The 288,358-nt window shown below is 36.0% G+C and overlaps 7 protein-coding genes across 10 annotated transcripts in view; 2 read left to right on the top strand and 5 right to left on the bottom strand.

The window, feature by feature from the left end:
- Window positions 1–17,023, bottom strand: part of LOC101899725 (peroxidase) — a 142,430-nt gene extending 125,407 nt beyond the window's left edge. The window contains exon 1 of the mRNA XM_059124027.1: window positions 16,344–17,023. The gene's annotated coding sequence lies outside the window, so the exon portion shown is untranslated. The remainder of the gene's footprint in view (window positions 1–16,343) is intronic.
- Window positions 17,024–29,163: 12,140 nt separating this feature from the next.
- Window positions 29,164–45,265, bottom strand: LOC101899740 (epidermal growth factor receptor kinase substrate 8). Of its 3 annotated transcripts, none has more exons than XM_020036215.2 (7): window positions 45,123–45,265; window positions 36,495–36,899; window positions 35,482–36,414; window positions 35,251–35,410; window positions 30,198–30,440; window positions 29,790–30,130; window positions 29,164–29,728 (listed from the first exon to the last, which is right to left on the bottom strand). In XM_020036215.2, the coding sequence occupies exons 2-7, from the start codon at window positions 36,879–36,881 to the stop codon at window positions 29,633–29,635; spliced, it is 2,160 nt and encodes a 719-aa protein (XP_019891774.2). In that variant the 5' UTR covers window positions 36,882–36,899; window positions 45,123–45,265; the 3' UTR covers window positions 29,164–29,632. The 3 variants fall into 3 exon arrangements, with proteins under 3 accessions (XP_019891774.2, XP_019891775.2, XP_058980005.1); XM_020036216.2 differs by having other exon boundaries at window positions 44,971–45,190; XM_059124022.1 differs by lacking the exon at window positions 45,123–45,265 and adding an exon at window positions 37,004–37,028.
- A 28,594-nt stretch (window positions 45,266–73,859) lies between these two features.
- Window positions 73,860–103,615, bottom strand: LOC101899471 (chorion peroxidase). Its single transcript, XM_059124016.1, has 10 exons — window positions 102,957–103,615; window positions 102,776–102,884; window positions 97,581–97,911; window positions 97,356–97,518; window positions 97,099–97,286; window positions 95,112–95,819; window positions 94,889–95,053; window positions 93,684–93,804; window positions 74,071–74,233; window positions 73,860–74,005 (listed from the first exon to the last, which is right to left on the bottom strand). Exons 1-10 carry the CDS (start codon window positions 103,021–103,023, stop codon window positions 73,966–73,968), a joined length of 2,055 nt encoding a protein of 684 aa, XP_058979999.1. The 5' UTR covers window positions 103,024–103,615; the 3' UTR covers window positions 73,860–73,965.
- Window positions 103,616–113,018: 9,403 nt separating this feature from the next.
- LOC101899295 (splicing factor 3A subunit 1) lies at window positions 113,019–117,357 on the top strand. Its single transcript, XM_005181977.4, has 9 exons — window positions 113,019–113,276; window positions 113,379–113,543; window positions 113,604–113,778; window positions 113,845–114,170; window positions 114,537–115,381; window positions 115,439–115,682; window positions 115,739–115,935; window positions 116,000–116,173; window positions 117,113–117,357. Exons 1-9 carry the CDS (start codon window positions 113,174–113,176, stop codon window positions 117,212–117,214), a joined length of 2,331 nt encoding a protein of 776 aa, XP_005182034.1. The 5' UTR covers window positions 113,019–113,173; the 3' UTR covers window positions 117,215–117,357.
- On the bottom strand, window positions 117,345–124,167 carry LOC101899004 (xylulose kinase). Of its 2 annotated transcripts, none has more exons than XM_059124005.1 (6): window positions 123,716–124,167; window positions 119,357–119,510; window positions 118,460–119,287; window positions 118,172–118,393; window positions 117,921–118,110; window positions 117,345–117,851 (listed from the first exon to the last, which is right to left on the bottom strand). In XM_059124005.1, exons 3-6 carry the CDS (start codon window positions 119,266–119,268, stop codon window positions 117,600–117,602), a joined length of 1,473 nt encoding a protein of 490 aa, XP_058979988.1. In that variant the 5' UTR covers window positions 119,269–119,287; window positions 119,357–119,510; window positions 123,716–124,167; the 3' UTR covers window positions 117,345–117,599. The 2 variants fall into 2 exon arrangements, with proteins under 2 accessions (XP_058979988.1, XP_005182032.2); XM_005181975.4 differs by having other exon boundaries at window positions 119,357–119,478.
- Window positions 124,168–125,603: 1,436 nt separating this feature from the next.
- LOC101898710 (transcription factor mef2A) lies at window positions 125,604–133,750 on the top strand. The gene is made up of 5 exons (XM_005181973.4): window positions 125,604–125,758; window positions 126,033–126,966; window positions 127,108–128,795; window positions 128,871–129,116; window positions 130,840–133,750. The coding sequence occupies exons 1-5, from the start codon at window positions 125,720–125,722 to the stop codon at window positions 131,116–131,118; spliced, it is 3,186 nt and encodes a 1,061-aa protein (XP_005182030.2). The 5' UTR covers window positions 125,604–125,719; the 3' UTR covers window positions 131,119–133,750.
- A 7,237-nt stretch (window positions 133,751–140,987) lies between these two features.
- LOC101898538 (mothers against decapentaplegic homolog 6) lies at window positions 140,988–240,813 on the bottom strand. The gene is made up of 7 exons (XM_005181972.4): window positions 238,371–240,813; window positions 213,798–215,565; window positions 186,335–186,382; window positions 178,300–178,431; window positions 149,128–149,352; window positions 148,903–149,053; window positions 140,988–145,666 (listed from the first exon to the last, which is right to left on the bottom strand). The coding sequence occupies exons 2-7, from the start codon at window positions 215,008–215,010 to the stop codon at window positions 145,498–145,500; spliced, it is 1,938 nt and encodes a 645-aa protein (XP_005182029.2). The 5' UTR covers window positions 215,011–215,565; window positions 238,371–240,813; the 3' UTR covers window positions 140,988–145,497.
- Window positions 240,814–288,358: the final 47,545 nt, after the last annotated feature.

Raw genomic sequence — 288,358 nt, 5'->3', positions numbered from 1 at the left:
TGAATTGCATAGCGCAAGTTCGGCGGCAATTGTAGTAATCACTACCAAAAGTGGTGGCTGTCAGATATTTGAATTGAATTTAACACCCACTCATGGCGAACATACAATCGCACTCACACACACACACATACAAATTGACATAACATTAGCTAGAAAAGGTATAATTTAAATTTTGTGTAAATTGTATTTTTCTATGAATTTTATTTACAAACAGAGAGCGCTCTGTCAAATGGTCAGTTAATGAATGATATTTGTCTTTTAATGTTGAAACAATAAAAAGTAACAAAACCAAATGTAAAAAATCACAAATTATTTTTAGAGCAAAAATCCAAAGTGAAAGGATAGTTGCGACTTTGTTCACTTCTTCTTATATTTTTTTCTTGAGGAATTAACGACAATCGTAAACATAAACTTGCTGAGCAATTTTACGCTCCGTCTCATATCAGTGCTGCTATTTGGGATTGGTAGCTGGTTGTTGGTTTGTCTTGTGCCACACGAATGGACGGACGGACGGACAATCACATTGAAGCAGCAATTTGTCGACAAAGACCAATCAAGCAATGGATGATGGATTGAAAATAATTATTTGATTTTAATTTTTTGTTTTTATTATTATTGTTATTTTTTGTGCTTTTTCGCTTACATAAGCATTTATGTTCGTACGCAAATTCCGCCAATGGCTATGCTGCTGCTGCTGCCGCCATTGTCGATGATAAATTACCAGATGGTGTCAAGGTAACACGGCATTATTTCAAGTTTGGCAAATGAGAAAAGGAATAAATCCGTTCGAATATTAGTAGGTTGCGTGAAACGACCAACACTTTAAAATGAAGCGTGAAAGTGTAAAATAGCTTTGTATGATTTATATCACAGGTGATTAAATTTTCACATGTTTAGACGACAAATGAAGAGTATTTTAATCGACCATGCTTTCATACTACCATCTGTGTCATGTTTAAATGATCCATACGTCATAATTGATTTTTTGAGATACAGGTGATTTTTGAAAGTTTTTCGGTATGCTCTTTTTCCGAAATTTAATTTCCCAACATAATTCCTTTGCCTCAGTTTTTCTAAATGATATTTATGTAGACTCTGTTTATTTGGCCTAAATGGAGATTCTGAATTTCAATAGTAATTTTCAGAATTGAAGATGAAATTTCAGAATTTCAACTGCAATTATCTAAAATTAAACAGCCAACATTCTATGGAGGGAATATTAGCTTTGTCATTCCGTTTGTAACTCCTCGAAATATTCATAAGGTTACAATACAAAGTATATATATTCTGGATCAGCGTAAAATTCTAAGACGATTTAGCGATGTCCGTCTCTCTGTTGAAATCACGCTATCTTTCGAACGAATTGAGATAGAAGGCTAACATTTTGCATACATGCATAGTTTACCAGTAGGCAGCTTAAGTTCCTGATTTTAGTGACATTATTTACCGGAATTATTTCAAATGTCGTATTGAAAGATCTTAATAGGTACTACAACCTATGGTAAAAAATGTCGTATGCAGGTCCACGTCTTTGTTTAGCTCCCATATGACGATACCTCCCGATACTCTGTATTTTCAGGTTTTTTGCGTTTTTTCATCGGAATTGTAACAAATTTCGTATTTAAAGTTCGCCTATGACAAAAAATTTCGTATGCAGGTTCACGTTTTCGTATATCCCCCATATAACTGTACCTCCCGATATTCGATATTTTAATGATTTTAGCGACATAATGCACTGAAAATGTTTCATATTTCGTATTTGAAATTCGTAATGGGTACTACAGCATATGACAAAAGATATTGTGAGCAGGTCCACGTCTTCGTATAGTCCCCATATAACGGTTTTCAGTTAAGTGGCATTCTTCGGAATTTTTTTTGAAAATTTTCAATTTCCTTCCAAATGTTGGAGGGTAGTAAATGTTCGGCCCGACCGAACTTAGTTTCTTTTTTACTTATTTTTATTATAATATTGGGCATTTATGTGAAGAAGATCATACCAACCATGGTACAATAAGGAGGTAGAACAGCTTCGTAAAACTACAGAACAGCCCTGATGCTACGTCCTCTTCCTGCCAGACTCATTCAAAATGATATCCAACCAGTTGTTTTAATTTTTTTCATATTTTTCCTCAATTTATAAATGAGTTATATACGGCAAAAAATGAATGAAATGCCTGGATTTTCTTTCAAAAATATTACCCAAACTGTTCAATCTTTCAATTTCATACCTAAACTGGTTAATAGCTTCAATGCTCGAGCCGCAATATACGTGTCTTTCAATCATTGGTTTTGAAAATAATTTGTTTTCATTTTTCAAAACAATAAATACATACATAAAATTGACAGAAGTCGGGCACACTTACAAAAAAATTGTAATCAGCTGGTAGCTCTACCTTACCTTTTTATTGTGCCATGATACCAACTATAAACCTTTCATAAATGCGAATTATTACTTTATAGCAGTTATAATTTGGAATTAGAGGGAATTAATATGTGGGAGGTATACTCAACACTGAATCGATTTCCACCAAATTTGACGGAGACATTTTTTCGATGACCGCCCAAATTTGAAAGCTTCTGCCTAGCCCTAAACTCTAACTCCATGGATGATAATTATGGATGAAAAATATATATGAGAGCTAAATCTATATCTGAATTGCTTTTCACGAAATTTGAAATACTTGTTTCTAGGCTAAATTCGTTATAATTATTTAAAATTTTGACCCTTTGTGTGGGAGGTACTTAATAGAGGGGACCGATATTGTCAATTTTTGCAATTGACATAGCACTGCTACAAATATGGGAATTTGAAAAATTTGAACAAAATTGGATGATCCGTTCCTGTTGCATACGGAAATTTTTTTTTTTTACTGTGAAAATGTAGACCTTTTGTATGGGAGATACCAGAAGTAGTGGGCATCTCCGAAGTCGATCTAAGTATAATAACGATTTGCATATACCTATCCATATGTGTTGGGGTTATTATACGTTTGATTGGGCCAAAAATTATAAGTAACACCTGGAAATATTAGTCCCCGACATGAGAAACTATATATGGATCTCCCATCTCGCCGAGCTGAGTCGATATATGTATGTCCGTACGTCTGCCCATGTTAATTTGTAATCAAGGTCGCAATTATGGCCCAATTTTCACGAAATTGAAAATAGAGATGGGTTGAGGGTCAGAGTGGAAGCCTATTGTTTTTGGATATGATAAAATCTAAGAATATCGTGTAAAAATATGGCATTAAAATAAATATATTTTGTTATTTTTTTTTTTTAAATTTTTTTCATAATTTTTATCGCATGTGATTTTTTTTTAATTTGACTTGCAATTTTTCATTTTATATTTTATTTTTCTACACCTTAAAACTCTATGTATTGAGGGTATTATATAGAGGTCGCAATTATCCGATCCGATCCTCATGAAATTTTGCATGTAGTAGTGTAGTCTTAGAATTAAAGCCTACTGTTTTTAAAGATATATATTCCAGGGTTCAAATGGACCAAAATATAACATTTTCCTGATATTGCAATCGCTCTACAGGTTACAAATGAAAACCATTCGACACGCAATTTTGCATGAGAAAGGAGTTAAGAACAGGGAAGAAGTCTAGCATTTTGGATGACCATTGGATTATATTTAGCTGTAAAATGAACCACAACTTTCGTGTGAAATTGTTTTGAATACCGGAGTGGGCAAATTTCCCGTGTTAAAAACCTGGACAGGGCTCTATGACAAATAATTCCAAAACGAAATCTTTCATAATGGATTTGGACATAAGGGGGCTTCTAACATATTGCAGTGTTGTAAAGCATCATATGGTCGGCCCGCACATTGCTTACTTGTTGATATTTAAGATATCTGAATTGTTAAACAGCAGAGTCAGTCTAAGGTTTCTGTATTTTTGAGTGAATCTCCAGAAGGTTTGTCCAAATTTTGAATGTGCAAATAAACTAAAAGATATGTTACGCATTTGAAACAACATAAAAAATTATTAAATCTCACGTTTCTATCTTATTGGTTTATCCCACAAAAATAGCAAAAATTAAAATATAAATTTAAATTGAGCATACGATATTTTTATACCCTACAACACTATGTGTTGGGGGTATTATATGTTTGATTGGGCCAAAAATTATGTAACACCTCGAAATATAGGTTTCCCACATAGGAAAGTATATATGGATCTTTCTATCTCGCCGAGCTGATTCGATCTAGCTATGTATGTCCGTCCGTCCGTCTGTCCATGTTAATTTGTAATCAAGCTACAGGTCGCAATTATGAACCGATCCTCACGAAATTGAAAATGGAGGTGGGGTTATGGTCAGAATAGAACCCTATTGTTTTTTGAGATCGCACAATATTAAGGGGTTGAAATGGACCAAAAACAGAAAAAATTCCTGATTTTGCAGTTGCTCTATAGGTTACAAATATCAACCAATCGCCGCGAAAATTTAAATGGAGTTAGAGTTTAGGAGTTGGTTTGGGCGGCCACCGGACAATAATTAGCGGGTTAAATAGACCCTAACTTTTTTGTAAGAAAATAGGAAAATTTCCACTAAACCGCGAATATTTTCAACCCCTGCCAAATCACTAATACATTAAAAGATCACTTTTGACCATTACAATGAAATCGGGTATATAGCAAAATAGGTACAATATATAGATAAAAGAATTGATCTTATTTATTCTACTTATAAATCAAAAACCACTGGGCCTATTTTCAAAATTCCCATCAATTCGGAATGGTCTTTTGCCAGAAAAGCAGAAAATCGCAGAAAAATATACCAATAAAAAGAGAATATTTTTCGTTCCATTTTTTTCAATTCTTGTCATATTTTTTATCGCATGCGATTTTTTCAATTTGACTTACAATTTTAAATTGTAAATTTTCTAAATGTTTACACCCTTCAACACTACGTTTTGAGGCTATTATATGCATGTCGCAATTATCGTCAAATCCTCACGAAATTTGGCATGGAGGTAGGGTTAGGGTCAGAATTAAAGCCTATTGTTCTTAAGATGTACATTTAGAGGTGCAAATGGACTAAAAAAAATTTTTTTTCTAATTTCGTAGTCGCTCTATAGACCACAATTGAAACTAATCGACACGGAATTTCGCATCGAAAGAGAGTTAAGGACAGGAAAGAAGTCTAGATTTTGGATGACCATTGGATTACATTTAGCTGTAAAATGGACCACAACTTTTGCCAAATTCTCCGGGCCAAAAAACTAAGTGTAACCTCTGGGCGGGGCTCTTTGACATTATTTCAAAAACGAAATCTTACAAAATGGATTTGGATATAAGGGGACTTCGAACATATTGCAGTTTTGTAGGGTATCACGTGGTCGGCCCCGCACTACTATAGCCTTTTCTTACTTGTTATATATGCCGTTATAGGCTTAAGGTATACAGCTGCGGGCAAAAGCAGCCGACCACAATCACAAATTATTTAGCAAGCGTAAAGTTAGTTAATTACATACTCCATTCACATCATTTCAATTCCAGTGGCAGCAAATTGAAACATATAATTATCACCATCTCTGCCTATTTTCCTCGGATGGGAAAGTTGAGACAAAAAGAAAAATTGAAATGCAAATAAGCCTTGCGCAACAAGCTGTAGTTAAGATGTCATCAATGACATGTCGCTCTAAATTAGTGACGTATTTAAAACAATTTAAATACTGTGGTCTCCCCCTTCCTAGAGATGGGGATCTATTTTCCATTGTTAAAACCGAGAAATATGGGTGATACCTTTCTCTTTGTGAAAGATTTCAAACAAAATATTAAACAAGTAAAAAAGATGTTGACATAATTACACCTATCAATGTTGGACAGACAGGCAGACTTACATACATACATCCATAATGGCAAATATGTTGGGTTACGTATGAGTGGAATAATAGGGTTAAAATCTCATTGAAGGGAGGCCTACATTTTCATGCAGTTCATTTGACTCCCCGCCTCTTTTCCAAAAAAAAAAAAAAAACAAAATATTTTAAATGGAAATCTTTTGTATGGAAACTTTGTGTGGTTTTTCTTTTTTTTTGGCTGCTTGTGCCCAGGGAATCGTGTCCATTGTTGGGAGTAGTTACCGCACCTAGTTTATTATTTTGTTCATTTGTTGACGAAAAAAAAAGTGTCTTTGTTTTTCTTTAGACTTTTTTAATTGTCTGGGTTTTCTTTCGGACATTATTTGGTGTTGAGGAGGAGATTAAGTTCGTTTGATTGGCTTAAGCGTTCAAAGAGGCTTGGATTGGATTATTTAAATTTTGTCATGACAAATTTCCCATTTGCTGTTTGGCTTGTCTTTACCCACTGACACAGTGTCAGCGTGTGAACTTTTTAGGGCAATTCTGCCATTGCCAGTCTGTCTGTCTATCTGCCTGCCACCTAGCTGCCTGCTGAGATTTGTGCAACTGTTTGTCGAATGCAATATTCGAACTTTGTCTGATCTGTTTTTGGCTTTGAAGTGTTTTCGTTTTCGGTTTTGTTTTTGTTTTCTTCATTTTATTTATCGCATGGGAAGCAATAATGACATGTACTAACTGCAGTTTGGAATATCGGAATATCTGTAGCAAAAACTGTTCGTGATTCTGTTGTACGACGTTGTGAGTGCCGTTGCATGATGAAAACATTTGGAAGTGTCTGCGAGTGCAGTAAATTGGTATTTACAAGATCTGACACAACCATTAAGAGTCATCAAAAATTGAATGAATGAATGCAACCGATTTGATTAGTCTGAAAATGAATGCGTAGGAAGGTAATTTTGTTATACCCTACAACACTTTGTGTTGGGGGTATTATAAGTTTGATTGGGCCAAAAATTATGTAACACCTCGAAATATTGATTTCCCACATAGGAAAGTATATATGGATCTTCCTATCTCGCCGAGTTGAGTCGATCTAGCTACGTATGTCCGTCCGTCCGTCTGTTCATGTTAATTTGTAATCACTCTACAGGTCGCAATTATGGCCTGATCTTCACGAAATTTAGAATAGAGGTTGGGCTAGCGTCAGAATAGAACCCTATTTCTTTGGGAGATGATCGCATAACATGTAGGGGTTAAAATGGACCAAAAACTGAAAAAAATTAATGATTTTGCAGTTGCTCTACAGGTCGCAATTATAGACCAATCGACGCGGAAGATAGCATGGGGCTAGAGCTTAGGGCTGGACAGAAGCCTTCCAATTTTGATGGTCATCGGGTAACATTTAGTGGGTGAAATATGTCACAACATTTGTGTTAAATAAAAGTCAAATTTTCTATTAAACCGCGAATATTTTTAATCCCGCCGAAACCACAAATAGACGAACAGATCAATTCTGACCGTTACGTAGATGCCGATAGTAAATATATCGGATATATATAGCAAAATATATACAATGTGTATATATAAGGGAAGGGGATGTTAGTTAAAATGCTTATATCTCAAAAAGGGCTGTACCGATTTTGACAAATTTTGTCAATTCAGAATGCCCTCTTGACATGAAAGTATAAAATCTAAAAAAATTGCAGAAAAATATGCCAGTAAAGATGTTATTATAGATTTTGTAGTATTTTGTGACATTTTTTATTTTTTCATATTTTTTATCGCATGCGATTTTTTCAATTTGACTTATAATATTTTGTAATATTTTTTCACCTTACAACACAGGTTGGGGTTATTATATAAGGATTGCAAATATCCTCCGATCCTCACGAAAATTTTCACAAGGGTAGGGTTGGGCTCAGAAGGACTAGGCCTATTGTTTTCAAAGATGTCCGCAATATATTAGGGGTTGGAATGGACCAACAACTAAAAATTTTCCTGATTTTGCAGCCGTTATAAAGGTGACAAATAGAAATCAGAGGACACGAAATCTCGCATAAAGTTAGAGTTTAGGACAGCGGGTACCATGGACCACTAATTTTGTGTGAAAAAATACCAGCATTACTTATAGGCGATATCCGAAATACGCAAATGGAAAACATCTGGCTTTATTATGCTGATTTCGTTGACGAATATAGCCAAATATCGTAGACAAGCAAATCATATAAATGAATCTAAATTTGGAGATACAGAGGGGCTTCTTACTGTTGGAGATGATTGCAAAATATTTAGGGGTTCAAATTAACAAAAAACAGAAATGTTTTTCCGATTACACAAGTGAAGCCAATCGACACGCCTGTGAAGAGAGTTATGGACAGGGAAGAATTCTAGCATTTTGGATGACCATTGGATTATATTTATCTGTAAAATGAAAATTGGGCAAATGTCCCTAGTCAAAATCCTAATTTCAAAAGCGAAATGGATTGGGACATAAGGGGCTTCTAACATATTGTAGTGTTGTAGGGTATTACATAGTCGGCCCCGCACGACTATAGCCTTTGCTTTCTAGTTTTTATATGAAATTAATGAAATTAAATATGATTTCAAACACTAAAAGCTTTTGTAAAATTCAATCGAAATCATAGGAAGTAAAATAATCCTACATGTGTCTGTCATTTGAACTCTAGATAGAGGCAATATTATTTTATACATCCTTTTGAAATCTAGCAAAAAGTTCCAATTATATGTATGGGTCCTATATAAGTCCAGGTTTAGTATTAATATTTTAAAAAAATATAGGATTCTCCCTATGTAGAATTTCTTTATGCCAAAAAATTCAATAAATGTCTAGTGATTGGTAAAAAATCCTATATAACGAACTACTGCCGCCTTCGGTATGTCGTTGTGTCAAAGGCTTAAGTTGTAATCAGCCTAAAGGTATTAGACCACTAAATACTTTGGACGAAATCCGTTTCAGGACATTTGGAATCGATCTGGCGATAAACGTCCGACAGTCTTTCTGGGGCCACGTTTACTTTTGAAAGAAGTGCCCGATATGGTCCAAACTTGGTACAAACTAGATAGCGTTAGAAGATGGCCAATATTCGTACAGTTCTTTTGGCATCTTCCGAATGAAAGTGAAATAATATAAATCTCATATTGAGTGAAACTACGCACATTTCAATATATTCTATTCTAGTACCTGCTCCACAAAATAAAGCAAAGGGAGTTGCAAAGTGGTACATGGTAATATTTATGTAAGATTTAGGTCATGTGCGAAAATGCATCATGCTGATGCACTTCCGATTTTCTTCAAACTTCAGACATCCAATATTTCCCGTATAATAGATTAAGTATGAAAATGAAATATATCGGTCCATTCTTTCTGGTTCCCCTCCCATCAAAAATTTAACCCATTTTATCGTATCTATATATCTGATTTAGGAGGGAATCTTGAAAATATCAGTCAACATCTTGAATACAAATAACTCTCATGAAATGTAAAATCAGTGGACGATTTTCTTCAATCCTCTCATATCCCATATGGACAACATGAAATCTTGGATGAGGGGTAATGTGTCCGTCCACCCCTTTGGGAATCACTCCCACACAGAGCCAACATTTATATTATTCTCAAAAATACTATGTGTTGAGGGTATTACAACTGGTTGGTATAACTTCGAAATATTGGTCCTGCACATAGGACGTTTTATACGTATCTTCCTATATTGCCGAGCTGAGTCAATCTAGCTATGTGTCCGTCCGTCTGTCCATGTTTAATTGTAATCACATGTGCAACTATACAGGGTGAGATTAAAAAACTGCAACCAACTTCAGACTGCTGTCATTTCTAAGGCACTCGTCCGACAGCTGATAAAATTATTCCAATGACAGCTCATTATATTGTTTAGAAGCGTACAAAAGCATTTTGGTGAGAATTTTCCAGAAAAAAAGTTATTCGTGATGGAATTCAAGCGTAATAGTGTGATTTCTATATATTTGGCTGGAAAACCCCAAGTGGCTATCGTAAAGGCACTCCAGCATTTAAATGTGAATAAATCTTTTGTGTCTCGTACAAACGCTTGTTGCCGTGATACTGGTAGCGTAGACCGACGCCAAGGAAGTGGACGGAAAAAAACAGCAACATCAGCAGAAATGGTTCGAAAAGTAAAGAAGCGACTTGATCGAAACCCGCTTCACAGTTGCCGAAAAATGGCTCGTGGGCTGAACATATCGTAATATTCCATTCTGCAAATATTGAAAAATGAGCTCGAGGTAAAGCCATAGAAATTCCAAAAAGTGCCAGAACTTGCACCGCAACAGAAACAAAATAGACTCAAAAGAGCTAAAGAGTTGCTTCGCTTGGGCGAAAATCGTGAACTATCGAATTTGGGTTTCTCCGATGAGAAAACATTTTTTGTCCAGCAGTTTGTAAACAAACAAAATGATCGTGGTTACTTGCCAAAGAGGTCAGCTAAAAATGTGCACCTTCGGTTGGCCACCAGAACACAAGCGCCGGACGTGGTGATGGTGTGTGCTGCCATAAAAGCCGATGGTCGCTCTTCGCTCGTATTAATAGACCGTCGCATCAGAATAAATGCCGAATATTATCGCCAAAATATTCTGGAGGGTGTATTAAAGCCTTGGGCAAGATTTAGGTCAGGTTTGAACAGGTTTGAACTATTTCTTTTGTACATCCCCTACAAATTTTTCAAGTTTTAAATAATGACTCTTGTAATAAGTGTTCGACTTTTTTCAAGCTTGGCACATCCTAATTTTTGTCTATATTAGAGCATGTATGAAAATCGTATATAATTTTGTTCACTCTTTTTACTTCTACCATAAAAATAAAAATCTCATATTCAGCGAAGGGAGTATCCGACAAACATAGTTGAAAATTGCCACGTTGTTATATTTGGATGAGGCTTTGGCTAGGTACAAAAATGGAATATAAGGATCTACAACAGTTCAAAACAAATGAATAGTATTTGTATCAGACATCGGAGGGAATATTGAAAATATTACTCCCCCTTAATGTTAAAATTTTGAATATTTATAACTCTCATAAACTTTGAAATCAGTGCTTGATTTTCTTCAGTCTGAGCATATCCCAATGGGTAATGGCTCATTCTACTCCTTCTGAAACCTTTCACACAAAGGATAAGGATTTCAGGATTCAGCGAAGAGAGTATCCGATAAACATAGTTGAAAATTGCCACGTTGTTATATTTGGATGTGGCTTTGGCTAGGTACAAAAATGGAATATAAGGATCTACAAAAGCTCAAAACAAATGAATAGTATTTGTATCAGACATCGGAGGGAATATTGAAAATATTACTTCCCCTTAATGTTAAAATTTTGAATATTTATAACTCTCATAAAATTTGAAATCAGTGCTTGATTTTCTTCAGTCTGAGCATATCCCAATGGGTAATGGCTCATTCTAACCCTTCTGAAACCTTTCACACAAATGATCAACATTTTTATTAATCCCTTTTCCCTAGCTCTTTTCCGATTGGCTGTAATTTGTCAATTTTGTTTCTCATTTAAAGTAATTTACAAAATTTAAAATCGACCGTTTTTATATGTCGTTTGTCTGTAATTTGCTATTTTGAAATCTTAAATCACTGCACATAAGTGACCGACTTTTTTCTGAAAAATTATGGCTTGATCGCCACGAAATTTTACATACGATCAGATTAGGGTCAGAATAGAAGTCTGTTTTTTTTTTTTTTTTTTGTAGATGATCGTAAAATATTTTGTGGATAAAAGAGTTAAAAAACAGTATTATTTCTGATTTAACCGTCACAGTATAGCTCAGAATTATAGACCATTCGAAATGAAATTTTGCAATGGAATATAGTTTAGGACAGGGCAGTACAGAAACGGGTTAACACTTTTGTATGAAAAAAAACCAAATTTTCCAGGTCACTTTGCAACGGAATTGCAACAAATAAACGTATAAATTGAGGTATATAAAAATATATACAGGAACCGAAATTTTCAAATATTGTAATTCGTTTTTAAGAATTTCATTTTTATGGAACGAAAATTGACCTAATGTTCAATTAAAACTATACTGAATGGAATCGTAAACAGCTTCGAGTTTTACCGTGTGTACCAAGCAGATAGACCGACGAAACATTCCGAAATGGATTTCGTCCATTTAAGGCCGTGTATGATCGTAAGTTTCAGGGTTTTGGAACATTTCGAAAAATAGTTAGATTTTCACCATATTTTATAAGACGTGCTTATAATCCAAAAATCAGATTTCCTCAAAATTAAGATTTCGTCTCCAAATTTCCAAGAAACTCTGGAATCAATTGTTTGAAATTAAAGGAAAACTTAAGAAGCGGTACATGGCCAAATTAAATATATTTTGGTCTGGTCATGTGTCCCTTAGGTTCATAATCACTCGTTATTGTACGTATCATTTGACACGTCCGAAATGTGACCAGTTGATTTGTGTACAATGAAATTGCCGAAAATATAATATTTGGTCCAAATATTGTTCCACTCTTTCTGGTCTATGCCCACACAACGGGAGTATCCAACTTTATAAAAATTAAAAAACATCGTAAGTTTTACCAGACTGAGGTCCGCAAAAACCAAGAATATCGCCCAACTTTTTTGAGTTCCTCCCCCATTAAGGATAAATATTTGTAATGGTCGTATATCGCATAAAGTGTGAAACGATTTTGGCTTCATTTTTATTTTGCATATTCCAATATAATTGTCAATGTGTGTGGTTCACATTGTGGCAACGTCCATAAACTTGTACTGACTGATCTTATAAACTAGCAGACATAATACCCGGCAAAAACTTATTATTGTTTTTTAGCTTAAAGTAAATAAAGTCCTCCCTCGAAGAAAGGTACAATAGTAAAGTCCAAAGCATTTTGTCGTCTTAAATCGACAAAAATGTAGAAAAAAACATTATACCCCCAGCCATATGGCTATGTCATTTGATACGGCAAAAACGTGCATCATTAAAATAATAGTTTTAGCCCCTAGGTCTCTTGGACCAAATCCGTTTCAGGACATTTGGAGTCGATCAGTCGATGTGCACACGATAAATCTCGAAAGGAATGTCGGATTTGGTCCAAATTTTTATAATTTCAAACTTAGATCGAGTTCGGAGATGGGCAACATCGGTTCACTCCTTCAGGTAAATCCCCAAAAAAGTCTATATTTTCAAAAAAAAAAAAAAAAATGCACAGAAAGACACAGGATAATCCGATTTTGTTCCAACTTTCCAAATCCTAATAATGACATCAGTGCTAGGTCAAGTGCGAAAATGGGCAATATTGGTGCACTACAACAAATACCTCCCCCACAAAGTGTCAAATTTTGATGTAAGTGTGATGTAAGATTCCGATTGTCTTTAAGTTACACACATCACATATTTTTATTAACCCAAGGTCTGGTGTGAAGATAGAATATATCGGTCCACTCCTTCTGGTACCTCCCCCACAAAGGGTCAAAATTTTGAATGTCTGAGAAGCTCATAAAACGCAAAATTAACATTTGCTTCCATTCAGAATTTTACAAATCTCAATATTTCTATCAATACAAGATCTGTTAAAAAGATGGTAGAGATCGGACCATTTCTTCTGGTACCTCCCCCACAAAGGTTCAAAGTTTTAAATAACCAAAACGATGTTAAAATCCGAAATAAGCATCCGATTCTCTTCATATTTTACACATCACAATATTTTTATTAACCCATGGTCTGGTGTAAAGATGGGACATATCGGTCCACTCCAACCAATATAGTCCAAACCTGGCACGTCGCAATATTTTTATAATATTTATTTAGGTCCGATATGAAATGAACAATATTGGTCCGTTCCTTCGGAATCCACTCCATAGAGGGTCAACAATTTGAATAAACATAACAGAAGTCAAAATATATTTAAATAATCGAACATTGCATGCTATATAGTTGTCAGCAAAAACCGACTGATACTTGTTAACATGTTTTTTATTTTATTTATTTTTTGAATTTTCCACAATCTCTTTTTTACTTTGTATGCTGTAGATATTGAACTTTCAATTTGAATATTAAGTGTAGTTTCAAATCCTACATCTATAGCTGACGCCAAGTCTTGAACTCACAGCTATCGATTTAGAAATTTTAATAAATTCAAGGTTTTTGGGCAGGATGTTTTTGATTATCCAGCAAGACGTTGTAAAATTTATTTCAAAAATCAAGACTCACGATTCTTGAAAAAAAAAAAACTTTAAAAAATGTTTAAGACTTTGCCATTAATTCTTTACAAAAATATTTTGACCCAATCGAAGATCTAGTTACATTATTATTATCTTAATAATAATAATAATAATTATACAAACACATATTGTCCTTCTGCGTTACAATGGTCGATAAATCTTATCCCCCATATATCATTGTAAGGATTTTTTTCGATAGTTTCATTAGGAATCACCGATGTCAACAAAACCTTCTTCGGAAAGCTTTTCTGAACAAAATACGATTTTTCAAACAAATTTTTTTAGAAATGTCTAAAAATTTACCACTTTAGAAGGGTCCAGACCGAGCCAATTTAAATTTAATTGTAATTATACCCTACAACACTATGTGTTGGGGGTATTATAAGTTTGATTGGGCCAAAATTATGTAACACCTCGAAATATTGATTTCCCACATAGGAAAGTATATATGGATCTTCCTATCTCGCCGAGTTGAGTCGATCTAGCTATGTATGTCCGTCCGTCCGTCTGTCCATGTTAATTTGTAATCACTCTACTGGTCGCAATTATGGCCCGATCTTCACGAAATTTAGAATGGAGGTGGGGCTAGGGTCAGAATAGAACCCTATTTCTTTTGGAGATGATCGCGTAATATTTAGGGGTCGAAATGGACCGAAAACTGAAAAAATTTCGTCGAACTTCGCATGTACCTAGAGTTTAGGGCGGGGAAGAAGCCTACCAATTTGGGTGGTCATCGGATAATATTTAGCGGGTAAAATAGACCATATCTTTTGTGTTGAAAAAATTCAAAATTTTTCATTAAACCGCGAATATTTTAAATCCCGGCGAAATCACAAAGCCATGACAAGGTTACTTCTGATCTTTACATTGATGTTAACATCCAACAAAACGGATATATAGCAAAATATATGCGATATATATGTCTATCAAAGAAGATATGCTTGAAAGATATCTTATATGTCGAGAACGGCTGAACTGATTTCGACAGTTCTCATTAATTCAGAATGGCCTCTTGGCAGGAAAAAAACAACGTCTAAAAAAATCTCATAAAAATATCTCTCTAAAGATAAAAATATTGATTTTGTAATATTTTCTCATATTTTTTCAATTTTGTCATATTTTTGGCATATTTTCATTTTGAATTAAACATTTGGTAATATTTCTGCAGTTAACAAAACTAAGTAGTGAGGATATCAGGATATCATATACAGATCGCATTTATGGCCCGATCCTTACGAAATTTTGCATGGGGATAAGATGAGGGTCAGAATAGAAGCCTACTCTTTTTGGAGATGATCGCCATATATTTAGGGGATGAAATGGACCAAAAAAACTGCAAAATTGTCAGCAGGTCGTAATTATCGCCCGATCCTCACGCACATTTGAATGGGGGTTACCGGACATTGCAAAAGCCAAGTAGTTTTGGATGGCCATCCAAAAATATTCAATGTGTGAAATAGTTTGCCAACTTTTGTAGACAAATACGAAAAAGTCCATTCCAGTGACTCTTTGGAGAATTCACAAATACAGGAAAGACGCACTTCTGACTATTTCGTTAACGCTGATTTCGTTGAAGAATATAGTCAAATGTCTGTGTCTCATATAGATGCATTTCAGTCAAAAACCAATAATAAATGTTAATTTTTTGCCACTTCTGAGAGATTATAGGTCTTTGGGAAGTATTGGTTCCAGATCTAGGAAGACCATTTACGTGCAACATCCACCAATATATTGGAAATGAGCAAATTAGTTTAAGTTGCTATTATTCGAAAATTAGAGAACGAAACCTGATGGTTTTCTTTTTATTATTTGTCACAATATCTTGTGGAATTCTTTCGAGTATCTCGCCTATATAAACTGTATCGTTTATTATAGTGTTGTAGGGTATTCAACGGTCGGCCCCGCTCGACTGTAGCCTTTGCTTACTTGTTTTTAATTTGGCATTAAATTGTATTATTGGTAAAAGTATTAATTTATGTTTTACCCATATAATATTCATAAACTAAACAATTTGCCAACTTGTGCTTGGATACAACTCTATTCCATGCAATTTAAATACTCAACAGTGCAAATAAAATTCGAAGTTAAAAATCGAAGTTAAATTCGTATACCTAATTTGCAAAAAAAAAAAAAAAAAAAAAAAAAACTAATTCAAATTATTAACTTTCACGCCAAACAAAAGTAACTGAAATAATTGAAACGAAGCGAGAAACAGACACAAACACACAAATCGAAATAAATTCGAAATACTAATTACAAGTCAATTGCGGAATGTGATACTAAAACACTTACCTTATTTTCAACAGTCTAGCCGGAATTAATGGATTGCTTTAGCTTCAGTTGATTCGTTGTTTTTTGAGTTCTCCTTTGGAGTTTATTTGCTCAAATTATTTGTTTGTTATAAATATTAATAACTTTGTTTTAATTTTTTTACAACATTACTATGTTTTTTCTTTCTTTCTTTCTTTCTTTTTGTAACGAGAAATGTATTTTTTTTAATTTCAGCACTTCCTTGTCAAGGCCTCTGTCGTTGTAATGTAGGTAAGAAGGAAAGTATTTTGGATTTTATTTTGCGTTCGTTTTCTTTTACGATTTTATTTCATTAACTATTCTTGTTTGTGGTTATTTTTTACACAAAATTGTTGTAACGCAATTTTTTGTTTACAATTGTTGCATGCAATCTTATCGAAAAATACGTTTTTTATGAATTAATTATTTTTTCACTTTACAAGTGTCGATTATTTTAGATTTTTCGCCGAATTTTTTAATAAACTCAATTCAATTCAACTTAATTTATTTATTCAAAATCGCAAACGTTACAACGTTTTATTTGAAATTCAACCCCAATGCAAAAAGCTCTGCCTTTTGGATTTTCTTTCAGTTTTCCGTTGGGCGGTTATTCGATTTGTTTCGCTTTTGGTTTGGCTCTGACTTCAAATGCTTGTAACGGCAGACTAACGTGTGCGCTTAAAAATCGTTGATATTTATATGCGCTGCTTTGCTGCGCCGACCAGTAGACCATTGTTGGGGGAACTGCAACGGCATTGTTAGCGCATGCGCAGCACCTATCGCTAAGCTAAGCTTTTGCCTTTGACTTCAGCCACCGGCTTCTTTTCTTCAAGCTTAGCGTGCGTTAACTGCAAATGACCAGCACGAAAGCGAGCAAAGCGAAGTTGTGACCATTTGTTGGGATTTTTTCATGTTCTCTACCACAAACAGGATCAATAACTTTTCGAAATGAGTTTGAGATATTTTCTAAAAAGAAGTCTCGGTCTTGACAACATTAAACTGTTAGTCCTCTACTTCATTAACATATCTATTAAATATTTTTAACGTCTTCTCTTGGTCTTCTATGAGAAGGCATTTTCGTCTTCTATGAAAAGTCCTTTTGGTCTTCTATGAGAAGGTATTTTGGTCTTCTATGAGAAGGTCTTTTGGTCCGCTATGAGAAGGCCTTTTCGTCTTCTATGAAAAGTCCTTTTGGTCTTCTATGAGAAGGTATTTTGGTCTTCTATGAGAAGACCTTTTGGTCTTCTATGAGAAGTCCTTTTCGTCTTCTATGAGAAGTCCATTTCGTCTTCTATGAGAAGTTCTTTTCGTCTTCTATGAGAAGTCCTTTTCGTCTTCTATGAGAAGACCTTTTCGTCTTCTATGAGAAGGCCTTTCGTCTTCTATGAAAAGGTCGTTTGGTCTTCTATGAGAAGGTCTTTTGGTCTGTTATGAGAAGACCTTTTGGTCTTCTATGAGAAGACTTTTGGTCTTCTGTGAGAAGACATTTGGTCTTCTATGAGAAGGTCTTTTGGTCTGTTATGAGAAGTCCTTTTCGTCTTCTATGAGAAGTCCTTTTCGTCTTCTATGAGAAGACCTTTTCGTCTTCTATGAGAAGGCCTTTCGTCTTCTATGAGAAGGCCTTTTGGTCTTCTATGAGAAGGTCTTTTGGTCTGCTATGAGAAGGCCTTTTGGTCTTCTATGAGAAGGTCTTTTGGTCTTCTATGAGAAGATCTTTTGGTCTTCTATGAGAAGTCCTTTTCGTCTTCTATGAGAAGACCTTTTCGTCTTCTATGAGAAGTCCTTTTCGTCTTCTATGAGAAGACCTTTTCGTCTTCTATGAGAAGGCCTTTCGTCTTCTATGAAAAGGTCGTTTGGTCTTCTATGAGAAGGTCTTTTGGTCTGTTATGAGAAGACCTTTTGGTCTTCTATGAGAAGACTTTTTGGTCTTCTGTGAGAAGACATTTGGTCTTCTATGAGAAGGTCTTTTGGTCTGTTATGAGAAGTCCTTTTCGTCTTCTATGAGAAGTCCTTTTCGTCTTCTATGAGAAGACCTTTTCGTCTTCTATGAGAAGGCCTTTCGTCTTCTATGAGAAGGCCTTTTGGTCTTCTATGAGAAGGTCTTTTGGTCTGCTATGAGAAGGCCTTTTGGTCTTCTATGAGAAGGTCTTTTGGTCTTCTATGAGAAGATCTTTTGGTCTTCTATGAGAAGTCCTTTTCGTCTTCTATGAGAAGACCTTTTCGTCTTCTATGAGAAGACCTTTTCGTCTTCTATGAGAAGGCCTTTCGTCTTCTATGAAAAGGTCTTTTGTTCTTCTATGAGAAGGTCTTTTGGTCTTCTATGAGAAGGTCTTTTGGTCTGTTATGAGAAGACCTTTTGGTCTTCTATGAGAAGACTTTTTGGTCTTCTATGAGAAGACATTTGGTCTTCTATGAGAAGGTCTTTTGGTCTGTTATGAGAAGACCTTTTGGTCTTCTATGAGAAGACCATTTGCTCTTCTATGAGATGACCTTTTGCTCTTCTATGAGATGACCTTTTGCTCTTCTATGAGAAGACCTTTTTCGTCTTCTTTGAGAAGACATTTTGCTCTTCTTTGAGAAGACATTTTGCTCTTCTATGAGAAGACCTTTTCGTCTTCTATGAGAAGATATTTTGGTCTTCTATAAGAAGACCCTCTGATCTTCTATAAGAAGACCTTCTGATCTTCTATGAGAAGACCTTCTGGTCTTCTATGAGAAGACCTTCTATAACAAGAAGACCTTCTGATCTTCTATGATAAGACCCTCTGATCTTCTATAAGAAGACTTTCCGATCTTATGTGAGAAGACCTTCTGATCTTCTATGAGAAGACCTTCTGGTCTTCTATGAGAAGACCTTCTGACCTTCTATAACAAGAAGACCTTTTGCTCTTCTATGAGAAGACCTTTTCGTCTTCTATGTGAAGACCTTCTGTTTTTTATGAGAAGACATTTTGCTCTTCTATGAGAAGACCTTTTGCTCTTCTATGAGAAGACCTTTTGCTCTTCTATGAGAAGACCTTTTGCTCTTCTATGAGAAGACCTTTTGCTCTACTATGAGAAGACCTTTTGCTCTTCTATGAGAAAAAATGTTGGCCTTCTATGAGAAGACCTTTTGCTCTTATATGAGAAGGACTTTTGCTCTTGTATGATCTGACCTTTTTCGTCTTCTATGTGCAGGCCTTTTGATCTTGGAGAAGACTTTTAGTTTTTTTTAGAATGAAGTTTTTGTTGACCTTTTATGATAAAAAAATAGGTTGGCCTTCCATGAAAAGACTTTTAGGTGTTTTGTGAAAAGACCTTTTGTTCTTTAATGATAATATTTTTGGTCTTCAAAGAGAAGAACTTTTGATCTTTTATAGGAAGACCTTCTGGACATATATGATAAGGTCTTCCGGTTTTTTATAAGAAGATCTTCGGTTATGACCTTTAGACTTCTGTATTGACATTTTAAAACTTTGTCGGATGTAGAATCCTCTTGAATGTCTTCTATCTACGAAAAAACCGCATGATGTATTTTTTCTATGAAGAATTAGAACTTTCCATCTACTAAAATTAGTTAGAGCTTCCCATGTACAAAACCTCATTCGGTATGCCACTTTCATCTGCTTCTGATTCGGCTGGAGTAGGTAAATAAACAAAAAGCTCAAAGAGGACCGGTGGCAGTATCACTTGTCTTTCTGCGTTTAATTAGACAAACAAAAAACAGCACAAAAAACAAACACCTTTTGGAATTTGTCACTTTGTTTTTAACGACTTTGTTGGCAGTTTGTTTTCTTTTTGGCCGCATCTTCCGTATTAAATATAACAATCGTATTATTATTGTTAGCCGAGATCAGCGAAGCTTCACAACATTGTGTGGAAGTGCGGAGTGATTTACAACAATGTTATCGCCGTAGATCATTTTGCATTTTATCATCAGGGTCATTACATCGACAAAAGTCTGATGGCGATGATGATGATGCAGATGAGAGTGACATAAGAAATTTCATTTAATTTTTTCATGTGCAAAGAAAACGCATCAAAACATTGGCAGCCAAACAGTGAAATAAAGAAATGAAAAACAAAAATGTGTGAAAACGAGATGGCTGTCTCACTAATGTTTGGTGGAATATTGTGTCTGGATCGGTAACTACGCCAGTTTAAATAAGTTTTAATTAATGGCCGCCATGCTATCATCAAGTGGCAAACGTCAGGATTGTCTAAAACAACGCCAAACGTTTTCTTGACAGCCGTACAAGATATGCGATATCAAAGGATTATGTTTCCAAAGTTATTATTAAGCTTTGTATATTTTCTATAAAATTGATAACAATTCCGCCATGGGAAAACGCTTCGCTGGCTGCCATTAAAAGAGCTGAGAGAAAATTTAGTGAATGGAAAAGCTTTTTATGAGTTTAGGAAAATCTTTTTTAGTGGATGTATTACTACATGGCAAGCTTTTCATTTGCTTATACAGTAACGACAAGGGCAAATATGCAAAGCTCATTTTATACTGAAGAGAACTGTAATAAGTATAGGTAGACAAGAACGCGTATAAATTTCATGAAAGCAAATATAAATCAAAATATTTAAATGAAGTAGAACTCTCCTCTTTTCTCTAAATCTTCTTAATAGACTTCAATGAATAGAAATATTCCAAACATCTAATACTTAGATCCTATTACACCTGTGAAAGAGATGATAAAATATCGAAAAAACTTAAAGTATTTTTAATAGAAGACCAGAAGTTCCCTACATAGAAAAACATGAGGACTTCTTATAGAAGATCGAAGGTTATTCCATACACTTTAGAAGAAGGACAGACGGTATCCGAATAGAATAACTGTAGATATCACAGATGACCAGAGTATCTTCTCATAGAATACTCGAAGGCCTCCATATAGAAGCCCAAGATATATCTATACAAAAAACACAAAGTCCAACAGAAAATATTTTCTTAGATGACCAGGAATGCCATCATATAGAGACTAGAACGTCTTCTTAAAGAAGACCAAAAGCACTTCTCACATATAGGGTGAGATAAAAAATATGCAACTAAGTCAAACGCCATAGTTTTTACTTTTTTTACATTTTATTGAATGAAAGAAAAAAATGTCGGAAATAGAATCAAATTTTAGAATAAATTTAAATTTGTTCGAATCGGTTAACTTTGGCACGAATTATGACCTTCAAACGGCCAAAGAAACCGTCACACGCTGCCTGAATGTTGCTCTGTGGTATTTTGCCCCATTCCCGGCGAAGCGCTTGCTTGAGGTGATCGACACTTTGGTATTTTTTTAATGCCGGCATTGCTTTCTAAAATACACCAGACACAAATGTCCAACGGATTGGTATCCGTAAATATTGGTGGCCATTGTGCGCTGAAAATGAAGCGAGGAACCTGATCTTGTAACCATTCTTGGTTGGCGCGTGCTGAGTGCGATAGTGCTGAGTCCTGTTGGAATATCCAAGGTCTGCGACCAAAATATTTGCGTGCCATATGCTTTTAATACACCCTTCAAAATATTTTCGCGATAATATTCGGTATTTATTCTGATGCCACGGTCGATCAATACGAGCGGAGAGCGACCATAGGCTGTTACGGCGACCCATTTTCCATTTTTCGGCCACTGAGACGCGAGTTTCGACCAAGTCGCTTCTTTACTTTTCGAACCATTTCTGCTGATGTTGCTGTTTTCTTCCGTCCACTTCCTTGACATTGGGCTACGCTACCAGTATCACGGTAACGAGCGATGGTACGAAATACAAAAGATTTATTCAAATTTAAATGCTGGAGTGCTCTAACGATAGCCACTTGTGGTTTTCCAGCAAATATAAAGAAATCACACTATCACCCTTGAATTCCTTCACGAATAAGTTTTTTCTGGAAAATTCTCATCAAAATGCTTTTGCACGCTTGTAAACAATATAATGAGCTGTCACTGGAATTATTTTTACAGCTGTCGGACGAGTGACTTAGAAATGACCGAAGTCTGAAGTTGGTTGAACTTTTTTCATCTTACCTTGTAGAGACTAGAAGGTCTTCTTTCACAAAAGACCTGTAGATCTCCTCTCATAGATGGCCACAGTGTCTTCTCTGATAGAAGTCTAGTGGATCATCTCTGACAGAATACCAGTAGGTCTTGCCCCCACATGGCCACAAAATACTAGTAGGTCTTCTCTCACAGAAGACTAGTAGCTCTTCCACAAAATACTAGTAGACCTTCTCTCACAGAAGACTAGTAGCTCTTCTCTCATAGAAACTAATAGATCTTCTCACAGGATACTAGTAGGTCTTTCATAGCAGTTCAAAAGGTCTCCTTTCATAGAAAACCAGTAGGTTTTTTTATCTTCGTTTACAAAATATTAAAGAGTCTTGAAGTTTAGTGGGAAAATCGCAATTTCTTCTCAAATAAGAGAGGAAGGTTTCCTTTCACAGATCAGTAGGTCTTCTGTCACAGAAGACACCTGGGTCGGTAAGTCTTCTCTCACAGAAGACTAGACCACTCGATCTTTTCTTATAGAAGATTAGAGGGTATTCGCTCATGAAAAGTCTTCTCTTATAGAAGACTAGTAGGTCTTCGTCCACAGAAGACCAATGTATATTTTCTAACAGAAGATTAGAGGGTCTTTTCTCATAAAAGTGCAGAGGGTCTTCTCTCATAGAAGACAGAAAATCACAATTTCTTCTCAGAGATGACGAGAAGGTTTCCTCTCACAAATCAGTATGTCTTCTGTCACCGAAGACCAGTAGGTCTTCACATAAAAGAGTATAAGAGCTTCGCATAGAATATGTATAATGATAGATGACTAGACATCCTTTATCAAACGATTTATCAAAGCGCACCGTTCTGCTAGAAAAATCTCATCGTGAGGTTTAAAAGTTCTACCAATGAAAACCCTATATATTTTAGACCCCACAAAGTATATATATTCTTGATCAGCATAAAATTCTATGTTGATTTAGCGATGTACGTCCGTCTGTCCGCCTGCCTGTCTGTAGAAATCACTCTAGCTTCCGAACGAAATGAAATAGATTGATAAAATTTTACTCAAATGTATATTATATCCGCAAGACTTTTGGTATTGAAAATGGGCCATGTATGTCCACGTTTTGCTATAGCCCCCATATAACGGTACCTCCCGATATTCGATACTTTTTTGATTTTAGCGACATTATTCACCGGAATTGTTTCAAATTTGTTTTTTGAAATCCGTAATGGATACTACAGCCTGTGATAGAAAATTGTTCACACATTCCTGTATAAGAGGCCAAGGGGAACGGTGTGCGACCGGGTGTAAGAATCTTCCTTTGCGATAATTGTTGTTTTGTTTCTCCTGTTTGTAATTTTTATTGGGTTTTCCCAATACAGCTGGCGGTCTATCTTCTTTCTTATAATTTGATTCCTATTCAAGACAATTCAATATTCCACTCTTTTTTAATCCTTAAATAGAGCTATACATTGACGTCATTGCTTGTGAACCACAACGGGTCACATGAATCATAGTTGGGTATTTTCCACATTTGCGTAAATGAGATTTTCCCAAAAGCAGGTTATTTGGCCGGTAGCAATGTTACGCTTCACATCTTACTGTATGAGATGTTGACAGAAACGCATAACTCTGCTACAAGACTCGGAAACGCATAGAAATGCCTCAAGTTTAAGACAATACTAGAGCAAATGGTTTTGCACGCAATTAACTACATCGCCATAATATAAACCAAGACAACCAAGATGTCGCCATGATTAACTTATTAAAAGTTGAAGATTTTTTTGTGTGTTTTTTTTTTCTCATTAGCAACAAGCCCAACAACCACATTCCCTTGGTACAGTTTCTGGTTTTCGATTTCAATTTTGAAAAACAAAAATCACATTGTTTTGTTTAAGTAGCCTGTCATGTCATGTCATGCAGTTTACCAAAAAAGGTCAACATAATGTCAAAATAATTCACCGACCTGAGAAAATATTTTGTTCGTCTTAACGCTCCAAATATGCCCCAACTTGCTGATGGACAATAAGCCATTCAGCCACTCATTCGTTCATTAAATCAAAATAGTAAAATTTCACATTTTCAAATAACTACTTCGTTGACATATTTCATATCATGTCAAGTTTTTGACAAATTTGCATTCGCATGTTGCAAGCTAAGCTCGATTTCGCGACATCTACTGCTTTCCATGGTAATTTCCTACAAAGCTTGCGCTAAATGAGACTGGAATTTTAAAGACGGAATGATGTCTGTGGGTTAGTTGGTTTCCATTTCTCTGCGTCGATGGACAAGTTCAATAAATCTCCTGATTTCCGCTGGAAACATGAAAAATTAGTCATTAACTGCTCATAAAAGCATACATTGTTGGAAAATGTTTTTTCCGCAAAACCCAATGATTTCATAATACTAAGCAACCGAAATTTAAACAGGTATATTTATACCCTACAACACCATGTGTTGGGGGTATTATAAGTTTGATTGGGCCAAAAATTATGTAACACCACGAAATATTGGTTTCCCACATAGGAATGTATATATGGATCTTCCTATCTCGCCGAGCTGAGTCGATATAGCTATGTATGTCCGTCTGTCCATGTTAATTTGTAATCACTCACAAGTCGCAATTATAACCCGATCCTCACAAAATTTTGCACGAAGGTGGGGTTAGGGTCAGAATAGAAGCCTGTTTCTTTTGGAGATGATCGCCAAATGTTTAGGGGTTGAAATGGACCAAATACTGAAAAAATTTTGCAATAGCTATACAGGTCGCAATTATAGACCAATCGACGCGGAATTTCGCATGTAGGTAGAATTTAGGACAGGGAAGAAGCCTACCAATTTGGGTGGTCATCGGATAATATTTAGCGGGTAAAATAGACCATATCTTTTGTGTTGAAAAAATTCAAAATTTTTCATTAAACCGCGAATATTTTAAATCCTGGCGAAATCACAAAGCCATGACAAGGTTACTTCTGTACTTTACATTGATGTTAACATCCAACAAATCGGATATATAGTAAAATATGTGCAATATATATGTCTATCAAAGAGGATATGCTTGAAAAATCTCTTATATGTCGATAACGGCTGAACTGATTTCGACAGTTCTCATTAAGAAATGGCCTCTTGGCAGGAAAGAAAAAACGTCTAAAAAAAGTCGCATAAAAATATCTCTTTAAAGATAAAAATATTGATTTTGTAACATTTTTTATATTTTTTCAATTTTATCATATTTTTGGCATATTTTCATTTTGAATTAAACATTTGGTAATATTTCTACAGCTAATAAAACTAAGTAGTTAGGATATCAGGATATCATATACAGATCTCATTTATGGCCCGATCCCTACGAAATTTTGCATGGGGATAAGATGAGGGTTAGAATAGAAGCCTACTCTTTTTGGAGATGATCGCCATATATTTAGGGGTTGAAATGGACCAAAAACTGCAAAATTGCCAGCAGGTCGTAATTATCGCCCGATCCTCACGCACATTTGAATGGGGATTACCGGACATTGCAAAAGCCAAGCAGTTTTGGATGGCCATCCAAAAATATTCAATGTGTGAAGGAGTTTGCCAACTTTTGTAGACAAAATACGAAAATGTCCCTTCCAGTGACTTTTTGGAGAATTCACAAATACAGAAAGACGCACTTCTGACTATTTCGTTAACGCTGATTTGGTTGAAGAATATAGTCAAATGTCTATATCTCATATAGATGCGTTTCAGTCAAAAACCAATAATAAATGTTAATCTTTTGCCACTTCTGAGAGATTATAGGTCTTTGGTTCCAGATCTAGGAAGACCATTTACGTGCAACATCTACCAATAAATTGGAAATTGCTATTATTCGAAAATTAGAGAACGAAACCACTTGTTTTGTTTTGGCTTTGGAATGAAAAATTGTCTAAGCGAACAAAAAGTTGTATTTGTAGAGTTGGAAACTGTAGATTCAAGCTCAATTATTGTACTTATGTTACCTTAATAAAATAAAGAATAATACACTAACGAGCCTATACAGGCCTTTCATATAAGGGAGACATTCTGCATCATTTTCTTAGAATCAAATTTTAGAATAAGTATAAATTTGTTCGAATTGGTCACCTTGGGAATGAATTATGGCTTTCAAACGGCTAACCGTCACACGCTGCCCGGCAAAGCGCCAATTCCCGGCAAAGCGCTTGTTTGAGGTGATTGGCCCTTTGTGCGCTGGAAATGAAGCGAGGAACCTGATTTTGCAACCATTCTTGGAAAGGGGGGGGGGGGGGGTCGTGCTGAGTGTGATGGTGCAGAGTCCCGTTGGAATTTCCAAGGTCTGCGGCCAAAATCTTTGCGTGCCCAAGGCTTTAATACACTCTTCCGAATATTTTCGCGAGCATATTCGGAATTTATTCTGATGCCACGGTCGATTAATACGAGCGGAGAGCGACCATCGGCTGTTATTCTGAACGTCTTTCATAGATAAAAAAAATCATTCTGAGCGCCTTAAATATTTCGACCTTCTAACGATTTTTGAAAGCCTTCTGTAAATATCAAACAATTTAAAGTTATCCTTTATATACAGAACAACTTCTTCTAGGCCGAAGATTTTCTGAATTTATTTTAATATATAATTAAATCGTTCTAAAGTTCTCCCATTAGTAGAAGAACTTCTAATGTTGTCTTCCACTTCGTCTAAAGAGACTCCCTCCATCTCGCTTATAAGTAGCTTTATTAAGTCTACTTTTAACTCGCCTGTAAAAACTCTCTCCGTGTCGTCTATAAAAATCCCCTCCAGCTCGCCTAAAAGGGTTTTCTCCAACTCGTCTTAAAAGACTCCCTCCAGGTCGCACATTAAAGACAACGGCTCCCGCCTATCAAAAAAAATCGCTTTAAGGTCGCCTATAAGTACTCCCTCCAGATGGACACCCCGGCACTCGTATTAAGACTCCCTCTATCTAGCCTAGAAAGAAACCCTCCAACTCGCTCCGAAAGACTCCTTCCAAGTCGCCTATACACTGTCTTCAACTCTCTCCAAGCCTCCAAACTAGCCCATAAAGTCGTCCTTCATTTACTTCTCCTTCAGCAAGCGGTTGAATATGTTTTTCCTCTACCTCGGCTAGAAACCCTCCAATTCGCCTCGAAATTCTCCTTACAGATTGCCCAAAAAAACTCCCCTCAGCTGCACTACAAACACTCCCTCCAGGTCGCATATAAAGACAACATCCAACTAGCTTAGAACGACGCCTATAAGTACTCTCTCCAGATGGGCATCCCGGCACCCGTATTAGGACCTCCTCTATGTCTCCTAGAAAGAAACCCTCGAACTCGTTCCGAAAGACTCCTTTCAGGTCGCCTAAATACTGCCTTCAACTCTTTCCACGCCTATATAACCGCCTTGAAATACTCCTCCAAACTAGCCCATAAAGACTTACTTCATTTACCTCTCCTTCAGCAAACGGTTAGATATCCTTTACCTCTACCCCGTCTAGAAACCCTCCAATTTGCCTCAATAGACACCTATAAAATTGACTAAAAAGGTTCTCCTTAACTGCCCTAGAAACACTCCCATGGTAAGAAAGGTCGTCTAGAAAGACTCCCTTTAACGAGCCTAGAAATACTCCCTCCTTTTTATACCCTACACCACAAGGTGGCCAGGGTATTATGTCTTTGTGCATTTGTTTGTAACAGGCAAAAGGAAACGAGATAGACCCATAGTTCCTTTTGATGATCTGCATAGAATCACATTCTAAGTCGATTTATGCATGTCCGTCTGTCCATGTATTTTTGTAAACAAAGTACAGGTCGCATTTATTGCCCGATCCAGATGAAATTTTGCACAGATCATTTGTTTGGTCCAAGGACGAACCCTATTGAAATTGGAGATAATCGGTCAAAATTTAGATATAGCTCCTATATATATATTCGTCCGGTTTGCCTTTTATTGTGCACCAAACGTGTAATATCAGCCTGAATTGTATGGAATTTTGCATATGCACCCAAATTAGGCCTGCAAATAAGTTTGGCAAATTTGATCGAAATCGGTTCAGATATAGCTATAGCTCCCATATATATTGTTCATCCGATTTGCTATTTTTGCCCTCCGCAGCCGTAATATCCACTCTGCAACAACAATATTTGGGGAAATATATCAAATACAGCTCAGAAATGCATTTGCTAAATTTTATCGAGATCGGTTCAGATTTGGATATAGCTCCCATATATAACTTCGTCCGATTTACTTTTTATTGTGCACCAAACGTCTAATATTTGTTTAAATGGGACGGAATTTGGCACTTACGACCGAAGTTGGTCTAGAAGCTAGTATGTCAAATTTGGTGAAGATCGGTTCAGATATAGCTGTAGCTTCCATATATATTATTCATACGATTTGTTATATTTGTTACCCACAACCGTAATATGCACTCCATAACAACGATATTCAGGGAAATATATCAAATACAGCTCAGAAATATCTTTGCCAAAATTAATCGAGATCGGTTCAGATTTGGATATAGCTCCCATATATATCTTTATCCGATTTTAAATTAATTGTGCACCAAATGGGCAATACAAGACCGAATTTAAAGGATACAAATGCTTCGGCACATTTAGCCCTTCGAACTTTAAATTATAATTATAATCATAGCGTGTATGATTGAATTCTCCCATAAAAACTTTTAATTGTTATGTGGAGCTCTACTAAATTAGCAAAGTGGTGTAGGGTATCATAAAGTCGGCCCCGCCCGACTTTAAGACTTTCTTTACTGGTTTCTTCTTTAGCGAACGGTTAGGTATTCCTTAATAAATGTATGTGAACAACCCTTTCATATTGGAAACAAATAAAAGATCGCATTAAACAGGTATTGTTTGAAAAAATGTATTTGTTGTTAATTTGATGCCTATCAAACAAAGTATTTTATTTCCATTTTTTTTTTTTTCGAAAAGTAGATGACAAATGGAGTAAACTCTGAAAATTTGAATTTTTATATTCCGCTAATAAAGTATATAAAACGTGTCATATTAAGATCACCATCGCATGACTATGTGTATACAGCTGTCGAAGTGGAACATTTCGATCAATAAGGTCGATGAATTTTGTCAATTGTTTGACTCTCTCTCACACTCCGCTCCTCCTATTTACCGGTATTGAAATATGTATTATAAATTAATTAACATTTAAACTTGATTCTATTAAACAATACGTGTTCGCACACAGATGAACAATTGCCATGTGTGCTTTTAACGTTTTCTCTTTTTCAATATTTCAATAAAAACGCATTTACAAATCTTCAAATAAATAGAAAGTACAAAAACAAAAAAAAAAAAACAGCAAATTACATTTAGAAGACCTCATCGGGATCGTAATTTTGACTTTCAATTTTTTGGCGGGCCTTGGCCAATTTGGCGCTTAATTCCGATGAACGCACGGTTTTAAACTGTAAAAATAGGAAATTGATTAACAATTTAAAAACGAAAAAAATCAAATGATTTTCTTACTTCGGAAATATTTTTTTGCAAAACAATTTGTGATATCAAACGACGACTTTCTTTTTGACCAAAATAACCCTCAATAATGTGCGGCGATAGGGCAAAGAGCTCCTCACCATTCAGGCCACGTAGTTTCTTGACAATAATATCAGAGAATCCCTTGCCCCTAAGCCATTCCTCCACTTCCTTGGGCTGGGATTTCTGATTGATGTAAATTTGTGGTGTCTTTAGAATTTCCAAATCACGTCGCCGCTCCCTCTGCATCAGAGTGAATTTCAATTCATCATTAATGGTACTTTGCAGCATGAGGGCCTCGTTTGTTTCGTCTAATTCGGTGCGAGCACGCATGGCTGAAACGAGGGGGGAAGGTGTTTTTGATAATTTTCTTCGTTTTAAGGAATTCAGTATTGAACTTACCTGCAATATTACCATTCAGGGCCATGTTACGCTTCAAGGTACCCGATGGTGTTTCATATGACTCATTTTCACTATCTGGTGGCGGCAATGGTGGGGGGATGGGTACATTCGGCATACTTATCGAGCGAGGAATGGAATTTCTAGAGGCACGCTGTAATTGAGCAGCTTGTAGTTCCGCCTCAGTTGGAGGTATAAACGTTGTCAAAGTCTTACGATTATTAACATTTCGCTGGATGGGTTGATCTGAAAGTCAGAGAAAATATACATGAGAATTTTCTATTTAAATGCCCAGGTAAAAAGTCCATAAAAGTAAATAGTAAAAAATGATTCTTCATTTTAAAATTCAAAAGCAGTATGCTCTATAAGGGCGAATACATGAGTACAATTCCCACAAAAAATATCATATAAGATTAAATGGAAGCCTTCATAGATTTGTAGAACGAATTTCATATCTCAGCTTCTTATGTCTACTCTGGACTCCAACTCACAAACAAATTCCAATTACATAATTCCAAAAGTACCAAATTTAGTTCCAATTCTACCTCGTCTTCGTCTTAACCCCTACGAAGTAAAAACATTTATCTTTCAAAATTTTAACATTAATACAAGGAATTGTATATTATGCACCATTTAGTACACTAATAGTACGAATTTTTAATTTAACCAGTAAGGAAAGCTCAAAAGTCGGGCGGGGCCGACTATATGATACCCTACACCACTATGCATATTTAGTAGAGCTCTCGTAAAAAGGTTTATACAGGGCATCTCAGAGATCTCTATGAGATATTTGGTACAAAATCAAAATCTATCTAATTCTATCGTGCATTTTACGAACTATAGCTATCTCTGAACCGGGTTTCTCCAAATTTGACGTATTAGCTTCTAGACTGAATTCGGTCTTATGTACGAAAATTCATGCCATTTGGGTTGATATTGGCCATTTGATGCACAATTAACACGAAATCCGATGAAGATATATATGGGAGCTATAGCTATATCTATATCGATTTTTACTAAAATTGGTGTACTTGCTTCTAAGCTGGTTTCGGTCGGATTTGCCAAAATTGATGCTATTACGGCCATTTGGTGGTCAATCACCCGAAATCGGATGAATATATATATGGGAGCTATATCCAAATCTGAACCGATTTCGGTAAAATTTAAAACAGCTATTCCTGTGCTCCATTTAATACCTGGTACCAAATATCACGGTTGTGGAGTGCATAGTAGGATGTGAGGGACTTAAAGATCAAATCGGATGAAAGGTATATATGGGAGCTATAGCTATATCTGAACCGATTTTCTCCAAATTTGATATACTTGCTTCTAGGCCGAATTCGGTTGGGTGTGCCAAAATTCAGGTAATTTGGACTGATAGTGGACATTTGGTGCACATTTAACCCGAAATCGGATGAAGTTATATATGGGAGCTATATCTAAATTTGATCCGATTCTCACCAATTTCAATAGGGTTCGTCCTTGGGCCAAAAAAATATTGTTTGCAAAAATTCATCTCAATCGGATAATAAATGCGACCTGCATTTTGTTCACAAAAATACATGGACAGACGGACGGACGGACTGACATGCATAAATCGACTCAGAAAGTGATTCTATGAAGGTTCTCAAAAGTAACTATGGGTCTATCTCGTTTCCTTCTCCATGTTACAAACAAATGCACAAAGACATAATACCCCTACCACTATGTGGTGTAGGGTATAACAATTCTAGCCACCTTTTCAATATCGGTTTGTCACAACTCTATATGGCGATAGTGTTCCTTACATAAAGTTGTATAATAATAGCTGTTGCCGTTCACCAGTGCCTCAAAAACTTTGCACCTTTTAGTACCTTTGGTAATATAATTCATCTATTACATGCATTCGATATTCCTACCCTTTAGGGCTTTTAATTCTTCCTTATTGCTCATTGGTGCAATATACAGAGTGAGATGAAAAAAACTGCAACCAACTTCAGACTGCAGTCATTTCTAAGTCACTCGTCCGACAGCTGTTAAAATTATTCCAGTGACAGCTCATTATATTTTTTAGAAGCGTTCAAAAGCATTTTGGTGAGAAATTTCTAGAAAAAAAGTTATACGTGATGGAATTAAAGCGTGATAGTGTGATTTCTTTATATTTGGCTGGAAAACCACAAGTGGCTATCGTTGGAGCACTCCAGCATTTAAAAGTGCATAAATCTTTCGTGTCTCGTACCTTCGCTCAACGATGTCAAGGAAGTGGACAGATGAAAACAGCAACATCAGATGAAATGGTTCGAAAAGTAAAGAAGCGACTTGATCGAAACCCGCGACACAGTGGCTGAAAAATCGCTCGTGAGCTGAACATATAGCAATTTTCCATTGGGCAAATATTGAAAAAAATGAGGTCGGGGTAAAGCCATTGAAATTCCAAAAAGTGCAAGAACTTATTCCGCAAAAGAAAAAAAAATAGACTCAAAAGAGCTAAAGAGTTGCTTCGCATGACAGAAAGTGGTAAACTGCCGAATTTGGGTTTCTCCGATGAGAAAACATTCGTTGTCCAGCAGTTTGTAAACAAACAAAATGATCGTGTTTACTTGCCAAAGAGGTCAGCTGAAAATGTGCACCTTCGGTTGACCACCAGAACTCAAGAGCCCTCCGAATATTATCAGAATAAATGCCGAAAAAGCCTTGGGCACGCAAACATTTCGGCCACAGTCCTTGGACATTCCAACAGGATTCAGCACCATCGCACTCAGCACGCGCCACCCAAGAATGGTTACAAAGCGCACAATGGCCACCAAAATCTCCGGTTACCAATCCGTTGGACTATTGTGACTGGAGTATTTTGGAAAGCAGGTTGGAACTAAAAAATACCAAAGTGTCGATCACCTCAAGCAAGCGCTTCGTCGGGAATGGGCCAAAATACCGCAGAGCAAAAGTTCGGGCAGCGTGTGATGGTTTCATTGGCCGTTTAAAGGCCATAATTCGTGCCAAAGGTGACCAATTCGAACAAATCTAAACTTATTCTAAATTTTGATTCTATTTCCGGCATTTTTATACCCTCCACCATACTATGGAGGGTATATTAACTTTGTCATTCCGTTTGTAACTCCTCGAAATACTCATGTCAGACCCAACAAAGTATATATATTCTTGATCAGCGTAAAATTCTAAGTCGATTTAGCGATGTCCGTCCGTCTGTCTTTCCGTCTGTCTGTCTGTTGTAATCACGCTATCTTTCGAATGAATTGAGATAGATGGCTAAAATTTTGCACACATGTTTTTTTTTCCAGTAGGCAGGTTAAGTTCGTAAATGGGCCATGTAGGTCCACGTTTTCATATAGCTACCATACAACGGTAACCCCCCTATATTCGGTATTTTGATGATTTTAGCGACATTATTCACGGGAATTGTTTCAAATCTGGTATTTGAAGTTCCAAATGGATACTACACCCTAAGACAGAAAATTGTCTTTGCAGGTCCACGTCTTCGTATAGCCCCAATATAACGGTACCTCCCTATATTCGGTATTTTGATGATTTTAGCGACATTATTAACCGGAACTGTTTAAAATTTGGTATTTGAAGTTCGTTATGGGAACTACAGTCTGTGACAGAAAATTGTCGGTGCGGGTCCAGTTTCGAATTTGAATATGGTAATGGCTTATGACAAACAATGCATATGTATGTCCACGTCGTATAGACCCCAATATAACGGCTATATTCGGTATTTATAAAATTTTAACAGAATTTTTTAAGGATTTTATTTTTTGAAAATTTCCAAATTCGTTGCAAATGGTGGAGTGTATTAAAAGTTTGGCCCGGCCGAACTTACTGCTTTTTAACTTGTTTGCTTTCATTCAATAAAAAAATGTAAAAATGATGCCGTTTGACTTTGTTGTAGCTTTCTAACTCCCCCTGTATATCACCAAATTTAGAGCTTTCCGTACAATTATAGCACATACTTCCAAAACCACATCCATATCTCAATACCAACAAAGACCTCAATATCAAATTTGAGGATTCTAGCCATATATTTCACTCAACACAAAATTTAGTATAATTTAGTACAAATTTAGAACGCATTTCCAAACCACCGCCAAATCTCAAACACATATATTATCAATTGTCCAAGGATCTAAATTCAGAATTTTATCACTATCCCATCACACAATATAAAATATAGTACTATTCAGTACTTTTCGTCCAAAAATGAACGTAGTACAAAATTTCAAAATTCCAGCTTCATCCGTTCACTCTAAAGCAAACTGTTCACATTTAGTACCATTTAGATCAGTTCACATACTTAGTAAACCTTTCCAAAGACGCCTTCATATATCAAGCTTACTTTTCAACCTTCATTCGACAAATATCAAACGGTACCATTTAAGAAGCTTTCGTAACCTTAAAGTTCGAATTTTCAAAACCCCTTCTATCAGTGAGCTGAATTGTTGTAGAAACTAGAAGCTTGTCTAGCATGCCCTTTGTCTTGTTTGTAGAAGACCTCCTTCATCCGCTACCTGTTTAAGATTGTACATAAAAGGTGGGTCAGGCAAATGCAAGCATATGTGCTCCCAGCAAACGAAATTTGTTCCATACCCACAAAATTGGGTAAATATAAAACTGTATATCTTTGCCCGGCCCTGTATAAAAGTTTGTCCGATGCAGTTAATCGGAGATATGAAAACCATCAAAGATTTTCTAAAACAACTTGTCACTATACCTCAAGGCTGGGTCAAGAGCTGCAATTTTACATTCCCCCAACTGTGTTTCACATTGATTTCATAGCTTTTTATGGTTCTGATTGAGCGAGCGAGTAGAAAACTACGCTAATCTAATTTATCCGGTCCTGATATATACTGCCTTTTTGAGCTTATCAATCGATAATATTTAGACTTCACTATATTCCTGAATGGAGTCCCTGCTCGTCTATTAAATAAGCCCTGCATCACCACGTAAGTTCGTTAGTCAAAGCTCTCCCAAAAATCCTCCTACTCTCCTTCTTCTACTCGTCGTCTAAAGATGGAATAACTTCTCGCCCCAAAAACTTTATTATTTTCTCCTTTCTTACCATTATGCTCAGGTTGGGATGAACCAATAGAATCTGTATCTTTGCCCGAGTAAGTTGAGTTTTGATCAAAATTGTGCGGGGCCAAGAGGGTGTGTGGCACATAACCAATATTGCCGGAGGCATTGCGGGCTTTCCACCAATTACGAGAGTCATCAATGATCTGCAAAGCAAAAGAAATTCGAAATTATTTTTTAAATGAAATTTAATTTTTTTCCATTTTATTGATCCCACCTCCAAATATTCCCCCTTGGTGACATTCAATTCCCGATCATTGTTCGCCACTTTGTTGTACATAACTTCGGCAATTTTCACATTTCTTGTCTTGAGCCGCAACAACCAGGTGTTGTTGTAATTTGTGGTACCCGGCGACTTTGATGGTGGCTGCTGGCCTGCTGCCGTCCTGGCTGCTGTGGGTGGTGGTATGTATTTTACCTCCTCATCGACCACCCAATCGGGCGACCATTCATCATAGAATTTTGGATGATAGGATCCCTTGTGATCCTTGAAATGTTCCTTGGCTTGAATCCAATTGAGACCTAACGATTGCCAAAATTTCATTTCCTCTTCGTTGAGGCAGCTCTTAAGGAAGGCAATGGTGTCGGCACGCAGTAGCGGATCAACGACATTCTCAGCCACGGCGGAGCCAGTGTAGACATCATTGCACACTCCGTAGATGGCTTGCAGCGACACAAACGAGTTGTGGATGGGTTCGGCTGGATCTTGAAAGTGGTTTTTCAGCTTGAGCACGTAGTTAAAGGCGAGCTTGTGTTTGGCAAAAATGTCGCGAAATTCCTTCTCCGTTGGTGGACGAGAACGATTCAGCAGCAGACCCTCGCCATGTGAGCTGTGTTCGTATTTACGCACCTCCAGCTCACGCAATGCTTCGGCGGCAAACTGTAAGCGTGTAACGAAACGTTCAATGTCTTCGAAGCAGTGGTTTAGCACCTGAATGTCTTTGTTGGTTTGTTCTTGGTCTTGAGCGGTTTTTTCGTTGGCAGCTTCGGCGGCTGCCACAGCCAAGCCATATTGGTCTTTGCTTTGGTGCATGGGGCGATCCGATTTGGGCACAACAATGGGAGTCTTATTGCGGTCTATGGTCACTGCTTTGCCGCTGGACAGTTGTTTAAGATCTTCCACCAAATGGACGGCCGAGACATCGCTTACCTAAATTAAAATTAATTAATTTTTTTTTATTTATTTTTTTTTTTTTGCTCAAAATATTCTCCCCCAACCCTCTTGCATACCTGAAAAATATGCATTTCGGTGTTGCCCAACGAAATGCCCGGCACTGTAAATAGCAATAAATTATTGTAAATTTCCATGGGATCTTCACTGATGAAGGCTGTCGGTTCGGTAATTAGGGATCCTGGGAAGTTTTCAATTTCCTTCATGTTGCTGTCCAACATCACCAACCACTGGCCACTGAAGCACATGTACATTTTCATGGGCCACACGCCGCCCACCTTGTCCAACTCCATTAGGGTTTTCAGTTTATCCTTTGGCCTCGAAACTTCCGTGTCACTTTTCAGCTTGAACGTGCCCAAGTGGTCCAGAGCATAGGTGGGCTTGTTCTCTGTGGCAATGTGACCATTTGGCACACCGTTGCCATTTGTATAGCCGTTTTGAACCATAATTGATTAATACATTCACTGTGAGAATTAAAAAAAAATAAATGGGGAAATGGGAGTGTTAGAGTATTTTTATCAAGTTTCGGATAGAAAAAAAATTCTTTATTGTTTATGGTTGATTATACTTCCAAACATCGCCGTATTTCTAGATAAACTACAAAATTTCACAAAGTTATATTTAATCATTCGCTTTCGACATTCTTGGTCGACATTCGAAGTGTTTAAGTTTTGAATTTCTTTGAAATACTTTAATCACACCGTGATAACGCAATGAGTTTCTTTTAACATTGAACCGTCAAGCACAAGAATTTGTTTGGTATTTTTACTAAGAAATTGTAAAATGTATATTAGGCTCTACCGCGTTTTCCTCAAAAAATACGTGACCTAAACCACGACTGTTTTATGGGGACAAAAAAATTAGAAAGAATCGGTCAGTTTGTCGACTGATATGCGTATAATCTCAGTCTATGAACCTTTTAGAGACTAAATTTTATGGTCTGAATTGCTTTAAACAATATTTTTTAATAGTATCAGATTTACATTTAAAAAATTAATTTTTTCAAGAAAACTTTGTAAAGTACTCTTATTTCGTCAGAAATATTGAATTTATGGAAATTCATAGATAATTTTCGAAAAGAAAGGCCTATTAACATTTTTGTAATATTACCAAACAAGTAAAAAAGCAGCTAAGCTAGGCCGGGCCGGGCCGAACTTTTTATACCCTCCACCATTTGGAAAGAACCCTTAGCATTTTGACCAGGGTCATTTGCCCAATATTTACGCACTTCGCCGTGCTGTTAGTTGTTGTGGTCCATTTTACAGCTAAATATAATGCAATGGTCATCCAAAATGCCAGAATTCTTCCTTGTCCTTAACACTCTTCTCAGGCGTGTCGATTGGCTTCAATTGTGTGATCAGGAAAGTTTTTCTGTTTTTGGTTCATTTCAACCCCTAAATATTTTGCGATCATCTCCAAAAGCAAAGACCCCTCTGTATCTATTAGTGTTCCATTCTACCGCTATCCTAAACTCTAACTTCATGCGAATTTCGTGTCCTTTGGTTTCCATTTGTGAGCTTTATAACGGCTGCAAAATGAGGAACATTTTAAGTTTTTGGTCCATTTCAAATAAATATATTGCGGACATCTTTGAAAACAATATGCCTAGACCTTCTGAGCCCAACCCTACCCTTGTAAAAAATTTCGAGAGGATCGGACGATATTTGCAATCCTTATATAATAACCCAAACCTGTGTTATAAGGTGAAAAAATATTACAAAATATTATAAGTCAAATTGAAAAAATCGCATGCGATAAAAAATATTAAAAAAAAAAAATGTAACAAAATACTACAAAATCTAACAACACATCATTATTGGTATATTTTTCCGCGATTTTTTTAGATTTTATACTTTTATGTCAAGAGGACATTCTGAATTGACAAAATTTATCGAAATCGGTCCAGCCATTCTGGAGATATAAGCATTCTAACTAACATCCCCTTCCTTTGTATATACACATTGTATATATTTGGCTATATATAACCGATATATTTACTATCGGCATCTACGTAACGGTCAGAATTGACCTGTTCGTCTATTTGTGATTTCGCCGGGATTAAAAATATTCGCGGTTTAATGGAAAATTTGACTTTTATTTAACACAAATGTTGTGGCCTATTTCACCCACTTAATATTACCCGATGGTCATCAAAATTGGAAGGCTTCTGTCCAGCCCTAAGCTCTAGCCCCATGCTAACTTCCGCTTTGATTGGTCTATAATTGCGACCAGTAGAGCAACTGCAAAATCAGGATTTTTTCAGTTTTTGGTCCATTTCAACCCCTAAATGTTATGCGATCATCTCCAAAAAAATAGGGTTCTATTCTGACCCTATCCCCACCTCCATTCTAAATTTCTTGAAGATCGGGCCATAATTGCGACCTGTAGAGTGATTACAAATTAACATGGACATACGGACAGACGGACGGACGGACATACATAGCTAGATCGACTCAGCTCGGCGAGATAGGAAGATCCATATATACTTTCCTATGTGGGAAACCAATATTTCGTGATGTTATATAATTTTTGGCCCAATCAAACTTATAATACCCCCAAAACATAGTGTTGTAGGGTATAAAAACCGCTATATGGGGGCTATACGAAGACGTGGTGTTGCATAAGTAATTTGTGTTATAGGTTGTAGTAACGGTTCCGAACTTTATATACGAAATATGAAACAATTCCGGTGAATAATGTCGCAAAAATTATGAAATTATCAATTATCTGGGAGTACCATTATATGGGGCCTATACTCACAAGGATGTGAATTTGCAATGAAAATGCTAATGGAGATCCTTGTGAGTATGGTGAAGGGTATAAAAATGCTAACACTTTGTCTTTGAAATGTACTGACTTCACACGGCACACCGACAAAGCCAAATTTCCTAAAAAGTATTTCATGACATAGGGTCTATTTCTTAATTTAATTAATTTCGATAATGCCCATTTTGGCCATATCAAATGATATATACCCTCTGTAACCATATGGCTGTGGGACAAAAAAATATTTAAAAAATGTATTAAAAGTAAAAATTTATTATGTAACTATTATACTATAAAATTTATTATTAACTATTACTATTTAATAGAAAAATATGTATATTTTGCACATGGCCAAAAAATCTAAAAAAAATGTGTGAAAAATTTGCAAAAACTAGTTATTAAAGAATTTTAAAAAAGCATGGTCATATTTTGAAATCACATTATAAAAAATTCATATTTTCCCCAGAATTTGATGGCTTTTTATATTTAACAAACTACAATATAAAATGTATTATGGGCGCAAATTACTTAAATGGGAATCAGATTTTTCAAAATTTTCTAGGGAAGTATCATTATCGCAGTTCAACTTGCCTCGCTAGAAATATTACGAAATACAAAGTATAAGAAAAACAGAGACAATTTTGATTTTATATTTAAAAAAAATATTGTTTATGTGTGGTATCTCACACATAAGATAGAGCGATAACACTTGATCTAACTAATTGACCAAGATATCTACAGGTGGCGCAAAAGCGAACTTTCGATGTTTTTTTGGCTGAAATTAAAAAATTTAAAATATTTTTTTTTACATCAAGTCGAGAATATGACTTGATATTGCGAAACAAGTCGGCGATTTTTTAATACTTCCCTTAGCCAGAAATCTGACATGAATATGTAATTTATCGAAATTTATGGTTTCGCATAAAATTGGATTTAAAAGTTCAATATCCTTCAAATTTTGCACATACCAATTATTCTTGTGGATTATTTTTATTTGGTCTTTTATTTTTTTTTTTTACATCAAGTCGCGAATATGACGTCATGTAAATGGCCACCACCGCCACAGTTTATTGTTATTTGAAACCTTTTTTATGGCATTTTCCATCGCTTTGGCCAAAACTTCCGGGGAAAGGTTTTCACATTCTTAACGGATATGGCCTTTAAGAGCTGAAATTGTCTTAGGCTTGATGACATAAACCAGTGACTTAAAAAAGCCCCACAAAAAGAATTTTGGAGCAGGCAAATCAGGTGATCTTGCTGGCCAGTGCAAATCGCCAAATCGCCCGGGAAATGCATCCTTCAGCATATCGATTGTGGCACGGGCAGTGTGTGCCATTGAACCATCCTGTTGGAACCACATGTTTTCCAATGCTAACTCATCAAGTTGCGGCAAAAAGAAGTCGTTGATCATTGCTTTGCAGCGCTCACCATTCACAGTAACTGTTTTGGGTCGCGAAGTCTTCAAAGATAAAAGTTCCGATGATTCATCCAGCGACATTGAGCGGGTGTAATGGTCCCTCTTGGTTTACACTCAGATTTTTAGTGCTTCAGAAGCGTAAATTTTTCTTATTTACGCACCCGCTAAGATGGAAATGGGCCTCATCACTCATGATTATTTTTAATGATTAAGATTGGCTAGACGTGACAGCAGCTAACAGCTGATGCTCCATCTGGACTGTGTACGGAAACATTTTCTAATCTTGTACTAAAATTCACAGTAAAGACCGTCGACTGATACGCATTTGCATGACACGTCGTCGGGTCGATGTCCACGACGCTTTCATGACATCCTCGGCTACAGCCGCAATAATCTCTGTGTTGAATCAATTGAATCAATGTTGAGCAAATTCGGACGATTTGTTTTTTTTCTTTGATACGAACCTCTATCCGACTGTATAGAAATATTTAAGTCCCACCTTTCCTTGCAAGTGATGTGTGATGATAAACAGCTTTATATTTTTTTCAGAATCATTTGTTAAAAAAGGATGATGTAAGTCCACTTTTGAAATATTTTCTACGTTCCTTTTCCTTGTTGAATTATAGCGTGGCCTACATAAAGTCGTCCAGTGAGCCCATCTGACAACCAAGTTGAATGACATATTGTGATTTGAAATTCAAAGAGAGTCAAATCGTACGTCAGAATTTCTACCAGGCCATCTCTGCTGGTAATGCAGAACGTAGTTGTTTACATGTTTTTTTGGGTTTAAAAATTATAAGGTTGCGAGTTCAATACCAGCAACGACAAAAAGTATATAGGAGTATACGATTTGGCCCAAACATAGACGAGTTCGGAGATGGGAAATATCGGTCCGCTTCTTTTGGTAATTCCCCCAAAAAAGTTCAAAATTTCCAAAGAAAATATTTTATTGCACAGAATGAGAAAAGATAATCCGATTTTGCTCCAACTTTGCGAATCCTTATATTTTCATCAGTGCTAGGTCAGGTGCGAAAATGAAAATATCGGTCCAGTCCATCAAGTACCTCCCCCACAAAGGGTCAACATTTTGAATAATTACAATTTTTATAAAATATGATGTAGGAATCCGATTGTCTTCAAATTTCGCACATCCCAATAATTTTATTAACCCAAGGTCTAAAACGTGAAATTAATATCCGATTCCATTCAGACTGTTATAAAGATGATAAAGATCGGACCATTTCTTTTGGTACCTCCCCACCTAGGGTTCAAGATTTTGAAAAACAAAACGCTCAAAAATAGCGAAATAAGCATCCAACTCTCTTCACACATCCAAATAGTTTTGCCAACGCAAGATCTGTTGTGAGGATGATATATACCTGGCAACACCTTCTAATACGTCACCCACAAAGGGTCACAATTTTCAATGTTTATTCCTATCATAACTTGTGAAAAAAGTCGGCGATTCTTTAAAACTTCCTATATCTAAATATTTCCCTTAGCCAGAAATCTGATATGAATATGTAATTTATCGAAATCCAACTCTCTTCACACATCCAAATAGTTTTGGTAACGCAAGATCTGTTTGTGAGGATGATATATACCTGGCAACACCTTCTAGTACGTCACCCACAAAGGGTCACAATTTTCAATATTTATTCCTATCATAACTTGTGAAAAAAGTCGGCGATTCTTTAAAACTTCCTATATCTAAATATTTCCCTTAGCCAGAAATCTGATATGAATATGTCATTTATCGAAATTTATGGTTTCACATAAAATTGCATATAAATGTTCAATATCCTTCCAAATTTTGCACATACCAATTATTTTATCTGTATTGTATGAAGTATGAAAATGGAATACTTCGGTCCGCTATATCTGTTACATTACGCATATTACCCCATTTTCCAAAAATTTGAACATATCTCATATAAAGTATAGGAAGTAGTCAATATAGTCCAAATCTTCCACGTTGTAATCTTTATATCAGTCTTAGATCAGATACGATTTGGTCAATATTGTTCAAGTGCTTTGCAACATCCCCCATAAAGAGTTTGAATGATCATAACTCATGGCTGGGGGTATGCATCTGTCGTTAAAACGGACCGATACTCTTTAACTTCTTTTTTTTATGCCCTCCACCGCTGTAACTCTTTGAAATATTTATAATGGACTATTCAAAGTATATATATTCCTGACCATCGTAAAATTCTAAATTCTATCGAGCGGTGTCCGTCTGTCTGTCTGTCTGTTGTAATCACGCTATCTTTCGAACGAATTGAGATAGAAGGATAAATTTTGCATTCATGCATAGTTTACCAGTAGGCAGGTTAAGTTCGTAAATGGGCCATGTCGGTCCACGTTTTCGTATATCCCCCATAAAACGGTACCTTCCGATATTCGGTATTTTCATGATTTCAGCGACATTATCTACCGGCATTGTTTTATATCTCGTATTTTAAATCCGTAATGGGTACTACAGCCTATGACAAAAACTTGTGTTTGCAGGTCCACGTCTTCCTATAGCCCCCATATAACGGTACATCCGAATAGTCGGTATTTGGATGATTTCAGCAAAATTATTCACCGGAATCGTTTCAAATTTCGTATTGGAAGATCTTAAGGGGTACTACAACGTATGGAAAAAAAATTCGTATGCCGGTGCACATCTTCGTATAGTCCCTATATAACGGTACCTCGCGATACTCGGTATATTCATGATTTGTGCGACATTATTCACCGGAATTGTAACAAATTTCGTATTTAAAGTTCGTAATGGGTACTACAGCCTATGACAAAAAATTCGTACGTAGGTTCACGTTTTCGTATATACCCCCCCTCCCCCCATAACGGTACATCCCGATATTCGGTATTTTGATCATTTTTGCGACATTATTCACCGGAATTGTTTCAAATGGTTACTACAGCATATGGCAAAAAAAATCGTAAGCAGGTCCACGTCTTCATATAGTCTCCATATAACAGTTTTCATTTAAGTGGTAGTTTCCGGAAATTTTCTGAAATTTTTCAAGTTCCTTCCAAATGGTGAAGGGTCTTAAAAGTTCGACCGAACTCAGCTGATGTTTTACTTGTTTTTGTCAGACTTGGTTGCAAATTAGAACTAATTATGTGGTCAAAAATGTTCCTTTAAAAATATCGGCTTAGTAGATTAAAATCAGTTATTTAGTAATAATTAATAATTTAATTATAATTATTAATTATAATAATTTAATTATAATTATTAATTATAATAATTTAATTATAATTATTAATTATAATAATTTAATTATAAATTTTCTGGACTATGTGGTGTTTTGTTTTTAAAAACGTCCAAGTGTGATTTTTTCCTAAAGATTCACTCTCTCTCTCCAGTCTGCCTCCTAGCTTCCGATTATAAACTTAAGTCTTTCTAAGTCGCAATGTCGGTCTTATAACAATTAATATTATTATATTTCAAGAGATACTTCTTGTTTGCAACATTATTCTGTTTTCAACTTCTTGTATACTTTGATATTCCTCCCACACAAATTTTTTCATCCGATTTTACAATCAAAATCCTTTTATGGCTGTGATAACATGGAAGGGTAGACTATGTATTCCATTTGTAAATGTGGGGGTCAGAATATAATTGTATTATTTATTTATTTTTTTATAAACATTTTAGTTTGCCTTTCTTCATTCACAAAATTTAATTAATCTACTGAAAATTATCCATATTTAATTTTAATTTTTTTTTTGTTCTTATCGCAAATGAACTTTAAACGACAAATTTATCTTGATAGCGATTTTTTTGGTTTAGGTTGTGATGTGATATTTAATTCTCTTTCGATAATTTTTCATATTCATTTCTTTTTTTTCATTTCTTTCATTTGAAATTATTCATTGGCCTGTTATATGGTTCTTAGGCAGATCGAATGTCGAGTAATTTATTTTTCACTGTCGAAGTCACCATGATTAGATAAAGGCAATGGGCAGGCAGTTGTGTTGATACTCATTTGCTGTGCTCAGGGTTCTTCTTCTATTCCACTTTGTTTCCGTATCTCGCATTTTTTTTTTTTTTTTTTTTTTTTTTGTCACGAAACTTAAAACTTGTTATCAACTTTTGTTTATCAGCACTTATTTTGCTACTTTTTTCACTTTGTTTTTGTTTGTTTCGCCTTTTTATTGGCCAAAATAAGGAATTTCGAAGCGATGAAGTAATTAATTAAAAATGTATTATTTATAGATTATGGAAACTCGAGAGTAATTTCGTTTCGTTTTTTCTTTGATATTTTTTTTTTTTAATTATTTACAAATATTTGACTGAATGAAAAATAAATAAATATTTGTTCATTGTTTAATTTTTTTACCCGCTTCTATTGATTTTTGTCGGCGTTATATGTTTATTAAAAAAGTTTGATTATAGACAGAATTATCTAGAATTATTGATATCTCTATTTTCAATTTTGCTTTTGTTCTTCTTTTTTTTTGGCTAAAATGGAAAACAAAAATTGTTACACACGTTTGCAGTTCCTTCGTTCGAGAAAAGAGAATTGTGAAACCGTCGGTGTCAAAAATCAAACTGCTGTCGATATTTTCATAACTCCGCCTCAAGCGATTCAAAAAGCAGGTGAATTCTTATCGAAATGCTGCAGAACAGAACAAAAAAAAAATTATAGAAACCTTATCAAGCGCGATATGGCGATAAATACCAAAACAATTGGTATTTTCCGAATTCAAAAGATAACTCGCGGAAAATACAAGGGTATTCGTGAGCGGCAGGGTGGCGAGAGGTGATAATCAATGAATGTTACATATTAACCAAAAAATTCGTATTTTTTATGTCATTTGTTATGGCATATTTATTATTTTCCCCTATAAGTTATTAAAATTATCTATGTAAAATACTACGGGTTCCGCTTTACAATTTGTTGCGTAGAAAAGTCCCTCAGTGGGACTTTTGAAAAGATAAAGGCGATTGGAGTCGCAGTTGAATAACAAAGTATTTAATTTTTAATATTTATATTCCTTTAGGCAATAATTGAACAGATATTCGCGAAAGTTGTTTCAATCATCTGCGTTTCTAATTCTTTCTTTCTTTTTCAAAATGTTTGGTACTGAAATATCAGTCTATAATGCATTATTGTCCCATACATCGATACCTCCAGATATTCCGTATTTCCAATTTCCAAAATTTAAAGACACTTATTTCAAATTTTATGTTTAACCTTTTGTGGGGGAAAAGAAGCGGAATGACATATTACCTTAGAATAATGGTTGGGAGAAATATTGTGTTGTACAAAATATTGTCTTCGTACGAAAAGGGAACAAAAAGTACTTAAATGTAATTAAAATTGAATACTGTGCATACGACAAACGGAATAAGCTAGAATTCTGAAATTTGGAATGAGAGTCACTGAAAGAGTGCAGGTTTTTTGAAAATTGTAACTTTAAGCTTGCGAAAAGTTCTAAAAGGATACTAAAATTTTAAAATGTACCATTTCGTATTATGTGAATGTATAGAGCTAAAAACTTGAAATTTGGTAGAACAATCAAATTTTGGAAAGTTTGATGAATGTAGGTGGTTTTGGAAATGTTTACTTAATGTGCAAACTGTACTAAATGATACTAATTGTACTAAATGACGGTAAATGTGGAAGGTTTAGTTTGGGTTGAACGGATGATGCTGAAATGTTGAAATTTTTTATTGGATTTCAGATAAAGTGGTGTTTTTGGAAAAGTGTACTACATGTGCAAGAAAAGTACCAAATAGTATTATATTTGGTATTGGGTGAACAGATAGTGGTTGAAATCAGTTAGTTTCCGAAATGAGTATTATAATTGTATGAAAAGTACTGTATGGTACTATATTGGGTACCTGGTGGGGTGAAGGGATAGATATACAGGGTGAGATAAAAAAGCTGCAACAAAATCAAACGCCATAATTTTTACATTTTAATTTTATTAAATGAAAGCAAAAAATGTCGGAAATAGCATCAAATTTTAGAATAAGTTTAGATTTGTTAGAATTGGTCACCTTTTGCACGAGTTATGTGGTATTTTGGCCCATTCCCGGCGAAGCGTTTACTTTCCTAAATAATCCAGACAAAATAGTCCAAAGGATTGGTATGCGGAGATTTTGGTGGTCATTGTGCGCTGGAAATGAAGCGAGGAACCTCAATTTGTAACCATTCTTGGGTGGCGCGTGTTGAATGTCCAATAATATTCGGCATTTATTCTGATGCCACGGTCGATTTATACGAGCGGAGAGGTAGCATCGGTTGTTATGGCGGCCCTCACCATCACCATGGCCGGCGCTTGAGTTCTGGTAGCCAACCGAAGGTGCACATTTTCAGCTGACCTCTTTGGCAAGTAAACACGATCATTGTGTTTGTTTACAAACTACTGGACAACGAATGTTTTCTCATCGGAGAAAACCAAATTCGGCAGTTCACCACTTTCGGCCAAGCGAAGCAACTCTTTAGCCCTTTTGAGTCTATTTTCTTTCCGTTGCAGTGTAAGTTCTTGCACTTTTTGGAATTTCAATGGCTTTACCCCTAGCTCATTTTTCAATGAATGGATAGAGCTGGAATTCCGAAACGTAATATTGAGGCCTCTGTTGGTATCTGGAATTGAGATATGGAGGTGGTTTTGGGAAATGTGTACTATAATTGTACGAAAAGTACTAAATAGTACTTAATTTGGTATTGGTCGATGGAATAGGACTGAAATTCGGAAATTTGATGTAGATGTCACTCTTGGTTCGAATAGTACTAAGTGGTGCTAAATTGGGTATTAAGTGAATGGATAGAGCTGGAATCCCTGTTGGTGTTTCGGATTGCGATATGGAACGGTTATGCAAATGAATACTAAAATTATACGAAAAGTGAATATATAGAGCTGGAATCACGAAATTTTATATTGAGGTCCGGTGTTAAAATCTGGTGGTGGTTTGCACTATAATTTTTCGAAAAGTACTAAATGGTAATAATTTTGAATCACTTTTGGTGTCTAGGATGGAGAAATGTAGATTGTTTTAAATAAACGTACAAAATGTGGTATTGGGTGAAGGGATAGACTTGAAATTTAATATTGAGGAGACGTTGAAATATTTTTGGAGGGAAAATGTGATGTTCTTGGTTTTACGAATATCCTTCTCCGTAAACTTTAAAATAAAAGAAATTCTTTATTTTTATACCCTCCACCATAGTATGGAGGTTGTATTAAGTTTGTCATATGTCACAAAGTATGTATATTCTTGATCAGAATAAAATTCTATGTCGATTTAGCGGTGTCCGTCTGTCCCTCTGTGGAAATCACTCTAGCTTTCGAACGAAATGAAGAAAGACTGCTGGACTTTTGGTATTGAAATGACCATGTAGGTCCACGTTTTAGTACAGCCCCCATATAATGGTTCGTCCGTATTTTCGGTATTTTGATGATTTTAGCGACTTTATTAACCGGAATTGTTTCAAATTTGGCGTTTGAAGTTCGTAATGGATACTACATCCTAAGTGAAGAAATGAGCCATGTAGGTCCACGTCTTCATATAGCCCCCATATAACGGTACCCCCGATATTCGGTATTTTAATGATTTTAGAGACATTTTTTACCGGAATTGTTTCAAATTTCGCATGTGAAGTTCGTAATGGATACTTCATTCCATGCTAGAAAATTGTCTCTGCAGGTCAACGTCTTCGTATAGCCCCCATGTAACGGTACCCCCTATATTCGGTATTTTGATGATTTTAGCTACATTATAAACAGATTTTTCTTCAAGTTTCGCATTTAAATATTGTAATAACTTATGACAAAAGTGGCCTATGCAGGTCCACGTCGTCGTATAAGCATTCGGCATTTTTAAGATTTTAACATAATTTTTAACGGATTTTATTTATTAATTTTTTTATACCCTACACCACAAGGTGGTCAGGGTATTATGTCTTTGTGCATTTGTTTGTAACAGGCAGAAGGAAACGAGATAGACCCATAGTTCCTTTTGATGATCTGCATAGAATCACATTCTGAGTCGATTTATGCATGTCCGTCCGTCCGTCTGTCCGTCCGTCTGTCCATGTATTTTTGTAAACAAAGTACAGGTCGCATTTATTGCCCGATCCAGATGAAATTTTACACAGATCATTTGTTTGGCCCAAGGACGAACCCTATTGAAATTGGAAATAATCGGTCAAAATTTAGAAATAGCTCCCATATATATCTTCGTCCGATTAGCTTTTTATTGTGTACCAAACGTGTAATATCAGCCCGAATAGTATGGAATTTTGCATATAGATCCAAATTAGGCCTAAAAATAAGTATGCCAAATTTGATCGAAATCGGTTCAGATATAGCTATAGCTCCCATATATATTGTTCATCCGATTTGTTATTTTTATCCTTCGCAGCCGTAATATGCGTTCTGCAACAACAATATTTGGGGAAATATATCAAATACAGCTTAGAAATACATTTGCTAAATTTTATGGAGATCGGTTCAGATTTGGATATAGCTCCCATATATAACTTCGTCCGATTTATCTTGGATTGTGTACCAAACGTCTAATATTTGCCCAAATTGGATGAAATTTGGCACTTACGACCGAATTGCGTCTAGAAGCTAGTATGTCAAATTTGGGGAAGATCGGTTCAGATATACCTATAGCTGCCATATATACTGTTCATCCGATTTGTCATATTTGTTACCAACAGCCGTAATATGCACTCCATAACAACGATATTCAGGGAAATATATCAAATACAGCTCAGAAAAATCTTTGCCAAATTTTATCGAGATCGGTTCCGATTTGGATATAGCTCCCATATATATTTTTATCCGATTTCAAGTTAATTGTGCACCAAATGGGCACTACAAGTCCGAATTTAAAAGATACAAATGCTTTGGCATATTTATTCCTTTGAACTTTAAATTGTAATTATAATCATAGCGTGTATGATTGAAATCTCCCATAAAAACTTTTAATCTAAATCTACTAAATTAGCAAAGTGGTGTAGGGTATCATAAAGCCGGCCCCGCCCGACTTTAAGACTTTCTTTACTGGTTTTATAAGTAGTTTCTGATCCAAAAAGGTACATTGTTCGCATTACCTTGCAATGGATAATTCGCATCATCCCCATTTTTGGCTGGGAAAAGACGATTCGCAAAGCAACTTTCTAGAAAAATTAAAAAAAAAACATTTACAGACAAGGCTCGAATTTTAGTCAAACTAATCGATGACAATTTTGATGTACGACTACATAATTGCATATTTTAGATAAACCACAAATAAATGTGTATTGTGCTGCACATGGATCGGTTTGTCCATATGACTCAGCTCTCCTAACGTTATACAGGTGCTGTAGGCTCTCTATCTCACCCAGCAATTGCACGTGATTTGCGAAACGCAGGTATAGAAATTATAAATATCATTGTAGCGGATTCATGTTATTAGGTTATATGAATCGGACTAAGATATTGGCTGACGGACTTTTGAAAATAAATTGCCAGCAAACTAATCAAACGCTTCATGCTGTTTGATATCTTATCGCCCTCAAGAAAGAAAAATAGAAATAACAACAACAACAACACCACCACCACTAAATACTCATATCGTCATAAGCAGACATTGACAAAAGGGGTTAGAACAACAACTACGCAAATGCTGTTCGGCAAATACCAATTTCAAGGGCCTACATCACACATTTGAATTGGCTAATATCCGCGTTTTCCAATGTCTAAATATTTATTTAGGAATTTTCAATCTATCATTGGATGTAGCTGGCCGTTTGAATAGATATCAATATTGAAAATAATTCAAGGTAAGAAAAGTGTTGTCGTCTTACATAGCTTCTTGGAGACCATGAACTTGTTTTGTGGCCTTTGTTTGAAGTTGCAAAATAATATTGTTAGATTAGCAGTGATTTACCCTGCCATTCATAATTGTGAAGACATTATTTATTTAATTGTTAATCTAGAGACTAGCAAGAGCCCCCTATACTTCGTCAACGAAAAGTACACTTTAAAATGTTAGTTTCGTTCCACCAGTTTATTTTAGTCCTCAAAAAGGACCATATTTTCATTATTTTTTGAAAAAAATTCCAAACAAAACTTCATATATCGTACTAACTTTTCGACTGCACCGGTTCGATAACACTTTATTTATATTCCAGTTTCTCCTTTATCGAAAAGGATAATCGAAACATGATTACTTTTTACACCAAAAATTTTTCAAAATCTTTGATTTTAAAGTTTACCAAAGAGCATATTAGTCAAACCACAACGGTTCCACATCTAATTATACCCTACACCACAAGGTGGTCAGGGTATTATGTCTTTGTGCATTTGTTTGTAACAGGCAAAAGGAAACGAGATAGACCCATAGTTCCTTTTGATATGCATAGAATCACATTCTGAGTAGATTTATGCATGTCCGTCCGTCTGCCCGTCCGTCCATCTGTCCGTCTGTCCATGTATTTTTGTAAACAAAGTACAGTTCGCATTTATTGCCCTACCCAGCTGAAATTTTGCACAAATCATTTGTTTGGCATAAGGACGAACCCTATTGAAATTGGAGATAATCGGTCAAAATTTAGATATAGCTCCCATATATATCTTCGTCCAATTTGACTTTTATTGTGCACCAAACGTGTAATATCAGTCCGAATTGTATGGAATCTTGCACGTAAGATCAGATTGGACCTGAAAATAAGTATGCCAAATTTGATCGAAATCGGTTCAGATATAGCTATAGCTCCCATATATATTGTTCATCCGATTTGCTATATTTGTCCTCCGCAGCCGTAATATGCGCTCTGTAACAACAATATTTGGGGAAATATATCAAATACAGCTCAGAAATACATTTGCTAAATTTTATCGAGATCGGTTCAAATTTGGATATAGCTCCCATATACAACCTCGTCCGATTTACCTTTGATTGTGCACCAAACGTCTAATATTTGCCCAAAGTGGATGAAATTTGGCACTTACGACCGAATTGAGTCTAGAAACTAGTATGTCAAATTTGGTGAAGATCGGTTCAGATATAGCTATAGCTCCCATATATACTGTTCATCCGACTTGTCATATTTGTTACCCACAGCCGTAATATGCACTCCAACGAGTGCATACCCACGATATTCAGGGAAATATATCAAATACAGCTCAGAAATATCTTTGCCAAATTTTATCGAGATCGGTTCCGATTTGGATATAGCTGCCATATATATTTTTATCCGATTTCAAATTAATTGTGCACCAAATGGGCAATACAAGTCCGAATTTAAAAGATACAAATGCTTCGGCATATTTAGTCTTTTAAACTTTAAATTATAATTATAATCATAGCGTGTATGATTGAATTCTCCCATAAAAACTTTTAATTGTTATGAGCAGCTCTACTACCCGCTTCTCTCAACACTATATAGCAATAGTGGCCTTCATATAAAATTTCGGAATTCCAGCTATATCCTAAAATCGAATCCAAAATTTATTCCCATATTTTTCGTTTTTCGCATTTCCAAAACAACATCCTTCTCTGAACTGCATTCACCAAAATTATATCCATATCAAATTTCAGGACTTCAGCTCTATCCCAATATCAAATTTAGTACCATTTAGTTCTTTCGTGCAGTAGAAGTATAGTATATCTCCACATCAGATAGTATCCTTAATATAAAATTTCAGTATTTAAGCTCTGTAATTTAAAATTTAGGTCCACTTTGTACAATTACAGTGTGCATACCCAAAACTAGCTCCTTCGCTTAACCACAGACAGAGAGATACATGAGATAAAAAAAACTGCAACAAAGTCAAACGCCATAATTTTTACATTTTTTTTTTTTTAATTTTATTGAATGAAAGCAAATAATGTCGGAAATAGCATCAAATTTTAGAATAAGTTTGGATTTGTTCAAATTGGTCACCTTTGACATAAATTTTGGCCTTCAAACGGCCAATGTAACCGTCACAAGGTGCCCGAATGTTGCTCTGCGGCATTTTAGCCCATTCCCGCCGAAGCGCTTTGGTATTTTTAGTGCCAACCTTGCTTTTCAAAATACTCCAGACACAATAGTCCAACGAATTGGTATCTGCAGATTTTGGTGGCCATTGTGATCTGGAAATCAAGCGAGGAACCTCATTTTGTAACCATTCTTGGGCGGCGCGTGCTGAGACCTGTTCGAATGTCCAAGGTCTGCGTGCCCAAGGCTTTAATACACCCTCAAGAATATTTTCGCGATAATATTCGGCATTTAATGCCACGGTCGATTAATACGAGCGGATAGCGACCATCGGCCGTTATGGCGGTCCACACCATCACCATGGCCGGCGGTCGTGTTCTGGTGGCCAACCGAAGGTGCGCATTTTCAGCTGACCTCTTTGGCAAATAAACACGATCATTTTGTTTGTTTACAAACTGCTGGACAACGAATGTTTTCTCATCGGAGAAAACCAAATTCGGCAGTTCACCACTTTCGGCCATGCGAAGCCACTCATTAGCTCTTTTGAGTCTATTTTCGTTCTGTTGCGGTGTAAGTTCTTCCACTTTTTGGAATTTCAATGGCTTTATCCCGAGCTCATTTTTCAATATTTTCCGAATGGAATATTGCGAAATGTTCAGCTCACGAGCCATTTTTCGGCAACTGCGACTGGGGGTTCGATCAACTCATTCCTTTAATTTTCGAACCATTTCTGCTGATGTAGCTGTTTTCTTCCGTCCACTTCCTTGGCGCCGGGCTACGCTACCAGTATCACGGTAACTAGCAATGGTGCGAGACCCAAAAGATTTATTCACATTTAAATGCTGAAGTGCTCTAAAGATAGCCACTTGTGGTTTTCCAGCCAAATATAAATAAATCACACCATCACGCTTGCATTCCCTCACGAATAACTTTTTTTCTGGAAAATTCTCACCAAAATGTTTTTTTTTTCGCTTGTAAACAATATAATAAACTGTCACTGGAATAATTTTAATAGCTGTCGGACGAGTGGCTTAGAAATGACAGCAGTCTGAAGTTTGTTGCAGTTTTTTCATCTCATCTGTAAATGGTTTACTTTTCAGACGTCTCCCACGTTGACAACTTTATATTTCGGAAAGGAGTATATGTAGAGTGTTTAGGAGGGGAAATGTGAAAACATATATAAACCAACAAATATTATGGTGATATAAAACAAATATTACTTCCAGCACAGATTTCAGAATACTAAAAATCTCAATAGATAGTAAAAGCAAAGCTTTTATCTTTATCACTAACCTGCTATCTTTTAATATGGGTAATAAATAAATAAATAACGTCTCCACAATTATCAATGCCAGGGTAAATCACCGCTAATCTAATAACATTATTTTGTAACTTCAAACAATAGCAACGAATCAAGTTCACGATTTCCAAGAAGCTACGTAGAAACGAAAACACATTTCTCTACATTGAATTATTTATATGTCTGTGTCGATAAAATATACCTTCGCCACCTACACCCCATTATAAATTGAAAATTTTTAAATAAATATTGAGACATCGGAATATGTGAATATTAGTCAATTCAAGTGTGTAATGAAGACCCTTGAGATTTCTATTGCCAAACACAACTTGCGTAGTTGTTCTTGTCCCAATCTTTTGTAAATTTCTGCCTCCGACGATTTGACTACTCTTTTATTGCTTTCTTGTCGGCGATAAGATAGTAAAAAGCTCAAAGCATTTGATTAGTTAACTGTTAAATGATGTTGAAAAGTCCGATTCATATAGCCTAATAAAAATGAATCCGGTAAAATGTTGTTTGTAATTTCTAATAGCTGAACACGGCGCGCTTCGCTACTCCTTTCGTTTTATATGCATTAAATATTTTTTTGTACAAAAATTTTGTGTTTTTTTTTTTTTTTTAATGAAAAAATGTGCAAATTAAAAAAGTAGTCCGTGTACACGAAGAGTTTGACCTTGGGATTTATTAACTGTCATCAGAAGGCTAAATGTACAGGAAACTGCAATATTTTAAAGTTGAAGCGCATTTATTTGGTATTAGTGGGATTCAAGGTAGCAATACATATGAACCTATATACTTCCCCGTCACACATTCCAAACTTCATTGAAATTTGACATACATAACATATACCAAATCGGCGGAAAAATATAGGAACTATATCTAAATCTGAATGGATATCAATTTGAAAAATTTATTTGTAGACCAAATTCCGTCACACCTTCCAGATTTCATTGAAATCAGAGATATTTATAGGGTGTTTGGTGCATCAGATACATGAACTCGGCCGAAAATATATATGGGAACAAATCTGAACCGATTTCAAAATGATTTGCCGAATTTTCCAAATTCCGTTGCACATTCCAAATTTCATTGAAATTGGAGATATATATCGCGGTTGGTGCAACAAATACATGAAATCGCCCGCAAAAATATATTGAAATCTGAACCGATGTAAATTTAATTTTGTACCACATTCCGTTACACATTCCACATTTCAAGACTTTATCTATAACCGATTAAAAGATATTTGCATATAATATATACATTTTTTGAGGTACCTCCGATTTTAATGCTATGTCTCCAGTTCCCAGTGGAATATCAAAAATTGATGTAGCCTATGATACCTTCAGGCGATGCTGAATTTTTCAGGAGAAACTGTTCAGCGGTTTTTGAGCCTATCAATTACAAACAAGCGATCAAACGTACAAACATTTTCCATTTTCCATTTTAGATATAAATACACGCGATTCGCAAATCACGTGCAATTGTTGGGTGAAATAAGGAGTTTACAACTCCTAAAAAATGTCATTCCCCGGCCGAGGAGCTGAGTCATATGGACAAACTGATCCATGTGCAGCCCAATTCATGTGTTGGTTTATCTAAAACATGCAATTATATAGTCGTTCATCAATATTGTCATCGATTAATTTGTTCAAAATTTAATAAATCAACTTGTTTGAACTTTGCTTTCAATTGGTATACCCTACAACACTATGTGTTGGAGGTATTATAAGGTTTGATTGGGCAACAATTACAGGGGGAAATAAAAAAAACTGCAGCAAAGTCAAACGCCATATTTTTAATTTTTTAATTTTATTGAATGATAGCAAAAAATGTCGGAAATAGCATCAAATTTTAGAATAAGTTTAGATTTGTTCGAATTGGTCATTTTTGGCACGAATTATGGCCTTCAAACGGCCAATGAAACCGTCACACGCTGCCCGAATGTTGCTCTGCGGTATTTTGGTATTTTGGCCCATTCCCTGCGAAGCGCTTGCTTGAGGTGATCGACACTTTGGTATTTTTTGTTGCCAACCTTGCTTTCCAAAATACTCCAGACACAATAGTCTAACGGATTGGTATCCGGTCATTTTGGTGGCCATTGTGCGCTGGAAATGAAGCGACGAACCTCATTTTGTAACCATTCTTGGGTGGCGCGTGCTAAATCCTGTTGGAATGTCCAAGGTCTCCGTCCAGAAAGTTTGCGTGCCTCCCTCCACAATAGTTTCGCGATAATATTCGGCATTTATTCTGATGCCACGTTCGATTAATACGAGCGGAGAGCGACCATCAGCTGTTTTGGCAGCCCACACCGACGGCGCTTGAGTTCTGGTGGCCAACCGAAGGTGCACATTCTCAGCTGACCTCTTTGGCAAGTAAGCACGATCATTTTGTTTGTTTACAAACTGCTGAACATCGGAGAAAACCAAATTCGGCAGTTCACCACTTTCGGCCAATCGAAGCAACTCTTTAGCTCTTTTGAGTCTATTTTCTTTCTGTTGTGGTGTAAGTTCTTTCACTTTTTGGAATTTCAATGGCTTTACCCGGAGCTCATTTTTCAATATTTGACGAATGGAATATGGCGCTATGTTCAGCTCACGAGCCATTTTTCGGCCATTGCGACGCGGCTTTTCTTCATGACGCTTTTTTTACTTTTCGAACTATTTCTGCTGATATTGCTGTTTTCTTCCGTCCACTTCCTTGACATCGGGCTATGCTACCAGTATCACCGTAACGAGCGATGGTACAAGACACAAAAGATTTATTCACATTTAAATGCTGGAGTGCTCTAACGATAGCCACTTGTGGTTTTCTAGCCAAATATAAAGAAATCACACTATCACGCTTGAATTCCATCACGAATAACTTTTATTCTGGACAATTCTCACCAAAATAATTTAGTACGCTTATAAACAATATAATGAGCTGTCACTGGAATAATTTTAACAGCTGTCGGACGAATGGGTTAAAAATGACAGCAGTCTGAATTTGGTTGCAGTTTTTTCATCTCACCCCGAATTTACATGTTCGTACTTTCATCTTTTTCCCTGTATTCTCAATTTTTATCAATTAACACATTTGGAAATTTTCGTTTTGAATAAAAACTCCAAATGAAAATTTCCATTAAATTTGAATATGACATAATTTAATTAAATCAAAATGCATTAATTAAGTTAAAAACCTTCACTGCCTCCGTACATTCATTCCATTAGAAATTCTTTTTATACCCTCCACCATACTATGGAGGGTATATTAATTTTGTCATTCCGTTTGTAACTCCTCGAAATATTCATGTCAGACCCAACAAAGTATATATATTCTTGATCAGCGTAAAATTCTAAGACGATTTAGCCATGTCCGTCTGTCTGTCTGTGTGTCTGTCTGTCTGTCTGTCTGTCCGTCTGTCTGTCTGTCTGTCTGTCTGTCTGTCTGTTGTAATCACGCTATCTTTCGAACAAATTGAGATAGAAGGCTAAAATTTTGCACACATGTATATTTTCCCAGTAGGCAGGTTAAGTTCGTAAATGGGCCATGTAGGTCCAAGTTATCATATAGCCCCCATATAACGGTACCTCCCGATATTCGGTATTTTGATGATTTTAGCGACATTATTCACCGGAATTATTTCAATTTTGGTATTTGAAGTTCGTAATGGATACTACAGCTTAAGACAGAAAATTATCTGTGCAGGTCCACGTCTTCATATAGCCCCCATATAACGGTACCCCCCGATATTCGGTATTTTGATGATTTTAGCGACATTGTTTATCGGAATCGTTTCAAATTTGGTATTTGAAGTTCGTAATGGATACTTCATCTAAAGTCAAAAAATGAGCCATGTAGGTCCACGTCTTCATATAGCCCCCATATAACGGTACCCCCCGATATTCGGTATTTTAATGATTTTAGCGACATTATTTACAGGGATTGTTTCAAATTTCGCATGTGAAGTTCGTAATGGATACTTCAGCCCATGCCAGAAAATTGTCTGTGCAGGTCCACGTCTTCGTATAGCCCCCATATAACGGTACCCCCCATATTCGGTATTTTGACGATTTTAGCTACATTATAAACAGATTTTTCTTCAAGTTTCGCATTTAAATATTGTAATTATTTATGACAAAAGTTGCCTATGCAGGCCCACGTCGTCGTATAAGCATTCGGTATTTTTAAGATTTTAACTGAATTTTTAACGGTTTTTTTTTTTGGAAATTGCCAAATTTGTACCAAATGGTGGAGGGTATTAAAAGTTCGGCCCGGCCGAACTTACAGCTTTTTTACTTGTTTAATCTCGAATTAGGTCAATGGATGCAAATTGATTTTTTATTAAAACTGGATATTCACGTGGTAATGATTTTAGGTGGCATATTAATGTCGACAAATCTTGAGAGAAAAAAATTTGTTATGGCCTTTGTTTCAATCAATTTACATTAATGATATCCAGGCAAGCTGTTAAGCTAAATTTTAAAGAAAAAAATTGCTTCTAAAATTATCTGCCGAATTTAATGATCGATTAAACGACTACCTCATAAACAGGTGTTTACCTTTCTCGATTTAATTATTGTGGACGTGGTGGTTGGTTTATTGATCGCCTCTGTATCTCTTTGTTCCTCTACAGAAATTCCCTTTTTAAAATACCAATATTTTCTTACATTTTCTCATTTAAATTTTAGAAAATCTGAGCATAGTCTATTGCTAAAAATAAACTGCGTCACCCAAGCCAACACCTAACATTCCACCAGCATTAGTGGTTAATTTTTTTTAATTATTTGATAGCAACGCAAAGTAACGTACCAACAAGCACTTGTACTAAAACATGTACGTTTCGCATTTAAGTATACTCTGATTAAGCGCTCAGTTTACCTCTCAGTCCTCCGCCTTTTATGCAGCCTTTCCACACACACACACACGCATACACACTAGAACACACATTTCTATACTAAATTGTCTGATTATTTAGGAATATGACATCAATAACATTTCCTTATCAACGAATGTCACATTTCAATGAAGCTATGACGGTGAATTTATTAGCGTTGTTTAAGTTAAACGCTCTATTCAATGAAAGGTCTACCTTCAGCGTTTTTAGATAGGCGCTAGTTGTTGGTTTTTATTTGGTATTAAAATTTCGGGAATGGTGAGCAGTGTTAGAAGTAGAAGATTTAAAAAGTTGACATAGAAGCCTAAATAAATAAAAAACAAGTAAGCAAAGGCTACAGTCGAGCGGGGCCGACCGTTGAATACCCTACAACACTATAATAAACCATACAGTTTATATAGGCGAGATACTCGAAAGAATTCCACAAGATATTGTGACAAATAATAAAAGAAAACCATCAGGTTCCGTTCTCTAATTTTCGAATAATAGCAACTTAAACTAATTTGCTCATTTCCAATTTATTGGTAGATGTTGCACTTAAATAGTCTTCCTAGATCTGGAACCAATATTTCCCAAAGACCTATAATCTCTCAGAAGTGGCAAAAGATTAACATTTATTATTGGATTTTGACTGAAACGCATCTATATGAGATACAGACATTTGACTATATTCTTCAAAACTGCTTGGCTTTTGTAATGTCCGGTAACCCCCATTCAAATGTGCTTGAGAATCGGGCGATAATTACGACCCTAAATATATGGCGATCATCTCCAAAAAGAGTAAGCTTATATTCTGACCCTCATCTTATCTCCATGCAAAATTTCGTAAGGATCGAGCCATAAATGCGATCTGTATATGATATCCTGATATCCTAACTACTTAGTTTTGTTAGCTGTAGAAATATTACCAAATGTTTAATTCAAAATGAAAATATGCCAAAAATATGACAAAATTGAAAAATTATGAGAAAATTTTACAAAATCCATATTTTCATCTTTAGAGAGATATTTTTATGCGATTTTTTTAGACGTTTTTTATTTCCTGTCAAGAGGCCATTCTGAATTAATGAGAACTGTGGAAATCAGTTCAGCCGTTCTCGACATATAAGAGATTTTCCAAGCATATCTTCTTTGATAAACGTATATATCGCACATATTTTGCCATATATCCGTTTTGTTGGATGTTAACATCAATGTAAAGATCAGAAGTAACCTTGTCATGGCTTTGTGATTTCGCCGGGATTTAAAATATTCGCGGTTTAATGAAAAAGTTTGAATTTTTTCAACACAAAAGATATGGTCTATTTTACCCGCTAAATATTATCCGATGACCACCCAAATTGGTAGGCCTCTTCCCCGCCATAAACTCTAGCTACATGCGAAATTCCGCGTCGATTGGTCTATAATTGCGACCTGTATAGCTACTGCAAAATCCGAAATTTTTTCAGTATTTGGTCCATTTCAACCCCTAAACATTTGGCGATCATCTCCAAAAGAAATAGGGTTCTATTCTGACCCCAGATCCACCTCCATTCTAAATTTCGTGAAGATCGGGCTATAATTGCGACCTGTAGAGTGATTACAAATTAACATGGACAGACGGACAGACGGACAGACGGACAGACGGACGGACGGACATACATAGCTAGATCGACTCAGCTCGGCGAGCTAGGAAGATCCATATATACTTTCCTATGTTGGAAACCAATATTTCGAGGTGTTACATAATTTTTGGGCCAATCAAACTTATAATACCCCCAACACATAGTGTTGTAGGGTATAAAAATTAATTAAATTTTGCCATAGAAAAAGGATAAATAATACTTTCCTGACAAGAACTTGGGTGCTATATTAGCCAAATGACCAAGTAACAAATTTAAAAGTATCAGTCAGTTTTGCCGACAGATGTATACCATGTTCGATTCATCAATGTTGGATTATTTAAATATATTTTGACTTGTGTTATTATTATTCAAATTGTTAACTCTTTATGGAGTAGGTTCCGAAAAAATGGGCCAATATTGTCAATTTCGTATCGGCCCTAAATAAATATGATATAAATATGTTAAAATGTGCGTCAGGTACCAGATATAGTCGACCGAAGAATTCCATTTTCACACTTCAACTAATACTGATAAAAATATTGGTATGGGAAAATTTCAATAAAATCGAACATTTATATCCAATTCTATGCGAAATTATAAATTCCATATTTGGTTGAGAAATATATGTAGATATAGCAAGTTGTAGAAAATCGCTGACTTGTTTCGCAAGTTATGACAGATAAAAATGTTGAAAATTGGGGGTGAGGTACCAGAAGAAGTTCGCAGATATATTGGGTGAGATGAAAAAACTGCAACCAACTTCAGACTGCCGTCCATTCTAAACCACTCGTTTGATAGCTGTTAAAATTATTCCAGTGACAGCTCATTATATTGTTTACAAGCGTACAAAAGCATTTTGGTGAGAATTTTCCAGAAATAAATTTATTCGTGATGGAATTCAAGCGTGATAGTGTGATTTCCTTATATCTGTCTGGAAAACCACAAGTGGCTATCGTCAGATCACTCCAGCATATAAATGTGATAAATCTTTCGTTACCGTAATACTGGTAGCGTAGCCCGACGTCAAGGAAGTGGACGGAAGAAAACAGCAACATCAGCAGAAATGGTTCGAAAAGTAAAGAAGCGAATTGATCGAAACGCCCGTCGCAGAGGCGGTAAAATGGCTCGTGAACTGAACATATCGCAATATTCCATTCGGAATATATTGAAAAATGAGCTCGGGGTTATGCCATTGAAATTCCAACAAGTAAAAAAAACATTAAGTTCGGCCGAGCCAAACTTTTAATACCCTCCACCTTAGGGTAAAGGAAGCATTAGAAGACATGTGGCAAAAACCATCAAAATACCGAATATTGGGAGGTACCGTTATATGGGGGCTATACCAAATCATGGACCCATACATGCAATGTTTCGCCACCGGAGCTGGAACCCATTATGACCAACAAACACCAACTTTTAGACAAATCCGTGAAAAAATGTGGCAAAAAAATCAAAATACCGAATATCGGGAGGTACCGTTATATGGGGACTATACCAGAACGTGGACCGATATATCTCATTTTCAATACCAACCATCCTAGACACAATACAAATAGCTCTGCTAAATTTTGGCGCTCTACGTCAAATAATGTGGGCACCTTTCCAAGGTGGAGGGTATAAAAAGTGCAAGAACTTACACCGCAACATAAAGAAAATATATTCAAAAGAGCTAAGGAGTTGCTTCCCTTGGCCGTAAGTGGTGAACTGCTGAATTTGGTTTTCTCCGATGATAAAACCTTCGTTGTCCAGCAGATTGTAAACAAAAAAAAAAAGATCTTGTTTACTTGCCAAAGAAGTCAGCTGAAAATGTGCACCTTCGGTTGGCCACCAGAACTCAAGCACCGGCCGTGGTGATTGTGTGGGCCGCCACATCAGCCAATGGTCGATCTCCGCTCGTATTAATCGACATAATAAATGCCGAATATTATCTCGAAAAATATTCTGGAGGGTGTATTAAAGCCTTGGGCACGCAAACATTTTGGCCGCAGACCTTGGACATTCCAACAGTACTCAGCACCATCGCACTCAGCACGCGCCACCCAAGAATGGTTACAAAATGAGGTTCCTTGCTACATTTCCAGCGCACAATGGCCATCAAAATTTCCGGATACCAATCCGTTGGACTATTGTGTCTGTAGTATTTTGGAAAGCACGGTTGACACTAAAAAATACCAAAGTGTCGATCACCTCAAGCAAGCGCTTTGCCGGGAATGGGTCAAAATACCGCAACATTCGCGCAGCGTCTGACAGTTTCATTGGCCGTTTCTAGGCCATAATTCGTGCCAAAGGTGACCAACTCGAACAAATCTAAACTTTATCTAAAATTTGATGCTATTTCCGACATTTTTGGCTTTCATTCAATAAAGTTAAAAAAAGTGTAAAAATGTGACTTTGTTGTAGTTTTTTATCTCACCCTGTATATGCAGTATCTTGGATAGCCAAAAGTGAACTTCTAATGTATTTGTGATTTTGGCAAGATTAAAAATATTTGGGCCCAATCACACATAAACCATCCTGGAATCTATGCCAAATTTGGTCGTGATCCTGCTGGAATTGATTAAAATGGACTACCGAAGATAACATACTGCTATTACCACATCTCTAATTTCATATTGTTTTCCGACAAAGATTTGCAATTACATCTTTTCATCATTAAGCTACCAAATAAAAAATTGAAATTCAAGACCCACCTTCCAAATGAAGCAGCTAATTGAAATCATAAACAAACAAACAAAATTAAAATAATGTTGGCTAATTGTAATTAAACAAATCTTTATTAATTAAATTCAAGATTCAAAGACAAGAAAAACAGCAAAAGCTAATCAAGCTGATAATACCGTGCTATGGTATGTGGTGTTGTAAAGCGAATAACAAAAAGACATAATCAAAAAAAAACACTGAACTGAAAACAGAAAGTAATGACTGAAATTTCATATTTAGCACATCGTCGGGTTGAATTGAAATTCGCCACAATTACCTTGAGCCACCTAACCTTCGATGCCAAAATTATATATTATTAAAATGTCGTTTTCATTTCGGTTGATAAATTAAATTATATTTGTTTTTGTTGTTGTTGCTTCCATTTTTAAGTGAGGAAATCCAGTTCAGTTCCACTTATGGCGATACTCTCTTGACGGACCATAAATGTTTGCTGTAAGAAACGACATGTGCGATTTTGGAAATTGCTTCTTTTTATTTTTGGGTGAGATTTGATTTAGCTTTTAGGGGTTTCATAATAAAAATATAATGTTGAAAAAAAATTAAAAAAAAACACAAATAATAAGTAAATTACATTATTATGATTTTCAAAACTGGTGACATAATTCAATTGTATGAGTGCACGCAGAGAAATTATGTTAGGTGCAGGGCCGATTTCAATTAGCAGAAGTGAATAATCATTAAACACATGCTCAAGTTAACATGCACTTTAAGAAACAAGTAAAAAACCATTGAGGTCGGCCGGGCCGAATTTCTATTAGCCTCCACCATTAGGTAAAGAAACAAATTTTATATAAAAATATCTGAACTCAAACATGTTCCACTCTAAACTACAAATACCAACACTTTTCAAACCTCCCCAAAACTTTTCAAAAAAACCATAAAGTGGGTTAGGCCGCCATACAAAAACGTGAACCCATTATGACCAGAAATACCAATTTATAAACAAATCTATGAAAAAATGTGGCAAAAATCATCAAAATACCCAATATGGACCTATAAACTTGGACCTATATATACTACCAGCTGAACCCGGTGCGCTTCGCTACCCCTTTTGATTTTATATACATTCAAAATTTTATTTACGAATATATGTTGGTTAAAAAAAAAAACAAATTTAAAAATTAAAAAAAAAAATATTGCACTACTTTAATGCGTAAATAACCAAAACCATTAGAAAAGCAGTAACATGGCATACATACATGAAGGGTTTGTCCTTCGGATTTATTTATTTCATAGCAAATACCAAGCGTGCAGTAAACTGCAATCTTTTGAAGTTGAGTGGCATTTCTATTGCAATTAGTGAATTCGAGATAGCAACATACTTCGCCGTAATAAGCGTATTTCAAATCAATTGTTGTGTTGTTTTTTAGTGTTAGCCTAAGGTTCAATGGTTCTTATTAAAATCATATCCCAATCTGATCCGTTTTAAATATAATTTTAAAAAAATTACTTCTACACCAAACTCCGCCACACCTTTCATATTTTATTGAAATTGGTGCGTCAAATATGTGAAATCGGCCGATAATATATATAATATAATATTTGTCACATTTATTATTGTAACCAAATTCCGCCACACATTCTGAATTTCATTGGCAACGGTCATATATATCATGTTTGGTGCATAACATGTATGAAATCGGCCGAAATATATATGTTAGCTATATCCAAACCTCAACTGATTTCAATATAATTTGGCAATTTTTCTGGTGCCAGATTTTGTATATATATATGGTATATATATGGGAGCCACTCATGCTGAAAATATATATGGGAGCTATATCCAAATCTGAACCGATTTTAATATAATTTGACTAATTTATTTTCTAATTAAAATACCGTTACATATTCCAAATTTCTTTGGAATCGAACATACATATCGTGTATGGTGCATAAAATACATGAAATCGGTCGAAAATATATATGGGAGCTATATCCAAATCTGAACCGATTTCAATTTAATTTGACAAATTCATTTTGGCTCCCAATTCCGTTACTTATTTTAAATTTCATTACAATTGGAAATACATATCGTGTTTGGTCCACCAAATACATGAAATCGGCCAAAAATGTATATGGGAGCTATATCCAAATCTGAACCGATTACAATATAATTTGGCAAACTTATTTTTGTTCCAAATTCCGTTAAGTATTCCAAATTTGGAGACTGTATCTTCAACCAATCAATAGATATGTGCATATAAAATCTACATTTTTGGGAGGTACCTCCGATTCTGATGCTATATCTCCAGTTCCAAGTGGAAATTCAAAAATGTATATAGCCTATGTTACTTTCAGGCGATGTTGCAGTATATATGGAAATTTTCAGGATAATCTATTCAGCGGTTTTCGAGTCCATAAATTACAAACAAACAAACAAACATACGAACATTTTCCTCTTTTATAGATATAGATGTTTCGCCACCGGAGCTGGAACCCATTATGACCTACAAATACCAATTTTTAGACAAATCCGTAAAAAACGTGGCAAAAATCATCAAAATACCGAATATCGGGAGCCAGCGTTTTATAGCGGTTATACCAAACCGTAGACCGATATATCTCATTTTCAATACCAACCATCCTAGACACAATACAAATTTATCTGCCAAATTTTGAAGATCTACTTCAAATAATGTGGGCTGTATAGTGATTTCAACAGACAGACAAATCAGATCAGATCATGAATATATACAGGGTCAACGTATCGCAATATTCCATTTGGCAAATATTAAAAAATGAGCTCGGGGTAAAGCCGTTGAAATTCCAAAAAGTGCAACAACTTACACCGCAACAGAAGGAAAATAGACTTAAAAAAGCTAAAGAGTTGCTTGGGCACCAAAATCACAATGGCCATCAAAATCTCCGGATACCAATCCGTTGGTCTATTATGTCTGCAAGCGCTTCGCCGGAAATGGGCCAAAATTCGGGCAACATGAAGCAATAATTCGTGTCAAAGGTGACCAATCCGAACAAATTTAAACCTATTCTAAACTTTTATGCTATTTCCAATATTTTTTGCTTTAATTCAATAAAATTTAAAAAAAAAAAAATTAAAAATGATAGTTTTTGACTTTTTTTATCTCACCCTATATATACCCTTTCTAGCCATATGGCTGAAGTTATTAATAGAATTTTTGTTTTCTCATAAATTACCTTTTTTCTCGACAGTTACACTCTTTGTGGTGGCAGTTGTTATTTTGAAGTTGGATCGGCATGTATGAACCGATTTGAACTGAACTTGAGGCAGACAGTCTTTTTCATAAAAATCGCCGAGTTCCAATGTAACTACCTTTGAAATATTCTGTAACATTTCAAAATAATAATAAAAATATCCAAAATTCAAATGAATTTGAACTTGTATAGGAAAAATGCAATTCATTTGTTTAAGAAAACATTTCGAAATATACCGGTCCATGTGTAAATATGTATAATTATGGCAAATCACATATATATTGAAATATACACATACGTACAACTCGTACATATGTAGGTACGCTTGAACGTACCTTTGCATGATATCTGGTTATTTGAATAACCTTTAACGAATTTAGCTGAAATTTGCATGTTTGTTCTCTTGTTTTTTTTTTTCTATTGAATTTTCTTAAGTCTTTTCTGTTGTTGTTTGTTTCTTTTTTCCTCCATAAGAAAATACAAACTCTATCAGTGGTAACAAATATTACGCCACAAGAAAATCTTTGGTTTTTCTTTGTGTTTATTCTTTTTTACATTTTTCTATACTCACAATGCGCACTGAGGAGAAAAAAAAACACCACGACAAAACCAGCCGTTTGTGAAAAAAATAAAAAAAAAAAAATATTGTTGATAATTGGGTAGTACGTTGCAGGCCCATTGAATTAAATGAATAACTCTGTCCGTCCGTCTAGCCAACCTGCATGACGGGCAACACAAACAGCCTGGCAAACCAATATCCACAACGACATTCATTGACGTTCATTCAATGCTAAGTTAATAACCCAGTTCTCTCAAATGGCGATGCGATTCCAAGTGTGAATATTTTTGTTTTATTTCTTTTCGCAAAATGTGCGATTATTTCTTTGAAGAAATGAGCGACAAGTTCGTTGAATGGATACTGTGACGCAGTCGGCCAAGAAAGGCAATCCCCATTATAGTTGGTGGTGTTTGCTTTACCATGAAGAAAAACCAAATAGACATTTAGAACCTAGGCATTTGTTTAAGAGGTGTGTGTGTGTTTGTTTGAACCACATTTCAGTTGATTTATTGGTGTTATTGCGGTTTTTGTTCTACACCTCGCTTAGGCTGATTTATTGGCAGTGAAAAGGAACTTTTTTGAGATTCTGTTCATCATCATGGAAATATGGATATATTAAGTTTGGCATTTCGTTTGTATTACCTCGTTCAGATATTAAGTATGGCTAGATTTTAAATTCTAATTAAGTGGTATTGTCTTTAAAAATAAAGAAATGTGTCTAAAATTGACACATGAATCTGTGGTCATCTAAAGTGAGCCAAGTTTTCTTCCGGATATGCATATGCATTCTCCCTTTCTAGAGAGCTTAAATTAGATGTCAGAAAAATACGGACAAACGCTATGCATTACCAGTAAGCTAACAAGTAATGAGTTATTTCTATAAAAACGTACAAATGTATAATTTATAATGAATTCCCTTGTGATATATTAATTACGAATGTATATTTCTTAATATCCACTTTATGGAGATAAATGGTATGTTCTGAGATTTAGAGTAAAAAGATCGAGGAAAAAAATTATCAAATAAATAAAATATTTTCGGCTTTTTATACCCTTAGCCATATGGTCATTTGATACGACCAAAACGTGCCCATGAAAATGACGGTTTTAGACCCTAGGTCTCATTGGACCAAATCCGTTTCAGGACGTTAGGAATCGATCAGGCAATATCCGCCGTCCGCCCGTCTGTCTGGCTGGTGCGCACGATAACTCTCGAAGGGAGTATCCGATTTGATCCAAAGTATGTACATTGTAATATTATTATCAAAATTAGATCGAGTTCGGAGATGAACAATATCGGAGTCGATCGATCCTGGTACCTGCCCCAACAAAGGTCGATATGTTAAAAAAAAAAAATATTTCACTGCACCGAAAGATAAAGGATAATCAGATTTTGCTTCAACTTTGCAAATCCTAATATTCACATCAATACTAGTCAGGTGCGAAAATTGACAATATCGGTCCACTCCATCATGTACCTCCCCCACAAATTTTGATTAATTTGATAATTCTTATAAAATATGTTGTGAGAGTACGTTTGTCTCCAAATTGCACAGATCGCAATATTTTTATTAACAGAAGGTCTGGTGTGAATATGGTATACATTGGTCCACTCCTTCTGGTACCTCCCACACAAAAGGTCGAAATTTTCAAAACCATATTTTTTTTTTGCATAGAAAGAGAAATTATAACCCGATTTTGCTTCAACTTTGCAAATCCAAATAGTTGCGTGGTCAGGGATGAAATATCGGTCCACTCCACACCCACAAAGGGTCAAAATTTTAAATAATTACAACTCTTATAAAATGTGATGTAAGAGTCCGATTGTCTTCCAATTTCATACATCCTACTATTTTTTATAAACCCAAGAACTGGTAGTAAGACGGAACATATGGGTCCACTCCTTCTGGTACCTACCCCTCAAATGGTAAAAATTTTCAAAAAAGTACATATTTTTTGCACAGAACGAGAAAGGATAATCCGATTTTGCTTCTACTTTGCAGATCCTAATATTTACATCAGTACTAGGTCAGGTGCGAAAATGGACAATATCGTCCCACTCCATCAAATACCTCCCTCCATAAAGGGCCAAAATTTAAAATAATTTTAATTCTTATAAAATGTGAAGTTAGAGTCCCATTGTCTTCAAATTACACAGATCACAATATTTTTATTAACGGAAGAAAAAGGTGTGAAAAAGAAATAAATCGGTCCACTTCTTCTGGGACCTCCCCCACAAAGCGGCCAACATTTTCAATGTCCATGAAATTCCTAAAACGCAAAATTAACATCCAATTCAATTCAGACTTGGCACATCTCAATATTTCCATCAACACAAGATCTATTATAAAGATGGTAGAGATCGGACCATTCTTTCTGATACCTCCCCCACAAAGGGTCAGAGTTTTGAATAACCAAAACGGTCAAAATAAGCATCATGTTCCCTTTATATTTCACACATCCCATAATTTCTACCAATACAAAATCTACTGTGAAGATGGAATATATCGGTCCACTCCCTCAGGTACCTCCCCCACAAAGGGTCAAAATTTTGAACATCCATGATGCTCATAAAACTTAAAATTAACATCCGATTCCATTCAGACTTAGCACTTCCCAATATTTCTATCAACGAAAGATCTGTTATAAAGATGGTAGAGATCGGACCATCCCTTCTGGTACCTCCCCCACAAAGAGTCAAAGTTATGAATCACCAAAACGTTTATAAAATCCGAAATAAGCATCCTGTAGCCTTCATACTTTCCACTAACACAAGATCTGCTGTGATGGTGGGATATATCGGTTCATTTCTTCTGTTACCTCCCCCACAAAGGGTCAACATTTTGAATATCAATGTAGCTCATAAAACTCCAGATTAACATCCAAATCTATTCAGACTTTGCACATTTCAATATTTCTATCAAAATAAGATCTGTTAGAAAGATGGTCGAGTTCAGACCCTTTTTTCTGGTATATCCCCCACAAATTTGAAAGTTTTAAATAACCAAAACGATTATAAAATCCGACATATGCATCCGTTTGCCTTCATACTTCACACGTCTTCACAAGATCTGCTGTGAAGATGGGATATATCGTCCACTCCTTCTGTTACCTCCCCACAAAGGGTCAAAATTTTTAATACTTTTATTTGTCATATATTGCGAAAAAAGTCATCGATTCTTTATAAATTGCTATATCCAAATATTTCTCTCAACCAGAAACCTGAGATGAGTGTGGAATTTATGATTTCGCATAAAATTGGATGTTCGATTTTCCTGTAATGCCCATACCAATATTTTTATATGTATTAGATAATGTATGAAAATGGTATACTTCGGTCGACTATATCTGGTACCTCACTCACATTTTAACATTTTCTAATAATTATCACATATCTCATATAAAGTGAAGAGAGTAAATAATTATTTTGCATTTAGCCCCAATATTTATAAATATGTATGACTATTTTGCATTTAGTTAAGATATTTATATAATATTTATATATTAATGGAAATTTTAAGAAGAAATTCGTTTAAGTGGAGTTTTCAATCTATGTCGACAAAAGGGATCAAAAAGACACAACGCATGTCTTTTATATTTAGCCACACATTTACAATAAGCTGGATTCATTCTGTAATTAATTAAAATTGTGTTGTCCGGTGTAATTAAGTTCGTCTCGAAAGAGAAACAAACAAGTAAGACAAAATAGTAGTCTCTTCTGGTGTAGGACATAACAAATTCTACCCCAGTCAACACAAACAAAACTTAGAATAGCACAGATGTTCATTTGAGTTTGGTTTTTCCTACTAGAAAAACGTTGAAATTTAAACAAATTGTCTTGAGGTCAATTGATATTGGTCACAAAAAACGTATGTTCTTAACAAATTACTATTGTTCTGAGATTTTTTTCGTTAAGTTTTTTAGTTAATTCTTTTAATAAATTAAAACAAATATGGGCAGGACTAATGTTTTTTGTAACATCGCTAAATGACGTTTTTTTTTTTTTCATTTACATATGTTGTGTCATATCTGTGGCAAATATTCACTAGTCAGCAATAAAAAATATCAAGCGATTTTAAAAGTAAGAAATTGTTTAATTTCGTCAAAATTTGGACCAAGCTAACACCCGACAAGGTTTAGAACTTTTTGGGTTTATGGTACCAATTTTACCATCGTAGCCATTATTAAAAAAAAAAACTGGTCTTATCTACTCGCCGATAACCATGTTAAGTCAACTACATTAGCATCCTTCTCGTGATAAGATTCACATAAAAGTGGTTCTATAAAATTAAATACTTTTCATAGACGATGTCATAAACATACACATTTATTGCAGAATTCACTTTTTCAACTCATTCACGTTCGAACCCTGGAAATGCGTACCTTCGAACTACACAACAAGAAAAAAAGCAGTATGTTCGGGCGGGCCGAACTTTAAATACCCTCCACCATTTGGAACGAATTTGGAAAATAACAAAAAATAATAAAATCCGTTAAAAACGATGTTAAAATCTTTAAAATATATTAAATAACCGTTATTTTGGGGTCTATACCTATATCACCTACCTATATCATAAGCCATTACAATATTCAAATACGGAACTTGAATAAAAAATCATGCGAATAATGTAGCTAAAATCATCAGTATACCGAATATAGGGAGGTACCGTTATATCGGGGCTATACGAAGACCTGGACCCGCATAGACAATTTTCTGTAACAGGCTGTAGTACCTATTAGGAACTTCAAACACGAAATTTGAAACATTGTGACGATTTTACGTAAAATATTCACCGAAAATATTTTACCTAAAATCGTCACAATACCGAATATATTTTAACGTCGAAAAAATGTCTCTGCAACGAACCCACTCGTTTACCCTTAAAGTACGGACTGAAGAAAATCCCATATCACCCATCTACACAAGTGGTAAACCCTTTATTTTTATTATTTTTTTTTCTTGTCGTTCAACCAATAAAAGTATTACAGAATTTTGTACCTTTTTGTATTTTATAATCTCCACCATACTATGGAGGGTTTATTAACTATTCCGTTTTTAACTCCTCAAAATACTCATGTCAGACCCAACAAAGTATGTATATTTTTCTTCAGCGTAAATTCTAAGTCGATGTCCATCTTTATGTGTGTATGTTATAATCAGGCTATCTTTCGAACGAATTGAGATAGAAGCATAAATTTTTGCACGTATGTGTATTTTGCCAGTGGGCAGGTTAAGTTTTTAAATGGGTCATGTAGGTCCACGTTTTCATATAGCACCCATATAAAGGTTCCTCCCAATATATTTTAGCGATATTTTCTACCGGAATAATTTCAATTTTTTTATTTTAAGTTCGTAATAGATACTACAGCCTATGACAAAAAAGTGTCTATGCACGTCCTCGTCTTTGTGTAGACGTCATTTAACGATACCTCCCTATATTTGTTATATTGATTATTTTAGTGACATTATTTACCGGAATTGTTTTAAATTTCGCAGTTGAAGTTCGTGGTTGGTACTACAATAATAAAAATAGCAAATTGAGGTCCTCGTCTTCGCATTGCCCCATATATGGGTACCTCCCAATATTCGACAAAAATAGCAAATGGAGGTCCTCGTCTTCGCATTGCCCCATGTATGGGTACCTCCCAATATTCGACATTTTGATGAATTTAGCGACATTATTAGCATAATTGAAGTTCGTAATGGGTACTACAGCCTATGACAAAGAAATACTTATGACGGAATACGTCTCCGTATAGTCCCCATATAAGAGGTTTATTTTGAGAGGTATTCTTCTACGGATTTTTATATTCTACAACACTATGTGTTGGGGGTATTATTATTAGTTTGAATGGGCCAAAAATTATGTAACGCCTCGAATAGAGCCCTATTTCTTTTGGAGATGATCGCACAATATTTAGGGGTTGAAATGGACCAAAAACTGGAAAATTTCATGTTTTTGCAGTTGCTCTACAGGTCACAATTATGGACCAATCGAAGCGGAACTTAGCATGGGGCTAGAGCTTAGGGCTGGGCAGAAGTCTTCCAATTTTGATGGTCAACGGGTAATATTTAGTGGGTGAAATAGACCATAACATTTGTGTTAAATAAAAGTCAAATTTTCCATTAAACCGCAATTATTTTTTATCCCGTCGAAATCACAAATAGACGAAATGGTCAATTCTGGCCGTTACGTAGATGCCGATAGTAAATATATCGGATATATAGCCAAATATATACAATGTATATATACAAAGGAAGGGGATATTAGCTAGAATGCTTATATCTCAGGAATAGCTTGGCCGATTTTGATAAATGTTGTCAATCCAGAATGCCCTCTTGGCATAAAAGCATAAAATCGAAAAAAAAATCTCATAAAAAGATGCCAATAATGATGTTAATATAGATTTTGTAGTATTTTGTGATATTTCTTATTTTTTATCGCATGCGATTTTTTCAATTTGACTTATAATATTTTGTAATATTTTTTCACCTTACAACACAGGTTGGGGATGTTATATAAGTATTGCAAATATCGTCCGATCCTCACGAAAATTTTCACAAGGGCAGGGTTAGGCTCAGAAGGGCTAGGTCTATCGTTTTCAAAGATGTCCGCTATATATTTAGAGGTTGAAATGGGCCAATAACTAAAAATATTCCTGATTTTGCAGCCGTTATAAAGGTCACAAATAGAAACCAAAAGACACGAAATCTCGCATGAAGTTAGAGTTAGGACAGCGGGTCGAATGGACCACTACTTTTGTGTGAAAAAATACCAACATTACTTACAGGCGATATCCGAAATACACAAAAGGTGAAATTATGGCTTTTTTATGCTGATTTCGTTGACGAATATAGCCAATTATCGTAGACAAGGGGCCTCTTGCGTTTGGAGATGATCGCAAAAAATTGATCACACAATTGAAACCAATCAGAATGACAAAGCTAATATACCCTCCATAGAATGGTGAAGGATATGCAAACAATTGACCAAGTTAAATATAAGGCTTTTAAGTTAAAGACTAGAATTAGGCAAACAAAATTGAGCTTAAATGAAACAAGCATTTTTTATTCTTTAAAGATGTATTTATTATTAGTATTACTCTATTATGGCATCGTTATATTATTACAGCAAAGAATATATTTTCGATATCGAAAATTTAAAAAAATTTAATTTGGCTTATTTTCATTACAGTTCAAAGTGAGATATCTGAAATAAAAAAAAATAAATAAATAAATAATTGTGAACTGCCAATAAGTATAAAATTAACCTACTTCTCTGAAATTTCAAATATATCCATCCGTACAAATTTCAAATTCGAATTGCGGCATATCAATTCAGCTCCCGTCATAGATTTGTAATTTATTAAGTTGATTTCATCATTGTATGCATCAATTTTATTTGGATCCTGTTGAGAAATTTGGGCAAATTGTTCCGCTGGAAATGAAGAAAGAGAAATGTGTGAAAATTATTTAAAAAAGTCAGTTGTCCCTTCAACAGTCAGTTGTCCTTACTTCATTTTCTGTGCAAAATTTATAAATTTACCGTTTTAAAAAAATATATTTAGATAAAAAATTTGTAAAACTTAATCAGCAGTCTACCCTCCTGAAGAAATCATTGAATAACATACAGGCTAAGATAAAAAAACTGCAACAAAGTCAAACGCAATAATTTTTACATTTTTTTTTAAATGGTATTGAAGCATCAAATTTTGGAATAAGTATAGATTTGTTCGAATTGATCACCTTTGGCATGAATTATGGCCTTCAAACGGCCAATGAAACCGTCCCACGCTGGTCGAATGTTGCTCTGCGGTATTTTGGCCCATTCCCGGCGAAGCGCTTGCTTGGGGCGATCGACACTTTGGTATTTTTTAATGCCAACCTTGCTTTCCAGAATACTCCAGGCACAATAGTCCAACGGATTGGTATCTGGAGATGCTGCTAGTCACTGTGCACTGGAAACGAATAAAGGAACCCCATTTTGTAACCATTCTTGGGTGGCGCGGGCTAAGTCCTGTTGGAATGTCCAAGGTCTGTGGACTAAATGTTTGCGTGCCCAAGGCTTTAAAACACCCACCAGAATATTTTCGCGATAATATTCGGCATTTATTTTGATGCCACGGTCGATTAATACGAGCGGAGAGCGACCATCGGCTGTTATGGCGGCCCACACCAAAACCATGGACGGCGCTTGAGTTCTGGTGGTCAACCGAAGGTGCACATTTTCTGCTGTAAACACGATCATTATACCCTACACCACAAGGTGGTCAGGGTATTATGTCTTTGTGCATTTGTTTGTAACAGGCAGGAGGAAACGAGATAGACCCATAGTTCCTTTTGATGATCTGCATAGAATCACATTCTGAGTCGATTTATGCATGTCCGTCTGTCCGTCTGTCCATGTATTTTCGTAAACAAAGTACAGGTCGCATTTATTGCCCGATCCAGATGAAATTTTGCAAAGATCTTTTGTTTGGCCCAAGGACGAACCCTATTGAAATTGGAGATAATCGGTCAAAATTTAGATATAGCTCCCATATATATCTTCGTCCGATTTGCCTTTTATTGTGCACCAAACCTGTAATATCAGCCCGAATTGTATGGAATTTTGCACATACAAATTAGGCCTCTAAATATGTATGCCAAATTTGATCGAAATCGGTTCATATATAGCTATAGCTCCCATATATACTATTCATCCGATTTGTTATTTTTGTCCAACGCCGCCGTAATATGCACTCTGTAACAACAATGTTTGGGGAAATATATCAAATACAGCTCAGAAATACATTTGCTAAATTTTATCGAGATCGGTTCAGATTTGGATATAGCTCCCATATATAACTTCGTCCGATTTACCTTTTATTGTGCACCAAACGTCTAATATTTGTCCAAATAGGATGGAATTTGGCACTTACGACCGAATTGAGTCTAGAAGCTAGTATGTCAAATTTGGTGAAGATCGGTTCAGATATAGCTATAGCTTCCATATATATTATTCATCCGATTTATTATATTTGTTACCCACAACCGTAATATGCACTCCGTAACAACGATATTCAGGGAAATTTATCAAATACAACTCAGAAATATCTTTGCCAAATTTTATCGAGAACGGTTCAGATTTGGATATAGCTCCCATATATATCTTTATCCGATTCCAAATTAATTGTGCACCAAATGGGCAATACAATTCCGAATTCAAAAGATACAAATGCTTCGGCATATTAACTCCTTTGAACTTTAAATTATAATTATAATCATAGCGTGTATGATTGAATTCTCCCATAAAAACTTTTAATTGTTATGTGAAGCTCTACTTAATTAACAAAGTGGTGTAGGGTATCATAAAGTCGGCTCCGCCTGACTTTAAGACTTTCTTTACTGGTTTTGTTTACAAACTGCTGGACAACGAATGTTTTTTCATCGGATAAAACCAAATTCGGCAGTTTACCACTTTCGGCCAAGCGAAACAACTCTTTAGCTCTTTTAAGTTATTTTTCGGCCTCTGCTACGCGGGTTTCGATCAAGTCGCTTTACTTTACTTTTCGAACAATTTCCGCTGATGTTGTTGTTTTCTTCCGTCCACTTCCTTGACGTCGGCCTACGCTACAAGTATCACGATAACGAGCGATGGTACGAGACCCAAAAAATGTATTCACATTTAAATTCTGGAGTGTTCTAACGATAGCCACTTGTGGTTTTCCAGCCAAATATAAAAAAATCACACTATCACGCTTGAATTCCATCACGAATAACTTTTTTTCTGAAAAAATCTCGTTAAAATGCTTTTGTACGTTTGTAAATGAGCTGCGGCTTAGAAATAACAGCAGTCTGAAGTTGGTTGCAATTTTTCATCTCACCTTGTATATGGTCATATTTTTTTAATTTAATGGCTACAAATATTCCTTATAAAATGCTTCTTGCTAAAACCCAATCTTTATTTATTTTCCTAAAAACGCCCAGGTGTCTTTGAAATTTAAGCACAAAGATAATGGGGATATACAAATTTAGATTTAGAAATTTAAATAAAATCAAAGTGTTTCTCATACATATTAATGAGCATGATTTTGATCATGATACTCTTTTTTATGATACATACATTGGAACAATGAAAACCAATCCATGACCCCAACAGAATTAGTTCTACTTTACAAATAAAAAATTCAACACAAATTTCAGAATCTTAAACTGTTAACTAATATTGAACAATTCAATTATTTCAAATTTTTTCTTTGATCATTGGTAACTTTGTCAGATTTTTACTCGTCATGTTGTATAATTTATTGCAACTCTATATTAATAGCGAAAGAGAGAACATGTTAATTATTTTAAATGGTCATAGACACAGAAATCCACATACAGTCAATCGCATACATAAGTATGTATGTTTGCCACTATTTCGACCAAACACCTGTACGTAGGTGCAATCGAAACGTCATCTGAATGCTGAATGGGAGAGCTAGAGAGAATGGAATCGCGGATGTTGTAGATGTTCAACATACAACTTCAATAGTCAACTGTGATGGGTGTAAGGTCTCCACGTACATAGACACTGACTTGCTGGCTGACTGGCTAGCTGACAGCTAGACAGAAGAGTCGAGTGCATTAAAACATGACAAACGATGGTGAACGCAAAATTGACACGATCAAAATCTATTGGCGTCAATTTCATTTCAGTGTCACTTTGTCTTAAGCATGCAATATCGAAAAAAGATCGCACACATGTTCGTATATTTGAAAACAAATAAATTAAAAAACAAACAATCTAATTGAAAGAATTAGAGCAATGGATATTAGGGTGGTTCAAAACTAATGTGTAAAAAATGAGTCCCAGGCGAGAATCTTGACATTTTGCATGTGGATCAATGTTTGTTGGTAGGGTTCAGATAAGGCTCGATTTTCAAAAAATTCGTATCAAAAATGTACAAAAAAAAACACTAAATTTCGTACATTTTGGTATTTTACCATTTGGTATAAAAATGAAGTTTTAACAAGTAAGCAAAGGCTACAGTCGAGCGGGGCCGACCGTTGAATACCCTACAACACTATACAGTTTATATAGGCGAAATACTCGACAGAATTCCACAAGATATTGTGACAAATAATTAAAGACAATCAGGTTTCGTTCTTTAATTTTTGAATAATAGCAACTTAAACTAGTTTGCTCATTTCCAATTTATTGGTAGATGTTGCACGTAAATGGTCTTCCTAGATCTGGAACCAATATTTCCCAAAGACCTATAATCTCTCAGAAGTGGCAAAAAAAAATTAACATTTATTATTGGTTTTTGACTGAAACGCATCTATATGAGATACAGACATTCTTCAACGAAATAGTCAGAAGTGCGTCTTTCCTGTATTTGTGAATATTCACTGGAATGGACATTTTCGTATTTTGTCTACAAAAGTTGGCAAACTATTTCACACATTGAATATTTTTGGATGGCCATCCAAAACTGCTTGGCTTTTGCAATCTCCGGTAACCCCCATTCAAATGTGCGTGATGATCGGGCGATAATTACGACCTGCTGACAATTTTGCAGTTTTTTGGTCCATTTCAACCTCTAAATATATGGCGATCATCTCCAAAAAGAGGAGGCTTCTTTTCTGACCCTCATCTTATCCCCATGAAAAATTTCGTAAGGATCGGGCCATAAATGCGATCTGTATGTGATATCCTGATATCCTAACTACTTAGTTTTGTTAGCTGTAGAAATATTACCAAATGTTTAATTCAAAATGAAAATATGCCAAAAATATGACAAAATTGAAAAAATGTGCGAAAATTTTACAAAATCAATATTTTCATCTTTAGAGAGATATTTTTATGCGATTTTTTTGACGTTTTTTCTTTCCTGCCAAGAGGCCATTCTGAATTAATGGGAACTGTCGAAATCAGTTCAGCCGTTCTCGACATAAAAGAGATCTTTCAAGCATATCTTCTTTGATAGACAAATATGTCGCACATATTTTGCTATATATCCGATTTGTTGGATGTTAACATTAATGTAAAGATCAGAGGTAACCCTGTCATGGCTTTGTGATTTCGCCGGGATTTAAAATATTCGCGGTTTAATGAAAAATTTCGAATTTTTTCAATACAAAAGATATGGTCTATTTTACCCGCTAAATATAATCCGATGACCACCCAAATTGGTAGGCTTCTTCCCCGCCCTAAACTCTAGCTACATGCGAAATTCCGCGTCGATTGGTCTATAATTGCGACCTGTATAGCTACTGCAAAATCCGACATTTTTTCAGTATTTGGTCCATTTCAACCCCTAAACATTTGGCGATCATCTCCAAAAGAAATAGGCTTCTATTCTGACATTAACCCCACCTACATTTTAAATTTCGTGAAGATCGGGCCATAATTGCGACCTGTAGAGTGATTACAAAATAACATGGACAGACGGACGGACGGACATACATAGCTAGATCGACTCAGCTCGGCGAGCTAGGAAGATCCATATATACTTTCCTATATGGGAAACCAATATTTCGTGGTGTTACATAATTTTTGTCCCAATCAAACTTATAATACCCCCGACACATAGTGTTGTAGGGTATAAAAATAGACTTGATATAAGTAGGTGTTTGTACTTAGTGTAAGAACTGTACTAACTGGTACTATATTCGGTGCAATTTGGTTTTATTTGAACGGATTTATCTGGAAATATAAAATGTTAGAATTCGGGTCTCTGCTGGTGGATAGAATTAGGATAAATAATTGGGTTTGGAAATACATTCAGCAAGCGTACGAAAAATACTAAATGGTACTAAATTTGATATTGCGTGAACAGATAATGCTCGAAATCTGTATATTTGGCAGTGATCCTAATGTATGTAGAGTTGTAGAGTTGAGATTTGGTGCTGGTTTTGGAACTACGTACTAAAAAGTAATAAATGGTACTTAATTTGGTATTTTGATAGGGGGTTAACTTGGTTTGGTTGACACAAGCTGAGAAGATTAGGAAATTTGTACTAAAAAGTACGAAATGTACTAAATAGTATTAAATTTGATATTTGAGGAAATAATCAACCTAAATATCTGACATTTAGAGTGATAACAGCCTTTGATGTTGTGTAGGATGGACAAACTAAGGGGTTATTTGAAATTCTAGCAATATGTGTACCAAAAGTACTAAAATATACTAAATTTTTGTACCATTGAGCATATTGTGAATGGATTGTGGTAAAATCTTAAAATTTCGTATGTGAGTCAATTCTTGGAAATAGGGTTGATGTAAAGAGGTGTTTTTGCAAATATGTACTAAGTGTAAGAACTGTACTAAATGCTACTAAATTTGGTACAATGTTGGTATTGGGGTCACTGCTGGTGGGGTTGGGTTAAGATAAAGAGTTTGGATTTGAAATTCATTCATCCATCATACCAAAGGTACTAAATAGAACTGATATTATATGAAATTTGAAATTTGGTCGCTGTTAGTGTATAGGATTGAGAATTAAAGTTGGTTTCGGAAATGTGTACTACAAGTGCACGAAAAGTCCATATAGTTTGATGTTTGGTACAATTCGGTATTGGGTGACCAGATAGTGCTTAAAATCTGAAATTTAGTACTAGGATCGCTGTTGATACGTAGCCTGGACATATGAAGGTGGTTTCGGAAATGTGTGCTGTAATTGTACGAAAAGTATTCAATGGTACTATGCAGGGTTAGATGAAAAAACTACAGCCAAATTCAAACTGCTGCCATTACTAAGCCACTTGTCCTACAGCTGTTAAAATTATTCCAGTGACGGCTCATTATATTGTTTACAAGCGTACAAAAGCATGAGAATTTTCCAGAAAAAAAGTTATTCGTGATAGTGTGATTTCTTTATATTTGGCTGGAAAGCCACAAGTGGCTATCGTTAGAGCACTCCAGCATTTAAATGTGTGTGTCTCGCACCAATGCTCTTTACCGTGATACTGGTAGCGTAGCCCGACGTCAAGGAAGTGGACGGAAGAAAACAGCAACATCAGCAGAAATGGTTCGAAAAGTAAGAAAAGTTCGAAAAATGGCTCGTGAGCTGATCATATCGCAATATTCCATTCGGCAAATATTGAGCAAAAACTGCAAGAACTTACACCGCAACACAAAAGAAAATAGACTCTAAAGTTGTCTCGCTTGGCCGAAAGTGGTGAACTGCGGAATTAGCTTTTATCCGATGAGAAAACATTCGTTGTCCAGCAGTTTGTAAACAAAATGATCATGTTTACTTGTTAAAGAGGTCAGCCAAAAATGTGCACCTTCGGTTGGCCACCAGAGCTCAAGCGACGGCCATGGTGATAGTGTGGGCAGCCATAACAGCCGATGGTCGCTCTCCGCTTGTATTAATCGACCGTTGCATTAGAATAAATGCCGAATACTATCGCGAAAATATTCTGGAGGGTGTATAAATGCCTTGGGCACGCAAACATTTTGGCCGCAGACCTTGGACATTCCAACAGGACTCAGCATCATCGCATTCAGCACGCGCCACCCAAGAATGGTTACCAAATGAGATTCCTCGCTTCATTTCCAGCGCACAATGGCCACCAAATCTCAATCAATACCAATCCTTTGGACTATTGTGTCTGGAGTATTCTGGAAAGCAAGGTTGGCACTAAGAAATACCAAAGTGTCGATCAACTCAAGCAAGCGCTTAACTGGGAATGGGCCAAAATACCGCAGAGCAACATTCGGGAAGCGTGTGAAGGTTTCATTGGCCGTTTGAAGGCCATAATTCGCGCCAAAGGTGACCAATTCGAACAAATGTAAACATATTTTAAAAATTGATGCTATTTCCGTAGTAGATATTTAGGATGTTGTTAAATATGTACCATAATTTTTAAAAAAGTACTAAGTGGTACTAAATTTGGTATAGGGAATATTCAAGTAAATTTTGTGGTCTCTGGTTGAGATATCGACGTGGTTTTGCAATTTCGTACCATAATTGTACGAAAATACTGAATGGTACTATATTTAGTATTGGGTAAAAGGATTGTATCGAGCTTAAATCCGGAAATTTGATATTGACATTGTTTTGGATATGTGTATTAAATCTTACAAAATTTGATATTGGGTGAAGGGATAGAGCCAAAGTTCTGAAATTTTATATTGAAGTCACTGTTGGTTTCTAAGTTTTACTTATGGGGACATTGAAATAATTTTGGACAGACAAATTTTATGTGGGCCCATTGTGCGATGGATCGATAAACTTCAAAATGAAAATTTTGGAGTATTGCTTTTGGAGTAAACTTGAATAATATATAAGATCTTGAAAGTCTGAAAATTTAGTACGATGTATAAGGTTTCGATTAAAAATTTTTTATAGACATTTTTAAAATTAGATTTTTAAAGATTTTTGAAGACTTATCACAGTTACAATTGTAATAGTTTATTACTAAAAAATATTTCTGAAGGACCATGGCTTCTGCGATCGTGGAATACTTGTGAAGGACTATGACATATATGGTCTTGGATTTTTAAAGAATAGCTTAAAAGACCTGCCACAGCCATAATCGAATGTATAATGTTTCTAATACCTCTTATTCTTTTTACAAAGCATTCATATTAATTTCACACATTCATATCTTCTATCCGGATCTTTTTCAACACTCACATTTCCGGGTATTACAGTTAATACTCAGCACGAAATTTTATTGAATAAATTCCATTCGTTCGCCATAATGCGCTTTAAATTAATATCTAACCCATTAATTACTTTTGTAAATCGAGTTCTGCCAGGTCACCAAAGTTTCATGTCGCTGTTCAGAAAATGAAGCCATTGGCGTTTGTGCCACCTGTGATGGCCTACAACAACAACAAATAGCTGGAAATAGCAGTCTCTACCAATGTCTTGTATGTTTTTTAGTTAGTTACCATTCATTCATTAGTTGAAAACTTTAATAAAACAACGAAATAAACAACCGACCGTTGCTTCGTTGACAAACGTCGCAACCAGCTATTTGCGCGATGTCAACCGAACATTTGTGCCATAATTGTTACTATTTTAGCATTTGTATGTTTCAGAATGAAAACAAAAACGTAACGTTTATTTTCGATATTGTTAATTCAATTGTGGTGAACGTCTCCGGCGCACAGTGTGATATTGTGGAATTAATTTTAAATCCATGATAAAAATAAAATTGCCGGAATTTTTATTCATATGTCGACTTGAATTATCAAGAAATCGGGTACTCTAAAATTCTTGATTTGTAAGATATCAAAATCTGTAAAAATATTGAATTGTAGTCAACAAAGTTGAAAAACGTGATTCTCCCCTCATGGGAGTTTCCGCTATATATAGTGTCGATTTCGAAATTGAAACATTGCTACATTTTTACGATAATATTTTCTACACACTCAGTTTTCAAAATATCCGCCTTAAAATCGACCTGTGTCCCTACCTAAAGTTTATATAAAATTGTTTATCTAAAGCCTATAAAATATTATCGTTGTATGGGGTCTTAACAAAATAGTGGACCAATGCTTAATATAACTTAAAGAAAGAAAATCTTAGGTATCAATAACTGTAAATGTAAAATTAAAATGGATTTGGCTTGAAATCGTGACTGGGGCTTTACCTTAACGCAGACTTGTATTTAAATTTAAATAGACTGATCTTGGCCTCCTTAGTCCTAAGGATCCTCTGCATACATTGCTAAAAATATGATATGAACTTAAGGGGATCTTAAAACATATTCAACAAAGTGGCCACGATTTAAACCTTAAAGTAATATATAATCATATCTAAAAACAAGTAAAAAGGCTGTAAGTTCGGCCGGACCGAACTTTGAATACCCTCCATCATTTGGAACGAATTTGGCAATTTAAAAAAATGAAATTCGTTAAAAATTCTTTTAAAATCTTAAAAATACCGAATGTAGCCGTTATTTTTGGGTCTGTACGACGACGTGGACCTGCTTAGGCAACTTTTGTCATAAGCCATTACAATATTCAAAAGCGAAACATGATAAAAAAGAATCGGTGAATAATGTAGGTCATACCGAATATCGGGAGGTACCGTTATATAGGGGCTATATGAAGGTGTGGACCTGCACAGACAATTTTTAGTCATAGGCTGTAGTATCCACTACGAACTTCAAATACCAAATTTGAAACAATTCCGGTGAATAAAGTCGCTAAAATCATCAAAATACTAAATATCGGAAGGTGCCGTTATATGGGAACTATACGAAGACGTGGACCTGCATCGACAATCCTCCATGATAGTCTGTAGCATCCATTACGAACTTCGAATACCAAATTTGAAACGATTTCGGTGAGTAATGTAGCTAAAATCATCAAAATACCGAAAATAAGGAGGTACTATTATATGGGGGCTATACCAAAAAGTGGACAAACATGGCCCATTTTCAATACCAAAAGTCCTGCAGACATAACTTACATTTAGTAAAATTTTATCATTTATTTCATTCGGAAGCTAGAGTGATTTCCACAGACGGAGGATTTTATGCTAATAAAGAATATACCAAAGTGTGGACCCACATGGCCCATTTTTAATACCAAAAGTCCTGCAGACATAATTTACATTTAGTAAAATTTTATCATTTATTTCATTCGGAAGCTAGACTGATTTCCACAGACGGACAGACGGAGGATTTTATGCTAATTAAGAATATATATACTTTGTGGGGTCTACAATGTATATTTCGAGGTGCTACAAATGGAATAACAAATTTTAAAATATACCCTCCATACTATGGTAGAGGGTATAAATAGGGCAATAATATTGTCTTAATGAACCTAAAAGTATTCCCAAAGATCTATAGTTAAAAACTCTAAAATACGTTTTTAGATTCTACGATTTGGTCTTAAGATTTTTTGATCCTTGAAGGAACAAAAATATGTTTCGCAAAATCTAGTCTAGTCAAGTAATCTAATTAAAATCCAGGATTATATGCCCCTAAAAAAAATCTTCCGATAATATGTGTGGTTTAGAAATGTTAAAGTTTCCTTTCAAACATTAAAAGTCAAATATTACAGTCTCAAGGAATCTTAAAAATGCTTCCAAATTCCTTAAAAATTTTCAAGATTGTAACCGTCTTAAGACCCGTTTAAAACATTCGAATATTCCATAATATTCATTGAAAATTGCACTTTAAAAATATTCCCACAAATTTCCACAATTAAGGTATCTTTGAAAAATATCATTAAGAAGTGCAAAAGGCCCCTTAAAAATGTTACTAAAATTATCTTCAAATTATTATAAAGATTTTTTCTCTAAGATATTCTTTAAAAAAATCCCCAATTATAAACCTCACTTGAAATATATTGTTTTTAATTGTCTTCAAGTGAGAAGGTCCTCTGAAGGTCCGGTTGAAAATATTTTCTTGAAATGTCAAGAATAATGAAAGAATTTAAGAATAATGAAAAAATCCACAAATTTTCACGACTATAGGCATAAGAGTCTTTTAAAAAACCCGAATAATCCTTTCAAAACATTATTTAAAATGTCTATTGTGTGGACATTTATTTTCCTACTTTAGGTTAGGTTTTTAAAACACTGCGCATTGAAAATTTTGTTCACTCACATCGTTTTAATTAAAAATTAATCAGAAAGTAAAAAAAAACAACAAATACGCATTTAGTCAAAACAAACACACTGGAGTTAAAAAAAAAAAAAACAGTAAAGAAAGCCTTAAAATCGGTCGAGGCCGACTTTATGATACCCTACACCACTTTGCTAATTTAGTAGAGCTGCGCATAACAATAAAAAGTTTTTATGGGAGAATTCAATCATACACCCTATGATTATAATTATAATTTAAAGTTCAAAGGACTAAATATGACGAAGCATTTGTATCTTTTAAATTCGGACTTGTATTGCCCATTTGGTGCACAATTAATTTGAAATCGGATAAAGATATATATGGGAGCTATATCTAAATCGGAACCGATCTCGATAAAATTTGGAAAAGATATTTCTGAGCTGTATTTGATATATTTCCTTGAGTATCGTTGTTACGGAGTGCATATTACGGCTGTGGGTAACAAATATGACAAATCGGATGAACAATATATATGGGAGCTATAGCTATATCTGAACCGATCCTCACCAAATTTGACATATTAGCTTCTAGACTCAATTCGTTCGTAAGTGCCAAATTTCATCCAATTTGGGCAAATATTAGAAGTTTGGTGTACAATCAAAGGTAAATCGGACGAAGTTATATATGGGAGCTATATCCAAATCAGAACCGATCTCGATAAAATTTAGCAAATGTATTTCTGAGATGTATTTAATATATTTCTCCAAATATTGTTGTTACAGAGTGCATATTACGGCTGCGGAGGACAAAAATAACAAATCGGATGAATAATATATATGGGAGCTATAGCTATATCTGAACCGATTTCGATAAAATTTGGCATACTTATTTTCAGGTCCAATCTGATCGTACGTGCAAAATTCCATACTATTCGGACTGATATTAAACGTTTGGTGCACAATAAAAGGCAAATCGGACGAAGATATATATGGGAGCTATATCTAAATTTTTACCGATTATTTCCAATTTCAATAGGGTTCGTCCTTGGGCCAAACAAATGATTTGTGCAAAATTTCATCTGGATAGGGCAATAAATGCGAACTGTACTTTGTTTACAAAAATACATGGACAGACGGAGAGACGAACGGACGGACGGACAGATGGACGGACAGACATGCATAAATCGACTCAGAATGTGATTCTATGCAGATCATCAAAGGGAACTATGGGTCTATCTCGTTTCCTTTTGCCTGTTACAAACAAATGTACAAAGACATAATACCCTGACCACCTTGTGGTGTAGGGTATAAACACAGACGGTACAAAAAGTCTATAAAAATACATACAATACATATGTACATGTACAAACCATCCATAATTCAAACGTTTTTCCTAACCTCACAGAGAAAAAAATAAGTTTTTAAATGCATTGTCGCTTCAAGCCATTCATATGTATTAGTATTGGTATTCGAAAAAAAATGTGTGGATCTAAGCTTTAAATTGGCCACTCTACTCACTCGAGAATTAATGGCAGATTTCAATGATTGCGTTGTCTAGCGATTTTAAAAACTGTGATTTACAACCTGAGTTGTTATATTTTCGTTTGTTTTTATAGTTTAAATATTTGCTAAACTTTATCTGGTTCATTAATTTTTCATAATTCAATGGATGACATGCGGCGACGGCAGCACTCAGACACAGAGCCATAGCGAAGACATCAAAATGGTGAATAACCGCAACGAAGATGATGATGATGTACGTTGTCGTTTATTGGCGTTTCGAGATAACAACAAATTTATATGAGTCAGACATTCGACAATGTTCATCATTGGTTATTGGACTAAACTCGTTTTGATTGCATTATTTTGGTTTTTTTTTCCTCAAATTCTAATGACATTCTACAGATGGTTGGCATTTTATCAAAACACATTTAGCATGAAATGTTTACACACATTTAGCATGTATGTAAACCAACAAAAAAAAAATAATAATAAGCGTAGCAAAAATGTATACAGCGAGTGTTTAAAATTGAAATACCTATTTATTGCAATAGACAACGTTTCACGTTGTTCAGAGGACTGTATTATCCGAAGAGACATTGCTCATGGAATAAAGAATATATCCTCTGTTTTAATGGCTTGGGCCCACCATAACTTTTGCTGTATTTTCCTAATTGAAGATTAAGACCTCAGATTCTTTATTTAAAAAATATTTTTCAAAAGGTCCAATGTTATAGGCTTACGGTTCTTTAAAATTTTTCTGAAATAAATGGGACCTCTATTTTTTATGAAAAAATATATTCTAAATATAATTTACAATTTATAGGACTTAGAAAAATTGTGATTAAACTTTTAAAACATTTTAAATATTCTTGAAAAAATTATTCCCTAAGAAATCCTTGATTACATCTTTAAAATATTTTAAATATTCTTAAAAATGTATTCCTTAAGAAGTCCGTAGATATACAGGGTGAAATAAAAAACTGCAAAAAAGTCAAACGCCAAAATTTTCACATTTTTTATACCCTACAACACTATGTGTTGGGGGTATTATAAGTTTGATTGGGCCAAAAATTATGTAACACCTCGAAATATTGGTTTCCCACATAGGAAAGTATATATGGATCTTCCTAGCTCACCGAGCTGAGTCGATCTAGCTATGTATGTCCGTCCGTCCGTCTGTCCATGTTAATTTGTAATCACTCTACAGGTCGCAATTATGGTCCGATCTTCACGAAATTTAGAATGTAGGTGGGGCTTGGACCAGAATAGATACCTATTGCTTTTGGAGATGATCGCCAAATGTTTAGGAGTTGAAATGGACCAAATACTGAAAAAATGTCGGATTTTGCAGTAGCTATACAGGTCGCAATTATAGATCAATCGACGCGGAATTTCGCATGTAGCTAGAGTTTAGGGTGGGGAAGAAGCCTACCAATTTGGGTGGTCATCGGATAATATTTAGCTGGTAAAATAGACCATATCTTTTGTGTTGAAAAAATTCAAAATTTTTCATTAAACCGCGAATATTTTAAATCCCGGCGAAATCACAAAGCCATGACAAGGTTACTTCTGATCTTTACATTGATGTTAACATCCAACAAATCGGATATATAGAAAAATATGTGCGATATATATGTCTATCAAAGAAGATATGCTTGAAAGATATCTTATATGTCGAGAACGGCTGAACTGATTTCGACAGTTCTCATTAATTCAAAATGGCCTCTTGGCAGGAAAGAAAAAACGTCTAAAAAAATCGCATAAAAATATCTCTCTAAAAATGAAAATATTGATTTTGTAATATTTTCTCATATTTTTTAAATTTTGTCATATATTTGGCATACTTTCATTTTGAATTAAACATTTGGTAATATTTCTACAGCTAACAAAACTAAGTAGCTAGGATCTGAGGATATCATATACAGATCTCATTTATGGCCCGATCCTTATGAAATTTTGCATGGGGATAAGATGAGGGTCAGAATAGAAGCCTATTCTTTTTGGAGATAATCGCCATATATTTAGGGGTTGAAACGGACAAAAAGCTGCAAAATTGTCAGCAAGTCGTAATTATCGCTTGATCCTCACGTGCATTTGAATGGAGGTTACCGGACATTGCAAAAGCCAAATAGTTTTGGAAGGCCATCCAAAAATATTCAATGTGTGAAATAGTTTGCCAACTTTTGTAGACAAAATACGAAAATGTCCATTCCAGCGACTTTTTGGAGAATTCATAAATGCAGGAAAGACGCACTTCTGACTATTTCGTTAAGGCTGATTTCGTTGAAGAATATAGTCAAATGGCTGTATCTTATATAGATGCGTTTCAGTCAAAAACCAATAATAAATGTTAATCTTTTGCCACTTCTGAGAGATTATAGGTCTTTGGGAAATATTGGTTCCAGATCTGAAAGGACCATTTACGTGCAACATCTACCAATAAATTGGAAATGAGCAAATTAGTTTAAGTTGCTATTATCCGAAAATTAGAGAACGAAATCTGATGGTTTTCTGTTATTATTTGTCACAATATCTTGTGGAATTCTTTCGAGTATCTCGCCTATATAAACTGTATCATTTATTATAGTGTTGTAGGGTATTCAACGGTCGGCCCCGCTCGACTGTAGCCTTTGCTTACTTGTTTTCAAGTTATTCTTGAAAACAGTATTCCCTAAGAAATCCTTGATAACATCTTTAAAACATTTTAAATATTCTTAAAAATGTATTCCTTAAGAAGTCCGTAGATATACAGGGTGAGATAAAAAACTGCAACAAAGTCAAACGCCAAAATGTTCACATTTTTTTAATGTTATTGAATAAAGGCAAATAATGTCGGAAATAACGTCAAATTTAAGAATAAGTTTAGATTTGTTCGAATCGGTCACCTTTGGCACGAATTATGGCCTTCAAACGGCAAATTAAACCGTCGCACGCTGCCCGAATGTTGCTCTGCGATATTTTGGCCCATTCCCGGCGAAGCACTTGCTTGAGGTGATCGACACTTTGGTATTTTTTAGTGCCAACCTTTCTTTCCAAAATACTTCAGACACAATAGTCCAACAGATTGGTATCCGGAGATTTTGGTGGCTATTGTGCGCTGGAAATGAAGCGAGGAACCTCATTTTGTAACCATTCTTGGGTGGTGCGTGCTGTGTGCAATGGCGCTGAGTCCTGTTGGAATGTCCAAGGTCTGCGGCCAAAGTGTTAACGTGCCCAAGGCCAAAATATTTTCGCGATAGTATTCGGCATTTATTCTAATGCAACGGTCGATTAATACGAGCGGAGAGCGACCATCGGCTGTTATGGCGGCCCACGCCATCACCATGGCCGGCACTTGAGTTCTGGTGGCCAAACGAAGGTACACATTTTCAGCTGACCTCTTTGGCTAGTAAACACGATTATTTGGTTTGTTTACAAACTGTTGAACAACGAATGTTTTCACATCGGAGAAAACCAAATTCGGCAGGTCACCACATTTAGCCAAGCGAAGCAACTCTTTAGTTCTTTTGAGTCTATTTTCTTTCTGTTGTGGTGTAAGTTCTTGCACTTTTTGGAATTTCAATGTCTCATTTTTCAATATTTGCCGAATGGAATATTGCGATATGTTCAGCTCAAGAGCCATTTCTCGGCCATTGCGACGGGGGTTTCGATCAAGTCGCTTCTTTACTTTTCGAACCATTTCCGCTGATGTTGCTGTTTTCTACCGTTCACATCCTTGACGTCGGGTTACGCTACCAGTATCACGGTAACGAACGATGGTACGAGACACAAAAGATTTATTCACATTTAAATGCTGGAGTGCTCTAACGATAGTCACTTATGGTTTTCCAGCCAAACATGAAGAAATCACACTATCACGCTTGAATTCCATCACGAATAAATTTTTTTCTGGAAAATTCTCATCAAAATGCTTTTTTACGCTTATAAAGAATATAATAAGCTGTCACTGGATTAATTTTAACAGCTGTCGGACAAGTGGCTTAGAAACGACAGCAGTCTGAATTTGGTTGGAGGTTTTTCATCTCACCCTCTAAATAACTATTTGTTGCAACAGCAAACGTTGTTCAGAGGACAGTATCATTGGGAAAGACATTGCTTAAGGAGTCTAAGATTAATTTCAACTTTACTATGAATTTCAAAATAAAGAAACGACCCTCTGTTTTAATGGTTTGGGCCCACCATAAATTTTGCTAGATCTTCCAAACTGCAGATTAAGACCTCAATTGTCCTTCATTTAAAAATATTCTTTAAAAAGTCGAAAGTTATAGCTTTACTAGTCATGTAAAAATCGTCCAAGTGCAGTCCAAGAGTATAACAATAAATATCCCTAAAAAATATTATTACTTTCAGCGTTCTTTAAAAGTTTTCTAAATAAAAATGGAACTTTTATATTTTTCTAAAAAAAAAATATTCTAAATATAATTTAAAATTATAGCCTTAAAGGGATGTTTGATTAAATCTGTAAAACATTTTAAATATTCTTAAAAATGCATTCCTTAAGCAGTCTATGGATATAGCTTAAAACCTCTCTTTAGCCTTAAGGAGCCTTTAAAATATTTACAAAAAGACCTAATCATAGGATTTAGGATCCATTAAAAATTCATATACCGGCTATTTTATTTTCTTAAAAATATGCGGGTAAAAATCCAAGTTTTAGGGGCCTTCAGAAATATTTTTTTAAAAAAACCCATACACTTTAATCCACTGCCTTTCGACTATGGCGTCTTCCTGAACCTTTTAACGGCGCTCACTGTACTTTCAATATACTATTAATTAAACTTGTCACTACATTTAGTGAGTTCCTTTCGAGAGATCATAATTTAATTGTGTATTTGTCAATTAATAAAATGTACGTTTGTTTTTTCTTTACTGAGTCACATTTTGCAATGTTTGTGTTGCAGTGTTGCTTTTTTCTTCATTTTCTTCTAGCTGTGATTTGTAGATGTTAGGAAACATTTAGTAAATTAAATTGAAATTCGATATTATGAGAACCCATTAAGATTTAGATAAATAATATCTTGTACAAACATGTCTACCGGTGAGGAAATAAATACAAATACCAGAACTGGATTGAAAAAAAAAAAACAAACATTGTATGACACAGAATAAAGCAATTAGTTTAAACGCAATTTCCTTCAATCAGGGGCTATGATGAATGAAAAAAAAAACTGATCTTTGACTTAAATAATGACGTGAAAAGAATTTATCGTACTCAAGGCTAGTATACACATAATGTGAGAATCATGTGTACACTAGATATTTCTTGATTTATGTTAAGAATTTTTATAACATACTTTAAGGCGTTTCACACAACTTGTTATCTAAAAGGAAACGCTTTATAGTATATTATACAGGGTGAAATGAAAAAACTGCAACCAACTTTAGACTGCTGTCATTTCTAAGCCACTCGTCCGACAGCTGTTAAAATTATTTCAGTGACAGCTCATTATATTGTTTACAAGCGTACAAAAGCATTTTTGTGAGAATTTTCCAGAAAAAGAGTTATTTGTGATGGTGTGATTTCTTTATTTTGGAAAACCTCAAGTGGCTATCGTTAGAGCACTCTAGCATTTAAATGTGAGTAAATCTTTTGTGTTTCGTACCATCGCTCGTTACCGTGATACTGGTAGCGTAGCCCGACGTCAAGGAAGTGGACGGAAGAAAATAGCAACATCAGCAGAAATGGTTCGAAAAGTAAAGGAGCGACTTGATCGAAACCCGCGTCGCAGTGGCCCAAAAAATGGCTCGTAAGTTGAACATGTCGCAATATTCCATTCGGCAAATATTAAAAATTGATCTCGGGGTAAATCCATTGAAATTGCAAAAAGTGCAAGAACTTTCACCGCAAAAGAAAAAAACAAAAGAGCTAAAGAGTTGCTTCGCTTGGCCGAAAGTGGTGAACTGCCGAATTTGGTTTTCTCCGATAAGAAAGCATTTGTTGTCCAGCAGTTTGTAAACGAACAAAATAATCGTGTTTACTTGCCAAAGAGGTCAACTGAAAATGTACACCTTCGGTTGACCACCAGAACTCAAGCGCCGGTCATGGTGATGGTGTGGGCCGCCATAACAGCCGATGGTCGATCTTCGCTCGTATTAATCGTCCGTGGCATCAGAATAAATGCCGAATATTATCGCGAAAATATTCTGAAGGGTGTATTAAAGCCTTGGGCACGCAAACATTCCAACAGGACTCAGCACAATCGCACTCAGCACGCGTCACCCAAGAATGGCTACAAAATGAGGTTCCTCGTTTCATTTTCAGAGCATAATGGCCACCAAATCTCCGGATACCAATCCATTGGACTATTGTGACTGGAGTATTTCGGAAAGCAAGGTTGGCACTAAAAATTACCAAAGTGTCGATCACCTCAAGCAAGCGCTTCGCCGGGAGTGGGCCAAAATATCGCAGAACAACTTTCGGGCAGCGTGTGACGGTTTCATTGGCCGTTTGAAGGCCATAATTCGTGCCAAAGGTGAGCAATTCGAACGAATCTATGTTTATTCTATAATTTGATGCTCTTTCCGGCATTGTTTACTTTCATTTAATAAAAGTAAAAACTATGGCGTTTGACTTTGTTGCAGTTTTTTTTTATCTCACCCTGTAAATGGACGACTATAGTCGTCGAAAAGGGTACAGTTTTTTGCATATTTTGGAAACCATTTACAGGGTGAGATAAAAAATGGGTAATTTTAAAATCGTACGAATAGGAAATTGCAAAACTTAAAAGACGTATCAAATAAAAGACGTATCAAAACATGTGCGGGGTGCCGAAAATACACGCTTTACATTGATAATTTTTGACTCAAAATTAAAAGAAACTTGAAAATGTTGAAAATGATATCACTTTTTTCCAAAAAAATGTAAACGAAATACTTACCAATAATGCATTGGAATGTTGGACCCACAGCAGCATCCTTGGCTGGAATTTCTGATATGCCACCAACAATTAAATCAATGTCTTGCCAATTTCGATAGACAGTTTTTAGTTTTTCAATATCCTGAAAAAAAACGCAGAATTAATAAATTGTCACTAGACTGTAGATAGGGTCATTTCAACCATTAACAAATACTTAACAAACAGACCTAATAATGGACCGTTGTCTAGTGTATTTTTTGTTTACCCTCCACCATGGTATGGATGGTATATTAAGTTTGTCATTCCGTTTGTAACACCTCGAAATATATATACATTTTAGAACCCACATATTCTTGATCGGCATAAAATTCTATGACGATTAATACCCGTCCGTGTGTGGAAATCACTATAGCTTTCGAAAGAAATAAAGCACCTTGATAAAATTTTACTTAGATGTGTGTTTGTTCTGCAGGACTTTTGGTATTAAAAATGGACCGTCTGTGGAAAGCACTATAGCTTCCGAACGAAATAAAGTACCTTGATAAAATTTTACTTAGATGTGTGTTTTTTCTGCAGGACTTTTGGTATTGAAAATGGACTATATAAGGCCACGTTTTGGTATAGCCCTCATATAACTGTGCCGAAAGATTTAAGGTTTTTTCGACTGATTTAGTCAGAAGTTTAGCCCAAATTTGCTGTAAATTGACAGCATATGTCCCCATTATGTAAGAAACATCCTTGAATAGAACTGTTAATGTAGGTCTAAGTTTTGATATAGTCCCCATATAAGTGTACCTCCAAATATTCGGTATTTTGATGATTTGTGTCACATCTTTCATGGGAAATGTTTCAAATTTGCAATTTGAAGTTCCGAAAATTGCACATACATACACACATCTAAGTAAAATTTTATCTTCGTATGGCCTCTATATAAAGGTACCTCCCTATATTCGGTATTTTGCTGATTTTAGCGATTTTTTTACCCCGGAATTCTTTCAAACGTAGTAGCCTTCGACGAAAATTTCAATTACCGGTCCTCGTCTTCGCATAGGCCCAATATAACTTCCTATATTCGATATTTTGATGATTTTATCAGCATTTTTCAAAGTTTTTTTTTTTTGAAAATTTGCAAAACTCTCGTAAATTGTGTAGGGTATTCAGTTCGGTTCGGTCCGGCCGAACTCAATGCTTTTTTACTTATATTTTTAAAGACTAATCTTCCTTACCTCATTTTCAATAAATTGCCTTAGGTCATTCCATTGAGATATTTTCACATTGCTGCAAACTTCCAAGTATTTATAATACGGCTGGAGGCCATGATCCCGACCACGTTGGATATCAAAAGCTAAGGCATCGCTGTGTGTTGGACGTTTTGTAGAATTGGAAACAAGCTGGAAAAAATCTCTTTTTTTAATTAGCTTCTATTTTTCAAAAATGTCTTGCACTTACACTGTCCACATATGAATTATCCATACGCATGGTCCTTTGCCAGAGAAGAGCGTCTAAAATTTCATCAAGTTTCTGTGAGGTATAGCTTATATTCATATTATACAGTTGATCCTTCAGCGTGAAAATATCCGTGGGCGTTTCATTACCCAATGTACTAGTTTTTTGCAAAGCATTAGGCATCATCGACAAATAGAAACGGGAAGCAGCTATGGCATATTCATTGGATACTTCTATCCGAGGTTCCGCTTTATCTCTATGGGACTTTTGCTGTTCCTTTTCAATTTCATTTGCCATACCCTTCCCTAGGACCTTAACTAACCATTCCTTGAACACAATCTTTTGATATGTATCGATATTTATGGTCTTGGCATATTGGAATAATTTCTCATCATTCCATTGTGGGTGGGCTTTTTTCAGCTCCATAGCCAAGTGGTTATGGTTACGCATAAATATCGTGTACAGGGTAATGCTGAATGGATTGCTATTCACTCTGGAATCACCGGACATAAAACAGGTCGTACTATTGTTCTGTCGGTGGGCACAAAAATGATGAGCCTCTGTTGTTACCAGGGGCAGTAAAGATTCACCAACCCGCTCCTCATTGGTCGATTTTAACAAGCCATTTTTAAAAAGTCGTACCCGACGTCGTGCTGATTCGGTAAACCCATAAAGAGGTGACATGTCCAAAGTGGCGGTAGCTTGATTGAGCTGTAAAAATTGGAAGAAACGAAGAAAGCAGTCAGTGCAAATGAGATAGGAATGTCCTTTATGTTTTTGGGACACGTTGAACGAGTTTCGGTCACAAAAATTGAAGAGGAGATATAGACATCATTTGGTTTCAACAGGGCGGCGCTGTAGGCTGCACAGCCGAAGCTACGCTCGATCTCCAAAAAAAATATGTGGCCGAACCTATTTCGAAGACCTCATATTCTTCTATTGAAGACTTCAGGCTCGTCTATTGAAGACTTCAGGCTCTTCTATTGAATACCTTAGGTTCATCTATTGTAGACCTCAGGTTCTTCTATTGAAGACCTCAGGCTCCTATATTGAAGACCTCAGGCTCTTCCATTGAAGACCTCAGGCTCTTCCATTGAAGACCTCAGGCTCTTCCATTGAAGACCTCAGGCTCTTCTATTGAAGACCTCAGGCTCTTCTATTGAAGACCCCAGACTCTTCTATTGACGATCTCAGGCTGTTCTATTGACGACCTCAGGCTCTTCTACTGAAGACCTCAGATTCTTCTATTGAAGACCTCAGGCTCTTCTATTGAAGACCTCAGACTCTTCTATTGAAGATCTCAGGTTCTTTTATTGAAGACCTCAGGTTCTTCTATTGAAGACCTCAGGCTCTTTTATTGAAGACCTCAGGCTCTTCTATTGAAGACCTCAGGTTCTTCTATTGAAGACCTCAGGCTCTTCTATTGAAGACCTCAGGCTCTTCTACTGAAGATTTCAGGTTCTTTTATTGAAGACCTCAGGCTCTTCTATTGAAGACCTCTGGCTCTTCTATTGAAGACCTCAGGCTCTTCTATTGAAGACCTCAGGCTCTTCTATTGAAGACCTCAGGCTCTTCTATTGAAGACCTCAGGCTCTTCCATTGAAGACCTCAGGCTCTTTTATTGAAGACCTCAGGCTCTTCTATTGAAGGCCTTAAGCTTAAGACCTCAGGCTCTTCTATTGAAGACCTCAGGCTCCTATATTGAAGACCTCAGGCTCTTCCATTGAAGACCTCAGGCTCCTATATTGAAGACCTCAGGTTCTTCTATTCAAGACCTCAGGTTCTTCTATTGAAGACCTCAGGCTCTTCTATTGAAGACCTCAGGCACTTCTATTGAAGACCTCAGGCTCTTCTATTGAAGGCCTCAGGCTCTTCTATTGAAGACCTCAGGCTCTTCTATTGAAGACCTCAGGCTCTTCTATTGAAAATCTCAGGCTCTTATATTGAAGATCTCAGGCTCTTCTACTGAAGATTTCAGGCTCCTACTCACCTGTTCTGGAGCTCCAAAAGTACAACTATTTCCCACCGCTAAAGCACTGCGAACATAATTCAAACAAGTTGCCACGCCATAGCGATTATTTGAGTTCTCCCTTAATAGAGGAGCACATGCAGGATGATAATGACGTGGTTGTATTCGATAGTTTTGATTGCTGCAGCATTCAATTGGGGCTCCATTACCTTTTTCAGGGAAAAAACATTTTGAATTTTTAAATGAAGTATTTGATGGGAACACCTTTAGAAACTTACTCATCGATGTCACAACAGTTTTACTCAAATCCGAGGAAACAAATTGGGCCCATTGCACCACAGCCAAGGTTAGATCATTTCTGCCGACGGGCTTCTTTTCAATGGCATTTTCACACAGTTCCTTGCTAATGCTCAAAGGTTTGGGTAAGTTCTCCGAATACATCTGTGAAAAATATTTTTCATTACTAATATTACATTGGATTTTTTTTTTCAAATTTGTTTTACATTATAAAATCCATCGGTGTAGTGACGTGGCAGTAATCGTCGAAATGGATAATGAGCATCGCGTCTGTTTTCTACAACTCTTTCACATTCCATCCTAAGGTCGCTGCTTTGTGGTAAATCTTTGTCACTGAGAATCACTTCACATCGCTCTCCCGATAGTCCATTTGGTGCACATTTGCTATTGTAAATATATAGCGATGTTTTGAGAATCTTATCGGCCACCTCACTGTCTCGCAACGCTTCTTCATTCGGCAATGTGTCCAAAAGTTGAGCATGTGATATTGTACCATTTTGTACTGTGACATTTGCATTGAAGAGATTTAATTCCAAGCTATTTGAAAAAAATACGCCAAATGTTTTAACTTTACATTTAACAGGATGTTCAAGAAATACAGCCAAAAATAAAGAATTTTTTTGTTGTGTTTGGTAGGAAATTTATAAGCCATAATTGGAGGAGTCCAATAAAATACTAAGGGAATATATCGAACCGCATTAAAAACATTTAATATACCAAACGCAGGAAATATAATATTCTATTCTCTAAAATAATAAATCTATGTAAATTTTTCTCACTAATATTTGAATACCTGACATATTTTTTTCTCAAATAAGGTATTTTTATCCTTTTTGCCTTAAATCTTAATTAATATACAGGGTGAGATAAAAAAAGTTGCAGCAAAGTCAAACGCCATAATTTTTACATATTTTTTAAATTGTTTTTGAATGAAAGCAAAAAATGTCGGAAATAGCATCAAATTTTAGAATAAGTTTAGATTTGTTCGAATTTGGCCTCGAATTATGGCCTTCAAACGACCAAAAAAACCGTCACATACTACCCGAATTTCGCTCTGAGTTATTTTGGTCCATTCCCGGCGAAGGGCTTACTTGAGGTGATCAACACTTTTTAGTGCCAACCTTGCTTTCTAAAATACTCCTGACACAATAGTCCAACGGTTTGGTATCCGGAGATTTTGGTGGTCATTGTGCGCTAGAAATGAAGCGAGGAACCTCACTTTGTAAGCATTCTTGGGTGGCGCCTGCTGAGTGCGATGGTGCTTAGTCCTGTTGGAATGTCCAAGGTCTGCGGCCAAAATGTTTGTGTGCCCAAGCTTTAATACACCCTCCAGAATATTTTCGCCATAATATTCGGCAATCTGCTGCCACGGGCGATTAATACAAGCAGATAGCGATCATCGGCTGTTATGGCGGCCCACACCATCACCATGGCCGGCGCTTGAGTTCTGGTAGCCAACCGAAGGTACACATTTTCAGCTGACCTCTTTGGCAAGTAAACACGATATTTTTTTTTTTTGTTTACAAACTGCTGGACAACGAATGTTTTCTCATCGGAGTCCCTAATGACGGTACAGTTTTGAAATTTTTGTAGTAAACACATGTGAAATACACTTTAATCAACAATGTTACGCTACAGTGATCCAAAACGAGGAATATTGGTGACCATTTATTTGACCAATAATCGGTCGGTGACATTGGCACAACGTAAATTTTGTCGCAGATTTCCAACGCCTTCTAGGGAAACACTTCGACGTTTAGCCGCTCGCCTCAAAGAGACTGGCACAACAAAAAATGCTGCCAGGCGTGGCAGAGCCCGGAGTATCCGTTCTGCAGAGAGTATTGCTGCTGTAGCCCAGGATGTCATGGAAGCGCTGTCGACATCGATCAGACGACGTGCCACGCAAATGGGTATCGGTCGACGGATTCTACAGCGAATTTTGATACAAGAATTGAAGATATTTCCGTACAAAGTCTAGATGGTGCTTCAGGTATTTACTGCTGATCGCCAATCGCATCTAACATATGCTCAAGCCATCATTAATCAGCACCAAGAAGACGATTGAAAATAAGCATTAGTGATGAGGCCCAATTCCATCTTAGCGGGTACGTAAATAAGCACAATTTACGCTTCTGGGGCAGTGAAAATCCCCGTGTGACCCACGAAGAGCCATCACACCCGCTTAAATAAATCGAAAAAATTGGTAAAATTGGGCGTGGTCACTTTTTCATTGCATAAAAACCTTATTCGGGATAGAACGAACATTTAGAAAAAAAATTATAAAAATCGTCCCAGCTGTTCATAATATATATATATATATATATATATATATATATATATATATATATATATATATATAAGTTGTTCGTTGGTAATTGAATCAGTTATGAACAGCTGGGACGATTTTTATAATTTTTTTTCTAAATGTTCGTTCTATCCCGAATAAGGTTTTTATGCTATGAAAAAGTGACCACGCCCAATTTTACCCCCATTTTTCGATTTATCTAAAATCCTAATATTTGCCAAAATCATGAAGATGTCTGTTCTACAGTTAGTATACGACGTAATCTTCACTCTCCCTCCAACAATAGGTATCTGTTTGGGGCCGGAGGAACTGGCCACACCAAAATTTAAAAAAGCATAGTAACACGTCATTTGAGAACGGCTGGGCCGAACATTTGAAGAAAAGCCTCTATAAAACTCGCGGAACTGCAAAAAAAAAAAACACTGTTCTATTTTGATATGGAGTATTGTGTAGAATTGCAATTGAAAATTCTTATTGAAAAAAACCGTAAACATCGAGAAAATTTGCATATTTTCTATACATGCCGTTATATTATTAAAATTTTCAATTTTGATTAAAAAATACTTTTCAAAGCATCAAAACATTAAAAATCTCGACGTACTTTTAAATTGAGGCTATGCCTAATGGGGAACCAATAGTAACCACTACTGGGGAATAGAAAATAAATCATAAGGTGGACTTTTGTTATAATTTTTTTGACAAATGGTTTATAACCTCAAAAATACTTTTGAGCCCTTCAAAATACCTCAAATCGGCCAAATCAGAGCACAGTTTTTCGACGAATATTAGGAGATAATATTATATGAGGGCTATATATAACTGAGAACAAATATATACCTTTTGTAAAATCAATCATCCTAAGAATAATATAAAAACCTGTGCAAAGTTTGAAAGACACATATTAAAATTGGTGACCTCTATCCTAATTGCAAACGGTGAACGAAGAGGCTCACGGATATAATTTAATCAACAAAGATTTCTACTCTTTAACATACTTTATGGGGTCCCTAAATTTTATAAGTCGATGAACCTTTATTTATGATAGTTAAATTTAAATTTTTAAATGATTATCGATTCTGAGGTCCAAAACTCCAAAAAATTGACTAGATATGGAAATAATCCATCCAATGAGAACTCAAAATGCAAAATTCATTGGGACTGCAATCAGTGAAATACCGAATACGTAATATGCGCACTATACAAAATAGTGGAGCGAATTGAAAATTTAATAAGAAAAGGATTCGAAGCCTCGGAAAATTCTTCGGAACCCTTAATAGTAACCTTAACTCACATGTAACTTTATACGGGGACTATGCTCTGTCGTCAGTAATTACACTGCGGGAAATTTAAACTTGGGGTTTCGTGTCAAACGTTTTTGGGTCCATTTTCTATAGATTAACCAAACACAAAGGGCCCCAAATATTTTGCTCTATACTCCGCAAAAGTTGCGATAGAGTTTTCAATTTGTGACAGTCCTAGGGATTACAGGAAGAATCATTTGTACAAAATATGTATCAGGTCAGCTTACATTGTGATATAGCCCCCTCAAATAATATAGCCTCCTTCAAATTCCTAAAATGTTGGTAATTTGTAATTTTAGAAAGAACAACACATTCTTCCAAATAATTATAAGTATAGGACCATGCTTTGGTGTAACCCTTATATAAAGGTATCTGCTGATTTCAGCTATTTCCAGGGTCTTGGTCACATTTGGTCTTAGCTTCTAAGGGAGTAGAAGACCTCTTCGCGGAAATTTTTTAATGTCCATTTTTCGGAGAAGCGCTAATATACGTAATATGCGCACTATACAAAATAGTGGAGCGAATTGAAAATTTAATAAGAAAAGGATTCGAAGCCTCGGAAAATTCTTCGGAACCCTTAATAGTAACCTTAACTCACATGTAACTTTATACGGGGACTATGCTCTGTCGTCAGTAATTACACTGCGGGAAATTTAAACTTGGGGTTTCGTGTCAAACGTTTTTGGGTCCATTTTCTATAGATTAACCAAACACAAAGGGTCCCAAATATTTTGCTCTATACTCCGCAAAAGTTGCGATAGAGTTTTCAATTTGTGACAGTCCTAGGGATTACAGGAAGAATCATTTGTACAAAATATGTATCAGGTCGGCTTACATTGTGATATAGCCCCCTCAAATAATATAGCCTCCTTCAAATTCCTAAAATGTTGGTAATTTGTAATTTTAGAAAGAACAACACATTCTTCCAAATAATTATAAGTATAGGACCATGCTTTGGTGTAACCCTTATATAAAGGTATCTGCTGATTTCAGCTATTTCCAGGGTCTTGGTCACATTTGGTCTTAGCTTCTAAGGGAGTAGAAGACCTCTTCGCGGAAATTTTTTAATGTCCATTTTTCGGAGAAGCGCTAATATAAAAGTGCCTTCTGATTTATCTATGCATTAAAGACTAAAACTACGAACCGGCAACGCGGATCGGTCCAGCTAGTATTCATATAATACTTAGGTCAGATACGAAATGAACTGCTCTCCTTTGGAAACTCCCCTAAAAAGTGTCAAAAATTTAACAATTTTGCTTTGTAATTAACCCAATTTTAAAGAATAACCCATTAATTTCAAGTTACTGGTAATGCAGGAGGCAGTTTGTTTACATTAATTTTTAATGGGTTATTTGATTCATGCAGATTTCAATACCAGGAAACAACATTTTGTACAGTTTAGTATTTTTCGAATGATTTTAGCAAGAGTTTCCGAGACTTCGGTTTACCCCTATACCACTTTTCCAGTTTTATTCGTTTATAGAATGTTAAAAAATGCAAAGTGTGCTCATTTTAGTAAAAAATCTACATGACCTATTTGGATGACCATTAAGTTCGGCTAAATACCATGACAATAACCTTCTATTCCCTGCCTTATCTCATTGCTGCACAAGAAAAGTAGGACCAACGTTTGAAAAATTTATGAATTCTATATTTCCTCATTTTAGTACTAATGGTACACTTTTATTTGCAGCGTATTTAACATTTTCATTCGAAAATCCTATTCAACGAAAATGCTATACATCACTCTCGATCGATCGAAATCGACATTTGCACTCGATTTCCACGTACATACCTTTTTTCTTGGTTATCTGATTCTATGCCGCGTCGTACAAAATCAAGCCACTCATTTTCACTTATGGATTTAACAGCATCCAATTCAGCTTTCGTGATAACTATGGGATCTGCAACGCAAAACAATAACAAAAAAACGTTATCACAATTTTCTAATCGTTACCATTTAAATGTTCATTTACCGTATTTGAAATTTACAAAACCCAACACAAAAGCGATTCGGAGAAATAAAATTATTGAAATTTTCATTATGACACCGCTAAGATTGAATCAATTAAGTTTTGAAAAGAAATCTGTTTTACAATATTTTGTCACGTTAAAAATCAATGTTAAACACACACGATTTCTTAGAACTGCAATTATTATTATTCACTGGACTTTCAAAACCTTATTTATTTTCATAATTGAAACAAAGGAAAACACACAGACATTTCTCCAATACTCGAAACCGAATTCGAAACCTCATTTATTTTGATTGGATTTGATGTAAAAGGCAAACAAGCTCCGCTTTTATTTGTAACTAGAGATTTTTCTTTGTTTCGGTTTCCAAAGTCAGCCGTAAAATGTGACAGAGCTTAACCGGCAGGCTGGTTGGCAGGGAGCCGTATAGTTTCGTACTGTTTTTTTTCCGCGATGCGTTCAGAATAACAATTTTACACAACTGAAGTGCCAAAACCAATTTCTCTTTTGTTTTTGTTATTTATTTTCGTTGTTGTAAGGGAGGGAGCGAATGCCGCTTCAAAACTACGCCCGTTTGTTTACACCGTCCATAATCTGAGTTAAAGCTCGTTTACTTTCGTAGTAATCAATCAATCCGAAGCGTTGGCCGGCCGTTGATGATCTGATGATTATTTGAAAGAAATGTGCATAAATAATGCATTTTTATTTCAATATTCTACTTCAGAAAAGTGGGAGATTTTGGAGTGATTAAATATTGAATAGATGTGGAATGGGATAGGTAATATAGGAAAACAAAAAAAATTGAAAAAATAACTGCTTTACCAAAAGAGGAACTGTATTGATATCTTTTTATACCCTCCACCTTAGAAAGGAGGGTATATTAAATTTGTCATTCCGTTTGTAACACCTCTAAATATTCCTCATAGACCCCATAAAGTATTTATATTCATGATCAGCATACAATTCCAAGTCGATGACCGTATGTCTATCTATTGAAGTCACGATACAGCCCACATTATATGACATAGAGATTTGCAATTTGGCACCGTTGTTTGCTTTGTGTCTAGTTGGTTGGTATTGAAAATGAGATATATCGGTCCACGTTTTGGGATAGCCCCCATATAATAGTACCTCCCGATATTAGGTATTTTAATAGTTCTAGCCACATATTTCCACCAATTTGTCTAAAAATTCATATTTGTAGTTAGTTATGGATTCTAGCTCTAGTGGCGGAACATTGCACATGCAGGGTGAGATAAAAAAATGGAACAAAGTCAAACGCCATAAATTTTTATTGAATGAAAGCAGAAAATGTCGGAAATAACATCATATTTTAGAATTAAATGTTGCCCGAATGTTGCTCCGCGAGGAACCTCATTTTGTAACAATTCTTGGGTGGCGCGTGCTGAGTGAATGTTTTCTCATCGGAGAAAACCAAATTCGGCGGTTCACCAATTTCGGTCAAGCGAACCAACTATTTTCTTTCTCTAGCGGTGTAAGTTCTTACACTTTTTGGAATTTCAATGGCTTTACCCCGAGCTCATTTTTCAATATTTGACGAATGGAATATTGCGATATGTTCAGCTCGCGAACCATTTTTCGACAACTGCGACGCGGGTTTCGATCAAGTCGCTGCTTTACTTTTCGAACCATTTCTAATGATGTTGCTGTTTTCTTCCAGTATCACGGTAACGAGCGATGGTCCGAGACACAAAAGATTTATTTACATTTAAATGCTGGAGTGCTCTAGCAATAGCCACTTGTGGTTTTCCAGATAAATATAAAGAAATCACACGTGATAGTGAGAATTGAATTCCATTACGAATAACTTTTTTTCTGGAAAATTCTCACCAAAATGCTTTTGTACGCTTGTAAACAATATAATGAGCTGTCAGTGGAATAATTTTAACAGATGTCGGACGAGTGGCTTAGAAATGATAGCAGTCCGAAGTTGATTGCAGTTTTTTCATCTCACCCTGTATACCAAACTATAGGGGTTCCATTTAAATAAGGTCGAAATAATATAAGGGACTTAACAACATTTGGTCTAAGAACCCAGAACTTTTGTGGGGTTCTGATGTAAAAACAAGTACTATCAATACTACATTTTTTTTTTGGATCATTGATGTAAATATTTTTTGATTTACATTGGAAATAGAGATTTATATATTTGGTGACTTATACTAAAATTTGATGAAGAATATTTTTGTCTTTGACGCTATCTTTCTAAAATTATGCTTTTTTGGAGATATTTGCACAAACTCATTGAATTCCTGGTTTCTTGACGTCTTCTGGGATCCATATTAGAATTTTATGATAAATAATTTTGTCGAAAATGTTAACTTGATGTGGTTCAATTTGAAGGGGTTTAACCCTTTTTAAAAACAGGCGAAAAATATACATTTCTAAACTCTAACTCTTAAAAATAATTTCTGTTTTGCTGACTTTTCGTTGTTAACTTTCAGAACACCTATTCACGTGTATTCTTTTTAGCTCTACTTTCATAATCTGCTGAATTTTGCCTATAATTTCATAATCCGCTGAATTTTCCCCGTGTTGCGCAGGGGGTTCAAAGAAGTCATCTTATTTTGGAATTCAAGGAAACATTCATAGTATAGTGAAACGTATGCCGTTATTTATGAAAAACAAATCAGTCAAATATCCACCAAGTGCACGCTTGCAGGATCACGAAATTTCGCATAACAAAATCGCAATATAGTTGACCAATGTCCTCGATAGCATTTCGCAATCCATCTTTGAGGTCATAAATCAACTCTGGCCATAGAACTTATCTTGCCCCAATCACTAAATTTTCATGGTCAGTTGTAATCACATCTTTGAAAGATAACAGGGTCCGAAAACCATTTCCGTAAAAGATCAAAATTTTCGCTGTTTGTGTTTTTTTTTCACCTTTTTTTAGTGAATATTTAATTTTTAATAATGACGTAGTTTTTACCTGTAATAATCCCAGTTGTTCAAAATAACACCTCTTATTGGAAAATCTCGTAATAATGTTTGAATTCTTATTTTATTTATGATTTATGATATGACTCACAAAAAAGAGCAAAAGTAAAATATTGGTCTAAATGGTTACTATCCTCCAAAATATAGATCTCTTATGAGTGATGAAATCATGGTAGAAGAATTCAGGTAGATGCATCAAATCAAGGGAACATTGATATTTCAAAAAAAAAAAATTTCAAAATATGTAGATTTTTATATGTTTTCTTATACGACGCCAATCGGAGGTTGTTAATTTGAATAATATTTCATCTAAAATTCTCATTTTCAAAAATGGAATGACAGTTCATTCCGTATTCTTCTACCATGGATGAAATGTTATAAGTGCAAAGTTTGTAGAAAATCTGGAAGGTATTTTACAGTTCATAAGAGTCATGATTATTCAATATTTGGAGGTACCAGAAGGAGTGGACAGATAGATAAAAATACTCCCGATAGATAAAAATATTTCATATTCACTCCTAATCTAGAAATATTGAAATTAGGAATATCTGGTAGTAATTTTACAGTAATGAGAGTTATTTTTCTTCCAAATAGCCCATGGCAGCTATACGATGTCGTGGACCTATATAGATAATTCTCTTCCAAGGCATAAAGTATCTACAAGCAACTCCTTGTGTGGATTATCAGACAATTCCATTGAAAAACGTGGCTAAAATCATCAAAATACCGAATATCAGAGGGTACCGTTATATGGGGACTATACGATATCGTTGACCTATATAGATAATTCTCTTCCTAGGGATAAAGTACCCATGAGGAACTTCTTGTGTGGATTTTCAGACCATTCCATTAGAAAATGTGGCTAAAATCATCAAAATACCGAATATCGGGGGGTACCGTTATATGGGGGCTATATGATAGCGTGGACCGATATAGCCCATCTTCGAACTTGACCTGCCTGCAGACAAAAGGGGGATCTGTGCAAAATTTTAGCTTCCTATCTTAATTCGTTTAGACTGTAGCGTGATTACAACAGACGGACGGACATGGCTAAATCGTCTTAGAATTTTAGGCTGATCAAGAATATATATACTTTGTTGGGTCTAAAATTTACCAACTAAATAAATTATAATTTGGTATTTGTGTTCTCAGGGGATACAACGTATTCTTTTATCTAACAATTTTGAAGAGATAACAATTTATGCAAAGATAATGGTGTTGGTTTCGGTTACATTTTTCATTTGAAGACAAATATTTATTACATTGTAGCTGTCATTTAGAGGAAATTGTGTAATTTATATTTCTTCCACTTTTCCATATTTCCATACAATAAAAAGAAATTCCATTTCAACAAATTGCGTGTTAAAAATATATGTTTAACCTTTCTTTGGTAGGCCAAACTGAAGTGGAAAATATACGCTTAAATGAATTTTGGGCCTATAATTTTTTATGTCATCGTGTTTCGAGGTTTGTGCCAAACAATCAAAATTAATATTTTGATATGACATTACAACGATGACATTGCACAAAAATTTTAATGAACTATTCACATTTCGAAAGATTTTGAAAAGAATATCTGTTAATCATTTTTAGCTCGAAACTTTCTAAATATAGGTGGGCTTTTTGTTAGCGCAATAATTAGTAACAATTTGTTACTGGATGTTTTTCGATTAGTCAAAAATCAAGTTAAAAAGGAACGAGTTGAGAAAAAAATTTTGACAGTTGAGTTATCGAGAGTTTGCAACTCCTAAGGGAAACAATTTTTTCATCAGCTAAAATTTTTTTCAAATTTCAGGAAATAATTTTAGTATTTAGAATAAATTTAGTATTTTGTTCAATATTGTGTCGAATATAATATTTCTAAAAATACACCCTTTATATTTATTATACCTCTCTGAAAGGCTAGGTGTAAACTTTGAGAAGTGCTAATCGATTGTAACAAAAATCTCAATTAATATTCTTGCTCCTAACTACCTATTTATCTTTCATAGCCTAGTGTTCATTTTACTTTGCGTATTTAGGAGCATGGTACAATGATATCAAGGTAGGGCTATGATACCATATGATTTCAATTTTTTTATTTTCTTGGCTTAATATGTCATCTTTATTTGTTTATGTATGTGTTTTCTTTTCAATAACAAAAAATTGTTCAGAAAACATTCAAATTCGGATGTTTTCAAAATGTTTATTTCATCGTATGCATCGACAAAATCTAGAGTTTTTGTAGCGAAATAATCCTTTAGAGATATATAGAACCTGGTTTTGAAAAGAAGTGTTGACCTTTCATTCAGTTTTCGCGGTTTTCAATTATTTATTCAAAATAAATGCAACAAGTTGTTTGATTTTTTTATTGTTTTTATACTAATTCTGACGTTACAAGCCAAACAGGTAGACCTCTATACTTTCAATTTTTTCAAAGTTGGCCTACCTTCTCCTCATTGTACCATGTTTGGGAGTATTTGTGCCATTTTGTGCCAGTTTTGTAAATTTAGTTGGCAAGCATGGTAAAGGGTTTTTTTTAAGCCCCATAGAACTTGAAATTGTAAAAAATAACTCAAAAAATTAAATTTTAATCAATTTTTATTATTCGAAAGATCAATACGTGACATTAACATTTGAAAATGATTTCGGGCATATGGGCACCGCGGCTGTTCTTGACGAAGTGCATTTTGGACGTCCAATTTTTGGCCACTTTTTCGAGCACTGCTGGCCTTATGTCACAAATAACACGAACAATGCTAGCCTCCAAGGCGTCAATTGTTGATGGTTTATCAGCATAAACCAGTGACTTCACGTAGCCCCAAAGAAAATAATCAAGAGGTGTCAAATCACACGACCTTGGAAGCCAATTGACAGGTCCACTTATCGCCATATTTTGATTTCAATAGGTCGATGGTTGCGTTCGCCGTATGGCACGTAGCGCCATCCTGTTGAAACAACATCTCCTCTGGATCAATGTCATCCATATTTTTAAACAAACCAGTAAAGAAAGTCCTAAAGTCGGGCGGGGCCGACTAATTTAGTTGAGCTCCACTTAATAATTAAAAGTTTTAATGGGAGATTTCAATCATACACGCTATGATTATAATTATAATTTACAATTCAAAGGACTAAATATGCCAAAGCATTTGTATCTTTTAAATTCGGACTTGTATTGCCCATTTGGTGCAAAATTAATTTGAAATCAGATAAAGATATATATGGGAACTATATCCAAATCTGAACCGATCTCGATAAAATTTGGCAAAGATATTTTTGAGCTGTATTTGATATATTTCCCTGAATATCGTTGTTACGGAGTGCATATTACGGCTGTAGGTAACAAATACAACAAATCGGTATATATGGGAGCTATAGCTATATCTGAACCGATCTTTACCAAATTTGTGAGCTATATACAAATCTGATGGGAGCTATATACAAATCTGAACCGATCTGGAAAAAATTTAGCAAAGGTATTTCTGAGCTGCATTTGATATATTTCCCCAAATATTGTTGTTTCAGAGTGCATATTACGGCTGCGGAGGACAAAAATAACAAATCGGATGAACAATATATATGGGAGCTATAGCTATATCTGAACCGATTTCAAAGATCAAATTTGGCATACTTATTTTCAGGCCTAATTTGGTTGTATGTACAAAATTGCATTATATTCGGGCTGATATTACACGTTTGGTGCACAATAAAAGGCAAATCGAACGAAGATATATATGGGAGCTATATCTAAATTTTTACCGATTTCAATTTCAATAGGGTTCGTCCTTGGGCCAAACAAATGTTGTTTGCAAAGTTTCATCTCAATCGGATAATAAATGCGACCTGCATTTTGTTCACAAGAATACATGGACAGACGGACTGACATGCATAAATCAACTCAGAAAGTGATTCTATGCAGATCATCAAAAGGAACTATGGGTCTATCTCGTTTCCTTTTGCCTGTTACAAACAAATGCACAAAGACATAATACCCTGACCACCTTGTGTTGTAGGGTATAAAAATCATTGATCATGGTGCGGTAACGATCTCCATTGACCGTAACGCGAGCTCCAGTCTCATTTTTGAAGAAATAAGGTCCAATGATGCCACCAGCGTGAAAACCGCACCAAACGGTGCATTTTTCTGGATGTAGACTCTATTACATCCAGTAGGGTCTCTTGTGGATTGATCTCACTCCATATGCGGCTTTTGCTTATTAACAAACCCGTTAAGCCAAAAATGCGCCTCATCGCTCAACACAATTTTGCGATAAAACAACGGGTCATTTGTCAAATGCTCTAGAGTCTGATTTTCAAAGTAAATTTGGATAATTTCGTAGCGTTGTTCAAGCGTGAGTCTATTCATGATGATTTGTCAAAGTATACTGAAACAAATAAAAAAAGTTTCATCAAAATTTAATTTTTTTGTGTTACTTTTTACAAGTTAAAGTTCTATCTATCTTAAAAAACACCCTTTATAATAAAAAGGTAAGATAGAGCTACCAGCTGATTACAATTTTTTAAGTGTGCCCTACTTAAGCCACTTTTTGTATGTATTTGTTGTTTTGGACACGTATTAGAGATATTAACTAGTTTTACCATGGAATTGAAAGATTGAAAAGTTTAGATTATATTTTTGAAAGAAACTCCAGATATTTATTCATTTTTGGAAAAAAAATGTCAATAATTCTGACATAAGGCGGGTATAGACTCGTCTGCATTCTTGTAGTTTTACGAAGCCGTTCTATCTCCTTATTTTACCATTTTGGCAAACATATTATATTCCAATAAATTATACCTTCTATTTGCCACATAATGAGGTGTTTTAGACCACATTTGCACTGAGTCCAAATTACGCGTTTTACGAAGATTCGGCATTTATTTGACGTATAATCAAAGGATATCTTTTATGAAATGAACTGTCAAACTAATTTTAGAATTAAAAATTATTTAAATTTGTTAAAGTTTAAGATATAACAAGTAAAAAAGCAATTATGTTCGACCGGGCCATACTTCTAATACCCTCGACCATTTTCAAGGAATTTGAACAATTTCCAAAAAATACCATCGAAAAGTACAGCTTAAAAGATTGCAGCTAAATGGATTGTAGTACCCATTACGAGTTTCAAATACAAAATTTGAAACAATTCCGGTTATTATTCACCCTAACATCGTCAAAATACCGAATATCGGAAGGTATCGTTATATGGGGGCTATACGAAGACGTGGACCTGCATTCACAATTTTTTGTCATAGACTGTAGTACCCATTACGAAATTTGAAACGATTCCTGTGAATAATGTCGCTAAAATCATCCAAATAACGGGGGTACCGTTATATGGGGCCATACAATATATTAGACCTATATAGACAATTCTCTTCTAGGAGTAATGTAGTTAGAAGGAAGTCCTTGTGTGGATTTTCAGACAATTCCATTGAAAAAGGTGACTAAAATCATCAAAATACGGAATATTGTGGGTTACCGTTACATGGGGGCTATACGATATCGTGGATCGATAGTTTTCATCTGCGAACTTGTCTGCAGAAAAAAACTGATATGTGCAAAATTTATTAGTTTTGACTCTTGCGTAATTGCAACACACGGAGAAACGGACAGGGCTAATTCATTTTAGAATTTTTCGCTGATCAAAAACATATATACTTTGTTAGGTCTAAAATTATTATTTCGGTGAGTTACAAACGAATGGCGAACTTAATATACCCTCCTGTATAGCGGAGGGTATAAAAACGACGTGTCCATGCACAGGGCCTTTTTGGCCTTCATATTGGTTTCGTTGGCCTTCAAACCAACTCAACGCATGTAAACCAGGACATTGGCATTGGACACATTAGTTGAACAGGAATTTAAAAAAAAAACAGTGAGTAAAGTAATGCTAAGTTCACATGACACGTGATTCCATGGTAGAAGATTATAGGTAGACGCATCGACACAGCTGCTGGGACAATAAACTGTCAAACCAATTTTGGAATTGAAAATGTTGAATGAAAAATTATTTAAATTTGCAAAAATTGTTAAAAAAACTCGAATTATAATAACCTCCTAATGACGTCGTATAAGAAAACATTTAAAAATCTACTCATATTTAAAAAACATTTAAAATTATTTGACATTTCAATGCTCCCAAGCGTTGATGCATCTACCTGTATTCTTCTGCCATGCGTGATTCGCTTCCTTAAGGTCTGTTCCAAAAGCTACAAGAATCTACTAGCTTTTCAATTTTCTTCGATATCATAAAGGAAGAAAATCGGTTATCGCATTAAAATGATTTACATTCTTGCAGTTCTGGAACTGATGTTGATTGGCGTATGTGCATTCAAACGAAAGTAAATATTGTTTTCTTTTTCAACCGAGGTACGCTTTTTGTCCATGAGTTGGAATTTCGTCAAAAAACTGGAAACAAAAAAAGCACTATTTTCAAATTTTTTTGTATCGACATTTTTTTTTTTTTTTTTGAAAAGAGACTCTAACCGAGTTTAAAAACAGAAAACTATGTGAAAAATGCCAACATTTATGCAAAAAGTTCAAAACATGAATGAAAATTGTTAAATGAAAGATAAAATAAATTTATTCTATTATCTGTTCCAGAAACGCAAGAATGTAAATTTTTTTACTACGATAACCGATTGTCCCCTTATGAAACCAAACTGAAAAAAAATTTCAAAACTAGTAGATTCTTGTAAGTTCTGGAACGGAGCAATTGTTAATGAGAATTAAATATACTTTCGTAGAAATTCCTATAAAAATCAACAAACAAAACATTTCAAAGAAGGAATTATTTTACTATGAAATACGAATCGTGCCGTATGAACGGGTTAATTCGTGTACCTAATTCTGGGAGCGAACAACGTGATTGAAAGTGTAATGAGAACATAGCATAACGTGATTGAAATTGCAATGAGAACATAGCATAAGTTGAACAATCGACAATGAATAGTCGAGTACTCGGTTTTCACCCAAGTACTAATAATCAATTATTCGAGTAATCAGAAGTCGACTTACCTATCCCTATGTCAGTCATATGTTTCAAATGTTGTCAGCCTTTCTGTTTTGATTCCACATCTTTATTCAAATTTCTTTCTGTGCTGTCTTTCTATTCAGTGTTGCCGTATCTCGGTGGCGTCGGTTTGGTGGTTTAGTAGCTACTTTTGTCAACGACGTTTCCATGCTTTTGGGGAAGTTTATACGTTTTTAACAAAATTAAACAAACAGGAATAGCTGAAAGTTAAGGAGCTAACTAAGGAAGAAACCCACAACATGCCTTCAATAGAAGCCGAAATGGCTGTTGATAATAATCAACAGTCGAAACCAATGTCTGGGCCTATCATAGGCATAATCTATCCTCCACCGGAGGTTAGAAGTATCCTTTTCCAAAAAACCAACATATTTGCATTGAATTCACACACATTTTGTAAGAAGTTGTTTTCCATACTCAGTTTTCTTTGATTTTGAATGAATTTAGATATTGTTGACAAAACTGCCAGTTTTGTTGCTCGCAATGGTCCCGAGTTCGAGGCACGGATCCGGCAAAATGAATTGGGAAATCCAAAATTCAATTTTTTGAGTTCCGGTGATCCTTATCATGCATACTATAGACATAAAGTAAATGAGTTCAGGGAGGGAAAAGGTGAGTAGTTGTCCCATTTGTATTGTTAATGGAAACTAATAATTTTTATTGTTACCTCAGATGCCTCTGCCCCAAGTGTTCTGACGGGCATCAAACAATTGTCGGTAACAAGTGCTGCCCAACAAAAACAACAGGAACTATTGAAACAAGTTGCCGAACAGCAATTCGTACCCAAAGATCCTCCAGCAGAATTTGAATTTATAGCAGATCCACCATCAATATCTGCATTGGATTTGTAAGCAGTCCTTTATAGATTTGTGATTAATATACTTTGTGATTAATATTGCTTGTTTCTTTTTAGGGACATTGTAAAACTGACAGCGCAGTTTGTGGCCCGTAATGGTCGTCAATTCTTGACAAATCTTATGAATCGTGAACAACGTAATTTTCAGTTTGATTTCCTACGGCCTCAACATTCGTTGTTCCAATATTTCACGAAACTTCTTGAACAGTATACAAAGATATTGATACCTCCCAAAGATTTGTTGGGTAAGCTACGAGCAGAAAGTGGAAATCAGCGTGTTTCTATGAATATTGTTTTGGAACAGGTCAAATATCGTGCCAACTGGCAGCGGCATCAAGAAGCCCAGAAACGTCGTGAGGAGGAGAAGGTTGAGAAAGAAAGAGGTAAGAAATGCATACTTTACATTTTAACATAGGTAATAAGTTTTAATTAGTTTTCCATTTATTAGTTAAAATGGGGAACACTTAACATCCAAACAAATTAAACTAACAAACATAAATGATTTCTACGATCTGTAACATAAAAATAGACTAAAATTCAAATTTAGACAAAACACCCATTTGATTTCATAGCCAGATCCCTATCCTTTACGGGTCCTTTATTCCGCAAACTAAGAACCAAGCCATACACTACTGGATAACTTGTTTCAGTTAAATTTGTGGCACGCTATTTTATTTTTATTTCAAAGTATATTTAGTTTTATTTTTTAATCTTTTTTTTAAATTATCCTATAATTACAATCATTTTAGTGGCATATGCTCAAATCGACTGGCATGATTTCGTGGTGGTGGAAACAGTTGATTACCAACCATTTGAAACTGGCAATTTTCCACCACCTACAACACCCGAAGAAGTGGGTGCTCGCGTCCTCATGGAGGAGCGTTTACAAGAGGAAGAAGGTGACATTGAAATGCAAATTGAATCGGATGAAGAAGATAGCGATGAAGAACCAACCGGACCAAGTGCTGTTAAGCTATCTCAAATGGAAAACCGCACTGGTATTCATATGAAGGAAGCCACATATCACAGTCAAGCATCCAAAAAAGACAATACACAAGTGCAAGATATGGATGAAGCTTCAAGCGATGAAGATTCACCTTCTACAGCTAAAATGCAACCACCTGTTGCTCCACTTATGCCTCCCACACATGATAAAGTTGTGGTCAAAAAATATGATCCCAAAGCTTCCCAAGTTAAGCCGGTTAAACCCACAGCTACTGATGAATTTCTCATTTCACCAATTACCGGTGAGAAAATTCCCGCTTCCAAAGTGGCTGAGCATATGCGTATTGGTCTTTTGGATCCACGTTGGGTGGAGCAACGCGACAAGCATACCGTAGAGAAAATCAATCAAGAAAATGTTTATGCAGCTGGTACTGCCATTGAGGCGAGTCTTAAACAATTGGCTGAACGTCGTACCGATATTTTCGGTGTGGGTGACGAGGAAACTGTCATTGGTAAGAAATTGGGTGAGGAGGAGACAAAGAAAGATGATCGTGTTACTTGGGATGGTCATACATCAAGTGTTGAGGCAGCTACCCGGGCGGCCAGAGCCAACATAACCCTTGAAGATCAAATTCATCAAATACACAAGGTAAGACAAGCACTAGATATGTAGACGTACACCGTTTTAACATTTCTTTAATTTTAGGTCAAGGGATTGCTGCCAGACGAAGAGAAAGAAAAAATCGGGCCCAAGCCAGTGGGTAATAAATCTGGTGGCCAGCATCAAAATCAAAATAAATCCTCCCATGCTCCACCACCACAACAACATCAATCTCATCATCATCAACAACAACACCAAGGGGCAAATCAACAATCCCAACACCAGCAGCATAACATGCCAGCCCAACCACCAGTTATGATGATGCAAATGCGTGGTCCACCCATGATGCGTAAGTATTTTTGATGTGAATTTTCATTTCCTCCATTGACAATTTGTATATTTCAGCACCACCCTTCCCAGTGCCGGGTTATATGGCACCAATTCCAGCTGCAGCCCCACCAATCACACCAGCACCAGCTGTTTTAGATCAATCTATTATACCCATGGCTCAGTCCATTGCAGTTGATGATGAACCACCAAATAAGAAATTACGTTCTGAAGATAATTTGGTACCAGAGGCCGAATTCATAGCCATGCATAAGGTAATATTCAATGTGTTATCTAGTTTGTTCATTAAAAAATGTATGCTTTATTTTTTTCCTTTAGAGTCCCATAACCATACAGGTTCAAATTCCGAATGTTATTGACAAATCAGAATGGAAATTAAATGGTCAAACAATAGCTGTATCCTTGGCCCTAACCGATGCTGTAACTTTATTGAAAAGTAAAATACAAGAAGAGACTGGTATGCCACCAGCGAAACAGAAGATTTCCTACGAGGTAAGTACAATTACATGGACGAAGTACTTCACCATTTTGCATGCAATGGCGAAGCGTATTGTCTAGAGGTGAATGCTTGAGAGCGTTTCTCTGGCTCTCCTGTTACACTGCAAATATAAGATCATTTCAAATTCCTTTCGAAAGGGAAACTAACAACAAAAACCATCATAAATATAAAAATATAAATTTATGTGTTTATTTCTCTTTCGAGACGAGCTTTATGATCTGAAATTTGCAGTGAAAAGGAAAGCCAGATAGACACTATCAAACACTCACCACTATGCGACGCGTTTCGCCGTTGGTTAAGCAATTTGGTGCGAATGATGGCTTACAAGGGCCGTTCTCTCGAAAGTAACATTTATTTCGAACTTATTGCTATTAAGCATATGCGAATTAAACACCAGAGACCATCCAAGTTCGACTCAAGTTCTATTAGCAAATCTTTTTCATAGCAAAGTTTTGTTTTTGACGTGATGGATTTTTAGTTGCCGTCTAAATGTTCATAGTTATTAACCCGTCTTTCTACAGCAGCACTATAACAAGTGTATGCATTAGAAGAAAAGTAGTTGTTGTGGACAAAAAATCCGTCACTACAAAACAACAAAACTTTGCTGTGAAAAAGTGTGAGTGTGTGATAGTGTCTATCTGCCTTTCCTTTTTACTGCAAATTTCTCATCATTAAGCTCGTCTCGAAAGAGAAATAAACACATAAATCATAAACATATGATCTCCGACAAAAGGCAAAACTCAAAAAAGAAATACATAAAGTTCAAGGGAATTTAGAGTTTTAACTTGCAATTAGAAATACAAGAAATGCAAAAGAAATACTCAAACTTCTACTTATATTCTAATAACAATGAAATTCTTTTCAATAATAGTATGACATTTTTCTTAAGCAACATTTCTAAATGTGCTAATAATTAAAATATTCTTTTTCAGGGCATGTTCTTCAAGGATAACAACACTATGGCTTTCTATAACCTACTCAGTGGAGCCACAGTTCATTTGCAAATCAAAGAACGTGGTGGTCGTAAAAAATAAACTATTAAAACTGATTTCATACAACAATTATTTTAGCTGGTATAGCATTGGCATATAGAAATGATAAATTATTGTAATACAATAACCACAAGAATGCTGGTAATAAAGGACAAATTAATGACACCATTGATTTTTAACAAAAATATTATTTTTTTATTTGTCATAAAAAACGATTGCACTTGTTCTTAGTTGTAGTATTTAGATTCTTAGGAAAAATTGGCGTATTAGTAAAGATTTGGATGGAGCGTCCATATAATATCTTAAACAAGACACATAATGTAAAGAGGAATGTATGATTTTCTTAATCTGTTTCGTTTCTTCTAAATTTCTTTAATCGAGTCTATCTGTGAGAGTTTGTTATAAAACATGACTTTGTACAAAAATATCATTTATTCTGTTGTAAAACATTGGCCATGGCCCGATAACGATCCAACATTGGTGTATATATATCAGCGCTATCTTTACTGGGTTCACAAACAAGTTCCACATGATTCGGTATGAAGGGTAAAATGAAATCATGGTAGCTTTGAATATTACTATCTTCATTCGTTGCTTTGGTATCTTCCTGGCTCTGTGCTAAATATTCACAATATTTCGCACGATAAGCAGCTCCCAATAGAGCAGCCTCACTGGCTTTCTGTAATTTTTTTTTAAATAAAGATTAATGCTCAAATTAGAGAGTAACATACAATTTAATTAACCGTACCTGAATGTAGACCGGTGCATTGAATACATCCGAAATAACCTGTAAAATTGATTTATTAACGGAAGCTCCACCAGTGGCAATGATTTTTGTTTCTCCGCCAAAATGAAAACCCATATCTGAGGCAATGGCACGTTTATGTAACATTTGTCCTTCAATTAAAGCTCGTATTTCAGCCTCTGGAGATGTGAACCTAAAAAATAAAAATTAATCATTCATTATAATAAAAAAAAATCAAATGTATGGTCACTCACTTGAGAACACCTTTGACAGCATCTGGAGATGCGGCCGAATGAGTTTTATTCCAACGCAATACACCCTTGGCCTGGGGTATAATTTCCATGGTGTTAAAATGTAATGCCATGTTACCATAATTACCACGCGGTGTAGAATCCAGCAAGGCACTAAATGTTTCCCAGCTATTTTGTGCCTCAGCTCGCTTCATAGCATCTCTGACCAAGGAACCATTACGGAAACTGGAATTAAATGACATAAAGTTTGTTTACGTTTGGCCAAGAAAACCCAAATAACCGGTTTCCTACCATAACAATCCCATATATTGATCTTGTTCGGTGGGATGACACAGTACATGTCCCTGCTCCAAATGAGGTGGCTGTTCTAAATTCATCATTAATGTATCACTGGTGCCCAAGGACATAACTAACCAATCTTTTTCCACCAACATGCCGGACAATGCTGAAGGATTGTCCCCGGTAAATGCTGCCACACGACATTCGGGCGGCATACCAAAACGTTGCACAAAGAATTCACAAATATTTCCCAAACATGAATTTGTTGGTACAGCAGTGCCGAGACGTTCTTCCAAATCGGGTGCACAAGCATTCAAACAGGCTTTTGACCATGTTTTGGTATTAATATCAAATAAATTCATTCCGGAGGCATCAGCATAATCAATGGACGCCACATCTCCAATGAATAATGAGGCCAAAAAACTGCTTACCAATGAGATACGTTTCGAATCCTCATAGGCATGTGTACGTTGTTGATAGACTTTACGTATCTGTGGACCAGTAAAGCGGGGATAACATTTACTGCCGGTTATTGTAACCATTTCTTGCGGACCACCTATGGCTGTTTCCATTTCAAGGCACTGATTCTCTGTAGAACCGTCCATCCAAATTGGTGTACGGGTTAAAACAAATGCTGAATCATCGATTTGTAAATGCAAAAATTTATCTGGGTCAAGATTTTTTAAAGTTTCGATGCCATGTCGCGACCAATACAGAGAGCCGTGCTGTTGTGCAGAGCCTCCAATGGCCATTACGGTACTTAAGTCGGCACCCTCCATAACCAGGCGATCCATAACAATGTCAAGGGCCTTGACCCACATAACAGGTTGGACGAAGTATCTGACAGTTGAGGCATTTTTTTAATATTTTTTATTAATTGAATAATAATAGTTCTTTGTGTAAACTCACTCATTTTTCCTAGATCCTGCATTGGCTCCGCCCTGTGTCCGAAACTCTGGAAGATCCGAATCGAACTGCACTTCAGCAGTTACAAGAATTTCTAGTTTATTATTTAATTGGACGGCTTTAAGCTGTAAATAAAGGAAGAAGGGGAACAAATTTTCTGTTTATTTTATTAGAAGTCAGTAATGGGAAAATATCGTGAATTTTTGACTTTAGAGCTATTATCTTCGATTTTTGTATTAACATTTAATATCTTGATACCCTACAACACTATGTGTTGGGGGTATTATAAGTTTGATTGGGCCAAAAATCATGTAACACCTAGAAATATTGGTTTCCCACATAGGAAACTACATAGGGGTCTTCCTATCCGGCCGAGCTGAGTCGATCTAGCTATGTATGCCCGTCCGTTCCTCTGTCCATGATAATTTGTAATCAAGCTACAAGTCGCAATTATGGCCCCATCCTCACGAAATTGAGTCTGGATGTGTGGTTAGGGACAGAATATGATCGCAACCTACTTAGCGGGTAAAATAGACCATATCTTTTTTTAAATACGAAAAATTTCACTAAACCGCGGATATTTTTAATTCTGGCGAAATCACAAATACAAGTAAATGCCACTTCTGACCCTTAAATTGATGCTCATATCCAAAATATCGCATATATAGCGAAATATGCGCATATATAGCGAAATATATTAAATTTCATATATAAAAGAAGGGCATGTAGTTAGATCGATCGTAAGTCAAGAACGGCTGGTCTGATTTTCACAATTCTCATCAATTCGGAATGGTCTCTTGCCAGAAAAGGATAAATCTAAGAAAATCGCGTATAAATATTGCAACAAAAAAGTTTTATCGCTTGCGATTTTTCTGATTTTGTAGTCGCTCTACATGAGGAGAGAGTTAGTTATAGGGAAGAAGTCGAGCATTGTGGATGACCATTGGATTATATTTAGCAAAATGGACCAAATTTTTTTTTTTTTTTTTTTTTGATTACATAACGCCACGGCGGTGTGCGTAAATAAGGGTAACATGAGGGAAGGGCTCTATATCATTACTTAACCAGTATAGAAAGTCCTAAAGTCGGGCGGAGCCGACTTTACCCTACCCTACACCACTTTGCTAATTTAGTATAGCTCCACATAACAATTACAAGTTTTTATGGGAGAAATCAATCATACACGCTATGATTATAATTTTAATTTAAAGTTCAAAGAACTAAATATGCCGAAGCAGTTGTATCTTTTAAATTCGGACTTGTATTGCCCATTTGGTGCAAAATTAATTTGAAATCAGATAAAGATATATATGGGAGCTATATCTAAATTTTTGGCGATTATCTCCAATGATTTGTGCAAAAATACATGGACAGACGGACGGACGGACATGCATAAATCGACTCAGAATGTGATTCTATGCAGATCATCAAAAGGAACTATGGGTCTATCTCGTTTCCTTTTGCCTGTTACAAACAAATGCACAAAGACATAATACCCTGACCACCTTGTGGTGTAGGGTATAAAAATCGAAATCTTCCAAAATTAATTTGAACATAAGGGGGCTTATCAAATGGTCGGCCCCGCACGGCTATAGTATTTGCTTTCATGTTTTAGAATACCTTCAGTGATATAAACCTGAAATGTTATGATAATTTTTTAAGGAATCACAATCGTGTATGTTATGTGTGAATTATTAAATTTTTGTGTAAATGTAACTCATTTCTTTAAGTATAAAATTAATTTTAACAAGAGTCGCCTTTGTTTGCATGAAGAAATTTAAACACACACCTAAAAAGAGACATTTATTGTTTTTTTCGTGTCATCATCATTTCGCCCCCAAAATAAATACAAATCCCCCAAGTGCATATTAGTACATAGTTACATATCCTTTTTTCGTGATGTTCTCATGACCAAATTCCATAATAAATTAAAATAGTGTCCTCCCTTTGTTGTTACGCAGCGGCCTATCCCATCTTCTAAGGTGTGTTTAGCTAACGTTAATATTCTACGTCACATTTATAGTTTATTGTGATGTTGTTGTTGCGAATTTAGTATACTCTAATTATTAGGCCAAATAAAAAAGCATTCATCGTCTAATACTTTTACTATTATTGTTATTATACACTGTTATTTATAAAGTAAACACCCAACGCTTTGTTTGTATTAGTCTAAACAATTAATGGCATAATTATGAAATGAATTTGTGATGAGAAGACGAATAATTAAAACAATTCTTATCAGAAAAATCAAACGCAATATGGGGAATTAGCTTTATTTGTCTTTCAAAAGTTCTAAAATGCTAAGTTTAAATAGTTGATAAGTATTTGACCTTCAAGGGAATCTAAATTGATGTCTTAGATCGATGAAATATATTTATAGAAATAATACCATTGGATCGAGCTTGAAAAATAATTTTATAGGACGTTTAGCACGACAATATTGCTCTGTTCTAGAAACTGCAAGAATCTACTATAAATGTAGTTTTTGGGGCTGTAAAATACATCCTCGTCAACAATATCAAAATTTTTTGGTACAAGATGTTTCCTTTTTTTCTCAATGACTTTAATTTTTATGTTATGCCTCTGGGTCTGTTTTGGAAACTGTTGTTACGATGAGTTTTCTAAATATATCCTGCACTAATTTTTTTCTGTGACAGCATTAGAGGAATTATTAGGAATATTTTTGACATTGCTGATAATCTAGAGCAGCCTGGCTCCATTTAATATGTGAATTTCTTGTGGTTCGTTTAATGTGCTTTAATCTGTTATTAAAACTTATTTTATCTGAAATGGTCCAAATATTATTCCAAATCAGGATATTCAATGATTTTTTGCAAATATGTGTTCCACTCACAAAGTTATTTCCTCTACCTTTATATGTTAACTGTTAAATTACAGCCATATCGATGACTAAGGGTTACAAAATAGTGGAGTTATATTGTACATTTTCAGCAGCAAAGGTTCGTATCTTCTAAGAAGCTGAAAATCGATAATCCAAAATGCCAATTAGAGCAGATTTTGAAGCTATGGTAAAATGTTGAAAACACCAACAATTATTAGATATGGGCACCATCTGCTTTATACGTTGCTAGGAGAAGTTATATCTCCAAGCCTAGGAAATATTTCCTACCTTTATACGATAACAAATTCAAATAATTATGGAAGATTTGGTAAACTTTTTTTTTTCAAAATCTCAAATGATTTCTATTGAATTGGAGAGATTTTGGCCTGTTCCAAGAATGTAAAGTTGCTATTTCTTTCGATATCATAGAGGGAAAATCGGCTATCGTAGTAAAAACTTCTAGATTATTGCATTTCTGGAACAGAGCATATTATATTTTCATCGTACTGGTTTTGGTTTGCACAAAAGCATGAGACTTTCATTTAGATCTGAGTTGTATTAAACTCAACTTGGCTAAATTATATTAAGGCTAGCATTAATGATGCAATGTTTATATTTGATTCGATTTTAACATAAATACCCTGAAAAGTAAATTTGGTTTAGTTCAGAATGAAGTAGAACTTTCTCTGCTTCTGTTGAAGCATAGTCGTGATAGGGAAATTCTGTTCTTCATATTTGATCATCTTCCTAAATGCATACAAGTTATTACATTTATAATAGAGTTCATATAGTAGAAAGAGTTTTTATACTTTATAACTCTGAAATGTATAAAGCTACGACAAAAATTATTTTGTATTACTTTTTTATATGGGAAAATAAAATTTTAGGCAGTCACACACAAATGCCCGAAATGTTAAACCTTTATCTTATTTTTTAATTAGAAATTTAGAAAATGACATATTTTTTAATCTCTACACTTGTCATTAACTAAACATACATTGAACTGCTATTAAACAGTAGCCAATGAAGAGTTAATTAGGTATTATAGCCTACAGAGATGTTGTTTATACTATCACTTTTCTATTGTAGGCATTTTACCAAGCTAAAATCAAAACAAACCACAAAAACTAAGCTTCATTGTGTGAACATATGGCTGGTGTGGGCGGAATTACTTAGTCATATACGACAAAAAAAATTGTGGCAAATTTTCACAAGTAATAGCATGCAGAGATAGACAAACTTCCACGATTGTTAATTAGATATGCAGTTGGTAAGCTAAATGTGTGTAAGTATGAACATATTGCGAAGTTCCCTGCAAAGAAGTGATTGCAAAAAACCAACTTGAATAAATTTGCATTTGTGGAGTTTCTTCAACACAATTGTTTTATAGCACAGTTTGTGTGCGCTGTGTTTCACCTACCCACTAATGTTAAACTAATGCTAACATGTAGGTACCTTTTTATGACTCTACTTTGAATTACTTTTAACATTGAAACGATTTTCGTAGGTCAACGACTTACCTTTTGGGTGCTTAGATCAAAACCCAAATATGTTGATTTTTCTTTTTCATCATCAGCTCCTTTGTCGCGTTTCATTTTGTTCCGATAAAATTACGCGCAAATAAACTTAGCAAAATACCTTAAGTTTCTGGTGATGATGATTAAAAGCCCACACGACGTAGAAATACACAAAACACCGACACACCTCTCCACTATGAAAACCTGTTACAACTCAAATTTGTTGTTTATTTGCCATAAATAACGATGAGTAGTTACTGTAGAAATGCTTCTTCCTGTTTTCTTATTCACATATATTTAAAAAATGCACATCTCTTATATAAATAAATATTGACTTAGTGGTCAGTGGTTGCGAAAATTAAATATTATGAGGTTAAACGCCGAATCCTTTCCTCTCTGCGGTAAACAATTTAAACCACTGTTACTGCTAGTGAGCCACACTAGCAGTAAATTAACTAAGTTAACACATGCTAACAGCTGTGCAAGTCAAGATGTTGCCACATTCTGCAATACGCAAGGATGCCAGATTTTTAAATAGATAAATACGCTAACGTTTACCTAATTGGAATTAAAGACATTTTGAACCAATTAACGGTTTTTACGCCGCCCCATAATAGAAGAGAATAGTCTCGTTATTTTGTTTATAACTCACTGAAATATTCAGTTTTACAGTACGTTTACATATAAATGGCTTATCCTTATGGATTTAAATTAAAATTGTCATATCCATTACGCATACTTCATATAACTGCTCCTGAAGTAGGTTAACCCTGTAAAAAGTTCTAACGTAAACATGGCATTAGACAATTTAGCCATGACACAATAACATGAGGTAGAATAAGATCTTGCTACAAAGCGGCTTTTTATATATTTTCGACGTTTATGGATTTAGCTAAACCTAAATCTTAGCCCGCTGGGTTTATTAAATCTAATGGGTTAACAGTGTGTGTCTACATAGTCCTTAGAAGTATATAAATAATGTAACAAAAAAAGTGATAGAGACAAAAGTGTTAAAAAATAAGTTTTCATTCACGTTGGTGAGTGTCTACAGGAAAAATTTCGCGGGTATTTTTGTATTTGCATGAGCAAACACAACTTTAAATTTTGTGTTATTGTATGTGCCATTTTAGGTGTTGCCTAAAATGTAAGTTATTTTTGAGCGCGAAACGAGAGTTGGATACCATTAGTATATAGAGGTAGAATACATCCTGATGTTGTTTTATCCAGAAATAAATTGAATTGAAACGCGTTAGAAAATGTGTTGTTTGTCATTTTTGTTTTTTTTTATTAATTTGTACAACTCAACCAAATAGTTTAAAATTTGTCGTTTGTATTTCACATTACCCCGAAGAAAAAACAATTAATCTTTTTAAAATACGTTTGTATTACTTTCTACCAATATCTTTTCGTTTAGTAGATGCTTCAAATTTTATATTTTCATACTATCATACCAATATTGGTATGGCGGTAAATGTTTAGGAACCATTTTGACGAAATTTATGCTTCGAACGGTAATAGTGATCATGTCTCAATTTAAAGACAACTTAAAATTGATTTACAACATAGATATAAGAAAAATAAGTTCTTTCCCATAAAATTTACTATTCTTTTCCATAAACTTTCCTCGTCTGTTTTGCATAGTGTGTTGCCCAATACAAAAAAGAATGAAAAATCCCATCATTTGGTTATAGGTCTGGCAATTTTGTCAGCAACAGGGTGATTCTAATATTCAGAGTTTAATATAAATATTTATTAAACATTTGTTAAACATAAATAAATATGTTATAACTATTTGTAATTTATGAGAATTATATCTGTCAATTAATATTTTTTAGTTTATTAAAACATTTTTAGTTTATATTCTGTGAATGTAAAAACTGTGGCAACACTAAACACTTTTCTTCGTCAATGTTCGTTTTTAGCGAATGGTCCAAGCCAGCCATATGTGATGAATGTGGCTGTGTGACAAGTCATGACAATTTCACATAAAATAAACAAATTTAATCGATGGAAAACTCATTTTTTGGATTTGATACCTCTATGCCGGTAAGTGGTAGTGCCTGAAATCGGAAAATGGCGAATGCCTGTGGATTTGTGAAGGCACAAACGTGGAAAATTAATGCGTAAAATTACTCTTGGTCAAGTACAATGGTGCCACTTTTCTTGTTGGGTCGGTCGGTCGGTCAGTTTGATTGGGTTGTGAGAGTGTACTGATTTGGTGCTTTTTGTTTTGTTAGCAATGCAGCCGTAGTGGCTCCGTGGCAAAACAATGGCATTGTGTTTTCCCACAATGATGCATGTTTTTCTTTTGTTTTTTTAGTTGGACGATGATGGCGGAGGAAGAATTGCTGAACCATCTGAGGAAGAGTATGATGCATTAAATGACGAGACATTCGGCTCCGCAATCAATGGAGACTGGGAGGAGGTGCATGAAAACCTGGTGCGTTTGGATGGGGAATTGGATGGTGATACCTTGGACAGTACTGGGAATGTGGCAAGTGGTGGAGGTGGTTACGGCACCTCCATGAATACTTTGCGAAATTCCCGCCAACAACGACGTTCGGATTCGGATTTAGAATTGAATTTGACCGGCATGAAGTTGGATGATGTGGACATCAGCTATGGTGAAAATGAAAATATGAGCACGCTTCTGGGAGATCCCATGAAAATGGATCCCAGTGTGTGGTCATTACAGCCTTCAAGGGTTCACCACAATGCCAATGATGATGGCATTTTAAGAATGACGCCCAACGCGGCTGCTTTTTTAACAGAACATTTTCCAAGTCCATTTCACAAGGCACCACAACAGCCGCCACATCCGCAACACCAACACGCGCACTTTCAAATGATGGCACAGCAAGCATCTCATCGCCAAACGCCTGTAAACATGCCTCCCCTTGGACTACCTAATCTTCCGCCTATGCACCCTCAAGGGGGCCCGCCTAAAATATGTACTTTGGAAGATATTGAAAGAAATTTGATAATGCAACAAGCAGCTGCGAAACAAGAACAAGCGCAACAGCAGCAGCAGCAACAACAACAGACTTCACAGCAACAGGATCGCAATGCACAGGCAATGGATACATCAGCTCAGCAACACCGCTTACTTAACGATACTTTGAAGCATACACCTAGCACTTCAACGCCAATGCAGCAACAACAACAGCAGCAACAAGCTCAGCAAAATCAACAGAATCAACAACATCAATTGTTAGAACAACAACAACAGCTAAATCAAAAATTGCAACAAAAAGGTAAAAAGCACAAACTTTATTTTTTTTCAATACGAAAGATTTCACAACGTCGGGTTTCAATAACAATTTGTTTAGTTGACTTTTTCAATAGGATTATTTTAAAGGTAATTTATCCTTTAACATTACTTTTTTATTTTCAAGCTGGATCATCATCCTTTCCCAACTCAGCTCAGCATCAGTCACCACCTAGACCATCAAGCAATTTTGCAAATAATTTAGCTCAACATCCTTTAGGCAGTTTATTACAACAACAGCAGCAGCAACAGCAACAACAACAGCACCCACAACCAGCAACTTTAAACTCGGCAGGAAATCGAATAAATCCAGGATTCTTTTTCCCTCATGGACCACATCCACAATTGCCACCGCATCCATTACTCAACCAACATGGATTGCCAAATAATTTTACCAATCAACGTCCACTGCCGAATCCGCACCTACCAGTTGCGCTCAACAACTTTGCAATGCATCCCAATTTTAATGCAATGCGTGCGGCCGCAGTTGCCGCTGGCATACACCCGGCAACACTTTTGGCTCAACAACAACAAGCAGTTGCAGCAGCGGCTATTGCAAATCGTATACCCGGACATCCACCAAACCCCATGATGTTGTTGAACAATCAAAGTTCATCGAATTCCTCTTTCAATATGTTCAACATGCGTTTGGTTCAAGAAATCCAACAGAATCATCCGTTGTTACAAAACTCTGCCCGACAGTCACAACAAATGCTCCAAAATGCTACTGGTCCAAATAATCTTCTGAACCTACAACAACACCAGTTGCACCAGCATAAGAGAGCCGGTTCTGTACCCATAATGAACCTCAATCAAAAACTAAATCACAATATGCGCCGTGATGGAACTGGTAATGGCAATTTGCCTCACGAAGACTACGACGAGTATGCCAATTTGATGAGCACCCGCGACAAGCATTGGCTTATTGGCATACAGCTGTCACAGTTGAATACGGACACACCATACATTGACGACTACTATTACACTGTTTATAAAGAACGCAAGACGGTTCAAAATGGTAGCTTGCGCCACAGTCAAGCCCACAAAGACAACCAATTGAATCATCCCTTGACGCAGCCCAAAGGACATGCCCAACTTATTCTGGTGCAACTGGGCAATAAGAATGGTAATCGCAATGGCCAGCAACGAGAACGTCGTAATTCGGATAATCACAATAACAACCAAGACATGAAAGTGCCAATGTATGTTTACACCCCATTGAAATTTGAAAATTCTCTTGGCAAATTACAATACGGTAGCGTCACGGCTCCACGCAAGATAATAGATGCCGAAATTATGAGCAATGAATCCCCTAACACCCATGGAAATGGTACAGACAATGCAGCTCATAATACCAGCACTGGGTCTTCAGTTGTAACAACTGCTGCTAACAATGGATCGGCAACAGCTGCTGGAGGTAAACGTTCTGAAACTCCTGGGGTTTCACAATTGCCCAATTCAACTGGCAGCGGCGATCTCAATTCTTCCAATACTCAACGAAAGTCACGTTATATTTTGCTACACATTGAGACCCTATATCGTGTCCTTTTAAAATTGGATGACTTAAATAATCCCAAAGCCATTGAAACAATTCTGATGAAAAAGAAGAAGGAAAGTGAACGCATTGCTGCTATGGAGCAATTAGAGAATGCCAACAAGACACCCGAAGAACGTGCTGCAGATACTGTCAGCAACCCATCACTCCGTACTAAATTTAATTATGAAATAGAAACCAAGGAAGCGTTGGTTGAAAAACTTGTAGCTGGATTGCAGCACGATAAAGTTGTTGCAATGATGAATGTGCGCAAAGGCAAAGTAAGTGTTGAACTCATTTCCATATCGTAGACATAGAAAATTTTTCAAAATTATTTTTTTAATTCCCTTTAAAAGGTTTTAATTCGCCGGATTATGCCGTATATTGAGCAACACGATGCCCGCTGGAATGTATGGATTGGCGTTTTTCATTCATTGCAAAGTGTTGTGAAAAAAGATCGAGATGATGCCGAAGGCATTTTATACTCCCTATATCCAGAATTTAACAAACAAATTAAATCGGCAAATTTCGAAATAATTGTCAAGATTTCATCGGCAATTTCGTTGAATGATAAAAAGGCAAATGGCGTTTTTTGTAGCAAAGTAAGTAGTGGAAGTATTTAGCATAGTGTATGTCGAACAAAGGTACTGTGATTTAAGTAACAAAGCTATCACTTTGAATTTGAATTGGTTTGTGCTTGATTGTCCTTTAAATATTTAAAATATCTCTCAATTATATTTGTAAAACCAGATTGTATCTTGTTAAGTCTCACAGCCCAAAACATAATTTATATTTTTTGTTATCAACGGCAAAAATTAGTTCTTAATCAACGTTTTGACATGGCTCTTCTTATTTGCCGAAGAATTGTATTTAATTGGGTTCAGAAATGTACAAGAAATGTACTAGCTTTAAGTATTATCTATTTTTCATCATAATGAATATACAGGGTGAGATGAAAAAACTGCAACCAATTTTGGACTGCTAAGCCACTCGTCCGACAGCTGTTAAAATTATTCCAGTGACAGCTCATTATATTGTTTACAAGCGTACAAAAACATTTTGGTAAGCATTTTCCAGAAAAAATTTTATTCGTGATGGAATTCAAGCGTGATAGTGTGATTTCATTATATTTGGCTGGAAAACCACAAGTGGCTATCGTTAAAGCACTCCAGCATTTAAATGTGAATAAATCTTTTGAGTTTCGTGCTATCGCTCGTTACCGTGATACTGGTAGCGTAGCCCGACGTGAAGGAAATTGACGAAAGAAAACAGCAACATCAGCAGAAATGGTTCGAAAAGTAATGAAGCGACTTGATCGAAACCTGCGTCGCAGTTGCCGAAAAATGGCTCGTGAGCTGAACATATCGTAATATTCTATTCCAAAGCCATTGAAATTACAAAAAGTGCAAGTACTTACACCGCAACAGAAAGAAAATAGACTCAAAAGAGGTAAAGAGTTGCTTCGCTTGGCCGAAAGTGGTGAGCTGCCGAATTTGGTTTTCTCCGATGAGAAAACAATCGTTGTCCAGCAGTTTGTAAACAAACAAAATGATCGCGTTTAATTGCCAAAGAGGTCAGCTGAAAATGTGTACCTTTGGTTGGCCACCAGAACTCAAGCTGATGGTGTAGGCCGCCATAACAGCCGATGGTCGCTCTCCGCTCGTATTAATCGACCGTGGCATCAGAATAAATGCCGAATATTATCGCGAAAATATTCTGGAGGGTGTATTAAAGCCTTGGGTACGCAAACATTTTGGCCTCAGACCTTGGACATTCCAACAGGACTCAGCATCACCGCACTCAGCACGCGTCACCCAAGAATGGTTACAAAATGAGGTTCCTCGCTTCATTTCTAGCGCACAATGACCACCAAAATCTCCGTATACCAAACCGTAGGACTATTGTGTCAGGAGTATTTTAGAAAGCAAGGTTGGCACTAAAAATTACCAAAGTGTTGATCACCTCAAGTAAGCGCTTCGCCGGGAATGGGCAAAGATACCGCAGAGCAACATTCGGGCATTGGCCGTTTGAGGGTCATAATTCGTGCCAAAGGTGACCAATTCGAACAAATCTAAACTTATTCTTAAATTTGATGCTATTTCCATCATTTGTTGCTTTCATTCAATAAAATAAAAAAAAAATGTAAAAATTATGGCGTTTGACTTGGTTGCAGTTTTTTTTATCTCATCCTGTATAATTATTTGCCTTAGAACTCTAAAAATGTTTGGGATTGTTATTTACTGTTAAATGCAATCAATGCAATTTAAAAAAAATATATGTATTATTTACTTTTTGTTAAATAATAAAAATTTTTCTTTTTTGCAGTTCGGAATATCTTCTCTTGTCTGTTTAATATTACAAGCTGAAAATATATACGACAAAAATGAAGATGCAACTCTAACGGAGCAAAACAAGGATAATTGGCGTCAATTTCTAGATCAAGTTGCAACATCATTGAATCGCACCATACAGAATCAAACTATTTGTGCTGCTATCGAGTCGGACTCCATTACACCAATTATGAATCATTTTGCACGATTTAAAGATTTAAAACTGGACTCGTTATTGGCTCTTATAACTGAAGCAAAACAGCAAATTAACTAAAAGGCAACGCAACAACAACAACAACAAATCATTCATAATAATTGTCAGCGTTCTAAAACAGGATGATAGAGAAGAAACTTATGCAAAATGTTAAGCATACATTAATAACACCAACAAAAAAAATACATCCATCACTCATGATATATAAAAAGAACTCAATTTCCTCCTATCCACCACCCACTGTGCTACAGGCAAGTAGTAGATTTTGCATACAAATCTTTCTAAGCAACAAACAAAAATGTAGACCTACATTAACAACCCAAAAAAAAAAAAAAAAAAAAAAAAAAAAAACAGCAGTTAAAACACAGAATAAGCACATTTAATGAATTTATATTTCATTTCCAAAAAAAGCAGAAAAGTATCTTTGCAGATTTTAAAGCATCTAAAATTTTGTTTAAATCACAGTTATTTCTCTTCGAAGTTATGGATCAACTATAACATAACATACGACCTACAAACGACGGTTTGGTCAAATAGAGATTGTTAATATCACCATATTTGTTCCCCACTGTAGAATAGCAACATCCATGTGTATGTTGCAAATTGAATTTATGTAATTTCAAAATTATATCATAAAACTAGAAAACCAATGAACAAAAGTTAAATATTAAATACGGCAGAAATTAATTACATCCACTTTTTGAAGTGTGGTTTTAAATCAAATTCTGTACTGAATTTTGTGTTCTTGTTTTATGTGTTAATTTTTGAATGACATGGATTCAATCCATGGTACAATAAGGAGGTAGAACAGTTTCGTAAAACTACAGAAATACAGCCCTAAAGCTATGCCCGCTTCCTGTCAGAATTATTCAAAAGTTGTTTTCAATTATTTGATATTTTTTGTTCATTTTTAAAATGAGTCAAAAACGCGAAAGATGTATGAAATGCCTAAATGTTCTCCCAAAAATATGATCCTAAGAGTTCACTCTTTCAATTCCATGGCAAATCTGGTTAATATTATTAATGCGCGACCCGCAATTTAAGTTTCTTCCAATCATTGATTCTGAAGATATTTTGTTTTTATTTGTCAAAACAACAAATACATACACATAATTGGCAGAAGCCGGGCACACTTAAAAAAAATTGTAATCAGCTGGTAGCTCTACCTCCCTATCATGGGTTTTTTTACAAGGTGGTACGTTAATGTAGCTGGTCTTCTTTTGCTGTCAAATCATATTATTTCATTAACAATATTTTCTTTTCGAAAAAAATTGCCATTGACCCATTTGTGAAATATGTTTAAATGGTTTCTTCTTTTTGTGGAATTTCTGCAACAGAAATTTTTGACAGCATTAGAAGACAATACTTTGAATTTGCTGCATTGAAAACCTTATAAAATGACCTTAGATTCAATGTAAAATTCATTGCATCTGATGGTCAACAAAATAAATTTCATTTCAACTTCGATTATTCAAAATTAAAAAAGGCCCATTTTAAGTTTTAAAATAAGAAAGGAAAGGAAAGCAAAAACGACCTAGTGCTATTTATTGTTTGAATACTTACATATTTGCAAACAATAAATACCTTTCTATTTTAAAGTTTGAAATTGAATTTTTAAAACTGGATGATATTTCAAGATAACATAGTATAAATAAAGGTTGAAGAATAGATATTTTTTTGTTTTTTTTTTCTATTTTTATTTTCAATTAACAAACATTTTTTTATTTTCAAATCACAAAACAAAGTGTTTATAAAAAATCAGTTTGTTTATTAAATAGTTTTTTATTGATTGATTTATCTTGTCGTTTTATATATTAATAAGTAGCTATTCTTTAATTTCAATTTTATTTTGTTATTAAAAATGAACTTGTCTATTTATATTGGTGGTGCTAAAAGTTTGGCATCAGCAATATCTGCTGCATAATAAAAAAGAAATATATACTTTTCAAAAGAAAATAAAAAACAAAAAAATGGCAAATAAGTAGTAAATCACATATAACAAAACTTATATAGTACATACATACATATTTTATGTTTAATTTTTTTTTTATAATAATAATAATGTTTATTTTTATTGGTGAATATAGCCATTATATAATTTTATACATACACATGTTTTTATTATTTTTCCCCGCTCCGTTATTTGATTTTTATTTTAATTTGGTGTTTTGTAAATATTTGTAAAAGCAAAACCTTAGAACTTAGGATCGAAATTTTAATTTAAAGCAAGAAAAAAAATATAAATAAAAAAAAAAGAAAGAAAACCTTGAAAAGTAATGTGTATTCAAAGTAAACGTAAAATAATAATAATAAAAAAGATACAAATCTCCAAAAAAAAAGAAAAAGAAAACCACAAAACGAAGTAAAACCAATAATATACAAAAATAGCTATGAGTTAAAAACTGAATATTTTATTAAATAAAATAAAGTAAATTTTAATGATAAACACAAACATTTTTTCAAAAGTGTTCACACAAATATTTAATATTCTGTTAGATGAAAAATTGATGATAATTCGACTTGGTCAAGGATTTTTACTTCAACCGATTGTACTGTAACAATTTAATATTTCCTAGAATGAATTAAAATGAATCTTTGTCAAGGGGAAATTTTTTGAATTTTGGACCCTATGGAATGTTTTTAATAATATTTTTATCTGCACATGCAAATTTAAATATTAGAAAATCTATATTTTTGAAAAATTATGCAAAAATGCCTCTTATATCTGCCGGTAGGAAAAATAGAATGTTCAAGGAATAAGGAGAATAACACGTTAGAAATCTAAAATATTAAACAATATAGATATGGATTCTCATAAAGATCAAACAAAAGACTAATTCCAAAATTGACCTGAACAGGGTGGGATAAAAAAAAGCTGCAACAAAGTCAAACGCCATAATTTTTACATTTTTTTAATTTTATTGAAAGAAAGCAAAAATCTCGGAAATAGCATCAAATTTTAGATTTGTTCGAATTGGTCTCCTTTGGCTCGAATTATGGCCTTCAAACGGCCAATGAAACCGTCACACGCTGCCCGAATTTTGCTCTGCGGTATTTTGACTCATTCCCGGCAAAGCGCTTGCTTGAGGTGATCGACACTTTGATATTTTTTAGTGTCAACCTTGCTTACCAAAATAATCTAGACACAATAGTCCAACGGATTGGTATCCGGAGATTTTAGCCATTGTGCGCTGCAAATGAAGCGAGGAACCTTATTTTGTAACAATTTCTTGTGTGGCACGTGTTGAGTGCGATGGTGCTGAGTTCTGTTGGAATGACCAAGGTCTGCGGCCAAAATGTTTACGTGCTCCAGGCTTTAATATACCCTCCAGAATATTTTCGCCATAATATTCGGCATTTATTCTGATTTATTCGACCATCGGCTGTTATGGCGGCCCACACCATCACCATGGCCGGCGCTTGAGTTCTGGTGGCCAACCGAAGGTGCACAAGTAAACATGATCATTTTTGTTTTTGTTTACAAACAGCTGGACAACGAATGTTTTCTCATCGGAGAAAACCAAATTCGGCAGTTCATCACATTCGGCCAAGCGAATCAACTCTTTAGCTCCTTTGAGTCTATTTTCTTTCTGTTGCGGTGTAAGTTCTTGCACTTTTCGGAATTTCAATGGCTTTACCCTTAGCTCAATTTTCAATATTTGGCGAATGGAATATTGCTATATGTTCAGCTCACGGGCCATTTTTCGGCCACAGCGACGAGGGTTTCGATCAAGTCGCATCTTTACTTCTGCTGATGTTGCTGTTTTTTACCGTTCACTTCCTTAACGTCGGGCTACGCTACCAGTATCACGGTAACGAGCGATGGTACGAGACACAAAAGATTTATTCACATTTAAATGCTGGAGTGCTCTAACGATAGCCACTTGTGGTTTTCTAGCCAAATATAAAGAAATCACACTATCACGCTTGAATTCAATCACGAATAAGTTTTTTTCTGGAAAATTCTCACCAAAATGCTTTTGTTCGCTTGTAAATAATATAACGAGCTGTCACTGGAATAATTTTAATAGCTGTCGGACAAATGGCTTAGAAATGACAACAGTCTGAATTTGGTTGCAGTTTTTTTCATCTCACCCTGTATTTTATTCAAAATCTTGATGTTAAGTGTCATTAACGTCGGATACAAATCAGAGACGTAAGGTCCAATCATAACTAAAACGTTACGAAATTAAAGGCTTTATGCGCTGATATATTTCCATTTTTAAAATCAAAAATTGAAAAAATGAATAATACGTCAGAATTACATTTTAAGGACGCAAAATTTTCTATATTTTTTAAAGAAAGAATATTGACTTCTCAATTTTTTTAAGTTCATTAGGAAATTAAAATGACTGAAGTAGGGGAAAATTTAACTTTTGCACTATTTCTTTACGAAGACAAAGGGTCCTTAATATTTCGCACCACATTTGTAAAAATCCTAAATTGATTGTTTTGATAATTAGTAATATTGCTCCAAAATTTCTTAGTTCCCAGCAAAAAATTACAAATACCAATCGTTTTTATTAATTATTTTGTTTTGCGGAGTGAAGGCAAATTTTCCTGCAAAAATATTGTCCATAGAATTCCACGTTTGGTGGCATCTACTTTGAAAAGGTACCACTTGGTTTAGGTTGTTTTAAAGATTTTAGTTTTTAAAGACTTCATCGGTTTTAGTGTAGTTTGGAAAAGTTCCGAACTAGAGTGAAGTTACGTCAGCAAGATCCCGAAAAATATATACGAGAATGAGAATAATAATTATGTTTTTTAACTGGACAATAATCTAGAACTTGACCACAAACAAACAATCCCGCAAAAAGCTCCCTCCTTTCCTTGGTTCTTATGTCTCACTAAAGTAGGACTCTTACAAAGTAGATACAACAATGTTTTGAGATTTTAAATAAAAATGTCATTAAAGAGATTTGATGAAATTTTTAATTCCAAACAAAAATTACCTATACTCCTCATATTAATTTTTATTTTACTTATTTTTTTACAAATTACAATTTTGGTTTAGTTTCCACCAAAAAGGTATCGCTTGATTTCAGTTATTTTAAATGTCTTCTTAGCCATCCATTTGATTTATTTATTTAATTAAATATTTGGGTTTATTTTTCATTTTATTTATTTATTTTTCTCTGAAATTCCCAATTATTGTGAAGAAATGTCTGAAAAGTCTCGAAGAAAATATACGAGCATGAGAAAGTTTATTATCATTTGTAGCAGGACAGCTTATACAAAAAAATAACAAGCATAGTCATACAAAAAGATAATCCTATATAGGCTTCCCTTGTTTACAAATTACAATCTATTACAGTCCAGGTTTTGGTTTAGTCTCCACCAAAAAGGTACCTCTTGATTTCAGTTATTTTAAATGTCTTGTTAGCCATCCATTTGATTTATGTGTAATACAATATTTGGGTTTATTTTTCATTTTATTTATTTATTTTTTTCGGAAGTTCCCAATTACGGTGAAGTAATGTCTGAAAGTAAGCAAAAAGGTAATCCTATATAGGCTTCTCTTGTTTTCCTATGATATATGACACATGGGTTGGGTTAACTACAGAGCAAATGAAAAATAGTTTGAGATTTTGAATTAAATTCAAAGAGTTTCTAAAACGTTTTTACGATATTTTCCCGTATCCTTTCAAACCCCTAATTGCAATATGTGGTTGACTACCTAATCGCATATTTGTTTGCCGTAAAAGTTTGGTAAATGTAACCTAAGCATTTTAAGATAAAGTTTATAGAAAATGGTCAGCTCATTATAAATCAATACTTTGTAATAATTAAGTTTCTGTCAAATGTTGAATGACACAATGTACAGTTTTCAGTAAGTTGCGGAACTCATATTAATATTTATTTTATGTAGGCTAAATGCCAGCTTATACACAAATCCGATCTGCAAAACGATACTATTCGGAACATATACCCCTAAATATTTCAAATCTATATAAAAAATATTTTAATTATATTGTGTAAAAGAAAGAATATGTGTTACTATCGATATCCAAAATTTAACTCAGCACGTATTTTTTTAGATTCTGCTATAGAGTTCCTTTTTTAATTAAAATCCCAATATTTTGTTTGATTATGAATATACCAAAAGTAAAATATTCAATTTTTTTCTGTTTTTTAATGTTTCTAAATTTAGGTTTTTATTTTATTGCTTTAAAAATTCAATTTAAATTAGATTTGAAAATTGTCAACAATGATTGTAACAAATAGTCAACTATAAATGCCGGAGGCAAAAAAAACATATAAAAATAAAACATGTTATTTTAATTTAACAATTTGTGTTAAATTTTTTTATTTTAATAAAAAAACTAACAATAAAATGATATAAATGGATCATTGCAGTAAATGGATGAATATTTGTTTAAAAAATCCCAACTGCTCATAATAATACAAAAAATAATAAAAAAAAACGAAACAAAAAAATACAAATAAATAACAGATTTTATACCAGTCTAAATATTATTATATTATTTGTATGCGTAACCTAAATATAGATCACATTAAGTATATAAACAACACATATATATTTACACGAAATTATCTAAACTTTGTGTTTTTGTTTTTCGCTAACATTTTTTTTTCTTTTTAAATGTTCACTTAATCTGCTGAAACTCTGCATGTGTGTATGAAGGTATAAATTTTTGCAAAAATACTGCTGCGCACTTAGTTAAGCTTAGTTCTTAAAAAAAAACAAACAAAAAATCATACAAAAAATAATTTTAGCAATAAATAAAAATATTTATATGAAAACATTTTCACAAACGCAAACAAAAACTATGATTTGTAAATTTCTTACACGAAAACTATTTTGTTGTTTTTTTTTTCTATTTATTTTGTTTTCAAAATTTCTTCTTCTATAATTTATTTGTGCTTATTCATTAACAGTGTTTTCAATTAAGCAAATTTTTGTATAGCTAAAATTTACTTTATTCTAATCCGCAAAAGAAAACAATACTTTAGATTAAATTTTATTTTCACGTAACAACAACAAAAAATTAACAAAAATATACTCGTACAATTTCAATATACGTTAAAAAAAACAACTCAAAAAAACTGAATCTTTATAATGATCGATCAACCCAATAAACCAAACCAATCTTGATAGCAATTTGTATAAAACAGGAATTAATTATGTAAACGGAATCACTTGGAAATCTTAATATCACTGCAGAAAATATTTAAAAAAATAAAGAAAATTGAATATGATTTTGAAAGTTTTAAATAAAAAATAATTCATTAATACTAAGATCTACAATTATTGATGTTTTATTTGGAAGTGTAATTAGATAATTTGTTGCCTAACAATCATTCCTATGGAATTGTAAATAAGTGTTCGATTTTCTTTAAATTTTGCACATGACAATATTTGTACCAGCATTGTACATGTAAACAAACAGACATTGACTGAGGGTATTCATCTGTCGCCAAAACGGACTGATACTCATTAACTTGTTTATAGGTAGAGCTACCAGCTGATTACAATTTTCTTCTAAGAGTGCTCGACTTCTGCCAATTTTGTGTATGTATTTGTTGTTTTGAAAAACAAAAACAAAATATTTTCAAAATCCATGATCGGAAGAAACTTAAATTGGGGGCGCGCATTAATGATATTAACCAGATTTGCATGGAATTGAAATATTGAATACTCAGGATCATATTTTTGAGAGAACATCTAGGCATTTCATTCATCTTTCGCGCTATTTGACCCATTTTAAAAATGAAAAAAAAAATCAAATAAATGAAAACAACTTGTTGCCTATAATTATAAATAATTCTGACAGGAAGCGGGCAGGTTCTCAGGGCTCCTTATTGTGCCATGCCTCCACCATAGTATGAAGAATATATTAAGTTTGTCGTTCCGTTTGTAAAACCTCGAAATATACATTTTAGACTCCACAAAGTATATATGTTCTTGATCAGCATAAAAATCTATGTCGATTTATCAATGTCCGTCCGTCTATACATCTGTACGTGTGTGGAAATCACTCTAGCTTCCGGGCGAAATGAAGAAGGTTGATAAAATTTTACTCAAATGTATATTATGTCTGCAGGACTTTTGGTATTGAAAATGGGTCTTGTAGGTCAACGTGTTGGTTTAGCGCCCATACAACGGTACCTCCTGATATTCGGTACTTTGATGATTTTAGTGACATTATTAACCGGAATTGTTTCAAATTTGGTATTTGAAGTTCGAAAAGGATACTACAGCCTAAGACAGAAAATTGTCTGTTCAGATTCACTTCTTCGTATAGCCCCCATATAACGGTATCTCCCGATATTCGGTATTTTGATGATTTTAGCGACATTATTCACCGGAATTGTTTCAAATTTGGTATTTGAAGTTCGAAATCGATACTACAGCCTAAGACAGAAAATTGTCTGTTCAGATCCACTTGATCGTATAGCCCCCATATAACGGTATCTCCCGATATTCGGTATTTTGATGATTTTAGCGACATTATTCACGGGAATTGTTTCAAATTTGGTATTTGAAGTACGTCATGGATGCTGCAGTCTAAGACAGAAAATTGCCTATGCAAGTCCACGTCTTCGTATAACGGTACGTCCCTATTTTCGGTATTTTGGTGATTGAAGCGACATTATTCACGGGAATTGTTTCAAATTTGGTATTTGAAGTTCGTAATGGGTACTACAGCCTATGATAAAAAATTCGTAATCAGGTCCATGTATTCGTATAGTCTCCGTTTAACAGTTTTCATTTATGTGGTAGTTTCCGGAAGTTTTTTGCTATTTTTCAAGTTTTTTCCAAAAGTTCGGCCTGGCCCAACTTAGCCGCTTTTTTACTCGTTTTTTACCTCATCATGATTGTTTTAATTTTGAAATCCCAATGTCATGTCTACAAAATTGTCCAGTTATAAAAGATAATAAGAGAAAAGAGGTTATTGATTTAAAAACCAAAAGGAAAAAACAATATTGAGATAAAAAAAATTGCAACAAAGTCAAACGCCATAATTTTTACATTTTTTGTTTAAATTTCATTGAATGAAAGAAAAAATGTCGTAACTTTACTTTTCGAACTATTTCTGCTGATGTTGCTCTTTTCTTCCGTCGATTTCCTTGACGTCGGCCTACGCTACCAGTATCACGGTATCGAGCGATGGTACGTGACACAAAAGATTTATTTACATTTAAATGCTGGAGTGCTCTAACGACCGACACTTGTGGTTTTCCATCCAAATATAAAGAAATCACACTTATCACACGCTTGAATTCCATCACGAATAACTTTTTTTTCTGGAGAATTCTCACCAAAACGCTTTTGTATGCTTGTAAACAATATAATGAGCTATCACTGGAATAATTTTAACAGCTGTCGGACGAGTGGCTTAGAAATGACAGCAGTCTGAAATTGGTAGCAGTTTTTTCATCTCACCCTGTATATATATATAAATATATATACATATATGATATATATATTGCTAATGGACATGTCTTTTATTGGCGTTTCATACCGAAATTTGATAAGAAATATTAAATCGGGAACGCCGATACATTTGTTTTATAATTCGAGCTCTACTTTCATAATTTACAAAGTACTTTCATTATTGATGGTGGCTAGCGGATTGAGGACAGTGTTGCTTCTTTTCACTAATCGCAGTGGCTGGGGAGTGCTACTTATACATCGAATAAGATTCATCATACTTTAAGATTAAACCAAATTTTTTGTTTTCTAATTTGTCAAAATAATCTCCTACATCTTTCAGGGCGATTCTTGCAGTCGGATGTTTTGCTGATATGTTGAACGGACTTGGGTCCAAAAAATGTCCTTTTTTATTTTGAAGTTATTTGTCTGATCACAATTATCTCCGATATGTATGACTCCGATTCATCTCTACCGTTTAACCTTTTAAAAAGTAATAGAACCATCCATGAATTCCCACCCTTCCGAATATCTTCCCCCCATTAAAACACGCTGTTCTTTTGTGTATTAAATATGTTTTTTCCACTTTTCATATTTCATTTCAAATTCTCTTTTCAGTGTTTGTTTGTTTTTATTGTACAAAATTTCTTAAAACTTAACAATATAGCATACATTTATATTACATTCGAACATAAGATTTTTACCTTTATTTATGTTTTAAATTTTTATTTTATTATATAATTATTTATTTTATTTTATCGCATTAAATAAACTATACAAATAAAATACAAATTTGGAATTTCGTTTTTTTTTTTCGAACGATTTTGATTTCATTGGATTAAATCAAAACGACGGATGGAAACAAAGAATGAAAAAAAAATAAAGATGAAGAAATCAAATACTTTTGTTTACATGCAATTTTCTTCTGCTTGTCAATAACTGTTGGAAAGTGTTTACGTGTTTTGAAATTGTTCTTAAATTTAATTTATTTTTTTTTAAATATCCTAAGTTGTTGTTGTTTTATATACTATTTTGGATGGCGGGTTTTTAGGTTTCTTGTTGTTTGGTTAACCTAATTTGTTGGGTGTTTTTTTTTTCAATAAATTAATAACAAAATAATATATAATTATTTGCTGATTTAAACAAATTTATTTACATAATATCAGATTATTTTTAAATCATTATTTTCATTTTAAAAGAGAAAACTTTTTTTTGGGTTGAAAGGATTGAAATTAAAATAAAAACAAATGAGTGTTAATAAATGACGTTTTGCTAAGTAATATGCTGAGTTTTATTTAATTTTGTTTAAATACATATTTAAGGCTTTGGTTTTTGAACAATGTTAAAAAATCGAATTACTTCTTTTTCGAAAACTAAATCCAAATTTCGGACATTTGAAGATTTCAAACATAACTCCCAAAGGAATTGGCTTTATTTGGCAATTTAGGTTGTCAGTGGATACAGAATTTAATCTATAAATATTCGGCTTTTGCCATCACCTAATAAAGCGGTATCGACCAATTTCTAAACCACTGAGAAAAAACCGCATTTAAAATTTTTTAATATTGTCTCAGCGTTTGGATTCTCTTTTATGAACATTTAAAATTAATTATATTTTCTTGGTATAATTTTTCTTTTATAACTAAAACGATAAAAATAATTGATCTTTGCAAATCCTAGTAACAAAATTCACGGTATCCTAGTAACAAAATCCACTTTTGGGAAAGCACATAGAAAATTCAGAATATTTCAAAGATAAAATTAAAATTACAAAAGAAGAACATTGTCATAATGGCTATAAAGCCGAAACCAGTTAAAATGTCCTTTTAGATTTTATTTATATGAATCTCATATTTGCATTTCATCTCAAATCGAAATGCAAGTGAGTTTTGTTACAATTTTGAAAGAAAATATAAACATTTTAAATAAAAAATAACAAAATTATCAATTTTGTAAAAAATAGATATTTTGAAATCAAAAGTGTAAGGTGAAATGAAATTGTGACTTTATTTAAAAAAAGTATTCTGAATTTTCGTTTTGTCCCAAATTGAAAGTGAGTTCTTAGAAGGTGCTGGATTTTGTAGAGAAGGCCGAAGAGAAAACAAGCAACTAAGTTCCGCCGGGCCGAACTTTTAATACCCATTTTTTGCTATAGGTTGTAGTACTCATTAGGATCTTCCTGTACGAAATTTGAAATGATTCCGGTGAATAATGTTGCTGAAATCATTAAAATACGAAATATCTGGAGGTACCGTTATATGAGGGCTATACGAAGACTTGGACCTACATACAAACATTTTTGTCATAGGCTGTAGCACCCATTACGAACTTCAAATATGGAATTCGAAATAATTCCGGCAAATAATGTCGCTAAAATCATAAAAATACCGAATATCGGGGGGTACTGTTATATGGGGGCTATACGAAAACGTGGACCGATATGGCGAAATTAACCTGCCCACTGGTAAACTTTGTATGTACAAAAAAAATTTGTGCAAAAAAAAATTGTGTACAAACAATGGATTTATGAATGCTATATTGTAAAATGTATAATTTGAAAAAAAAAAAAAAAAATACATTATATTACTCTGTTAATTCTATCATGACAACTATTAGAGATTTTCAATATTTCAATATTTTTCATGGGGTATTGAAAATATTATTATTATTATGGGGTATTGATCAATATTGAATCATATGTAAAATATTTATTATTAAATTGAAAATATATTTTATTTAAAACCCAAATATTGTAATAACTTAAAAATGTATTTCTTTTCTCAGTATTGTTATTCTGTCCAGCAGAATTGTCACAAACACTTTTGTCGTTGTCGTTTTTTTACTCAACACAAAACGTCATTTATCCCTACAGAACACTCAAATATTCTTATTTTTCTAATTGGAATTTGGTTTTCTAATATAAAATGTTATAATCTAATTGTGTAAAGCTTTGCAGATATTCAAGTGCAGTCTAAATAATATTGTTTTAAAAGGATATTATCAATACGCCTGTTTAGACCATAAAAAAAACGAAAAGAGTTTTAGAATCTGTTCTTAAGGATATTTTATGAAAGTTGCAATGTAATTTAAATACATACGGCCAGTTGTTAAAACCGAGAAAACTTAATGTGAAAAGTTTCTATTTTATTTAAATCATAAATTTGAAGGAAATCCATAAAACAGACCTGTAGTGGGAATCTCCAACTATTTTTGCCAATACCGAAAAAATTCAATAATTTTCGAAAGCAAAATGTTTATATAAAAAGTGAAATAAAAGTTAAGAAATTGCCTCCTATTAGTAGGGCTAAGCGACTACTTTATTTTGATCGTTTAATTACCGGCGAATTTCGTTATTACCAAAATTATACAAAAATTAAAAATTGTTTTTTTCGATAAATATCGTTAGTTAGAGAATTACACTACACAGGCTCAATTCTTGTTTCATGAAAATTAGCATTGTAGAATAAAGAAGGTAACAGTATCTCATTGTCAAAATGTATAATCATAATCATTTGACAAGGTAAATTACAGAAATTGCAGAGCTGAATATATTTATTTGAAATAAGGTTACCTACCATGGGAAATTTGAAATAAAATAATTTTCAACTGCAGAACTTATAAAAGTGTTACCTAAAATTCAGTCGAAGTTTTTCACCACACAAGTAAAACACATGTAGTTAGTTATATGTAAGTTACCCAAATACGTCGGACGTGCGAAATTTCAAAGTTGAACAATTCTACCATTGACAATTTCTTTCTTTGAATGTTTAAAATAAAAATAAATAATACAAAAAAAAATGTAAATGTTGGAGAAATTTACGAAGATAGGTTTACGAATTGCTTTACCTTCTTATTGTGCCATGATTAAAAACGTATTCGTATGTAAAATATAATTCAGATATAAACATTATTTTCTTTTACATTCACGCAGGACAGATTCAAAAACTCTCTTTCTTTTCAGGGGAATTTCTAAAGTTTGTGTTTCTCTCTTTTTCTCTTTTCTTTTCATTAATTTACATTTAATGAATTAGTTTACATATAATTTTGAAAATATATTATTATTTTTTTTTTTAATTTCCATATTTTAATTTTAAGCGGATCACAGGATTTCCAGTTTGCAACAGTTTGACCGTTTTTTTTTTTATTTATTTTTTTGTTTTTAAATGGCAGAAAAAAATCTGCTGTTAAATCAGACATATATTGAAGATGTTGATATTTATTTCATATATACAATTCGTACAATTCGTATTCTTTAATTATTGTATCAATCATATATGTCTGCCTAGCTGTATTTATGTTTCTTCCGTTTTGTTTATAGTAGTTGTTGTTGTATTACAAAAAATAATATATATTTAGGTCATTTAATATTATTTTGTTTCCATTTAAATTTACAATATAGAATATTTATTTTTGCAGTCCTTGAGTTATTTTTGTTTCAATTTGTTGTTGTTGTTATTAATAAGTTCACTAAGATTTCATGTCGCTTCGTACTTGATTATATACTTTTTTGTGGTTAAAGTAGTTGATGTTGTTGTTGCTGTTTGACTTTGCTGTTATTGTTGTTCCCACTCCGAGAAACACAAATCAAAGGAGTCTGATTAAAAAAAAAAACGTTGTGTTTCATGGCCAAGATTTTACTTTGCCACCAGACTATGGTTGAGTAAACTTTTGATCAGTCTGACTAGGGTCATCATCAGCCGACAGCTGCATGATGCACAAGTGGTGCTGGAGGAGTTGGAGGGGGTGGACGCCAACGACGAAGAGTAGTTGCTGGATAAGGAATGCCCGTGGCCATTAAAAGGACATGACCATTTCATGTTTTTATTGTTCTTGCAGTTCAAGTTTTTATCATTGTTGCCAATATTTGCTTTCATTCTGGCGGCAGACATTTGCATCCGTTGTCGATCGCCGCTTTTGGATTCCGACATTGGTGGAGCTGCCACTTTCATCAACATTGCCGTAGACGAGTCCAATGGCTTTTGTTGCCGTTGCATTTTAACAAGAATTTCATTACCATTTATCATTGATGCGACGAATTGTTGTCACCGTTGTGGCCGAAAGAGTACCTCCAACCAGCATGGACATCGCGTTATATCCGGCCGTTTATAGGAAAAACCCCAACCTTTGCCGAAACTAATGCGCATGCTAAATTTATCAATGGGTCCGGTTTGAACGCCTGGAAATTGATCGGAATAGACGAGAGTGTGGGCCCTGAAATTAAAAAATGGAGGAAAAAGAGTTTATTAACAAAGAGGAATAGAGAGGAAATTTTATAGACCAGATATAGATGAAAGATGTCCTTAAATTCTATGAGAGATGAAAGGTGTTCTGTAGACCATCTATAGATAAAACAACTTCTACAGGTCCCCTATATCTATAATATATCATTAGGTCTATGAAAATGAAAAACTTTCTTTTGGGTCCTATATGAACAGAAAACCGCCATAGGACCTATCTGGATAGATTGGAGATAAAATGTCATCCATCGGTCGGCCAATAGCAATTGAAAGACTTTTTGAGTTTTCTCTAGAGAGAAGACACTCCAGAGGACCCTTATGGATAGACTTTCTATATATGGGAGATTATTAAATAAAGCTCTTCGAGAGATATAATATCTCATAAAGGACTTACATAGATAGAACAAAGATCTAATAAGACTGCTATATTTAAAAGACCTTTTATAGAGCTTCTATAAATGGAATACTTTCAATGGGTCTACTATATGAAGGTCACACATACATAGAAAACCTTTTTAAGATCTAAACATAGAATATATTCTATAGGTTAAAATAAGAGCAATAAGGGAGGAACCTCTAAGTATCATCAATAGATGGAATATACATACATATACATAAGATTTCTATATATAGAGGACTTTGTATATAGAAGGTTTCATATATATAGCAGATCTTTTAGAGGTCTTCCACCATCGGAAAGTCTTCTAAAGATTAAATATTCTCTGTAGCTCTTCTACGGCCATTTATAGACCTTTTATAGACCGGAGACATCCTACAGGAGTTTTTTTGGGTTTTACGAAAATAGAAGACGTTCTATGGGTCACCTATAGCTAGAACATATTATATGGCTTGTAAAAATAGTAGACATTCTTTTGGTCTAGAATAAATCCTCTATAGATGAAAGATTTTCTAGAAGTCTGTATATAGAAGACTCATTGTAGGACTTCATCATAGATATAGATATTCGATAGAAAAATTTTATATGGCTCTCTGTAGGTCTTCTGACCATTTAAGACATTGTAGAACACTTTTATATATAGCACATCTTATGTGTGTCTTCTAGAGACAGAATTAGTTTTATATGTCTTCTTTAGACAAAGAGCTTATCATAGGTCTTCTATAGAGAAAATAACTTGTGAAGGGACAGATGGCCACCAATGGATATATCGACGCAAGAGTTTCTATAAGTCTTCCATAGATTGAACAATTTTTGAAGGTCTATGTATATATCCTTAGAAACCAAGAATAGGTAATTGAAAACAACCAAAACGATGTCATTACTGACGCCACAAAGGGATTGTTTGTAGACTCCCAGATCAGGACTTTATTAACGCACGGAAGGGGGTTTCTGAAGAGGACCTTTATAGGCTCCCAAAAAAACGTTTTATAAATTATTAGAAATATGTATTTATAGACACCCAGAAATGAGTTGTTTTCGACGTCCATAAGGAGCCCTTATAGACACTTAGGTCTTTATAAAAGTCTACTATAAGACACCCGAGTGGAAGAAATTTAAAAGCGTACAAGGGAATTTTGAGACCCACAATTATAAACGCTCAGAATGGGGTGCTTTATAAATGCCTAGAATATGATCGACATAAAAACCTAAAGGACGTCTGCCTGTAGAAAATTTATATTCTATCCATAATTCTTTTATCTGAAAGTACAGAAGGAAGAAAGGATTCCTTTATGGACCTTCTATGATAAGACCATATTCGATTTTTTATACAAGGTGGTCAGGGTAATATGTTTTTGTGCATATGTTTGTAACAGGCAAAAGGAAACGAGATAGACCCATAGTTCCTTTTGATGATCTGCATAGAATCACTTTCTGAGTTGATTTATGCATGTCAGTCCGTCTGTCCGTCCGTCCGTCCGTCTGTCCATGTATTCTTGTGAACAAAATGCAGGTCGCATTTATTATCCGATTGAGATGAAATTTTGCAAACAACATTTGTTTGGCCCAAGGACGAACCCTATTGAGATAATCGGTAAAAATTTAGATATAGCTCCCATATATATCTTCGTCCGATTTGCCTTTTATTGTGCACCAAACGTGTAATATCAGCCCGAATAGTATGGAATTTTGCACATACAACCAAATTAGGCCTGAAAATAAATATGCCAAATTCTATCGAAATCGGTTCAGATATAGCTATAGCTCCCATATATATTGTTCATCCGATTTGTTATTTTTGTCCTCCGCAGCCGTAATATGCACTCTGTAACAACAATATTTGGGGAAATATATCAAATGCAGCTCAGAAATACATTTGCTAAATTTTATCGAGATCGGTTCAGATTTGGATATAGCTCCCCTATATAACTTCGTCCGATTTACCATTTATTGTGCACCAAACGTCTAATATTTGTCCAAATGGGATGGAATTTGGCACATACGACCGAATTTAGTCTAGAAGGTAGTATTCCAAATTTGGTGAAGTTCGGTTCAGATATAGTTATAGCTCCCATATATATTGTTCATCCGATTTATTGTATTTGTTACCCACAGCCGTAATATGCACTCCGTAACAACGATATTCAGGGAAATATATCAAATACAGCTCAGAAATATCTTTGCCAAATTTTATCGAGATCGGTTCAGATTTGGATATAGTTCCCATATATATTTTTATCCGATTTCAAATTAATTTCGCACCAAATGGGCAATACAATTCCCAATTTAAAAGATACAAATGCTTCGGCATATTTAGTCCTTTGAATTTTGAATTATAATTATAATCATAGCGTGTATGATTGAATTCTCCCATAAAAACTTTTAATTATTAAGTGGAGCTCAACTAAATTAGCAAAGTGGTGTAGGGTATCATAAAATAGGCCCCGCCCGACTTTAGGACTTTCTTTACTGGTTTTTATATAAGAAGAACATTTGGCCTTTTATACGAAATGGTCTTCAATAGGACTTCTGGAGATAAATGACATTCTACAGGTCTTACATATATTAAAATATATGCAAGAGAAAAAAACCTCTTATATACCTTCCACCGACAGATAGAAAATCTATATTTCTTTTACTTAGAATGACTTCTATAAGTCTTCTGTAAATAGAACAGACTTTGGATCTACTTGATAGATCGATAGAAGACCTTTCACAGGAAATTTATAGACAGAAAATCTTTCATCCCTTCTACAATTATTTTTTAGAAAAAAAAAATACTTTTCAGATCTTCTTAATATCTGTCTACTTACTTGTATATATCGAAGGCTCTAAGACAGTCTCCGGGTTCCACGCGATAAACACGAGACAAACTATCCGTCAAGGTGGGTGAGTATACAAATATTGGCACAGTTGCACGGTTATATAGCCAAACGCCATCGGTCTCCTGACTTAGAGTAACACCTATTCGAAAAAACAACAAAAAAGAAAAACATCAATAAAATCATTTGCTTGCAAACGAACAATATCTGACCCACCTAAACCTATTTTTTGTCTCGTATTTTGTACATCACTTGGCGATGGTGTCGTACGCTTCTCAATTAAATCCTTCAGACACATACCTTCTATATCACCATTAGCACTGCTGTAGGGTTTTTCGGAATAGATATTTATGGTTGGTGTTTCGGCGGGATAACGTTCACCGACCCGTTGACCCAATTCCCAGTAGGCCACCTCGCACCAGTTCGGTGAACAGCGACTGGCTGCAAAAAGTGAAACAAAAAAGATTTGAGTTATATTTAGTCATGTTTAAAAATAAATATAGAAATAACTTTTTTTTTCAAATTAAAAAATTAACATATTGGTTTTTAATCTTAGCTTAATATGTCGTTTATGAGATAATTATCTTTAGATTTTATGGTTATGAATTTCATATTTTTATTTCTTTTTTCTTGTTGTTGCCGTCTTGGAGCAAGTTGATTATTCAGATTATTAATAATCTCTTTGAATTTCGAATCAATAAAATCTCACATAAGTGTAATATTTTGAGATTAGGTAGAGGTGTACCACTCTAAATTTAGGCTATCAAATATTAATACCAGACCACCATCAATAATTTCAAGTCGGCACTTTACTGTTGATGAATAATCAATTTGCAAGCCGTAGGTAATAAAATTTGCCAAACCATTTAGAAATATTGTTTTCAATTGGACTTTTCGGGTACTGTGGGTTTAATTGAAGAAAAAACAAGTAAAAAGGCTGTAAGTTCGGCCGGGGCGATCTTTGGAACGATTTTGACAATGTTCAAAAAAAAAAACAAAATCGGTTAAAAATTCTGTTAAAATCTTAAAAATAACGAATGTGGCCGTTATATTAGGATCTATACGACGACGTGGACCTCCATAGGAAACTTTTGTCATGAGCCATTACAATATTCAAATACAAAACTTGAACAAAAATCGGTGAATAATGTAGCTAAAATCATCAAAATACCGAATATCGGGAGGTACTATTATATGGGGGCTACACCAAAACGAGGACCTGTACAGACAATTTTCTCTCATAGGCTGTTCGAACTTCAAATACCAAATTTGAAACAATTCCGGTGAATAATGTCGCTAAAATGATCAAAATATCGAATATTGGGAGGTCCCGTTATATGAGGGTGATACGAAGACGTGGAGCTGCACATAGGCTGTAGTATCCACTTCGATCGTCAAATACCAAATATGAAACGATTCCGGTGAATAATGTCGCAAAAATCATCAAAATACCGAATATCGGGAGGTACTGTTATAAGAGGGCTATACGTGGACCTGCACAGAAAATCTCCTGTCATAGGCTGTAGTATCCATTACGAACTTCAAATACCAAATTTGAAATAATTCCGGTGAATAATGTCGTTAAAATTATCAAAATACCGAATATCGGGAGGTGCCGTTATATGAGGGTGATACGAAAACGTGGAGCTGCACATAGGCTGTAGTATCCACTTCGATCGTCAAATACCAAATATGAAACGATTCCGGTGAATAATGTCGCAAAAATCATCAAAATACCGAATATCGGGAGGTACTGTTATAAGAGGGCTATACGTGGACCTGCACAGAAAATCTCCTGTCATAGGCTGTAGTATCCATTACGAACTTCAAATACCAAATATGAAACAATTCCGGTAAATAATGTCGCAAAAATCATCAAAATACCGAATATCGGGAGATACCGTTATATGGGGGGTATACGAAGACATGGACCTGCCCAGACAATTTTCTGTCGTAGTTACCATTACGAACTTCAAATACCAAATTTGAAACAATTCCGAAGAATAATGTCGCTAAAATCATCAAACTACCGGATATCAGGAATACTGTTATATCGGGGCTATACGAAGACGTAGACCTGGACAGATGATTTTCTGTCCTAGACTATAGTATCCATTACTAACTTCAAATACCACATTTGAAACAATTCTGGTGAATAATGCCGCTAAAATCATCAAAATACCGAATATCGGGAGGTACCGCTATATGGGGGCTATACGAAGACGTGGACCTGCATTTTCAATACCAAAAGTCCTGCAGACATAATATACATTTGAGTAAAATTTTATCAACCTACTTCATTTCGTTCGGAATCTAGAGTGATTTCCACAGACGGACATCACTAAACCGTTCAAGAATATATATACTTTGTGGGGTCTAAAATGCGTATTTCGAGGTGTGACAAACGGAATGACAAACTTAATATACCCTCCATACTATGGTGGAGGGTATGAAAAAGAAAAATCCCACAAAACCAGGTGTCTTCCACAATCAGGCCCCGACATCAAACAATCCCATTAACCAATCACTTGGATACTTTTCACCCAATTTAGTTGTTGTTGTTTTCAGGTTCTTCTTTAAATAAAAAAATAATAAATATTTTTTCTGTGTTGCACTTGTTTTGAATTTTTGTTGTTATTGTCGTTGTTTTCTTTTACGTAACAGCATTTGTCGTTGTTGTGTGGTGGCTGTTGGTCGTGGTATTAGTGGCGCCAAAATTATTACCATTTTAAATTGAAACGAGTGTATTTTTATGAAGCAATAAGTACGACCAAAATGATCGGTATTCCTGTTATTGTTGTTGTTGATTTCAAAGGCGCGATGATCACATTTGAAATTTGCCAAAAACGAAAAAAAAAAATAAACAAAAACAACAAAAACGCGCAACGGTAATGAAGGTGGCTTTTAATTTTATGGCCAATTTTGATTGTTGTTCTATTAATGTAGTCGCCGCCGGTCGACGTTGGCGGTGGCAATTTTGGTTTTTTTTTAAGTTCTTGAGGATATGAGATATTTAGCACTAATTAGGTGTCATTTGACATTTGGAAATAGATGTTTTGATATTCTCTAGAATAAGTTACATTAAAACTGACTTCTTTAACGACAAACAATTTATTCACCTAGAAGACAATCTTCATTTTTCAATTTCCTCTTCCTTTTTATATGGAAGAATCTGTTATTGAGAAAATCTCCCAAAATGTAGGATGACTACGCCCATGTTTATATTTTCGAAATTACCATTTTTTGAAAAAGAATTTTTAGGCATAGTGTGTCTAAAAACATTCAGGCCTTTTGACGACTGTGATTACCTTAAATGTTGTTGTTTTTATTGCTCAAGGAATCACATAGTAGCAACATGATCGTCATTGGCGCCTGCAAGACGCCGTAAACACATTGACGTTTTTGAAAGAGATATAGATACGTTTTTATACCCTACACCACAAGGTGGTCAGGGTATTATGTCTTTGTGCATTTGTTTGTAACAGGCAGAAGGAAACGAGATAGACCCATAGTTCCTTTTGATGATCTGCATAGAATCACATTCTGAGTCGATTTTTGCATGTCCGTCCGTCCGTCCGTCCGTCTGTCCGTCCGTCTGTCCATGTATTTTTGTAAACAAAGTACAGGTCGCATTTATTGCCCGATCCAGATGAAATTTTGCAAAGATATTTCGTTTGGCCCAAGGACGAACCCTATTGAAATTGGAGATAATCGGTCAAAATTTAGATATAGCTCCCATATATATCTTCGTCCGATTTGCCTTTTATTGTGCACCAAACGTGTAATATCAGCCCGAATTGTATGAAATTTTGCATATACACCCAAATTAGGCCTGAAAATATGTGTGCCAAATTCGATCGAAATCGGTTCAGATATAGCTATAGCTCCCATATATATTGTTCATCCGATTTGTTATTTTTGTCCTCCGCAGCCGTAATATGCATTCTTTAACAACAATATTTGGGGAAATATATAAAATGCAGCTCAGAAATACTTTTGTTAAATTTTATCGAGATCGGTTCAGATTTGGATATAGCTCCCATATATAACTTCGTCCGATTTACCCTTTTTTGTGCACCAAACGTCTAATATTTGTCCAAATGGGATGGAATTTGGCACTTACGACCGAATTGAGTCAAGAAGCTAGTATGTCAAATTTGGTGAAGATCGGTTCAGATATTGCTATAGCTCCCATATATATTGTTCATCCGATTTCTTGTATTTGTTACCCACAGACGTAATATGCACTCCGTAACAACGATATTCAGGGAAATATATCAAATACAGCTCAGAAATATCTTTGCCAAATTTCATCGAGATCGGTTCAGATTTGGATATAGCTCCTATATATATCTTTATCTGATTCCAAATTAATTTTGCACCAAATGGGCAATGCAAGTCCGAATTTGAAAGATGCAAATGCTTCGGCATATTTAGTCCTTTGAATTTTAAATTATAATTACAATCATAGCGTGAAGCTCAACCAAATCAGCAAAGTGGTGTAGGGTATCGTAAAATCGGCCCCGCCCGACTTTCTTTACTGGTTTTTTATTTGCATTTCTTCCAACTCACCTGTCCCCAGACAAACCAAACCAAACCAAAAAAAAAAAATATTTGTGCCATGTAGCCATCGTGTGATCGTTGTCAACATGATAGCTCAATTTGATACATTCATGCATTGCAAAAGTGTGCTGCTGCTGCTGAGGTATTTTAATCCAATGCACATTCTGATGTTCTTTTTCGATGTACTCGATAAACGACAAACAATACGAAAAACGAATAAAAAGCAAGCCAATAGCTGATTTATGATGATAGCCTGGGATTTCAGAGGGAAAAAGGTTTAATACTAAATGTGGCCAAAGTGTTTTGAAAATGTTCAGCTTTTTAAATGATAGGGAAATGTAATTTAATTTGAACATAAATTACAAAAAAAAAAAAAAAACTACTGAGAGTAACAATGCAACCAAACTAAAAAATAAGCCATTTAGCCAAAATAAAATGAAATGTTTCCAAGCATATTACAAGGGATTTCCATACTTTTTAGGACATTCCATCTTTTTTGAATGCTAATTTAAAAAAAGTTTAACGATTCTAATTATATTGAACAATTTCACCTAAAGTTAGTTTTGATATTAAACCCACTTTTGCTCCCCACTGTAAAATTAAAATTAGAATAAAATATTGACAGTGAGAATATAAAAAAAAAAATTCTATGAAATTTAAAACCAGTACGACCAGTCAGTCGTTCGTTCTTAAAATAACTTCGAATACGAATTGAAACTTTTGATGAGCTTGTGCCTCGCTTACTCGACTCGAAAATGTTGGTTTTTTTCGTTGTTGTTTTCCTATTGTTTCGGAAATGTGTGTGTGTGGATCCTATGCTTCTTCTTCTTCTTTCTTCATTTCTTCAGAATTCACCAGTTCTCACCTCCTCTCACCCCACCCCAACCAACTATAAATTTCATTTCTAATTCATATTCAATATTTATATCGAATAACAGCACGCAAAAACAAAATAACTTTTATTAAAAAAATATAATTCAACAATTAAAAAAAAAGAACAACAAAAGAGGTGGCGAGCGAGGAAGGTGTGGATATGCGGAGAGTTGTAGATGACCACGACGAATACAGCGACACCAGCATTCAGCCGCTACAAAATAGCCAAACCACCAAACTAAGTAGTTTAAGATTTATTGCTCACTTTGAAAATGCCGATTGTATTGAATGTTAATTTTTAATGGGGGGAGATGAATTAGAAATGTGGTCATAAAATAACCCAGCGAACATACTTAAATAGGGGAACATGGCAACAACTACAAATAAAAGTAAATAAAAATAAGTTTATAACGAGAATGCCATTGGGGGATGAATGATTGTTGACTTATAATTGAATAAATTCAAAAAACCCCAAAGCCGAGAGAAATTGAAATTTGAAATTGGCAAAATTGAAATAAAAAACAACAACAACAAATACAAATGTAAGTAATAAGGGATATAGTTGGGCAGATACGATTATGTTCTACTCTACAACAATGAAGCACATAATATCTCAAGTCAAGAAATATAAACTTCCAGAAGACAGTTGGGTATTCTGAGGAGGATCATTTGGTTTTTATAAAAAAAATGGGAGAACATCTGGCCTTCTTCCGTTGGTCTTGTATAGAAATGTGGGACCCTTTGGACTCCTATTTGGTCTTCTATAGAAAATAGTAACTCTATAGAAATTAGAAGACTATAGGATGAAATAAAAAAACTGCAATAAAGTCAAATGCCATAATTTTTACACTTTTTTTAAAATTTTATTGAATGAAAGCAAAATATTTCGGAAATAGCATCAAATTTTAGAATAAGTTTAGATTTGTTCGAATTGATCACCTTTGACACGAATTATGGCCTTCAAACGGCCAATGAAACCGTCACACGCTGCCCGAATGTTGCTCTGCGGTATTTTGGCCCATTCCCGGCGAAGCACTTACTTGAGGTGATCGACGCTTTCCAAAATACTCCAGACATAATAGTCCAACGGATTGCTATCTAGAGATTTGGGTGGTTGGAAATGAAGCGACGAACCTCATCTTGTAACCATTCTTGGGTGGCTGGCTGGAATGTCCAAGTTCTGCGGCCAAAATATTTGCGTGGCCAAGGCTTTAATATACCCTCCAGAATATTTTCGCCATAATATTCGACATTTATTCTGATGCCACGGTCGATTAATGCGAGCGGAGAGCGACCATCGGCTGTTATGGCGGCCCACACCATCACCATGGTCGGCGCTTGATTTCTGGTGGCCAATCGAAGATGCACATTTTCAGCTAACCTCTTTGGCAAGTAAACACGATCATTTTGTTTGTGTACAAAATGCTGGACAACGAATGTTTTTTCATCGGAGAAAACCAAATTCGACAGTTCACCACTTTCGGCCAAGCGAAGCAACTCTTTAGCTCTTTTGAGTCAATTTTCTTTCTGTAGCGGGGTGTAAGTCATTGCACTTTTTGAAATTTCAATGGTTTTACCCCGAGCTCATTTTTTAATATTTGGCGAATGGAATATTGCGATATGTTCAGCTCACGAGCCATTCTTGGGCCACTGTGTGGCGGATTTCGATTAAGTCGCTTCATCACATTTTCGAACCATTTCTGCTGATGTTGCTGTTTTTTTCCGTCCACTTCCTTGACGTCAGGCTATGCTACCAGTATCACCGTACCGAGCGATGGTACGAGACACAAAATATTTATTCACATTTAATTGCTGGAGTTCTATAACGATAGCCACATGTGATTTTCCAGCCAAATATAAAAAATCACACTATCACGCTGAATTCCGTCACGAATAACTTTTTCAGAAAAATTCCAACCAAAATAACAGCTGTCGGACAAGTGGCTTAGAACTGACAGCTGTCTGAAGTTGGTTGCAGTTTTTTCATCTCACCCTGTATACTTCCATAGAAAAAAAGCTGGTAGGGTGTTTCACCATTCACCAACTACACCATTGGAAATTGACAATTATTTGTATTGTTTTTCTTGTTGTTGTCGTTGGTGTTTCCTTGCGGTATTATCGGGACATATGTACGTACGTACATACATTTACGCTCAGATATATATTTTCACATTGAAAGTGCACACAGAAAAGAAGATGTGCTGAGGAAAAAAAACACACCAACATCTTAGTAAAGTGGTCAACAAAAACGACAACAAATCTAATGAACATCAAAAACAACAAAAAAAAACGGCAGAATCAGCACCAGCAGTAGCGCGGCAACAATTATTAATACGACGACAAAAACGGACAATGAAAACGCTGAGGAGATACACAGAGATAAAAATGTCTAAAATTAAAAATGATGTAGGATTGCCTGCGGCTGCGGCGGTCACTGTTCAAAATGTTGTACATACATCATAATATACAGCTGATGCACAGCCAGACAAACACACAGAAGTCAATTGTGAATGGACTTGGTGGGTATATTGGGATGAAACGGGTGTGAGGAAATACCAAAACAAAAAAAAAATGAAAATGTTCAGAATATACAAATAAAGAAGTTATATCCAGTAAAATTATTTCTATGGTATGCAAAAAATAAATCACCAGCAACAAGGGAAATGCCCCATGTTCCCATGGATGGCACGGGAATTAAAGGTACTCAGCAATAAAAAAGCGGTCAATAAAAAAAAACGGAACTTTTTTCTCTACACATTCCATGCTTCAGAATATATCGTATTTAAGAACAAGGTTTAGCCTCTTATAAATAATAGCTTTCAAACCTTCGATTAGCTCGTGTATAGAGTACGTTCCTTCAGCACCTTCATATACAAAAGATACCCTCAATCCTTAAATATAGAAACGTTTCATCATACTCTTTTATAAAGAAGAATGTACGTACTCTTTTATATTAAATAAGTATGTACATTCAGTTCTTCTATATAGAAGATGTACCTTGCTATTGTAGTCCTTTAACTCTACCTCTATCTACCTTCAACTCTTCCATATAAAAGATGTTTTTCTAGATAGGAGACATTTCTAAAATTCTTCCATATAGAAGATGTGCCTTTACTCTTCTATGTATAAAACGTCTCATTAAGCTCGTCTATGGATTAGGGTACTACGGCTCATCGGCTCATCCATAGAGAAAACGTCGCCGGCAGATCGTCTACAAAAAATAAAACGTCGCCTACAGTTAGCTATAGAGAACACGGTCCCTGCAGTTGGTCTATAGTACGTGTGCCTTGAGGCTCAGCTATAGAAAATAAGCTGCCTTCCGGATCGTGTATAGAGAAGTTGTGCCTTCACGCTCGCTGGCAGTTAGTCCATTGAGAAATAGTCGTCTGCAGTTTGTCTATAGAAAAGACGCCTCCACAATAGACACGCCCTCCTCAAAAAAAAAAAAAAAACTCCTTCCAGAGCTCGTCTATAAAAACTCCCTTCAGATCTCGTCCATAAAGACTCGCTTCAGTCCACTCGCTGAATCTTGTCTATAGGGAAGACGTGCCCACCCCCAAACCAAAAATCCCTCTATGGCTCCTCTAAACAATTCCATAGTCGTGTAACTGGAGAGAATCTGTTTAGACGATCTCTAGAGAGAGAGAGACTCCGTTCAGAGCTTTTCTATAAATGTGTCAGCTAGTCTCGTCTATTAGAAATAACCTCAGAACTCGTCTATAAAGACTCCCTTCAGAGCGCTCCAGAGTTCCCCTCTGTAGAGAAGACATGCCCAAAGAGCTCGTCTAAATAGATTCTCCCCAGAGCGCGACTATGGAATACTCTCTCCAGAGCTTGCCTATAAAGCTGTCTCTTCAGCTAATCTAATCGTCTAAAAGGAATGTCTTCAGAGCTAATCCTTAAAGACTATCTCCCAAACCTCTTTTAAGACCCTCTCCGGAAATCGCCTTTAGAGACACCCTCCAAGACTCGTCTATAAAGAACTCTTTTCTGAGATAAAAAAACTCCCAACAGAGCTTTTCTATAAAACCTGTCGCCAGAGATCGTTTATACAGACTCCTTCCAGAGGTATTCTAAAAAGGCGAACCTAAAGTGAATCCGAAGACTCCAAAATAGGTGAATCTGAAAAGAGATTTAATAGACTCAAGAGAATCTTTATAGACGAGCTTAAGGTGAGAATACAGAAAAGTCACCGGCTGGCTTCTTTGAAAATTTAAAAGGAAAATTGAAAAGGAAAGGAAAAGAATTTTAGGTTGTCTTAGTTCGATTTCGGTCCATAATTTATTCTTGTTGAACCTACGATCCTTTCACAAAGAAGCCAGCCGATGACTTAAGCCAGTTAAAAAAAGCGTTTTCTGAATTCTTACCTCAAGCTCGTCTATAAAGATTCTCTTAAGTCTATTAAATTTCTCTTTAGATTCTCCTGTTTTGGAGACTTCTGCTTCACAGGACGTATTCAAATCTCCCAAGGAGAGGGGTATGTGAAAGTTTGGCCAACTAGAGAGCAGTAATTGATTTCTCATTTTTTATTTTTAGTTTCATTTCAAAATTAAATTTTACTAGAGACACCCTAGTGTCTCTACACACATCCCGCCAGCGCATGCTAAGGTGACAAAGGTAGAGGATTTCAAAGATAAGTTTGTAACATCATTTGTTATAAATACTTTAGTTACATTCTTATTAGATCATATACTATTTTATTTATTTTGTTTTTCTTCAGGTTGTGTCTGGTTGTTTAGTTTTCATGTAAAAGTTTTGGCTTTAATCATGTCATGTTATTATTATTGTTTTTTTTTTTTTCTAAAAAGAAAGCATTGGAAGGAACACGTCATTCGGAACAAATTAATTTGTTGCAGCATTTCCGTGTGTGTGTTTTTTGTATTGGTCCTACTTGAGGTAATTCAATGATACAACAAGAATGAACAACAATTATTTTTACCAAAATGAAGTAATGCAAGATCATGACGTCAAAAATGTAATAGCGTTACAAAGGTCAAATGCGATAAATTTGAATTCCTTTTCCAGAACTACAAGAATGTAAAAACTTCTAGTACGATAACCGTTTTTGTCTGTGTGGTATCAAAAAAATTAAAAAAAAATTAGTAGATCCTAGCAGGTTCTGAAACAGAGAATTTATGTGAGGTTTTGAAATTTCAGAAAATCACTCTAGCTTCCGAATGAATTTATGTAGATTGATAAAATTTTACTCAAATGAATATTATGTCTGCAGGACTTTTGGTATTGAAAATGGGCCATGTTGTCCCTATTTTGGTAAAGCCCCCATATAATGGTACCTTCCTAGTTTCGGTATTTTGGCGATTTAAGCGACATTATTCACTGGAAATGTTTCAGATCTGGAGGTATTTGGTATGATTTAAGCGACATTATTCACCGGAAATGTTTCAGATTTGGTATTTGAAGTTCGAAATGGATATTACAGCCTATTACAGAAAATTGTGTGTGCAGGTCCACGCCCCCATATAACGGTACCTACCGCTACTCTGTATTTTGATGATTTTAGCCACATTATTCACCGGAATTGTTTCAAATTTGATATTTGAAGTTCGTAATGGATGCTACAGTCAGTTGACTGAAAATTGTCTATGCAGGTCTACGTCTTCGTATAGCCCCCATATAATGGTACCTCCCTATTTTCGGTATTTTGGTGAATATAACGACATTATTCACCGTAATTAAATTAAATTTGGCGTTAGAAGTTCGTAATGAATACTACAAAAGTTGCCATGTTTTCGTATAGACCCTAATATAATGGCTACATTCGGTATTTTTAAGATTTTACAGAATTTTTAAAGGATTTTATTTTTTTGAAAATTGCCAAATTCGTTCCAAATGGTGGAGAGTATTCAACGTTCGGCCCAGCCGAATTTACAGCTTTTTTACTTGTTATATAATGGCATTTTTTTTCATTTCAATGTGTGTTAATAAAAATATTACCCTGCGTATCAAGCATTACTATATGTTCACTTTGAAAATTTCCACAATTCTGTTTCCAAGTAAATTTTTCATTTCATTGGAAATGATCCATCTCCAAGAGGAACTTCTTTGATTTGATTTAGAAACAATGTATTGATATTCCTAGGAATCCACAAAAGTCCATTTGTTCAAATGCCGCATTTCATTTATTCTTGGTAATTACTGGGAAAAATTATAAAAAAAAAAACATTTTTTATGAATTTGAGAGGGAGTAGCGGGCAGGCGGCCAACTGTGAACTTAGAGGATTGTTGTTCTATTGATTGGGTGTTTACGAGTTCATACATGCCGGTGGTACTGCCATTAAAAATATCTCGGCAAGAAAGCATTTGCACGCTCGTTTGCACGCACACACTCACAAAGCATAACGATTTAAGTGTGGAGTAGGCAACAATTTAAACATGCTTATTTTTTCAAGAAAGACAACAAATATCATACACCGTAAGAAAAAAGGGAACGGTTCCTAGTTTCAAAACCAATTAAAATATCGCATCAAGAACCCGTTTTATATAATAAGTCAAACCTTTTTGATCATTTTACAATATATGACCTTTCTAAGACTCAGCATGTTAGTGAGAGGCTTTATACATCACTTCCAGCCCTTTGAAGATTACCTGTTTTTTTTCAAATCGTGTAAAATAGACTCCGTTCATGTCGTCAACAAAGGGATCCATTGTGATTGTATTTAAAATACCTACAACTACTGTTATCCGGAGAAGATTTAATGTTAATTGATTTAATTTTCAATACTCCTTCTTGAGATTTTTTTAAGATTCTTTTTCTTTCAGCTCGTTCAGAGCTGATGTTAGACTTCCCACTTGCAGGGTGAGATGAAAAAACTGCAACCAACTTCAGACTGCTGTCATTTCTAAGCCACTTGTCCGACAGCTGTTAAAATTATTCCAGTTACAGCTCATTATATTATTTACAAGCGAACAAAAGAATTTTGGTGAGAATTTTCCAGAAAAAAGTTATTCGTGATGGAATTCAAGCGTGATAGTGTGATTTCTTTATATTTGGCTGGAAAACAACAAGTGGCTATCGTTAGGGCACTCCTGCATTTAAATGTGAATAAATCTTTTGTGCCTCGTACCATCGCTCGTTACCGTGATACTGTTAGCGTAGCCCGACGTCAATGAGGTGGGCGGAAGAAAACAGCAACATTAGCAGAAATGGTTCGAAAAATAAAGAAGCGACTTTATCGAAACCCGCGTCGCAGTGGCAGAAAAATGGCTCGTGAGCTGAACATATCGCAATCTTCCATTCGGCAAATATTGAAAAATGAGCTCGGGGTAAAGCCATTGAAATTCCAAAAAGTGCAAGAATTTACCCCGCAACAGAAAGAAAATAGACGCAAAATAGCTAAAGAGACGCTTCGTTCGGCCAAAAGTGGTGAACTGCCGAATTTGGTTTTCTCCGATGAGAAAACATTCGTTGTCCAGCAGTTTGTAAACAAAACAAAAAAATGATCGTGTTTACTTGCCAAAGATTTTAGCTAAAAATGTGCACCTTCGGTTGACCACCAGAACTCAAGCGCCGGCCATGGTGATGGTGTGGGCCGCCATAACAGCCGATGGTCGCTCTCCTCTCGTACTAATCGACCGTGGCATCAGAATAAATGCCGAATATTATGGCGAAAATATTCTGGAGGGTATATAAAAGCCTGGAGTACGCAAACATTTTGATCGCAGACCTTGGACATTCCAAAAAGACTCAGCACCATCGCACTCGACACGCGCCACCCATGATTGGTTAGAAAATCAGGTTCCTCGCTTCATTTCCAGCTCACAATGGCCACCAAAATCTGCGGACACCAATCCGTTGGACTATTGTGTCTGGAGTATTTTTGAGAGCAAGGTTGGCACTAAAAAATACCATAGTGTCGATCACCTCAAACAAGCGCTTTGCCGAGAATGAGACAAAATACCGCAGAACAACATTCGAGCAGCGTGTGACGGTTTCATTGGCCGTTTGAAGGCCATAATTTGTGCCAAAGCTGACCAATTCGAACAAATCTAAACTTATTCTAAAATTTTATACTATTTCCGACATTCTTGCTTTCATACATTAAAATTTAAAAAAAAAGTATGACGTTTGACTTTGTTGCAGTGTTTTATCCACACCCTGTATTCTCTATATACAATATGGAAGGTTGTTTATTTTCTATAGATAAGCCTCAAGGCACATCTACTATAGACCAATCGCAGGGACCGTGTCCTCTATGGATGAGCCGTAGGAACCTAATCCATAGACGAGCTTAATGAGACGTTTTATACATAGAAGAGTAAAGGCACATCTTTTTTATGGAAGAATTTTAGAAATGTCTTCTATATGGAAGGAAGTTGGAGGTAGATCTTCTATGTAGAAGAGTTAAAGGACTATAAGATATATAATTGCATAAGGAAAAGGAGTATCTTGACGTCTTCTATGTGTAAGAATTAAAGGAATGGAAAAAATTAAAGAATGTTGACGGTAGGTCCTCAAAAGACTAGAAGGTTGGTCTTCTGTATAGAAGAGTTTAAGGAACTACTTCTGTTCCAATAACTTGAAGGTGCTTCTTTTATATGGAAGAGATTAAGTTACACCTTCTCTATAGAAAGAATGTTTCCTATATACAGGGTTGCCCATATTCGACGGACCCATCTGGCAACGCCATAACAGTCCAAGCAGATTTTTACCATGAACCAATACACGCGCTCTGAAATAGTTGAAATTTACATTCAACAGAAGAAGTCAATTGTGAAAACTCAACGTGCTTTTAAAACATTAAAAAATGTGAGAAGTGCGCCTTCTAAGAACACCATTAAGCGTTTATACGAAAAATTTTCGACTGGTAAGGCTCTTTCTAATCCGAAGAGGCCATATAAAAGTCGACCAAGGCGATCGGCCGAGAATATCGCTGCCGTACGAGCCAGTGTTGAAAGGCCCCCAAGAACATCCCAAAAACGCCGTTCTCAGCAGTCGGGCATGGCTCGGTCCACTTTACAACGGATTATTCGCATTGATTTGCATTTTTTCCCGTACAAAATTCAATTGACGCAAAGAATGTTGCCCGCCGGACAAGCCTCGTCGATTGGAATGGGCCCAAAAAAAACATGGGTCCGTCGAATATGGGCAACCCTAGATGAGTTGAAGGCACTGAAGAACTGAATGTACCTATTTAATATTGAAGAGTACGTACATTCTTCTTTATAAAAGAGTATGAAGGGACGTTTTTATATTTAAGAATTTAAGGTACCTCTTCTATATGAAAGTGCTGAAGGAACGTACTCTATACACGAGCTAATCGAAGTTTTGAAAGACGTACTAAAGCTACATATATTTTATAAGGAGGCTAAAGCTAGTTCTTAAAGAAAATATGTTCTGAAGCATAGTATATGATAGGGAGACATATATAAAATTTACATTTAAAATTTGCCACTTATAACTTTTATATTTTATTAGCCTACTGGTAATACAAAGAGTATATGTATATGAATCATGGTAGAAGGATATAGGTAGACGCATCGACACAACTGCTGAGACAATGAACTGTAAAACCAATTTTGGAATTAAAAATGTTGAATGAAAAATTATTTCAATTTGTAAAAATTATTTAAAATCTCGAATTATAATAACCTCCGAATGACGTCGTGAAGGAAAACATATAAAAATCTACTTATATTTGAAACAAGTAAAAAAGTATCGGTCGGTTTTGCCGACAGATGTATACCCTCACCCAATGTTCGATTATTTAAACATATTTTGACTTCTGTTATGAATTTTCAAACTTTTGACCCTCTATGGAGTGGATTTTGAAAGAATGGGGCAATATTGTCCATTTCATATCGGACCTAAATAAATATGATATAAGTAGTATTATGAATATATAAGAAAATCGAACATTTATATCCAATTTATTGGAAATCTTAATTTCCATATTCATCTCAGAAGGACATATATTTAGATATAGCAAGTTGTAGAGAATCGCTGAGTTGTTTCGCAATTTATGGCAGATAAAAGTATTGAAAATTGTGTCTCTTTATGGGTGAGGTACCAGAAGGGTTTCGCGGATATATAGCATCTTCACAACAGATCTTGTGTTGGCAAAAATGTTTGTATGTGTGAAATTTGAAGAGAGTCGGATTCTTATTTCGCCTTCTGTGAGCCTTTTGTTTTTCGTCGTTTTTCTTTCTGTGCAAAAAGTATGTATTTTTTGGGGGAGGTACCAGAAGGATTGAACCGATATATTCCATCTTAACACCAGACATTGGGTTAATATAAATATTGGGATGTGCGAAATTTGAAGACAATCGGAATGTTACAACACATTTTATGAGAGCTGTAATTATTCAAAACTTTGACCATTTGTGTGGGAGGTACCAGAAGAAGTGGACCGATATTGTCCGTTTTCGCACCAGACCTACCACTGACGCAAATATTAGGATTTGCAAAGTTGGAGCAAAATAGGATTATCGTTTCTCTTTCTGTGCAAAAAATATATATTTTTTGATAATTTCGACCCTTTTCGGGGGAGATACCTGAAGGAGTGGACCGATATATTCCTTCTTAACACCATACCTTGGGTTTATATAAATATTGGGATGTTTGAAATTTGAAGACAATCGGACTCTTACATCACATTTTATGAGAGTTGTAATTATTCAAAAATTTTACCATTTGTGGGGGAGGTACTTGATGGAGTGGGCCGATATTGTCCATTTTCATACCTGACCTAGCACTGACGAAATTATTAGGATGTGCAAAGTTGGAGCAAAATCGGATTATCCTTTCACTTTCTGTGCAAAAAATATATTTTTTGAAAATTTCGATCTTTTGTGGGGGAGGTACCAGAAGGAGTGGACCGCTATTGCCCATCTCCGAACTCAATCTAAGTTTGACAAAAATATTACGATGTACCAAGTTTGGACCAAATCGGATAGTCCCTTCGAGAGTTATCGTGCGCACCAGCCAGACAGACGGACGGACGGACGGGCATCGCTAGATCGACTCCAAATGTTCTGAAACGGATTTGGTCCAAAGAGACCTAGGGTCTTAAACCGTTATTTCGACTAGGCACGTTTTGACCGTATCAAATGATATATACCCTCTGTAGCCATATGGCTGAGGGTATAAAACGTTTAAAAAATTTTAACATATCAATGTTCCCTTGTGTTGATGCGTCTACCTGTATTTTTCTACCATGATATGAATGTACCCTCTACTTATCTATAAACCCTTTTCTATAAAGCCTATCCAAACTATAGGAAAATGCAAGTTCATCATACATTTTTCTTTAAGTGTATATTTGTAGTTTTTATTTTTTGCTACACATGTTGACCAAATACATACAAACACACACACTGTTGGGCGTGTGTACATTGTTATTTTAGGAATTTGGTTTATATCTTTCCGTCCACATTCGTTCGTTCGTTTGTTTGTTGTTTTATTTAACTTCTTCTTCTTCGTCTTCATACGTTTTTCATTCCTAATCCATTTCCAAATAAACAAAACTTTGTTTCAGTTTTTTTTTGTGGTTTCTTAAGAAATTCGCATAAGAAATGGCAGGAAGAGAACATCAAAATACAGTGCACAATTGGAAGAAGAAACACACCAAAAAAAAAAGACTAAAAGTATTAACACGACCTAATTAAGGCCAGCTGACTGGCTGGTTGGCTAGCTAGCGACACTGGTCATAGTGGCAACATTTCGCACACACAACAGCAGCGGCGGCGGCAATAGCAGCAACAACAACAACAAAGTGTCGTTTAATGATATTAGGCGCCGTATTAGTTAGCGCCGGAACTTGTGTCGCCATGACTAGGTTAGGCGGCAGTCGGCAAGCCAGCCAGCCGTCCGTCAGCCGGCAAAAATGCCAATCGGGCCATCATTATTTTGCTGTTTTTTTTCTGTTGCCTTTGGTGTTTCATTTTATTATTTTGTTGGCGCTGATATTGGAATTGTTGTTGTTGTTGCTGTTATTGTATTTTTTATATATGTAGATTTCATTTATTTTTTGCAGCGTTATTACACATTCTTAATAATAATCATCACCACCATCATCATCATCATTATTATTATTGCTATTATCATTATCGTGTCCGTTTGCTGTGATTACCCTTAATGGCCGGCATTTTCTTTATATTGTCTAGGTCTACGTGTAAGGGGGGTGGAGCCACAGAACTTGAAGGAAAAGCATGAAAGAAATAAGAATGAGAATCAAGTGGTTTAATATAACTTCACCAAAGAAGGCAAAATTTACACCAGAGAAATATGACTATTAGCAAATAATGGGATTTGAAAGCAATGGAATTGAAAATATCAAATCATATCCATTCAACCTTCCAACCCATTATGTGACACCCGAAATAATTATTGGGTTGACTGAAAATTGACAATAAATATAGCCAATTTCCAAGATTCATTATACCCTACACCACAAGGTGGTCAGGGTATTATGTCTTTGTGCATTTGTTTGTAACAGGCAGAAGGAAACGAGATAGACCCATAGTTCCTTTTGATGATCTGCATGTCCGTCCGTCCGTCTGTCTGTCCATGTATTTTTGTAAACAAAGTACAGGTCGCATTTATTGCCCGATCCAGATGAAATTTTTGCAAAGATCTTTTGTTTGGCCCAAGGACGAACCCAATTGAAATTGGAGATAATCGGTCAAAATTTAGATATAGCTCCCATATATATCTTCGTCCGATTTGCCTTTTATTGTGCACCAAACGTGTAATATCAGTCCGAATTGTATGGAATTTTGTATATACACCCAAATTATGTATGCCAAATTTGATCGAAATCGGTTCAGATATAGCTATAGCTCCCATATATATCGTTCATCCGATTTGTTATTTTTGTTCTCCGCAGCCGTAATATGCACTCTGTAACAACAATATTTGGGAAATATATCAAATACAGCTTAGAAATACATTTGCTAAATTTTATCGAGATCGGTTCAGATTTGGATATAAATTCGTCCGATTTATATAAATTCGTCCGATTTCAAATTAATTGTGCACCAAACGTCTAATATTTGTCCAAATGGGATGGAATTTGGCACTTACGACCGAATTGAGTCTAGAAGCTAGTATGTCAAATTTGGTGAAGATCGGTTCAGATATAGCTATAGCTTCCATATATATTATTCATCCGATTTGTTATATTTGTTACCCACAACTGTAATATGCACTCCGTAACAACGATATTCAGGGAAATATATCAAATACAGCTCAGAAATATCTTTGCCAAATTTTATCGAGATCGGTTCAGATTTGGATATAGCTCCCATATATATCTTTATCCGATTTCAAATTAATTTCGCACCAAATGGGCAATACAATTCCGAATTTAAAAGATACAAATGCTTCGGCATATTTAGTCCTTTGAAGTTTAAATTATAATTATATTCATAGCGTGTATGATTGAATTATCCCCTAAAAACTTTTAATTGTTATGTGGAGCTCTACTTAATTAGCAAAGTGGTGTAGGGTATCATAAAGTCGGCCCCGCCCGACTTGAAGACTTTCTTTACTGGTTTTACTTCCAATTGTTCTTGACAAAAAAAAAATGGAAATTATCGACATAACACTTTTTGTTATGGCATCCATGTTTTGGAAGCAAAGACAAAACTTGTAGCCGTCGATGCCTCCGCCGCCACCCGTCTCCAACTTTGCTAAAAATAAACAAATGCTGTAAAAAAGAAACAATTTTATTTCCAGCATTTGCTAGCATTGTTTTTTTTTTTTTTTCTTTAATTTGTATTCCTTCTTTCCTTTTTCTTTGGCCATATTTTGCGGCCTGTTTTTTTTAGAGGAAATCTATTGGAAGGAAGGTTAGTCACCTAATTGTCAGTGATGATGATTTAACAAAAAGAAAAAAACTGTATTTTTCGATACAAATGAAATGTTCTAAAAGCTACACAGCTTGTTAGATTTTAAGTCCCCCCAAAATAGTTTTGGAAAAACAATGCAATTTGTTAGGCTAGAATAATCTGAACATAGTGTCGAAGGAAAACGTCAAGGTTTTTTATTCTACCAAATATTAAGCGGAGCTTGAAGTCTGTTCCTATAGTCGAAGTCAGAAAAAAACTGTTGCTCAAAAAGACTCATAACAAGGACTGGGATTTAAATGGTCGGGTATGAAGCCCTTCACAAGCCCATGCAACAGCATAGTTATTTTGCTTTTTTATACACAATATGTGATCGATAAAAATGTTTTGGTTTTTTATACCCTGCATCATAGTATGGAGGTTATATTAATTTTGTCATTCGGTTTGTAAAACCTCGAAATATACATTTTAGACCCCATAAAGTACATATATATTCTTAAGCAGCATACAATTCTATGTCGATTTAGCGATGTCCGTCTGTCTGTGGAAATCACTTTAGCTTCCGAACAAAATGAAGTAGGTTGATTATTCAAATGTGTATTATATCTACAGGACTTATGGTATTTAAAATGGGTCACGTATGTCCACGTTTTGGTATAGCCCCCATATAATGGTACCTTCCTTTTTCCGACATTATTCACCTGAAATGTTCAAATTTGGTATTTGTAGTTTGTATAGTCCCCATATAGCGGTACCTCCCGACAATCGGTACTTTGATGATTTTAGCAACATTATTCACCAGAATTGTTTCAAAATTGGTATTTTAAGTACGTCATGGATGCTGCAGCCTAAGACAGAAAATTGTCTGTGCAGGTCCACGTCTTCGTATAACCCCCATATAGCGGTACCACCCGACAATCGGTACTTTGATGATTTTAGCGACATTATTCACCGGAATTGCTTCAAATTTGGTATTCGAAGTTCGTAATGGATTCTACAGCCTATGAGGGAAAATTGTCTGTGCAGGTCCACGTCTTAGTATAGCCCCAATATAACGATACCTCCATATATTCGGCATTTTTTTTTTTTTTTCATTTTTTCAAGTTTCGCCTTTGAATATTCTAATGGCTTATGACAAAAGTTGTCTATGTCCTGCATAGCATCGTCGTATAGAACAATATATAACGGCTATATTCGGTATTTTTTAAGATTTGAAAAGAATTTTTAACGGATTTTATTTTTTGAAAATTCGAAAATTCGTTCCAAATGGTGGAGGGAATTCAGAGGTCCGCCCGGCCCAACCTACAACTTTTTGCTTGTTTTTTTTTTTTTTTTCATTTGTTTATAAGGACTCTATTTCGCTATATGACACTAATTTGCTGATATTTTTTTTACTTTTTGCTGGTCTTATATATTAAAACTCTCTATCTCTCTCTCGCTCGTCCATAAAGTCTCTCTTCCGCTTGTCTATAAAGACTCGCCTTCGCTTGAGTTATCCCTCTTACTCGTCTATAGTAATCTCTCTTTCGCTTGTCCATAAAAAAAAAACTTCCTAATGTTCTTCTAAAGGTTCCCATTTCGCTCGTATAGAATGCTCCTCTTCTAAATTAGTCCCTATTATTCTTTAATAGTAACCCTCCTTTGCGGGTCTTTAGTCCTATATTTCAATCGTCTATAAACACTCTCTTATTGCTTGTTCCCGAAAATCTTTTCAGCTTATATATGAAGACTCTTTTTCGTCTTTCCCTCCCTTTCGGCCTTCTACCAAAATTCTCCCTTAAAAATAGTCTTTATGACTCGTATTTAGAGAGTCTCTTTCGCTCGTCTTGAAAGACTCTTTTCCGCTCGTCTAGAAAGACTCTTTTCCGCTCGCCTATAAATACTCACTTTCGCTCGATTCTCTTCGTCTATAAAACTTCTCATTCCCACACCTTTAATAACTCTCCTTCGATCATATTTTAAGATTATTTTCTTATAATATATATCTCTCTCCTTATCCTCCCTTATCTTTCTTCTATAAAAATTCTCCCTTAAAAATAGTATCTTCGACTCGTGAGTTTAAGCTTCCCGCATTTTGGGAATTTTTGAAATGGAGAGATAAGTCAAAACTGTAGCTTGTTGGTAATTCTTGAACAAAGTTAATAAGCTGATATCTCGCTTCATTATTGCTTGTCAATAGGGATTCCCTTTAAGTTTTAAGCTATGGGGGCATCGAGCTTCAGAACTTGCCTTTATACACTTTCATTTGTTACACCTTGCCTATAAGCTCATCTGTCTCAGTACACCTGGAACCCATCGAAAAACACAACTTCGTTCGTCTATAAAGGCTTAATAAAGATATCAGCTCGTCTATAAACATTCTCCTACTTCCTTTCACTACCTTGCAATAACTCTCTTTGGCTAAAAGTCTCCACACAGTCCGACTACAAAATTAATTTACAAGTGGCATGCTTGTTCTACTCCTTGTTTTATAATAAGGTCAGATTTAAGTTCAACGTTCATTCTTTGCCAATTTCAATTACCCATAAAAAAGCTAACGCAGACCTAGAACAACAACCACAACAGCAACAACAACAAATTGTTCTCATTCACCGGGCGACTAAGGTGTGTCCGATAAATGCAATAAAAATCATCAATACGCCGCTGTGCAATAAAACGAAAACGGGTCCGGAGGGCGGAGGTGAAGACAAAAAAGAACACACATAGACATCGGTTTTTTTTTTGCCTGCCACTGTAAATTATTATTATTCCCAGACTGACGCCTCAGTGTGTTTATTAAATTGTATTTTTGTTTAAATTAAAGTGGCGCCAGACGTATTTAATAACTACACCATCACCAGTGGCTGAAACTTAGTTGCTAAAAAAATAACAACAACAAACAATAAGCTATACAAAAAACAGACGACAAACAAAAAAAGAATCTCAAAAAAAGCAACAATTCTGTTGGCGGCGGCATACGAAAAAAAATGAAACGCCACACCATCATTGTACCCAATAATAATATTAATATTATTAATACAGTAACAACAACAACAACAACAACAATAGTAATGCTTAATAATAAATTCAAAGGAGATAGTGAGTGAATATATATTTTTTTCTAAATGGGGGAATTTTTTCTTGGCTTGGCTAACAATAGCGTTTTACTGTCATAAATTGGAAATACGCCGCGTTCTCTAATGGGTCAACGAGTTATTGGCCATTTTTATGGGAAATTTGAAGCTATTAATAGACAGTTGATTCGACTCGAGCATTTAAAAATAAATTTGAATTTGAATTCAGTGAAATTAAAAATTCAAGTTTTAATCACTGGTGGATCAAAACAAAAATTAAAATACGAGTCATATTGGCAACTTGGGTGTCCTAAGAACCAAACTTTTTAATTTTATCTCACAAAGATATCTAAACCATCATCTTTCATGTAGAACAATTGTATTACGGCAAATTAGCCCGAAGTTTAATTAGATATTGTTGTTTTAATTTTTACAATCATATCGATCGATAACAGACCTATTAATAAAACATTTTTCACCTAAATAGCAACAAAAAGCCACTTTAACTTTAAATAGCATCAAGTGATTACATAGAAATTATCGTTGTTGTTGTTTCTAATGAAACGCCAGCAACGAGAAAAACGTGTATTGAACTGTCGATTTGGCGCACCCTAAAAACAGCTTATCGCTAATATGTTTGTGTGTTTTTGTTTTTGTTTTATAGATTCCAAAAACGTCATCATCATTTCAATTAAAAACAAATTAAAATTGGACACAGACTACTTAAAAAATAACAATAATTATTATTATTTGCTAAGAGGCGATATGAAACGTGTCCATTATAAACGGGAACAAAAGAGGGGAGTGTTTTTTTTTTTTGAGGCCAAGATAACTTTTTATATGCCATAACAAGAGAGAGATTCTTTATGGATGAGATTTAAATAGAGTCTTCATATTCGAGCTGAAAAAGGAACTTTTTGTAGTCGAGAATTATATTTTATAGGTGAGAAAGAGAGAAGAGAGAGCGAATGGGGGGTATCCACAGATGAGCTGAAGGGTGTCTCCGTAGAAGTGGTGAGAATAAACTCTCATAGACGATTTGAAGGGAGTAGTCTCCTAAAGAAGAGCTGAAGGGAGTCTTCATAGACAAATTAAAGGCAGTCTTTACAGTCGATATGAAGGAAATTTCTCAAGAAACGAGCTGAAGGGAGTCTCCACAGATGAGCTGGAACAGGTCTACAGTGACATCTGTCTTTACAGATGAGCTGAAGAGAGTTTTTATAGAAGTGGTGAGAATAGTCTGTCATAGACGATTTGAAGGGAGTAGTCTCCTAAAGAAGAGCTGAAGGGAGTCTTCAAGAAACTATTTGAAGGGAGTCTCCGCAGATCAGCTGGAATAGGTCTATAGTGACAAGCTGAAGGGAGTCTTAACATAATGGGAATGGAAATCTCTATAGACGTGGGATAGGGAATATTAACAGACGAAATTAAAGAAGTCTTTATTGAGAACCTCAATTGAGTCTCTCCATAGATGAGCTAAAGAGAGGCTCTCCATAGACGAGCAAAATGGAGAGTCTCTCCATAGACGAGCTAAAGAGAGTCTCTTTATAAAGGCGGACTTTCTTGAAGAAAATAACGCATTATTTATGCGAAAGCGGTAAGGAGTCTTTCTAGACGGGCGATATTTTTATCGTACCAAATGGTGGGAAAGTAGGAAAAGTGATGAAAAATAAAGCCCTTTATGGACGAGTTACAAACATTGGAGAATACTAAACCCCCTTGGTAAAAGTTATGCACATATTTCCCGTTTTTTTCCGGTGGATTCACATGGTTGAAAATTTAGTCACCAAAAGGAATGCATATATTAATAGGTTCATGAGTTCGGTCCTTAAATAATATGACAACTTCTTGATAAAACCTGTGCTTGATAAAACCTGTAGAACATCTATAGGACAAACGCTTTTTGTTCCTAAGTAAGTAAGAAAACCTGAGTCAGTATATATCTACAGTTTAGGTTCCTAATGGACTTTGAAAAATCCAGTCAAAATAGTTCCTACTTTCGGGTTCTTAGAAGGTTAGGAAAAAATATTTTGGATTCTTAGTAGGGAAGAAATAAGACCTCCAGAAAATTCACTCGAATTTGTACAAAGAGTGAAACTCGAAACTCGAATCCAAATGGGAGCAGAAAAAATCCAGGGAAAATCAATGTCGTCCGAATTGAAGTGAGCTTAATTTCCTTATTTTTGGATTGGAGTAAATATCTTTCAAAATCGAGCAGATTCTCCAGAATTCTCTTATACGAAACAAAAGTGTGAAGAGTAGACTCCGTAAGAAGCTGCCACTCTTCAAGCGATCTTGTTCGCGAGAAAGTTTTGCGGCCGAAATCTGGGCCCTGGAAGAATTCACCTTTGTAAAAGCTGTTCACGAAGACTAATGATTCAAGTTCCAATGGTAATAATTGATAAAAAAAAACTTCCCAGTTTTCATAGGGAGTTTTCTGTCAACACCAACTCTACAACATCGGATACATATTAAATCTAAGCTCCGAGTGGAAATTCCCCCATCTACACAAATCACGCACCTGTTTCCATACAAATTCGAACTCGAGCTATTAATAACTGCAACAATGTTCAAAAAATACCATAGCAAGACTATGTAACACAAAGTAAGACTGATTGACATTTATTCTGGTAAGAGGGGAGGTAGTCAAAAGGAGAGGAGAATCACTTATAAGACATTCACTCCCATATCGACATGCGAAGCTAATATCTTTGCTAATGATTGATATTTGTTGCAAAAGAACAGGCGAATGAATACTTGAAATAGCATCACACACAAACACCCACACCCATAGATATAGACATACGCTTGCAAAGAAACACACACTCCAAACATTCATCCACTGTTCTGGCAGGGAATTCAGGTAATTTGTATGCGGCGCTTAGAAAACAAAGCTGTAATTGATTATTGATAGACATGGCAGGCATATCTGAAGACAGACAGACAGACGGACGATGATAGTCAGATAAAATGTTATTTATAGACAGAAATATGGTTATATATCTGTGTGTGCCGTTGTTTTTGGTTTCGTACGATTCTTTGTTGTTTTGCTCCGGCAAAGACTTTAATTGTTTGCATTTCTATGCCGCCGTTCATTATTTGAGCGAAATATTTATTAACTGACAACAACTAAATTGCCAAGTCAAGTCAAAGCTAAGGAGCGAACCAAGCTACCAGCACGCCAGCAAGCCAGCCAACCAAACAGCCAGTCAGCCAGCCAGAGAACCAAGTCAAGTCAATCTAATGTTTCAATAGAAATGACCTTCAATGTGACAAATCTTGCTGGAATTCCATGCATACCAAATGAGACACCACCACCACCACCACCATCAGAACTACACACAAAGTACGCAGCCAAGTACTTGCGATTTTTCGTTTTCTAAAGTGAAGCTTGCCTGTCTGAGTTTGTGGGTAATGACAATTATAAATAATTATTTTTTGAAGAAAATAACTATTAGAACAACAATAAAAATGTTGTTAAAAATACAATGTTATTATATGGCAAAGGAAATTTTTCAAGACTAATAAAGTTCCTAGAGGTATGGAGCTTAGAAAATATCTATAGACAAGCTTTTAGACGAGCTTTGGACGAGCTGAAGACCGTCCTTATAGAGAGATGAAGGAAGTATTTTTAGACGAGTGAGTGGAGTGAGTATTTTTAAATCAGCTAGAGTTCGTCTTTAGAGACGAGCTAGTTTTTTAGATTGCCGTCTTTATGAACGAGCTGAAGCCCTTCGTTATGGACGAGCTGTAAGCGTCCTTATAGACGAGCAGGAGATAGTCTTAATATATGAGTTGCAGGTCGTATTTGCGGGGTGAGATGAAAAAACTGCAACCAAATTCAGACTGCTGTCATTGCTAAGTCACTCGTCCGACAGCTGTTAAAATTATTCCAGTGACAGCTCATTATATTGTTTACAAGCGTACAAAAGCATTTTGTTGAGAATTTTCCAGAAAAAAGTTATTCGAGATGGAATTCAAGCGTGTTAGTGTGATTTTTTTATATTTGGCTGGAAAACCACAAGTGGTTATCGTTAGAGCACACCAGCATTTAAATGTGAATAAATCTTTTGTGTCGTTACCGTGGTACTGGTAGTGTAGCCCGACGTCAAGGAAGTGGACGTAAGAAAACGGCAACATTAGCAGAAATGGTTCGAAAAATAAAGAAGCGACTTGATCGAAACCCGCGTCGCAGTGGCCGAAAAATAACTGGTGAGCTGAACATATGACAATATTCCATTCGGCAAATATTGAAAAATGAGCTCGGGGTAAAGCCATTGAAATTCCAAAAACTGCAAGAACTTACACTGCAACTTAAAAGAGTTAAAGAGTCGCTTCGCTTGGCCGAAAGTGATGAAATGTCGAATTTAGTTTTCTCCGATGAGAAAGCATCCATTATCCAGCAGTTTGTAAACAAGCAAAATGATCGTGTTTACTTGCCAAAGAGGTTGGCTGAAAATGTGCACCTTCGGTTGGCCACCAGAGCTCAAGCGCCGGCCATGGTGTGGTCCGCCATAACAGCCGATGGTCGCTCTCCGCTCGTATTAATCGACCGTGGTATCAGAATAAATGCCTAATATTATCGCGAAAATATTCTGGAGGGTATATTAAAGCCTTGGGCACGCAAATACTGTAGGTGCAGACCTTTGACATTCCAAAAGGACTCAGCACGCGCCACCCAAGAATGGTTACAAAATGAGGTTCCTCGCTTCATTTCCAGTGCACAATGGCCACCAAAATCTCCGGATACCAATCAGTTAGACTATTGTGTCTGCAATATTTTCGAAAGCAAGGTTAGCACTAAAAAATACAAAAGTTTCGATCATCTCAAGCAAGCGCTTCGCCGGGAATGGGCCAAAATACTGCAGAGCAACATTCGGGCAGCGTGTGATGGTTTCATTGGCTGTTTGAAAGCCATAATTCGTGTCAAAGATGACCAATTCGAACAAATCTAAACTAATTATAAAATTTGATGCTATTTCCGACATTTTTTGCTTTCATTCAATAAAATTAAAAAAAAATGTAAAAATTATGACATTTGATTTTGTTGCATTTTTTTATCTCACCCTGTAGTTGTTCTAAAGAAATGTACTCCTTTCTTTTATGTGGTAGTGCAAGATACTTCTGTTTGAAAAAAGTGTGAGTCAAAATACACGCAATAGAGAGAGAGAGAGAGAGAGTTTACTGTAATGGTAAAATCGGGTGGAAAAAAATTATCCGGGACTTTTAGTGGTTACAAAAAATACTTGATGAAAAGTTCAAATCTATACAGAAGACCTATCGACTTCATAGAAGTATAAAGGTATTAGTAATACTTTTGGACTAATAATCAGAAATGTACCATTAGTGGAAATTATGTTTGGTTTAGAACAGTATATGGGCTCTTTCCGATTTAAAATAGCTTTTAAAATATTTTTGTGGCTACAGGAGTACAAACGAGCCTCTCAACTCCGAGGAATACCGAAAAACTATATGAAAATAAGTGGCATGTATTTCGGCTGAACTTAAGATCTACTTTACTACTTCTTTATAAGAATTCTTAAAAATTTACAACATAAAACGCAACAGAACTCACCGAGTCCCCAAAAAATGTTTGTGAGAGAAATGCCTAAAAAATTGAGCACCATAAACATGTGGCTCCCAAAATTTAGGCTGAATGAATTTTATGTTAAAAAGTTGGGGCACAGAGAGATAGAGAACCCTACTATAGCAAGAGAGTGCTCCCCCTTAACAACTAACATATCAACACAGAACAGACAAATAGCGGCGACTGCGGAATGCTGTGCTAAAGTGGCGATGACGTTCGTCAGCCGGTCGATCGACCGGTTAGACGAACGTTCGTTCATTGCGCTTGTTAGTTAGCTGGCTGGCTTGCTTGCTTGCTAGCTGACTGGCTCACTTGTTTGTTTATTTATTCAATGTTGTCGTCGTTTATCTTACGAACGTTTTTTTTTTTGTCGGCGTCAGCGCCACACAATAAACATGCACACAAACTCACCAACACGCTCGCTCACTCTTTCTCACTCAATATAGTATTTATGTATGGGGTGGGGTGGCGAGAAGAGCGGAGAGAGCATCACCCATCACTCCCCACACAAATGGAATCACCGTGGAACGGGTAAAAGGCAAATACAACAAACTTGGGGGGCTAGTAGTCATGTTTTCTTAGGCGCCAGGTTGCCGCGTCAAGTCGTCACTTTCTACAATATATTGATGATATTTTTTTCTTCTTCTTTTTTTTTTTTGCTTTTGGTTTTTGTTTAACTTTTCAGCGAGATTGTGAGTGTGCGATTTTTATAAAATTATTATTGTTGCCGCTGCTGATATTTTGTTTTTGTTGTTGTTTTTACCATTTCAACCAAAAATATTATAGTACAAAAAGGAGAAAAAAAGATGAAATGCCATAACGCTCATACGATTGCAGAAGTGAGCCAAGACATTGATGTTAAGTGCTACGACTGATTGACTGACGGTCTGGCTAGCTGGGCTCTATGAATGTAATTGCATCGTGCGAACATTGAGTATCAGAAGCTGTTGTGGGGCCGTAGCATATGTCTCTTGTCTCTTAAAAAGAAAGAGATGCGATCTGCTTATAATTTAACACTTGTATTTGAATACAAATGCCGAAATCGTTTTTACTTTGGGAATGCTGCTTTCAGTATCTATGCATTAACTCATCAACAAATTTATTGAAAATAAACTATGTCTGCTGAAGCTGGGATGGATCAACCATTTTTCTAATATTGAATGCCTAAGAAAAATAGGATTTATTATATGCCCTTATACAATGAAAATGGATATTTTATTTTTTTTTATAATTCACGAGTTTTAAGATTCATTTCAGACATGTCTGAGCGAAATCTAAAGGAAACCGGAACCTCTCTTATATAAGAAAGATTTTTTTAGCATTCATAGTTTTGTGGCGCCATTGTTTTGAATTTTATCCCCATAGAAATTTTTCAACCTTTCTCATTATATACGACTATATTTACACTATATGATGCATCTTTCTGAAATATTGAAAATAATTGTGAAATCTACCTTATGTTTGGGAAACTGATCTAATATTTAATTGCTTCTAGTTTAAACTTACCTTCACCGTCAGTGGTAACCGATTCTGTCATTCGAACATAAAAATCGGTGTTGGGTTTTTGTATACTGGAAACGCCGTCGGCATCTGAACTTCCGAAAGATGTGGAGTTGCCGTAGTTTTGAAAAGATAGTCCTAAAAGAAAATAGACAAAAGAAATATGGAGATGAGTAAGGTAAAAAAAAGAAGTTACTCATAGAGTAACTTAGAAACCCTAATTAAATGATTTTCTGATTGTGAGAACGAGAAATTCAAAGAAGAAACAATTCCGATAAATAATCTAAAAAAATACAAAATACCGAATATATATATGGGGGCTATACGAAGACGTAGACCTGCATAGACAATTTTCTGTCATAGGCTTTAGCATCCATTACGAACTTTAAATACCAAATTTCATACAATTCTGGTGAATAATGTCGCTTAAATCACCAAAATACCGAATATCGGGAGGTACCGTTATATGGGAGCTATACCAAAACGTGGACCTACATCACCTATTTTCAATACCAAAAGTCCTACAGACATAATACACATTTGAGTAAAATTTTATCAACCTATTTTATTTCATTCGAAGCTAGAGCGATTTCCACAGACGGATAAACGGACAAACATCGCTAAATCGACATAAAATTTTATGTTGATCAAGAATATATTCACCATACTATGGCGGAGGGTATAAGAAAGAATTGGTTCGAGAAGTAAAGAAGCGACTTGATGGAAGCCCGCGTCTCAGTGGCCGAAAAATGGCTCGTGAGCTGAACATATCGCAATGTTCCATTCGCCAAATGTTGAAAAATGAGCTCGAGGTAATGCCATTAAAATTCCAAAAAGTGCAACAGAAAGAAAATTGTCTCAAAAGAGCTATAGAAATGCTTCGCTTGGCCGAAAGTGGTGAACTGAACAAACAAAATGATCGTTTTTGCTTGCCAAAGAGGTCAGCTGAAAATGTGCACCTCCGGTTGGCCACCTCAACGTCTGAACTCAAGCACCGGTCATGGTGATGGTGTGAGCCGCCATAACAGCCGATGATCGCTCTCCTCTCGAATTAATCGACCGTGGTATTAGAATAAATGCCGAATATTATCGCGAAAATATTCTGGAGGGTGTATTAAAGCCTTGGACACGCAAACATTTTGCCCGCAGACCTTGGAAATTTCAACAGGACTCAGCACCATCGCACTCAGCACGCACCACCCAAGAATGTTTACAAAATGAGGTTCCTCGCTTGATTTCCAGCGCACAATGGCCCCCAAAATTTCCGGATACCAATCCGTTGGACTATTGTGTCTGGAGTATTTTGGAAAGCAAGGTTAGCACTAAAAAATACCAAAGTCTCGATCTCCTCAAGCAAGCGTTTCGCCGGAAATGAGCCAAAATACAGCAGAGCAACATTCGGGCAGCGTGTGACGGTTTAATTGGCCGTTTGAAGGCCATAATTCGTGCCAAAGATGACCAATTCGAACAAATCTAAACTTATTGTAAAATTTGATGCTATTTCCGACATTATATTAGTTAATTAAAAAATAAATTAAAAATTATGGCCTTTGACTTGCTGCAGTTTTTTATCTCTCCTGTATGTGGTTCAAAGAGTGAGTTGATTTCAGATATGCGTACTGAAATTGTACTAAATGTTACTAAATTTGGTAATGGGTGAAGGGATAAATCTGAAGTATGATATGGAGGCCACGGTTGACATGTAGGTTTGAAAGATTTAGGTAGATTTGGGAATGCGTACTTGTTCGAAAAATGAGTGAATGGATAAAGCTTGAATCTTGTAATTTAAATGTAAGGATTTAGATATGGTGGTGGGTATTTTTTATTTTGAATTTCAGTTTCAAATTGCACTTCCTATAGCTAGCCAAATGAACGCAAGCAAAATACGAATAAAAAAACTTAATTTTGATTTTTTCAAAATAATTTCTCTTACGGAAACGACATGAATTCCATGCCACTCATTTCAATTCTATTAAATTTTCCATTATTTATTTTCATTTTGAAATTCCTTGGCGAATACAAAAACGAAAAAAAAAAACACACACACACAGTGGGTGCCGCACGCGTGCTTTAGAGAAATACGAATTTATAAACAATTCAGATTTGCCTTGATTTGTTGGTCACTATCACTAATGAATGACAGCACATGCGGACGAGGTGGCCGACAGTCGGTCGGCAACATTGCAAAGGAAAAAATTCCAATTGCAATTAACTCAAAAAAAAAAGTGGAAAGAAAATAAATATCGTGGCTGTTCTCATGGCTTTGTCGGTGGGTGATTATCGTCGTCGCCGGGCCACAAACAGCAGTCACGGCAACAGAGCATTTCGAAAGGAAATGTGCAGTTTGCGTGTAAATCAAGGAAGAAAGTCAGAACGGAACCAGTGACGTTGGTCATCAATGGTTATGTGGGGGGCTAGGAGCATGGGAAGGGCTGGCTGGTAAAATAAATTACAGTTACATAGTATGGTATGGTGTGGTGTGTGAAGGACATGCAAAAGTGCAACAACAAATATGTGGCGGCACACACCCATTCCTCCCTTCAGAATATTTTGCCCACTTCAAGGAAGACATAACACATTTTTTTTTGCTTTATTTACACAAACGGCGAAAAGCAAACAAGAAGCAAAGAAAAAAATATTAAGAAAATATAAAAGCGGCGCCAACAAACCCAAATGTTTATTTGCTCCATCAAAATATACGTCGGTCGTGGCGGGTTGTGTTGCAAAAAAACCCAAAACAGCAAAAAAAAAACACACAAGAATTGAAATGCAAAGAATTAGGGCAACAAATAACAGCAACAGCGAGCGTCGATGGCAGCACGGGATAGCAGCCATAGGCGAGGAGGCCCATGGCGGTTATACCCCCACCGGTGGGGGTGGTGGTGGCAGGCAGCCATCGGTCGGCCGCATTATTATTTGTTAGCCTTTAGAAATTATTACGGCGCCACAGTGTTTGCATATTTTTTTTTTTTTTTTTTCAATTTGTTTTTCATTCTTGTCGCTACTTCTCAAAGAAATTAACCAAAAAAAAAAAAGAAATTGTATAAAATAAAATAATAAAAACAAAATAATATTTGCAAATGAACAAAAAACAAAACATACCACCACACACATTGTGTTTACACAAAAGACGAATGGATGGATGGATGGGTCGTTGTGACTTTCAGAGCAAAAAAAAAAAAACTAAAAATAAAATAAAAATAATAAAATTTACGCGTCACACGTAGATAAAGGGGAATGTCTGATGATCATGTTGGTTGTTTTTTTATACCCTACACCACAAGGTGGTCAGGGTATTATGTCTTTGTGAATTTGTTTGTAACAGGCAAAAGGAAACGAGATAGACCCATAGTTCCTTTTGATGATCTGCATAGAATCACATTCTGAGTCGATTTATGCATGTCCGTCCGTCCGTCTCTCCGTCTGTCCATGTTTTTTGTAAACAAAGTACAGTTCGCAATTATTGATGAAATTTTGCACAAATCATTTGTTTGACCCAAGGACGAACTCTATTGAAATTGGAGATAATCGGTCAAAATTTAGATATAGCTCCCATATATATCCTCGTCCGATTTGGCTTTTATTGTGCACCAAACGTGTAATATCAGCCCGAATAATATGAAATTTTGCACATACAACCAAATTAGGTCTGAAAATAAGTATGCCAAATTTGATCGAAATCTGTTCAGATATAGCTAAAGCTCCCATATATATTTTTCATCCGATTTGTTATTTTTGTCCTTCGCAGCCGTAATATGCACTCTGTTACAACAATATTTGGGGAAATATATCAAATACAGCCCGGAAATACATGTGCCAAATTTTATCGAGATCGGTTCAGATTTGGATATAGCTCCCATATATAACTTCGTCCGATTTACCTTATATTGTGCACCAAACGTCTAATATTTGTCCAAATGGGATGGAATTTGGCACTTAGGACCGAATTTAGTCTTGAAGCTAGTATGTCAAATTTGGATTTGAAGATCGGTTCAGATATAGCTATAGCTCCCATATATACTGTTCATCCGATTTGTTATAGTTGTTACCCACAGCCGTAATATGCACTCCGTAACAACGATATTCAGGAAAATACATCAAATACATCTCAGAAATATCTTTGCGAAATTTTATGGAGATCGGTTCCGATTTGGATATAACTCCCATATATATCTTTATCCGATTTCAAATTAATTGTGCACCAAATGGGCAATACAAGTCCAAATTTAAAAGATACAAATGGTTCGGCATATTTAGTCCTTTGAACTTTAAATTATAATTATAATCATAGCGTGTATGATTGAATTCTCCCATAAAAACTTTTAATTTAATATGGTGGTGTAGGGTATCATAAAGTCGGCCTGGTCCGACTTTAAGGCTTTCTTTACTGGTTTTTCGATTGATTTTTGGCGAAATTTTAACTCAAAATTGTAATTTATTTATAGCAAGTGTAGACAGGTAAATAATCCAGAAAAAAATTGAAGCTATATGAACCGAATAATCCAACCTTCGTGGATGAGGTACCAGAAGGAGTGAACCGACCGATATCCCATCTTTACACCAAGCCTGGGGTTAATAAAAACATTGCGGTGTGTGAAATGTGAAGAGAATCGGTTGCTTATTTCGGAATTTATAATCGTTTTGGGTATTCACAACTTTGACCCTTTATGGAGGAAGTACCAGAAGAAATTGTCCGATCTCCACCATCTTTATAACAGAACTTGTATTAATGGAAATATTGAGATGTGCCAAGCCTGAATGGAATTAGATTTTTATTTTTTATTGATATTCCAAATTTTGACCCTTTGTGGGCAACCAACTTCAAACTGCTGGCATTTCCAAGCCACTCGTCCGACAGCTGTTTAAATTATTCCAGTGACAGCTCATTATATTATTTACAAGCACAAAAGCATATTGGTGAGAATTTTCCACAAAAAAAAGTTATTCGTGATGGAATTCAAGCGTGATGTGATTTCTTTACATTTGGCTGGAAAACCAAAGTGGCTATCGTTAGAGCACTTCAGCATTTAAATGTGAATAAATCTTTTGTGTCTAGTACCATCGCTCGTTGACGTGATACTGGTAGCGCAGCCCGACGTCAAGGAAGTGGACGGAAGAAAACAGCAACATCAGCGCAAAATGGTTCGAAAAGTAAAGAAACGACTTAATCGAAACCCACGTTGCAGTGGCCGAAAAATGGATCGGGAGCTGAACATGTCACAATATTCCATTCGGCAAATATTGGAAATTTAGTTTAGGGTAAAGCCATTGAAATTCCAACCCGCGCAAGAACTTACATCGCAACAGAAAGAAGATAGACTCAAAAGAGCTAAAGAGTTGCTTCGCTTGGCCGAAAGTGGTGAACTGCCGAATTTGGTTTTCTCCGATGAGAAAACATTCGTTGTCCAGCAGTTTGTAAACAAACAAAATGAGGTTAGCTGAAAATCTGCACCTTCGGTTGGCCACCAGAACTCAAGCGCCGGCCATGGTGATGGTGTGGGCCCCATAACAGCCGATGGTCGCTCTCCGCTCGTATTAACCATCAGAATAAATTCCGAATATTATCGCGAAAATATTCTAGAGAGTTAAAGCCTTGGGCACCCAAAAATTTTGGCTGCAGACCTTGGACATTCCAACAGGACTCAACACCATCGCACTCAGCACGCGCCACCCAAGAATGGTTAAAAAATGAGGTTCCTTGCTTCATTTCCAGCACACAATGGCCACCAAAATCTCCGGATACCAATCCGTTGGACTATTGTGTCTGGATTATTTTGGAAAGCAAGGTTGGCACTAAAAAATACCAAAGTGTTGATCATCTCAACCAAGCGCTTCGCCGGGAATGGGCCAAAATACCGCAGAGCAACATTCGGGCAGCGTGTGACGGTTTCATTGACCATAATTCGTGCCAAAGGTGACCAATTCGAACAAATCTAAACTTATTCTAAAATTTGATGGTATGGGTAAGGAAACCCATCTCACACTGCATATCCTGTATAGCCATATGGCTGAGGGTGTAAACAGTACGTTTGCGTTGCTTTCTCTCAAGTGTTCTCTTCAGTTCGTTTTTGTAACCCAAATAAACGGAAAACTACATTTTTCTTCTTCTATTTTTTTTGAATTAGTTTTATTTTCAGGTATATATTTGATTAATATCTGTTGTCAAATTATTGAAAGAAAAAATAAGAAAACATAGGAAATTCCCTTTTTGAAAGGTTTAAGAGAAATAGGATTTGTTTCTCCCACACTGGATTTGAGGCAAGCAAAATTAAAAACAAGTAAGCAAAAGCTACAGTCGAGCGGGGCCGACCGTTAAATACCCTACAACACTATAATAAACCATACAGTTTATTAGGCGAAATACTCGACAGAATTCCATAAGATATTGTGACAAATAATAAAATAAAACCATCAAGTTTCGTTCTCTAATTTTCGAATAATAGCAACTTAAACTAATTTGCTCATTTCCAATTTAGATGTTGCACGTAAATGGTCTTCCTAGATCTGGAACCAATATTTCCCAAAGACCTACAATCTCTCAGAAGTGGCAAAAGATTAACATTTATTATTGGTTTTTGACTGAAACACATCTATATGAGATACATTTGACTACATTCTTCAACGAAATCAGCGTTAACGAAATAGTCAGAAGTGCGTCTTTCCTGTATTTTTGAATTCTCCAAAAAGTCACTGGAATGGACATTTTCGTATTTTGTCTACAAAAGTTGGCAAACTATTTCACACATTGGATGGCCATCCAAAACTGCTTGGCTTTTTCAATGTCCGGTAACCCCCATTCTAATGTGCGTGAGGATCGGGCGATAATTACGACCTGATGACAATTTGGCAGTTTTTTGGTCCATTTCAACCCCTAAATATATAGCGATCATCTCCAAAAAGAGTAGGCATTTATTCTGACCCTCATCTTATCCCCATAAAAAATTTCGTAAGGATCGGGCCATAAATGCGATCTGTATATGATATCCTGATATCCTAACTACTTAGTTTTGTTACCTGAAAAAATATTACCAAATGTTTAATTCAAAATGAAAATATGCCAAAAATATGACAAAATTGAAAAAATATGAGAAAATTTTACAAAATCAATATTTTCATCTTTAGAGAGATATTTTTATTTTTATTAATGAGAACTGTTGAAATCAGTTCAGCCGTTCTCGACATATAAGAGATCTTTCAAGCACATCTTCTTTGATAGACATATATATCGCATCTATTTTACTATATATCCGATTTGTTGGATGTTAAGATCAATGTTAAGGTCAGAAGTAACCTTGTGATGGCTTTGTGATTTCGCCGGGATTTAAAATATTCGCGGTTTAATGAAAAATTTTGAATTTTTTCAACACAAAAGATATGGTCTATTTTACCCGCTAAATATTATCCGATGACTACCCAAATTGGTAGGCTTCTTCCCCGCCCTAAACTCTAGCTACATGCGAAATTCCGCGTCGATTGGTCTATAATTGCGACCTGTATAGCTACTGCAAAATCCGACATTTTTTCAGTATTTGGTCCATTTCAACCCCTAAACATTTGGCGATCATCTCCAAAAGAAATAGGCTTCTATTCTGACCCTAACCCCACCTTCGTGCAAAATTTCGTAAGGATCGGGCCATAATTGCGACCTGTAGCGTGCTTACAAATTAACATGGACAGACGGATGGACGGACATACATAGCTAGATTGACTCAGCTCGGCGAGCTAGGAAGATCCATATATACTTTCCTATATGGGAAACCAATATTTCGAGGTGTTACATAAATTCTGGCCCAATCAAACTTATAATACCCCCAACACATAGTGTTGTAGGGTATAAATAGTGTACTTAGAGAAAACTAGTTATCTAATTTTCTTAATGTTGCATATTTTTTGATTTTTTGAATATGAAAGTAGTCTCAAATGGTTTAATAAACTACTCAATAATATATATAAACCAACAAGGAGTAAACCGTGATTTGTGAAGGATTTAAGAGAAATTGACTTCAATTTTAAAGTAGATAAATGTCTGGATTAGAATTACCTTCGTTTCTGTCCATCCTTTGGCTGCGATATGGAGGCGGGGCACTTTCTGGAAAAATACAAGTAAAATGTTTACCATTAGAATGGGTCTCAAAAATAAGTTTAGTTTTAATTCTAAAATATTTTCAAAAAAATTGCATTACCAGGAAATGATTTCATGGGGTACTTGTTGACAGATAAACCAATTTGAAATTTGGCTATTTCCCACGTTTTTATTGTTATTATTATTATTATTATTATTTTTTTTTTTTTTTGGAAAGAAATGTCTATAAAGAAAGTACTTATAAGACAGAAACCAAAATTCAAAAAAAAGCAGGAAATTGCATTTTTATCAATTTATCCCTTTAAATTTTTTATTTCTCGGTTGAAAATTTAGCGCATTTTTTTTTTTGTTTTTTTTTTTTTTTTTTTTTTTTTTTGAATAAATGTATAGATAATGAACAAATATTTTTAATTTTTTACTTCGATCCGAAAAACCCCACTTATCACACAGTTTCAATTTAATATAAAAATTTCCTAATCAAACTTGATTCTCCAGTGTAATTTGATAGGCGATAAATAATAGAATATCATCAAAAAATATTTGAATTGTTTAACAATATTCAAATTTCATAGGGTTTGAGCGAGTGATCCAAATATCATCGCACACGAATTTCATTCATAACTTTTGGTAGGGTTTTAGTTTTAGTATCAATACACTAAATACAGATATTTTATTGTTATTGGTTTTATTTTTATGATTATTATTATTATCGATATGTCATTTCCTCACAAATTTTGAATTCGATTTGTGGCAAGGCGGTCGCCATTCTGTTAAATTCATTCATAAAATTTCGAATACACGTGGGTCTTAATTTTTATGAATAGAGGAAAGTTGTTTTTTTTTTTTTTTTTTTTTTGTAAATCCGTAACTAGATAAATCGTGTTCGAACCTGTAACACATCTCTCTTTTTTTGGGAATGATATGACACAATAATATTTAGCACCTCACAGATCCACCTTTTTCTTTGGATGCAAATTAACATATTTTGTGGAGATGAATGAATCGATGTAATTCATGAACTGAACAAGGGAGAATTTTGCAATTATGTCAAATGTATGTCACAAAAATTTTCGGGGGGATGAAAGCCTTTATTGTTTATATTTGAAATTTCGAAAAATATTTCGTCCTTCTAATTCGATTTTAATATCGTCCATTATAGGTAGTATGAATATGGTATATTCAGTTTGTCATTCCGTTTGTAACTCATCGAAATAATTATTTTAGACCCAACAAAATACACGGTGGCACAAAAGTAATTCTCCTATCAGAAAATGCTATAAATTTTACGATTGACCCCTAATGTCAGTTCTGTTTTGACATGTTTGTAGTAAACACATAACGAAATACACGTTAATAAACAATATTACGCTACACTGCTCCAGAACGCGGAATATTGGTGATTTTTAATTTGAACAATAATCGGTGCGACGTTTAGCCGCTCGCCTCGTAAAGACTGGTACAACAAAATATGCTGCCAGGCGTGGCAGACCCCGGTGTATACGTTTTGCAGAGAATATTGCTGTTGTAGCGGAGGACGTCAAAAAAATCTTTAAAATACCGAATGTAGCCGTTATATTAGTGTCATAGGCAACATTTCTCATAAGCCATTACAATATTCAAATGTGAAACTTAAAAAAATCGGTGAATAATGTAGCTAAAATCATCAAAGTACCGGATATCAGGAGTACTGTTATATGGGGGCTATACCAAAACGTGGACCTGCACAGACAATTTTCCATCTTAGGCTGTAGTATCCATGACGAACTTTAAATACCAAATTTGAAACAATTCCGGTGAATAATGTCACTAAAATCGTCAAAATACCGAATATCGGGAGGTACCGTTATATGGGAGCTATACGAAGACGTGGACCTGCACAGATAATTTTCCATCTTAGGCTGTAGTATCCATGACGAACTTCAAATAAAATCGTCAAAATACCGAATATCGGGAGGTACCGTTATATGGGGGCTATACGAAGACGTGGACCTGCCCAGACAATTTTCTGTCATAGGCTGTAGTATCCATTACGAACTTCAAATACCAAATTTGAAACAATTCTGGTGAATAATGTCGCTAAAATCATCAAAGTACCGGATATCAGAAGTACTGTTATATAGGGGCTATACGAAGACGTAGCCCTGGACAGATGATTTTCTCTCCTAGACTGTAGTATCTATTACTAACTTCAAATACGAAATTTGAAACAATTCCGGTGAATAATGTCACTAAAATCATCAAAGTACCGGATATCAGGAGTACTGTTATATCGGGTCTATACGAAGACGTGGACCTGCCCAGACAATTTTCTGTCATAGGCTGTAGTATCCATTACGAACTTCAAATACCAAATTTGAAACATTTCCGGAGAATAATGTCGCTAAAATCATCAAAGTACCGGATATCAGGAGTACTGTTATATCGGGTCTATACGAAGACGTAGACCTGGACAGACGAACTTCAAATACCAAATTTGAAAAAATTCCGGAGAATAATGTCACTAAAATCGTCAAAATGCCGAATATCGGGAGGTACCGTTATATGGGGGCTTTACGAAGACGTGGACCTGCCCAGACAATTTTCTGTCATAGGCTGTAGTATCCATTACGAACTTCAAATACCAAATTTGAAACAATTCTGGTGAATAATGTCACTAAAATCGTCAAAATGCCGAATATCGGGAGGTACCGTTATATGGGGGCTATACGAAGACGTGGACTTGCGCAGACGATATTCTGTCCTAGACTGTAGTATCTATTACTAACTTCAAATACGAAATTTGAAACAATTCCGGTGAATAATGTCACTAAAATCGTCAAAATACCGAATATCGGGAGTACTGTTATATCGGGGCTATACGAAGTCGTAGATCTGGGCAGATGATTTTCTGTCTTAGACTGTAGTATCCATTATTGAAACAATTCCGGAGAATAATGCCGCTAAAATCATCAAAATACCGAATATCGGGAGGTACCGCTATATGGGGGCTATACGAAGACGTGGACCTGCACAGACAATTTTTTGTCATAGGATGTAGTTACCATTGCGAACTTCAAATACCAAATTTGAAACATTTCTGATGATTAATGTCGGTTAGATCACCAAATGGATGTACCATAGATATATGGGGGCTATACCAAAGCGTGGACCTGCATGCCCATTTGGACCATTTTCAATACCAAAAGTCCTGCAGACATAATACACATTTGAGTAAAATTTTATCAACTCATTTCATTTCGTTCGGAAGCTAGACTAATTTCCACAGACGGACGGACATTGCTAAATCGACATAGAATTGTATGCTGATCAGGAATATATATACTTTGTGGGGTCTACAATGTATATTTCGAGGTGATACAAACGGAATGACAAACTTAATATATCCTCCGTACTATGGTGGAGGGTATAATAATCATGAGTGATTCCATCTTAGCCGGTACGTATGTAAGCAAAATTTACGCTTCTGGGGCACTGGAAATCCGCGTGTAATACACGAAGAGGAAACATGTAGTTCCAACAGGACGGTGCATCAAATTACTTTTGCGCACCTTGTAAGCCAGACGCCAGACGGAAAGCTAAATTCACTCCCCTATTCGGTATTTTAGCTATATTTTCCAAGGCAGTAATTTAAAATCGATATTTAGAGTTCATAACTGGTTCTAACCCCCTGTAGAGGAATATTGTCAATATAGATTCACGTTTTTCATTAACCCCCATATAATTTTTCCTCCTGACATTCGATACTTTGGCGAGTGTAGATCTGCTTTCATGCTTCTTTGTTCGAAATGTTTATGTTTCCTCTTCTTCTTGGTTTAAGACTGCAGATCTCGGAAATTCGAACTAAAATATTACGAAAAGTTGTGACTTCTAAGTTCTCCTTAACTTAATTTAAAAATAAAAAAACCTTTGGTTGAATCGGAATTTATGAAAACATAGCAACTCATCCGATCAAATAGAGTTATATATTATAAAAACAAATATTTTAGTCTTTGCAGGTATTTATTATATACGTTTTTTTTTTTTGTTTCAAGAATATACATTTTTTACACAACTCATTATCTCTTGATCTGCACATTAACAAAAAATATCTGCATAGTTGTCTATAAAGGTATGTACCACACGTTTTCGGGTTTTTGTGTTTTTTTTTATTTCATTCAAACAAACCTCAAAAAGTCATTAACAAAAATCTATACAAAAATGTTAATCCCTCCGATATTGAATAGCGAGCGAGCAGCAGCCAAAAGCCAAGAGCAACAACAATGGCAATTCTTCTCGAGGCAAACAAATAAAACAAAACCGAAAACCGAAACAAATCTAAGGTGTGGCAACCGACAACGGCTGACTGACATTCTATTTAGAGAACTACAACAACAACAACAGAAAAACACACCGAAATAAAGCTTTTTTTGATTGCAGCAACAACAACAAGAAAAATCCAGGTGACAGCCGCAAACATTTAAGCAAAACATGCCAGAAAAAAAGAACGCTTGAAACAAGACGCTAATAACCAAAATATGGCAGTAGATTATTTTGGTATTTCAAAATACAAAAAAAAACTGCTAAAAATAATAAACTTCTACAATTCCCCCTAAAAACTCGATAGAATTGGTAAATGTTATTGATGATGTCGTTGTTGCTGTTGTTGTTGTTGTTGTATTACTACTATTTATCTCTTACCTGGACCACCAAGTCAAAAATAAATGGAATATTCCATTGAGAAATTTCCTATGAAATGTTAATGGGATAGGAATGTGAAAAATTAAATATCGACAATTTCATGGCAAACGTCCTAAAATAGATTTTTGATATGGGACAATTCAAGAGATAAAACAAGTAAAAAAAAAACAAGCTAAGTTCGGCCAGACCGAAATTTTAATGCATCATTTTGAAGCATCTTGAAAATTTTCAAAAAAACACTTCCGGAAACTACCACTTAAATGAAAATTTAACAATTACGGTGAATAATGTCGCTAAAATCATCAAAATACCGAATATCGGAAGGTGCCGTTATATGGGGGCTATACGAAGACGTGGACCGGCATTCAAAAATTTTTGCCATAGGCTGTAGACCCATTACAAATTTCAAATACGAAATTTGAAATAAATCCGCTAAATATTGTCGCACGAAGACGTGGACCTGCATACGAAATTTTTTACCATAATTCGTAGTAACCATTAAGATCTCTGAATACGAAATTTGAAGCGATTCCGGTGAATAATGTCGCACAAATCATAAAAATAACGAGTATTGGGAGGTACCATCATATGGGGGCTATACGAAGACGTGGACCTGCATACAAACATTTATGTTATAGGCTGTAGTACCCATTACGAATTTCAAATACGAAAAATAAATCCGCTAAATAATGTCGTTAAAATCATGAAAATACCGAATATCGGAAGATACCGTCATATGGGGGCTATACGAAGACGTGGATCCGCATATGAAATTGCCATAGGTTGCAATACACATTAAGATCTTCCAATACGAAATTTGAAACGATTCCGGTAAATAATGTCGCTAAAATTTTGAAAATACCGAATATCGGAAGGTACCGTCATATGGGGGCTATACGAGGACTTGGACCTGCATACAAAAATTTTTGTCATAGGCTTTAATACGCATTACGAACTTTAAATATGAAATTTGAAATAATTGCGGTAAATACAGTTCGCCAAAATTATGAAAATACCGAAAAGCGGGAGGTACCATTATATTGGGGCTATACGAAAACGTGGACCGACATGACCCATTTACGAACTTAACCTGCCTACTGGTAGACTATGCATATATGCAAAATTTTAGCCCTCTGTGTCAATTCGTTTGAAAGATAGCGTGATTACAACAGACATACGGACATCGCTAGGACGTCTTAGAATTTCACGCTGTTCCACAATATATATACTTTGTAGGGTCTATTGCGAATATTTCGAGGAGTTACAAACGGAATGACAAAGCTTATATACCCTCCATAGAATGGTGAAGGGTATAAAAGCAGGAAAAATTTAAGCTTTCATATAAAATGTACAAAAAAAATGTCAGAATAGTAAGGGGCCGAGACCTCACCCTGCAAACTTCATTCCCTAAGATAGAAAACAATAAAAAGGACGAAAATCCAATACACTACTGTGTGTGAAATCATGAGTCTCATAACTTCCATCATTCCCTGAATTTTGTTCTTCAAAATTTATCATTCATTCTTAGATTTCGAAGACGACCATTTTAAAATTTAAAAGGAATCGGAGTCAAAGGATCTCAAAATTTGGGCCATTAACCCAAATTCAATCATTTTTATACCCTACACCACTAGGTGGTCAGGGTATTATGTCTTTGTGCATTTGTTTGTAACAGGCAAAAGGAAACGAGATAGACCCATAGTTCCTTTTGATGATCTGCATAGAATCACTTTCTGAGTTGATTTATGCATGTCAGTCCGTCTGTCCGTCCGTCTGTCCATGTATTCTTGTGAACAAAATGCAGGTCGCATTTATTATCCGATTGAGATGAAATTTTCCAAACAACATTTGTTTGGCCCAAGGACGAACCCTATTGAAATTGGAGATAATCGGTAAAAAATTAGATATAGCTCCCATATATATCTTCGTCCGATTTGCCTTTTATTGTGCACCAAACGCGTAATATCAGCCCGAATAGTATGGAATTTTGCACATACAACCAAATTAGGTATAAAATAAGTGTGCCAAATTTGATCGAAATCGGTTCAGATATAGCTATAGCTCCCATATATATTGTTCATCCGATTTGTTATTTTTGTCCTCCGCAGCCGTAATATGCATTCTGTAACAACAATATTTGGGGAAATATATCAAATGCAGCTCAGAAATACCTTTGCTAAATTTTATCGAGATCGGTTCAGATTTGGATATAGCTCCCATATATAACTTCGTCCGATTTACCATTTATTGTGCACCAAACGTCTAATATTTGTCCAAATGCGATGGAATTTGGCACATACGACCGAATTGAGTCTAGAAGGTAGTATGCCAAATTTGATCGAAATCGGTTCAGATATAGCTATAGCTCCCATATATATTGTTCATCCGATTTGTTGTATTTGTTACCCACAGCCGTAATATGCACTCCGTAACAACGATATTCAGGGAAATAAATCAAATACAGCTCAGAAATATCTTTACTAAATTTTATCGAGATCGGTTCAGATTTGAATATATATCTCCCATATATATCTTTATCTGATTTCAAATTAATTTTGCACCAAATGGGCAATACAAGTCCGAATTTGAAAGATACAAATGCTTCGGCATATTTATTACTTTGAATTTTAAATTATAATTATAATCATAGCGTGTATGATTGAATTCTCCCATAAAAAGCTTTTAATTGTTATGCGCAGCTCTACTAAATTAGCAAAGTGGTGTAGGGTATCATAAAATCGGCCCCGCCCGACTTTAGGACTTTCTTTACTGTTTTTTTTTTTTTTTTTTTTGTTATAATCCAATATTCTTTATATCGTCCTACTTCTTAATTTTGTTCATCCGTTCTTTCATCTTTTTAATACCTATCAGCTGCAAACTAGACAAAAAATGTATTAAACCATATACATACGTCTATACAAAACTGTTTGTAAAAATTGTTCATATGTATAATACAAATTGGTATGTGTGTCTTCACTGAGAGATGAGATCATACTCCACTGAAATAGTTTCAGATAATTTTTTGTTTGTTTATATTTACGAAACAGAATAAGAAGACGAAGAAGAAGAAGAAGCCAACGACAAATACCATAGCTAAGCAGGCAAAATGTAAATGAGATGACAAGAAAATAATTCCATAACCAGCGATACGACAAATGTTATAGAAATTTACTGGGAAAAATGTTTCATAAGTTTCCTATACCCTCCACCATACATAGTATAGAGGGTATATAAAGTTCGCCATTCCGTTTTTAACTCATCGAAATAATAATGATAGACCCAACAAGGAATATATATTCTTGATCAGCGTCAAATTATAAGACAATTTAGCCCTGTCCGTCCATCTATCCGTCTGTTGTAATCAGAGGAAGATAGGAAGCTAAAATCAGTCTTTTGTGTGCAAGCAGGTTAAGTTTGAAGATGGGCTATATTGGTCTAAGGTATTTTGATCATTTTAGGCACATTTTTCAATGGAATTGTACACAAGGAGTTCTTTGTGGGTACTTTACCGCCTGTAAGAGAATTGTCAATATAGGTCTACCATATCGTATACCCCCATATAACGTATACCTCCCGATATTCGGTATTTTGATGATTGTAGCTAAATTTTTCAATGGAATTCTCTGAAAAACCACACACAAGGAGTTCCTTTTAAGAATTTTGCCCCATGGAAGAATTGCCGTATGTCTCCCATATTACGGTACCTCCCGATATTCGCTATTTTCATGATTTTAGCCATATCGGTCTACGATATTGTATGGTCCCTATCTAACGGTATTTTGATCATTTTAGGCACATTTTTCAATGGAATTGTACACAAGGAGTTCTTTGTGGGTACTTTACCGCCTGTAAGAGATTCGTCAATATATGTCTACCATATCGTATACCCCTCCCGATATTCCGTATTTTGATGATTGTAGTTAAATTTTTCAATGGAATTCTCTGAAAAACCACACACAAGGAGTTCCTGCTAAGAATTTTGCCCCATGGAAGAATTGCCGTATGTCTCCCATATTACGGCACCTCCCGATATTCGGTATTTTTATGATTTTAGCCACAGTTTTCAATGGAATTTTTACGATATCGTATAGCCCTCATATAACGGTACCCCGGATTTCTGGAATTTTGATGATTTTAGCGCTATTTTTGACCGAAATTATTTTAAATTTCGTATTTAAAGTTTGAAGCTACAACCTATGCCAGAAAATTGTCTACGCAGGTTCATGTCTTCGTATAGCCCACATATATGACGGTAACTCTGTTTATCCAGTATTTTGATGATATTATCAACATTATTCACCGGAATTGTTTCAAATGTGATTATATTAGTGACATTATTCGACAGAATTGTTTCAAATCGAATCGATGCTACAGCCTATGACAAAAAATGACTTATGCAGATCCACGTCTTCGTATATCCCCCATATAAAGAAGGGTTTCCTGGTCAAATTCACATTTTTCAACGACTTTTTTTAATTCTCAAAATCTTTCTAATTGCTGAAGGGTATTAAAAGTTCGGCCCGTTCAGAGGATCTATGTCATTTCCTTTGTTATATTACAAAAAATTACACTTAAACATAATGCCCTGTACCGCAGTGTGGTGTAGGTTATAGAATCGTTCAGCTTCAGCTTTTCTGGGGACAAACGGCAATAAGCAGAACTTTACAGATTTCTAAGATAGAAGGGGTTATGAGGCCGACTACCATTCCGAGGGGTCCTCAATCTAAAGTAATCCGCAGTGTGAGCTACTTTATTTAAATAAAACATCTACGGCTCTTCTTCTAAAGGAAAGCCTAACACAGGATCCTGCAAAAATATGACCTTTATCAGTTTTTCTATAGATGAAAGACCTTCTCTAAGCCTTCTATGATCAGTGCCCTTCTTTAGATAAGCACCCACCACAGGCAGAGACCGAATAATCTCCCCAGGTCTTCTATGAACAAAATATGTTTCTTCTGCCGTTCATAGATTGCAAATCTGCCACAGGTATTTTACAGCAAATTCCCTAGCAATTTCCCCATCTCCGAACTCGATCTTAGTTTGATAATAACATTCCGATGTACCAAGTTTGGACCAAATCGGATTCTCCCTTCGAGTGTTATCGTACACACCAACCAGACAGACGGACGGACATTGCTAGATCGACTTCAAATGTCCTGAAACGGATTTGGTCCAAAGAGACCTAGGGTGTAAAATCGTTTGGCCGTATAAAATGTCTGAGGGTATAAAAGTACCAACCCATTCCCTTTCCCCATCCCCGTTCCTTTCTATTTTACTCCATACCACCAACTGACAATTTGCAAATTTCATCAGACCGCAGAATGACCTCCCAAAAGAATCAATAATGCGCGCCGGCGCTACGTTGATGGCGGCATTCCAAGAGACCATCTCAAAAAAGACACAATTCCCTGTTCGCATTTCTGCCTCTACTCCTCCCCTTCCACCCTCCTTCATTACTTCTTCCACTCAGTCATTCAATTAATTCTAAATGAATATGTAAAATGTTTTTTCTTTGAATTTCAAGACATTGGAATTTGCTTTTATGTTCTCCATCATCATGTGGTTGTTCTTGTTGCTGTTGTTGCTTGTTGTTTTTGTTGCTGCTAATGATCTTGCTGTTATGTCTGATAGGTATTTTTTCCTACCTACCTACCTATCTGCCTTACTTCCAGCTAAACCAATTCCCAATATTAGAGGTAGTAATAACATAAAAATCCGCCGAAGCAGAGCTTCCCCGCCAGCGCCAAACTAAGCCACAGTAACATGTCATCGTTGTTGTTGTTGGCGCTGCAGCCAAGTACAGAGGCGCCGAAGCTTTTAAGACCCAAACCCAAGCAAATCATCATCCTCATTGTAGACATCGTTGTCGTCAGACTCTTTGTGTCTGCTTGTCTCCCTGTCTTCTGTCTGTCCTCCGTCGTCTGTGGCTGACTGGCTGGTTGGCCGGCTTTAATGGGGGTACATCACCATCATCATCGTATCGTATTTTCGCCGATTTTAAAATGCATCAATGGTACATGCTACAATTCCTGGAATTGATGAACGATCTGTAGTTGTTGTTGTTTTTTTATTTTTTGTTCTCTGCCTTTAGAATGTGGAATTGGTGCTGGTTCTACTACTTCTCTGGTCGGTCGATCGGCATGACTGCCTCCACCATAGCCTCTTATCATTTGTTAATAATACATCCATACTTATGTAAGCATTAATCGCCAATCAGCCGGGGAAGTATGGAAACGAAGCAGAAGTTATAGCAGAAGATCCAAAGAATAGTAAGGCGAAACGCGACAAGGAAGTTAAGTCGCTGAGTTTAAAAAAGTGGTGAGTGCCAGTGTATGTGTGTGCTGGTTATTATCAAACGGAGTCGCTAGAACAGTGGTTAGAAATCTATAACTTGAATCTAAAAGCAATAGCCCCAGCAAAAAAATATGTCATTACCAAATAATGGATTTTTGGCTTAAGCAGTAACTACTTAAAAAACAGCACCCAATTTCCATTAATGACAACTGCTTACCATCCTCATTACCATTAAACCAAAAAGAATGGAAATTACTTATTCGCATCTCCGTCCTTAGACAACAATTTATTTTCGTGGCTGAGGGCAAACAAACGGGAAAAACTTGGGATCTGTACTATGTGCCACTTTTAGCATTACTAGTAATGACTTCCACATACCACAAAAATAGGATTGTGGTATAATAATTTCGTAGCTATCTTTCGATAATTACCTAAATTATAATTTAACGGATCTTTGCCGGTAACTCAAAAAATGAGTTAAAGAATTCCACTACTGATTAGATCATCTGCCGAAACGACTTTTACAGAAGCACTCTGAAAGTTCTATCTATAGAATAGATGATTAATTTGATCTTTAAAAAACATTCTTTAATTCGATCTTTTTTAAAAATCCACGTTAATTAGGTCCTTGAAAAACTATTTTTTAAAAAATCTGGTTTTTTTTGGTCCTTGAAAAAAATCTTTAAAAAAATTACGTTTATTTGGCCTTTGAAAAAAAATATTTTTTAAAAAATCCTCGTTAATTTCGTCCTTGAAAAATATCTTTAAAAAAAATTACGTTTATTTGGCCTTTAAAAAAATATATTTTTTAAAAAATCCACGCTAATTTGGTCTTTGAAAAATATGCTTTAAGAAAACCACGTTAATTTGGTCTTAAAAAAGACAAGTTAAAAAGCAGTAATTTCGGCCTGGCCGAACTCTGAATACTCTCCACCATTTGGAATGATTTTGGAAATTTAAAAAAAAAAATTAAATCCGTTAAAAATTCTGTTAAAATCTTAAAAATTCCTAATATGACCGTTATATTGGAGTCTCTACGACGTGAACCTACATAGGCTTTGTTTGTCATAAATTCAAATTATATTCAATACTCAAATTCGAAACATGAAATAAACCCTGAATAATGTAGCTAAAAGCATCAAAATACCGTATACATAGAGGTACCGTTATATCGGAGCTATACGAGGACCTGGACCTATCGGAGCAGGCTGTAGCATCCATTACGAACTTCAAATACGACATCTCAAACAATTTTGGTGAGTTTTGTACCTAAAATCGTCAAAATACCGAATATAGGGAGGTACTGATATATGGGACCTATACGAAGACCTGGATCTGCATACACAATTTTCTGTCACAGACTGTAGTTCCCATTACGAACTCTAAATATGTAATTTGAAACCACTCTGGTGAATAATGACGATAAAATCATCAAAATAGCGAATATAGGGGTGTACCGTTATATGGGGGCTATAAGAAGACGTGGACCTGCACAGACAATTTTCTGTAGTATCCATTTTTAACTTCAAATACCAAATTTGAAAAACTACGGGTGAACAATATCGCCAAAATCATCAAAATACCGAATATCGGGAGGTACTTATATATGGGGGCTATATGAAAACGTGGCCCATTACGAATTTAACCTGCCTACTGGCATAATTAACATGTGTGCAAAATTTTAGCCTTCTATCTCAATTCGTTAGCAAGATAGCATGATTACAAGAGACAGACGGACGTACAGACAGACGAACGTCGCTAGATCGACTTAGAATTTTACGCTGATTCAGAATATATATATTTTGTAGGGTCTATTATAAATATTTCGAGGAGTTACAAACGGAATGACAAAGCTAATGTAATCTTCATAGAATGGTGGAGGGTATAAAAATCTACGTTTCTACTGGTCCTTGTAAAAAATATTTTTTAAAAAATGGTCCTTGAAAAAAATATTTTTTTAAAAAATCCACGTTAACTGGTCCTTGAAAAAAATATTTTTTTTAAAAAATCCACGTTAACTGGTCCTTGAAAAAAATATTTTTTTAAAAAATCCACGTTAACTGGTCCTTGAAAAAAATATTTTTTTAAAAAATCCACGTTAACTGGTCCTTGACAAAAAATATTTTTTTAAAAAATCCACGTTAACTGGTCCTTGAAAAAAATATTTTTTTTAAAAAATCCACGTTAACTGGTCCTTGAAAAAAATATTTTTTTAAAAAATCCACGTTAACTGGTCCTTGAAAAAAATATTTTTTTAAAAAATCCACGTTAATTGGTCCTTGAAAAAAATATTTTTTTAAAAAATCCACGTTAACTGGTCCTTGTAAAAAACATTTTTTAAAAAATCCACGTTAACTGGTCCTTGAAAAAAATATTTTTTAAAAAATCCACGTTAACTGGTGCTTGTAAAAAATATTTTTAAAAAAATGGTTCTTGAAAAAAATAGTTTTTAAAAAATCCACGTTAATTGGTCTTTGAAAGATATATTCTTTAAAAATCCACGTTAATTTAGTCATTAAAAAAATATTCTATTAATCGTATTCTCTAAAAAATCGACGTTTATTTGGTCCTACTTTTTGAAAAATCCAAATTAATTTGGTCCTTGAAATTATATTCTTTAAAAAATTAATGTTAATTGGATCCTTAAAAAAATATTCTTTAATTTCTAAATCCACGTGAATTTGGTCCTTGAAAAAATATTCTGTTAAAAACCACGTTCATTTGGCCCTTGAAAAAATGTTCTTCAAAAAATCTACGTTAATTTAGATGGCATTTCTCTTGTCAAAAGATTTTTTTAAGTTCCTCTGTCTATTCTTATGTATTTTTTATATAAAACGCATCCACTGTTCTTACAAAAAAAAAAAAGTCGGAATTGCCTTATTGGCTTTCAACTCTGGTTTCATGTTTCCTTGAAACTTTTTTGGTTTACTTTTTTTCATCAAAAAATCAGGTTCCCTAGAAACTATAAGGTCTTGTGAAAAAAAAATCGCAACTTCAAAATGATGATTGGTTTTTGACATTTGTTTGGCCACAACACAATCTTCCTTCCTTTCTTGTCAAAATTGACAATCGTCTTCGATACGTTTGCGAATGATGATGATGATGATATTGGCGCTGAACTAATTTCGCCGAAATTTCAATTTTTTTTTCGTTTTCGAACAAAACAAATAAAAATTTTTCTTAGAAATGCTCAAAAAGTACACATTCTGGCCACGAACGAAATGTATGCCGCCACAAGGTATCTGGCCATTAACTGGACAGTAACAACAACAACCACAACTAACTGGCAATTTCCCATAACCAAAATGCCAGGTTTATTTGTGTAGCAGGGAGAGAGAGAGCAAATAATTCTTTCACTTCCTCCTGCCTCTCTGGCAGCATCAGTGGCGTTGTCATCTTTTTTTTTTGAGCTTTGGCATTGGCTACCTGTTGCGGTGGGGCCCGCTGCTCTTTGGGGGAATATTGGAATGTGTAAGTTGTTGTTGTTGCTGTTTGTTGTAGGAAAACATCAAAGATATTCATAAACAAACACTAAACGTAAAGTAAAATAAGATAATGGGCGAATATCATCCATCCTTTTGTCTGTCTGTCTGTCCGTTTAGTTAATTTGCCACGATTTGTGGCTATGATCCCTGTGAGTCGTCCCAACAATCCCATCTACCTAACTGATGGCCTGCCTACCTACAGCAAACGCCACTCTCTGCAGTCTCACTGATCCTGATGATGACGTTGTTGCATCGGGGGACCTGTAAAACGGCTGCTCCTCAATGTTGATGATATTCTCCTAAGAAGTTTGTCGATCGGTTGTTGTCGTTGTTGTTTGCTGCTGTTGCTGTCGCAACCATCGTTTGTATGCAACATGTTTTGCGGTAATGTTTTATTGGCTTCTGGCGAATGGATGTTGTTGTTTTAGGCCGGATGGCTGGCTGGTTGGTTGGCTGACTGACAAATCATGATATTTGAGTTATAGAGCATGGATGCTGTTTAAATTGCTGCTGGGATGGATGGATGGATGGAAGACGTTTGTGGCACTATCCCAGCAAAAATGCTCATTACCAAATAAGGGGTTATTATCCAACCAGCAAAACTTGGCAGCTGTAGAGCCGTATAACCCATTACAGAGTAATGTAAACAAACTAGCCTCTACATTACCAGTAACAAAATAACATTGTTTTACTTGACTTTATAGAAGTTAAATTATTTCATTATTTTTTAATTCTACTGGTAATGCAAAAGGTATTTTATGGTCAATATTTTTCGCCTACTGGTAATGCAGAGGGTATAGGGTTTGCCTTTACTGAAAATGGCACACACGCTTACTAAATGTTTTCCGAGTTGCCATCAAATAAAGAAAATTGGAAAATATGAAGTGTGGCGAAATAAAACACAAATTAAACTGCAGTATTCATCGATCTCGATAAAATTTGGCAAAGATATTTCTGAGCTGTATTTGATATTTTTCCGAGAATATCGTTGTTACGGAGTGCATATTACGGTTGTGGGTAACAAATATAACAAATCGGATGAATAATATATATGGAAGCTATAGCTAAATCTGAACCGATCTTTACCAAATTTGGCATACTACCTTCTAGACTGAATTCGGTCGTAAGTGCCAAATTTCATCCCATTTGGGCAAATATTATACGTTTGGTGCACAATAAAAGGTAAATCGGACGAAGTTATATGTGGGAGCTATATCCAAATCTGAACCGATCTCGATAAAATTTAGCAAATGTATTTTTGAGCTGTATTTGATATATTTCCCCAAATATTGTTGTTACAGAGTGCATATTACGGCGGCGGTGGACAAAAATAACAAATCGGATGAACGATATATATGGGAGCTATAGCTATATCTGAACCGATTTCGATCAAATTTGGCATATATATTTTCAGGTCTAATTTGGGTGTATATGCAAAATTCCATACAATTCGGGCTGATATTACACGTTTGGTGCACATTGAAAAGCAAATCGGACGAAGATATATATGGGAGTTATATCTAATTTTTTACCGATTATCTCCAATTTCAATAGGGTTCGTCCTTGGGCCAAACAAAATATCTTTGCAAAATTTCATCTGGATCGGGCAATAAATGCGACCTGTACTTTGCTTACAAAAATACATGGACAGACGGACGGACGGACGGACGGACAGACATGCATAAATCGACTCAGAATGTGATTCTATGCATATCACCAAAAGGAACTATGGGCCTATCTCGTTTCCTTCTGCCTGTAACAAACAAATGCACAAAGACATAATACCCTGACCACCTTGTGGTGTAGGGTATAAAAAGAGGACAGGATGACATTTTATAAGTATTTACTGCGGTCAAATGTTACTGAACAAACCCATTATTTGGTAATGAAATTGTTTGTGGGGGCGCTCACTCTGTGCCGCCACTACCCATTACTTGGTAAGTTCTTTTGGCTTTTTTTTTTAGCCACTAGCTAATGCAGAGGGTATTATTTTTGTACTTCTGGTATGAGGATTGACATTTGCTAGAAGTGGTACATACCGCTACCAAATTTTTGCTGGGATATTAACGTAAACCATGATGCTGATGCGGATAATGATGATGATGACGATGGCTTGTTAGCCAGAAATAAATGCCATCCTTGAAGCGCACACACGACGTCACGAAACTGACATAAATTAAAAAGGAGAACAACTTGAAACCGAAAAAGCTGAAAGACAAAAACAACAACAACATTGGTGTGTGTGTCTTCAGCAGTCATTCCATGGCAAACAATGGCAATGTTTTCTTTCAGCAGCAACAACAAAGACAGCCACAAGAAATCAGCATCACCGACTAAACAATAACACCAAAATCATCATCAGTTTAAACATGATCGTTACCATCAAAACGACTAACTTTGAGATTTTTTACAAGTTCCAAACGGCCAGCAAAAAAAAAAAAAAACAAAAATCAAGCACGTCGAGATACCCCAGGAGTATTCAGGCTTATTATACATCCATTGGGAATCCAAGAAGAAAACAGCGTTCCAAAAAAAAAACAAGAAAACAACCTCCACTTCAATCTTCTTTGGCTAATGATTGATGAGCTTGTCTTTTGATGAATGCATACCAAAAATGCTTGGCTGCTTACCTGTCCTGTCCTGGCCATTAGCCAGCCAGCTAGCCAACGCTATCGCTAACTAAAGAGCTGGTAATCGTTGGATCGTTACGATAGCTTACGGTTTTCTTGTAGTACATTAGAAGCATATAAAACAATTCGCTATTATAAATTAATTGGCCAAGAATGTCTTATTCGACAAAAAGCAACAACAACAACATCGATGGCCAATACAACTCGCCTGTCTTGTTTACGTTCTTTTTTATTTTACAATAACAATTTATTTAATTATAGGTTTATATAATAGTCAGGTTATGAGTCATTTGAGTTATTTTTTCCTTCACCCCCTCCCCACGCTAGACAAGTCTGAGCGTACCGTAGTTTTAAGTGGAAATTAACAATCTACTTATTTCAAAGAAAATAGCTCAATTATTGGAAAGCAATGCGAATATAAAAAAATTAACATGGCAACAGAAAAAGGTCAAGGTGATTTTTAGGAAAAAGTCAGATAAAGGCTAAAAAAACACTGGGGAAACATAATACAGGGTGACATGAAAAAACTGTAACCCACTTCAGGCTGCTGTCATTTCTAAGCCTATCGTCCAACAGCAGTTAAAATTATTGCAGTGACAGCTCATTATACTGTTTAGAATTGGTGAGAATTTTCCAGAAAACGGTTATTTGTGATGGAATTCAAGCGCGATAGTGTGATTTCTTTATATTGGCTATCGTTAGAGCACTCCAGCATTTAAATGTGAATAAATCTTTTGTGTCTCGTAACATCGCTCGTTAAACAATCAGCAAGAAACATCAGCAGAAATGGTTGGAAAAGTAAAGAAGCGACTTGATCGAAACCCGCGTAGCAGTGGCCGAAAAATGGCTCGTGAGCTGAACATATCGCAATACCCTATTCGGCAAATATTGAAAAATGAGCTCGAGGTAAAGCCATTGAAATTCTAAAAAGTGCAAGAACTTACACCGCAACAGAAAGGAAATAGACTCATAAGAGCTAAGGAGTTGCTTCGCTTGGTCGAAAGTGGTGAACTGCCGAATTGTGTTTTCTTCGATGAGAAAAAATTCGCTGTCCAGCAGTTTTTAAACAAACAAAATGATCGTGAACTTGCTAAAGAGATCGTGTTTACTTGCCAAAGAGGTCAGCTGAAAATGGGCACATTCGGTTGGCCACCAGCGCTCAAGCGACAGCCATGGTGATGGTGTGGGCCGCCGTAACAGCCGATGGTCGCTCTCCGCTTTTATTAATCGACCGTGGCATCAGAATAAATGCCGAATATTAACGCGCAAATATTCTGTGGGATGTATTAAAGCCTTGGGCACGCAAACGGACCTCGGACATTCCAAGAGGATGCAGCACGCGCCACCCAAGAATGGTTACAAAATGAGGTTCCTCGCTATATTTCCAGCGCACAATGTCGCACAAAATCTCGGTTTCATTGGCCGTTTAAAGGCCATAGGTGACCAATTCGAAGATATCTAAAATTATTCTAAAATTTGATGCTATTTCCGATTTGATGCTTTCATTTAATAAAATTTAAAAATTTTGGCGTTTGACTTTGTGCAGTTTTTTTTTATCTCACCCTGTACATCAAACTTACTTTCCAACTTCGATTATCATACCAAATTTCAAGTTTTTAGCTCTATCTCTTTACATAATAAATAAAGAAATGGTACTATTTTAGAAGTTTAGTACCATTTAAGAACTTTTCGAAATCTTAAAATGAGAATTTCTTTGTTACATCTATCCTGCACTCTATCAATGACTCTCATTTGAAATTTCAGAATTTTAGCTTCCGTTTGCCGGATACAAAGTATTGAATTTTCAGTACATTTTAGTACTTTTCGTATCGTTTTAGTACGAATTTCCAAAAACCCAGCCTTATCACACGCCTACGCACCAAGACTGACATACTGTCTTTCAAGATTCAGCCGTTTCGTCTGGGCATTGATTATACCTTTAATTTTTTGAACCTATTGGTGATGAAATGAGCAATTTGTTTACACTACGTGGTAATGGGTTATGTAGCCTCCAAATTTATGCTGAGGTGTAAAGTAAACCTCCTTAAATGGTACTAAACTTCTAAAATTGTACAATTTCTTTATTTATTATGTAAAGGGAAAAAGCAAACCTCCAATCAGAAAATCCTATAAATTTTACGTTTGGCCCCTAATGAATTAATTACAGCAAAAAAACATCGGAAAGTCTTTCAAGTACATATACATGTACAAGGTGGCGCAAAAGTAAACTTCCGATGTTTTTTTGGCTGTAATTATTTCATTAGGGGCCAATCGTGAAATTTATAGGATTTTCTGATTAGAGGTTTACTTTTTCCCTTTACATTAGGGGCAATCGTAAAATTTCAGCATTTTCTGATAGGAGTATTACTTATGCGCCACCTTGTATTTGCGACCATTTTCCATTCCCCATTCCTTAAATCTATATCCCAAGTACAGAGAGCCACACCTCTCTGTTCCACAAAGGAGAACTTTCTACCTTCCCTTCACCCTGATTTGAAACATTCAAATCTCGATTTCTCTTCCATAACTGTCTTGGAAAACATGACACATCAAAATTCTGCGGAAACCCTTTGAAAACGGAAGCCATTGATGGACATAGTTGACCCGTTTTACCCTTTTCTTTGGGGGGAAGGCAAAAACGATTTCCTTAATTTCCATTAAGTCAAAAAAAAAAAATAAATAACAAAAACCAACAGCAACAACAACAATGAAATATATTGACCATGAGATCATAGAGGTTAATGCAAAAAAAAAATTAAATAAAATTTAATGCCTCATCATAATTTCCCTGCCCACTTTTTGTACAAAATTCCAAGCAAATGACCTACACACACTCCAAGAACATCGCCATACATGTGTACATTACCTCCCCTCTGCACACTACAGGCCTGCTTTTAGTTCTTAACAAGAATTTAATGGCCATTACTTTAGTTCACTGCTCAGTTGAAATCAGTTAATTTCAATTTGAAAAGAAAAACTAAACAAAAAAAAAATAGAATAAATGAAAACGACGATTGTTTACTTTGCTAAGTGAACCCCACCGGCCGGGCCCGGCCCGTCGAGCAGTGGATGGCGGGGTAAAATAAGTGAGACGTCGTCGCCGTGGTCGTAGTAATACAAGTGATATGATTTCAACGACAATGGAGCCATAAAGAACAACTCTTCTTCGCTCATCGTTGTCGGCATCGTTTACTACTTGTCCAGACAACTTTAGCGCTGCTGCTTCACAATCGGAAAAAAATTATAAAAAAAAAAAACGAAAAACTTAATAGCTCACAACAACAAGTTGAAACTTACTTAAAGAACAAAACCCCCGAACAAAACCTGCAGCAACAACAACGTCAACAAAGTATCAATAAACCAGCCGACAACAACAACAACAACAATGCGCAACATTATTTAAAAAGTGTGGTCTGTCGGTCGTCGGCGCCTATATGCTTGGCGCCACTTTACGCGATGTGGATACACTCAGTGCCATAAATACTCACATTGTTTTTACTATCTGCGTTTGTGTGTGTGTGTGTTTGAATGTGAGCATTGCCGCTGTGTTTGTAAGCCCCAACGCCAGAGAGTTTGCTTTTGAATGTGTGTGTGTGTGTGTATGTACTTGCGTGTGTGCATTCGTTATAACTTGTACCTTAGCCCCAACAAGTTTAGAACGCGTTCAATGCGTCGTCGTCGCCGTCGTTACTCGATTATCACGACATGCACCAGCAGACTTGAACAAATACTCAATACACACACACACAAGTGCTCGTTCTCTCTCGTGTTTATTCAAAGCAAGTAAAAATTCGCAAACGCACATTGTATTGCTGGACAGGGATGCCGTTTTACAAGCCATCAAAAAGAAAACCTCATTACCAAATAATAAGTTTATTAAATACATTTTGAAAACAGTAACTACATACACAATCGCTTCCTAACCACTTACTTTTAACAAAAAAATGTCATAAGATGTAATTAATTAATAACAAACTGCCATCAAGAGCCTATAAATTAGCTCGCAAAGGAAGTTGTTCTAATATTAGAATATTCTCTGATGTGTTTAGATTCTCAGAGAAAAAACCTCTCCCTTACAGAAAATTTTATATATAGGTCCTGTATTCATCGTACATCGGAATATCCCGATATTCTGCATTTCGAACTCTTTCAAATAACCAAAGAACTTTAAATATTGTGTGCCTAATATGAAATGAGTGTGCTGGAAATCCGAGAATGATGAGCAGAATTACTTTGCATGCTTATGTGCAATTTTACATGAATGGCATGGCATACATAAGAATTTTATTTGGCTACCAGTCTGGGAATATATTGTTTACGTCACATATATTTGAAGGTAAATGAAACTTAAAAACATCCGTACGTACATTTACGTCTCTATGTTAGAGAAACTTTATCAGTCATTTAAAAATAATGGACCTTTAAAATTAACCAGAAAAAAAATCAGGACCGGCTGGAGAAAGATGCAGAGAGTATGAGAGGGAGGCACAATGTATTGTCACAGGAAAAAAAGAAAGATCACAAAGGGCAACGTAATGAAAGAGAAAATCTTAAAGGAATTGTTTAGAAATTTTCTAGCGTCAATTATTTTTTTAATTTCTTAAATAATATTCTAACAAAAAAAAAAAAAAAACAAGAAAAAAAGGGTGTAAGTTCGGCCGGGCCGAATATTTAATACCCTCCACCATTTGGAGCGAATTTGGCAATTTCCAAGATAGTAAAATCCGTTAACAATTCTATTAAAATTTTAAAAATACCTTTATTTTAGGGTATATACGACGACTTGGACCTCTATAGGCAACCTTTGTCATAACCCATTACGAATATTAAAAAAAATCGGTGAATAATGCAGCAAAAATCATTAAAATTATATAGGGGCAATACCAAAACATGGACCTGCACAGACAATTTTCTGTCATAGACTGTAGTATCCATTACGAACTTCAAATACCAAATTTGAAACAATTCCGGAGAATAATGTCGCTAAAATTATCACAATACCGAATATCGGGAAGTACCGTTTTATGGCCCATTACGAACTTAAAATATGAAATTTGAAATTATTCCGGTAGATAATGTCGCTAAAATCATGAAAATACCGCATATCGGGAGGTAGCCTTATATGGGGGCTATATGAAGGCGTGGACCTGCACAGACAATTTTCTGTCTTAGTCTGTAGTATGCATTACGAACTTCAAATACTAAATTTGAAACAATTCCGGTGAATAATGTCGCTAAAATCATGAAAGTACCGAATATCGGGAGGTACCATTATGTGGGGGCTATATTGTGATTATTATACCAAAACGCAAGAACTTACACCGCAACTGAAAGAAAATAGACTCAAAAGAGCTAGATCTGCTTCGCTTGTGGTGAACTGCCGAATTTGGTTTTCTCCGATGAGAAAACATTCGTTGTCCAGCTGTTTATAAACAAACAAAACGATCGTGTTTATTGCCAAAGAGGTCTGCTGAAAATGTGTACATTCGGTTGGCCACCAAAACTCAAGCGCCGGCCATGGTGATGGTGTGGGCGCCATAACAGCCGATTGTCGCTCTAAGCTCATATTAATCGATCGTGGCATCAGAATAAATGTCGAATATTATCACGAAAATATTTTGGAGGATGTATTAAAGCCTTAGGCACGCAAACATTTTGGCCGCAGATCTTGCACATTCCAGCAGGACTCAGCACCATCGCACTCAGCACACGCCACCCAAGAATGGTTACAAAATGAGGTTCCTCGCTTCATTTCCAGCGCACAATGACCACTAAATTCTCCGGATACTAATCCGTTGGACTGTTGTGTCTGGAGTATTTTGGAAAGCAAGGTTGGCACTAAAAAATACCAAAGTGTCGATCACCTTAAGCAAGCGCTTCGCCGGGAATGGGCCAAAATACCGCAGAGCAACATTCGGGTAGCGTGTGACGGTTTCATTGGCCACTTAAAGGCCATAATTCGTGCCAAAGGTGACCAATTTGAACAAATCTAAACTTATTCTGAAATTTGATGCTATTTCCGACAATTTTTGCTTTCATTCAATAAAAAACTTAATGAAATGACGTTTGACTTTGTTGCAATTTTTGATCTGACCCTGTAGAAGGAAAGATTTTGGTGCAAAATTACTTAATTATTTTTCGAATATCCTCTTCGTTAAAGGAAAAACTTGAATATAAAGAAGGTGTTATCGAACGAGACGAGCTCGTTTCAATTGACCGACGACAATATTGAAGCATTTGTTCTTGAGACACCCGCCGAAATGTTGGAAAGAGTATGCCGATATTGAACTAAACGGTTAAATTACGTTATAAAATTGTTGATTGATTAATTCTGAAGTTTTTCTTAAGTTTGGCTTAATTTCATGTTTTTTTAACGAAACTGACAGATTTGCAAAATTTGCTGCTCGCTACTAATATCTCCAATATCTGCTTAGTATGACAACTTTGGTGGAAAGCAAGTGAATGAGAATCACATTCACCTCTTGCCTTTCCCAAAATACATCATAACAAAATATTGCAAAGCTACCACCACATTTTCAAATATGAATTCACAGAGCTCTTTAAAAAATTTGTTATAAAACAAATTGCCACTATTCTGGTGTACTTCATATATTATTCGATACAAATTTCAGCAAGGTCTAGCACTTAAAAGTCCCAATCTGTATGGGTCAAAAAAAAAAAACAACTATGATATTAGAGTTCTTCAAAGTTGTGGTTTCAAAAATTTTGTATTTTTGTATTTTATCCACATGCGATCTCATTTTCATCAACTACCTTCTTTTTTTTAAAAAAAAGACCCTTTAAATATCCATTACTATGACCATTCTCATGATTCATTCTTTAACATATCAACCCAAAATATTAATATTTATTTGAAAACTATACAAAGTCTCGTCTCTACACAAAGGTGTGTGTGCAAACAAAAATACATATTTGCAATGAGTTGTTGTTTATTTTCATTTATATATTTTGTTGTTGTTGTTCCTCATTTCTGTCGGTTTCGAAAATGCATTAAGCAAACGCCAACAGCAAATTTTAGCACCAAAAGGCTAACTATTTCAAATACTTGAAATGCGTCTATTTTTTTTTTCTTGGTTGAAATTTTTGGCGACGCTATGCCATTAAAAAACCCCAATATCCACACACACACACACACTCACTCACTCAGCCATCGCCTCACAAACACGAATTAGATAAACAACATTAGTGTTGTTGCTGTTGTTTTTGAATTGCGAACACCGCCGCTGCCAAGCGCATCAAACCACGCGAACTTAATGGCATACGCGTATATTTTCCTGGCGCCACTTGCTAAATTTACGCAAATCGCTTGTAAAGAATTTAGACGCCTGCCTGTTGTTGTCATTGGGTTGCTTGCCTCATTCGTTTGTGTGGCTCGTTCGTTCGCTCGCTCTCTCATTTTCAGTTTGTTTTTCAAACCAACACTGCACTTGGTCAGCATGAGTACGAAGTAGGAAGACTTAATGAACGATGGATACTGAGTTTTTGGGAATTTCAGATTTCAAATGGGAAATGCAATCAATCTACTTTTAGGAGATTGTAAAAGCATGCCTATCTATCTTTATTTTTTGTTGATGAAACATTGTTGTTTTAATTGGGGTTTGTTGTTGTTTCTTTTTTTTGCATTTATTGATAATTATTAATTTAATAATGGCATTTCGAATTCAATATTTTGATGATTGATTTTGGTTGCGTGATCTTTGTCACATATCAGAAAATATTGGTATTCTCTCTCTTTCCCACTATCAGAGAGAGAGGAGAGAGAGTACCAGTTCAATTGAAATGCGTAAACGCAGTCAATTCAGAGAAAAATGATTTTCAAGAGAGTGAGTCATGAATTCTTGTTGATGAGTAGAGAGAAGAAGAACCCTGGTTAAAAACATTCCGTTGATGGATATGTTAAAGGTCTTTAATCGATATCAGATGAACATTAACACTATTTTCAGTGGACATTTTAGGGATTTTTCATTTACAGTTTTGTGTCGATAGGAGTCATGGTAAAGGTCTTCCATTGGTATTGTTTTTTTTTTTTTGAATCGATAGAAGACCTGTTAAATGATTTTCTTTATAGGAGGCCTATTAAAAGTCTTCATTATATAGGAGATAAAGGGTGAGATGAAAAAACTGCAACCAATTTCAGACTGCAGGCATTTCTAAGCCACTCGTCCGACAGCTGTTAAAACTATTCCAGTGACAGCTCATTATATTGTTTACAAGCGTACAAAAGCATTTTGGTGAGAATTTTCCAGAAAAAAAAAGTTATTTGTGATGAAATTCAAGCGTGATAGTGAGATTTCTTTATATTTGGCTGGAAAACCACAAGTGTCTATCGTTAGAGCACTCCAGCATTTGAATGTGAATACACTTTTCGGGTCTCGTACCATCGCTCGTTAGCGATACTGGTAGCGTAGACCGACGTCAAGGATGTGGACGGAAGAAAACAACAACATTAGCAGAAATGGTTCGAAAAATAAAGAAGCAACTTGATCGAAACCCGAAAAATGGCTCGTGAGCTGAACATATCACAATATTCCATTCGGCAAAAAATGAAAAAATGAGCTCGGGGTAAAGCCATTGAAATTCCAAAAAGTGCAAGAACTTACACCACAACGGAAAGAAAATAGACTCAAAAGAGCTAAAGAGTTTCTTCGCTTGGCCGAAAGTGGTGAACTGCCGAATTTGGTTTTCTCCGATGAGAAAACATTCGTTGTCCGGCAGTTTGTAAATATAGTAAACAAACAAAATGATCGTGTTCATTTGCCAAAGAGGTCAGCTGAAAATGTACACCTTCGGTTGGCCACTAGAACTCAGGCGCAGGTCATGGTGATGGTGTGGGCCGCTATAACAGCCGATGGTCGCTCTCCGCTCGTATTAATCGACCGTGGCATCAGAATAAATGCCGAATATTATCGCGAAAATATTCTGGAGGGTGTATTAAAGCTTTAGGCACGCAAACATTTTGGCCACAGACCTTGGACATTTCAACAGGACTCAGCACCATCGCACCCAACAATGGTTACAAAATGAGGTTCCTCGCTTCATTTCCAGTGCACAATGGCCACCAAAATCCTCGGATACCAATCCGTTGGACTATTGTGTCTGGAGTATTTTGGAATGCAAGGTTGGCACTAAAAAATACCAAAGGGTCGATCGCCTCAAGCAAGCGCTTCACCGGGAATGGGCCAAAATACTGCAGAGCAACATTCGGGCAGCTTGTGACGGTTTCATTGCCAGTTTGAAGGCCATAATTCCTGTCAAAGGTTACCAATTCGAAAAAATCTAAACCTATTCTAAAATTTTATGCTATTTCCGATATTTTTTGCTTTCATTCAAAAAAATTGAGAAAAAAATGTAAAAATTATAGTGCTTGACTTTGTTGCAATTTTTTTTTATCTCACCGTGTATCAAAGGTATTTTATCTAAAGGAAACCTGTTAAAAATCTCCTATCTGAACGAGACCTTTTTTTATCGATAAGAAGCTTGTTAACGGCCTTTAATCTATGGCAGACCGGCGTCTTCTCTCGATAGGAGTTTTTTGAAAGGTCGTCTCTCTACATGAAACCTATTATCTCTAAGTGCATTGAAGAACTGGAAGAGTATGTGTTTCAAAAGAAGTTATTTTTCAATCTCTCGCTAGTATTCCTGTTGAGATTGGCTGTCAAAAATACACATACTTACAAATAAAACAACGGTACACAAATAAAACCTACAGAAGTACTCGACAAGAGTAGAATCTTCTCGATTTCGATCGAATTTTATTTCTTATTCTCGAATACGAACAATGTATACTCGCTCTTATTAGAGTAGTATAGTAAAATGGAGCATATTCCTTTTTTATATATCTACCTTTAGGAGAACTCTCGCTCAAAATTGAGTAGATGGGAGTAAAATTCACTCGAAAGCAAGTGGATTCTACTCTTGCATTTTGCAGTTCTGGTTAAAGCTCAAATAACTGTCAAAGGTCTCCTACCTTTACAATACCTAGTAAAGACCTTTCATATGGAAAATACGCGATCTTTACATATGGTAGACTGGTTAATAGGTCGTCTACCTAATAAAGAGTTCAATAAGTTTAAAGTACCTCTTCTACCCGAGAAAGTTCTGATAAATGTCTCATATCCACGGAAGAAAATTTCCACCAACTACAAGTAAAAAACCTCGACCATGAGTTAAATATAATGAATGATGCATACTTTTAGGCGTTGCATTAATTCATTTATCTAACGTCTATACATATTTGTTCAGTTAAGTAGTTAAATTTATAAATAAAGTTTTCCAAAAACTTTATAGGTTTGGTTTCTTTATTTTGTAACATACCTGTTTCGAGAATGCGACTCCAGTGCAAGGGATTGCAACACACATACACTGGGTCGCGTTCGTTTGGACATACGGGTAAGCGTTTCAGCTGTGAGGAATTGTTCAAATCTCGCCACAAAAACAGGCGACACACTATCACATACGGTTCTTCGCCGAGTATTTCGGCACGACGCATCAAGATGCAATTGGTTTGATATGTTGTCACGCTGTTGGACGAGCACGCTGCCGCCGTCGACGACTTTGTTGTGGGTTCGTGACGCGATTTCACAGCCTTTAACAAGCTGGTTATTTGACGGGCCTTGAGTTCTTTCATTAGAGCATCGAAATACGTTTTCGCCGACGTGGCCATGTTTTTCGAGTTTTCGTAGCTTTCCTTGTTGCAGGGCATGGTGGAATTGTTGTTGTTGTTGGCCACCGTCGTCGTTGTCATCGTTGTGGTGGGGTTCAGGCTGAAGGGATCGTGGTTGGTACTGCTTGTTGCGGTCACAATGGAATTGGAGGAACCAAAACCTCCGCCACAACAATTCCTGAGTATTTTTGCTGCGGTGGCAGCAAACGAAGTTGTTGCCGAGGTCAGGGTTGTTGCCGAATTGACAAGGGTCGTGGCAACGGGATTGAGGGAAATGTTCGTTTTCGATTGCGCACGCCTTGGTGTGGTCACTGTTCGCTCCACCATCCTGGATAGATCCTTCGTCAGATGAAAGGTACTGGTGCTGTTGGTGGAGGAGGTGGTGGTGTTGTTGCTGCTGCTGCTGCCTGAACTGATCTCGTTCAGTTTTTCGTACTCGTCGACGTGCATTATGTCGCCAGTATTTACGTAGCTGTAGCCACCTGGCCTCTGGCCGTAACCGGTTTCGGACTCGGTCGCCGACAGTGATGTTTCCGTTTCTCCGTCCGTTACATAGGCCTGCGGCTGGCGAAACGTTTGACAATAGTCTCGAGGATTCACACAGTCCATGTCCACGGCCGTGGCACTGTAGGGCGGCGGGGGTGTGCTCAGTTGCGGCCGCAGCGACATGGTGCTGGAGCTCTCGCCAGAGACATCGCAATAGAAGGTCTGCTGCCTCGACAGTGACCGCTCCGATGCGTGAGGGTGGTGTTGAGGTGGAAGGCGATGCGGCGGTGGTGGCTGTCTGGTCGTCCCACGTACAGGTGTTGTTAGGTTTTTTGACGCATAACGCCATAGTTCTTTCTTCTCGCTTTGAAATTTCATGGAGAGACATTAAATGTAGCGGTAACATCGATCTTATCCTATTTGCATTATTCGCCTTAACTAATTGGATTGGTTTTGTATTTCGATACGGGCGACGGTGGTGGTGGTGGTTGCGGGTGTCTGGAGTCGTATGTAGCCCGTTCCTTTTTCGTTTGCCGAACAAAATTTTTCTTTTTTTTTGGTTTGTTTGTTGGTTCTTGCTGTTAACAACCTTTTCACTTCAATGGTTGAACACTCAGTGAAGAGGGCAATTCCGCTTCCGCAAAAAATACGGAAAAATTTACTATCGCGTTTGTTTTCTTTTTTGTTTCGATTCCACGAACGAACGTAATGAGAGCAAGTTTTTGCAATTGAACTCTCTCGGGACTTGCTCTCTTTCCGATACAATTTTACCTCAATTCCGTAACGAGAGACGCGTTCGATTTCACGAATTAGCACTATAGCGGGGAGTAAAATACGACGATTCAACGAAATGTTTGCACTTTCTCAACAAACGAGAGAGAGAGAGAGCGCGCGCGCGATCACGATCGATTCGATACACAATAAATAATATTCCTGTAATTGAACGAAAAAAAAGAAGAAAAAATATAAAATCAACAAAAAAACAATTATCGTTTTTTGTGGAATTAAAACATAATTCAAAAATTGCTGCTAAAAAGTATCCAACTTAATTATTGAAATTACGAATTGATTGATAACTCATGGCGATCAATTTTCATAAAAAACTACCCAAAATTTAGAGTAGTGAAACAACTGAGTGATTGACCGAAAATCAAACCCCCCAACGAAACGGCTGAAGTTTGAATTTTAAAATTTTCCACGAGATTCAGTGATAAGGCTGATTTTTTCTTTTGAAAATTCGTATCAAAAGGGTACGAAAGATGCTGAAATGTACTAAAAACTGAATTTTTTGCAATGGACAGACGGCTAGAATTCTAGAATTTGAATTAAAATTTAATGATGAAGTGCAGGATACTTGCACCAAAGGATTTATGGACATTCGAAGTTAAAGGTTACGAAAAGTTCTAAAATGGTACTAAACTTCTAAAATGGTACCATTTGGAAATTTGGTATGGGAATCAAGGTTGGAATGTAAGTCAGTATATTATACAGGGTTGTCCATATTCGACGGACCCATCTGGCAATGCCATAACTTTTGACAGAGATGTCACATCGCTTAATGACATACCGCGTTTGAAGCGTCAGTCCAAGCAGATTTTTACCATGAACCAATACAGGCCACGCGAGCGCTCTGAAATTGTTGAAATTTACATTCAATTGTGAAAAAAAAAAATGTGAGAAGTGCGCCTTCTAAGAACGCCATTAAGCGTTTATACGAAAAATTTCGACTGGTCGAAATCATCGACCAAGGCGATCGGCCGAGAATATCGCTGTCGTACGAGCCAGTGTTGAGAGGTCCCCAAGAACATCCCAAAAACGCCGTTCTCAGCAGTTGGGCATGGCTTGGTCCACTTTACAACGGATTATTCGCATTGATTTGCATTTGTTCCCGTACAAAATTCAATTGACGCAAAGAATGTTGCCCGCCGGACAAGCCTCGTCGATTGGAAGGTCCGTCGAATATGGGCAACCCTGTATGAAGGTGATTTTGGAAATGTGTACGAAGAGTGCGGTACGGTACTAAATTTGGAACAGTTTGGCTTTGGGTGAACGGATGAAGCCAAAATTTTGATATTCTTAATTAGCGAGGGAGCTTTTGGGCTATGCGTTCTTGAAGTGGACGAAAAGTACTATATTTGGTACAATTTGGTAATGGGTAATTTGATATTTGGCATGAGGGTCGCTATTCTTGTGTAGTCTTGACTATGGAGGTGGCTTTCGGTGGCAATTGTATGAAAAGTACCAAGTGGTACTAAACTTTATCTTGGTTGAGGGGATAGTGATACAATTATGGAATTCGTTATTTAGATTACTGATGCTGTCTGCGTTTGAGATTTAGCAGTAATTTATAAATGCGTCCTATTTGTACAAAAAGTACTAAATGGTACGAGATTTGGTATTCCGTGAGGAGATACAGCTGGAATCCTCAAATTTGATATAGATCTCACTGTTGGTGTCCGTGGTTAAGATATAAAGCTGGTTTTCTGTAAATATGTACAATAATTGTACGAAAAGTTCTAAATAGTACTAAATATGCTATCGAATGTAAGAATAGAGCTAAAATACTGAAATGTGGTATTAAGGTCGCTGTTGCTATCTCGGTTTGAGATATGAAGGTGGTTTTGGAAATGTCTACTATAATTGTTCGAAAAGTACTAAGAGGTCGTTGTGGTGGTGGTGGTGGTTTTGCCAATGCATACTATAACTGTATAGGGTGAGATGAAATAACTGCGACCAACTTCAGACTGTTGTCTTTTCTAAGCCACTCGTCCGACAGCTGCTAAAATTATTCCAGCGACAGCTCATTATAGTGTTTACGTACAAAAGCATTTCGATGAGAATTTTCCAGAAAAAATGTTGTTCGTGATGGAATTCAAGCGTGATAGTGTGATTTCTATTTATTTGGCCGGAAAACCAGACGTGGCTATCGTTAGAGCACTCCAGCATTGAAATGTATATAAATTTTTTGTGTCCCGTACCATCGCTCGATATCGTGAAACGGAGGCGTAACCAGATATCAAGGAAGTGGACAGAAACATGAGCAGAAATGGTTCGAAAAGTAAAAAAGCAACTTGATAAAATTCTCGTCGCAGTGGCCTGAAAATGCCTCGTGAGCTGAACATATCGCAATATTCCATTCGGCAAATATTGAAAAATGAGCTGGGTGTAAAGCCATTGACATTCCAAAAAGTGCAAGAACTTACACCGCAACAGAAAGAAAATAGACTCAAAAGAGCTAAAGAGTTGCTTCGCTTGGCCGAAAGTGGTGAACTGCAGAATTTGGTTTTCTCTGATGAGAAAACTTTCGTTGTCCAGCAGTTTGTAAACAAACAAAATGACGTCAGCTAAAAATGTACACCTTCGGTTGGCCACCAGAACTCAAGCGCCGGCCATGGTGGTGATGAGGGCCGCCATAACAACCGATGGTCGCTCTTCGCTCATATTAATCGACCGTGGCATCAGAATACATGCCGAATATTATCGCGAAAATATCCTGGAGGGTGTATTAAAGCCTTGGAAACGCAAACATTTTGCCCGCAGACCTTGGACATTCCAACAGGACTCAGCACGATCACACTTAGCACGCGCCACCCAAGAATGTTTACAAAATGAGGTTCCTCGCTTCATTTCCAGCGCACAATGGCCATTAAAATCTTCGGATACAATCCGATTAAATATTAATTATTATATTTTGGAAAACAAGGTTGGCACTAAAAAATACCAAACTATCGATCACCTCAAGCAAGCGCTTCACCAGGAATAGGCCAAAATACCGCAGAGCAACATTCGGGCAGCGTTTGGCGTGGTTTCATTGGCCGTTTGAAGGCCATAATTCGTGCCAAATGTGACCAATTCGAACAATTCCAAACTTAATTTAAAATTTGATGCTATTTCCGGCATTTTTTGCTTCCATTCTATAAAATTAAAAAAAAAAACAAGTAAGCAAAGGCTATAGTCGTGCGGGGCCGACCATGTGATACCCTATATTTATATTCAGATCGATTTTGGAAGTTTTCTCTTTTGAAATTATGTCACGGAGCACTGACCTGACCAGGGATATTTGCCCAATAACGAAATCAGCATAAAAAAGCCAGAAGATCACCTTTTGTGTATATCGGATATCACCTGTAAGTAATGCTGGTATTTTTTCAAAGAAAAGTAGTGGTCCATTCTACTCGCTGTCCTAATCTCGAACTTCATGCGAGATTTTGTGTCCTTTGGTTTCAATTTGTGACCTTTATAACGGCTGCAAAATCAGGAACAATTTTAGTTGTTGGTCCATTTCAACCTCCAAATATATTGCGGACACCTTTAAAACCAATATGTCTATCCCTTCTGAGCCTCACACTACCCTTGTGAAAATTTTCGTAAGGATCGGATAATAATTGCAATCTGTATATAACCCCAACATGTGTTGTAAGGTGAAAAATATTACAAAATGTACACCTCAGTATTATAAGTCAAATGGAAAAAATCGCATGCGATAAAAAATATGAAAAAATAAAAGATTTAGATTTTATTCTTTTATGCCAGGAAGGCATTCAGAATTGACAAAATTTGTCAAAATCGGTCCAGCCATTCTTGAGATATAAGCATTTTAGCTAACATCCCCTTCCTTTGTTTATAGACATTGTATATATTTCGCTATATATATCCGATATATTTACTATCAGCATCTACGTAACGGTCAGAATTGACCTGTTCGTCTTTTTGTGATTTCGCCGGGTCTAAAAATATTCGCGGTTTAATGCAAAATTTGACTTTTATTTAACACAAATGTTATAGTCTTTTTTACCCACTAAATATTACCCGATGAACATCAAAATCGGAAGGCTTCTGCTCAGCCCTAAGCTTTAGCCCCATGCTAATTTCTCCGTCGATTGGTCCATAATTGCGACCTGTAGAGCAACGGCAAAATCAGGATTTTTTTCAGTTTTTGGTCCATTTCGAAATATTGTGCGATCATCTCCAAAATAAATAGGGTTCTATTCTGACCTTATCCCCACCTCCATTCTAAATTTCGTGAAGATCGGGCCATAATTGCGACCTGTAGAGTGATTACAAATTAACATGGACAGACGGACAGACGGACGGACATACATAGCTAGGTCGACTCAGCTCGGCGAGATAGGAAGATCCATATATACTTTCCTATGTGGGAAATCAATATTTCGAGGTGTTACATAATTTTTGGCCCAATCAAACTTATAATACCCCCAACACATAGTGTTGTAGGGTATAAAAATTAAAAATTATGGCGTTTGCCGTTGTTGCAGTCTTTTTTTTATCTCACCCTGTAATTGTACGAAAAGTTCTAAATAGTACTAAATATGGTATTGGGTGAAGGAATATAGCTAATATCCTGAAATGTGATATTGAGGTCTCTGTTGGTATCTGAGATATGGAGGTAGTCTTGGAAATGTCTACTATAATTGTTCGAAAAGTACTAAACGCTACAAAATGTGTTTGTGGTTGAGAGAAGGAGCTGATTTTATATAAGCGTACTATTATTGTACCAAATGGTACTAAATTTGTTAACGGGGGAAATTACAGAGCTGAAATTTGATATTAAGGTCACTGTTGGTATCTGAGGTGGAAATTTGATTGTTTTGAAAAAGAATACCATGATTATTCAAAAGGTACTCAATGCCACAAAATTTGGTATTGGGCGAAGGCATAGAAGTGAAATTCTGAAATTTGATATTGATGATTGAAATTGAGACTGTTCAAAAGAACATATTTTACTAACACATTTTTAATTTTGTTTTTATTATTATTTTATTCTATGTCAGCATATAACTGACCTATATAATTATTGTTTGCCTTATGCAGGCCAATAGCCTAAATAAAGAAACACCTCGATTGGTTTCACATTGCATGGGTTATTGGCTGAAGTAATTTATTGCTTAGTTAACTTTAAATGCTAGTTTTAATGAATTCAAAAATGTATAAATAGAAAGCAAAAATAAATTTTCTTGGTAGATTACAAGAAATTGTAAACATACCAAGGTTACACAATTCAAGTGTTGTGTATATCTGCTTTAATTAATATTAATAAACATTTTTTGGTGACCCCGACGTGATCCTGACAAGGATTACTTGATTCACTCATAAATTTCGAATTTCCCCCCACCAGTGGTAAGGAATTTGAAATATTTATTTGTGAAAGGAGCTAGTTACGTACAACTAGTAGCACCATCTAAGAGCCAGAAACATCTGGAGAAGAAGCCAGTACCTACATCAAGAATCTGAATCAACTGATAGCTAATCACCGTAAGGCGGATACAGTATGGATCTAGCTACAGTAATCGAGCAACAACAAGCAGCAATTGCCGAGTTGAGGAAGGCAATTGCGAACGTAAAAAAGGCTCCATTGGAAAGAAGAACGGTGGAGTTCTACAGCAAAAAGCTCAAGGAAATGGAAGCACTCTGGGCAGAGATCGATCGCAATGAAAACAAAATTCGTGCAGATCCTGCGGCAGAGTCACATCTCCATATCACCAATAACGAATACCAAGTCATTGGTGAAGAGTACAGAGCTGCAATCGACAACATCGAGGCAGACATCAAAAGGGGCAAAGAACAAATGCCTCAGAAACCGCTTCCCGCAACAAGGGAGGGGGTGCAAAAACAATCAGGCCAGTTTACTGCAACCAGCAGCGTGACTGCATTAGTGAGACGTCAGAGGGCTCTAATGCAGTCCATACAAACGTTAATAAGGGGCAATTCAGGCCAAGCTGCTCCCTGTCAGACAGTGGCTGCAATTGAAAAACTGTGGACACACGTGGAAGATATCCACTTCAAAATGTTCGAGGACTTTGATGACCCAACGTTGGTGGGGTACGATGCATCAGCCTACGTTCTCTTAGAGGAAGAGACGTTAAAGTTCAAAGAAAAAATATCGACGCTAACACAGGTCGATCATTCGTCGTCTCAGCAGAGATCAGGCGGAAACTTGGCAAATCAAGTTAATCTGCCAAAAATTACAATCCCTCAATTTAATGGGGATTATTCGAAGTGGCAGACGTTTGCTGACATTTTTGGGAAAATGATCAACGAGCAAGCCTTGCCACAAGTGCAAAAAATGTGGTATCTCAAGGCCAACGTGACTGGGGAAGCCGAGAAACTCATAAGGCACCTCGAGTTGACCGAGGCGAATTACGACATTGCCTGGAAGACACTCCAAGACAGGTACAATAACAAGAGAGCTCAAGTGTCAACTATACTTGAGAGAATGCTAAACCTGCCCAACATGTCTGGCGATAGCAGATCAGTGAAGGACTTTCATGATAGTCTTCATGAATCGTTATTGGCATTGGAGGGTCTTGGAGTAAGGCCAAAGGAATGGGATCCACTCTTAATCCACATCCTAACAAAGAGGATGGACAAGACTACTCATGTGTTGTATGAGCAGTCGATTGTAGATTCGAAAGAACTCCAAACGATGGATCATTTCATGAAATGTTTGAGGAGTCGTTTCGAATCATTAGAAGCTGTCAATGGGATTCAGAAGAGCAAACCGTCAGCAACGACTGCTTCCACCACGATCCGTAGATGTCACATGTGCAAAGGTGACCACCCCCTATATTACTGCAAACAGTTCTTGGCAATGACAGTGCCCGAAAGACAGAAATGGGTTGCTAGACACAAGATGTGTCTAAATTGCTTCAAGGATGACCATCAGGCAAAAACGTGTACAAGTGGGAAGTGCAGGAAGTGTCAACAAAAACACAATACACTTTTGCATTTTTCAACGAGGCCACAAGTAGAGAACAAGTCAGCAGATTTGTCGGTTCAACAGCCGCCAACAGTAGCATCGGCGAATAGATCCCAATCATACGTACTTCTTGCAACCGCACGTGTTGCGATCAAGGCAAATAATGGAAGAAGCTATGAGTTTAAGGCGATTCTGGATTCCGGTTCACAAATTAATCTGGTGTCAGAGCGACTAGTGCAGAGGTTGGGTATCGAACCCATTCAAACATCTCTCTGTATCGAAGGTGTTGGAGGTAGATCAAGAACCGCAAACCACAGGGTCAACGTGGAGCTTAAGTCACTCACCAGCAAATTCAGAACACGCCTAGAAGCCTTTGTGTTACCAAATATAGTGCCACCCCAACCAAGCACTGAGATCGACATCACATCATGGCCTATTCCAGAAAACATAAAACTAGCAGATCCCTATTTTTATCAAACGACCAGGATTGACGTACTACTTGGAGCAGAGTTCTACTTCAACCTGATTCTCTCACAAGAACTTCGAATGTCCAAAGAGCTTCCTATATTGAAGAACTCAAAACTAGGATGGATTGCTAGTGGAAGAGTTCAGGCTGAATCAGAAACTGTGACATGCGCCGTTTTCGGAGAAGATGAACATGCTTTAGAAGATTTATTAAAGATGTTCTGGGAACAAGACGATGTTTGTGAAGACCAGAACTTGACAATAGCAGAGGAACAGTGTGAAAATCACTTCAACCAAAATACAACAGTGAATGAGAATGGTCGGTTTGTGGTGCGATTACCGTTTGCAGACGGCCCTGAGAAAATTTCTGAATCCTTGAATATTGCAGCATCAAGATTCTTTGCGTTGGAACGTCGCTTATCTAAGGATGCAAGTCTTCACGAGCAGTATGCTAAATTTATGAAGGAGTATGAGGATCTGGGACATATGACGAAAATACAATCAAGAGAGGTGCGTGGTAATCATTACTATATCCCGCATCATTGTGTCCTACGCCCAAATAGCAGCACAACAAAACTGAGGGTTGTGTTCGATGCGTCTTGCAAGTCATCATCTGGATGGTCACTCAATGATATTTTGCATTCAGGTCCCAGGGTTCAAGGAGATCTGTTTGGAATGCTGTTGCGGTTTAGACTGCCGAGATTTGTGTTTACAACAGACATTGAAAAGATGTACAGACAAGTGCTAGTCGACAAAAGAGATCGCAAATATCAACTAATCGTATGGAGAAACACTCCAGACAAGGAACTCGAACATTACATGTTGAATACGTTAACATATGGCATCTATTTTGAAGGAATTGGAATCACAAAAGTAGTAACAGCAGAGTGGAAACTGATCACTTATTATGATCTTTCCCCATTTTGGGCAGATATGGATGGCTTTTCTACCGGGATAGGAACCCTTCAGAAGTTGTGTAAGATAGCAGTTGAGAACAGAAGCTGTGAGATACTTTCAGAAAATCTTATTCAAGTACAAAAGCAGTTGGAATCAAATACACTGAACATATTCCCCAGGCGCATCAGGAGAGGAGCTCTAAACATAGTCGGGAACCTCGCACACTCGTTATTTGGTGTCTTGGATTCGGAATATGCGGAGCAAATGACTGTGACAATTGAGAAGGCAAATGAAGACAAGCAACATTTGTTGGATCTTCTAAAAAATCAGACATCTATTATTGACATAATTAGAAAGGACGAAGATACGAGCCAAAGGAACTTCGGCAACATGCAAGTGGAGATGAACCTTTTGGCAAATAAGGTGAAGAAAGAAGAAGATGTTGTAAAGACAACACAATCAATTATGTTTCTCACTTCACAGCTCATGCTACTTTCATCAAGGTTGAAACATATAGAAGATAACTTAATCGACGTTTTAACGGATGCTCATCATGGTCGGATAAGTCCGTTGCTACTTACGCCACATCAATTGCTACAAGAGCTCCAAACCATCAAGGCTCACATTCCTCCATCTCGTGCTCTACCCGTTCGCGAAGATAATGTTTCGGATTTCTTCAAATTAATGAAGAGTAAGGGAAGGGTTATTAAGAACCATATCATATTCGAGATTCGCCTTCCATTAGTGGATCTCCAGCAGTATGATTTATTCAAAATGATCCCCGTACCTATGCTACGATCCGGTCGATTTATTTCAATAGCTTTGAAATCAACATTATTGGCAGCTAACGTCCATCGGGATGAGTTCATATCGCTAACCGCAGAAGAAATGAACAGCTGCATACATACCACAAATGACGTTTTTATTTGCGACAACCAAGCGAAATTTAGCAAAGGCGATCGATCACATTTATGCGAGGTGATTTTCTTATTGAACAAATCGTCAGAAGCGTGCGACTTGCAATCAACCATGCACCACCAAACTTGGAGACAAATGGAACAAAAGAATAAATGGATGTTTACTCTAGGCAATTTAACAGAATTGTCCTTTGTTTGTGGTACAAAAATGACACACCTGGAGGTGCAAGGAGCTGGAACTTTAGAAATTGGGCCAGGCTGCATTTTCAAAGACAACACATTTACAATATACGGTCACTACGAAAACAAAACAACAGTGCACACATCATATCTGAGACTTAAGCCACTGGATTCCATAATCTCAAGCAGTAAGCTTGTCTTGCTCAACAAAACATTAAACAGCACCTATGAAACACATGCTGCTGAACTCGTCACCTTACACCAACAGCTAAAAACTATTGAAATCGGACGCCTTCCACAATTAATGAAATCGACGGCCATTCACCATCATACCATCAGCTATCTAGCTCTTTGCATTGGAATTGGAGTAGCCATATACGTCATTGTCAAGTTTCGGCACCACAGAACTTCCAATGCAAAGAGCTAGATAGCTGATAGATAGAGACATTGGAATAGGTATGGTCAGAAATATTGGATGTAGGCCCATTTTGCAATGGTTTACTAATATCCTCCTCGATAAACTTCAAAATGAAAGATTTGAAACATTTTCTAAATATGAAAATATGTCACCCAAAAAAAATATATTCATTACTAGCTACTAGTTTTACTTTCACATACATATGAATATGTACGTATGAATGTGTCTAGGCACTTTGGGCTAGCGTGAGTGGCGCGGCAATCGAGTGGCGCCAACAAACTATTTTATCAAATAAGAACTGAAAAAAAAAAAAACTAAAACAACAATATGTTACGCGCCGACTGACTTGATGTCATGGTTGAAATAGTTTTGTTATTTTGCGACAATAGTTCATTCTTCGGCGATGTTGTGAGGTGACAACAATAAAAAAAACCCGGTAACTACTTTGCCCTCTAATCAAATGGACGGCCATCAAAACTAGAAATAGTATCGAACGAGCCATGACTACTACCGTTACTGTGAGTCAAGGGTGTCTGTCTGTCTGCCCGCTATTACCACTTACATTGCCTGGAGCCAGAGATGGACATTTGGGTTTTGAAAGCGGGTGGTGGATGAACGGAAGGCACACATTCGAACTCATAATGCAATTCAATCCCAAAGAAATGCATGCTCGTACACGAGAATTGTAAATGAGTCTTTAGAAGACAAGTTGTTTGTTAAATTGCCTTCATCAATTCGAGCACCATCAACTTGTCAATGTTGCTGTTGTTGTTGTTGTTTTTGTATTAATGTCTTCTTGGTATCTTCACATGCCAGCCGGTCGTCTGGCCGGGTCTGTCGTCTTCGTTGTTGGTAAGAATAACGATGATGATGACGACAGCGTCAGCGACAACGGCGATGTTGGTTGTCTCATATATGTATGCAGAACCCCTATCTATGCATTTAGCTGACTACATACCAACCCAACATTTCATATGTCGATTTGTCTAGTCGAAGGTATTTTTTAGCTCATACATTTGTTAGGGTGGTGGTGCACCTCTGTTCTCTTTTGAGGTAAGAAAAAACCCAGTAACAACTGATCAAACTGACAGAAAGGACTGAGTCATTATGGACTTTTTTATACCCTCCACAGTATGGAGGGTATATTAAGTTTGTCATTCGCACCTCCTCCACTCCACAAAGTATATATTTTCTTGATCAGCATGAAACTCTATGTCGATTTAGCGATGTCCGACCGTCTCTCCGTCTTTGGAAATCACTCTAACTTCCGAACGAAATGAAGTAGGTTGATAACACTTTACTCAAATGTATATTATGTCTGCAGGACTTTTGGTATTGAAAATGGGCCATATAGGTCCCAGTTTTGGTATAGCCCCTATATAATGGTACCTCCCTATTTTCGGTATTTTCGTGAGTTAAGCTACATTACATTACATCACGGCAAATATTTCAAATTTGGTATCCGAAGTTCGCAATAGATGCTACAGCCTAAGACAGAAAATTGTCGGTGCAGGTCCAGGTCTTCGTATAGCATCCATACAACAGTACCTCCCGATATTCGGTATTTTGATGATTTTAGCGACATTATTCACCGGAATTGTTTCAAATTTAGTATTCGAAGTTCGTAATGGATACTTCAGCCTATGACAGAAAATTGTCGGTGCAGGTCCACGTCTTCGTATAGCCTCCATATAACGTAACCTTCCAATATTCGGTATTTTAATGATTTTAGCGACCGGAATTGTTTAAAATTTGGCATTTGAAGTTCGCAATAGATACTACAGCCTAAGACAGAAAATTGTCCACGTCTTCGTATAGTCCCCATATAACGGTACCTCCCGATATTCGGTATTTTGTTGATCTTAGCAACAATATTCACCGGAATTGTTTCAAATTTAGTATTCAAAATTCGTAATGGATACTTCATCCTATGACAGAAAATTGTCTGAGCAAGTCCACGTCTTCGTATAGGCCCCATATAACTTAACCTCCCGATATTCGATATTTTGATAATCTTAGCGACATTATTCACCGGAATTGTTTCAAATTTAGTATTTAAAGTTCGTAATGGATACTTCAGCCTATGACAGAAAATTGTCTGTGCAGGCCCACGTCTTCGTATAGCCCCCATATAACGGTACCTCCCGATATTCGGTATTTTGATGATCTTAGCGACATTATTCACCGGAATTGTTTCAAATTTAGTATTCGGAGTTCGTAATGGATACTACAGCCTAAGACAGAAAATTGTCGGAGCAAGTCCACGTCTTCGTATAGCCCCCATATAACGTAACCTCCCGATATTCGGTATTTTGATTATTTTAGCGACATTATTCACCGAAAGTTATTCAAATTTGGTATTTGAAGTTCGTAATGGATACTTCAACCTATGATAGGAAATTGTCGGTGCAGGCCCACGTCTTCGTATATCCCCCATATAACGTAACCTCCCGATATTCGGTATTTTGATGATTTTAGCGACATTATTCACGAAAATTGTTTCAAATTTGGTGTTTGAATTTCGTAACGGATACTTCAGCCTAAGACAAAAAATTGTCTGTGCAGGTCCACGTATTCGTATATGCCCCATTTAACGGCACCTCCCGCTATTCGGTATTTAGATGATTTTAGCGACATTATTCACCGGAATTGTTTAAAATTTGGCATTTGAAGTTCGCAATAGATACTACAGCCTTACACAGAAAATTGTCCGTGCAGGTCCACGTCTTCGTATGGCCCTTATACAATGTAACCTCCCGATATTCGGTATTTTGATGATTTTAGCGAAATAATTCACTGGAATTGTTTCAAATTTGGTATTTGAAGTTCGTAATGGATACTACAGCCTATGACAGGAAATTGTCTGTGCAGGTCCACGTCTTCGTATATCCCCCATTAAACGTAACCTCCCGATATTCGGTATTTTGATGATTTTAGCGACATTATTCACCGGAATTGTTTCAAATTTGGTGTTTGAAGTTCGCACTGAATACTACAGCCTATGACAGAAAATTGTCTGTACAGGTCCACGTCTTCGTATAGCCCCTATACAACGGTCCTTCCGTTATTTCGTATCATTTGCATTTAGAGTTTCCACCCTAATACATTCGATTATTACTTATTTGTAGCTGTTGTAATTGTTTCCTCTATCCTTTCTCCCTACATTTCCTCGCCGAAATGTGTTTTATGTCGTCGTGTGTTTTTTTTTTCTTCTTCTTCTTCTTTGAGTTATCATTAATATTAATGTCTGGCAGTCAGTTAACTCGTCAACAAACCATTAAAACTGTCTGCCAAAAAGGCCGTCTAGAAGTTAGCCAAACAAACAAACAGCCAGTCTGCCAGTTTAACCAACCACGGATCTTGAAACACAAACACGCACACACACTGATCACCTGCAGGAAGGATAAAATCGACGACAAGAAATTTAATTCTTTATGTTGTTATCTTTGTTTTTGTATTATTAACTGGCTATTCTACCTGATGTCATGCTGTTGCCATCATCGGTTATCGCAAAGCCAGAGAGTTGTGATATTCTGCAGTCAATCACTGCTGTGACAAAAAAGTGAAGCAGGAGTTGTAGTACGATGAGAAAGGCTTATGGCTAATACGATGGATGATGATGATGATGAGGAAGTAACAAACAAGCAGAGACCGCTTAAAGAAAGTTAGAAAGTTTAAGGCATAGAAAATATTTCATATGATCTATCCATAAATAAAGGAGTTCCCAACTAGAACACAATGGTGAATCGGTATCGGGAAATGATAACCAGTTTTTCCCTGCCTAGAATTGAAGAAATCAATGTGGAGGGCATGTGGTTTCAGCAAGACGGCGCCACATGTCATGCAGCCAGAGAAACAATTCAATTGTTGCACCAGCCATTTTCCGGTCGTGTAATTTCGAGTTTTGGAGACCAGAATTGGCCGCCTAAATCGTGCGAATTAAAACCTTTAGATTTTTTTAATTCTGAAAAGAAAATTGGACATTACATTCATGAAATACCGCAGCATTTATGGAAACTGCCGAATTTGGCTTTCTCCGACGAGAAAACATTCGTTGTAAACAAACAAAATGATCGTGTTTACTTGCCAAAGAGGTCAGCTGAAAATGTGCAGCTTCAATTGGCCACCAGAGCTCAAGCGCCGGCCATGGTGATGGTGTGGGCCGCCATAACAGCCGATGGTCGTTCTCCGCTCGTATTATTGACCTTGGCATCAGAATAAATGCCGAATATTATAGCGAAAATATTCTGGAGGGTGTATTAAAGCCTTGGGCACGCAAACATTTTGACCGCAGACCTTGGACATTACAACAGGACTCAGCACCATGGCACTCAGCATGCGCCACCCAAGAATGGTTACAAAATGAGGTTCTTCACTTCATTTCCAACACACAATGACCACAAAAATATCCGGATACCAATACGTTGGGCTATTGTATCTCGAGTATTTTGGAAAGCAAGGTTGGCACTAAAATTTACAAAAGTGTTGATCACCTCAAGCAAGCGCTTCGCCGGGAATGGGACAAAATACCGCAGAGCAACATCCGGGCAGCGTGTGACGTTTTCATTGGCCATTTGAAGGCCATAATTCCTGCCAAAGGTGACCAATTCGAACAAAACTAAACTTATTCTAAAATTTGATGCTATATCAGACTGCTTTCATTCAATAAAATTGAAAAAAAGAAATGTAAAAATTATGGCGTTTGACTTTGTTGCAGTTTTTCCATCTCACCCTGTATGTTACCAAATTTCGCATAGGGTAAAGGAATAGAGCTGAATTCCCGAAATTTGATATTGAGGTCACTGTTGGTTTCTAGGGTTTACATATGAAGATGTTGAAATACAAGTTTTGAACAGAAAATTTGGATGAGGCTCCATTGGGCAATGGTTCTACTAATATCCCCCGCGGTAAACTTTAAATTGAAATATTTAGAAGACTTTTTGGCGTAAAAGGTAAACATTTTCCTATTATTCTTTACGAAAAAGGAAAAACTTTAATAATAGTACGATGTATTAATAATTTAATACGATGTATTAAGTTTTGATTAAAAAAAATGTTTGTCAAACTGAACAAATTGTGCATGTTAAGTACTATGGAGGTCTAACACGAACTGTGGGAATGAATCTTAAATTTTATGGTTGACCTTTCGCTGACAAAGCATCGAGCACTTGCTGGTATTTTAATAAGGACATATTTCCAAGAACAACCATTATTTTGTTCTTCAATGGTTGATATTGTGAGTAATACGCTCAATTAAGTCTGACGAGCCGCCTGCCATTTGCCTTGTTCTGTTTTATAGATCGCTATTAAGTCCTCTTTTTCTAAAAATGAATCTCTTTCCCCCTCTTTTTTTCTTATTGAATTGACACTATCCTTCCCTTCTTTATCTTTGGAATATCCCCCGTCCCATGCTTGGCACCCTTACCCTAAAATGTTTATGTCATAGGATTTCCTTTTTTCAAAAAAAAAAAAAAAAAAGGAAACTACCAACCTCCATTAGCTAAGCTATTTATGAATAATGTCGCGTCATGCCAAACTTTACCCCTTCCAAAATAAGTTTTGTGTTTTGTGTCATTAGAAAAATTAGATTTTGTTATCACACCTTTTTTTTTTGGTACGCCAGAAAAAATATTGTTATTTTTTTTTGTCGTTTGTATTATTTTTTGGTGGGTATTGAACCATAGAAGATGTCTCGTTAGCGGCGTCTGATAGACGCTGCTAATGGAACGTTGTTTTCGTGAATAACAATCAAATGTATTTTGTTGTTTTTTTGCTTTTTGGCTTTGCGTGTAGTCAAAAAAAAAAGCAACAACAACGACAACAATAACCCAACATACATATCACTCATAGCGTCTAATGTCTGGGTGCTAGTTAGTCAGTCAAGCAGTCAGCTAGCCAAACAAAAGCAACCAAGCAGCCAGCAAGCTATTCATTCATTTAGTCAGTCGCTCGTCCGTTTAGTTAGTTAGTGAGGCAGGCTAGCTGGCACTTAGTTACTAACATAGCAAAGCAGGCAGCCAGTCAGCCAGCCAACACAGCGAACAACTAACTAAGGAGGGAGTCATATAAACGAAGTAACAAATTAAATCAGTTGAAGGTAGAAGCAACAAAAAAAAAAAACGAAATACAACAACTACAGCCAGCTTAAAACATCAGGCGCCAGTGGGCGCCACTGACGTAATAAAAGAAATAGTAGTAACGGCAACAGCGGCGTCGTGCATGGCGCCACCAACTCAAGCAAATACATTCACTCATACAAACACACTCACTCACTCACTCATCCCCACACAGAAACCCAAGTCACACATATACTCATCCATACTGTGATAGACTGACAGTAAAATCATATAGAATGAGAAATAAAATATACAAATGATCCAATACAACAACAACAACCACTACCATTATAATAATCGTCGACGCCACCACCACCACGGCGACGACAACGACCACTATCGCCACTAATGCTGCTGCACTAGCCTAACAAGTGTAGAAACTGAACAAGAATTTCAATACAACAGACAGGTCTCCACTACTCCCCACATCGTTGCAAGAGTCATCCATCCATCCATCCATCCAACTGAAAATGCAGGCATACTAGTTGTCTCTGAGCGAACACACAGTGTTTACATATACAAGTGAGCACGGGTCTCATACTATGAGAGCAAAGGGTGGCAACGGACGGAATGCATAGAGTAAAATTCCTTTACAGATGCAGTTACTTTGGTGCACTCATATCATTATCAGAGAAAGAGAGGGAGTGTGCATTATGGAGCCCAAAAGGTGAGATAATTATTTTGCAATAAGGTGGGGGTTTCTCTAGTTTCTGGTAAATATCATTTTTAAAAAGACATTTTATATCAAAAATAAAATCTAAAAAAAAATTCCAGAAGGCTCAAAAAAAAGTCGGGTAGTGCTATATACCACTTTCAGCATTAATGACAACAACATACCCTCTGGATTGCCAGTAGCCCAAAAATAATGATAAATTTATTACTCCGAAGCCCATAAATTATTTTTTATTCCCACAAAAAATACCAGGGCAAAATAGCTTACTTTTATCATGCCTAGTATTGAGTAACAGCGGCAGAGAGTAGGCACATCTAAGGACTATGCTTCGAATCTCCGCACCAGTAATCAAACAAAAACCCAGCAAAAATACTCATTACAAATCGGATTTCCAACCCATTATATTAGCAAGGGTTTGTCGCCTAAGTGGTAATTTTATGGCCACTAAAATCGATAAAAAAAGTACTTGTATAACGATTTAGAGTAATGGGTATTTTTTTAAGAATATAGAAAGATGTTGCCGACACAGCGTAGCCTGACGTCAAGGAAATGGACGGAAGAAAACAGCAACATAAACAGAAATGGTTCAAGAAGTAAAGAAGCGACTTGATCGAAACCCACGTCGCAGGGGCCAAAAATGGCTCGTGAGCTAAACATATCGCAATATTCTATTCGGCAAATATTGAAAAATGAGCTCGAGGTAAGGCCATTGAAATTCCAAAAAGTGCAAGAACTTACACCGCAGCTGAAAGAAAATAGACTCAAAAGAGCTAAAAATTTGCTTCGCTTGGCTGAAAGTGGTGAACTGCTGAATTTGTTTTTTTCCGATGAGAAAACATTCGTTGTCCGGCGGTTTGTAAACAAACAAAATGATCGTGTTCATTTGCCAAAGAGGTCAGCTAAAAATGTGCAACTTCGGTTGGCCACCAGAACTCAAGCGCCGGCCATGGTAATGGTGTAGGCCGCCATAACAGCCGATGGTCGCTCTCCGCTTGTATTATCGACCTTGGCATCAGAATAAATTACGAATATTATCCAGACAAAAAATTCTGGAGGGTGTATAAAAGCCTTGGGCACGCAAACATTTTGGCTGCAGACCTTGGACATTCCAACAGGACTCAGCACCATCGCTCTCAGCACGCGCCACCCAAGAATGGTTACAAAATGAGGTTCCTCGCTTCATTTCCAGCACACAATGGCCACCAAAATCTCCGGATACAAATCCGTTGGACTATTGTGTCTGGATTATTTTGGAAAGCAAGGTTGGCACTAAAAAATACCAATGTGTCGATTACCTCAAGCAAGCGATTCGCCGTGAATGGGCCAAAATACCACAGAGCAACATTTGGGGAAGCGTGTGACGGTTTCATTTGGCGTTTGAAGGCCATAATTCGTGCCAAAGGTGACCAATTCGACGAAATCTAAACTTATTGCCATTATTTGGTAATTACCACTATCTAGTAATGCATTTGAATTAGCCAAGAAAAGCCATTACCTAGTAATGGATTTAAATTAGCCAAAGAACCTGGAAAAGCCTGTACGAAAATTACTAAAAAGTATAAAACTTGGTATTGGGTTAATTAATAAAGCTGAAATCCTGAAATTTGATATATATGTCAGCGTTGGTATCTGTGGTTAAGATATGGTGGAGGTTTTTGAGTTGTGTACAGAGTTGCCCATATTCGACGGACCCATCTGGCAACGCCATAAATTTTGACAGAGATGTCACATCGCTTAATGACATACCGCGTTTGAAGCGTCAATCCAAGCAGATTTTTACCATGAACCAATACACGCCACGCGAGCGCTCTGAAATAGTTGAAATTTACAAGAAGTCAATTGTGAAAACTCAACGTGCTTTTAAAACCTTAAAAAATGTGAGAAGTCCGCCTTCTAAGAGCACCATTAAGAGTTTATACGAAAAATTTTAGACTGGTAAGGCTTTTTCTAATCCGAAGAGGCCATATAAAAGTCGACCAAGGCGATCGACCGAGAATATCGCTGCCGTACGAGCCAGTGTTGAGAGGTCCCCAAGAACATCCCAAAAACGCCGTTCTCAGCAGTTGGGCATGGCTCGGTCCACTTTACAACGGATTATTCGCATTGATTTGCTATTGTTCCCGTACAAAATTCAATTGACGCAAAGAATGTTGCCTGCGGACAAGTCTCGTCGATTGGAATGAGCCCAAAGGTCCGTCGAATATGGGCAACCCTTTACTATATTTGTACTTAATGTTACAATATTTGGTATTGGGTGAAGGAATAGGGTTGGAATCCTAAAATTTGATGTTGAGGTCTCTGTTCGTATCTGGGAAGGAGATATGGAGGTGGTTTTGGAAATTTGCGCTATAATTGAACGAAAAGTACTAAATGGAAATAAATTGAAATTTGAAATAGGAAACGATATTGAGATAAGAAAAGTATTGAATGTTATTAAATTTGGTATTGAGTGAATGTATAGAGCTGGAATCCCGAAATTTGATATTGAGACCTCTGTTGGTAACTGGGATTGAGACATAGAATTGGTTTTGAAAATGCGTCTTATAATTGTTCGAAAAGTATTAAATTGGTCACTGTTGGTGTCTAGGATGGAGAGGTGTTTATGTTTTGAATATGCGTACTAAATTGTACTAAATTTTTTAATGGGTGAAGGTATAGAGCTGAAGTCCCAAAATTTGATATTGAGGTCACTGTTGATTTTTAGGGTTTACATATGGAGACGAGAGAAATAGTTTTGAACAGAAAATTTGGATACATACATGCAAAAACAAAAAACAAAAACAAGTTATGTCTAAATATTATAGTAAAAATATTGTGTTTTTTGGCACCACAAAATGTATTTTTTTTTTTTTAATTTTGTAATTAAAAAACTAAATTTTGTCTTAGGTGCTCCGTGTCCCTCAAAAATGAATGAACTGACGTTTATTGTGTCCACAATTCTTCAAATCCATTGAGATTTATATCTGTATTTGAGTTATGATCATTTGTGGCATTCGGCTACATTAATTTTATTACCCCCTACTTAATTTTATAACCCATTTTATATTGACGCTGTGTGTTTTACAAAATGTTTAATTAGAAACAGAAAATTGTTTTATAACCAAAATATTTTGTATTTTTGTTAATCATTGTTAAATTGTTTTTGTTCGTTGTATTTTTTTTTTTTTTTTTTGTCTTCCTCTCAGTTTATAGCGGCAGTTCATTCATCTTTTTTTCTTTCCTAGCTAAACAATTTGTGGCTTTCATAAAATATATTTGGATGGGATTTATGGCTTCTATAAATATTGTTTTTTTTTTTTTTTTTTTTCATTTTTGTTTTCATCACATCTTGTCATATGTTAGCTCTTACGATGTACCTACATATGTATGTAGGTACGTTTGTATAGCTGTGTGTATGCCATTTTGTATACAATGTTATAAGAAAATATATTTTATTAGACCAAAATATTTTTGTTATAATGCAAAAAAATATTTGAAAACAAAATATAAATTAGAAATGATATAGAACACGTTTATTCATTGGGAAATAGTATACATCCACATACATGGTATATACGACGTTTGTATGTATATTGGCCGTACGAAATATACATACCTAAATATAGGACTTTTCTTTCGAAATAAACACATCATTTGATTATTGGATGCATAATAATAAACAGAATTTTTGATTTAAATTGTAATAAAAATTAAACAAATAATGGAATGTTTAAACAATAATTGAGATTTATTGTTATTGTTGAGGTTTCTTGTAAACTTAATACATCCCAAAAAAGTAAGAGTTTGTCGTTTAGATTTTGATTTCTTCAGCAAAAAATAGGAATAATACCTGAGAAACTTTTCAAATTATTCCAGCCCAGTTATCAACCTTCATGTATAGTGAATTATAATTATTTTTAAGAATGTTTACTCCATGTTGGAAAATCGCCTCCCAAAACACTTGTGTCTAAAAAAAACAAGAAAAAAACATTAAGTTCGGCCGGGCCAAACTTTATATACCCTCCACCTTAGTGTAAAGGAAACATTAGAGCCCATTATGACCTACCTATACCAATTTTTCGACATATTCATGGGAAAATGTACCAAAAATCATCAAAATAAAGAATATCGGGAAATACGGCTATATGGGGTTATACAAAAACGTGGGCCTATACATACAGTGTTTCGCCAAAAGACCAACAAATACCAATTTCTAGACAAATCCGCGAAGAAATGTGGCAAAAACCATAAAAATGCCGAATATCGGGAGGTACCGTTATATGAGGGCTATACCAAATCGTAGACCTATACATGCAATGTTTCGCCAAAGGAGCTAGAACCCATTATGACTTAAAAATACCAATTTTCAGACAAATCCGTGAAAAAATGTGGCAACAATTATCAAATTACCGAATATCGGGAGTTACTGTTATATGGGGACTATACCTAAACGTGGACTTATAATTACAATGATTTGCCACACGAACTGGGACCCATTATGACCTACAAATACCAATATTTAGACAAATCAGTGAAAAAATGTGCAAAAACCATCAAAATACCGATTATCGGGAGGTACCGTTATATAGGGGCTATACCAAAACGTGGGCCCTTACATGCAATGTTTCGCCACCGGAGCTGGAACCCATTATAACCAACAAATACCAATTTATAGACAAATCTGTGAAAAAATTTGGCAAAAATAATCAAAATACCGAATATCGGGAGTTACCTTTATATGGGGGCTATATCAAAGAGGGGACCTATACATGCAATGTTTTGCCACACGAACTGGGACCCGTTATGACCTACAAATACCAATTTTTAGACAAATCCGTGAAAAAATGTGGCATAAATCATCAAAATACCGAATATCGGGAGGTACCGTTATATGTGGACTATACTAAAACGTGGACCGATATATCTCATTTTCAATACCAACCATCCTAGACACATACAAATTGCTCTGCTAAATTTTGGGCTGTATCGTGATTTCAACAGACAGACGGACATCGTTAAATCGAAATTTTATGCTGATAAGGTATATATGTACTGAATATGAAGAAGCGACCGCGTCACAGTTGCCAAAAAATGGCTCGTGAGCTCAAATTATCGCAATATTCTATTCGCAAACATTGAAAAATGAGCATTGAAATTCCAAAATGTTCAATAAAATAAAAAAAAAATGTAAAAATTATGGCGTTTGACTTTGTTGCAGTTTTTTTTATCTCACCCTGTACTCTTTTACAAAATCACTGCCAATTACCAACAGTCATTTCAATATCAAATTCGGGATTCCAGCTCTATCCCTTCACCCAATACCAAATTTAGTACCATTTAGTACTTTTCGTATAAATATAGTTCTCATTTCTGAAACCACATGTCCAGGCTTTACATAAACAGGGATCCGAATACTAAGTTTCAGATTTTAAGCAATATCTGTTCACCTAATACCAAATTGTACCGAAAATAGTACTATTTAGTACTTTTCATGCGCTTGTAGTACACGTTTCCAAAACCACCCTTGTATCACAAACCATCGGGGACACCAATACTATATTCCAACTTCATCCGTTCACCCTAAACCACACTGTTCCAATTTTAGTTCCTACACTTAGTACACATTTCCAAAACCACTTTCTGACCATTTTAGAAGTTTAGTAACATTTTAGAACTTTTTGTAACCTTAAAGTTTGGATGTCCAAAAACCCTTTGGCACGTCTATCCTGTACTCCATCAATGATTCCCATTCACAATTTCAGAATTTTAGATCATTCCACATTTGTACAAATTTAATTTATTCAATTTTAAGGACATTTTAGTACGAATTTCCGTTGATTCTGAGCCAGTCAGTTATTTCACTACTTAGTAGCTATTTTATCTTCATACCTATCGTACTAATAAATTTCGTTAATTACCGCGACTATAATTATTTGAAAAATTGCTGTTAGCTATAACATCGTTAACTAGATAGAAAATATCACTATTGGTGTCAATATTTTCACTATGCAATTCCCTATACTTATACTAACCAAAAAAAGTTTTAAGGGTGTTTTTCTAAGTGCTTGCTAATTTGAAATTTAAATAAAACACATGCCAAATTATGGAATGGTCAAGAACATTTGATTTGCCATACAATACTGAGTAGAGACGTCACTTTAAACTGTCAAAACAGCTGTCAGACAACAGAATAATTCCTATTAAAAAAAAACGCATAAACACCCGTTATATAGAGTTAATTTATTGGATAATGATTATCTGAAAAACCCCTAAAAGCATTTAAAGTTATATTTTTCAATAAGATCATTTGAAAAAAAAGTTGGATACTTTTTAGTTTAAAATAAAAACACTAAATACGATATTGAATTCAACTTACTGGATTTTGTTTTTTTTTTTTTCTCTCTTTTTCCAAATGTTATTTTTCCGTTATGTGTATATTTCTTTTAATTTTCACTCACTTATTTAATATATATATTTTTTTCAATTATTTAATATTCTTAAATATGTATTTTTTTTTCTGTTCTAAGAACGTGTAATGTGATTATGTTGTTCTTTGTTTTTTTTTCTTCGTTTTAATTGATTGATATGTTTGGGGGGATATGTATATGTTGTTGTTATGTTTAATAATTATTTAAAATTTACATTATATTTTGTTTTTATTTTCTTAATAAATAAGTTGTTTCGTTTAAATTTTCTTTTTTTTCGCGAACAAACTCTTTAGGTTTTCTTGGGGTATTTTAAATGATATTTATTTTGTGTGTGTGGTTTTTTTTTCTTATTTAGAATATTGATACACAGCAAATATCAACACCATGTATGTAGATATGTATTTACGTTGAAATATTACGTGTTTTGAATTTGTGTTGATTTTGTTTTTTTTTTTTTAGAAACCAAAGAAAAACGTGTGTTCTATGGTTCTACTCGAATTAAATAAAATGAATTAAAACACACTGCCAGCAATCCCCACTCACTCACACAATTAGCGTATTAATCTCCCACAAATGTATTAGAGCTCTTGCTCTCACAGTAATTTGTGGTGCTCTCCTTATCTCCGTGTGTTGTGCTCTCAGAAATATGGGGCCACTAGTCTCTCTGTTAATGTGGTTTGAATGATTGGCAGCATTTATGTGGGCAAGCCAAATTGCTCTCCTCGTGCTGGCTTATGGAGAGTTGATATGTGAGCAAATAAGAATCCAATTGGGGGGAGAGCCCATATGTTAGCACTTGCTTGTTTGCCTGTGTGTGTGTGTTGTTTTTCTTTTGTAGGTATTCAAAAGGGGTGTCAGTACTTTGTGATTTTCACCGGTTTCCTTTCCTTTTTTGCTGTTGATTATGGTTTGTTATGATGTTTTTTTTTATAAGGCCGTTTGTCTGTTCTCTTACAGGTCTAGAATGCAAACAAAAACTGTTATTATTGTTGTTGCTGTTGTTGTTAATGTGATATGTGCCAGGAATTGCTAATGTTTGTTTGATTGGTTTTGTTTACGATATGTTTTTTGTTGCTCACTGTGATTTCTTGAATTTTTTTGTAGTTTTTTCAGTTCTTCTTTTTTGGCTATTTGTGTGGCCACTGTTCTTTGCTGTTATTCTTCTTCTTTATTGGTTTTATTTGCAATTTGTGCTCTGGTAGCAGCAGCAAAAACCGAAAAATCAACAAAATTTAAATAAATGAAGAAAAGAAAAGAATATTGGCAAGTTGTTTTCAGTTCCCCGTCTTCCTGCTTCTTCTTCTTCTTCTTGTTGTTATTGTTTTCAATTCTATGATAATTGAACGTTTCATATGACACAACGAAGGAGCCGACCAACATACGCCGCCAATGATGGAGACGACAATGGCCTGCTGACGTTAGTAACGAGTCAGGGAGCCGGGCACGGAGACAGATGGTGGCGGTGGTGGCGTCCAATACGTTACGGTACGGCACGTAGCTTAAATGGCGATAAGAAACAAATAAAAAGCCAACAAAACAGATTGCCAGAGATGCCCAAAGACCACACTGAGTATAAAATACAATAGCAAAAAAAAACACCACACTCTCACTGATGGGTGTTGCTCACAAGCGGTGGGGGGAAAACCGAAAATATTCACAAAAGGTAGTAGGATGAGATACAATATCTCTTGGTTTGAACTCTCTCTTGTCGTTTCTTTTTTTGCTCATTCAGAGAGCTCGCAAAAAATATTGTCTTGTTTGTCTGTTTTTGTTTCTATTAATGGGGAGCTGAGACCTCTTCTTGTTCTTCTTGTTTTAAAAAACCAAAGTGTCGAGTTAAATCCGGCAGTAAAAATAGTTTCACAGAAATTTGTATGTTTTACAATTTATTCCTCTGTTATAATTCCATTGGTGTGGAGGAGAATAAGGAATTCTATTTGGTTTTTCACTTTGCACTAATCTCGAAGGCAATATGTATTTGTGTTTTTTTTTAATTTCCTTCTTTCTCTTTTTTCGATTTATTATAAAATTTTACACATTATCATGTTACACAAAAATCATTTAAATTTTTCATTATTTTATTTGTTTTTTTTTTTATTATTTGCTTTTAATAACCAGCAATAGTTGTATATTCACACACACTATTACCGTTCGTTTTATTTCTTTTTTTTTCAATTTCTTGCTTCTTGTTGTTTGTTATATGGCAGCAAATTATTCTTGTTATTAGTTGTTTTGTTTCTTGTATTCTTTTTCTAGCGAAGACGAAAAAACAACTACTTTTTTACATAAATTCTAAATTAACAAAAAAAACAAAATGATTTTTTATATCTATTTTTGTTTCTTTTTTAGTCATTATTCGCGCCGAACACGTTGTGCGGACTAGTTTCAAACAGCAACTAAACTTGAACGGGTCAAGTAAAGAAATTTTTCATTTGCCGACAGCGCAATGTTGTCGTAAATTTTCTACGCTCTTGCTCTCTCTCTCTCTCTCTCGCTCAATCATTTTGCTGCTCTCAGGCACCCACACTTTGACACCAAAGTATCTGTGTGTGTGACACATGGAAATGTTAGGAAAACAAGAACAAAATGTATCTATGAGAAAGAGAGCATAAGAAAATATTTAACGCACTCATACATGTACCGTCAACATTATAACATTAAAGAGTTGCCACATTACAGGCTATGTAAACAGTAATGTAAATGTATTCTCATCGGAAATCAGCTGTTCCAATTGGAAACACATGATTTTGACATGATTCCTAATGAAAGGGCCTCAATTTGTCAATTCGAGTAATTAACGATATAATACGTCCTGAAAAACAAAATAGCGTGGAACAGATATATAGAGCCTCTACATTTATTGATGGCCCGAAATAAACAATTCCCCAACGGGAAAATGGAGAACATAGACATAATCTTCAGATGTAATTTGAGTAACTTTATTGGTAATTCGAAAAATTTCATTGTACTTCGAGAGTTAAATTAGAAATACGTTACATTCCATTGCAAATCCGAATTTCCTACCAACAGAAATTAAATACTACCTTCATGATTTAGAGAGAGAGAGGTACATAGAGCCTATAGATCGACATGCCTATTAAATAGGAGTGCGAATATATCACTCATTTCTCATCCTACCATAAATTATAGTATAGTATACAGGATGAGATACAAAAAACTGCAACAAAGTCAAAGGTCATAATTTAAAAAAAAATTAATTTTATTGAATGAAAGCAAAAAAATTCGGAAATATCATCCAATTTTAGAATAAGTTTACATTTGTTCGAATTGATCACCTTTGGCACGAATTATGGCCTTCTAACGGCAGTATTTTGACCCATTCCTGGCGAAGCGCTTGTTTGAGGTGATCGACACTTTGGTATTTTTTAGTGCCAACCTTGCTTTCCAAAATACTCCAGACACAATAGTCCAACGGATTGGTATCCGGAGATTTTGGTGGCTATTGTGCGCTGCAAATGAAGCAAGGAACCTCATTTTGTAACCATTCTTGGGTACCGCGTCTGCGGCTAAAATGTTTGCATGCCCAAGGCTTTAATATACCCTGCAGAATATTTTCGCCATTGGCATTTATTCTGAAGCCACGGTCGATTTATACGAGTGTAGAGCATCGGCTGTTATGACGGCCCACACCCTCACCAAGGCCGGCGCTTGAGTTCTGGTGGCCAACCGAAGGTGTAAATTTTCGGCTGACCTCTTTGGCAAGTAAACACGATCATTTTGTTTGTTTACAAACTGCTGAACAACGAATGTTTCCTCATCGGAGAAAATCAAATTCGACAGTTCATCACTTTCGGCCAAGCGAAGCAACTCCTTGGCTCTTTTGAGTCTATTTTCTATTCTTCCTGTTGCGGTGTAAGTTCTTGCACTTTTTCGAATTTCAATGGCTTAACCCCGAGCTCATTTTTCAATATTTGCCGAATGGAATATTGCGATATGTTCAGCTCACGAGCCATTTTTCGGCCACTGCCACGCGGATTTCGATCAAGTCGCTTCTTTACTTTACTGATTATCTACCACTCGTCAATGTCCGGCGACCAATTATTAGTTCCTGATTCAAGCCAATTACCCGAAAATCGTCAACAACTTGACATCCTTACACCATAGTTCCCGATTATCTACAAATTACCAAGAAACTAAAGCTCATCTCTCTTGTATTCCCGGTCGTAGTAAAAATCGAACACCAATTACACCTGAACAGCTATATGTATTGAATTCCCGATTACTTCAGAATTCAAATCGCCATATTATCGTTTTTAAACATGAGTACGAGTAGATTGTAATTTAGTATTTGAATCATTAAAGCACCTCATGTCACCCACAGAATTTTTCATTTCATAAGGATTAGTGGATTTTTATGAAGATCCTGGCTTTGATTGAGGTTACCGCCGCCGCAGCTTTTGTGAGAGTGACATTGTGAAAAACGGTCTATACCTAAACTCAAAGTCTGATGGGACTATGAGTTAAAAAAAAAAACTCTGTATTTTGTGAGGTTTTATTATAACCTCCACCATTCTATGGAGGGTATACTTTGTTATTCCGTTTGTAACTCCTTGAAATATTCATAACAGACCCTACAAAGTGTATATATTCTGGATCAGCGTAAAATTCTAAGACGATCTGGAGATGTCCGTCTGTCTATCTGTCCGTCCGTCTTTCGGAAAAAATCAAGATAGAAGGCTAAAATTTTGCATACATGCATAGCTGACCAGTAGACGTTTTCGTAAAGCCCCCATATAATGGTACCTCCCAATATTCGGTATTTTCATGATTTCTGCAACATTATTTACCGGTATTATGTCAAATGTCGTATTTGAAGTTCGTAATGGGCAATACAGCCTATGACAAAAATTTTTGTATGCAGGCCCACGTCTTCGCAAAGCCCACATATAAGTGTACCTCCCGATATTCGGTATTTACATGATTTTAGCGACATTATTCACCGAAATTATTTAAAATTTTGCATTTGAAGTTCGTAATGGGTACTACAGCCTATGGCAAATGGATACTAGAGCATATGACAAAAATTTTGTAAACAGATCCAAGTCTTCGTATAGTCCCCATATAACGGTTTTAGGAATTTCTTTATACCCTACAACACTTTGTGTTGGGGGTATTATAAGTTTGATTGGGCCAAAAATTATGTAACACCTCGAAATATCGATTTCCCACATAGGAAAGTATATATGGATCTTCCTATCTCGCCGAGCTGAGTCGATCTAGCTATGTATGTCCGTCCGTCCGTCTGTCCGTCTGTCCATGTTAATTTGTAATCACTCTACAGGTCGCAATTATGGCCCGATCTTCACGAAATTTAGAATGTGGGTGGGGATAAGGTCGGAATAGAACCCTATTTCTTTTGGAGATGATCGCACAATATTTAGGGGTCGAAATGGACCAAAAACTGAAAAAAATCGTGATTTTGCAGTTGCTCTACAGATCGCAATTATGGACCAATCGACACGGAAATTATCATGGGGCTAAAGCTTCGGGCTGGGCAGTAGCCTTCTGATTTTGATGGTCATCGGGTAGTATTTAGTGGGTGAAAAAGACTATAACATTTGTGTTAAATAAGAGTCAAATTTCCATTATACCGCGAATATTTTTAGTCCCGGCGAAATCAAAAATAGACGAACAGGTCAATTCTGACCGTTACGTTGATGCCGATAGTACATATATCGGATATATATAGTGAAATATATACAATGTGTATATACAAAGAAAAGGAATGTTAGATGGAATGCTTATATCTCAAGAATGGCTGGACCGATTTTGACAAATTTTGTCAATTCAGAATGCCCTCTTGACATAAAGGTATAAAATCTAAAAAAATCGCATAAAAACAAGTCAAAAATGATCTTAATATAGATTTTTTAGTATTTTGTGACATTTTTTATTTTTTCATATTATTTATCGCATGCGATATTTTCAATTTGACTTAAAATATTGAAGTGTATATTTTGTAATATTTTTTCACATTACAACACCGCTTGGGGCTGTTATATACAGATTGCAATTATTATCCGATCCTCACGAAAATGTTCACAAGGGTAAGGCTCAGAAGGGATAGGCCTATAAGTTTTAAAGATGTCCGCAATATATTTGGGTTTTGAAATGGACCAACAACTAAAAATTTTCCTGATTTTGCAGCCGTTATAAAGGTCATAAATAGAAACCAAAGGACACGAAATCTCGCATGCAGTTAGAGTTTAGGACAGCGGATAGAATGAACCACTACTTTTGTCTGAAAAATACCAACATTACTTACAGGCGATAGCCGAAATACACAAAATGCGAACTTCTGCCTTTTTTTGCTGATTTCGTTGACGAATATAGCAAAATATCGTAGACAAGAAGATCGTATAGAAGAGTCTAAATTTGGAGATACAGAGGGGCCTCTTGCTTTTGGAGATGATCGCAAAATACGACGGAGTGCGTAAATATTAGACAAATGTCCCTGGTCAAAATGCAAAGGGTAATATCTGGGCAGTGCTCCGTCACATAATTTCAAAAGCGAAATCTTCCAAAATGGATTTGGACATAAGGGGGCTTCTAACATATTGTAGTGTTGTAGGGTATCACATGGTCGGACCCGCACGACTATAGCCTTTGCTTACTTGTTATTATTATTATTATTTTTATTATTATTTTTTTTTTTGAAAACTTTCAAGTACCTTTCAAATGAGTACCAATGAAAAAATACAGTCATGTGAAAATGTGACATTTTTCTTATCAATAGAACGAAGCCCTTCGGTACGGTAAAAATTCTTTTCTAAAGGAAAAAAACTCTTTCGTCTGAGACTTTTGGATTTTTTCTGTAGAAAAATATAGTTCCCTGAGGAATTAGAAACAACAACAAATTAGGAACAACATTTAGGAAGTTGCTTGCAAAAATTCCTTTATAACCTGTTTGCCCAAGAGAATAACAACAACGACAAATAAACTCCTAAGTAAATAAAAATAATTCGAAAAAAAAAACTCCGGAAAGAAACCAAAATCAAGAAGAAAAAAAAGAACGGAGATGAGATAATTTGCTTTAATTCTGATGGCATTAATGACTTGTCCGGCGTTGTTATTGTTATTATTGTTATCTGTGGCCACCGCCATCATCATCTTCATCATCATTGCCGCCAACACATCATCAGATGCATCGATGCCGGCCATGGAGCCCATGCAACCGTATCAACATTTTTGAATGCCGCCCCATATGAAATTGCCATGCCACCATAGGAAGAGCCGACTCTTGACCAACAAAATGTAAGACGCCGGTCTCCACGTTTTTTGTGTTTGTTATTTTTTTGCTAATCTTTTTTTTTCTTCTTGGGCTTTTTTTCTTCTTATAAATACAAGGCGGCACAAACTAAAAACCACGAACTGAGCATTTTTTTTTTTCGATTCCTAGTCTTGCCTTCCTTGTCCCTTGTCCATCCGGTTCAGCAGGTACTGCCACTAACCTCAGAGTTTACAAAGAAAGATCATTGCTAAAAGGCTTTAATGTTCTCCAAACAACTGGATATCATTTTTGTCCGATGATTGTTCGAAATTTTTGGTCTTCCCAAAAAAAAAACACACAAAGGAGCTTCATGCGAAAGCAAAGACGTTTCATGCGTGCCAGTTTGTTTTGTGGGAAGGTATTCCAAGAAAAAGCCAAGAACTCTCTTTTAAAGTAACTCATTATGGAATGATGGTCTCGATTTGAGTTCAAAACGCCATTTGTTGTTTTTTTTGAAATCAAAGATTTTTCTGATGAGATAAGAAATGTGATTTCATTTTTGGCTCTGTGGGCATACCTTCCCCCGAGAAAAACAAAAACGTTGCTCTGGGCTCTTTCAATTCCTTGTTTAACATAAACAACCTCAGCGTGATCTACTCTAAAATTTAAAAATTAATTTCATTCTTCCTTTCAACATTAACTTGCCTCCATGCTCGGCCAACATGGACGATGATGATGATGACAAAGATGCTACCATGAAATTACGCCTCTATAGAGAAAGACAACAAATAAGCAAGGTATTATGGGGCTTGTTTACACTGGCCTACCTTATTCTTCATTTATTGGGGAAACAATTCAAATCTTGTCTTCTTAAAGAATACCTTCAGATATTCTCTAAAAAATCTCTCTCTTGTCTTTTATAGTAAATACTTCTATAAACATATTCTGGTGCTGTTTAATCATATTTCTTTTATTAGAACACGTTTAGGTTATAAGGAAGGCTTTCCAGTCTTCCATAGAAAGACCTTTGATTGTTTAGAAGGCTATCTAAGAGAAACAAGTAAAAAATCAAAATGTTCGGCCGGGCCGAACATTGGAACGAATTTTACATTTTTCAAAAAAAAAAAACAATCGTTAAAAATTCTTTTAAAATCTTAAAAATACCAAATGTAGCCGACATGGACCTGCGTAGGCAACTTTTGTCCTAAACCATTAGAATATTCAAATGCGAAACATGAAAAAAAAATTCGGTGAATAAAGTAGCTAAAATCATCAAAGTACCGAACATCGGGTGGTATCGTATGGGGGCTATACGAAGACGTGGACCTGTAAAGACAATTTTCTGTTTTAGGCTGTAGTATCCATTTCGAACTTCAAATACCAAATTCGAAACAATTTCGGTAAAAAAAAATGCCGCTAAAATCATCAAAATACCGAAAATCGGGAGATACCATTATATGGGGGCGATATGTAGACGTGAATCTGCATAGACAATTTTCTGTCTTAGGCTGTACTATCCTTTACGAACTTCAAATACCAAATTTGAAACAATTCCGGTGGATAATATCGCTAAAATCATCAAAATACCGAATATCGAGGTGTACAGTTATATGGGGGCTATACCAAAACGTAGACCTGCACAGACAATTTTCTGTCATAGGCTGTAGTATCCATAACTATCTTCAAATACCAAATTTGAAACAATTTCGGTAAATAATGCCGCTAAAATCATCAAAATACCGAAAATCGGGAGATACCATTATATGGGGGCTATATGTAGGCGTGAATCTGCATAGACAATTTTCTTCTTAGGCTGTACAATCCTTTACGAACTTCAAATACCAAATTTGAAACAATTCCGGCAGAAAATCCGGAGGTACCATTATATGGGGGCTATACGTAGACGTGAATCTGCATAGACAATTTTCTGTCATAGGCTGTAGTATCCATTACTACCTTCAAATACTAAATTTGAAACAATTCCGGTGAATAATATCGCTAAAATCATCAAAGCACCGAATATGGGGAGGAACGGTTATATGGGGGCTATACGAAGACGTGGACCTGCACAAACAATGTTCTGTCTTGGGCTGAAGTATTCATTACCAACTTCAAACACCAAATTTGAAACAACTCCGGTGAATAATGTCGCTAAAATCATCAAAATGCGGAAAAAGAGAGGTACCATTATATGGGGCTATACGAAGGTGTCGATCTGCACAGACAATTTTCTATCTTAGGCTGTGCTATCCATTGTGAACTTCAAACACCAAATTTGAAACATTTCTGGTAAATAATGTCGCTTAAATCACCAAAATACCGAAAAAAGGGAGGTACCATTATATGGCGGCTATACCAAAACGTGGGCATACATGACCCATTTTCAGTACCAAAAGTCCTACAGACATAATACACATTTGAGTAAAATTTTATCATTCATTCATTTCTCTCGGAAGCTAGAGTGATTTCCACAGACGGACATAGAATTTTATGATGATCAAGAATATATATGCTTTGTGGGCTCTAAAATGTATAAAGTGTATATTTCAAACGGAATGACAAACTTAATATGCCCTCTATACTATGATGGAGGTCCCAGTCCCACATAGAAAATGTTTCACAGTCCCAATAAACCTTTTCAATATTTTTTTTTTTTCTTAAAAACATACAAAACTTCCGAGATTATGAGAGCATCTCACGTTCATCCATTGGAGACAGTGTAAAAAGTCCTCCACAAGATAGCAAAGCTTCTCTTAATAACATTCCGAAATTTAATATTAAATTACCTTGGATTGTGTTTCATTGTCCCCGTTTCGAAGTCCAGCCCTCTCACCTCACCTCACCTTCTCTCAACTCCAACGCCAACTCCAACCTCCTTGTGGTCATCTCCAACCAACCAACCAACATCATCAGCATCTTCTTCATCTCTGCGGTGTATGATTAGTATTTGTTATGGAATTTGTTCGTGTTGTGGTCTCAATCCCATTAAGGAATGTATTATTTGTTTTTTTGTGTTCTTCCTTTTCTCGACGATTCCAGGAAAAAGGGAGCTGCAATTTTGTCGGTCTGTCCGTCTGTCCTCTTCATCAAAAAAGTTAACGAAGAGAAGCAGATCAATAACACACTTAGGGTATGCGCCTTTTGTTCCATGGCGGGGTAGTTTCTTTTTCCTAAATGGCGCTGTCTCCTCTTAAATGGACATCATCGAACATCATCATCGATCAGCAGTAGGGCCAGTTAATGTTTGCTTTATTGTGAGGAAATTGATTTATTAGGATGGGCTGCTTTGGTCTTGGAGGGGGCGAGTGAAGATGAGATTAATGGTCGATTGCAACAAAAGTTTAATTCAACATATCCTTCAGTTTGGCAATAATTAATATTATGGAGTATACAGAGCTTCAAGATCATTTCAGGACAAATAAAGTTCCATTTGTATACCCTCCACCATACTATGGAGGGTATATTAATTTTGTCATTCCGTTTGTAACTCATCGAAATAACCATTTTAGACCCAACAAAGTATATATATTCTTGATCAGCGTAAAATTTTAAGGCGATGTCCGCCTGTCTGTCCGTCTGTGTGTCTGTCTGTCTGTCTGTTGTAATCACGCTATCTTTCGAACAAATTGAGATAGAAGACTAAAATTTTGCACACATGTATATTTCGCCAGTAGCCAGGTTAAGTTCGTAAATGGGCCATGTAGGTCCAAGTTATCATATAGCCCCCATATAACGGTACCTCCCGATATTCGGTATTTTGATGATTTCAGCGACATTATTTAACGGAATCGTTCCAAATTTGGTATTTGAAGTTCGTAATAGATACTGCAGCATAAAACAGAAAATGGGCCATATAGGTCCACGTGTTCATATAGCCCCCATATAACGGTACCCCCCGATATTCGGTATTTTGATGAATTTAGCGACATTATTTAACGAAATCGTTCCAAATTTGGTATTTGAAGTTCGTAATAGATACTGCAGCATAAAACAGAAAATGGGCCGTATAGGTCCACGTCTTCATATAGCCCCCATATAACGGTGCCTCCCGATATTCGGTATTTTGATGATTTTAGCGACATTATTCACCGGAATTGTTTCAAATTTGGTATTTGAAGTTCGTAATGGATGCTACATCCTAAGTCATAAAATGAGCCATGTAGGTCTACGTCTTCATATAGCCCCGATATAACGGTACCCCCGATATTCGGCATTTTGATGATTTTAGCGATATTATTTAACGGAATCGTACCAAATTTGGTATTTGAAGTTCGTAATGGATGCTACATCTTAAGTCAAAAAATGAGCCATGTAGGTATACGTCTTCATATAGCCCCGATATAACGGTACCCCCCGATATTCGGTATTTTGATGATTTTAGCGACATTATCTACCAGAATCGTTTCAAATTTGGTATTTGAAGTTCGTAATAGATACTGCAGCATAAAACAGAAAATGGGCCATGTAGGTCCACGTCTTCATATAGCCCCCATATATCGGTACCCCCGATATTCGGTATTTTGATGATTTTAGCGACATTATTTACCGGAATCGTTTCAAATTTGGTATTTAAAGTTGGTAATGGATGCTACATCCTAAGTCATAAAATGAGCCATGTAGGTATACGTCTTTATATAGCCCCCATATAACGGTACCCCCCGATATTCGGTATTTTGATGATTTTAGCGACATTATTTACCGGAATCGTTTCAAATTTGGTATTTAAAGTTGGTAATGGATGCTACATCCTAAGTCATAAAATGAGCCATGTAGGTATACGTCTTTATATAGCCCCGATATAACGGTACCCCCCGATATTCGGTATTTTGATGATTTTAGCGACATTATTTACCGGAATCGTTTCAAATTTGGTATTTGAAGTTCGTAAAGGATGCTACATCCTAAGTAAAAAAATGAGTCATGTAGGTCTACGTCTTCATATAGCCCCGATATAACGGTACCCCCCGATATTCGGTATTTTGATGATTTTAGCGACATTATTTACCGCAATCGTTTCAAATTCGGTATTTGAAGTTCGTAATGGATGCTACATTGTAGGTCAAAAAATGAGCCATGTAGGTCCACGTCTTCATATAGCCCTCATATAACGATACCCCCCGATATTCGGTATTTTGATGATTTTAGCGACATTATTTACCGGAATCGTTTCAAATTTGGTGTTTGAAGTTCGTAATGGATGCTACATTGTAGGTCAAAAAATGAGCCATGTAGGTCCACGCCTTCATATAGCGCCCATATAACGGTGCCCCCTATATTCGGTATTTTGATGATTTTAGCTACATTATAAACAGATTTTTCTTCAAGTTTCACATTTAAATATTGCAATAACTTATGACAAAAGTTGCCTATGCAGGTCTACGTCGTCGTATAGGCATTCGGTATTTTTAAGATTTTAACAGAATTTTAAACGGATTTTATTTATTTATTTTTTTTTTTGTACCAAATGGTGGAGGGTATTAAAAGTTCGGCCCGGCCGAACTTACAGCTTTTTTACTTGTTTCAGATTCTGTTCATTATTTTTTCCCGTAGAGATCCCTGGCGAATCCATTGCTTTAACATTCCCGGTTTTGCAGACACCAATTTTGTTTCCATTTCTAAAAGAAACCATTTCTCTCTCTGGCCTATCTAAATCAATCTGATCATATCTATACATCTTGAAAAACTCCACCTTATTTTCTATAAAAAAAATACACAATGCTTCGTCTATTTGAATACAATTCTATTTATAACAACAACAACAATGACAACGACAGCAACAACAATGCAACTATAAGTTATTAGCATATTAAATTATTTCAAATTACAGACGTCTTCTTGTCAATAGACTCGTCGCAGCGTTCATTTGAATGCATTTACCACCTACCTACTTGAGACAATCGCTGTCGTTGTGTATCGCTGAGGGTCTGCTCTCGCCAGACCGACTTACATTGTTCAACAAAGCGATCGGAAGATTCTTGACAATTACCGGCGCCAACAGTTCATGTACGAGAGCAGCTTGGGTGACTTAAAACAACTCAACTGTAGCCATTTAGCTGGCGCAGTGTCAGTCGGCAAATGGACACGACATATTCATGTGAACATAAATGGAATGGCGAGATGTTTGGCCGTTAGGCTCGAGAAAAAAATCTCAGATCATTACAATGGGAAGATCGAATGGATATAAAATGAAATATTAAATATGTAGATGGCCATAATAGCAAGCGGAATTTCAATAGAAGCTCAAAAAGTATCTTTAAAGAACTTAAGAGTGTTTCCTATAAATACAGGGTAAGATAAAAAAAACTGCAACAAAGTCAAACGCCATTATTTTTAATTTTTTTAATTTGGTGCTGAGTCCTATTGGAATGTCCAAGTTCTGCGGTCAAAATGTTCACTCTTCACCTGTTCACCAAAATGTTCAACTCTTTAGTTCTTTTGAGTCTATTTTCTTTCTGTTGCGGTGTAAGTTCAGGCACTTTTTGGAATTTCAATGGCTTTACCCCAAACTCATTGTCCAATATTTGCCGAATGGAATATTGTGACATGTTCAGCTCACGAGCCATTTTTCGGTCACTGTGACGCGGGTTTCGATCAAGTCGATTCTTTACTTTTCGAACCATTTTTGCTGATGTAGCTGTTTGCTTCCGTCCACTTCCTTGACGTCGGGCTACGCTATCAGTATCACGGTAACGAGCGATGGTACGAAACACAAAAGATTTATTCACATTTAAATGCTGGAGTCTGGAGTTGATTGCAGTTTTTTCATCTCACCCTGTATATCTCCAAAAGGTAACTGACATGGAAAACCATATACACGTTCTATGAAAAACTATAAAGTCTTCCCCATTGAAGAGCAGACGTTCTTTTCTAAGAAGAAGAGAAATTCTTGCCGGAGACCTTCTCTTAGAGGAGCAGGAGGCATTATCTTAGAAAATCCGAAGGTTTTTTTCTAGAAGAGTAAGATATGTTCTGAGAGAAGACGACAAGGTTTCTCTTAAAAGAGTCAAAGGACTTCTCCTAGAAGAGCTCATTGTCTTCTCTTCTCCTAGAAAAGCTGAAGGTCTTCTCTGAGGGGAGCTAAAGGTCTTCTCTGAGCAGAGCTGAAGGTCTTCTCTGGGGAGCTGAAGGTCTTCTCTGAGGGAAGCTGAAGGTCTTCTCTGAGGGGAGCTGAAGGTCTTCTCTGGGGAGAGCTGAAGGTCTTCTCTGGGGAGAGCTGAAAGTCTTCTCTGGGGAGAGCTGAAGGTTTTCTCTGGGGAGAGCTGAAGGTCTTCTTTGGGGAGAGCTGAAGGTCTTCTCTGGGGAGCTGAAGGTCTTCTCTGAGGCGAGCTGAAGGTCTTTTCTGAGGGGAGGTAAAGGTCTTCTGTGGGGAGAGCTGAAGGTCTTCTCTGGGGAGAGCTGAAGGTCTTCTCTGGGGAGAGCTGAAGGTCTCTTCTCTGGGGAGAGCTGAAGGTCTCTTCTCTGGGGAGAGCTGAAGGTCTCTTCTCTGGGGAGAGCTGAAGGTCTCTTCTCTGGGGAGAGCTGAAAGTCTTTTCTGAAGAGAGCTGAAGGTCTTCTCTGAGGAAATCTGAAGGTCTTCTCTGAGGGCAGCTGAAAGTCTTTTCTGAAGAGAGCTGAAGGTCTTCTCTGAGGAAAGCTGAAGGTCTTCTCTGAGGGCAGCTGAAGGTCTTCTCTGAGGGGAGCTGAAGGTCTTCTCTGAGGAGAGCTGAAGGTCTTCTCTGAGGAGAGCTGAAGGTCTTCTCTGAGGAGAGCTAAAGGTCTTTTCTGAGGAGAGCTGAAGGTCTTCTCTGGGGTGCTGAAGGTCTTCTCTTAGGAGAGCTGAAGGTCTTCTCTGAGGAGAGCTAAAGGTATTTTTTGAGGAGAGCTGAAGGTCTTCTCTGGGGAGAGCTGAAGGTCTTCTCTGGGGAGAGCTGAAGGTCTTCTCTGGGGAGAGCTGAAGGTCTTTTCTGAAGAGAGCTGAAGGTCTTCTCTGAGGAAAGCTGAAGGTCTTCTCTGAGGGCAGCTGAAGGTCTTCTCTGAGGGGAGCTGAAGGTCTTCTCTGAGCAGAGCTGAAGGTCTTCTCTGAGCAGAGCTGAAGGTCTTCTCTGAGCAGAGCTGAAGGTCTTCTCTGGGGAGCTAAAGGTCTTCTCTGGGGAGAGCTCTTAAAGGGGCAGAGGGTCTTCCCATTAAACACCCGAAGATCTTATAATAGAAGAGCGATATTGTATAAAAGAACCAAATGTGTTCTCTTAAAAGAATCGATGGTCTTCTGGCAGAAGATCCAATGATCTTCTCGTAGAACACTCGACGGACTCTTTATAGAAGACCCGAATATTTTCTCGTAAAAAGACCACTACGTCTTCTCATGGAAAAGCCGATGGTCTTTCTATCAAAGACTAAATGGCATTCTCATAAAAGACTCAAGGGTCTCCGTATTGAAGACCCAAAAGTTGTCTCATAGATCTTCTCATACATGAAGCGAAGGCTTTCTCCCAAAAGATCCATAGGTCTAGAAGACCCGAAAGGTTTTCTCAAATTACAATTGGTTTTCCTCGAGTGTACCCATGTCAATGCTAAGACAAGTTAAAAGGAAGTAATTCATTTTTAACCGCACGGTTAAAAGGAGACAACCAGGTAGGGCACAACTCACAAAACACAAAACTTTTTGTCGAAACATGAAGCAAATAAACTATAAGAACTTGTTTCTGTTTCTTGGTCGACTTCTGGGTCGGTTTGTTGGAATTTCAAACAAACAAACAAAAATATCCAAAGACTGATTCCCCTTTTATTTTTTAGCTGCAGACATTTAAAAGAAGACCGAACATTTTTGTGAACACACAAAGTCATGTTTCCGTTGGAGACATGGTAATTACACCTGCCCCCATTTCCAAGCCATTTCCACTGAATTTGCAATGAATGTGATGAGAGAGAGAGAATGATTTTTTTCTTCTGATGTGTGGTTAAGTGAATTAATTCATCAGACGGATGATATAAACACACACGCACACACACACACACACACGCTCAACGCTAATAAAGTAGTTAATCTTTGACTTTTGGTATTCTTACCTTTTATTCCAGGAACTATTTTCTGACATGATTTTTCACTGTGAGAAAAAGTTAATAAGTAGTCCTAATGTAGAATCGCAAACGTCGAAAAGCCTGAATAGGAAATTGTTTATTTTAATTCAAAATTTCCTACTATATTCCTTTTCAAATACCGAATTTCGTACTACAGGGAGTGGTTAAAAAACTGCAATTAACTTCAGACTGCTGTCATTTCTAAGCCACTCGTCAAACAGCTGTTAAAATTATCCCAGTGACAGCTCATTATATTGTTTACAAGCGTACAAAAGCGTTTTTGTGAGAATTTTCCGGAAAAAAGTCATTCGTGATGGAATTATATTTGGCTGAAAAAACACAAGTGGCTATCGTTAGAGCACTCCAGCATTTAAATTTGAATAAATCTTTTGTGTCTCGTACCATCGCTCGTTACCGTGATACTGGTAGCGTAGCCCGACGTCAAGGAAATGGGCGGAAGAAAACAGCAACATCAGCAGAAATGGTTCGAAAAGTAAAGAAGAGACCGCGTTGCAGTGGCCGAAAAATGGCTCGTGAGCTGAACATATCGTAATATTCCATTCAGCAAATAATGAAAAATGAGCTCGGTAGAACTTACAACGCAACAGAAAGAAAATAGACTCAAAAGAGCTAAAGAGTTGCTTCGCTTGGCCGAAAGTGAGGAACTGCCGAATTTGGTTCTCTCCGATGAGAAAACATTCATTGTCCAGCAGTTTGTAAACAAATAAAATAATCGTGTTTACTTGCCAAAGAGGTCAGCTGAAAATGTGCACCTTCGGTTGGCCACCGGAACTCAAGCGCCGCCCATGGTGATGGTGTGGGCCTCCATAACAGCCGATGGTCGCTCTCCGCTCGTATAAATCGACCGTGGCATCAGAATAAATGCCGAATATTATCGCGAAAATATTCTGGAGGGTGTATTAAAGCCTTGGGCACGCAAACATTTTGGCCGCAGACTGTGGACATTCCAACAGGACTCAGCACCATCAGTACGCGCCACCTAAGAATGGTTACAAAATGAAGTTCTTCTCTTCATTTCCAGCGCACAATGGCCACCAAAATCTCCGGATACCAATCCGTTGGAGGTTTGTCTGGAGTATTTTGGAAAGCAATATTGGCACTAAAAAAATACCAAATCGTCGATCACCTCAAGCAAGCGCTTCGCCGAGAATGGGCCAAAATACGAAAATACCACAAAGCAAAATTCGGGGAGCGTGTGATGGTTTCATTGGCCGTTTGAAGACCATAATTCGTACAAAAGATGACCAATTCGAACAAATCTAAACTTATTCTAAAATTTGATGCTATTTCCGATTTTATTTTGCTCTCATTAAAAAAAATAAAAATTATGGCGTTTGACTTTGTTGAAGTTTTTTTTTTTTTTTTTTGTAGTACGAATTTTCAAAACACCTCCGACCCTTTAATCAATCCTCCGACTTGATTCTCATATCAAATTTTAAGGTTTTTTTCTCTATCCGTTTATATAACTCCAAATGGTACCAAATTTATTGCATTCTAGTACTTCTGCTACACATATTCTTAAAATTTCGAAAAACACTTCAGTTTGATCGATTATTCCAAAATACCAAAGTTAATATCATTTTGTAATTTCCGTACTTTTTAGTAGGTATTTCCAAATCCCCCGGCATATATCAACCAAACCGCACAAAGGTGATCCTAAAGCCACTTAATATCTGAAACCTACACGCCAATATCGACCATAATTAAAATTTTACTACCATTTGATACCTTTCGTACATCTAAGGTAAGTATTTCCAAAACCACTTCAATATCTCAACACTACACACCAATTCTGAACCCAAGACAAAAACTCAGAAATCTATCTCTATCCATACCATTAAAGCTAAATGTTCTACCATTTATTACTTTTTGTACTCTTGAATTACTTATTTCCAAAAATAATACCAAATTTCAGAACTCCAGCTCCATAGGTTCATCCAAAACAAATTTTTACAAAATCCTATCGGTTCACACAAATCCGAATTGTACCAAATTTAGTACATATAAGTACCAATTTCCAAAACTTCCTACATACCCAAATCATACACTACAAATTTCCAAAACTACCTCTATACCTCAATCATACAATTCAAAATGTCAGCTCCAAAACTAGATACAGGGTGAGATAAAAAAAACGCAACAACGTCAAACGCCATAATTTTTACATTTTTTTTATAAAAAACAACAATAAAGGGATAAAGCCTGATTTTGCAACAACAAAATACTACGGTATCCCGAACAAACAAGCCAACACTGTTCTATTTTTTTTAAATTTAATAAGTTTAGATTTCTTCGAATTGGTCACCTTTGGTACAAATTATGGTCCTCAAACGGCCAATAAAACCGTCACACGCTGCCCGAATGTTGCTCTGCGGTATTTTGACCCATTGCCGGCGATGCGCTTGAGGTGAGGTGATCGACACTTTGGCATTTTTTTAATTTTTTAGTGCCAACCTTGCTTTCCAAAATACTCCAGACACAATAGTCCAACGGACAGAACTCAAGCGCCGGCCATGGTTATGGTGTGGGACGCCATAACAGCCGATGGTCGCTCTCTGCTCGTATTAATCGACGGTGGCATCAGAAAAAATGCCGAATATTATCGCGAAAATATTCTGGATGGTGTATTAAAGCCTTGAAAACGCAAACATTTTGGTCGCAGACCTTAGACATTTCAACAGGACTCAGCACCATTGCATTTAGCTCGCGCCACCCAAGAATGGTTACAAAATGAGGTTCCTCGCTTCATTTTCAGAAACAATGGCCACCAAAAGTTCCGGATACCAATCCGTCGGACTGGAGTATTTTGGAAAGCAAGGTTGGCGCTAAAAAAAGCAACTGCTTCGCCGCAGCGCAACAAAATACCGCAGCGCAACATTCTGGCAGCGTGTGACGGTTTCATTGCCCGTTTGAAGGTTATAATTCGTACAAAAGATGACCAATTCGACGAAATCTAAACTTATTCTAAAATTTGATGCTATTTCCGACATTTTTGGCTTTCATTCAATAAAATTAAAAAAAAAAACAAGTAAGCAAAGGCTACAGTCGAGCGGGGCCGACCGTTGAATACCCTACAACACTATAATAAGTGATACAGTTTATATAGGCGAGATACTCGAAAGAATTCCACAAGATATTGTGAAAAATAATAAAAGAAAACCATCAGGTTTCGTTCTCTAATTTTCGAATAATAGCAACTTAAACTAATTTGCTCATTTCCAATTTATTGGTAGATGTTGCACGTAAATGGTCTTCCTAGATTTGGAACCAATATTTCCCAAAGACCTACAAGGCCTCAGAAGTGTCAAAAGATTAACATTTATTATTGGTTTTTGACTGAAACGCATCTATATGAGATACAGACATTTGACTACATTCTTCAACGAAATAGTCAGAAGTGCGTCTTTCCTGTATTTGTGAATTCTCCAAAAAGTCACCGGAATGGACATTTTCGTATTTTGTCTACAAAAGTTGGCAAACTATTTCACACATTGAATATTTTTGGATGGCCATCCAAAACTGCTTGGCTTTTGCAATGTCCGGTAACCCCCATTTAAATGTGCGTGAGGGTCGGGCGATAATTAGGACCTGCTGACAATTTTGCAGTTTTTTGGTCCATTTCAACCCCTAAATATATGGCGATCATATCCAAAAAGAGTAGGCTTCTATTCTGCCATGCAAAATTTCGTAAGGATCGGGCCATAAATGCGATCTGTATATGATATCCTAACTACTTAGTTTTGTTAGCTGTAGAAATATCACCAAATGTTTAATTCAAAATGAAAATATGCCAAAAATATGACAAAATTGAAAAAATATGCGAAAATATTACAAAATCAATATTTTCATCTTTAGAGAGATATTTTTATGCGATTTTTTTAAACGTTTTTTGTTTCCTGCCAAGAGGCCATTCTGAATTAATGAGAACTGTCGAAATCAGTTCAGCCGTTCTCGACATATAAGAGATCTTTCAAGCATATCTTCTTTGATAGACATATATATCGCACATATTTTGCTATATATCCGTTTTGTTGGATGTTAACATCAATGTAAAGATCAGAAGTAACCTTGTCATGGCTTTGTGATTTCGCCGCGATTTAAAATATTCGCGGCTTAATGAAAAATTTTGAATTTTTTCAACACAAAAGATATGGTCTATTTTACCCGCTAAATATTATCCGATGACCACCCAAATTGGTAGGCTTCTTCCCCGCCCTAAACTCTAGCTACATGCGAAGTTCCGCGTCGATTGGTCTATAATTGCGAACTGTAAAGCTACTGCAAAATCCGACATTTTTTCAGTTTTTGGTCCATTTTGACCCCTAAATATTATGTGATCATCTCCAAAAGAAATAGGGTTCTATTCTGACCCTAGCCCCACCTCCATTCTAAATTTCGTGGAGATCGGGCCATAATTGCGACCTGTAGAGTGATTACAAATTAACATGGACAGACGGACAGACGGACGGACGGACATACATAGCTAGATCGACTCAACTCGGCGAGCTAGGAAGATCCATATATACTTTCCTATGTGGGAAATCAATATTTCGAGGCGTTACATAATTTTTGGCCCAATCAAACTTATAATACCCCTGTTGAAATTACTTGGTAATTAGAATAGTATTTTTTGGAAAAAACATAATTTGTATTAGAATAAGTAGGTTTTGAATTTATGTATTCATATTTTTTTTTTTGGAATATTGTTTTGTACAATATTAATTCGTTCTGTTTGCCTCGTTGAATAAAGACGTACATTGTAAACCTATCTTTTATAAAACTGTGTGTGTGTTCTTTCTCGGGAAATCCTCAACAAAGGTTATGGGCCCAGACATTAAAAGAAAATTGATGTACCGTCAATAAATTTAGAAATAAATAAAAAAAAAAAAAAAAAAACTGTCAAAGATGTCATCAATATTTCAAATTGAAAAGCTGGAGGAGGCGAATTATGATGGCTGGAAGATACACATGCGTTCTGTGTTAATTCACGCTGATTTGTGGGATTATGTGAACGGAACCTTACCGATGCCTTCCGATGATGCTGGTCGTACAATTTGGGAAAATAAAGACCAGAAAGCTTTATCGTCAATTTTTTTGAGTATGAAGAGATCCCACCTAAACATTATAAATCATTGCACTACATCCAGAAGTGCATGGTTGACGCTGGAGAAGAAATTTCAACGTAAAGGTCCTGCTCGTAAAATATATTTATTCCGTAAGCTACTGGCAACAAAGATGACACAAAATCAGTCAATGTCAGAACATCAGACCAATTTTAACGATGTAGTTGAAAAGCTTTTCGAAGTCGAAGTAAATATAACTGAGGACCTGTTATCAATCATATTGTTGGACAGCTTATCTGAAGATTACGAGAACTTTGTCATCGCCATGGAATCCAGAGACGCTTTGCCAACATTGGAAGTCCTGAAAAACAAGCTTATGGAGGAATGTGAAAGACGAACTAGCAAATTATCAGTGGAGGAACATCATCAACAGGCCTTCATGTCAAAATCAAAGGAAAACAAATGGGGTAAGAAGAAGACTGATATCAAGTGCTATAAATGCGGTAAGAAGGGGCACATGGCGAAAGAATGCAAATCTGGGAGATCTGCAGCAAATGCACTGTTGAATGGAATCACAAGTGCCGATTTCAAGAGAACGGCATGGGTATTCGATAGCGGATCAACAAGTCACATGTGTTGTGACAAGAATATGTTTCATCAATTTCAAAAACACAAGGAGGTAATTGAACTGGCTGCCGATTTTACCATATTTTCCGAAGGGATTGGGCAAGTATATCTGAAAGATAACAATGAAAAAGTCCGACTGTGTGATGTACTATATGTGCCGAAACTAAAGTACAATTTTATTTCCATATCAAAACTGGCCGACGAAAATCTGACCATATTTTTTGAAAAAGACAATGTCTATGTCCGAGATGGGGACAAGAAGATTTTGACTGGTAAAAAGTATTCACAACTGTACATTTATCAACCGAATGAGCATCTGCATCAAATGAACACTTCGAATTCGGATAGCGAAGTTATGCTTTGGCATAAACGACTTGAACACCTAAATGTTAAAACTATGGGAGAAATGGCAAGACAAAACATCGTCCATGGTTTGAATATCAAAACACCTCCACCAAAACTAGATTGCGATGTTTGCTACAAGTCAAAAATCCATGTTGAACCATTTCCAAAGAAAGCAACTCAGTGTACCAAAGGGATCTTGGAATTGGTACATACAGACATATGTGGTCCAATGCGCATAGATTCATGTGGTGGATCAAGATACTTCGTTTTGTTCATTGATGACTATTCAAGGATGATGTTTGTGTATTTCTTAAAAAAGAAAGGCGAGGTATATAATGCGTTTGTGAAATTTGTCGCAATGGCTGAACGACAAACTGGAAAAAAATTGAAAGTCCTGCGAAGTGACAATGGCCGAGAATATTTAAGCAACAAATATTCAACATGTCTTGATAAACTTGGAATTCAGAGGCAATTAACAGTTGAGTATACGCCACAGCAAAATGGAGTGGCTGAAAGAGCCAATAGGACAGTCGTTGAAATGGCACGTAGCATGTTAATCGGATCTGGTTTGCACGAGTCATTATGGGGTGAAGCCATAGGTACTGCAGTTTACCTGAGAAATCATTGTGCAACCACTGCAGTAGAAGGTGTTACACCGATAGAACGTTGGAGTGGCAGAAAACCGACTGTTGCTCACTTGAAGACGTTTGGATGCAAAGCAATAAAATTGGACAAACGACCTGGTAAGTCAAAGTTCCAGGCTCGGGGAGTAGAGTGTGTCCTAACTGGTTATTGCAGCGAATCGAAGGCTTATCGATTATATGACACGAAAAGGAGAATTTTATACAAAAGCCGAGATGTTAAGTTCATAGAAACATCATCGAATAGCCGCACCAGTAAATATGAAATATTTGGCGAGCAAAACGACAAAAAAGAAGTTCACAATATTGACAAATTCGATGCAACCATACTTATGGATATTACAAGGAATGTTTCTTCGGAAGTAACTAATGGTATATTGGATGACCATATGAGGGAACCAAGTCCAATAGTTGAAGAAATTGTAACCCCAATCGAGGAATCGCCTCAAAATGATGATCTGAATTACAAGGTATTGCGATCTGGAAGGCGAATTATGAACAATTTCATTATAAACGATAACACAGAAGATCCAGAAACTGTGGAAGAGGCTTTATCAAGAAATGATCGGGATATGTGGGTCCAATCGATGAAAACCGAATATCAATCCTTAGTTGATAAAGAGACGTGGATACTGGTTGATAAGCCAGATGGAGTTCCCATTATAAAGTGTAAGTGGGTGTTCACAAGAAAGCGAGATAAGGATGGCAACGTGGAGCGCTACAAATCAAGACTAGTGGCAAAAGGCTGTAGCCAGAAGTTCGGGGTGAACTACACCGAAACATTTTCCCCAGTGACCCGATATTCTACTGTACGCACGATATTAGCTTTGGCATCAGAATTAAAATTATATGTGCATCAAATAGATGTTACAACGGCGTATCTAAATGGGGAGATCGATGCAGACATTTATATGGCTCAACCACAGATGTTTGAGGATACCGAATCACCTGATAAAGTATGTAAGCTGCAAAAAGCTCTTTATGGTCTCAAACAGTCTGGAAGAAAATGGAATGAGAAACTGGATGAAATCCTAAAGAAGATTGGATTTAAGCAGTGTGTAATCGATCCATGCGTGTACACCATGAGCACAGAGAAGGATATCATTATTCTCGTTGTGTACGTTGATGATATTCTACTAGCTAGTTCCAACGAATACTGTTTAAAGCATGTCAAATGTCAAATTGGAACGTACTTAGAAATTCACGATAAAGGACCCGTGGACTACTTTCTGGGGATGGAGATTGAGAGAAATACGCCAACGGGACCAATCAAACTGTCACAGAAGAATATGATTATGGAATTATTAAAAGGAAATGGAATGGAAAATACAAGAAAAGTTTCAACTCCATTAGATCCTGGTCAAAAATTCAAGAAATGTACGGATGGTTGTATAAATTGCAAGAAAGCGGATATAAAAAGGTATCAGTCTCTAATTGGTTCATTAATGTACATTGGATTATGTACAAGACCAGATATCCTACATGCCGTCACAAAATTATCTCAATTTAACAACGATCCGCACATTGAACATATGAATGGAGGTCATCATATCCTTCGTTATCTAAATTCTACCATAAACCAATTTTTGGAGTATAAATATACTGGGAAACCATTATATGGATTCGCAGATGCCGACTGGGCAGGTGGCTCAGATGATAGGAGATCGTTCACAGGTTTCGTGTTTATTTTGGCTGGAGCTCCAGTAATGTTCGAGTCTAAAAAACAACCAACAGTTGCATTAAGTAGCACCGAAGCCGAATATATGGCGTTATCGTCAGCAACAAAGGAAATCATTTATATTCGAAATTTGCTGACTGAAATCGGTTTCGGAAGACTCGTGAAAAATGCTACTACATTGTATGGAGACAACATTGGATCTCAACAGCTTGTTAAAAACCCCGTTTACCATTCTAGAAGCAAGCACATTGACATCAGAGTGCATCATGTTAGGAATGTCTTCAAGGAAGGAAAGCTTGATTTGAAGTATGTGCCGTCAAATGAGAATCCTGCAGATATATTGACCAAATCCCTTGCAAAATTCAAGAATAAACGTCTGAGAAGATGGGATTAAAATAAAATACGTTTCCATTAAGGTGTGGTGTTGAAATTACTTGGTAATTAGAATAGTATTTTTTGGAAAAAACATAATTTGTATTAGAATAAGTAGGTTTTGAATTTATGTATTCATATTTTTTTTTTGGAATATTGTTTTGTACAATATTAATTCGTTCTGTTTGCCTCGTTGAATAAAGACGTACATTGTAAACCTATCTTTTATAAAACTGTGTGTGTGTTCTTTCTCGGGAAATCCTCAACAACCCCCAACACATAGTGTTGTAGGGTATAAACATCAAAGTAGCATGTATCGTGTGGCATTACCACATAGGGTCTGTAACGAAAAATGAATGGAATAAAAATACCACGTTGTACTTTTTATGGCATGAAATATAATGTCAGTTTCAAAATATAGAAATAATATAAACAAGTTAAAAAATATTAGTCGGTTTTGCCAACAGATGTATACCATCATCCAATATTCATTTTTTGAGCTTTTATGAGCTTCATGGATAATCAAAAATTTGATCCTTTGTGGGGGAGGTACCACAAGGAGTGGACCGATATATAAAGATATTTTGTTAGTTGTAATAATGGAATGTGGAAAATAAAGAGAGAAACTGATACGTATGCGTATGGAAATATAAAAAGAAACTGAATAATAAATTGTATGCAAAATAATTCTGTACCTGACGTTATCCCTCTAAAATGATGCTTTGTAGTAGTATTTTGCATAAACCACACACCAATATAGTCCAAACCTGACACGTCGCAATATTTATATCATTCCTTCAAAACCCACTCAATAGAGGATCAAGAGTTTGAATATCATTGGCTGAGGATTTTTTTACTTTTTTTTACTAAGTCAAAAAAAAAATTGCATTTATTGAAATTAATAATGTTGTTTATATTACACATGAAAATGAACATGGAAAATACTAGTACAAATTATTAATATAAAAGCTGAATCATTTTTATTTTGAATAAACTTTTATATATATACATATATGAACATATTCTTTTTTACGGCACATCCGAATATTTAAAAATCGCTCACGTGATTCTTAAAAACGTAAACACTTATATAAGACTAATAAATGACTCGAATAGTGATATAGGGTAAGTGTACCGATAGTCGGCACTTTTAGGATTTTCGTTTTTTCAATCTTTCAACATTCTGAGTGAAATCTTTAATTTGCAGAAAAATAAAGTTGTTCAGATTCCAAATTTTGTTTACTTTTCGAAATAATAAACAAAAAATTGAATTTGTTTTTACTATATTGGCAAAATTTGCAACTATACAAAAATAGTAGTTTTTTCCAGTAGTCGGCACCATTTTCCAATTCTCGGCAGTCCATTTGCCAGTAGTCGGCATATGGTATTTCAGTAAAAAAAAATATTATTTTGTATATTTTATACCCTCCACCATACTATGGAGGGTATATAATTTTGTCATTCCGTTTGTAACTCCTCGAAATACTCATGTCGGACCCAACAAAGTATATATATTCTTGATCAGCGTAAAATTCTAAGACGATTTAGCCATGTCCGTCTGTCTGTCTGTGTGTCTGTCTGTCTGTCTGTTGTAATCACGCTATCTTTCGAACAAATTGAGATAGAAGACTAAAATTTTGCACACATGTATATTTTGCCAGTAGGCAGGTTAAGTTCGTAAATGGGCTATGTAGGTCCAAGTTATCATATAGCCCCCATATAACGGTACCTCCCGATATTCGGTATTTTGATGATTTTAGCGACATTATTCACCGGAATTGTTTTCAATTTGGCATTTAAAGTTCGTAATGGATACTACAACCTAAGACAGAAAATTATCTGTACAGGTCCACGTCTTCTTATAGCCCCCATATAACGGTACCCCCCATATTCGGTATTTTGATGATTTTAGCGACATTATTTACCGGAATCATTTCAAATTTGGTATTTGAAGTTCGTAATGGATGCTACATCCTAAGTAAAAAAATGAGCCATGTAGGTCTACGTCTTCATATAGCCCCGATATAACGGTACCCTCGATATTCGGTATTTTGATGATTTTAGCGACATTATTTAAAGGAATCGTTCCAAATTTGGTATTTGAAGTTCGTAATAGATACTGCAGCATAAAACAGAAAATGGGCCATGTAGGTCCACGTCTTCATATAGCCCCCATATAACGGTACCCCCCGATATTCGGTATTTTGATGATTTTTGCGACATTATTTACCGGAATCGTTTCAAATTTGGTATTTGAAGTTCGTAATGGATGCTACATCTTAAGTCAAAAAATGAGCCATGTAGGTCCACGTCTTCATATAGCCCCCATATAACGGTACCCCCCGATATTCGGTATTTTGATGATTTTAGCGACATTATTTACCGGGATTGTTTCAAATATCGCATGTGAAGTTCGTAGTGGATACTTCAGCCCATGCCAGAAAATTGTCTGTGCAGGTCCACGCCTTCGTATAGCCCCCATATAACGGTACCCCCTATATTCGGTATTTTGATGATTTTAGCTACATTATAAACAGATTTTTCTTCAAGTTTCGCATTTAAATATTGCAATGACAAAAGTTGCCTATGCAGGTCTACGTCGTTGTGAAGGCATTCGGTATTTTTAAGATTTTAACGGAATTTTAAAGGGATTTTATTTTATTTATTTTTTTTTTTTTTGTACAAATTGGCGGAGGGTATTAAAAGTTCGGCCGAACTTACAGCTTTTTTACTTGTTTTATTTCAAATAGTATAAAACAATACTATATTACTAATTCACAGTTTAATCCAGAATTAGAAATTAATTTCGTTTTTAAATAGAGTTTTTATTTAAATATCATTCTAAACCAAATATAGGCAGAAAATCAAGAATAGTATGGTTACCTTCAGTAACGTATGAATTTTCAATTAAAAAAAATGAGATTAAATAAAAAAAGAAAATTTGTGAATTGAACTTTTTACTTTAGATGGCCAACAGTTTTTTTTTTTTTTTTTTCAAAAATGCCACCGATATCTAAATCGTCAAATAGCTGATTTTAAAATCCTACTTAATTTAGAATAGTTGGTTAAAAAGCACAAACAAAAGAAACTGTCGACTCAAAACTATTTATTTATTTCAGTAGTTTTTGGATTATTTTTATACCCTACAACACTATGTGTTGGGGGTATTATAAGTTTGATTGGGCCAGAATTTATGTAACACCTCGAAATATTGGTTTCCCATATAGGAAAGTATATATGGATCTTTCTAGCTCGCCGAGCTGAGTCGATCTAGCTATGTATGTCCGTCCGTCCGTCTGTCCATGTTAATTTGTAATCACTCTACAGGTCGCAATTATGGTCCGATCTTCACGAAATTTAAAATGGAGGTGGGTTTAGGGTCAGAATAGAAGCTTATTTCTTTTGGAGATGATCGCCAAATGTTTAGGGGTTGAAATGGACCAAATACTGAAAAAATATCGGATTTTGCAGTAGCTATACAGGTCGCAATTATAAACCAATCGACGCGGAATTTCGCATGTAGCTAGAGCTTAGGGCGGGGAAGAAGCCCACCAATTAGGGTGGTCATCGGATAATATTTAGCGGGTAAAATAGACCATATCTTTTGTGTTGAAAAAATTCAACATTTCAAGGTTACATTCAACATGACAAGGTTACTTCTGACCTTTACATTGATGTTAACATCCAACAAATCGGATATATAGCAAAATATGTGCGATATATATGTCTATCAAAGAAGATATGCTTGAAAGATCTTCTATATGTCGAGAACGGCTGAACTGATTTCGACAGTTCTCATTAATTCAGAATGGCCTCTTGGCAGGAAACATAAAACGTCTAAAAAAATCGCATAAAAATGTCTCTCTAAAGATGAAAATATTGATTTTGTAAAATTTTCTCATATTTTTTCAATTTTGTCATATTTTTGGCATATTTTAATTTTGAATTAAACATTTGGTAATTTTTCTACAGCTAACAAAACTAAGTAGTTAGGATATCAGGATATCATATACAGATCGCATTTATGGCCCGATCCTTACGAAATTTTGCATGGGTATAATATGAGGGTCAGAATAGAAGCCTATTCTTTTTGGATGATCGCAATATATCTAGAGGTTGAAATGGACCAAAAAACTGCAAAATTGTCAGGAGGTCGTAATTATCGCCCGATCCTCACGCACATTTGAATTGGGGTTACCGGACATTGCAAAAGCCAAGCAGTTTTAGATGGCCATCCAAAAATATTCAATGTGCGAAATAGTTTGCCAACTTTTGTAGACAAAATACGAAAATGTCCATTCCAGTGACTCTTTGTAGAATTCACAAATACAGAAAGGTGCACTTCTGACTATTTCGTTAACGCTGATTTCGTGGAAGAATATAGTCAAATGTCTGTATCTCATATAGATGCGTTTCAGTCAAAAACCAATAATAAATGTTAATCTTTTGACACTTCTGAGAGATTCCAGATCTAGGAAAACTATTTACGTACAACATCTACAAATAAATTGGAAATGAGCAAATTAGCTTAAGTTGCTATTATTCGAAAATTAGAGAACGAAACCTGATGGTGTTCTTTTATAATTTGTCACAATATCTTGTGGAATTCTTTCGAGTATCTCGCCTATATAAACAGTATCGTTTATTATAGAGTTGTAGGGTATTCAACGGTCGGCCCCGCTCGACTGTAGCCTTTGCTTACTTGTTGTTTATATATTCTAAATACTTCAAAGCATAACGGCTTTTTCACATCTTAATCTCCAAGATAATTTATTCTTTAATTTATATTTCAAATTAATTCGTTTCAATAGTGCAATTGTTTTAATAAATAATTTTTGATATTATTGTTTCCATTGCACATTTCTCCATATCACTGCAAAAACAACTTAAACTTACCTTTAATTTGTCCGCACTTAAACAAATTTGTTTGAAATATCCACATAAAAGTATTTATTTTTTCTCTCTTAATTTTTATTCCTTAAAAATTCTATATTGATTTTTGAATCCCGTGGTCAACACTTAATATTATTAATTAACAACACTTAATATTAGGATCTCCTTGGGATACGATCACAAATCCTATTTTCTCAATATTTTTTTATCTTTTGTTCCTTTTTTTTCGAGTTTATTTTGTGTTTCTTTTTCAATTGAGAACCGAATAGATTTGTAAGGACGAAGTTATCTTAATCATGTTAGCATGTGAACTAAACAGGACTCGTTGTGGTGATGCTACTTTTATAGAGAATTGGAAATGATACATCATCATCGTCATCATCATCATTGTCACACACACACACACACGCACATCCATGCTTCTCATAATGAAAGGAAAAACTTTGAAGAAATTGCGCGGGAAAATTTTGTAGTCATATTTAGTTCGTAAATTGTCCGTCCAAGGAAACATGTGCTTTGTGCGGCGACATTGACAACAATAACAATAACAACTTCGGTATCGTCATTATCATCCCCAGCATTTCATTCGTCCTCGCCGTTGTAGCTGGCGACGGCGACGGCAACAACGGCGGCGACGACGAGTAAAATTCACAAAAGGATTTTTCGTTTCGTATTTTTGTGGCTGTTATTGTTGCTGTGTATTGTGATACGATGATATGTTTGGTAAGTACAGCGTCCTTTTGCCGGTCGCCATTCATCCTGACTCCTGAATTTCAAATGACGACGACGACGACTAACTCGCTAGCCAGAAAGCTGGCTCTCTGTGGCAGGATGTTTTTTTTTTTGTTTGCTTTGTCGCCACCAAATAACGGCACTGTCTCCGTCTCCATTGATGGCATATTGTTTTGTTCCAATGTTGGTTGCATACATCATCGCACAAAAACACTTACGCACACTCACACACACGCGATTTTTAGACAATAACAACCAACTTCAATGACGACAACAACAACAATATTATTATTAACAACAACAAGTGTATTACCAACAACAATAATAACTCCACAAAAAAGTGATTATCAACAACTTAAAAAGTAGTACAGGAATATAACAATAAGAACAACAACACAGTTCAGTAGATATTATCGATGACACTGGACAACCCTAGAAAGTTCAACTAAACCTTTTCATATCATATTCTGAAGGATATATTATGAAAGTTCGAATTTTACTTATTGTGGATCAATTGTTTCGCGAATTGAAACACTGCCCCCTATATAGCACCATTAATTGAAGGAATGTTGACAAATTTTAGAGGGATTTTCGCCACATTGTCAAAAATTAAATTTCAAATTTATTACACTGGGTAACAAAATGGTCTTCAAACCCTGGGAGAGTCGGAAACTAGATAAGGCATCGAAAACCTTTGGTAAGTATATTAAGATCATAAAAGCTAAGAGAGATTTTGAGATATGGCGGATGAATTTTTATACTCTCAGCCATACGGCTAGTGAAAGAGGAGAAACGGCCAAAATAGAACCGTTTCAGGACGTTTGTGTCGAGCTAGGAACGAAGGTCCGAATGTGCCCACGGTAAAGCTCAAATTGTATCCATATTTTAGAAAGCTCTACTTGTACCCATATTTTTAACTTATAAATAATACCCCCAACACATAGTGTTGTAGGATATAAAAACACAGGATTATCCGATCTCGTTCCAACGTTGCTTTTCTTAAAATTGGAATCAGTCTTGGGTCCGAAGAGAAATTGTTTCACATCTTCTGGTACATCCACCAGAATGGCAAACATTTTTCTGTTGTAGCAAAGGGTTTTTGGAAATTCGAACTTTAAGGTTACAAATAGTTCTAAAATGGTGCTAGACTTCCAAAATGGTACTATTTGGTATTATGTGAACGGATAAAGCTGAAACCTTGAAATATGGTTGGCAAGTAAGTTGGTGCGGACTGTACTAAATGGTACCAAATTTGAATAGGGTGAACGGATAAAGCAGGCATTCTTAAATTGTGTATTGGGGTCAATGTTCGTATTTGTTGTGTGATAAAGATTTGGTTTTAGAAAGGGGTACTTAAAGTGCACAAAAAATACTAAATAGTACTATATTTAATACAATTTGGTATGTGGTGAAATCTGAAAATTTGTATTAGGGTCACTGTTCATGTGTAGCCTGGACATATGGAAGTGGTTTCGCAAATGCGTACTATTATTGTACGAAAAATATTAAACGGTACTAGGGTGAGATGAAAAAACTGTAACCAACTTCAGACTACCACTCGTCCGACAGCTGTTAAAATTATGCCAGTGACAGCTCATTATATTGTTTACAAGCATACAAAAGCATTTTGGTGAACATTTTCCAGAAAAAAAGTTATTCGTGATGGAATTCAAGCGTGATAGTGTGATTTCTTTACATTTGGCTGGAAAACCACAAGTGGCTATCGTTAGAGCACTCCAGCATTTAAATGTGAATAAATCTTTTGTGTCTCATACCATAGCTCGTTACCGTGATACTGGTAGCGTAGCCCGACGTCAAGAAAGTTGACGGAAGAAAACAGCAAGATCAGCGGAAATGGTTCGAAAAGTAAAGAAGCGACTTGATCGAAACCCACGCCGTAGTGGCCGAAAAATGGCTCGTGAGCTGAACATATTGCAATATTCCATTGGGCAAATATTGAATCCAGCCATTGAAATTCCAAAAAGTGGAAGAACTTACACCGCAAAAGAAAAGAAAATAGACTCAAAAGAGCTAAAGAGTTGCATCGCTTGGCCGAAAGTGGTAAACCGCTGAATTTGGCTTTCTCCGATGAGAAAACATTCGTTGTCCAGCAGTTTGTAAACAAACAAAATAATCGTGTTTACTTGCCAAAGAGGTCAGCTGAAAATTTGCACCTTCGTTTGACCACCAGAACTCAAGCGCCGACCATGGCGATGGTGTGGGCCCCCATAACAACCGAAGTTCGCTCTCCGGTCGTATTAAACGACCGTGGCATCAGAATAAATGCCGAATATTGTCGCGAAAATATTCTGGAGGGTGTATTAAAGCCTTGGGCACGCAAAAATTTTGGCCGCAGGCCTTGGACATTCCAACAGGACTCAGCAACCATGAATGGTTACAAAATGAGGTTCCTCGCTTCATTTCCAGCAGCACAATGACCACCAAAATCTCCGGATATCAATCCGTTGGACTGTGTCTGGAGTATTTTGGAAAGCAAGGTTGGCACTAAAAAATAACAAAGAATCGATCACCTCAAGCAAGCGCTTCGTCGGGAATGGATCAAAATACCGCAGAGCAACATTCGGGCAGCGTGTGACGGTTTCATTTAAAGGCCATAATTCGTGCCAAAGATGACCAATTCGAACAAATCTAAACTTATCTAAAATTTGATACTATTTCCGACATTTTTTGCTTTCATTCAATAAAATTTAAAAAAAAATGTAAAAATTATGGCATTTGACTTTGTCGCGGTTTTATCATCTCACCCTATGTCTGGTATTGAGTGAATGGATAGATCTAAAATTTAAAAAATTTTTTTTGTTCATCTAGCTCTATTATTTCATTAGATTGCCATTCGATTTATGGATAGAAAGTTCATTAACTCATGAAAGTTGTTTATTGATATCTATGGTGTATTTTTGTAGTTGGTGATTTTTTTTTTAATTATAGTTTGATTTAAAAATGTAATGTGGTCTTACGTCCACATTCGATATCTAGTGGTTTTGATCGAAAAGTTTAATTAAATCAAGCTAAAATGCACATATTTTCATTGCGATCGAAATATGCTGAAATGCAAGAATTTTCCCCAATGATGACGTAGCGTATGATTATTAATTAATCAAATAGTTAGAATACTCATACGCCCCACCTACCGAATTCATAGAGAATTCCCCCTCTCCACTCACGGTACCTTCATACATTTGCAACAACAATTTGTAATATAAATACCATAATTATATACATTTACCAAAGTGATTATACGCTGACACATTTCGCTTATTGCCATTTAACGCTTCCTTAATTCGAATTTTCATTAAAAGAACATTTGAATTTTCTTCCAAGCCGTTCGTGGCAGTTATTTGGAGACGGCATTCATGGCATTGTGGATAATGAATGCAGAGTATCACGTCTTGCTCTTCGTGGGCTCCAAACATATGCATTTGCTACTCATAACCCTTGTGCGCGCTCTCTCCCTGCGTTTCTCTTTCTCTCTCTCTCTCGTATTGAGTTTTCTTTGAAAACAACAAATATACTCCCAAAGAAAAAAAAAAGAGGGCCAAATCAGAAATAAACATGAAAAATAAGAACACACACACACAAACGAAACTCCATCACACACTCCAGAAAACAAAAGAGACAGTCGCCACTTGATATGATTCCTTGGCGCAATGGAAAACAACTGGTGTCGTCGTCGTGGCCATCTCTCGCCAATCATCATCGTCGTCATCATCAACACCATCATCATCCTCATTAGAACAATAACATCTATGAAGTGGTGGCACAACGTGGCGCTTTCAATTGGGCATAATATGTCTGAAGTATGGGGGAGGAGGGGGACAAGGGAGGCTAGCACTCGCACACACCGTCAAATAGAATCAGTTGCATGAGTCAAATGTGACCACAGCTTTGCAAGACCAATAATAAACAATAACAACAAATTACTAACATCAGTTGTAGTCAAAATAATTATGGCAACTATTCGTGTTCCGCCGTCTCCATGCGCTTTATGAGGTCTAGAGGAGTTTTTTTGTTGCTTTTAACGGAGACATTGTATGGCAGATGATATCGACTGGGGTTAGCTCTATTTTGGGAGGTTGTATAAAGTGTAAGAAAGTGAATGACCATGGGCCTGGACGCTCATTGGACCAGGTAGTCTATAAAAATGAATTGAAGAAGTCTATATTGACAAGCTGGATTGTCCAAGGCCGTAAAAAAAAAAACCGTGCGTAATGGCCCTGGTTGTATATATTGACAAATTATATGGACCCTGAAGTCTACATAGACAATCGTGCTGAATGAGCCAGATGAGCTATATCGGCCAGGCATTTTTATAGTCGAGCTTAATGGCTCAAGGAGCGTATATAAAAAGCTAAACGTCTTAGATAGTATATTAGTCGCTCCGAATTAGCCAGCAAGTTTATATGTGAAATCTAGATCTAGTTTACATTCTAGATCTGAAGCTAGAATTTTACACGAGGTTCAGTCTTGGTGTGTAGGCGAGAGATAAGGCGGGGTTTTTGAAAATTCGTACAAAAGGTACGAAAAGTACTAAAATGTACTAAAAATTTAAAACTCTATGTTTTACAAACGGAATGAGTTTAACTTCTGAAATTTAATATGAAAGACACTGATGGGGTGCAAGATGGATGCATAAAAAGGGTTTTGGAAATTCGAACTTTAAAGTTGCGAAAAGTCCTTAAATGGTACTAAACTTCTAAATTTGGTCTGAGAATCAAGGTTGGAATGTAAGTTTAATAAGTGAAGATGGTTTTGGAAATGTGTACTAAGTGTACGAACTGTACTAAGTTGTACTAAATTTTGGCCAGTATGGTTTAAAGTGGACGGATAAAGCTGGAATTTTGTAATTTTGTATTGGGGGTCCCTATTGGTGATAGGTTTGTGATAAAGAGGTGGTTTTGGAACTCTGTACTACAGGGTCATGAAAAGTACTAAATAGTGAATATATATATTGCTTGAAATCCGTACTAGGGTCGCTGTTCACGTGTAGCCTGGACATATAGGGTTTGTTGTTGTAAATGGTACTATATTTGGTATTGGGTTAAGGGTTACGAAAAAATTCTGAAATTTTACATTTAAATTACATTATTTTTATTGAATGAAAGCAAAAAATTTCGGAAATAGCATCAAATTTTAAATAAGTTTAGAATTGTTCAAATTAGTCATCTTTGGCACGAATTATGGCCTTCAAACGCCCCATGAAACCGTACGAATGTTGCTTTGCGGTATTTTGGCTCATTCCCGGCCAAGTACCGGTGATCGACACTTTGCTTTCCAAAATACTCTAGACACAAAAGTCCAACGGATTGGTATCCGGAGATTTTGGTGGCCATTGTGCGCTGGAAATGAAGCGAGGAACCTCATTTTGTAACCATTCTTGGTTGCTGAGTCCTGTTGGAATCTCCAAGGTCTGCGGCCAAAATGTTTGCGTGCCCAAGGCTTTAATACACTATCCAGAATATTTTCGCGATAATATCGGCATTTATTCTGATGTCACGGTCGATTAATACGAGCGGAGAGCGACCATCGGCTGTTATGGCGGCCCACACCATCACCATGGCCGCCGCTTGAGTTCTGGTGGCCAACTGAAGGTGCACATTTTCAGCTGACCTCTTTGGCAAGTAAACACGATCATTTTTATACCCTCCACCATACTGTGGAGGGTATATTAATTTTGTCATTCCGTTTGTAACTACTCGAAATACTCATGTCAGACCCAACAAAGTATATATATTCTTGATCAGCGTAAAATTCTAAGACGATTTAGCCATGTCCGTCTGTCTGTCTGTTGTAATCACGCTATCTTTCGAACAAATTGAGATAGAAGGCTAAAATTTTGCACACATGTATATTTTCCCAGTAGGCAGGTTAAGTTCGTAAATGGGTCATGTAGGTCCAAGTTATCATATAGCCCCCATATAACGGTACCTCCCGATATTCGGTATTTTGATGATTTTAGCGACATTATTCACCGGAATTATTTCAAATTTGGCATTTGAAGTTCGTAATGGATACTACAGCCTAAGACAGAAAATTATCTGTGCAGGTCCACGTCTTCGTGTAGCCCCCATATAACGGTACCCCCCGATATTCGGTATTTTGATGATTTTAGCGACATTGTTTACCGGAATCGTTTCAAATTTGGTATTTGAAGTTCGTTATGGATACTACATCCTAAATCAAAAAATGAGCCATATAGGTCCACGTCTTCATATAGCCCCCATATAACGGTACCCCCGATATTCGGTATTTTGATGATTTTAGCGACATTGTTTACCGACATCGTTTCAAATTTGGTATTTGAAGTTCGTAATGGATACTACATCCTAAATCAAAAAATGAGCCATATAGGTCCACGTCTTCATATAGCACCCATATAACGGTATCCCCCGATATTCGGTATTTTGATGATTTTAGCGACATAATTTAACGGAATCGTTCCAAATTTGGTATTTGACGTTCGTAATATATACTGCAGCATAAAACGGAAAATGGGCCATGTAGGTCCACGTCTTCGTATAGCCCCCATATACCGTACCCACCGATATTCGGTATTTTTACGGGGATTGTTTCAAATTTCGCATGTGAACTTCGTAATGGATACTTCAGGTCCACGTCTTCGTATAGCCCCCATATTCGGTATTTTGATGATTTTAGCTACATTATAAACAGATTTTTCTTCAAGTTTCGCATTTAAATATTGTAATAATTTATGACAAAAGTTGCCTATGCAGGCCCACGTCGTCGTATAAACATTCGGTATTTTTAAGATTTTAACAGAATTTTTAACGGGTTTTATTTTTTGGAAATTGCCAAATTTGTACCAAATGGTGGAGGGTATTAAAAGTTCGGCCCGGCCGAACTTACAGCTTTTTTACTTGTTTTGTTTACAAACTGCTGGACAACGAATATTTTCTCATCGGAGAAAACTAAATTCTGTTCACCACTTTCGGCCAAGCGAAGCAACTCTTTAGCTCTTTTGAGTCTATTTTCTTTCTGTTACGGTGTAAGTTCTTGCACTTTTTGAAGTTTCAATGGCTTTTCCCCGAGCTCATTTTTCATTATTTGCTGAATGGAATATTACGATAGGTTCAGCTCACGAGCCATTTTTCGGTCACTGCGACGCGGTCTCTTCTTTACTTTTCGAACCATTTCTCCTGACGTTGCTGTTTCCTTCCGTCCACTTCCTTGACGTCGGGCTACGCTAGCAGTATCACAGTAACGAGCGATGACGTCGGGCTACGCTAGCAGTATCACAGTAACGAGCGATGATACGAGACATAAAAGATTTATTCACATTTAAATGCTGGAGTGCTCTAACGATAGCCACTTGTGGTTTTCCAGGCAAAAATAAAGAAATCACACTATCACGCTTGAATTCCATCACGAATAACTTTTTTTCTGGAAAATTCTCACCACCATGCTTTTGTACGCTCGTAAACATTATGATGAGCTGTCACTGGAATAATTTCAACAGCTGTCAGACGAGTGGCTTAGAAGTGACAGCAGTCTGAAGTTGATTGCAGTTTTATCATCTTACCCTGTATTATTATCATAATTTTGATGAATTGAGTACGGAAATGGACAATATCGGTCCACTCCTTCGGAGAAGGAAGTTGGTTTACATTACTTTCTAATGGGTAATGTAAGCTAACACAACGTCCAAGTGATTACTGGCCTGATTACCGAAATACCTAATGCAGGGCACCGTCCAAACCAAACCCCAAGGAAAAAAATCAACATAATGAATGAAAGAAACAAATGAAAAATTCCGTAATGTGAGCAAAACAAACAAATCCTTCTTCTTGTTCTAATTTCTGTCGTTGTTGTTATTGTTGTTTCTCGAATGAAGCTTGGCGCTTCTTTGGTGGCTCGTTATTTTATCATTGGTTTCTTTGCTGTTCCTTAGACAAAGTCTTTACGAGTGCTAGACACTGGGTGGCTGCCTGGCTGGTCGGTCGGTCGGTCGGTTGCTTGGCTATGACTACAGCTATTGCTGCTAATATGGCGACATTTATCGTCTAGCCCCCGTGGTGTCGAATCCGAATGGAAATCTATCTGGGTGGCGTAGTTTCTTATTTCAGTTTCAAAAAGATTCTTGGCTGCCGGCATGTCTCAGAGACGTTCCTAACAAATTTTTGCGCTTCAATACAAGCAACAAACAACAGCAACAACAACAACAACGGCAACACCAAACATCGGCCAACCAACCAGTCGGCCACCATCATAACAAAATCATGCGAAACAAACAAACCACCAAAAAAAAAACAAACACAGTAACCGACCGTATTCATTGACAGCAGCATTGGTGGCGGCGGCATCAATATCGCCAGCACCATGGTCCCCACACCCCGCCACCCAATAATCATGGCCCATCACCGTCATCATTATCGGCATCACCAGTCATCAGCCACCGCCACGATGGAATAAAAACAACGCCACTGTGTCCCGCTTAATCAAAGGCTGTGTAAAAAAATGCTCTAGGACTAAACCACGGGCGAGGAAGACCCGAAGCCTGGCGGACGCACGGATAACATTCGAAACATAATCACTTTGTCAATAGATGCATGATTTAGTCATTACTTTTCACTAAATTCCCAATAACAATCGCAATAACATCAACACTACGGAAATCAGAGTCAATTGGGATTACAAAAATAGTATTTGCAAATGGCAAATGGCACAGTCGATGGCCAGGGAATTGTGACGGCATTGGGTTTGAATGTGGGTGAAAGTAGTCATGAAAAACTGATTTGAACTGACAAGAGGCCACGTAATAGGGGTAAAGGGGAGAGAGTGAGAGCATTAAAGGAGCCATTTGGCAAATAAGAGAGAGAGAGAGAGAGAGAAAGAGAGATTAATAAAGACCAAGTTCGAGACCAATATACAAAATGAGACCAGAAGAAGAACAAGTAAAACAGCAGCTAAGTTAGGCCGGGCCGAACTTTTAATTTTGATTTTGAACAATTTCAAAAAAAAAATCCGTCGAAAAATACCACTTAAATGAAAACCATTATATGTGGGCTATACGAAGACGTGGACGTAATTCTTTATCATATGCTGTAGTACCGATACCGTGGACCTACATATAGAATTCTCTTCTAGAGGCAAAGTACTCACAAAGAATTCCTTGCGTAGAATTTCAGACAATTCCATTGAAAAATGTTGCCAAAATCATCAAAATACTGAATATTGGGAGGTATCGTTATATGGGAGATATACGATATCGGGGACCTATATCGACAATACTCTTCCAAGGGGTAGTATACGCACAAAGAACTCCTTGTGTAGAATTTCAGGAAAATACTGAATATCGGGTGATACCGCTATTGGGGGATATACGTTACCGTGGACCTATATCAACAATTCTCTTCCAGGGGGGTAAATTACTCACAAATAACTCCTTGCGTAGTCCAAAAAAATAAAGATAGGAAGCTAACATTTTGCACAGGTCAGTCTTTTGTCTGCAGGCAGGTCTAATTCAAAGATGGGTTATATCGGTCCACGATATCGTATAGCCCCCACATATATATTTTGTCCCATTCCCGGCGAAGCGCTTGCTTGAGGTGACCGACACTTTGGTATTTTTTGTGCCAGCCTTGCTTTTCAAAATACTCCGGATTGGTATCCGGAGATTTTGGTGACCATTGTTCGCTGGAAATGCAGCGAGGAATCTCATTTTGTAACCACTCTTGGGTGGCGCTTGCTGAGTACGATGATGCTGAGTCCTGTTGGAATCTCCAAGGTGTGCGGCCAAAATGTTTGCGTGCCCAAGGCTTTAATACACCCTCCAGAATATTTTCGCGATAATATTCAGTATTTATTCTGATGCCACTGTCGATTAACACGAGAGGAGAGCGACCATCGGCTGTTATGGCGGCCAACACCATCACCATGGCCGGCGCTTGAGTTCTGGTGGGCAACCGAAGGTGCACATTCTCAGCTAACCTCTTTGGCAAGTAAACACGAGCATTTTGTTTGTCTACAAACTGCTGGACTACGAATGTTTTCTCATCGAAGAAAACCAAATTCGACAGTTCACCACTTTCGGCTAAGCGAAGCAACTCTTTAGCTCTTTTGAGTCTATTTTCTTTCTGTTGCGGTGTAAGTTCTTGCACTTCTTGGAATTTCAATGGCTTTACCCCGAGCTCATTTTTCAATGTTTGCCAAAAGAAATATTGCGATATGTTCAGCTGACGAGCAATGTTTCGGCCACTGCGACGTGGGTTTCGATCAAGTCGCTTCTTTACTTTTCGAACCATTTCTGCTGATGTTGCTGTTTTCTTCCGTCCACTTCCTTGACGTCGGGCTACGCTACCAGTATCACGGTAACGAGCGATGTTAGGAGGCATAAAAAATTTATTCATATTTAAATGCTGGAGTGCTCTAACGATAGCCACTTGTGGTTTCCCAGCCAAATATAAAGAAATCACACCATCACGCTTGAATTCCATCACAAATAACTTTTTTTCTGGAAAATTCTCACCAAAATGCTCTTTACGCTTGTAAACAATATTATGAGCTGTCACTGGAATAATTTTAACAGCTATCGAACGAGTAGCTTAGAAATGACAGAAGTCTGAAGTTGGTTGCAGTTTTTTCATCTCATCCTGTATATACTTTATGGAGTCTACGACGGTCTACCTCCTTTTCAAGGTGGAGGGAATAAAAAAATACGATATACCAAGTTTAACCAAATAGAATACTCCCTTCGAGATAGATAATTTGGCGAACGGAGACATTGACATGGCTAAATTGATTCTAAATGTCCTAAAACGGATTTTGTACAAAGAGTCTTAGGGTAAAACAGTTATTTTCTGCTTCAGTAAGTCACCAACCTTAACTTACCTCCAATATTGTACATATTTAAGTTTTTGAGCTTATAATCCTGATATATCCTTGAATCCTTGCATAACCTTGCGTAACCTTATTAAAGTCTCTCGCAATAGCAAATTGCTGGAGTCTTTCCAAGAAGTATCCTATAATATTCTAGTAGAGTCTTGTGTGAGTATTATACACAAGGATATTACTGCAAATCCTTGTGTAAACTTGTTGAGGCTTGCTCGGGTCCTTATTAAGATTTCTTGAAATAGTATCCTTGCCTATTTTTCCTGAGCCTTGATGTACCTTTTAAGGTCTCGTTAACTACTATATTCTTGCATATCTTATTAAGGTACCTTGTAGTAGTCTCTTGCATATCCTTTTACAACCTTGCAGCATCTTATATTAAGGTCCCTTGAAGTGCTATCCTTGCCTATTCTTATTGAACATTGCTGGAGTACTTATTAAGGTCTCTGACAGTAGCATCCTTGTAGTAACTTGATTGAATACTTAGTAAGGTCTCTTAACATAGTATCCTTGCATATCCGTGTAAAGCTTTGCCTTAGTATGTATTAAGGTCTCTTGTCGCACTTATTGCTTGAGTACTTATTAAGAACTTTTGGAGTAGTATTCTTGCATATGTATGTAAAGCCTTACTTGAGTATTTATTAAGGTATTTTGCGTGGGATCCTTGCATATCCTTGTTGAGCCTTACTGGAGAACTTAAGAACGTATTTTTTTGCAGGAAGATTCCTGCATATCTTATTAGGTTCTCTGCAATATCCTTGTTGAGCCTTACTGGAGCACTTATTAAGGTCTCTTGCAGTGGTATCATTGCATATTTTTGTAGAGCCAAACTTGAGTATTTTTTCTATCCTTGCATATCCTTTTAGAACCTTGCTTGAGTACATATTAAGGACTCCTGGAGTAGTATCCTTGCATATCCTTGTATAGCTTTTCATGAGTTCTTATAGAAGTCTCTCGCAATGGTATCCTTGCACTTGTTAAGGTATTTTGACGTGGTATCCACGCAGAGCCTTGTCTGACTACTTATTAAGGCCTCTCGTAATAGTATCCTTGCACACCTTTATAGCGCTTTGGATGAGTACTGATTGAGATTCCTTGCAGAAGTATCCTTGCATATCCTTTTTCAGACTTATTGAGTCCTCTTTCCGTAATATCCTTGCATATTCTTGTAAAGCCTTAGTTGAGTATTTTTTAAAGTATGTTGTCATAGTATCCTTGTAGAGTATTACTTGAGTACCTACTTAGATATCTTGCAGAACCATTTTTGAGATATCTTGCAGAACCTTGATTGAGAACTTACAAACGTCTCATATCGTGGTATACTTTAAGATTCTTAATCGATTACTTATCCAGATCCATTTTTATACAGTGAAGACCGTGCCCCTATGAGGACCAGCGGAATTCATTAATTGAATTTGCTTTTTTTTATCGCGTGAAAAATAAAAGTGATTCAGGCAGGAAACACTTGCTTTTTCTATCCCTCCCTCTCGCTCTCAACGCAATGAATTTCTGTTAGGGATCGTTAGGCCCCGTTCAGCTTTCTCTAGCCTGTCGTCAAGAGATAGTCAATACAAACTATTTAAAAAACATAAAATGTTGTTGTCCTTCTCGAACATTGATCAGAGATTTCACTCCCTACTCGAATTCAAGTCGTAGTACTTCCATCAGTTAAAAGAATTAAAAGATCGAGGCAACTCCATGTTCCAATGCCTTGTTTTCGAGAGGAAATAAAATTCGCTCGAAATCGAGTAGAAAAACTGAAAATGGGTGATTTCTAGAAGGTAATCTGCGATGTGAATTGAAGAATTTATTGTTGACAGACCAACAAATTGTTACGAACATTCAGGTATGGGTTCTTCTCACACATGTTCCGTCGCAATTCACATTACCACCGCTGTAGACCGACCGCATTCATTGTTTTCCAATAATTGTGTCGCCAATGAGAACACACAGACAGACACACAAACTTATTCCAACTACTGTCTTAAAATATGAAAAAGTAAGTCTTCATTTAATTGTGTCATACCTCTTGATATGCCAAAGTCGACATCATGCTGCAAAGATAAACTCGCACACACACACATTTATCACAACTCACACAACAGTTATGTGATTTGAACAAAAAAAAAAAACAAAAAAAAAAACAGGGCGAATGTCTGTTTTTTAGGGTGAATGTAATATTCCGTAAAATATTGACGCGACATGATTTTAGCGACAATTGGCGTCTATATTGGCGTCCAATCAAATCGGCACTTACATACCATTCCATACCAGCAATGGTTTTTAAATGAATAAATGATAAGCAAAAGGGCTAGCCACAAAGGAAAAGAAACAAACAACCACACACACACAGAGACTTACTGAGTGGCAGACACACACACACACACAAAGAGAAATATAACAAATTTTCCATATTAACATCGCCTGATGGTTTCATTGAAAACAAACGGAAGATATTTGCATCGTGAACATTGGAAGACGATTTTATTATTTTCGGATGTTGACCCAAGGCCAAAATAAAGAAAAAAATATATACCATTGGTCTATAACAGTGCCAGGTAATTTCGGATAGGCTCCCTTGCCTCTGCAGCTCGCCTATGCGGAGAAGCTCTGCCCGCCTTTGCAGAGAGATTGGCTCCCTGTCTCTACAACTCGCCTATGTACAGAGATAGGTTCCTTGGCCTCTTCAGCTGGTCGTCTATGCACAGAGATAGGCTCTCTGGTGCTCCAGCTCGCCTATGCACAGAGATAGGCTCCCTATCGCTCCAAGTCGCCTATGCAGAGAGATAGGCTCCCTGGCGCTCCATGTTGCCTATGCACAGAGGTCGGCTCTCTGGTGCTCCAGCTCGCCTATACAGAGAGATAGGCTCTCTGGTGCTCCAGCTCGCCTATGCAGAGAGATAGGCTCTCTGGTGCTCCAGCTCGCCTATGCAGAGAGATAGGCTCTCTGGTGCTCCAGCTCGCCTATGCAGAGAGATAGGCTCTCTGGTGCTCCAGCTCGCCTATGCAGAGAGATAGGCTCTCTGGTGCTCCAGCTCGCCTATGCAGAGAGATAGGCTCTCTGGTGCTCCAGCTCGCCTATGCAGAGAGATAGGCTCTCTGGCGCTCCAGCTCGCCTATGCACAGAGATACGCTCTCTGGCGCTCCAGCTCGCCTATGCACACAGAGAAAGGCTCTCTGGTGCTCTAGCTCACCTATGCACAGAGATAGGCTCCCTGCCGCTCCAAGTCGCCTATGCAGAGAGATAGGCTCCCTATCGCTCCAAGTCGCCTATGCAGAGAGATAGGCTCCCTATCGCTCCAAGTCGCCTATGCAGAGAGATAGGCTCCCTGGCGCTCCATGTTGCCTATGCACAGAGGTCGGCTCTCCGGTGCTCCAGCTCGCCTATACAGAGAGATAGGCTCTCTGGTGCTCCAGCTCGCCTATGCAGAGAGATAGGCTCTCTGGTGCTCCAGCTCGCCTATGCAGAGAGATAGGCTCTCTGGTGCTCCAGCTCGCCTATGCAGAGAGATAGGCTCTCTGGTGCTCCAGCTCGCCTATGCAGAGAGATAGGCTCTCTGGTGCTCCAGCTCGCCTATGCAGAGAGATAGGCTCTCTGGTGCTCCAGCTCGCCTATGCAGAGAGATAGGCTCCCTGGCGCTTCATGTAGCCTATGCAGAGAGATCGGCTCCCTGACGCACCAGCTCGCATAGGCACAGAGATAGGTTCCCTGACGCTCCACCTCGCCTATGCACAGAGATATGCTCCCTGACGCTCCACCTCACCTATGAACAGAAATAGACTCCCTGACGCTCCACCTCGCCTATGCACAGAAATAGACTCCCTGACGCTCCACCTCGCCTATGCACAGAAATAGGCTCCCTGGCGCTCCAGTGCACCTATGCTAGAGATTGGCTCCCTGGCGCTCCACTTCACCTATGCACAGAGATATAACATGAATAGACGCCCTGACCCGTCAGCCCCCATATGAATAGATCCTCAGACCCATCAAATGGTCTATGAATAGACTTCCTGACCCTTCAACTCGTCTATGAATAGACTCCCTGAACCCTCAACTCGCCTATGAATACACCCTGACCCAGCTCATCCATTTTACACTCCCCGCCAGGCAAGTTTTGTATAGACCACTTCAAATCTTTTTCTTCAGTTCTTGTCCATAACGAAAATAAAACCTTTCCACCCACTGTGCCCTGATGTGATTTGACTTCTTTACCGGGAGTCCCTTTGGAGTCACAATTATCATTGTCGTCATATTAAATACCACAATAACTATCCCCCAGTGCGACAAATTACTCGACTTCTAATGTAAATTTTTACGTTAGATGGGGAAATTGGATAGGAAATGGCCACCACCCCCTTTTTTGGGGAAAAGAAGTAGACAAGAAGAAAACAAACAGACAAAAAAACACTCCCAGAGAGCGACATTTCTCTGGCGCTCGGCGTCTTAATGTTTGGCTGGATGGCTGCCTGGCTGGCATGTTGGTTGGTTGGTAATTCATAAACAACGAACGTGTGTCTCCACGATGCCGTTATGAGACGCGACTTTGTTGTCGCCTTTGCGATGATGGTGATGATGAAGAGCGCGTGAGCCAAAGACGATGCTACTGCTGGCCATTTTTACTGGCATTGGTGGCTCCCTCTTAATTTTTGGATCAGACAGATAGTCCGACACGCTTGATTTTGGTTTTCTAGTTTTGTGTTTACAAAATTTTTGTGGGGCCACACGCACACACTCAGACATACCTTTCTTCGGCCAGCAACAATCGAAAGAAATACAGAAAAAAAAAATGACACAGACGCAGATACCAGCGTCAGCGCCAATTCACCCAGTCAGCCAGCCCAGCCGGCCAGCCAACAGGCACCAAGCAGCCAGCCAGCCTGTAAAGTAGTGTGGCAGCAACGAAAACGAAGACGACGACAATGATGACAACAACAACAACCGATTGCCGACAAGTTGTCGCAATTTGCAACAATTTCCCAAATAGCCACTTGTTACGCGCACTTGGCGCCTTGATTTGGCGCTTTCAAATTGCGACGCTTTGGCACATCATTATCGTTGGCTTGCTGTTGCTTTTGGTGTTATTGTTACTGATGGCGGCGATGTTAATGGTGGTGGTAGTGGCGCTGCTGCTGCTGCTGGCGATGATGATATGATTCTAACTTATGTTGCTTATGGTGATGATGATCATGACGTTATTCGTCCTTTATTGCCGAAATCGCATGGGTAAAGAGAATTGCGCGCAATAAAATCCTATGGAACAGGCTTGGTATTGTTTTGTCAATGGGATTTGGGGGGGGAACATCTTGCACGGAAGTTAATTGCTTTGGACTCATAGACTACGGGGGACTATACATATAATCACATGTGAAGATCAAAGTAAAATTTGTTCCGACACTGCAAACTGCACAGGACCAGGAGTAGCAAGTGACCGCTACCTCTTCAGCGAAAAGTCCACCTTAAAATTTTAAATTCATTCCAAGAGTTCGTGTTAGACCTTTTTAGTACTCAAACATCACAATTCGTTCAGTGATAAAATTTTGTAATCAAAACTTCATACATCGCATGGTAGGTCAACTTTGAAAAAATTGCAAGTATAGAGGTCTACCTGTTTGGCTTGTAATGTCAGAATTAGTATCAAAACAATAAAAAAATCAAACAACTTGTTGCATTTATTTTGAATAAATAATTGAAAACCGCGATAAAAAATTCTTAAAAAATCCACGTTTATGGTCCATTAAATATCCTTTAAAAAATCCACGTTTATGGTCCATTAAATATCCTTTAAAAAATCCACGTTTATGGTCCATTAAATATCCTTTAAAAAATCCACGTTTATGGTCCATTAAATATCCTTTAAAAAATCCACGTTTATGGTCCATTAAATATCCTTTAAAAAATCCACGTTTATGGTCCATTAAATATCCTTTAAAAAATCCACGTTTATGGTCCATTAATAATCCTTTAAAAAATCCACGTTTATGGTCCATTAAATATCCTTTAAAAAATCTTTAAAAAATCCACGTTTATGGTCCATTAAATATCCTTTAAAAAATCTTTAAAAAATCCACGTTTATGGTCCATTAAATATCCTTTAAAAAATCTTTAAAAAATCCACGTTTATGGTCCATTAAATATCCTTTAAAAAATCTTTAAAAAATCCACGTTTATGGTCCATTAAATATCCTTTAAAAAATCTTTAAAAAATCCACGTTTATGGTCCATTAAATATCCTTTAAAAAATCTTTAAAAAATCCACGTTTATGGTCCATTAAATATCCTTTAAAAAATCTTTAAAAAATCCACGTTTATGGTCCATTAAATATCCTTTAAAAAATCTTTAAAAAATCCACGTTTATGGTCCATTAAATATCCTTTAAAAAATCTTTAAAAAATCCACGTTTATGGTCCATTAAATATCCTTTAAAAAATCTTTAAAAAATCCACGTTTATGGTCCATTAAATATCCTTTAAAAAATCTTTAAAAAATCCACGTTTATGGTCCATTAAATATCCTTTAAAAATCTTTAAAAAATCCACGTTTATGGTCCATTAAATATCCTTTAAAAAATCTTTAAAAAAATCCACGTTTATGGTCCATTGAATATCCTTTAAAAAATCTTTAAAAAATCCACGTTTATGGTCCATTAAATATCCTTTAAAAAATCTTTAAAAAATCCACGTTTATGGTCCATTGAATATCCTTTAAAAAATCTTTGAAAAATCCACGTTTATGGTCCATTAAATATCCTTTAAAAAATCCACGTTTATGGTCCATTAATAATCCTTTAAAAAATCCACGTTTATGGTCCATTAATAATCCTTTAAAAAATCCACGTTTATGGTCCATTAAATATCCTTTAAAAAATCCACGTTTATGGTCCATAAAATATCCTTGAAAAAATCCACGTTTATGGTCCATTAAATATCCTTTAAAAAATCCACGTTTATGGTCCATAAAATATCCTTGAAAAAATCCACGTTTATGGTCCATTAAATATCATTTAAAAAATCCACGTTTATGGTCCATAAAATATCCTTGAAAAAATCCACGTTTATGGTCCATTAAATATCCTTTAAAAAATCCACGTTTATGGTCCATTAAATATCCTTTAAAAAATCCACGTTTATGGTCCTTTAAAAAATCTTTAAAAATCCACGTTTATAGTCCTTTAAAAAATCTTTAAAAATCCACGTTTATAGTCCTTTAAAAAATCTTTAAAAATCCACGTTTATAGTCCTTTAAAAAATCTTTAAAAATCCACGTTTATAGTCCTTTAAAAAATCTTTAAAAAATCCACGTTTATAGTCCTTTAAAAAATCTTTAAAAATCCACGTTTATAGTCCTTTAAAAAATCTTTAAAAATCCACGTTTATAGTCCTTTAGAAAATCCACGTTTATAGTCCTTTAAAAAATCTTTAAAAAATCCACGTTTATAGTCCTATAAAAATTCATTAAAAAATCCACGTTTATAGTCCTATAAAAATTCTTTAAAAAATTCACGTTTATAGTCCTATAAAAATTCTTTAAAAAATCCACGTTTATAGTCCTATAAAAATTCTTTAAAAAATCCACGTTTATAGTCCTTTAAAAAATCCACGTTTATAGTCCTATAAAAATTCTTTAAGAAATCCAAGTTTATGGTCCTTTAAATATCCTTTAAAAGTTCTTTAAAAAATCCACATTTTAGTCCTTTGAATATCCTTTAAAAATTGTTTAAAAATCCAAAGCAAATGAAAAGTGACAGCTTTAAGCAGCTTGGTTTATTTCCAATAACAAAACCAATAACATTGACTTCTATGACAACCAAAACCGACAAAATTCTAATTCGAAAATAAAACCGATAACATTGATTTTCATGACACCAAAGCATGTTTTCTTGTCGTTTTTAAAACCAATAGTGACAAAATTGGTTTCTATGATAGCCCTGATGAATTACACATCTCTCCATCCTAAACACCAACAGGGATTTAAAATTAGTACCATTTATTACTTTTCAAACAGTTATAGTACGCATTTGCACCTGAAACCATCAGAGATCACAATATCAAATTTCAGGATTCCAGCTCTATCCCTTCATGTAATACCAAATTTAGTACTGTTCGTATAATTCGTAATATCTCAATACCAACACCAACAGCTATCGCAATATAAAATTTTGCAGTTTTAGCTTTATTCCTTCACCCGATACCAAATTTAGTAACATTTAGTACTTTTCGTACAATTATAGCAAACATTTCCAAAACCACCTCATTATCTCATACCCAGATACCAAAATAGACCTCAATATCAAATGTCGGGATTCTAGCTCTATCCCTTCACTAGATACTCAATTTAGTACCACTTAGTATTTTTCGAACTATTATAGTACACATTTCCAAAATCCATATCTTAACCACAGATACCGACAT

The sequence above is a fragment of the Musca domestica genome, unplaced genomic scaffold, assembly GCF_030504385.1.
Source record: "Musca domestica strain aabys unplaced genomic scaffold, Musca_domestica.polishedcontigs.V.1.1 1, whole genome shotgun sequence".
In the NCBI taxonomy this organism is placed as follows: Eukaryota; Metazoa; Arthropoda; class Insecta; order Diptera; family Muscidae; genus Musca; species Musca domestica.
Note: the sequence above shows the minus strand (reverse complement) of the source record. Positions and strands in the feature narration are given on the sequence as shown.

Coding starts and splice junctions, on each gene's coding strand:
- LOC101899740 (XM_020036215.2), bottom strand. CDS start 36,881: ATGGTTCAAAACGGCTATACAAATGGCAACGGTGTGCCAAATGGTCAC. Junction 30,441..35,250: donor ATCCCAACCTGAGCATAATG/GTAAGAAAGGAG, acceptor TCTGACTTTCAG/ATCAACCCATCCAGCGAAAT. Junction 30,131..30,197: donor CCTGAATGGTAATATTGCAG/GTAAGTTCAATA, acceptor CCCTCGTTTCAG/CCATGCGTGCTCGCACCGAA.
- LOC101899471 (XM_059124016.1), bottom strand. CDS start 103,023: ATGAAAATTTCAATAATTTTATTTCTCCGAATCGCTTTTGTGTTGGGT. Junction 95,054..95,111: donor ATAATTCATATGTGGACAGT/GTAAGTGCAAGA, acceptor GATTTTTTCCAG/CTTGTTTCCAATTCTACAAA. Junction 74,006..74,070: donor ATATTTGAAATTTCAGAGAA/GTAGGTTAATTT, acceptor TTTTTATTTCAG/ATATCTCACTTTGAACTGTA.
- LOC101899295 (XM_005181977.4), top strand. CDS start 113,174: ATGCCTTCAATAGAAGCCGAAATGGCTGTTGATAATAATCAACAGTCG. Junction 113,277..113,378: donor TCCTCCACCGGAGGTTAGAA/GTATCCTTTTCC, acceptor GAATGAATTTAG/ATATTGTTGACAAAACTGCC. Junction 115,683..115,738: donor GCGTGGTCCACCCATGATGC/GTAAGTATTTTT, acceptor TGTATATTTCAG/CACCACCCTTCCCAGTGCCG.
- LOC101899004 (XM_005181975.4), bottom strand. CDS start 123,790: ATGAAACGCGACAAAGGAGCTGATGATGAAAAAGAAAAATCAACATAT. Junction 118,111..118,171: donor GCTGTCAAAGGTGTTCTCAA/GTGAGTGACCAT, acceptor TTTATTTTTTAG/GTTCACATCTCCAGAGGCTG. Junction 117,852..117,920: donor ATGCACCGGTCTACATTCAG/GTACGGTTAATT, acceptor AAAAAATTACAG/AAAGCCAGTGAGGCTGCTCT.
- LOC101898710 (XM_005181973.4), top strand. CDS start 125,720: ATGGAAAACTCATTTTTTGGATTTGATACCTCTATGCCG. Junction 125,759..126,032: donor GATTTGATACCTCTATGCCG/GTAAGTGGTAGT, acceptor TTGTTTTTTTAG/TTGGACGATGATGGCGGAGG. Junction 128,796..128,870: donor TGAATGTGCGCAAAGGCAAA/GTAAGTGTTGAA, acceptor TCCCTTTAAAAG/GTTTTAATTCGCCGGATTAT.
- LOC101898538 (XM_005181972.4), bottom strand. CDS start 215,010: ATGAAATTTCAAAGCGAGAAGAAAGAACTATGGCGTTATGCGTCAAAA. Junction 186,383..213,797: donor GAGTCGCATTCTCGAAACAG/GTATGTTACAAA, acceptor GTATTTTTCCAG/AAAGTGCCCCGCCTCCATAT. Junction 149,054..149,127: donor GAGACAAAAAATAGGTTTAG/GTGGGTCAGATA, acceptor TTTTTCGAATAG/GTGTTACTCTAAGTCAGGAG.